Below are 288,358 nucleotides of genomic sequence, written 5' to 3' on the forward strand. Positions count from 1 at the left end.
TTTAATAAATACACTCAATGAATTCATGAGATATGGGATAAAATATCATATCTGTCAGGTTAATTAAAATAAAAGGAATAAAACCCTTTGCTGGAGGGCAAAGGGAAAACAAGCATACTGGCCCATTCCGCAGAACACAGCGACTTAGAGTCTTCCTGTACAGCAGTCTATACAAGCAAAATTATTAAATCTGTTTATCCCTCTGATGTAAAAGTAAACCTCTTTTACTAATGGATAAAGAAATAATTTAAAACAAAAAATCTTGTTTGTGTAATGCTATTTATAGCTACACAATTTATAATAGGACAAAAGGGGGGCACAACACAAATGCCCTGATTTGAGGATCAGGTTCTGCAAAATATGAGGTAAAACAATGTTAGCATGTAACTGTTAAAATGGTAACTTCATGATCTGTATTTGTGTATCTAAATATGCATATGAAATAAAGCCAAGTGGAAAAAGGACCAGATTAGGATACATGCAGGCATTAAAACTATATATTTTTGCAATGACAAGTAAAGATCAAGAGATTTATGTAGTTAGCTGTGTAATACAATAAACTCTTTGTGCTTTTTTTAAGTAAAAGATGTCAAAATGTGTAATAACAGGGACAGTAAAGGATATCATCCCTTAATAAGGTTGAATTCATAAGGCAAGTTCTAAAAGGCCATTTCCTCTAAGAACTAACTCTAAAGCATTGGTAGTTGCCAATAAGTGCACATCCATGCTTGGGATTAGGATAGTAGAGCAGTTTGTTCAGCCCTGCTCCCAGCTGTAGAGAACTTAGTCTAGTCTTTCTATATCAGAATATCCAGGACACTGGCTCAAACATCTGTGTTTTGAGGAAAAAAACTCTTAAAGTTATTCTGATAAGCAGTTATGCTTGAGAATAATTGCAGTGATCCTTAGACAAATTTATGCATGTAGCATATTCTTAGAACCATTCAATGTGCCTGTTTTTCCATAGCCCTTTTAATAAAGGATTTAAACCTTTTATTTTAGCGTATTTGGTAGGTATGAAGTATTACTTCTTAGCTGATACATTTATTGACCATATTCATTAAAAGGAATCATTAAGGGGCATACTTTTCAAAAAAAAAGCAGAGGAAAATGCTAGCAAAAGATTAGAAACAAACTAAATACCTGTTATTTTCAGACTGGTCAAATAAATGACTGTACTTTCACACAGTTGAAAACTATAGTGTTGTTGAGAGACTTCCAGCCAAGATGGAGGCGTAGGTGGAGACACTGTGCCTCCTCGCACAACCAAATTTAAGGACAACAAAGATTTAGAAACAAAAACAACCAAAACAGACAGAAAATTGAACTATACTGAAGTTGGACAATAACGAACCATTCATCCAGACTGGTAAGAGGGGTGGAGTCGGTGGCCTGTGGAGAGGAGTCCAGCAGGAAGAGGTGGTGGTTAGCAGAACCAAGTGCAGGAGCGAATTAAGCAAACCCAGTGAGACTCACAGGCTGTTGGTTGACCATAGACACACATTTGCGCACAGATAAGCCAGACAAAAAACGGGCAATGAGACAAGACTGTGTAACCCAGGGCCCCAATGACAGAAAATAAAGCCTAAAAGCACCGATTGAAAAATCTTTCAGGGGTCGAGGTGCCAGGAGAGGCTCCCAGCTGCACAGGAGAGTTTGTTAGACCTACAGGGTCCTAGAATGTATACAAGCCTACCCACCTGGGAACCAGCACCAGAAAGGCTCAATTTGCTTATGGGAAGCAGCAGAGGGAACCAAAATCTGAGAGAGCGCAGAACAAATGCCATTGCTCCCTCTCTGACCCTGCCCCCACATACAACATCATAACCCAGCAATGTGGGTTGCCCTGCCCTGGTGAACACCTAAGGCTTCGCCATTCTTATGTAACAAAAGCAACCTGACCAAAAATGGCTCAATCAGAAGAACAAATCAAAGCCCCAGAGCCAATACTTTTAAGCAACCAAGAGATAGCTAACCTATCAGATGCACAGTTCAAAATACTGGTGATCAGGATGCTCCCAGAACTGACTGATTTTTGTGACAAATTGGATGAAAAAATGAAGGCTATACTAAGTGTAATGAAGGAAAATGCACAGGGATCTAATAGTGATGCAAAGAAAACTGGAACTCAAATTAATAGAGTGGACCAGAAAGAAGAAAGAACCAAACAGAAAAGAATGAAGAAACACGAATTCAAAAAGATGAGGAGAGGCTTAGGAACCTCCAAGACATCTTTAAATGTTCCAACATCCGAATTATAGGGGTACCAGAAGGGGAAGAAGAAGAGCAACAAGTGAAAATTTTATTTGAACAAATAATAAAGGAGAACTTCCCCAATCGGGCAAAGAAAATAGACTTCCAGGAAGTTCAGGAAGCCCAGAGAGTCCCAAAGAAGGTGGACCCAAGAAGGAACACACCAAGGCACATCATGATCACATTAGCCAAGATTAAAATGAAGGAGAGAATTCTAGAAGCAGCAAGAGATAAGGGGATAGTCACCTACAAAGAAGTGCCCACCAGACTGTCAGCTGATTTCTCAAAAGAGACCTTACAGGCAAGAAGGAGACTGGAGAGAAGTATTCCAAGTCATGAAATTCAAAGACCTACATCCAAGATTGCTCTATCCAGCTAAGCTTTCATTTAGAATGGAAGGACAGATAAAGTGCTTCTCAGATAAGGTCAAGTTCAAGGAGTTCATCATCTCCAAGCCCTTATTATAGGAAATATTAAATGGACTTATATAAGAAAAAGAAGATAAAAAATATGAACAGTGAATGGACAACAAACTCACACTTATTGACAACCACACCTGAAACAAAAGCAAACTAAGTGGACACCTAAAACAGGAGTGAAGCCACAGAAATGGAGATCACATGGAGGGTTATCAACAGGGAAGTGGGAGGAGGGGTTGGGGGAGAAGGTACAGAGAAAAAGTAGCATAGATGGTGGGGAGAAAATAGGGGGAGGGCAAGAGTAGTGTAAGGAAATGTAGAAGCTAAAGAAGTTATGACACATGGACACTAGCTAAAGGAGGGGGAAGGTGGGTGGGAGGGGATGTGCAGGCTGGAGGGGAATGAAGGGGGGGAATAAGACACCTGTAATGGCCAAATCAATAAAATATATTTAAAAAGAAGGGCGAGCTGCGTCGTTACTTTTGATACCAGTGGCGGGACCCGCTGGGGAGCCCATCGGAGCCGTGCGGTCGCCAAGTGCTGGGGCCACGCGGGGTGGCCGTGGGTCTGGCCATGGCACGGCAGCTCTCCCCGGAGCAGGGCATCACCCTGCGTGGGAGTGCCGAAATCGTGGCGGAGTTCTTCTCATTTGGCATCAACAGCATTTTGTATCACCGTGGCATTTATCCCTCCGAAACCTTTACTCGGGTGCAGAAATACGGACTCACCTTACTTGTAACTACTGATCCTGAGCTTATGAAATACCTAAATAATGTGGTGGAACAACTAAAAGATGTACAAGTGCTCCGTTCAGAAACTGGTGGTGGTCATCTCGAATATCGAAAGTGGCGAGGTCCTTGAGAGATGGCAGTTTGACCTCAAGTGTGACAAGACTGCCAAAGACGACAGCACACCCAGAGAGAAGTCTCAAGAAAGCGATTCAAGATGAAATCCGCTTGGTGATCAGACAAATCACAGCTACCGTGACGTTTCTGCTGCTGCTGGAAGTTCCCTGTTCCTTTGATCTGCTAAGACAAAGATCTGGTTGTGCCTGAAAAGTGGGAGGAGTCGGGGCCGCAGGTCATTACCGATTCCGAGCAGGTGCGCCTGCGCTCCTTCACCACCACCATCCACAAGGTGAGCAGCATGGTGGCCTACAAAATCCCCGTGCTCAACTGAAGGGGAGCCGACGGCTGAGCGGGGTTCCCCAACGCGTGCTTCCTGAAACCAAGTCAGCGACAGTTTGTGATGCATTTCATTGCTTGATTTTCAGATGAGAAAAACCCAACATTTTACTAACTGCATGATTTTCCATTTTTTGGTACCTGTTTGACTTTCAGAGTAAATGTAATTTTTCGCATACCGTTCAAAAGGGAGCCACAGGTGACATGGGCACTGCCAGGTCCTTTTCTGTGATGGTCATAACTAGATGGGAAAACTTGTGCTGTGAAGTTGAGTGTCTTTAATCCTACCTTCTGGTCAAGTAGCTTGAGTCGGACGGAATGCAGGTGAATATGAAACACAGCAGCAGGAGTCCGGCGATTTGGGATCTTTACTTAGGGCCTAAAGTGACTGATCGGCCACAGCAACAAAACACCTTTTGCCATTTATTTCACTTGTATAGTTTCCATATAGAAGAAAATCTCCAATTATTTGATTTAATGTATATAATTCACACTCATAAAGCCACTGCTATTTCTACTGTTTAATTTCGGTGATACAGAATTCTTAATATCTTTTTGTTTATAAAATCAAGCTTTAAGTGACAGTGATAAAGTTAGATGTGTGTGTTTCTAAAAATATATATATATATTAAAAAAAGAAAACTATACTGTTGTTGAAAAAGAACTTTATGTACAAATAGAAATGTACAAATAGAAAGTGTCTCAAAGATATATTGCTAATAAATAAATTTAACTCCAGAACAGTGTGTCTATTACATTACAGATATAACCCACTCCCAACTTGTGTATGTATAAACTATCTCTAGATGGTAACACCAGAAATGTAACAGTAGTTGTCTTTGAACTTGGTTTATTGAAGTTACAGTAATTAGTCAAAAGGGTACATTGACTTTTCATTATACACCTTTACAGGTATTAATTCTTAAACAATGAAATACAAGCAAATATGTAGAAATGGAGTACCACTTTATCTCAATTTCATCCATTGTTAATTATTGTTAAGTTATCCAAATGTCAACCCCCATTTAAGTTTGACTATCACTGCAGATCTCTTGCAGGCCTCATTCACCACACCACTTTGTTTTCCTGGGCTGTTGTATTGGTCTTTCTTTCAGTGTTCAGCTCTTAATTAGTTGTTTGCCCTATTCTCGCTCTGGGAATGTATCTGTTCCTGTATCTTGAAGCATTCTCATTTCAGCTACCTGGGGTGTAACCAGGAAGAGAAGAGGCCTTTGTTCTCTTTCCACAGAGTTACCGGGGTCAGAGAGACACCCACCAAAGCAAATAAACAAACACACCCAGAGCCCAGTACCCTCGAAATAGTCAGCACCACCTTTTCTTATACTGTCATCAAGTCAGAGATTTCTTTTAATAACCAGAATTTCTTCTGGTGGGCTTCACAAATTCTAACAGGTACAAACACCTCTGTGCAATGGAATTTCTTTATTGAGTAATGAAGTGCTGAGGATTTGCAAAGAATGACTGCTAAAGATTCCTTGAAGATTTCAAGAAGGTATCTTAAACATAATTTGAACATAAAATATGTCTGTAAAATATAGTGGTATATCCAAACCCATTGAATGTACATCAAGAGTGAAACCTAATGGAAAGTGTAAACTTTGGGTGACAATGATGTGTCACTGTAGGTTTATCAGTTGTAACAACACATACCACTCAAGGGGGGGTGTTGATAATGAGGGGGCTGTGCTTGTGTGGGTGTAGGCCATATATGGGACATCTCAACACCCTCCTTTCAATTTTGCTGCTCTAAAAAATAAGGTATTTTTTAAAGATGGAATCCAGTTAATAAGTTGAAGAACTACAGGATGATTTGACTTTAATAAACTATAAAAAAGCTTGACAAAGTAGTGGTATATTGAATTGCCTGTATGTAACACTGTACATAAGCATTCAAATACATAATTTGCTTATAATTGCCCTTCTTTGAAGAAATATCTCAAAGCCTCAGATTGTCACAGAATCATCATAGTCATAAGGAAACTGTAGAGGTTTCTTCTTCAGTTTCTCCTGGTTTCTTCTCCCATTAAGGATGAAAATCACTGCCACACTATTCATATTGTGTGGTCCCCTAGAACTTCTAGAAAGTCACTTTCTCCCAAAGCAACCATTTCCATTTCTTAAAGGTTCTCACTGTTATAAAGTTTTTTTTTAATGTTAAGTAATTTTTGTCTTCTGTCATTTCTACTCTCTGATTCTTTTTTTAAAGATTTTATTCATTTATCTTTAGAGGGGAAGGGAAGGAGAGAGGGAGAGAAATATCAATGTATGGTTGCCTCTCATGAGTCCCCTGCTGGGAACTGGCCTGCAACCCAAGCATGTGCCTTGACTGGGAATCAAACAGCAATCATCTGGTTCACAGGCCTGCGCTCAATCCACTGAGATACACCAGCCAGGGCTTTCTACTCCCTAATTCTTATTTTCTTTCTTCCTAGGGAAAAAATTTTGATATGATTCTGATAGGAAAGATAGGAAACAAACAGAACACTCAAAAGGGATGAATAAAGAGTTTGATAATAAAACATTTTACAAAGTTTTTTTCCCCCTTTAAGAGCAGGAAAAATACAAGGATATCCATTCTGACTTCAGTATTGTACTGGAGCTTTTCGTCAGTGCAATAGCAAAAAAGAAAAAGAAACAAAAGGCATCTGGATTGGAGAAGTGGAAATAGAATACCACGTGATTTCACTCACATGTGGAATCTAATGAACAAACTGAACTAACAAGCAAAATAAAGACCCACTCATAGATAGCAGGATGACAGCTAAGGTTGGGGTGAGGTTACAGAGTGGAGGGATTGAGCAAAGAGGAAAAAGTACTCATGGACATGGACAACAGTGTGGTGACTGTGGCAGGGGGAGGAGGTATAAGGGCACTAAATGGTAATGGAAAAAATACAATTGAAAAAAGAAAAGTAGAAATATAAATCTTATTCTGAGGGTGTGTTGATGATCATATTTTCAAATTTCAGCTTTTGTATGTCTGAATAATTCTTTATTCCACCTTTGTTTTTGAAAGATATTTTCCCTGATATAAAATTCTAGATTGTCCGTTGCTTTTTCTTTTCAGTACATTAAAAATGTTATATTGTCCTTTCATCTGTATTGTTTCCAACAAGAAATTTCCTGTTACTCTTATCTTTGTTTCACTATATATAATATATTTTACTTCTTTTAAATTTCTCTGTTTATCAGTTATTCTGAACAATTTATGATACATCTTCATGCAGTTTCTTCATGTATCTTGTACTTACAGTTTGCTGAGCTTTTTGGACCAGTACGTTTATAGTTTTCATTAAATCTGGACATTATTTCATCAAATATTTCTCTGTCCACCCCTCTACACTCTTTCAGAGGTCCAATTACTCCTTAAATTTTCCTGTAGCTCACTGTTGCTTCATCAAATTATTTTTTAATTCTCTTTTCTCTCTTTGTTTAATTTTGGGTAGCATCTATTGCTATGTCATCAAGTTCACGAATCTTGTGTCTAATCACCTGCTAATTATATCCATTGTTGTTTTCATCTCACACACTCTATGTTTGATCTTTAAAAGTTTGATTTTATCATTTTTATACAAGATCTCTCTGGAAGGTACCCAGCCATATAACGTGAAAAATAGAGACATTTATTGAAGAAGAGACAAGAAACATGGTACATAGGATAGTGACACCTCAGTCCCCTTCAAAGTAGGCACCTTGGGACCTCACATTAGTTTTCCCAATCACCATCAGCTGCTCCATTGTATTTTCCTGAATCTCATTGCTGTCTGAAATCTCTTCCCTTTCAAAGGTAATTTTAGTTTGGGGAAAAGCCAAAAGTTTCAAGGTGCCAAATCTGGGCTGTTTTAAGGCTGAGTCATCTGAGTGATTTGATGATTTGCAAAAATAAGACAAACAAAAAAAACTGCATGAGACATGATGCGTGAGCAGGCATGTTGTAGTGATAAAGCTGCCAATCACCATTTGCCCATAGTTGCGGCCTTCTGAATCATTTGAATAGTTTCTGTGGAGGAATGTTCCAGCTTTATGTAAAATTTGTTGCAGATTCATTGCTCTACTCAGTCATTTTGAATGTGATGGCCACACAGTACACATGCTCACTCAATGGCATCTACCACCCCACCTCCCCCGACTAGTACAGTGAAGTTGTCTTTGTTCTTGCCTACATATTCCAGTGCACTCTCATTGATTACCAGGTTACGTCAATGTCACGTAAACCATTTTTGTTATATTAACAATGGATGGAATTTTTCTGGACAGACCCCTTATAACTTTAATGTCTATATTTAAATTTTTAAACCTCTGGAATGCAATTTTAGTACATTTATCTAATAATTCTGAAATCTATGCCGGGGGGCTGCAGGGGGGAGTGATCAACCAAAAAAGAACTCATGAATATGAACAACAGTGTGGTGATTGTGGCAGGTGGGGGATGGAAATAGGTAAACGTGGAAGAGGGTATAGGAGGATAAATGGTAATGGAAAAAAACACAATAAAAAGTAAACTATTAAAAAAAAGATAATGCTTCTGGTCAAGATGTCAGCATAGGCAGACATGGTTCAACTCTTTGCACAACCACATCAGAATGACAACTAAAATACAGAACAACCATCACTCAGAACCATCAGAAACTGAGTTGAGTGAAAGTCTGACAACCACAGAATTAAAGAAACCACTTCCATCCAGACTGGTAGGAGGGAGGCAGACACGGAATGGGCTGGGCAATCACACATGCATGGTAGATAAAAATTCAGGAAGGATATTGGGAGTGAGGAGTCCCAGCCCCACACCAGGCCCCCAAGCCCAGTGTTCCAGTGCCAGGAAGGTAAGTCCCCACAATTTCTGGATGCAAAAACCAGTGGGGGTAGAGTAGGTAGAAGAAACTCCTGGAGCCCCAAGCAGTTCCTCTTAAAGAACTCACACATAAACTTGCCTACTGAGACTCACTCCCTCTGAGCTCCAGCACAGAGGGAGTAATACTGCCTGCTGCTAGTGCCACTTAGCAAGAGGTACAGGGTCTGGGGTCTCACTGAGGCCAGTTGCTTGTTTGATAGGATTTAGGAAGGTGTGAAGCATGAGTGAGGGCCAGCCATGATAGGATTTAGGAAGATGTGAAGTATGATTGAGGACCAGCCATTCATATGGAAGAGCCACCGTTAACTGTTTGGGTGTGACAGAGTCTCACAGGATCCCAAGAGCAGGGGCAAACAGTGTTAGCCAGGTCAAGGGAGTGTCAGATCTGGCACCTGCCTGTCAGCTCTGTGGCTCTGTTGGGGGTGGGCTCAGAAAAAGGACAATAGCCTCTGCCTGCCTTTCTCTCTGGGAGAAAGCTATCCCCCAGCTCCTGCTTGATGCCAGACACCTCAGTTCCTCCCTGTCTGCCACTGGTGTCTTTCAAGCTGCTACCCCAATGCTGGAGCTCAGAGGGAGTGTCTGAGTAGGTGAGTCCATGTGTGGGTTGTTTCAGATGAACTGCTTGGGACTCCAGAAGTTTCTTCCTCTGACTCAATGCCTACTGTTTTTTGCAGCCAGAAGTAATGGGGCACCAGAACCTTGGGCTGGAGGGCCTGATGTGGGGCTGGGATTCCTCACTCCTGGGATATCCCTCCCAAATTTTTATGCACTACATATGGGTGTGGAACTAGCCCTTTCCACATCTGCACCCCTCCTAACAGTGCGGATGGAAGTGGTTTCTTTAATTCTGCAGTTGTCAGACTTCCATTCAACTCGATTTCTGATGGTTCTAAGTGATGGCTGTTCTATATTTTAGTTGTTATTTTGATATGGTTGTGCGAGGAGGTGAGCTGTGTTTACCTATGCTGCCATCTTGACTGGAACTCTGCCCTTCTAATATTTTTAAAAAGTAATAAGGCAAAACCAAGCCCCACCCTCCCATTCCAAACCAAACCCCACCCACCCATTCCAAACCCATTCCCACCCATTTCAAACCAAACAAAAAGCCTAACATGAATGTAAGTACTTAGAGGACAATCACTATTTGTTTAAAAAGGAAAAATGGTAGTGCAGATATTGCTTACATCTGAGAAAAAAATTATAGAAGTTATCTGAATGTATGTATGTTTCACATTTAAAACACACATCTCAACATTTTGGGTTTTCTAACCAAAAGTTTGATTCAGAACACCTGCCATTTTTTATTTAATCTCTCTGATGAATTTATTATCACTGAAAGCTATTTCTTCTAGTGTAGCAACAGGTATATCAGATATAATAAATTAGATATAGTTTAATACTCCAGTAAATTAGATCTACTCTGATGTTTTAAGCATTTCTTATAAGCATGGTTAGTAGAGTAACAAAGAGTGCTTCTCCGCTCATCTATATTTCTTTGCCATCAAAAATAGAATTTGTTAAATTGTCAAGAATAATATGTACTCAATGATACATTTTACTAGAATTACCAGCAACTGTATTTACACAAGCAATTTAGAGTAAGATTTGAAAAAAATCTATAGACCGGGTGAATTAAATCTATTTTATCTTTCAAATTTTCTTTTTATATTTCCTGAATACAAGCACTGGAACAATTTTGTCTAAACTGCCAGTCTCATCATATCATTCATGTACACAAAATTCTTAATAGCTCTCTGTGACTTTAGGAAAAATACAGACTCCTAAGCTGGCATTAAGATTTGTCTTCAGTGTGGCACCCCCACATCTTTCTTGCCAGCTGCATCTCCAACTGTTACCTGACATGAACCTGTATTTAAGATCAAATGGGTTACTGAACAAGTCTTGTGATTTTCTGCCTCCATGCATATGTTCATGCCACCTTCTCTACCTAAAAAGCTTTTGCCAGATTGTCCAGCCAAGTCAATTTTACTTTTCTCTAAAAATGGGGTTAATATCTCATGTTCTGTTGGAAGACTTCTCTCTCAGCCCATCTTGAGTCAACCCTTTGAATTCCTATGGCAAAAAACATTCAGCTTTCCAGTTCTTACGGGTGATGTTAGGTTGTGAGACGTGTCACCAGTTGTTACCATTAATCATTAGAGCTAAATATTGTGAAGTTTAAACTAATTAAGTAATTGAAGCAATCATAAGATTCCCTCCCACATTAACTCTACCATTCATCATCTGAGTCCTGATGGGCCTTTTCTGGATAGGGTGCTACTTCTGCACATAGCACTGGTGATCACCTGTGTGTCCCACTGTGTGATTCCAAGTGCAGAACCTCATCATTAATTCACTCTGTCTGTTAGCTCAGCCCACAGGTCTCATAGACACCAAAGGCTTGTGAGACATAGAGAGCCCTTCTACAGAGAGAAAGGGAAGGGGAGGAACTTTGAGATGACTCTAAATCTTTAACTGGCCTTGTAGCATCTTCAGCAGTTACCTATGGGGTGTAGATGTTGGGGAAGGAGTTACAGTTTGGGTGTAGAGACATGCAGGAGATAACAGCGAAGCCACCAGAACTGGGAGGGATGGAGGGATGGTAGGGATCACTGTGTAATGAATAATTCTTGTCTGGGAAAACACAAGAGACAGTCCCCATCCCCACTTCTACTTAGGGACACCCAGAAATAGTTGGGTGGAATTTGAGAGTGGTCAAATTTCCCAAAATTGAAGGTGACGGCAGAACCAGAGAAATGCCATTTTTACCATTACTGTGACGCTATTTTATTTCAGACAGGTGTGGCCAGAGACAACAACATGGGTTATATTCAGATGTGTTTATTTGACATTTCAAGGCACACAGGAATAATAGATAAAAATAGTTGTATTTAGAAGGAATTAGGGGTAATTTTGTGGTAACAGTTTAATAACGAATGTATACAGTTATTATTAAACTGTTACCACACAAGAAATGTTAGAAAATAAAAATATTAAACTGTTACCATACAACTACACACACACACATACATACTATACATATTTATATATACATATAGTTAAAGGCACATATTGTTCACACAGGCCTGGGAACAATTTCTGACTGAACACTCCATTGGTCACTGAGGACTTACAGGCTAGGGACTGTTGGCCCCTTCAGATTCTGCTAGCAAAAGCTAATGTAGTTGGAGGTAGAGGAAGTAAAGAGTTCTTTCAGGACTTGAAAGAGAAGAAAGGCAAGGAGTCACTTCCTGCACACCAAGAAAAAGATGAAAGAAGACAGCAAATGATACAACCTCTCCAGACATCAAGGTCAGCTTGGGGTAAAATTGGGTTATAAATGGAAAAGGTCTTCAGGTCTAATACCATTGCACTTTTATCTTCTTGGACCTCATTTTCTTCCATTTCTACGTCATATCTTTATTAAAATTTATGAAAGTATGTTTCATTTCTTTGCATCATCTAATTCTGTTTCTTGGAACTTTCTTAGCACAAAAGTTCATTCTCTGCCTGTTTCCTGGATACCAGTCTGGCTTTATTGCCAAGCCCTGACTGGGGCTCCTGGAACCCACGCAGTGCCCTGTGTCTGCCCTGAGAGGATTCCTCACATTAAGCTGGCCATGAACACACTGGCTGCCTAAACCCCTGGCTGCCACTTGCTATCTTGCCCTACAGATGGTCATCTACCAGACATGCACTTTGCTGCAAACCCTGGCAATCTGTACAATTTCATGAAAGGCATAGCCTCCCTTCTCAGGTGGACTTAATTACTGTCACCCCTGAGAACATGCTCTGCTCTGACCCATAACTCATCTGACCTCAGGAAGGCCTGGGAACATTGTGTCTTGTCCCAATTACAGAAAGCAAAGTGCGGGTGAGGTCAGGCCCAGGCCATCCTTGTTGCGCCTACTGCTCTGTGGAAATTTCTGGGGTTCGCCATGATTTAATCAGCAGCCTTTTCAGACTTCATGAAAAACACTCCAGTAGGCTCAGGCTGTAGCCCTCCACAGGTTACATGACTCCCCACCCCCACCCCAAGTGGCTTGCTAAATCCCAGACTTGTCTGATGCAGTTACTAAGAACACCTCACCTGGACTGCAGTGGTTCTTCAGAGCCTAGGAGAAACCCTTTGTTTTGTTTTTACCTGGTCTATACACTACCCCAGATGAGCACAGATATCACAGCCTGACCAATGTTGAGGGATCTTTTGAGAGCCTAATAAAGACTTTGGTCTGGGGTTCAGATTTCCACCTGTTGGTTTGTGGTTAACTCCCAATATCTTGAAGAAGTGTCCGGGCTGTTTAGTGTTCTAACATTGCCAAATAAATGGCTTTCTGTTAAACACCTAAAGCGTGCAGGACCTGATTAATCCCACTGTGACCCTGACTTTGGGGGATTAGACAAAGCACCCTAGAGTTTACAGAGACCACACCCACTACAAAACACTGTGGCCTCAAGTTATGCTGTAGGTGAGTCTTCTTACATTTAAATGTGCATGTGTATCACCTGGAGATTTTATGAAAATGTAGATTCTGATTTAGCAGAGCTGGGTGGGGCCTGAGATCATACATTACCAGCAAGTTCCCAGATGATGTTAATATAGCTGGTACGGGGGCCACACTTTCAATGACAAGACTCTGAAAGAAGCAGAGCAAGTGGAAAACATTCCAGAACTTAATTTCAAACTATGCCCTTCTTTGGGCATAATTTTCCTGCAGCTGGAAAGGAAGCTGCCTTTGAGACAAATGGAAATGGCCTTCATCCACTTGGCCTCTGTAATCTTCTCCCAGACAGACACATTTCTTTGTGAGCAAGCAGAAATCACGGAACTGATTAGTGTCCTAGAGGAACCCAGACATATGTCAGTATTTCCCCCTCACTCCACATACACCCCGTCAAATACCTAAACACACCCCATTTCTCACCCACCCACCTAGTGATACTGACTGTGAGTCATCTCTTTAGCCCTAGGACAGGGCAGAAGGGATGATGGTGAATTGTTCAGTGACTGGATAATGCTTACTTCCACGCAGTTGAGATTTTCAGAAAAGGTAAGAGGGTTCTTTTCTATCTCTGCCTATTGTCCAGGTGGTAGTTGGCAGGTCACTGGGCTGGGCACTGTGGGAATCAGAAGTAGAGAAAATCTATCCCTACTCTCTAGACACTTCTTGCCCAGCAAGGAAGCCACACATGGGCAAAAAATGGTGGAACAAGATATTAACTTTTCTAGTAGTACAATGACAAATGCCTGTTTTGAACATACCTGGTGAGAAGGTAGGGCTAAGGTTTGGGGAAGGACCAGAAAAAGCTTCAGGGGACAGTGGCATGGAGCTAGGACTTTTCTAGGTGGGGAAGAGTGCACAAGAGGGAGTCTGAACCACAGCGTCATGACGTGAAGGAAGGGCTGGGAAGAAAGAGCAGCTACGAAGAGGAGTACTCAGCATCGAGGTTTTCCAAAGCACGTCACGCAGGGAAGGTCATTGAAAGTGGAGCAAAGGCTCTTGCTCTAAATTAGATAGCCTGGCTGGACGCCTCTGTTGGTTAGAACACTGTCCCCACACACCAAGTTTGCGTGTTCCATCTCCAGTGGGGGCACATACAAGAATCAACTAATGAAGGCATAAACAAAGTGGAAGAACAAACTAATGTTTCTCTCTGTGTTTTTTCTGCCCATGTCAAATGGGCAATATTACACAAAAAAACTGACTCATACTACAGTGTAAATAATTCCTCAAAAAATGTCAGCAATGCTTGCTGCTGCTGCTGCCCGTGTCTAATTTGAGAGATGAGAGGAATTGATAAAGGAACCATGGGGAGCAGGAAGAGCAGGGGTGGGGTTGGGAGTGGTTTGTCCCTGAGAGGAGAGACAAATACAGGAAGAGGCTATTGGAGCAGCAGCTGCCTTTGATTTTACTTGTTTACCTTCTCCTGGGAAGGGGCAAATGGTAACTGCTCATGATATTATTTTTAGAGCTATTTCCAAATAGTGTGGCTAGACAGGGCTGTGGTGCTGTTTGACTAGGAGGAATGTTTAATCTGTCTAGCTTTCTTACAGAGGGCTTTCTTCCCGGGTGCCCCAGCATACTACATTAAACACTCCAAAGAAAAAAAAATCCGTATCAGTGCCTCCTGAGTGAGGTGGGGTGGCTCCTTGAGCACCATGAGGGTCCCTGGCATGGTCTTCTTCTGGTGCCAGCTGGGGTGCTCTGTTTCACTGTTTTCCTGCTGCCCTCTGTATCTCCCGTGTCCCTTACTATTTGCCACTTTCTTATATTATTCAGAGAGAGCCTAAGGATTCTTTTCAGACTATGAAAAAGGTGTTTTCAGATGAGGAGGCTGACAGGTAGTGAGACAGAGCCATCACAGAGCAGGCGAAGTCTGGAATGAGGTAAGAGTGGATATGGCAGAGGTGGAGGGACAGTGATCAAGGATTTTACAAAAGATGGGCCCAGTTCTCATCCTGCTTTCTTATGAGCTATGCAAAAGTTAGACATGTTAGCTCATGTCTCTGGATGCAGTTTACTTCTCTATAAAGTGGAGATAAAAAAAACAGTTAATGTCATTGTGAAGATTTAAAGGAGATAAGGAATGTAAAGCGCCGAGTCTGGCCCTTAGTAGGTGCTCAGTCCTTTCCTTTCAATGCCTATCCTCAAATCTCCCTTTTAATTACCCAATTTCCTCCTTCATGGCTCCATTCCACTTCCTGTTAGAAGGGTACCTCAATCTCCCCTGTTGCTTAAAGATCCCCTTCTTCTAGAAGGGAGAGTTTTCATCTGGTGGGAACAAAACCACAATGAGGATATGTTAAGGTCAAAGCTCCTGAGTCCCCTCAATTTGGGGACCTTCTCTTTTCCGAAGGCCCAGGCTCCTCTTAGGAGTTATTTTCTCCTTCCTAATGCTCAGGGGCTGTATGGGGCCCCTTACCCTAATTCCAGGCGTGGTGGTTCAGGCTGGTGCTGTTCCAAGTCTGAGCCAGAGACCATATTTCCCTGGACACCATTTCCAAAGGGGCTATTTTCACCTTGTGTATGTTAAAACCTCAGTCAGGGGTGTCCAACCTTTTGGCAACTCTGGGCCACACTGGAAGAAGAGTTGTCTTGGGCTAAACATTAAATACACTGCAACATATAATCACCAAAAAAAATCTCATAATGTTCTAAGTAAGTTTATGATCTTGTGTTGGGCCACATTCATAGCCATCCTGAGCTGCATGTGGCCTGTGGGCTGCAGGTTGGACACCCCTGAGAGGTTAGGCATCCAGGCCTGAAGGGAAAGATCCTAGAAAGACTGTCAGCTGCTTTTAGTTTGGACTCTGAGTTCTCATATTTGGGTAAGGTACAGATCTCTCTTTTTTTATTTGGTAAAATATAAATAACATAAAATCTACAATTTAAGCCATTTTTAAGTAAAAATTCAGATGATTGTGGAACCATCACCATGCTCCATCTCAAGAACTTTTTCATCATCCCATACTGAAACCCTGTGACCATTAAATAATAACTGCTTGTTCCCCTTCTCCCCCAATGCTAGTGACACTGTATTACTTTCTGTCTCTATGTATTTTACTATTCTAGGTTCTAGAATCCATATAAATGAAATTCATATAAATGGAATCATGCAATATTTGTCCTTTTGTGTCTTTTAAAGGGAAAAATATATATATTATAGATTTACACTACTGGGTATTCAGATGTTACATGAACACATATGTGTAGAAGTAGGTCTAGAATTCTATGTTACAGCTCTATTTATAGATTAGATAATTAGAAAAATAAATTATCAAACTAAACTTAAAAAGTCACAAAATCTTATATAATTAAATTTAATGTGAGATGATATTTTGCTAAAACAAATCCCTTATGTTGTTTAATCATTGAAAGAGTTTTTGTTCTAGTTCTATATTTAATTTTTGTCTCCATTTGACTTGAATCACTGTAATACAAAGAAATCTGTTTGTATGAGTTATAGGAAATGTAACATCAAAGCTTAGTTTGATAGTAGAGAATAATCAGACCACACACTTAACCATGGTGATGCCAGCAAACAATTCTTGAGGACCAATTTTAATGAGGTGTTACTAGAAAATCATGTAAAATTATTTTTTCTTGAAGATAAGATTAGTCTTGTGATGTTATTGAAATCTAAATTAAAGGAAGCATCTAATCTAATTCTTATTAGAGTTGGGAATGGGGAAATGTTTTATTGTAATTTCCTACTATACTTGCTGCTAATGAACTGTTACAAGTTGATACATACAAAGATAAGCACTAGTCAATAGAAGCTGGATATGAAATCATCCCCTGTGACCAGGTCCTCTTGAATCCAGCATGCTTATAAAACTGTTCCGATTATCTAGTGCAATGAAACAAGCCATCCCCAAATGAGTGGCTTCAAATATTAATGTTTATTTTGCTCAAAAATCTATGATTTTGGCAAGGACTGGTGGGGACAGCTTGTCTCTGCTCCACTAGGACTTAACTGGGAGTGGCTTGAAGACTGAGAGCTGAAATCATCTAACGCACAGGTCAGGAAACTTTTCAGTAAAAGCCCAGTTAGTAAGCTATTTTTGCCTTTGTAGACCACACGATTTCTGCCGAAACTACTAAAACTCTTCATTGTAGTGCAAAAGAAGTCGCAAATAAATAGGCACAGTCAAGTACCAATAAAAGTTTACTTATAAAAACAAGCAATAGGTCTTATTTGACCCTTAGGTCAAAATCTGCTCGCTATTGATTGAAAAGCTTGCTCCCTCTCATGTCTGGCAGTTGACAACGGCTGCTGACTGGGACCCTACCTGGATTTTCCAGCAAGAATACCTGCTTATGGCCTCTTCATAGGGTCTGAGCTTTGTCACAACAGAGAGCTATATTCTGAGGGCAAGTATTCAGAGAGAAAGAGCCGGGAGGAAACTCTATGATTTTTTATGACCTAGTCTGAAGAGCCATGTGTTCTCATTTCTACCACATTCTCATTGTACAGTAAAAGCAGTTGCAAAAGCTCACTGTGATTGAAGGCAGGAAATACAGAATGTACTTTTATTTATTTATTTATTTTTAATTTTATTTTAATTGTTGTTCAAGTACAGTTTTCTGTCTTTTACTCCCATCCTAGCCCACCCACGCAGCCCTCCCGACCTCCCTCCTATTTCCACCCCCTCTAGTTTTTGTTCACGTGTCCTTTATACAGACTCTACCTCTTGATGAGATAGGTAGTGACAAGGTTCTGGGAAAGCATGTAGGACCAGGAATATTGCTGAGCCTGTTTTGTACAATACAACCTTGCATATTTACCATCTGCCATGTGATGATCCAATCCTCTCACTATTTTTTTCCATTTGAAACATTTCAAAATCTTCACTTAAACAGCAGGGCTTAATGTCATCTGAGCTTCCCTTGTTGTGAAAACATTCACAAACACGATCTCTAGGTGCTGAAATTTCATGAAGCATCTTAAGACCAGTCCTCCAGGTAATTCAGAACAAGCTAAGCATTATTTTTATATTATCACAAAAAGTAAAAAGCCAAATTTCAAAAAAAATCTGAGAGATCTTGCTGTTCTCTGAAAATATCTTCTGCATTTAAGAAAACTCCTCCCTCATACAGTCCAGTCCAACTTCCTAGAGGGAAGGTCAAAGTCTTGTAATCAGAAGCTGTGTGCCTTTGCTGCAAGAGTCCTCTCCCCAGACCTCCCTTGGGAAGCCATAGTTCAAGGATTTGCTGCTGGTCATATATGTGTCTTTTCCTCAGAGACACTGCAAATAGATCCTAATTGTTTTTCTCCATTTTCAGCTGGATACTGGCTCTGCAGCAGCCTCTTCACAGCAGTGTGAAAAAAAAAGATTCTCTTCTTCCTTTATGATTGTCTGGAGTTCTGGTTGACATGACTTAGCTTTGTGGACCACCTTACAAAAGTCTTTCTTAGGATTTTTCTTGGTGCCCTGCCTGGAGGACTAGATATCTGATGCAGGCTACCAGTTGATAGAAGGGAAAAAATGAAAACTCCTTCCTGCTTAACCATTTGGCTTCTCTTTCTTGATTATCTGAACAAATAGATCTTAAGTATGCTGTCCACTGTGACAAAGCCTTGCTGAGACCTTCATTCAATAATTTTAGTGATGAAAGAAGACAACAGAAGCATGTCTTCATGTATGGAATACCCCCCTTCAGAAAATCTGTGATGGTTGAACTAAAATACAATATCTGAAATCTCTAGGGGACAATGCAAGCACATAGAAGACCTCAGTGAGTAAAGGAAAAAAATGTCAGGCAGACTTGTGATAATAGCCCATACCTCCATACGAGTGTTGTCTTGTTTTTGTGTTCTTGAGTGTTGAGCTTCTCACACTTGGTCCAGGGGCAGAGGGCAAGAAGCCCGTTTGGTGTGGGGTTTCAGAGACCTTTACTGAGCAGCTGGAAGAGAAGCACCAGTATATCCTGAAACTGGGGAGACACTTGGTTAAAAGCTATTTCGTCGTTTCTGTCACATTTGGCAACCAAGAGGCTGAGCTATGCGCTTTCCTTTTCTCCTGCACATTCTGGTAAGAGGCCTCTATCTTAAGATTCTTTTTCTCTTTCCTGCTGTTCATTCTCCTATTGAGAGTCAAACCTCTCTATGACTCATGTAGTTGCTGTAGAGATAGTTCTGATGTCAAGAGCAGAGGCCATTGATTTGACCGGAGAGCAATGACTATTCAGAAACAAATCTCCTCTCATCATGAAAATACCCCTAATTAAGAAATCCAGAGACAGATTCTGTGCCATTGCAACATAATTTCCTTTGATTCAGAGAGTTCCAGGAACTGCTGCAGGCTATCAAGATTTCTTGATTTTCTGGATTAAACAACTTTATTCTGAGTTTCCTTGAACAAAAGAAATTTAATCTTTGGATTTAAGATTAAATCCTTGAATTTAATCTTTTCCATGGGCCAGGTGTGGACCTAGTGACTGAGAGATAGGTCTGAACAACAACAGACTTCCTGACCTCAAGGAGTTTCCAATTGAGTAAAATAATCTTTAAGTGGTTAACCCTGAATGGTATGTAGATCCTGATTTTTTTTAAGTGAAAACTTTGTTTGAACATTGTTATAGATTGAATCATATTCCTCCAAAATCCGTATGTTGAAGTCCTAGCCCCCAGTACCTCAAATGAAGTCTTATTTGGAGATAGGGCCTTTACAGAGAAAATTAAGTTAAGTTTAAGTTAAATAAAGTAAGGTCATTAGGGTGCACATCGGAGAGAGAGACCTGGAACAGATCCTTCCCTCACAGCCTTCTTAGAAGGAATCAGTACTCCTAATACTTTGATGTTAGGCTTCTAGTCTCCAGAACTGTGAGACAATAAACATCTTTTGTTTAAGCTATTTAGTTTGTAGTACTTTGTTGCCCTAGCAAACTATAATAGAGATATTCAGTGGCCTCCTTCTACTCTTGTACAATCTTGTGGGGAAAACTTTGGGTAGATGTAAGTTAAATGTAAGTATAGTTGGGACTTCTGATCAAGATGGCAGAGTAGGTTAACAATGTGCTCACCTTCTCCCATACCCCTGTCAAAACTACAACTAAACTACAGAACAACCATTAGTTAGAACTTCTTGAAGTCTAGCTGAACAGAAGTCCTACAGTTAAGAATACACAGAAAAAGCCAAGTTGAGACTTGTAAGAGGGTCAGATACTTGGAACAGGCTGGTTGAAAACCCATGTGTGGCACTTAAAAATTTGGGAAGGATATCTCAGCTGCAGTGGTTCCCCATGAAATGAAAGTTTCCAGCCCCACACGGGTTCCCCAACTGAGTTCCAGTGCCAGGAAGAGAAGTTCCCATAACTTTTGGCTGAGAAAACCAGCAGGAATTACAGCTGAGTGAGACAGAGCTGCTGAAATCCTAGGTGGTTCTCTTAAGGGCCCATGCACAGACTTAGTTGCTGAAGACTCACTTATTCTGAGCTCCAGCACAGAGTAGCTCAAAAAGTATGAGGGACATACGGGGAAGAAATGAATGGTCTGGCTTCAGGGCAAGGGCTGTAGGAACATTGGTGTGCAGATAAACTGGGAGGAACAACTGGAAGCGAGACTGACCATGCAACCTAGGATGCCAGTGAGAAGAAATAAAACCTCAAAACCTCTGACTGGAAAAAACCTGTGGGGGTTGCAGCAGCAGGAGAAACTCTCAGACTCACAGGAATTTGCTGGAAAAACCCACAGGGTCCTAGAATGTACACAAAACCACCCACCCAGGTACCAGAACCAGAAGGACCCAATTGGCCAGTGGGTATCGGGGGAAGTAACTGAAAGTGGGCTGAGAGCTGAACAAATAGCATTGTTCCCTCTCTCTGACAAACAGTGTCACAAGGCAGTGATGTGGGTTGCCCTGCCTTGGTGAATACCTGAGGCTTTTCCCCTTACTACATAACAGGCATGCTGAGACCCTCCCCCCGCCCCTAAAATAGCCCAAATGAAAGAACAGAACAGATTAAAGCTCCAGAAAAAAAATACAACTAAAAGATAGCCAACCTATCAGAGGCACAGTTTAAAACACTAGTAATCAAGCTGCTCACAGAATTGGTTGAGTATGGTCACAAAATAGAGGAAAAAGTAAAGGCTATGCAAAGTGAAATAAAGGAAAGTGTACAGGGAATCAACAGTTCTGGAAGGAAACCAGAACTCAAATAAATGGTGTGGACTAGAAGGAAGAAATAAACATTCAACTAGAACAGAATGAAGAAACAAGAATTCAAAACAAAATGAGGAGAGGCTTAGGAACCTCTGGGACAGCTTTAAACATTCCAACATCCCAATCATAGGGGTGCCAGAAGGAGAAGAGGAAGACCAAGAAATTGAAAACTTAATTGAAAAAATAATGAAGGAGAACTTTCCCAGCCTGGCAAAGGAAGTAGATTTCCAGGAAGTCCAAGGAGCTCAGAGAATCCCAAAAAAGTTGGACCCAAGGAGGCACACACCAAGGCACATTATAATTATATTACCCAAGATTGCCCTGGCTGGTGTAGCTCAGTGGATTGAGCACAGGCTTGTGAAGCAGAAGGTCACCGGTTCGGTTCCCGGTCAGAGCACATGCCTGGGTTGGGGGCCGGGGTCCCTGGTAGGGGACACGTGACAGGCAACCACACGTTTATGTTTCTCTCCCACTCTTTCTCCTTCCCATCACCTCTCTCTAAAAATAAATAAAATATTTTAAACAGTTCTTTAAAAAATTACATTACCCAAGATTAACGTTAAGGAGAGAATCTGAAAAGCAGCGAGAAAAAAGGAGACAGTTACCTACAAAGGAGTTCCTATAAGGCTATCAGATGATTTCTTAAAAGAAACCTTATAGGCAAGAAGGGGCTGGAAAGAAGTATTCCAAGTCATGAAAGGCAAGGACCTACATCCAAGATTACTCTCTCCAGCAAAGCTATCACTTAGAATGGAAGGGCAGATAAAGTGCTTCCCAGACGAGGTCACATTAAAGGAGTTCATCATCACCCAGCTCTTTTTATATGAAATGTTAAAGGGATTTATCTAAGAAGAATATCAAAACTATGAACAGAAAAGTGACAACAAAGTCGCAACTATCTACAACTGAACCTAAAAACAAAGACTAACCAGGCAAAGAACTAAAATGGGAATAGAATCAGAAATGGAGCTCACATGGAGGGTTATAAGCAGGGAGGGGGAGGACAGAAAATAGGGGGAAAGGTACAGGGAATAAGAAGCATAAATGGTAGGTACAAAATAGGTGGAGGTTAAGAATAGTATAGAAAATGGAGGAGCCAAAGAACTTATATGCATGACCCATGGACATGAACTAAGAGAGGGAAATGAGGGTGGGAGGGATGTTGCAGGGCAGTGTGGAATAAGGGGGGGGGGGGGTAAATGGGGCAATTGTAATAGCATAATCAATAAAATATATTTAAAAAAAGAAAAGAAAAGAATACCCATAATTATGCTGCCTTCAAGAGACCCATTTCAGGTTTGAAAGTAAAGGGATGGAAAAAGATGTTCAATGCAAATGGAAAGGAAAGAAAGCTGGTATAACAATACTTACATTAGACAAAATAAACTATAAGACAAAGGCTATAATGAGACAAAGAAGGGTATTTCATTGCTTCCAAAGAAGCAATTCCATTGTGGGTATTTACCCAAAGAAACTGAAAACACTAATTCAAAAAGACATATGCATCCCTATGTTCATTGAAGCATTAGTTACAATGGTCAAAAATGAAGGCAGCCTAAGCATCCCTTGATAGACAAATGGATAAAGAAGAGATAGTACACATATACAATGGAGTATTCCTCATCCATAAAAAGAAAGAAATCTTGCTATCTGCAACAATATGGATGAACCTAGAAGGTATTATGCTAAGTGAAAAAAGTCAGACATAGAAAGAGCAATACCCTATAATTTCATTTACATGTGGAATCTAAAAAGAAACAAAAACACAAACCGATAGAGAACATTTTGATGGTTGCCAGATAGGAGGGGATTTGGAGGGGATGAGTGAAAAGTGGGAAGGGATTAGGTTGTGCAAATTACCAGGTATAAAAACAGTCATGGGGATTTAAAGTGCGGCATAGGAAATGGAGTCAATAGTATTGTAATAACTCTGTGTGGCATCAGATGGGTACTAGACTTAATGAAGTGATCACTTCACAAGTTACATAAATGTCTAGTCCTTATGTTATACACTATAATATAATATTATATGTCAACTGTGATTTTAAAAAATATTTTAAAATGTGTTTTCATAGTTTGTATTTACTAGATATTTGACAGATTAATTTTTTCATTCCCCATCTCCTTACCCTGATTTATTTATTTTTACATATACTTACCACAGTCTGGGGAATTATTTTATCTTTTGTTTACTATTTCACTATTTCTCCACTACCTTCATGTTAGATGCACAATGAACAATTGTTGAATACAATTTTCCCCTGTTCCCTCCCTTTCTCCCTCCATTCAATATTTAAGCACCCTTTATGTCTATTGTGTACACAGCATTCCGTGCTCATCCCTGTTAGAACATAAAAAGGTTAAGAGAATGGCTCTTTGAAGTTTGTGATTTCAGGGGAGACAAAGCATGCCCACGTGAGGGGCTGCATTCCACTACGAGGCAGTGGGTGAGTGTGTGCTGAACAGGGGCTAGTTCGTAAGTGCTGCAGAGGAGAGGCACGGGAGGCTGAGGGTGTGCAGAAAAGGCTCATGGAAGAAGAGAAACCTGCACTTGAATTGAAAGAAGGGAACAGGAGAGAGTGTAGGAAAATACAGAAAGTTCATAATCCATTTGCCTTTTCTAAGGCCTGTGTTTAGGAAGGAGTGGGATTGCTCCAGACCAGGGTGTGCAAAGCAAGGGGATGGAGTTGATGGAGAGAAGCGAGAAGATTCATTCTGGCATTCCAGGAGGTCACGGCCAAAGCCCAAGAGCTCTCAACTCTGGCTGCACATCAAAATCACCTTGGAAGCTTTAGAAAAAACTCTTATATCAAGACCCTACCTTAATCTGGGATGTCGTGGAGCTTGCAGGAAGGACTTCTGAGGGAAGGCATTCTTTTAGGATGTGGATTGATAGCCGTGGCTTCTGGCTGCAAGACTCAGGCCTCTCTGACTCAGTCATGAGACTCATAGTTCCAGAGTGATGGAGATAACTACTGGAAATAAAACACCTGGCTACATTCCACTGGTAGGGCCTCCTTTTCCAGAGTGTAAAAGTGCCTACTTGTGACAGCAGAAGAAAGTGTTGACAGATGGTATCCTGTTTCCAATTCTCTGCTATATTTTATGGTGGGAGCAGTAGCAATAGCAGCAGAGCTAACCTGGTTTCCCTTTTTTTCAGGACTCTTCAGCTTCCTGTAGGGGTTTATAGATGAGAACCATCCAGAGAAGCACGTTTTGTCATTGCCAGTTTTTATTTGTTTGTTTGTCCTGAGAATGTTGAGGAAATTGGGTCCAGAGTTTTAGGGACTTACTCTTTGGGTCTCATTAGCTTAATTTCTCCTAGCATTATCTGTCGGGCAGCTGAGATCCGCTGAAACACTAAACTTCAAGTATGGTCTAAAAGAAAAATTCTGCCAAATTCCTTTTTATTTGCTCAAGCTACTCTTGGTACAAACAGAAAGGTAGGGGCAGAGAGAGAGTTGGCCAGTCTTCAAAATAAAGCTAGAAATGTTGATTAAGATCTGCGTAAAAGGCATGGAGCACTGGGTAAGATGTTGTGAAAATGCCTTGATAAACATGGCTCTTGCCCTCCAGTCTCTGATGATCTAGTTGGAGAGGCAAAACATGAACATGGGAAATGTTAACAATAAAGGATTTATACAGCAACCCAAGACAATAATAAAATTGTTGCGTGGGGGGGGGGCGGCATTTCAGGAGTACATGATTTATTGCTTAATAAATTCTGAGGCTACTTGGAAATGGTCAGAAGAAAGAGAGGTCACGTCAGGCTGGGGTGGTTAGAATGAAGGAAAACAGGGCTGGTGTGAGCCAAAGTGTAGAGCTTGTTGGGATTCAGAATGAGCCACCCCAATATGTGCCTCAGTGGTATGCAGATTACTTTGAACTGAAGGCAACGTTAGCTGCAGGGTCAAGAGAAAATTCTGTCCTTCCCTTTAATTACCTAGGGGAACTTGAATTAGGTAGTGTCCCTGCCCATAAAAAGCTATTATCAAAGGTAACTTCTTTCAAACTATCTACAGAGCAGGATAAACTTTTATTTATTGTACTAAATATCTGTTCTTCTTATCATCCATCAATGACCCTTCAAAGCCCCAAGGTGTATTACCTCATCCCTAGTTCAGAATGTCTTATATACCCCCACCCCCTTTCCATCTCTGAACTTCTCATGCATGTGGGGTTCCCATACACACGTATGTATTAAATTTGGTTATTTACTCTTGCTAATCTGTCTCATGTCTATTTGATTGTTAGGTTGTGATTAGCCAGAAAAACCTTGAGGGTAGAGGAAAGTGTGTTCCTCCCCAAGCCTGAGGTAGACGGAGGTATGCTCTGATAACAGAGAGTAAACTGATTTGACAGCAGCAAGATGAAGAGTTTCGGGGAAGTTAAGAATGGGGGAGGGTAGAGCTCCATAATGCAGGGCTTTGAGACCCAAACCAAGGTGAGATTTCATCCTGCAGGAAGGAAGTGGGAGTAATAAAGGGTTTTCAGCAAAGTAGAGTCAGGTTGAAGAGATTCTATGGCCCTCCCCTGTTATCAGCAGATCTGTTGGCTATTTTTATCCTCATGGGGTCTTCTAGAACCCTTGCCCAGAGTCATGTATTATGTGCCATTTAAAGGGCACAAAATCTGAGAAAAAGCTTCCAGTTTTGGGAACTGACCATGGTCTTTACAAACAAGGATTTGCTTGTTTTCAGTATCACATGTGTTTGGCATTAAACTTCCTGAAGGGGGTGGGAGTGAGCAGGTAGCTTTAGAAAGCTCCCTTCCAGCCAATCGGAAGCTGGTCAATGACTCAGCAGTGGCAGGTTTTGCAACAGGCTTACAGAACCAGACCAGCTTGCTTTTCCTAAGGAAATCTTCAGGATCTAAGAAAACCTCAGATTGGGGCCCTGCCCTGCCGGATTGAAATTCCTTCCGTCTTCTGACAGCGCTTCTGTGGCACCTGCTCTGGAACCAGCACTGGGGACTCCAAAAACGGCTTTGGAATCAAGTCAGATTTCAGTTCAAACTCTGGCTCTATCTCTAACCAGCTGTGTGATCTCAGGCAAGTTTCCTAACCTCTCCCTGTTGTAGTTTCCTCATCTGTAAAAATGAAATAAGCACAACTTTGCAAGTATTAAGTGGCACATAGTGGTTATTCCATGTATTTTTCTATTATAAAGTGTAGAATGGTTCTACAAAGGAAATTAGTTGTGTCTCTTTGCTCCACCCTAAAAAAAATCAGACTTCCTGACTTTCCAACTGCACCTTTCCTTCTAGGCCAGCCCTAATGTTTGAGTCTTGCAGGTGGGTGTGCTCCCTACAATAAGTGAACTTGGCCTTAGAAGAGGTTCAGGGAGAAAGTTCCATTGCTCAAGAAGTGGGTTGCACTAATCTTCATTTTTCTGGATCTGTTTAGAAGACCCTTTCCTCAGGAATCAATTGAAGACAAAGAAGGGGATTTTGGTATAAAGCAAGAAAACATAAAGAGGATTTTGAAATAAAAACCTGTGTTTCCTGAACCTAAGACAAACACTTATATCATGTTTACTATGTGTCAGGCATAGCTCAGATCACTTTACAAATGCTAATTCATTTGACCCTCATAGCAACCTTATGAGCTAAGCATTATTGTCCTAGTTTACAGCTGGGGAAACTAAGCCACAAAGAGGTTGTGCAACTTGCTGAAAGTCACCCAGACATGTGGGTGATTTTAAGCCCAGGTATTCAGTGGGGGCAGAAAATCGTTGTACAAAAATGAGTGGAGAAGAGACCTCACCTAAAATGCATTCTTTTGACAAAGGGTTTCAGTATTATCACAAATGTGTATCCGCAGCACTGCCGTCGATGATGAGATGCCTAAGCCTGCATCCCAGGTGACTTCTATTATGACGTGCCTCACTGAGGTCCCTCTTGAGACAATTCTAGGTAGACCACTCTTATTTTCTCTGTTTATTTCTTTTGACACACATTTGATGAACATCAAATATGGGCCAGGCACAGTGCTGGGGACACCAAGATAATTATAACAAGTTGTAAGCTCAAGAAGCTCATAGTCAGTGGGGACAACTGAGAAATGAATCAACAGTTACATACATACTGAAGCAAGAGCTCTGCCTTTCTTCACAGAAGCAAACCTCTCAACTCCAAACCATAGCCAGCGCAACCATGTACAAAAGAGGTCATCATGCCCACAGTCTGCCCCCTGACGGAGCTAAGCAGGATGCCTTTCTTTGCCTCCTCCTTCACATCTCCCTTGTCTCTGTTTGTTCATTGGATGTCTTGTCTCCTTTCTCTTCTTTTTGTCCTGTTGTTTTGCTTTTCTCTTAGTCACCGGAAAACCTTTTCAGGCCCTCTCCCAAGTGCTTATTCTCTGATCATATGCGTCTTGCTAGTGTATTCAAACATCCAAAGGTAAGTCCCAGAATGACGAAGGTTGGAAGACATGGACGTAGATCTTGGCAAGCTCATATCAGGTTGTTTCTTCCTGTGACACTGGCATTTCCTGTCCCTTGTGAACTTAATAGTGAACTGAACATCCCAAGATGTTCCCTTACTCAAATGCAGTTCGGCTGGGGATGCTAAGATCTGGAACATTTGGGGAGAGAGCATCAGAGTAGGCACCAGAGCTGAGGAAGAGCAAAGTCTGAGGACAAAGAGAAGGGTTTATCCTGCTTCCAGCCCCTTAAAGAGGCATCCCTGCATTAGACCTATCATAACAAAGCCCAGGTGGTGTTACTGGGGAAAGTGCAGCAGCCAGAGGGAACAGAGAAACTGCTTTGTTTGAGGCTTTGTTATGAAGGGGACTCAGGTAGGTGATGGTGATAAAGGTGAATAAGACTGTTCTGCTAATAATGCTTGTTAGTTACAAGCCTGTGAAGAAAGCATCTTTAAGAGAAAAAATTATCACAAAAGCTTTCTTGCTCCTCTTCTATTAACTCCATCATTCTACAGCACCTTTATTTAAGGGACTTAAAGTACTGTCCTTTTCAGAATGCAGTTACTTCTGGGTGATCTTTTTTTCCTATTCTCAACTCCTTGGAAGGCAGTGAAACCAGATGGCTCTGCCTGCCTTTCTGCTGCTTTTCTAGAACAGGTTCTTTGCCTTTGTTTCATCCACTTTTCTGCTCAGAAATCCATCCATCAAACAATTTATTAGGCAAAGTTCTCTGATGTCTACTCTAGAGGATACAAAAATGCAGAAGATACACTCGATGCTTTCAGGAACTTGAAATCTGTGGAGAAGATACATTTAAATATAACAAAATAAACACAGACTGAAGAGATTTCGTGAAACTTGTGTTGACTCTTCTTATAACCATTTTAGACATAACACAGTTTTTTTTTCAAAGCATGTCTCCTACATCTGATGCTTTCCCCTGTCCTCTATGAGCTCCGGGAAGGCCAAATTGATCCTTTAAGGAAAGGCAGTTTGAGCATAGGTGAGAGAATAGGGCCCCACTTTGGAATCAGGATGGACACCTCCGACCCCAAGATTTCAATCAGCAGGGCGATTGACTCATATGCATGAGTCAGAATCACGCCTGGCTCCATGCAACCCCTTAGACCCAACAGAAACGTGCAGAGCCCCAGCGACAGTAGCAGAGGAGATGTTTATGCGTCCACAGTTCCTTTGTAGAAGTTACTGCCCTTTCTTCAAGACTGGTACAATCAAGAGCATGCCAAAAGTCACTGAGCACTCTTTCTTTTGGAATTTCATCACTGGTTTTGCTGGCCTTGGGTAAGAAAATCCATGGAGGGAGTTGGTGAGGAGTCGGGGTGGGTGGTGCAAGAGGAAGTAATGGATTGGAGACAGTATTTTGGGGTGGGCAGCTGTGGTGTTTGGCACATTGTTTTTGAACCAAACAATAGGAAAAATGGGGGTATATTCTTTATCTTTCTAACCAAGTCTCTCAAGGATTACAAAGTCATTCCGGGTAAAATAGATAACAGAAGCCTCTATTTTCAAACTGAGTTTGAAACATGGTATCCTTCTTTATTTAACTGTTGGGGTCATTCAATTTTATTTGGGGTTGTTCAGGAAAGGCTGAAGAAAGAATGCATGTTCCACCTGAGTCTTTTTTTTTAATTTAAAAAAGTTTTATTTATTTTTTATAGAGAGAGGAGGGGAGGGAGAAAGAGAGAGAGAAACATCAATGTATGGTTGCCTCTCACTCACCCACAACTGGAAACCTGGCCCACAGGCATGTGCCCTGACTGGGAATCACTGGTGACCCTTTGGTTCACAGACCAGTGGTCAATCCACTGAGCCAAACCAGTCAGGGCCCCACCTGAGTCTTGAGGGATAAACAATTCACAAGGTATGCAAAGAAGGGAAAGGAGTTCAAGATAGAAGAGGAAGGGAAATGCAGAAGGGCTGGGATGGTGGGACCAAGGATGTAGGAGCAGAGAGTGAGAAGGATAAAAGGGTAGCCAGGTGTAGAGCCTGCATGGTCCACACTCATGAATGGTAGGCACCCAGTGGTGACATACTGGGAGGAAAGGAGCTGGAGGAGTCGGAAGGAAAGGAGGAGGTGAAGCCATCCACAGGACCCCTGCAAGTGAGAAGAGTCCAGGGTCTCCAGAATTTCCTCTAGGTGCTGGGGCAGGTGCTTCTGTCACAAATGAAGTTTGTAACACTGGGAGACCCAGGGTAACCCAGTGGCAACTCTGAGGGCTGCTGTGTGTCCACTCTCTGTGCCTCTGCTCCCCAGCCCGAGACCATAATTTCTGAAGAAACTTCCCTTGGGAGCCATTTCTCTTTTATTAAGCTCTCACTTGGACAACAAAGAAACAGCACAAACAGACACTACAAACCCACACACACAGTAAGTTGTGACATTTGTATGTAGAAGCTAGATGACAGAAAAAGCTGTGCTACCAGAAGGGCCTCCAATCCAGTGTCTTGATATTCATGAGTGTCAGCAGCCCCCGTGAGTCCATGACAAATCTTCTGTAGGACATTTAGAGCCAAATGCCTTGCCCCGGGCGTGTCTAATGAGGCTTAGACTCCTGCACATGAACATGTACACACACACACACGGATAGGGGCAGAGAATGGCTTCCAAACATCAACAGCTTAGCAACAAGCAGAGTGGACCGGTCTGTGCCTTCCCTGTGATTCTGGCAGCAGACGAGTTCCCCGCACTGATCCTTCACCGGCCCCCCGGCCCCCTGGGGAGGTGCAGGTGGGCCCTGAGGCAGTGAGGGCTGCTCCTCACGGAGAACCCAGTTTTGCTGTCTTGGGGCAAGTGTCCTGGACTCCAGGGTGAACACATCTCAGCTTTCCTACACTACCCTTGCTTTACTGCCTGGGCCGCCAATCCCTGCTTGCCACTCCCAGAAGAATGAGTAAAAAGCTGTATCCACCCCCAGCAAAAATCTATCAACTTGGAGTCCCATGAGCTGTGTGCAAGTCCTACATCAGCCACTCTCCAGCAGTGTGACATTGTGAAAGCTACCTCAGTTCTCGAAGCTGCATGTTCCCCATCTGTCTGCTTTCCAGGGTTATCACAAGGAATTATTGAAATTTGATGCTGCCAAGTACTGTGCCAAACTCAAGGTAAATGATCAAAACCCATTTGCTTTCCTGCCGTCTTTCCCCCCACTTTCTATTTCCAACTTTATTTATCCACTGATGGCCGCATAACCCCAATGGCACTAAAAGCGCCTCTTGACCAACAACAGGGCCTCCACACCGCAACAGAGGCCGCCAGTGTGCCGACCTGCGGCACTGGCAGGATCTAAGGGATTGACCACAGAACCAGAAGGCAGCTTGGACATCAGGTGCCACTCACACCCAGGAGCGAGATTTGGGTAGCCTGAGCCCTGACTGCCTCAGGGATGACAATGAGGTGCCGTGATGGTGGGAAAACACAAACACCAAATAGTGCTGTGGAGGTGGCCGTGAGTCGGGTCTTGTCAGAGCTGGAACCCAGTGGGCTGTGCTGTTTATAACCTTTAGCAGAAACGCAACCATGCCCTCTGCCAAGAACGGGACACCTGAGGATGTGGGAAACTTATCTTTGAGGCAGGTGTGTCACCAAAAGGCCACTTTGATGGGTCATAGTCCTCAACTGTGGTTCTGAAGAAATTTTCCTTCCATCTCTCCATCTGTCTGTCCACCAGCCATCCATCTGGTGTGTATTAAAAGTTTTGTAGAATACAGGCTGACCAGTACAGAAAAGCTTCTGTGCTCATGTAGCACCTTTTATCCATAGAGTAACTTTTATGGTCACTCAACTGGAGTCTTCTACAGGAATGCTGTGAGGTAGTAACAAGATAGGAAATACCCTTCTTTTCATAGATCAAGTGAGCACAGGTGAACATGGTAAGCGCTGCTCAGTGCAGGGTGCTGGTGTTCCATGAAGGCCAGACCTGGCCTTCCTCCTGGAGGCCTTGGTACGGCTTGTCCTGGACTAACCTCTATACCCAGACCCGCTCTGCTGTGTTTCACACCAGGGTGGGCTTCAAGTCATCTTTGAAGTTCACAACAGGCTTTGAGCGGGCCTGCAGCTTTTCCCAGGAAGCCAGCCCCCCAGCATGCTGAGGGTCAGTGTCTGACGAGCCACTGTCACTGGAGTCAGAGGAACTCTGAAAGCAGATTTCACAGTACGGCCGGTGGCAGTGGCAGAAGAACTCGTCTGAGCTGCTGGACTCAGTGTCAAGGTAGTCACATGGAGAAGAAAGGGAGGGACAGCCTGGGGACCCTGGGGACTGTGGCTGTTGCTCAGGCAGATCTGGTGAGGCTCTGGATAGGGGCGGGCCAGCAGGACACTGTGCCTGGCCAGAACCAGGAGGCTGGTGAGGAAAGGCTGCATGGCTCCTTCCAGCCCCCTGGGGCTCTGGCTGGCATTGTTTGCTGTCCTTCAGGGTGCCCGGCTTGCCTTGAGGATCTGAAAGTAGTGAGGGCTTCTTGGAAGAGGGTACCCTCAAATCAGCAGTTTGGGGGTCCAAGCAGAGGCTGTCCCTGTTCTGCACATTTAACCTACTTTTTGCACCAGGTAAAATCTTATTTGCCCGATGCCCCCCATATGAGGGTACAGAGCCTGGAAAGTGTGAGCGAGCCCGCGGCGCTGCCCGCCTTCTCCTCACCATGTGGGGGCTAAAGCCCAGCTCCTTAGGGAGGGGCACCTTCGGGGCGCTGTGGGCAGCACTGCTCTTCCAGGGCTGCTGGGGACAAGATGGGGAAGAGGGGAGTGGAACCTCTGGGCCCAGGCCCAGATCTTGTAGGACTTCCTGAAGCTTCTCCCTGATCACTGAATTGACCCTGGACTGCCGCTTTTGGGGCTCCCCTGAGTTCTCCAGGTGCCCCAGTTTCCTAGGAACAGAGCCTTCTTCACCTGGTATGGGACTCTGGTGGGAGGCCATGGGTACTTGGTCTCTTTTTTCTGCACCCTGGCTTTGCTCAGCCTGTGGCTTCTGACTGTAGCCCCAATTTAAATGATCAGAAAAGTCTTTCAAGTCAGACATCTTCTGCCCCGGGGAGGAGCCGGAGTCCTTCCCTGGCCCCTGGAAGCTTTGTGCATTTGGGGAGGGCACTGAGGTAGTCTGGGAGTCCCGGGCAGCTGCACTGGTATCACTCTGAGAGTCAGAGAGGCATAGTGAATGCCTTTGAGCTGCCAGGCCATGCACAGGGGCTGCAGCTTGGCCGTCCTCGCTGTGGGAAGAGGCAGGAAAGACAGCCCACTCTGGGGGGTCATAGGTACACTCAGCCAACATCAGCCTCACTAGCTTCTCTTTGGCGTTGCTTACTTGTTCCTGCAGACTTTCAATCACAGCATTTTTCTGTAAGATAAAAGCAAAACCATCAACAAAAGATGCTGCTGAAGGTTTTCACGCCATCTCCCGTGGGGGAAAAAGTGGGGTGCCAAGGGACCTTGGCTTAAATCCCAGCTGCTCTGTGTATTAGCTGGTGAATCAGGCTCTGAGAAGGCGCCTCCACAAAGTGGAAACACCTGTTGTGCGCAAAGTGCTTGATGCTGTCACTGACACAGGCGCTCAGTGAAGGAGAACCATGATTTACTGTAGTGGGGTCTCCATTGCCCCCCCACGTCCCCACTCTGTGGCATTATCTGTGAGACAGGAGGTTGGAGGAGACACAGCTTGCTGCTTGCTGGCTGGGGCACACACTTCTGAGAACTGGGAGGGAAAGGTCACTCTGCAGGACACGAGCCTGAAAAATGGCCCAACTCCGGTTTATCACACTTTTGCAAAATGCAGATGGATTCGAAGCACATCTCAAGGGGATGATTGAGTGGGGGAAACGAGTACTTTGCTTCTTGGTAAACAGACTAGAAAATGGAAAAACAGAGAGCAGAGTGGAGATTCCTGGGCCAAAAAGATAAGGCTGGAGCCAGGAGGGGCCAATGAGAATCTTGGGTTGGTGTTACCACCTGCCTTGCCTGGACCTTGGGGTGGAAGGTGAAAAGTTACTGGTATCTCCTACAGAAGGGCAGGCATTGGAAGTATTGGAGAAGCTTTTTTTTTTCTTCTAACAGAATTGTTGGGCCAGACTCTGATAGCTTCATTCAACAGATCTAGAATGGAGTCCAGAAGATGAATGAGGCTGGGGCATTTCTGCTATTGAGCTGCCTTCCTGTTGCATGGCTGTTAGTGGATACACAGGCTGTGCCCAGGAGGCCTGGCAGGTGCAAGCTGCAGAGGTGTGTCCATCCTAACTGAGATCATGGGCATGAAGTAGGGGAAGAGCATGGGCGGTGGGTGTGCCCTGCACATCCTCTGGTAGTACAGCAGCTGTTTCCCTAGTCAGACCTTAGGTCCACCTTCTGAAATGTGTGATGATCAAAGACAGTGGAGCAGGGTGGGGAACTGACGGTCTTGGGGCAGACAGCTGGGATCCAGGGTTCGGAGAAGGTGATAACACAAGCATTGTGTTCTAGGAACCGCTTGTTCAAATACCAAAATGTTGCCTCATTGTTGCTCTCCTCTTTAGAAGCTGAGGATGAGCATTTGGACAACCACTTATGATGCCCTGTAAATAAAAGGATGTTTCCATTCTTTAGGATACCTGATACAAGTTGCCTATGGACCAAACCTGTGGTGTCTTCTCAAGTTGAGATGGGAGAGTGGACCAGAAGTGACCCTTTCCGAAAGCAGTATCTGGTAAACTAGTCCAGCCACGGTCTCTAGCAGCAACTCCAAGGCAGGTCTACTGCTCTCTATTTATAAGCAGAAAGTGATTTCCCTAATACTGGCTCTCCCGGCGACATCCTGGTTTAGTCTACTTCTTTTGCCATCAGGAGAGCGTCCCAGACCAGTGGGAAACCGGTGAACAGGGGAAGGGACTTGCAGGTGAGCACCTGCCTGCCTGTTCTCTTTTCCTCACCTGCAGAGTGGTGAGGTCTGAGCGTTGCGGGGGCAATGTAGGGGATTCGAGGACTCCCCAGGAGCAGAGGGGGTGAGTAACTGGGAGACACTCATTCAGGTTCTGCATGATACCTGGGTGGGGCCAGGGAGCTCTCTGAGCATCGCATAGCGGTGGCTGTGCTGATTGCTCCGGGGGGGGGGGGGGGGGGCCCCNCAGCCCAACCCTCTTCCTCTTCCTCCTCCTCCTCAACAGCCCATCCTCATGAAGCCCACCCTGCGCATGGTCAGGCTGGCTTCAGGAGGCCTCTACTGCCTCACTGAGTTAGGAGGAAGCCGCCAACTGATGACAAATACCCCGCAAGTACCCTCTCAGTGCTGTCTTTTTGTACCTTATCTGCAAATTTCTTTGGGTGTAGTAAAACAGAATAAATATGGAGTTGCAAAGAACACTCTTCTCCCAGCAGACCAAACATCTGAAATTGGCTGGTGACGGGCCTTTCAGAGAAAAAGAGTGGGACTCTGTTTTCACCATGGCTGCATACTAATTAGAGGTGTGGTGTGAGCCACTGTCACCGTGAGACCAAAACCTGACCTATGGTGGCAGCTGTATTTAAATGAGCTTATTAATTAGTACTTTTGGCACATCTGGGGAAGCAAAACATCCACAAGGATGTTTCACAAGGTACAGGCCATAGGGAGAAATGGAATCGCTCTCTTGTTGCTATGGCACCGGGAAGAAGAAGAATAGGTCGTTTTCCTCTGCTGCGGGGTGTAGAAGGGAGGTTCTACCTGCCGGCCTGCACACAACCTGGGAAGTCGGCGATGGGAGCTGCCCCACACGGCATCTGGGGAACCCCTGGTCGCAGCGGCAAAGGAGGTGAGAATGAGAAGGTGGCCTCCCCAGGTCACGGGGAAGTAAGAGGAAAACAAGGTAAGGGTGGCCAGGGGGGCTGCAGCGGAGGGAAGCTGGAGTGAGAGGCTGCAACCAAGCTGGGCTCAGGGTTTGTGCGCATATGGAGGTAGGAGAGACACTGAGTCGCCCACCAGGCAGGGCCAGCGCTGAGGATTTATAACTGGAACCTCTGTGGGCCTGCTCGAGGCCCCGGGACGGCTGCCGGTTCTCAGGCCTTTTCCGGGAAAGATGTACCAGGTGTAGGGTGTTGGGGCCCGGCCAGCTTTTTACTGCCTGTACATCTGCTCCCTATTAGGACCTTTCCCCTGCAGACTCGAGGCATCTTTTTAGATAGAGCAGATTCAGTCGCTGCGTGGGAAACAGGGTGGTTAGTGCGGCAGAAGTACAAAAAGCACGTCATAAATTACCATAAGGCTAAAGAGTCAGGCCACTTGGCTGTTCCAGCATTAGCTGATTGTGAATGAAAGCCATCCTGGCTGTTCTCGCCAAGTCTCTGGCCTTCTGTTGAGCTGAAAAAAAAAAAACTGCTTCTTTGAAGACTTCACAGAGTATGAAAAGCAATGCTAGTCCCTTGCTAGGTGGGGAGAAATCTGGCTTTGAAATAGGGTCCTGAATGCTTCATAAATAGTACAGAAATAGAGAAGAAGTATGACTGAAAAAGGTCCAGGTTGCAGTGTGGTGTGGGAGCCTGGAGAGGCCCGGACAGCGGGTGCAGGGATGGCTAATCCCACCCTCTCACACGGGGACTGCTGACGGCCATATGTCCGTCCAGTCACAGGAAAAGTTTCCCCAACTGCACTTACTCAGGTACATTCTGTACCAGAAGGGCGGGGCGGAAGACTATAATTTAGTGAGTGTGAAAAATACTGACTAATTCTTCTGGGCCCCGTGCCTCGTTCCTGAGGCAGGGCGGCCTCGAGCTTTCCCAAGTGCTTTCTGCAAGCCCACACCACAGTGCCCGTTCTGGGAGCAGTGCCAGCTCGGGCTCAAGTACAGAAGAAGGAAGGGCTGGGGGCTCCCCAGTCCCCCCTTTGCTTCTACTATGATATTCAGAGGGCCTATTCAGTCCTCCTCCCCATCTTTAGACATTACTGACTCTCTGGGTTGGTGGGGTGATTGAAATCTCTAGTTAGAACCTGCAATACAGTAAGGGGCCCTAGAAGATCTTGTGAACGAGGACACGACTCTATGTAAGGGCAGAACGTATCGTACAGAAGCAGCTCGCACCCACTGCAACTCAGGGCCTTTACAGTGCTGTTCCTCTGTTTGGAAGGCTTCTCCCTGAACTCTTTTCTATTTAGTTTGTACTTAACCTGCAGCTCTCAGCTCACAGAGTCTTTTCTGACAGCTCTAAACTAGGTTCCCTTGTCCTGACCACCCATTTTTCTGTCTCATCACCCTAATTTTTTGCCTTCATTATTCTATTGGCCAGTATCTATTTCCTGCATTAGACCGTGAGCCCCATGAGGGTAGGGACTATGTTTATCTTATTCATCAGCATTTAGCACAATGCCTGGTACATCTGTTCAGTGAACGAACAAAGTGGGTGAAGTCAGCAATGGGAGAGTCCCTGGGGAAATGTTGAGGTTCTGCCTGCTGCTAAGAGAAGTGGGGGAAGGGGAGGAGAAGAAAGAACATTAGCAATGTGACAGCTGGGCCCACTGCTGCCTGCCTGAAGTTCTTTACAGAGAATCCGCCAGGCAGGGGTCTCACTTACTTCTGTGAGGAGTCTTTCCATGGAGGTCTTCTCTCCTCTAGCGTGGCAGTTCTGTTCCTCGCCGTACTGGGTAGGGCAGCTTTTGCTGGGAGTGCTGAAATATTTGGCCATGCATCTAATTGTTTGGTTTTCCTCTTCAAATGCCTTCCATTGCTTCAGCTGTTAAATAAAAGAACACATGTTATTTAATTACACACCCAGAAACACATTCTCTTACTCTTTCTCAAGAATACCAAGGAATGATGGTTATACACAAACACACAAACTATTCTTTCCTCGGAATGTACTTTACCCTGGAAAGCCCATGGACAGTAATCACAGATGGCATGGAGAGTGTTAAGGTTATATAGTTTTTAAAATGCTAAAGGAAGATGACAGGTAGATGACATGGAGCAATCTTAGCCTGACCCATTCATTGCTGAACTGGTCAAAGAAAGCCAGACTGAAGTGTACTCCTAGGGCCATATTCTAAAGCCAGAGTTTATGAGCTATAACAGGGTTACGCAATCTAAACACTGTATGTTTCAAGTGAAGCTGTTTCTAGTTATACGTAGCTGTTCTTGATTATCCTCATTTGTTGAGCAGTGGTGTGCTCACAGTGATTGAAAACCCCGTTCCTTGCTGGGGGACTTCTAACCCTAATCAGTAATCAAGGCTCAGATGGGAAACAGCAAGTGGTAATAAATATCAATAAAAACAATAGAACATTAGGTCTGTGATCTGACCATCTTTTTTCCTTGACAAGTGAGGGGAGACGCAGACGGAGTATGAGTTACATGCGCGAGAGAGAGGCAGAGCCACAGCTGTAACTGGGCACTGTGCCACGCCACGTGACCATGACACAGCTGACGCAGACAGACCCTGTTAACTGTGGGGCTCTTGGGAAAGTTTTCCAGGAGATGATGGCTTCGAGAAACAATCTGTGGGTATGCGAGCTAGTTTAATTTAACAGGGATAGAACTGAATATAGAACATTTGCACGTGGGGCCGTCCTCCTGAGCCTTTGGGACACTCTCTCTACCTGGCAAAGGCCAGTGACGTGGACGCCAGGGGAGGACACAGTGCTGAAGGCTTCTGTTTTTCCCTTGGAAATTCTCATAACTAAAAGTCCTAGTGATGTGTACCAGGCACCCTGGCACTCTGGAAAGGATGCTGGTGACTGTGGGGAGCCTCCTGGGGGTCCTGGGACTTCTTTGCTCACTCATCAATCATTTATTCACTGCAATTTGGTAAATCTCATGTAGGATTCTATATCCTCCCATCAGTTTCAATATCACCTCTCACCTGAGTCCTCTTGGGTCCTCTGTTGACTCAGCAGGACCCCTCATGATAACAGGAGTCTGTGTCCTCTGTGCTGGGTCAGGCCAGGAACCTCCCCTGCAGACGCCCTTCTTGAAAGCCTAGGGTGCTGTGATCTCACCACCCTACTCAGGCGTCATTGGAATGTGGCACCACGGGGTCACTGTATGGTCTTAAGTGGATAAAGCCGATTCCCAGGGTTGTTCCTAGTGTTGAGTCTAGCAGTGTCACTGCGTCTTGGCCCCTCCTCAGGCTCCCTCATTTCCTCAGCAGTACAGCTTTTCCTCTCTCCCCCAGCACCCTCAGTCCAACCTTACCCTCCAAGGGCTGCTGTAGGAACTGCTCACCCTGGTGTAAGGGCCCTTTCAGGCCTTTGGGTCTGTCTCACCCTAAATGGGCCAGGTGGAGCCAAGGTGTCCCTTGACAAAAGCCACCTTCCCCACAGTTCCTCGTTTGTGAAGATCCTGGTCCTTTAGACTTGACCCTTAGAGGTTCCTGAAATATCACAATAAATGACCCTCACGTCACAATTTCGGGACCTCTCATGACAGCTCCTCCAGAAGGACAGGCACATTTTTGGTTTTCAGCCTCTGGGCCATGTGGGTGTGGCAGGCTCAATAAATAGCCCCCCCAAAGATGTTTCCCTCCTCATCCCCGGAACTTGTGAATATGTTCACCCTTACATGACAAAGGGGATTCTGTAAATGAGCTTAAGGCTCTGAGATGGGGAGATTATTCTGGATTGTACCAGTGGACCCCATGTGATCAGGGGTCCTTGTGAGAGGGAGGCAGGAGGGCCAGCGTCAGAAAAAGAGAAGTGACGATGGAAATAGAGGTCAAAAAGAGAGAGATTTGAAGATGTCACACTGCTGGGACCCTTCCTGAGAGGGAAGAGCTCATGAGTCGAAGAATGTAGGTGGCCTCTAGAAGCTGAGACAGGCAAGGACATGGATTCTCGCCTAGAGCCTCCAGAAGAAATGCAGACGTACTAACCCCTTGGTTTTAGCAAAATGAGGCCTATTTCATATTTCTGACTTCCAGAACTATAATACATTTGAATTGTTTTAAGCCACTGTTTGTGATAATTTGTTATAGCAGCAACAGGAAACTAATACAGTGGTATTAAAGCTCAAGTCTTTAACAAGACCCACTAGGCCCTAGTAACTAGGGCTTTGAGAAGCACACCTCGTAAACTTTTGCCACACTCTCCTTCCTTCAATTTGTGCTTCAGAAAGTGCAAAGATTTGTGGTGCTCCAAACATAGCCTGTTCTCTCTCACACCTCTCTGCCTCTTGCCCCCCCATCTAAATGCTCCCCCCCCAATCTGCTCAGTTAACTCATGCTTCTCCTTCAAGACCAGGCCCATTTTCTGAGAAGGTGTCACTAAGTTCCTAGACAGGCTGGGACACCCCTTCCCCAGTATCATGTAGCATGCCTTCCTCAAACATTTAAGACATGTATTATAATTCCTGTCATGTCTGCTCCCAACTACACCTGGATATGGGGCCATGTGTTGAACTGCATGTTCCCAGTAGTTAATAAATGAATGGATGAATAAATGAACAAATGAAGGAAGTTTTCCTTTAAAAAGTTCACCTATCTAGTAGGGCCACTGAGACATAGAGAGATAACCCTAAGGCAGGCTAGAAAGTCCTAAGTACTTACATGAAATACTTTGGGGTGTTGGAGGAGAAAATAATATCCTATCTCAGGACCCATTTGCCTCTCAGAGGTGGATGGAGGAAAGGAGAAGTTGTGCAGGGGGGATGGTTCACATTCAGATTACCATCAATTAAAGCAGAAGGTGGCTCATTGCTGGTGATGTCCTTAGTGTTTGGCATAAACACGCAGGCACTTCCTGAGGGCCCCTGTAGAATGCTACTAGGTCCGCCTGCTGTTCATCCATTTCACTCAGCTCTCTAGTGCCACCTAACCACCGTTGTGGTATCTGTGCCTTTGTTTTCATAAACCCCTCCCATGCACAAGGCTCATTGGCAAAAAGGAAGTACCTCTCCCTCTTCTCTTCCCTACCCATGTAGCTCTCCTCGGATACTCTTCCAAAGTTGCTTAGCTGTCTTTTCCTCCTGAGAATACACAGTGCAGCTCTCTCATAGGGAGACTCTTGTACCAAAGACCATTGAGCCAGAGGTCAAAGTACATTCAAGGGTGCACTAAAACCAGACAGACCTTATAGTTAGTTTTAGATTTTTTAAAAATATATATTTTATTGATTATGCTATTACAGTTATCACACTTCCCCCCTTTATTCCCCCCCCACCCTGCATACCCCCTCCCACCTGGATCCCCCCTTTAGTTCATGTCCATGAGGCATACATATAAGTTATTTGGCTTTTCCATTTCCTATACTATTCTTAACCTCCCCCTGTCTATTTTGTACCTACCATTTATGCTATTTATTCCCTGTAACTTTCCCCTGTCTATCCCCTCTTGCTCCCCCACTGATAACCCTCTATTTCTGTGATTTTGTTCTTATTCTAGTTGTCTGTTTAGTTTGTATTTGTTTTTGCTTTTAGATTCAGTTGTTAATAGCTGTGAGTCTGTTGTCATTTTACTGTTCATAGTTTTGATCTTCTTTTTCTTACATAAGTCCCTTTAATATTTCATATAATAAGGGCTGGGTGATGATGAACTCCTTTACCTTGACCTTATCTGGGAAGCACTTTATCTGCCCTTCCATTCTAAATGATAGTTTTGCTGGGTAGAGTCATCTCGAATGTAGGTCCTTGCCTTTCATGACTTGGAATACTTCTTTCCAGCCCCTTCTTGCTTGTAAGGTTTCTTTTGAGAAATCAGCTGATAGTCTTATGGGAACTCCTTTGTAAGTAATGGTCTCCTTTTCTCTTACTGCTTTTAAAATTCTCTTCTTATTTTTAATCTTGGGTACTGTAATGATGATGTGCCTTGGTATGCTTCTCCTTGAATCCAACTTCTTTGGGACTCTCTGAGCTTCCTGGACTTCCTGGAAATCTATTTCCTTCACCAGATTTGGGGAGTTCTCCTTCATTATTTTTTTCAATTGTTTTCAATTTCTTGGTCTTCCTCTTCTCCTTCTGGCACCCCTATGATTGGGATGTTGGAACATTTAAAGATGTCCTGGAGGTTCCTAAGCCTCTCCTCATTTTTTGGAATTCTTGTTTCTTCATTTTGTCCTGGTTGAATGTTTTCTTTCTTCCTTTTGGTCCAAACCATTGATTTGAGTCCTGGTTTCCATCCTGTCACTGTTGGTTCCCTGTAGATTTTTCTTTATTTCACATAATGCAATCTTCATTGCTGCCTGGGTCTTTTTGATGCTGTTGAAATACTTAGTGAGTTCCTGGAGCATCCTGATAACCAGTGTCTTGATCTGATAGTTTGTCTATCTCTTCATTGCTTAGCTGTATTTTTCCTGGAGCTTTGTTCTTTCCTTTTGGCCTTTTTTTTTTTGTCTCAGTAGTCTGTTATGTAATAAATGTTGGAGCCTTAGGTGTTCACCAGGGCAGGGCAACACACTGGATGCATTGTGACTCTGTACGTGGAGGAGGGGTCAGAGAGGGAACAGTGCCGCTTGCTCCACTCTCTGTCTGTTTTGTCAGACTTCCATACAGTTTGATTTTCTGGCAGTTCTGGTTGTTTCTTGTGTTTAAATTTGTTGTTGCCCTTCTTTTGGTTGTGGGAGGAGGCACAGTGTGTCTACCTACACCTCCATCTTGGCTGGAAGTTCCTAGTTTTAGATTTTTTAAAGAATTTACTTCCTAAACCTAAAATACAGTGGACTAAAAGTATATATTTTTAAAGTTTTAGGTCTTGGTCAATTCAAGAGGAGAAAAGGTGTGAGAAAGAAAACAGATGAGGAAAGAGAAAGAGAAAGGAAGCTCAAGACAGCTAAAAAAATGGGGAACAGTATTCATCCATCCTGTTCTTGTATCCCATAATTCCACTTCCACTCTAACTTTATATATATGCATATTTTTAATCCTCATTGAAGGACATGTTTATTGATTTTAGAAGAGAGGAAAGAAGAGAGAGAGGTAGAAATATTGATTGCCTTTCATCCACTCCCCGACCAGAAATTGAACCCACAACCTAGGTATGTGTCCTGATCCAGAATCAAAGCTACAACCTTTCGGTGTATGGAGGGGATGCTCCTATCAACTGAGCCACTTGGCCAGGGCTCCACACACTTTAAAAAATCAAGCACTTGTTGCTTAGTTCAAACCTGGAAGTCATATTTCAAGCTGAACTTCAACCTGCAATTTTACATTTGTGTATACATGGGAGTGTACCTAGCTATCATTACTGACCTAGGTGCTGAGGAGTCAAATGCCAAAGAGACTGGAACTTGTGTCTGAGACTTAGGTTGCAAAGGGACGAGAGTGTTCAGAGAGGAGATACAAGTAGAGACACATCAGGGAGGTTGCTGATTAACTTAACTTTCAGATAGAAGTCCTGTTTTAGATCAGGAAGCCTTTCCTTGGGGATTACTTCTGCCCTAAATTATTTTTATCTTTCAGAGATTCCTATTAGCTCTAAATGTATCCCTAGATCTGTTCTCCATATTTTCTTATCTAGTCTCTCATTTTTTAACTGTCTTCTTATGTTCTGTTTCCTTCAATTAATTCACTCATTCAATATTTTCCCAATGTCCAATTGCCTATTCAATGTTTCTACTGGGTTTTTTAATTTAACACAATATTTTTGATTATCCTTATATAATATTTCATGATCTAAGATTATGTCCTTCTTATTGGTTTGCTTTGGTCGAAGAGAGACAGCATCCTCTAAATCCTACTAACAAGACAAATATGACGGAGGAAGGGAGCTTCTCTAAATCTCCAGAAATTTGTGGACCTCTTATTATGAACTGCAGAATCTCTTCATAGGTCCCTGAATTTACAGTTTTACATGGGAAGAGCTACAGTTTCCCAGGGTATTATAGTACATACATTCTTTTGGGGTTTCCCTCATCAACACAAGACAGCTGCCAGAGCTCCTGGCATAACAAACATTCAAGTAGAAAGGACATGGGAGAGGTGACACCGGCCACACCAACAGTTTTTTCAGGAAAGCAAAAACTATTTCAGAAGCCTCTCAGAAAACCTTTAGTGTTCAGCTGGGTCATGTGGCACCCCCAGCTGTAAGGGAGGCTAGAAAAGCTAGTGGTTAGCTCTTTCAGACTATATACTGGAGGTGAGCAAGGAAGAAAAGGTTTGGCAATGGGTGGATGGGTTACCAATCAACAATGTTGGCCACAGGGCCTAAAGGGTGGGCTTCCCAAAAGGCCCCTCCCCACTTCTTTTTCCCCATCTCCTAGAGAGGAACAGCCCTTACTTTTCATAGACCTTTTCTGTTACATTCCAGACAAATAAGACTCAGCTCTCAATGGCTCCCTTTAAATTCAGTTCTTATAACATTAAGATTAGCAAAAATTCCTCCAGTTTCTGGCATAGAGGCAATACCCACCCTTGGTTGTTAGTGCTGCTGCTACAGCTATTTTCAGATTTGTTTATTCTTTTGAGCATTTGCATGAGAATTTATGAAAAGGAAGAACGATGAAAGGCCTAACCGTGTGTCACAACATCATGCCCCAAAGTCCACTCTTTCCTTTGATAAACACCTTGTAATTTTCCACCAGCCATTTTATCAGTCAGTGGCCTCATGGCAAAACCATTCATAGTCAACTAGAAGTTGCAATGGGAACCAGAATGGGGTGTTGGGGAGGTAGTGGGGTGAGGGAGGCCTCGGGGAAAGAAAAAGAGAACTAGTAGGGAAATGGGAAAAGTGCCTAATGCCAAGTTCATTAACTCAGATGGATGTGGCTCAGTGGTACCCTCAGGCCCAGCATGAGTAATTTCACATCATGTTCCTTTCAGAGCCTATGGATTCCTTTGCCTTCCCCTCCAACTCCTTTTTTTCTTCTTTGCTGTCTGGACATTTCTGCTTCTATCTTCCTCCCCTGTTTGATTTTTTCTTTAATCCTCATAATATGAAACACATTTTTATTTCTCTTCATTGTGAGAAGGGGAATGCTCTATATTTTACTGTAATAAAAACGAACAGCATTTAAAATTGCATACAGTTCCAAAAGAGGTTCTCCCTGTGTGTCTGCAGGAAAGGCTCCTCACTCCCAGGCTAGCGAAAGAATGACACCAAGATGAGGGATTGGGCTTGAGTGAAACAGACTGGAGGATGGTGGATAAAGCAGGTCAGCGAGTCCACTGCCAGGGGCGGACATGGGCAGCCACCATGGCTCAGCCTCTCTGGGCTGCCCCCTTGCTGACTGAGAGCAGAGCTGTCTTCCTTCAGGAGAGCAAGATTGGAAGAACAGAAGGAGCCAGCTCACCAGGAACCCACCTTCCTTCTGACTCTCCAGTAAATGGTACCCCAAAGTCTTGCTAGAAAACACAGTGAGCAATTTATCATGTCCAGTAAATCCTCTGGAGAACTGGCCCTGCCAAACACTTCATAGGGCATACCTGGGGGATGAAGATGAGGCAGTTGATGGTGGTTGTGCAAACAAAGATTCCTCCGGACGTGAGGCCAAAGACCAGGTTGGGCCAGGAATGCAAGTATCTGGTGACCACAAAAAGTAGCCCAGCAGCCAGCACCACAAGGTTGACTCCAACCATGATGGTTAAAGACTGATTCACAGGAGGAGAGCTGACGTGGTCAGTCAGGCCAGCCAGGTAGGCACCATAGAGCAGCAGCAGACCCTGGAAGCAGAGGGAAGAACCAGAGGCTAGGGAAGTGGAATAACAGACTTGGGGTCAAAGAGCAGGAGGGTAGGGACCATTTAAAATAAGCATTATAATACCAACCTTACAGGGTTGCTATGAGGATATACTCAGACACATGAGGACTCTTAGGTGGCTTTAGGACGGCCCCTTACACCTAATAGGTGCTTGATGTTATTTTCCTCTCCCGCACTGAGAAGGAGTTTATCAGAGGTTGGCAAGACAGGCCCCTGCTGGAACGAGGCACAGGACACAATGGTCTGGGTGGGTGGGAGCCTTATAGAAAGGGCTCTGCGTGCTAGGCGGGCAGTGGGTGCATCATGCTGCTGGTGGTAAGGGCTGCCATGTCCTCTATGTGGTTTTGCACTGCATGAAGCCGAGGGCCTCGTGGAAACTGAAATAGCCCTGTAGTCTGCTTTTCAAGCCCTGTGCTGCTGGCAGGAGCAATGCCCTGAAGAAGGGGATCTTTTTTCTAATTTTCCCAAAGGCACCATCTGCTTGCCAAGCCCTGCACCTGCAAGATTGCATCTGCCCAAAAGGGATGCCTCTTTCTAATTTACACAAAGGATCTCTACAGGCTAGAGTGGCTCTGTGCCAGGGGGTGTTTATGGGAGATAAAGAGTGGAAACAGAGGAGAACAAAGGCAGACCGGGACCTAGAGGAGGCTGTGGGGCAGGCACAGGCAGCAAAGGCTCCATCTATACCTTCACCCTCCTGGTGACACTCCTGGCCCCTACCATCAGGAATCCAGGGCCCTATTCTTTCCCTTTCTCCATGAATATAAACCTGCTCTCATGTTTCTCATTTGTACTAAGGAGAAAAATGACTCACAGTATCTTAAAGAACTACATTTAAACAGAAATCAAAATTTTAATCAATAATACATAATATCGATTGTATCCCATATTGATTCAACATATGTTCCCTTAACTGTATGCAAGGTGTCATGCTAGGTGCAGGGCAGGAAACAGTGCTTTGAAGAGAAATGAGTCACGGTCCTGCCTTTCAAGGAGCTCAGTCTGGTGGGAGATTGAAGGCAAGACACAAAGGTCTGCGTTTTATAACTGAATCTGAAGATGCCATGGGGATGAGGTTGCATGGGGACCACAGGGATTCAAAGGGAGAACTAACAATGAACAGGTATCAGAGGACCTCTGCCAGTGACGCTGAAATCCCCCACCCAACAGCTCCACCTGCAGGGACTGCCCTATTGACACTTTTTGGGAGGACTGACTGCCTAAAGTGAAAAGGTCATCATGGCAGAGATGCCTTCTGGGTGCCCCCAATGTCCAGTGGCCCAACGGGGGCCTGACGTGCCACCCTGAGACCTTCCATGGTTGGAAGATACACCATACACAAGTCAGGAGGCCCGGCGGACCTGACTTTTGGGTAACTGATGCCATCAGGTGGCATTTGGAAGAGTTGGGTTTTTGGTAACTTAATTGAAGGTGAATGAAATTAACTCTATGGTTGTGAATGTTGACATCTGGTTCTACTAAAAGATTTTAATTCCATTAAAATTCTTGCCCAATGGGAATAAGATATTGATAGAGCTCCTATATATCGATGGTCCATGCTTGAGTGAATCACATACACTTTTATGTCATTCGCCTTCACTACAAAGAAGTATGGGGTAGTGGGAAGTTGACAGACTCAGGTGGGGGCTTCTGGAACTTAAGTTTAGCTTTGGAGACCATGTATTTCTATTAAAACTCCTACTCTGCCAGTAATCAGTCAACCAGGCCTTTCTGTGCTGATAATTGACAGGCAGCCTCCTGCCACGCAGGGCTTGCCTCATTCATTGAAACAGGCCTGTCCTGTGCTCCCTAGAGTGAGATTCTCTGTCCCTTTAAGCTGAAAACCAGCTAATTGGACAGCTGGTTCTAAGGACCTCCTTTAATGCCCTGTGTAGGTATCCTGTACCATTTAACAGAGACAAATGAGTCTAATGATGGAGATTTAGTGCAGAAGACACTTGAGGCAGCTGAAATCACTTAAAGGACGCACAAATGTCATCATCTTAGGGCCAGCTCTGTTTCCAGACACAGTGAGAAAGGTAGGTGGATGAATGGCAGCAGGACACCTCGACACAAATCTTCCTTGCAGGGATTTGGGAAGAAAACTGATATTGCCAAATCAACTTAAAAAATTAGACCAAGAAATGGGAGAAACACTGGGTGAATTCCACATGATTTGGGGGAGGACAAAATGATGGAGTGCAAAGAGTTGAAGCAGTGACTCTGCCCAAAGTAGACAAATAATAAGGGTCATGGCTTTCAGATTTATGTATCAGCAGAGGCCTTCCCTGATTTCAAGGTCCTTTGCAGGAATCACCTCATTAATTTCTTCTTTACACCCATTTTGTTGTTGACAGACCATATCCCAAGGAGATGCGGTTACCAACCTTGCATCCCAAAACGAGAGCAATCCACACGTCAGAGTACCGGGAAGCACAGAAGTGTGTGCTGGTCAGCAAGCAGGACACTTCTCTCCCTGTCACCTAGGAGGGACACAAAGTAAGGGCTGAGGGCACCCACAATTATAAGGAACACACGGCAGACCCTTGTGAAGACCCTTGAGCAGGAGCTCCTCTACAGCTTATATATTACCCCCTGATGTGTAAAAGCTGTAAAATTCAGTTGACTCCATTAGATAGATAAGAGTGACTGTTAGTTGGAGGAAAAGATGATAAAGTTGGGCTGACATGTGGACGTTTGGTGGCAGCAGGGCTTACACCCTCTGCTGTGTGCTTTGCGACTTAGATGATTCACATTGGTGCACCAGCAAAATCGCAATTTACAAATTTCACACCATGGTCGGGCTGTTTGTTAACAGTGAAAACCTTACATATTAAATCTGCATCGTCAAGATTCCACTGTATTCCTCAGCCTCTTGTGAGGCTGTAGAAATACTATTTCCTCTTAATTGAACACTATGTACCAGGCACAGTTCACTTCATCTACATTCTTTTTACTACCAAAGCCCTAAGAAACAGGTGATATTATCTCCACTTTGCTTGTGAGGAAACAGAGACTTAGAGAGGTTAAATGACTTTCCCAAGGTCACATGGCTAGAAGGTGATAGAGCTTGGATTGGAACCAGAGTTAACTGACTCAAAAGATGACCTCAAAATACTTTTTTTAATCTCCTAACACTAAAGGCAGGGGTATCAGACTCATTTTCACCGGGAGCCACATCAGCCTCGCAGTTGCCTTCAAAGGGCCAAAATAATTTTAGGACTGTATAAATGTAACTACTCCTTAACTGTTAAGGAGTTGAAATTACATTCAGCCCTTTGAAGGCAACTGCAAAGCTGATTTGGCCCGGGGTGAAAATGAGTTAGACACTCCTGACTTTAAAATGACTAAAAATGAGAAAGTTCTAATTTTTAATAATGTGGAAGCAGAGATCACTGCCAGACAGATTCCAGTGTGCGGACATCTCAGTGATGCAATTGGAGGATACCCGGGGCAGGAGGAGCAGTGGGAGTGGCAGCACACCTTGCAGGCAAGGGGCAAGGTCTTCACAGCAGCCACAGCTCCTGACTCTCCCTCCTTGGGTCACTTATCTCCTTGTTGGGAGGATGCCAACACAGTGTGTGCTACTGGGAGAATGGCCCCTATGTGTCCACAGAAGCCAGTCCCCCCAGTTCAGGAAAGAAACTGAATTCTCCAGGTACTGGGCTCCTCACCGTCATACTGACGCCGAGAATCTGGAGACACTGGATGGGATCAGTCAGGACCCACGTCATGAGCAGGATCACATCAGCTATCACCAGGGCTGCCACCAACCCCAGTAGCTGCAGGTCTTTGATTATCTGAAAAACAGTCAAGGTCATAATTTTCCTTAGCTCAGTGGCTATACAGGGGCTAGATAGAGTGCCCTACATGTTCCGAGCTATAGACTCCAGGGTTAGCTCTCCCAAAAGCTTTAATCCAGCCATCAAATGTGAAAGAGACACTAAATATGTACAATGATTTCTGTATCACTGTAAATTGACAGCATTACAATGGATACCATTAAACATTTCCATTTGTTTGTATATTCTATATCCTGCCTTTTCCTATAAAGAAGTCAAGGGTTTTATAAAATAAATACTGTATTATTTCTAGATATGTATGTATGGGCAACTAGAGCGATGGGGAGTTTTCACATAAAGCTATTAACGACCATTAACCTGTAAGATGGGATTGAGATCTGAGGGTGCTGGAAGAGGGATTGCTAACACTTTCTTTACCCTTATATGAATCACTGGACTTCATACAAAAAATGTGTTACTTTTGTGACTATAAAAAAAATTAAGAAAATATATATCCTGCAATAGGATAAAAAGTTGAAAAACATTCAGGAAAAGAGAATATAAAGAGAACTGTGATGAAGGTGCAGGTAAGTAGAGTATACAACATTCATGAATTAGGGCAGAAATGTGAGTCTGAGTTTTTGTCAACCAATGGAAAGAAAGGAGCACACCAGATACATGATGCACGGTGTTTGTAAGATAAAAACAAATTGGTTGCTTAATCAAACTGCTCAAAACCAGTGATAAAGAGCAGTTTGAAGCAACTAGCAAACCAAGATACATTATGCATAGAGAAACAAAGATAAGGAAGACATCAGATATCTCATCAGATACAAGACCAAGGGAGAAGACAGTGGAGAAAAACCTTTAATGTATTAAAAGTAAATAAGAAAACCACAACCTAGAATTCTATGTCCAGCAGAAAATACCTTTCTAAAACAAAGGTGGAATAAAGACCTTTTTGGATAAACAAAAGCTGAAAATTCAGCACTAGCATACTCACATGAGAACATTAAATATCCTCCAGCGAAAAGGAAAATAATATCAGAAGAATCCTGTCCAAGGAAAGTAAGAGCTCTGGAAATGTTTACTTCATGGAAAAATATGAAATTTATTTTTAGTTTCTAAATATCTTTAAAAGATAACTAATTTTAAATAATACAATTGTGTGGGGCTTATAACATATGTAAAAGTAAAAATAATAACACAAAAATTGAGAAGAGGAGAAATGGAAGCATACTACAGTAAAATACTAATAGTAGGTGAATGCAAATTACACAAGACTCTGCCAGAAACTGAAAAGGAGGGAATACTTCCCAATTCACCCTAAAAGGCTGGCACTACCCTGACACCAGAGCCAGAGGAAGATTTTTCAAGAAAACAAAATTAAAGAATGATATTACTTATGAACATAATATACACATTGTAAACAAAATAAACCAAACAATGCAAGAGGATAAACATCATGATCAAGTGGAGCTTGTCTCAGGAATTCAAGGTTGGTTTATGATCCTAAAATCATTTAATGTAATCCAACACATGAACAACTAAAAATGAAAAAATATATAATCATATCAACAGATACAGAAAATGCATTTCATAAAACCTAGTATCAATTCTTAATAAAAACTCTCAGCAATATAGGAGTAGAAGGGAGCTTCCCCAACTAAATAAAAGGCATCTATAATACAATTATAGCTAACATCATATTTCATTTTGAAAGACTTAATGTTTTCCCCATAAAATAAAGAACAACTCAAGAATGTCTGCTTTCAGCACTTCTATTGAACATTTTAGTATTGTTTCTGGCCAGTGCCATCATCATACAAGAGATTGGACAGAAACTGTCTTTATTCACAGATGATATGATAATCCATGTAGGAAATCTGATGGAATATATAAAAAAGCTACTAGAATTAATAAGTAGGTTAGTACAGTTTTCAGCAAACAAGATCAGCATACAAAAATCAATTGTATTTCTATGTATTAGCAACAAAAATTGGAAAGTGAAATAAAAAATAATACCATGTATAGGAGCATAAAAATATAGAACACTTAGAAATAAATATAATGAAAGATGTGACAGACTTTCACTAAAAAGTACAAAAAATTGCCCTGGCTGGTGTAGCTCAGTGGATTGAGCGCAGGTCTGCGAACCAGACGATGGCGGTTCGATTCCCAGTCAAGGCACATGCCTGGGTTGCAGGCCAATTCCTGGCAGGGGCCAGTTCCCAGCAGGGGATGCACGAGAAGCAACCATACATTGATGTTTCTCTTCCTCTCTCCTTCCCTTCCCCTCTAAAAATAAATAAATAAAATATATTTTTTAAAAAGTACAAAAAATTGCTGAGAGAAGATCTAAATAAATGGAGAACTATAACGTGTTCATGGATTAAAAGACAAAACATTGTTAAGAAGCCAACTCTCAAGAAACTTTTGGCCTAGATGGAGGCATAGGTAGATACACTTTGACTCTTTGCACAACCAAAAGGAGGACAACAACAAATTGAAAAACAAAAAATTACCAGAACTGGTCATTTTTTACCAGAAAATCAAACTGTATGGAAGTCCAACAGCCAAAAAGTTAAAAAAAGAAACATTTATCCAGACTGGTAGGAGAGGTAGAGAGGGGCAGCCAGGGTGGAGAGGATGGGCAGCAAGGCAGCAGCTGGAAGACCAGAAGGGTGAGTTGGCAGCCTGTGGACCAGGTGGTCCCACATTTGCATGCTGATAAACTGGGAGGAACAACTGGGGAGTGAGACAGACTGTACAATCCAGGGTTCCAGCATGGGGGAAAAAGAAGTCTCAAAACCTCTGGCTGTAAAAACCTGTGGGGATTGTTGGCAGTGGGAGAAACACCCAGCCTCACAGGACAGTTTGTGGGAGAGACCCACAGGGTCCTAGAATGTACACAAACCCACCCACTGAGGAATCAGCACCAGAAGGGCCAGATTTGCTTGTGGGTAGCAGGGGAAGTGACTGAAAGCTGTCCAAGACTGGAGGAAGTGGTATTGTTCCTTCTTGGACCCCTCCCCCATAGACAGCACCACAGTGCAGCAACATGGGTTGGCTCATCCTGGCCAATACCTAAGGCTCTTCCCCTTACAAGGTAACAGTTGCATAAAGACAAAGAAATATAGCTCAAATAAAAGAACAGATCAAGACTCCAAAAATATAACTAAGTGATGAAGAGACAGCCAGCCTGTAAGATGCAGAGTTCAAAACACTGATAATCAGGATGCTCACAGAAATGGTTGAGTGTGGTCGCAAAGTAGAGAAAAAAGTGAAGGCTATACAAAGTGAAGTAAAGAAAAATATACAGAAAATCAACAGTGACGGGAAGGAAACTGGGACTCAAATCAAAGATTTGAACCAAAAAGAAATAAATATTCAACCAAAACAGAATGAAGAAACAAGAATTCAAAAAAAAAATGAAGAAAGGCTTAGGAACCTCTGGGGCAACTTTAAACATTCCAACATCCAAATCATAGGGGTGCCAGAAGAAGAAGAGGAAGACCAAGTAGTTAAAAACTTAATTGAAAAAATAATGGAGGACAACTTCCCCAATCTGGTGAAGGAAATAGATTTCCAGGAAGTCCAGGAAGCTCAGAGAGTACCAAAGAAATTGGACCCAAGGAAGCACACACCAAGGCACATTATAATTACATTACCCAAGATTAAAGATAAGGAGAGAATCTGAAAAGCAGTAAGAGAAAAGGAGACAGTTATCTACAAAGGAGTTTCCATAAGGCTATCAGCTGATTTCTCAAAAGAAACTTTGCAGGCAAGAAGGGGCTGGAAAGAAGTACTCCAGCTCATGAAAGTCAAGGACTTACATCCAAGATTGCTCTCTCCAGCAAAGCTATCATTTGGAATGGCAGGGCAGATAAAGTGCTTCCCAGATGAGGTCAAGTTAAAGGAGTTCATCATCACCCAGCCCTTTTTATATGAAATGTTAAAGGGGCTTATGTAAGAAAAAGAAGATCAAAACTATGAACAGTAAAATGACAATAAACTCACAACTATCAACAACCAACCCTAGAAACACAAAAATGAACTATGCACACAAGTAGGCCAGGAACAGAATCACAGAAATGGAGATTACGTGGAGGGTTATGAGCAGGGAAGAATTGGGGAAAAGTTACAGGGAATAAGAAGCATAAATGGTAGATACAAAATAGACAGGGAGAAGTTAAGAATAGTACAGGAAATGGAGAAGCCAAAGAACTTATATGTACAAGCCATGGACAGGAAGTGAGGATGGAGATGCTGGTGGAAGGAAGGGTACAAGGCAGAGAAGAATAAGGGGAAGAAAAAAATGGAACAACTGTAATAGCATAATCAATAAAATATATACTTAACAAAAAAAGTCAACTCTCTATAATTTGGTCTATAAATTCAACACAATCTCATTAAAAATCCCAGTAGAATTTTGGCCAAAATTTGAAACTGATTTGAAAATCCATATGAGAATTCAGTAGACTTAAAATAGTCAAAACTATATTGAAAGAGAAGAACAAAGTTGGAGAACTAATATTTCCTGGTTCAAGATTTAATAGAAAGTTACAATAATCAAGATAATATGGTATTTGTGTCAAAATAAACTACATCAATGAGACAGAGTACAATTCAGAAATAGATCTGCTCATCTATGGACAAGTGATTTTCAACAAAGGTACAAAGTTAATTCACTGGAGAAAGGACAGTCTTTTCAAAGGATCTTGTGGGAACAATTGGATATCTATATGGAATCAAATGAACTTTGATCTACACAGCATACCATATTTAAAAATTAACTGAAAAATGGACCATAAGCCTAACTGAAAACTAAAACTCTTAAAATTTGTAGAACATAGGAGAAAACCTTTTGGGGCCATTGGTTAGGCAAAAGTTGCTTAGATTTGATATCAAAAACATGGTCAATAAAAAAATTAGAGAAAGTGAACTTCATCAAAATTAGAAACATCTTTTTGAAAGACACTCTTCAGAGAATAAGGGAGAAGCCACAGTCTTTGCAAATTCTTGAAGAAAATCTTTGCAAATCATATATCTGATAAAGGACTTGTATCTGGAATTTAAAAAAAAAGAATGATCAAAACTCAATAATAAACAACTAAACTTAAAAATGTGTGACAAATGAGCAGGTACTTCACCAATTAAGATATACAAGGTGTGGCAAAAGTAGGTTTACAGTTGTGAGTATGCAAAACACAGTTTATTCTTGTATTATTATTTATTAATCATTGCATTATTTTCCATATGAACAACTGTGAACCAACTTTTGCCCCACTCTGTATACATGTGAAAAGGTGCTCAACATTGCATCAGGGAAATGCAAATTGAATCACAGCGAGATACTATTACACACACCAATTAGAATGGCTAAAATGAAAAAAGACCAACCAACTCAAATGTTGCTAAGGGTGTGGAGGAAAGGGACTCTAAGATTCTGCTGGTGAGAATGGAACAATCAATCTGGAAAAGTCAGGCAATTTCTTAGAAAGTTAAACACATACCTACTATGTGATAAAACCATTCTACTCTTGGTTTTTTAGCCAAGTGAAATGAAAGCATATGTCAATGTTTGTATATGAATACATTCATAGCAGTTTTGTTTTTAATAGCCCCAAACCAGAAACAAACCCAAACACCCATCAACAGGATAAACAAACTGAAGTATGTCTACACATTGGAACAGCACTCAGCAGTAACGAGGAAAGAACCACTGAGGCACACAACAATATGTATGAATTTTAAAGTAACTACATCGAGAAAAAGAAGACAGACAGACCAAAAAAAGTACATACTGTATAATTCTAATCTATAAAATTCTGGAACATGCAAACTCATCTACAGTAACAGAAAGCAGATCAATGGTTGCCCGGGGACAGGGACAGAGGAAGTAAGGACTGGACATGAGAGGGAGATAAAGGTGTATGAGGAAGCTTTTGTGGATTATATACCAGATTTAATGAATGTACACATATGCCAAAACTTATGAAATCATACACTTTGAATATGTGCAGTTCATAGCATGACAACTATGCCTCAATAAGCTATTTTTAAAAAAGGAAATCCGTGTTCTAGGGGGATGAATAAACTTCTTATCCTTTAGGCTGTCTTCCTCATATGTGTGGGTATGCACAGCTGAGCTTTGAATATATTCACCATTATTCAATAATGTTTGCTAAAAAAACAAAAACAAAAAAGAACCAATCCAGGGAAGTAAACTCCCACTAAGAGAGATATTGGGTCTGGGCTGAGCCAAAAGACAAAGAGTTTGAGATTTGGGGCAGCTCTACCAGGGACCCTGATAAAAGGGGGAATGTGGTTAGTATGACATCTGATAACAGGGGCACGTAGGTGATCTGCTGCCACATAGCTTCTAGGGGGGATTCCACCTGCTGAATGGGTATCCTCTCCTGTGCTCACTGCTCCATGCCCATCTTTCTTAGTGCAGAGAGTGGCCTCCTATGTAGAAAAGAACTGGGCTCCATTGAGAACATAACTGCTTACACTTGCTAGAGCTTCTGTGTCCTCACTCTTCCTCCCTTCACTTTCAGCTCACACCTGTGCCAAGCAACAGTCTCTCTGGGCACCTCACGTTGGTGCCACACAGTGACCAGCTCACATCCCCAGGGCAGTAGCTAGGCCTGGGGTGCATTTGCAACAGAACCTATATTCAAAGACTTATCTCTCCAATAGCAGGGACACACAGCTTGGAGACTCAGGAGGCCACACGACTCCAAGGTTTGAAGTGAGGAGCAGGAACTTCAGACTAATGTAAAGGGGCCAGATCTAGAAATCTGGCAAAGCTTCTTGAGCTAATCAACAGTGACCCTTCCATCTGCAGTCAAGAGGCATGTACTTGCTGCATACTCACCACTCTCTTGTCTGGAACCCTCTGGGTAAACACCTTGTAGAGTCGCCAGCTCTTCCCCAGAATGGGTCCGAACACAAGGGAGGTCCCAATGCACAGCATGGACAGTCTAACCTACAGGTGGAGATGGACAGGAGCAAAAGGCATGAGAGGAGCCACTGTTATTCTGCACACATTCTGAACTGTGAAGCCTCAGTCCACACAGGCCATGGAATAGAAAGTGGACTTCACTGACAAAACATTCTAGTGATTGCCTCTGAAAGTGCCCACACCAAGGACAAAGGCAACTGCTACTCTCAGGAGCAGCTGATTTAAAACTCATCAAAACTTTGGCATTATACTTTTGAAAAACATCTAAGACTTCACCTACCTGAATGAGAGTTTCCATTGAGCTTCCCCCTGAAGCACCTCGATCCTGAATCCCAAAGAGGTAGGCACTACTATAAGTCAGAGAGCTGCCCAGTAAGGTCACGATATTCAGGTTGGGACTGGACATCTTCACAATCCTAGAGGGAGGCAGGAAAAAAGACAGTTACAGTCCTGACCCCACGCCCGGGGAGTGGACAGCGATTCACCACCAGCATCGTCTCCGGCACAGCCTCAGAGTGGAGAGCCATTGGGAAGAAACAGACTTTTAACTCTGTAAAATACTATCATGGCTTATTTAAACTTGTTTTCAAAGAGAACTAAATTCCGGCACTCCTTGCTTGCAAGTCTTTTAAAAGAAGGCTAACTTTTAAGAGTTAGGAGTTTTTCTTGAAGTTTGTGGTTGCTAAGAGACTGCTGTTTGCAGCCTAGTGAAGAAATACCCAGCAGGTAGATACCTAAACAGATACAGTTCGAAGCCTTTAGAAATGAGCTGTAAACTACTATTTGGAAAAAGGTTTGGGAATTTCTTCTCATACACTATTAATTTATTTGATAAGTAAACTGTCTTCTTGGCTCTGCCTGACTGAGAGAGAAAGGGGAATCAGGAATTGAAAGCAGGAAATACTGTAGGGGTCTTTTCCTGAGGAGTTTTAAGTAAGGTTACAGAGCAACTCAGGGATTAGAGGGTGGTATGGACAGTGAGGGTCTCAGAGAAACTCGGGACACCAACAGAGGCTCAGGACAAGGCAGATATGTGTGGATTCATTAACCTTAAGGGAAAACCAGGCTTAAGCTGCTTTTTTGTGTGTTTGTTTGCTTTTTGTTATGGATAACAATTGAGAACTAAAAGCAACTGGTAACAAGGAGGAATGTAATTGTATTTAAACTCTTTAGTCTAAATGGTGTATTTTACATAAGTGCAATATTTATACTGAGTCATATGATCATTATACTTAGTTATACTTTTATTTTTAATGATATCTGAGGAGAAAAGTATTGCTATGTATAAACCTAGATTACCTGGCTGATCACCTTAAAGTCCAGGGCCAAGGTAAAACCATCTGCTTAAGGCGGGCTATTTTAATGGCAGGCAAAATATCTAGGAGGCATTAAACTGTTGGCTAGTGCTGGATTTGCAAACACCGTAACTACCACTGGCCCAGCTTGAGTATTTCATGGCTAGTAGCATAACTACACCCACACACGTAAGAACACCAAAGCACTGCCCCAGGACGCTGGCCCCAAGAGTGGTCACCATAAGCCAGAGTCCAGCTGAACTTTCCCCTGTCTTGGAGCCAACACCTTGAGTGTTTTCCTCCTCTAAAGTGAAAACAACTTTCATGCGTTCCCCTTATAGAATGGGGATACTAATACCCCTCCCCCTCAGAGCTGTGAGGAGTTAATGAGGCATCACAGCAAGGCGTGTGGCATAGGCCCTGGCACATAGTAAGTGTACTGTCAACGGGAGCTGATGATATGATGAATCTCACCATCTTCCAGGATTTAGAACCTAGGAATCACCTTTCCTTCTCTTTGTTTATAACCTGCACCCTGTCAGCTGCCAATTTCTTTCACTTGTTTATTTTGAAATCTCTCTGAGTTTTCCCTTACTCTGTATTCTTGCTACCATGTTCATCCAAGATACAATCGTGTTAGGAGCAGTGGAAGTGGAGTCAGATGTGACAAATGGGAACCCTGGCTCTGCCTCTCACAGCTGTGCGACAATGGGCAAGTCGCGTAACTATTCTTGGTCCCTGTCTCCTCATGAGTAAAATGGAGATAATACCACCTTTCACGTACACCCCACAGGTTATTGCAAAGATCAAATGAGATGTGTGCCAAAACGCTTTGAAAACTCCAAGACAATGCAAAAATATTAATTTTTATATTTTACTGTAACCTTTAGCTCTCTGTAACACTCATTTTTCCCTGTCCCAATGCCTCTTGTACATTACTTTCAGACTTATTTTCTTAAAATACCACCATCATCAGTTAACAAGAAAGCTGCATGTATAAAGAATATTTTTATAGTGTTTATCATAAGTCTCCTGTGTCAAATTTAAGATCCAGTCAAATTTAAGATCCAACATCATCAGTCCCATGTCTTCAAATTGTGGACTCAGGGAGAGGAATCTTCCCTAGATTCTTTATCCCTTCCCATAAGAAGGAGACTATGTGGTGAATATTGACTCCTGAAATGAGAGCAATGCTAACCAGCAGCTCCACAAAACACCTGTTGAGAAGAGTAATACATCTGAGAGACCAGCGCCAACACTGATTCAGACAGGAGGGCACCGCTGAGCTGGGACGGGCCACGTGGTGCAGTCAGAAGTTCGGGCAGTGGTACTACTACTGGGTGGGCTCCTGCAAGACCAGTAACCGAGGCTGTTCCTCTCCATGGCCACCTACAAGCTCTTGCGCATGAGCAATAAACATCTGACAATGACCTCCTCACTCAGCAACATTCCAGGTTTCACGGTCTCACATCTGTGTGGCCTGACAGGTAGGTTTCTTTCTTCGTTCTTCATTCTGGACCCATTTTATTTGAACATCATTGTAAATCAGACCGCCCTTCATGTAATTTAGTACTGTATGAAATCCTGACATGGAACTCCTCCCCTTCCTAACTTCGGAGGAACTCAATTTAGTTATTTTGACAAAATACATATTACATAGTCTCCACATCTCAGAAGTTGATACAAATTCATGTTTCAAATGGACATATTATGGACTTGTATATGTATATTTCATAGTAAAACAATTTTACTGAGAACTTGCCTCAGAAAAAAAATGAAAGGGAAATGATTTACCTATTTTATGTGGCCATGGTAACACCTGTAAAGTCACTAAAAGTGAATCATCTCCAATTCAGTACACGAGTTATATATGCCTGGGGAATGTCTTTGATAGAAATTCAACCAGCAATGGCACTTATATTTTTCTGTTAAACTAAAAGATGAAAGTACATTTGCTGAATATTTTAATCAACTGCAACCCATAATTTCCACAAAGGAAAAAGATTTAAATATGTACTTAATTGTGAAGAGAAAGTCACATCTAGATTATTTGTGTCACATTTATGAAGATATAAAAGCTTGGACTGTGTTACCAGCAGTCAAAAATAAGATTTTTTTTTAACGGTTTACATAGTGATCTCATCATTTTCTTCATTTATTGATTGGCAATATAAAGCAAGGGTTCTCCTGATTTTTTTATTCTCAGGTAAGTTCTCAAAACCTAAGAGAAATATATCCATCTACATCTGCAGAACTTGTATGAACTTGGATTGTCATCTCAATAGTCTATAAAGAATTCAAATGTGTCAGTGACATCCACTGGGGTATAGGTATGATGTTTTAAAAATCATTATCAAATATTGGTTCCTGAATTTGGAAGTTTATTATTCTTAGAATTATGGAGGACTGATGGGTCATGCTATTGCTTCTTTTTAACAGAGGGTAGAGACGGAGCCTGGAAACATGACCTGCAGATGGGGCAGAGGGTGGTTCTTGGCTTGCTGCCACTATTAGTAAACTTCCTCATGTGTCACAGGCTTGTGCTTTCTACAATGCTCCATGGGTTGATATAAATAGTATCATTGAGCTGGAAACATATCTAAAACCAAACATGAATGTATTTGCAAAAAAAACAACATTGTAATACACAATAAAGGATAAATTGTGGAGATTTATTGAATTTCTTTTTCAATCCACTGGTTTTGATTTGTGCTGGAATAGGATTATAAATCTCTCTGATCTGGATCTGTTCTAAACAGCTTTATTGTAATTTTGTCTGGTGTTTCAGCAACTGTGATCATTTTTCTATCTTGCTTATTTCTAACCTATTAGGTTCAAATCTGAATCCAATTCAAATTCTGTACACCTCAAACTAGTATTTGTGTAACTTGGCTAGTCATTTATATTAAAACTTTGGGGGTTTTTTTTGTTTGTTTGTTTTATTTAATTCTTGTTCAAGTACAGCTTTCTGTCTTATATTCCCAGCCCTGCCCACCCCCACCCTGTGCTCCCCGCCTCCCTCCCATTTCCACCCCCCGCCTTAGTTATTGTCCATGTGTCCTTTATACTTGTTCGTGTGAGTCCATCCCCTTTCCCCCTATGATTCTCTCCCCTCTCCCCCCTGGACCCTGTCAGCCTGTTCCATATTTGAGTGTCATTGGTCATATTTTCCTTGCTTGTTTTGTTATTTAGATTCCTGTTAACGGTGATATCATGTGGTATTTGTCTTTCACGGCCTGGCTTATTTCGCTCAGCATAATGCTTTCTATATTAAAACTTTGGATCACGGGGGCAACAGCAGCCTGGCCCTGCACCTTCCTCTCCTGCCTGGGCCACCATCTCAGTAGACCACCCTAGGAGATTTCATTAACCTTTCAACCTTCAGAGTTCTAAATTCTTTAAACCGAATAACTTCACTTTATTTCACTTTCAGACACCCATCCCCCGGGTCATACCCTAGGTCTTATGCTTATTCAGAATGGTACCACTTCAGAAAGTTTAAACATCAATATTCCATTCTTTGATCACAATCCATCCAAAATTTAACTCCTAGTCTTTTTAAATTTATTTTTCAATTACAGTTGGCATTCAATATTATTTCATATTAGTTCAGGCCTGTAGCATAGTGATTAGACAATCACATAATGTACAAAGTGACTCCTCGAGAATTCAAGTGCCCAGCTGGCACCATACATAGTTATTACAATATCATTCTAACTTTACATCCCTGTGACCATTTTGTATTTTACATACCATGACTATCTTGTAACTGCCAATCTGTATTTCTCAGTCCCTTCACCTTTTTCACCCAGATCCCCAACCACCTCCCCTCTGGCAACCATCAGTCTTGTCCCTGCATCTATGAGTCTCTTTCTCTTTTTTCGTTCATTAATTTTTTTCTTTAGATTCCACATATAAGTGAAATCATATTGTATTTGTCTTTCTCTATCTGACTTATTTCATTTAGCACTTAGACCCTCTAGGTCTATCCATGTTGTCAGAAAAGGTAAGATCTCATTCTTTTTTATGGCCAAGTAATATTCCATTGCATACCACCACTTTTTTATCTACTTGTTTATTGATGAGCACTTGGGTTGTTTCCATATCTTGGCTATTATAAATAATGCACAATAAACATAGATGTGACTATATCTTTTAAAGTTTTAACTCCTAGTTTCCCTCTCAACCTGTTCCTCTCAAATTTGGTGCCAGTTTAGATAATGATAACCCCATCTTTTTATTTGCTTGGACCAATAACCTTGGAGTCATCCTTAACTCTTGCTCACCACCCATATCCAATCTGTCATGAAATCCTATTGGCTCTATCCTTGAAATACATCCAGAATCCAATTAGTATACTTCTCACTAGCTCTGCTGCCAACACTCTGATCAAAGCCTTACTTAGCATATCTCATTTGGATTATTGCAATAGCCTCCTAACTTGTCTCCTGCTTCTACACTGGACCCTCCCTATGTCTGTTTTCAACACAGAAGCCAGAGCAGTCCATTAAAGGTGAATCAGCTCAGGTCACTTCTCTGCTCAAAACCCTGTGATGGCGCTGGGCTTTGCCAAACACACCAAACACAGTTGGTCCCCGTTACATCTCTATATCATTTCCTTCTTTCTCCCCTGCCCACTCCACTCCACAGAGGCCTCCTTACTGCTTCTGGAAATATCAGACACTCACACACTTCAAGGCTTTGAAGTGGCTATTCCCCTGCCTGGAGTATTTAATTCACACATCAGCACAGTTTATTGCCCCTCTCCTTTCATGTCTTTGTTCAACTAAGGCTATGATGACAACCCATTTAAAATCACACCCATCTCCCAGAATTCCAAATTCTTTTGATCCTGCTCTATTCTCTCCATCCCCACCCCTCCATAGTCCTTATTGCCTTCTAATGTATTGCTTAATTTACACATTTATTACTGTTGTTGTTTATTTCTTCTCCTCCCAATTAGAATTGTTCATAATGTACTCCCAGCACTAGAACACTACCTTCAATATTGAAGGCACTCAATAAATACTTGAAGAATAAATGAGCCAGCCTCCCGTCCTCCAGCCCCTTCATTTGCTAACCTCTAAACACTTGCTCTCCGACAGCCTACAGGCCTCCAGCTCCTTGGGTCTTTTGCTTCCTCACAGTCTATTAGCCTCTCCTCCTTTCTCCACCTCCTTTCTAACTTCCGGTTGGTCATCTGAACTGTTCTCTCAACAACATTCAGTTTCGGTTGTAAACAAGCCCTTTTGCTGCATCTGTCCCACAAAACTCTCATCAAAATTACAGTCCGTTGTCTGCTTTTACCCCCAGGCAGCTGAGTGCTGGGGGAGAACACAGCCTTGCAGGCTGTTGCCACCAAAACAGACGGCCTCCAACACCAATCAGCCAGGCTCACTCTGCTACCAATCTTTTTATTTCTCCATGAGGCATTTATTAATATTTTCTTCGTAAGTGACTCATCTCATTGGATTCAAAGAAATAAGAGCACATTTCTGTCTGGCTGATGCCCTTAGTCTAGGTTTGGTGCCTTTCTCTGTGACTTTATAACACCCCAGGGTATATGAGCACCAATATAATTGTCATGTTATAGTCCCCACTTTTTATGTTTGTCCCACTAGACAGTTTCTACTCCTCAAAATCCAGGCTGTTTCTCATTTATCTGAATCTCAGTCCCCAGCACAGTCTTTGGAAAATGGCAAGTGTTCCATAACCATTAGTTAGTGAATGAATGAATTCATTAATGGCTATGGAAGGCCGATCTTTCCTTCCTTTCTTTATCCCCTTCCCTAATTTCATTTTCACCTGGCAGTGCTCTCTCTTAGCTGACTAATGACCATGAAGCAGCAGAGATCCTTGACAGTCAGAGGGAGAGCCAAGAGCTGTGTCAATGTCAAGACAAGAGGGGTGCTGGTAGGAATTTCAGGGGGATCCCTTTTGTCCCTCCTGGGATGGTTGAGAACTCCCTGGCATTACTGAACACAAAAGGACCAGAGATGTTTGGGGGGCTCTGAGTTCTGTGACTTCATAGACACTGGGTTTTGACCCCTTGGCAAATCCCCCTACTCCAGACCCTCGCTGAAAAGCCTCTTTCTCTGAGCGAGCCCCTCCTTTGCTTTCCCGTCAAGCATGATGCTGAAGGCAGTCTAAAAATAAAGGAGAGAAGGGATCATTGTGGTTGTGAAGCGAGCTCTCTCATTCTCTTTGCTTCTAGGAAAGTGCAGCATCTTGGGGCTGTGTATATTCACATATGCGCACCTACATATGTATTTGCTTGTCTCCAGTGAAATCAGGCCACTTAAAAGATTCCTTTCTACTGGCTGAATTCTTCCTGGAGAATTCCCCCAGGCAATGTTCCTGTCCAATATGTCTCTCACATCATGTGTCAAGGGCCATGCAGGCCGAGTGATATGAGGACAGCCCTTGTTAAGCAACTGATGGATGAGACCTCCTCTTCAGGACCACACTGGTTAGACTCGCTTAGCTTACATCTGCTCAGATGTTAACAATCGCATCCCATCCTGTCACTACAGAAAATCTGCTGATCTTTGACTGCTGCTTGCAGCTAGGCTAGGAAGCATGCCTTGTCTTTACATCCTTGCTGCCAGTAAATTATGTTTTGTCATGAGCTAAACCACTCAGCATTGCCTCCTGTCCTGGCTGGGCCTGTAGTCTAAATTTATCCGCTTTCCCTTAGTCCTAAGTACTGGCGTAGAATTCTTTTACAGGAAGAGAGTGAGCTCCCTACCTACTATTCTGTCTGTTCAGGCCTACAGTTGCTCTAGCTGGAAAGGAAGTGAAAGAACAAAGACATTCTGCCTGCACAAGAGCTAAATGCTTAGCAGTGCTTGGACCTAATGAAATCTAAGATCCCTTCCAGCTCTTCCCTTAACTTATTCCAGAGGAAAATTTCTTTTTCCTGTCACTAGTTTATTTTCATTTCTGATTCTCTGCCTTAAGCAGGAACAACAGGCTGCCTGACATGCATTAGGATTATTTCCCAATCAACCCGTTATTGATCAAGCAAAATATTTAGTTATTATGTGCAAAAGGAAATTTGCTAAATATCCTGCCCCCAAATTCCCTTTTAGCAGATGACCTCAGTGTCTCCATGTTTTATTCATTATAATCTTTAATGATATTCCTGTGTCAAACATTAATTCAACATTTCCTAAATACCAGCTTGTCAGGGTAAGAGGAGCTGGAGGCTAGAGGGCAAATAAGATACAATTCCTGTCCTCAGCTCGTTAGGACACCACCTCCCTGGTTTCTAACCTTTTTGTGGCAGAGACAATTTTCTTATCCCGTCTTTCCATATTTTGAAATAGAACAAAATTTTAATATGCTATAAGCAGTTGTTTTCTCAGTGTTCACTGGGCCATTCAACAAAATCTAGGTATAAGAATGTAGGTTTATTACACGTGTTTATATGTGAATATGCGTATAAACTTCCATCGTACAAATTTCAGAATACAGAACTCTCCTGAACTGTGAATAGACCCAATGTGCAATTTACAAATCCATCCTTGCACATGTTTTTAAAGCTGAAATGTGGAAATTTAGGTGTGATACCAATGCCATTGCTTCATTATCCCAGCTCAGGCTGAGCACAGTAGTGACAAAGCACACTGACAGGTTCAAGACAAGCTGGTGATGAGAAGAAAAAAAGATCCAAAGGGTGCACTTAGTAGAAGGAAGTTTGTATGGCTTTATTGGGTGTATTATGGCCGCATTCCACACCAATTTTTTAAAGAAATTAGTTTCCAAATGTATTTTTTATTATGTTACATGTGATTGTAATATATTTTAAATGTGTTTTTAAATGCTGGGGGGGGGGTGGCATTAGAAACAAAAAAAAATCCTCTTCCCTCATATAAACTCAGACCCTAGAGTGTGAGCAGCATTGTAATTTATGAACTGGTGGTTTCAACTTCCTTCCTCCCTCAGTGGGGGAGCAGGCCTTGAGCACTTCCCAGCAGGAGACTTGTCGCACTCCCCAAAGGGCAGAGCAGATGCCCTGATTTTAAGTAGAGCACAGAGCACAACCACAATTGGCTACATGAAACATCCAATGACAGGGAGTCTGCTGTGAAGCAGAACATCATGGTCCACCAGGTGACATGTAAATTCATCTCTCTGAGGGACGAAAGATTCGCCTGCCTGAGAAACATAGTGGGGAGGTTTCCTTTCTAGTCTTCTTTCTCTTCCTCAGGTTTTCGGCAGGAGGACTTTGGGCCGTGGTGAATTTGACAGGAATCCTGAACAACCATAGCTGCTGGATCAGTCACCACTGGGTTAGAATCTGGGAATTCCTGCTGTGGGGACTGGGTTTTCCATAGCTGTGTCCCATTCAGCACCTTCTACAGGGCCCTGAACCTAGTGGAAACTGATGAAACATTTGCTCTCCTGGATAAATCATTAGACTCAGAAGGCTCTTAGAGGTCCAGGACTTAGAAGAGATAAAAGGGCGACTACTAGAAAGGCAGGACCTGCTTGCTCCCCATCACCCTGTTCCTGTGCATTGCCTAGGGCATGATTTGAGTCTTAGGGTTCTAAGGAACATAGCTTATACCAGTGATCCGGACTGACCCTCTCATTTTAAGATGAGGGACCTACATACAGTTTTATAGTCATGTAGGTACCACATTGGGACAGCTTATCTAGATGTCCCAACTCCTGGTTCCCTCCAGTGTTCTTTCACTCCCCCTATTTATCAGCCACCTGGGACCCAGTGTCTCCTGACCAACAGGCTTCTACAAGGGACCTTCCCGACACTGGTTTCTACTGTCCAGCAGTAATGCTGGGAGGCCAAGTGTTTTCACTTGCCCCCTTGTAGGGTAAGTGGAGTCAGTCTAGCTTCCTCATCCAGCCGTCTGGGTAACTAAGGGAAGCAGTTTTCCCATAGCCTTGAAAGGGCCCGATAAGTAGTGTTTTCATAGCCTTGAGACTGGGTCCGAAAAACTGTTCCCATAACATGAAGTGAACTTGCATGTGAGGAATTATGTTATGTTATGTTCTGGCATTTTTCTGGCTTTGTTCCCTTCTAGTACTTAAGCAGGCAGGGACTCCCTGCTGGGGACAAAGGGCCACAATGTGTGCCACACAGAGAAATGCAGAGAGACACGCAGCTTGCAGCGTGCATGGCTCACCCACCCACGAATAAAGGTATGCCAGACAGCCCAATGGCTCCATGAGTATTTTTCCATCTGCCTGAATACCATGGACCTCCCTGGCCTCGAAGAGTTGCAACACACCCCTCAACTGAGTCTCCTCAAAGACCTCATTTAGCTGGCATTTATCATCAAGAGGGGACAGAGAGGAAGTCCTGAGAGAGTGCTGCTGCTGGGCTGTCTCTTTCTGCCAATTCTGATCTTTGGCTTGGACCTCGGACCTTAGCAGGGTTCTCATTCTGACTCCAAGCTTTACTTACTGGCTGGAACTCCAGACTAAATTCTTGCTACATAGCTTTGGGCTCTCAGTTTCCATCATTGCCTGGTAGCTCCAAGTCCTGGCCCCAGCAATGGCCTGGAAATGTCTGTCCTAGGCTGTGACAGGAGTTGTGTGTTCTGTCCTGTAATCTGATGTGAAAGGAACAACTGTTAGATAATCTCTTTGTATGTGTTTAAGCAGCTTTCATGGATTAATGCTGAGGTAACATGATGCAGTGGAAAAAGCATGGGCTTTGAAATCAGACTGAATTTACTAGCTGCGTATGGTGGGTGACTTGCTGAGGCACTTTTCAACTGAAAGTGTGGAAAATAAGATTTGTCCTCCTGGGTGCTATTAAGGCTAGAGATATGTATCCTAAGTGAAAGCCCATAAGAGGCCTATTATAGAAAGTAACAGCTATCAATTTTAAGTTAAACTATCTGTATTTATACATATAGAAGTAAGTGCTAATTTTATGAAGAGTTCAAATACTGAAGGACCCTGAAACATTTTTGAGTCATCAGAAATTACATATTATAGATGATTCTATGTTTTCTCTATTTCTTAGAATATCAGTCATGATAGGAAATAATATTAAAAGAGTAGCCAACATTGATTATATACCTAATATGTGCTAGGCAGTTGCTAAGCCTAGACACACTATCTAATGTAGTCTTCACAGCATTCTGAGATAAGTAGTGTCATTAGCCCTATTTTTAAATAAGGAAATGGGATTCAGCAAAGTTCAACCCAGGGATGGCATCACATGACTGGTGATGCCAGAGCTGGGATCTGAGGTGGAGCTGGATTCCAGAGCCCGAGTGCTTATGCCATTTAATCTTCCGCTGTTCACACACTTAACCTTTTGTGAACACTGTTAAGGTGAGCCCTCATCCCTCTCTCCATTTTCCCACTTGGGCCTATTGAGGAAAGGCTTTCACCTTCCGCTTCACCCCACGACTCTCTCCACCCCTAAGTGAGCAGGAGTGAGCAGTGGGACTGGAGGGAGGCTGACAGGCCTGGGCTGAGGTTTACCAGATGGTCCCCAAGGCAAGAGTCTCCACTCCTCTTTCTTCCTTTCCCACCTCCACCAGGCAGGGATTGCTCCTCCACTTCCTGGGCCCTGTTTCAGCATTATATCAAGCAGTGCTTTCTAATCTAGCTTTCACCAGAAAATTCGGTGCTTCTTTTTTTCTCAAAAAACTTTTTATTTTGAAATCATTTAAAGCTCGCAAGGAGTTGCCAAATAGAACAGAGTGTCTGTGTACTCTTCACCCAGCTTTCTCCAAAAATAACATCTTACATAACTAAAGTACATCATCAAAACCTGGAAATTGACACTGGCACAATACTATTAACTAAACTATACACCACTCTTCCAATTTCACCCGTTTTTACATGTACTTTGTGTATGTGTAGTTCTATGAAATTTATCACATGTACAGTAACTACCACCATAATCAGGACACTGAACTGCTCCATCATGCAAACTTAACAAGACCTCCCTCAAACTACCCCTTTACAGCCACACTTTCCCTTGACTGTAATCCCTGGCAACCTCTGATCTATTCATCACTGTAAATTTGTCTCTTGAGAGTTCAATATAAATAGAATCGGACAATGCGTAAATTCTCGAGATTGACTTTTTCTTTCACTCGGCATAAGGCCCTTGAGATCAATTCAAGTGGCTGCATGTATTAAAAGCGTGTTCCTTTTTATTGTCAGGTAGTGTTCCATTGAATGGATATACCATCGTTTGTTATTCATTCGTCTGTTGAAGGAGGTTCGAGTTGTTTTAGTTTTGTTACAAATAAAGCTGCTGTATTTATACACACGTTTCTGTGTAAACACAGTTTTCATTTCTCTAGGGCAAACACCCATGAGTGTAATTGCTGGATTACACAATGAGTGTACTTTTTATTTTGTACAAAGCTGCCAACTGTTTTCCATGGCAGCAGTAACATTTCACATACCCACCAGCAAAGTATAAGAGATCCAGTTTCTCTGCACCTTGCTGACACTAGGTATGGTCAGGGTGTGTGTTTTTGGCTCATGCGGCACACATCTATCTTTAAGAAAAAAAACCTTGGCTGTCATCTGATTATCAGCCCTTCATGTTTGTCTGCATGCACTTGGACTAGACCAGATCCTGGAGGGGAGTGGAGTATGTTTTAGATTCTGAATTCTGTTTTTAAATTCATTTACTAATTTTGAGGGTGGGGGGAACAATCGATTTGTTGTTCCACTCATTTATGCATTCATTTGTTGATTCTTGTATGTGCCCTGACTGGGTCTTGAACCCACAACCTTGGCACATTAGGATGATGCTCTGCTAGCTAAGCTACCTGGTCAGGGCTAAGCTCCAAGTTCTTACCAAGCATCTCCTATGTGCCAGACACTGGCAGGTGCTAGAAAATACACAAAGGTATTGTATTTGACATTGATAACTCAATATGTAGCACAGGAGAATAATACATAAATAGTTAAATATGATTATAAAATAATATGAAAGACTGAATAGGTACATATATAGTAAGTAACATAAGTATATGGAAAGTGCCATTAGCATTGATAAAGGAACTGTGCCTCGGGACAGCAGCTCTTAAATTTTGGAATTGATAAGAATCCCTTAAAGAGCTTATTAAAATAAAATCTGGTCATCATCCCCTTGCTTTGGATTCAGCAGAGTCTAGGGTAGGGCTCTGAGAATTTTTATTTCTACCAAGTTCCCAGATGCTACTGAAGCTGCTGGTCCAGGGACCATATTTTGCTGCATAAGACTGTTTTAGAGGATGAATATGAGTTTGCCAGGTGAAAAATGAGGAGAGCTGTGTAACAGGAAAGTGTGAACAAAGGCATGGTGATGCAAGTGCATGGTATACTTGAGGAATGGCTATTATCTTGCATGATGAGAGCTCAACTTAATTTAAGGGAACAAGCAGAAACTGTAGATGAAGACCAGACTACAAAGATCTTAAACACTTACCTAAGGAGTTGTGTAGGCAGTAGAAGCTCATGTTGAAAAACCAAATCTATGTTTGAAAACAATGCTGGCAAGTGGGCAGTAGCTTAATTAGAAATGGAAAAGACCAGTTAGAGGGCTACTGTAATTATTCAGATAAACGATAGATCAGGGTGATGGAGAGGGACAATAGGAGACAGACCTGAGATATTTCAGAAGTTTAATACCTAAAACTTGGTGACTAACTGGATGTGTAGGGAGACAAATAAGGAATAGATGGATGGCAGTGTTATTAACTGAGCCAGGAAAGACACAGAAATAGAGGGAGATCAGGGATCAGGGTAAGGTATGACTCTGGTTTTTGGTCCCTGAATCTGAATTGACTGAGGAACATCCATCTGACAATATCAACTATGAAGTCAGGAAATGGGACTTCAGGGAGGCGGGGCTTGGGGATATGCCATGGGGAGGGGTAGATACCAGATGAGGGGTATAGTGTAAGATGTGAATCAAGACTGGAACCCAAGGTGATATTGACATTTCATGGGTGGGTAGAGTTCAAGAGCCAGGGAAAGCTGTTGGTAAGAAGTAGAAAGGTAAAACCAGGGCATTTGTGTATGGTAAAGTCAAGAAAAGAGATTTCAGAAAGGAGGAACAGAGAAGATGGTTAAATGTTACATGGCTTCAGACTAAATGGGATAGAGTCTAAAAGGACCAGTTGATTTAATGACTTTGGAAAAGGTCATTTCAGTGGAATCAGGGCATGGGTTGGATAATGAATTGGAGACAAGAAGCAGAGGTAGCTAGTGAAGATCACCGTTTTAAGACGTTTGGTGGTAAGAGGAGCCAGAGAGTTGGGGCAATAGCTTCAGAAAGAGGCATGACCAAGAGATACACTCCTTCCAGACGCCTTCCAATGTCTCAAGAGGAATACCAACAGATTCTAGTGATTAATCAGTATTTGTTCATCTACCTGACTCAAAATATGCAAAACATGAAAAAACTATTTGATCAATAACTGCTGCTCCATCCACAGGGGGCATCTTGAGTGTGCTGAGCATTCTGGTATCTTTCTCAGTAAAGTCAGAGGCAAAATATCCCCCCTTCATTCTAGCTTTTTCTTTTTAATAGATTTAAATATTCCCTTTGTGTGTTTTGAACTCACCTCCAAGGTGCTTCTCAAAGTCCTTTTTCCTCTTTTGTACCTAAGCTGACAAGCTCCGTGGGCGCTCTGCTTTCCTCTGGGGCATTTATATATTCTTTGAGAGACGTCTTTCTCTCTCCACTGTGTCTCCAGTCTTCCTATGACTTTCAAAAGCCTACCTTTCAATTTTCTCCCTGTTAATATTCACATTTTGTGAGTTTTCTTTTGAATACTGAATAATCGGGATGTACTTTCTGGGCTTATGGATTCAATTGTGTCACAATTACTCCCATTTATTGACTTAACCACAGTTACCTCCTAAGTCAGGGGTGTCAAACTCATTTTCACCGGGGGCTACATCAAAGCCTCGCAGTTGCCTTCAAAGGGCCAAAATGTAATTTCAACTCTTTGACTGTTAAGGAGTAGTTACATTTATACGGTCCTAAAATTATTTTAGTGATGAACATTATTCATCAATAAAAAATTGGCAAAGGATTTGAATAGACATTTCTCCAGAGAAGATACACAAATAGCCAATATGTTCACGAAAAGATGCTTAACATTATTAGCCATCAGGGAAATACAAATAAAAATCACAATGATTTGAGTAAAATCAAAACCACAAAACAGCTTTGTTGGCTAAAATAAAAAGTGATAGCAAGTGGTGACAATGATGTGGAAAAACTGGAACCCCCATACATTGCAAGTGAGATTGTAAAAAGGTACAGTCACTTTAGAAAAACATATTGGCACTTAGCAATTCCACTCCTAGGTATATACCCAAGAGAAAAAAACATATGACTATACAAAAACTTGTACATGAATGTTCATAGCAGAATATATTATTTTTAATAGCCAAAAAGGGGAAACAACTGAATACCTATTAACTGATGAATGGAAAAACAAAATGTGTAATATGCATACAGCAGAACATTATTCATCAATAAAAAGAAATGAAGTACGGCTTTCTACTACAACATAGATGAACCTTGTGAGGATCATGCTACTATTGCATTAAGTGAATGAAACCAGACACAGAGGGCCACATATTTTATGATCCCACTTGTGTGTATTGACCAGATGAGGCAAATCTATAGAGACAGCAAGAACACTAGGAGCTGCCAGAGGCTGAGGAAGGGAGGAATGGGAAGAAACTGCAAACGGGTACGAAGTTTCTTTTGGGGATTTCTTTTAATAAAAACTTCCTGGAATTAGACAGTGGTGATGGTAGTCCAATATTGTAAATATACTAAAGACTACTGAACTGTACATTTTAAAAAGGTAAATTTCATGGGACATGAATTATATCCCAAAGAAAAAAAGAGTAAGTGTATTCCTACTGTTATCTGATGTCTGAGCAATGTTTACCCATGGAGACTGGAGAAAAGCTCCCTTTGCCAGTAACATTCCTATTTTACTGTGATTTTTGTACATCTCACACAAAACTAGGCCACCTTCTCTCTCTTCTTTTGAGACTCTACAGTCCAAGGTAGAGTCTCATAGTATGCTACAGTAAAACATCTGGCTTTGGTCACAGAAGGAAAGTCAATTCTAGAGAAGGAAAACTAGAATGGGAGGGTCTCTGTTGAATGAGGACAGACTAGTAAGCAAGGCAGCCTGGAAAGGGGAAGGTCAGTGGGGATGGGAAAGAAACCTATTGGATCACTAGGAGATCTCAAGTATGGTAGAATGAAATTCTGGAATACTTGAAAGATGGGATACCACTTAAAAGTTCAGATATACAAATTCAGGACATGAAAAATAAAGTAACAACTTTATAAAACAGGCAGTGATTTCAGGATGATCATTATCTCCTAAGAGATTGTGTAGGCAATAAAATATAGTTTTAAGAAAATGGCCCCATAATAGATTATTTGATGAAAATGAGTTACCTACTAATTGTTTTTGTTGCTCTCTCCTTAAAATATTGAAAAAAATTTAAATTGTGGTAAGATACAATGAAATTACATATAAAAATAACATAAAATTACCATGTTAACCATTTTTAATTATTTTATTCATCACTCAAGGACATTTTTTTCCATTGCTTTTAGAGAGAATGGAAGGGGTAAAGAGAGAGAATAAGAGAGACAGAGAGTCATCGATGTGAGAAACAGTGATTGGTTGCTTTCTTCTGTGTGCCCTGACAAGGGATCAAACCTGCAATGTGGGTATGTGCCCTGAGCGGGTATTGAACCTGCAATACTCCAACTAACTGAGCCACACTGGCCAGGGCAACTTTTTAACCATTTTCAAGTGTATAGTTCAGTCATGTTAATTATATTCACACTGTTGTTCAACCAATCTCCAAAACTTTTTCATCCTGCAAAACTGAGACTCATTAAACAACAATTAACTGAACCATTAACTGAAGCTCTGTACCCATTAAACAACAACTCCCCTTTCCTTTCTCTCCATCAGCCCCTAGCAACCACTGTTCTGGTTTCTATTTCCATGAGTTTCTATGGCAGATACTTCATATAAGTGGATTCATACCCCATTTGCATTTTTGTGCATGGCTTATTTCATGTAGCATAATATCCTCAAGGTTCATCCATGTTGTAAGAAGATCCTGGATATTGTCAGGATCTCCTCCCTTTTTAAAGCTGAATGTACATAATATATTTTATTTATCCATTCATCTGTCAAATGGACAGCTGGTTTGCTTGCTTCTCTTTCTGGGAGATGGGCCCACTCACTAAAGTTGACATTGAAGGATTAACCTGCGTTTTCCTAGCAAGGTGATTGGTAAAACTATGAGAAACAGAAAGAGTATCAAAGTTGGGGTTCAAATTGTGGTTGAAGAGGTTAGACCAAAAGAGTTTGAAGTCAGGAATCTAAGAAGAGTCTTAAGATTAAGACACATAAACCAGATGCTGGGAACATGAAAGTAAGGACAAGTAGTGACAATCTAGGGATTGAATATGCAAGAATGTTTAAAACCAGATCATTCGGAGGAAAAGAATCAACTAAGGAGTAAACTGAGAGTGAGAATCAAGCAGGGTCAGGGAGTACAGAAAATGAGCAGAGGCCCCAGTGAGTAAGGGGCGGTAGCGGAAAGGTCCAGGCGAGCATAGATATCATCTACAGCAAAAGGCTGGGGTTTTGGCAGGCAGGGGCCACCAGAAAGGAATGAACAGACTCTGAATAGGTTCTGGCTGCTACCCTCTAGCCTCTGTCCCAGGGCATACTGACCTGATAGAGAGAGGGAGGAAAATGAGAATAGATCAACCAGGCTCAGGAAATTTATACTGGATTTTGGAGCTGACTCCCAATATCCAAAAGGGTGCAGCTTTGATTTCCATCCAGGCTGGGATCAGTATCACCGTGGGTTGGATTTGGCAAGACTGCATGAATATCTACGTAATGGGGATGCTTAGGTTCAGAAAGTGTTAGTTATGGTCTGAAGGTTTAGTGGGGTCTGCTATAAAATGAATTTAGCTCTAGTTTAGAACACATTTTCTTATGCCTAGACTAAAGTATGCCCGGATTCTGGAATTGGGACTAAACTGATACTTGGAAGTTCAGGGGGTGTAGTTACAAAAAGAGAAAGGGCATAGAGGTTAGAAGATAGTCAGCTCTTTGCAATCCAGGACACTGGTCCAATGTGAAATTTCTCAGAATGGGAAATAATGGTTCAGATGTTACATAAACATTATCAGCTTGTTTTTCTTTTCCCTTTTTTCTTCTTTTAGAGAGTTCAGAATACATACGTACAGATATGCAGAAAATATGATTCTAAAAATTATATTCAGAGATAAGCTTCTATAATTTGACAATTTTTTTTGTGCTGAGGCATGTTTTCCAGCAAACAAAATGCATGAATAAATCCATCAGGGGCAGAAAGGCAGTGGGAGACAGCTGCAGCCACAGCATCCAGGAGCTGACAATGATTAATTCCTACATCTGCTCAGTCAGATAGAAACAAAGGTCACTGTGCATAGATTAGCATCCTGATCACCACCTCCTCCCAACACACACACGCACACACACATGCACACGCACACACACGCACACACACACACACACACAACAGAGAGGGAGAGAGAGAAATAGTGTCTTCTATGATTGATAATGGCAAAATTCAAAATGCCTGAGACATGTTTTACTATCTGACACCCCACTCCCCATAAACAAACTCCTTAGTGGGATGGAAATGAAATAAGGCATCAGATAGGATCAAAAAACTGATTAATGTCAGATTACTGTCTAATCTGGTTAGCATCCAAATTAAGTAAAATTCTGATGCTCAGCTGCATGTATGAAGGCAAAAGGAACAGGAAATTTAAGAATAAATCTTGATGTAGTAACTTGATCAAAGTAAGAAAACCTATTAGGGTGAAATAGTTGAACACATGTGGACATTTGATATTATGTAAAGAAGGTATTTGGGCCCTGGCTGATGTGGCTCAGTGGATTGGGCTCTGCCCTTCAAACCAAAGGGTCACCAGTCAATTCCCAGGCTGGGCACATGTCTGGGTTGTGGGCCAGATCCCCAGGAGGGGGCATGTGAGAGGCAATCATGCACTGATGTTTCTCTCCCTTTCTTTCTCCCTCCTTTCCTCTCTCTTTAAAAATAAATAAATAAATAAATCTTTTTTTTTTAAAGAAGGTATTTGGAAGTTGACTGTCCTCATGTTCAACAGTCCCCTGAAGACATTGCCACTTGCTTTTCATGACTCCTACAATTATAGGTCCCTAACAAGGTGACTTAAAAAATAATCTTGGGTCAGAAAAGGTATTTTTAAGTGCATAAACTATAAATATTTAGGTCAGTGAATTATCACAAAGAAGATATACATATAACTATCACCCCAGTCAAGAAATAAGACATTGCAACATCTCAAAATCTCCACTCATATATTACCCTCCTGTCCTTCCTCCATAAAGATAAACCAGTATCTTGACTTTTAACACAACACTTTAGTTATGCTTGATTTTAACTTTATATAAGGGGAGTCATATAGTTGATGCTCTTTGGTGGCTGGCTTTTTAAATTGGACTTTTGTGAGATTCTTCCCTGTTTCTGGATGTAACTATAAGTTGTTTTCTTTCCTATATAGTATCCCATGGTAAGACTTCACCATGACTTAACTTATTCCTTCTTCTACTGGAGGGCATTCGAGGTGATTACAAATAATGCTACCATGGGTAGACTTTATACAACTCTGGGTATAAATGTGCATACGTGTCTCCTGTGTATAATTTAGAAGTGGATTTGTGGCTCATAAGGTGTGTTATTTTAGAAGATATGCCAAATTATTTATTTCAAAGTGGTTATACCAATTTGTACACTCACTGTGAGTACAGGAGGGTCTCACAGCTTCACATCTTTATCTTTTTTCTTTTTTTTAAAGTATATTTTATTGATTATGCTATCAGTTTTCCCAATTTCTCCCCTTTATCCCCTTTCTTCCCTGCTCTCCCCAACCCTCTAGCATCCCCCCACCCCTAGTTCATGTCCATGGGTTTTATACATAAGTTCTTTGAGTTCTCTGTTTCCTGTACCATTTTTTAGCTCTCCCCATCTATTTTATGCCTACCAATTATGCTTCTTCTTTCCTCTACCTTTCCCCCCCATTCCTCTTTTCACCCTCCCCACTGAAATCCCTCCATTTGATGTCCATTTCTCTGATTCTGTTTCTGTTCTACTTGTTTGCTTAGTTTTTCTTTTTTTAGGTTTATTTGTCGATAGTCGTGAATTTGTTGTCATTTTACTGTTTGTATTTTTTGATGTTCTTCAATTTCTGAGATAAATCTCTTTAACATTTTATATAATAAAGGCTTGGTGATGATGAACTCCTTCAACTTGACCTTGTCTGGGAAGCACTTTATTTGCTCTTCCATTCTGAATAATAGCTTTGCTGGAGGGAATAATCTTGGATGTAGGCTTTTGCCTTTCATGACTTGTAATACTTCTTGACTGCAAGGTGTCTTTTACACAGCTGATAATGGGCACTCCTTTGTAGGTAACTGTCTCCTTTCCTCTTGCTGCTTTTTAAGATTCTCTCTTTATTTTTAATCTTGGGTAACTTAATGATGATGTGCCTTGTTGTGTTCTTTGGGTCCAACTTCTTTGGGACTCTCTGGGCTTCCTGGAAGTCTGTTTTCTTCACCATATAAAAATGGGGAAGTTTTCTTTCATTATTTACTCAAATTTAAGTTTTTAATTTCTTGCTCTTGTTCTTCTCCTTCTGCACCCCTGTAATTCAGATACTGGAACATTTATAGTTGTCCCAGAGGTTCCTAAGCTTCTCTTCATTTTTTTTGAATTCTTGTTTCCTCATTCTGTTCCGGTTGGAAGTTTATTCCTTCCTTTTGTTCCAAATCGTTGATTTGAGTCCTGGTTTCCTTCCTGCCACTGTTGGTTCCCTGAATATTTTGCTTTATTTCACTTTGGGTATCTTTCATTTGTTCTTTCATTTTTTGACCAAGCTCAATCAGTTCTGTGAGCATTTTTATTACCAGGGCTTTAAAATCTGCATCAGATAGGTTGGCTATCTCTTCATCACTTAGCTCTCTCTCTGGAGTTTTGGTCTGTTCTTTCATTTCGGCCCTATTTCTTTGTCTCAGTGCACCTGTTAAGTTATAAGGGGCAGGGTTTTAGGGCAACCCTCCCTGCTCTGCTGCAGCACTGCCTGTAGGGGAGGGACCAGAGAGGGAACAATGCAGCTTTCCTGCTAGGCTCTGGTCCCACTTTCCAACTAACTCTCTCATGTGAGACTGGGAGTTCCTCCCACCATGGCAAACTCCACAGTTGTCCACAGTCAGCTCTGAGTCTCACTTTCCCATTCAGTCAGCCCTGCCTGCACCATCCACCACCTCCCCGCAGGTTCTCTGTCCACCCGTCTTACCAGCCTGGTTGGTCTGGTTAGCTGTCTCTTTAATCCCGTGGTTGTCGGAGTTCCATGCAGTTTGATTTTCTGGTACTTCTGCTTCTTTATTCATTTTAGATTGTTGTTATCCTCCTTCTGGTTGTGCAAGGAAGGGAAGGGCTTCTACCCACGCCTCCATCATGGCTAGAACTTTCCCAATTGATCTACATCTTTATCTTAACATTATCTTTAAAATTTTAAGCTATTTGGTGTTATATCTCTGACAAGAGTAAAACTGTGAGATGGCCCAAATTAAATTACAGCAGGTTGGAGGATGAGAGGAAGAGATAAGAAAGGTTAATCAGTTAAAAGCCAGGGGTCTGAAACTAGCAAAAGACTGCTCATATTTCTGAATGTATGTTGATTGTCTACATCCAGTTCCATCAATCTATTTATCTATCCCTTGACCCAAACAGCATACTTAGCATGTCTTAATTACTAGCTTTATAATGAATCTTAATATACAAAAGCGGAAAAGCCCCTCACCTTCTCCAGTTTTGGCCCTTTGAATTTCTACATAAATTTGAGAATCAGCTTGTTGAGTTCATCAGAAAAAAAATGCTGGAGCTCTGGCTGGTGTGGCTCTGTGGATTGAGTGCCAGCCTGCAAACCCAAAGCTCACTGGTTCAATTCCCAGTCAGGACACATGCTTGAGTTGCAGGCCAGGTCCCCAGCAGGGTTTGCGTGAGAGACAACCACACATGGATATTTCTCTCCTTCTCTTTCTCCTTCCCGTCCCTTATCTCTAAAAATAAATAAGTAAAATCTGTTTTTTTTTAATGTTGGAACTTTTCCTGTGATTACATCAAATCCATACATCAATCTGGGGAGAAAATATATCTTTAAAATATTGAGTCTTCTAATCTATAAATATGTCCTTTAATCTTTTAGAACTTCTTTAACTTCTCTCAAAAATGTTTTATGATTTTCTATGTAGAGATACTGCATATATTTTCCTAGTGTATTAGTCAGGGTTCAGTCAGAGAAATAGAACCAGTAAGAGATAGATGGATTTATCACAGGCAATTGGCAATAACCATCAAAGCAAAAATTATAGAGAAGATCCCATAAATCCTTATATGGCACAGTATGAGTGCAAACTTTCTCATAGCCAACAAGATCAGTACTACTTTCCTTTCTTCCTCGTCACCTTCCCTTCAGCTCCAGTTACTCAAACCATGAAGTGAACAGACCTGAAACAATCAATACGAAAGGGGCCCAGGGACTCCCCCCTGATGCAAGAAATTATTTTTGAAACACTATTCTTAAAAAAACAAAATGTACTTTTTGTATTTGCTCATGTTTTCCCACCCAGGTGATGCATTTGAAGCTCTGAGGAACACTTAAAAACACATTTTACACAGTCTCCTGAGCACAGTAGGTATTTAGCTTGGGAAATATTTACTGTTGATATTGATAAACCTCACTCAGGTGATAATAACATAAAGACTTTAAGGAATGGAAGAACAAAGAAAAGACGAGGATGAGCTTAATCCTTTTCAAAAGTGTTGAGATTTTGAGGCCTTTTACTATCATAGAAAATAATGCGAAACCTGGGGAGTCAGGGAAATTCTCACAAGGGTACAACAATAACATGCTTGAGAACCTGGACTCACAGTGCGTTGGTTTTCTGAAGGCAGAGAGAACAAACACAGCATGGTGCAGGAAGGGAGTCAGGCAACTCTGATGTTTGCTGCCTGAAGACCTGCATACCCACCTATCTAGGAAGTTGTGCTAGAGGGAGGAGGCCACAGGGATGGACACATTTCAGCCATGTGCCAGCACCTGGTTCTCTGGCTGCCACTCCAGCCCAGGGCACAGGCAGAGGTGGCAGGTGCCTCTGTGCACAATTTCCAGGGTTGGGAGAGGCAATCTGCCATGCACCCTGAGCAGCAACACACATTCTTGCTGGTATGCCAAGAGGCAAGGCCCTGACTGATCTTTACTCAGGCCATTTCTCACGGTTGTGTTTCCAATGAGAAACCTTGGGGGATAAGGTAACAGCTCCCCACAAACAGAAAACAGGCTTGCTAAAACTCACTATAAAAATGATGAATTCTCCAGGCTCAGGTTCCTCTCTTTTAATGGCAGCCCACTGTGTGTGCAAGCATCATCCACTGGGCCCTCCATCATCCTCACGGAGCTTGATGGGCACCAGCACAAACCCAGCATGAGGCTCTGCCTACTGCTTTTGCCCTGAGTAATGAAGTGCTTTGTCTCTGACCCAAGAGTCTCATGTCTTTTCCTAGCGTCCATAAAATGGCAACAGGTTAACCTGTTAAACTTACAAGTAGGGCCAAAGCTCATATCCTACATAACTCTTATTCCTCAAATGTCTGGATTTCCCAGATACTGGGGATTACTGCGGGAATGTCACTTTTAATTCTGAGAAATAACAATATATAAATAACAACTACCATTTACAATCATTACCACAAGGGACAGTGGGTAGCCTCTCAGAATAAAAGATAGTGATTTACTTGAACAAGTTTAGCTTCACGCAGAACTTTTGACATTATGCTTATTTTACACACTTCAGAGGAGGCGCAAGGAAAGGAATTCTATGGGCCTAAAAGGTCTGCTTTGTTCCAAGAGTTAAGTCATTATGGCTCTCATTAAACTGCATTAAGAATGTACAAAAAATAATACATTATTATATTAGACCTTAATAACTAGCAAAGCTATCAGCTGGGTTTTAGATCACCTAGTAGGGCCCTTTGGAAAAGGATACCAGATACATTGTACTTTATTTCCTCATGAGAGCCTTCTCAAAAAGATAAGAATGTGTATAGACTGCATTTCCAAATAGCTTTATTGAGTATAACTGACATACAATAAACTGTACATAGTAAAGTCATGATTTGACAAATTTTGATAAATGTATACACTTGTGAAGTATCACAATCAAGGTAATGAACATATCCATCACCCCCCAAAGTTTCCACAAGCCCTTTTATAATCCCTCCTTCTTTTGCCTCTGCATCTGCAGCCAACTGCTGATCTGATTTCTGTCACTACAGGTTAGTTAATAGATTTGCTGAATTTTCTATAATTTTGTATAATTAGAATTGTATATTACATCATCTTTTTGCCTGGCTTCTTTCATTCAGCATAATTATTTTAAGATTTGACCATGCTGTTCCAAGTATCAATAATTCATTCTTTTAATGATGAGTAGTATTCAATTACATGGCTATACCACCATTTGTTTATTCATTCACCTGTTGATGGATATTTGTGCTATTTTGAGTTATGGGCTTTTAAAATAAAATTCTTACGAACATTGGTGTACAAGTCTTTGTTCAGACATACAATTTCATTTTGCTTGGGTGAAAACCTAAGAGCAGAATGGTACATCATATGACAGGTATATGTTGAATTTCTGAAGTGGTTGTACCATGTTGCATTTCCACCAGTAGTGTGTGCCAACACTCAATTCAGTCAGTCTTTAAAAATTTTGGCCACTCTAATAGGTGTGTAGTGGTAGTTAAATGGTTTTGTTTTTATTATTTTATTTATTTATTTATTTTTAGAGAGAGGGGAAAAAATGGGAGAGAGGGAGAGAAACATTGATGTGAGAGAAAAACATCAACTGGGTGCTTCTCCTGCATGTCCTGACTGGAGACTGAATCTGCAGCCCAGCCATGTGCCTTGACTGGGAATTGAACCAGTGACCTTTCACTTTGTTGACAACAGCCAACCAACTGAACCACACCAGTCAGGACATAGTTAATTGGTTTTAACTTGCATTTCCCTAGTGACAAATGGTGTTGAACCTCTTTTCATATGCTTATTTGCCATCCATATATCTTCTTTGGTGATGTGTTCAAATCTTTCACTCATTCTTTTATTGCTTGTTTTCTTATTATTGAATTATTATTGTTCTGGGTTTTATATTCTGGGTGTTTTTTTTTTAATCAACTACATAATTTATGTATACTTTCTACCAGTCTCTGGTTTTCTTTTTATTTTCTCAAGATTCTCTTTAGAAGGGTAGACTTTTTTAAAGTATNGGAATTGAACCAGTGACCTTTCACTTTGTTGACAACAGCCAACCAACTGAACCACACCAGTCAGGACATAGTTAATTGGTTTTAACTTGCATTTCCCTAGTGACAAATGGTGTTGAACCTCTTTTCATATGCTTATTTGCCATCCATATATCTTCTTTGGTGATGTGTTCAAATCTTTCACTCATTCTTTTATTGCTTGTTTTCTTATTATTGAATTATTATTGTTCTGGGTTTTATATTCTGGGTGTTTTTTTTTTTAATCAACTACATAATTTATGTATACTTTCTACCAGTCTCTGGTTTTCTTTTTATTTTCTCAAGATTCTCTTTAGAAGGGAAGACTTTTTTAAAGTATATTTTATTGATTATGCTATTACAGTTATATTATTTTCCCCCTTTATGCCCCTCTGCCCTGCATACCCCCTCCCACTTGCACTCCACCGCCCCCCCCCTGCTTAGTTCATGTCTATGGGTTGTACATATAAGTTCTTTGGCTTCTCCATTTCCCATACTATTCTTAACCTCCCTCTATTTTCTAATTACCATTTATATTACTTATTTCCTGTAGCTTTTCCCTCATTCCCCTCTCCACTTCCCCTCTGATAACCCTCCATGTGGTCTCCATTTCTCTGTTTCTGCTTCTGTTCTACTTGTTTGTTTAGTTAATTTTTGTTGTTTGTTTTTTAGGCTCAGTTGTTGATAGTTGTGAGTTTGTTGTCATTTTACTGTTCATAGTTTTGATCTTCTTCTTAGATAAGTCCCTTTGACATTTCATATAATAAGGGTTTGGTGACAATGAACTCCTTTAACTTGACCTTATCTGGGAACCACTTTACTTGCCCTTCCATTCTAAATAATAGTTTTGCTGGATAGAGTAATCTTGGATGTAGGTCCTTGCCTTTCATGACTTCAAATACTTCTTTCCAGCCTGTAAAATTTCTTTTGAGAAGTCAGCTGATAGTCTTATGAAAACTCCTTTGTAGGTAATGGTCTCCTTTTCTTTTGCTGCTTTTAAGATTCTCTCCTTATCTTTAATCTTGGGTAATGTAATTATGATGTGCTTTGGTGTGTGCTTCCTTGGGTCCAACTTCTTTGGGACTCTGAGCTTCCTGGACTTCCTGGAAGTCTATTTCCTTTGCCAGATTGGGGAAGTTTTCCTTCATTATTTGTTCAAATAAGTTTTCAGTTTCTTGCTCTTCCTCTTCTTCTTATGGCGCCCCTATGATTTGGATGTTAGAATGTTTAAAGTTGTCCCAGAGATTCCTTAGCCTCTCCTCATTTTTTCAAATTATTTTTTAAGATTTTTATTTATTCATTTTTAGAGAGAGGGGAAGAGAAGGACAGAAATATAAATGTGTGGTTGCCTCTAATGTTCCCCATACTGGGGACCTGGCCTGTGACCCAGGCATGTGCCCTGACTGGAAATCTAATTGGCAGCCCAATTTGTTTCACAGCCTGCACTCAATCCACTGAGCTACACCAGCCATGGCCATTTTTGCGAATTCTTGATTCTTCATTCTGTTCTGGTTTAATGTTTGTTTCTTCCTTCTGGTCCAAACCACTGAGTTGAGTTCCAGTTTCACTCCCATCACTGTTGGTTCCCTGCACATTTTCCTTTATTTCACTCAGCGTAGCCTTTACTTTTTCCTCTATTTTGCAACCATACTCAACCAATTCTGTGAGGATCCTGATTACCAGTGTTTTGAACTGTGCATCTGATAGGTTGGCTATTTCTTCATCACTTAGTTCTATTTTTTTCTGAAGCTTTCACCTGTTCTTTCATTTGGGCCATTTTTTTTCTGTCTTGGTGCACCTGTTACGCAGCAAGGAGCAGAGCCTTAGGTATTTGCCAGAGCAGGGCAACCCATATTGCTGTGTCGTGGCACGATATGTGGGGGAGAGGTGCAACAGGGAACAATACTGCTTGCTCAGCTCTTAGCCTGCTTCCAGTCACTTCCACTGCTACCCACAAGTAAATTGGGCCCTTCTGGTGCTGATTCCCAGGTGGGTGGTTTTGTGTATGTTCTAGGACCCTGTGGGTCTTTCCAATGAACTCTCCTGTGAGGCTGGGAGTTTCTCTTGCTGCTGCAACCCCCACAGGTTTTTTCAGTCAGAGGTTTTGAGGCTTTATTTCCCTGCACTGGAACCCTTGGTCTGTTTCGCTCCCCAGTTGTTCCTCCTGGTCTATCCACACGTAAATGTGGGACTGCCTGTTCTGCCAGTTGTTGCCTCACCTGGTCCACCAACCACTGCCTTGCCACAAATCCTCTCTGCCCCTCTTACCAATCTGGATGAATGTTTCTTCTTTAACTCCTTGGTTGATGGACTTCCATCAGTTCAATTTTCTGACAGTTCTGGTTGTTTTTTATTTTTAAATGTGTTGTCCATCTTGGCCAGAAGTCCAGAGAAGATATTTTTAATTTTATGTCCAATTTACCAATTTTCTTTTATAGTTTGTGCTTTTAGTATTGTAGCTAAGAAATCTTTGCTTATTCCAAGGTCAACATTTTTTTCTTATGTTTTCTTTGAGATTTTACTTTTAGGTTTTACAGTTAGGTCTATGACCCATTTTGAGTTAATTTCAGAATATGATGCAAGATGTAGAGGAAAGTTCATTTTTCATGTGAATATCCAATTGTGCCAACACCATTTGTTGAAAAAGACTATTGTTCCTTCTCCACCGAATGGCCTTTGCACCTCTGTTGAAAAGCAGTTTCCCATATATATGTAGGTTTATTTCTATATTTTATTATGTTTTGTTGATAGATAGGTCTATTTCTACTTAATAGCAAACTGCCTTTAGATTGGTAATAAGTCTTACAATGAGATCATTCTAGTCCTCCAAATTCATTCTATTTTAAAGTTGTTCTGGCTATTCTAGGTCCTTCATATTTCCATATGAACTTTAGAAACAGCTTGCCAATTTATTTTTACAAACAGCACCTGGGATTGTGACTGTGATTTGGTTTAGTCTACATATCAATTAGTGGAGAATTAACAATATTGAGTCTTACAACCCATGAACACAATATTTCTCCACTCATTTAGAATGTTTAATTTCTCTTAGTAATGTCTTACAGCTTCCAGTATACAGATATTTCACACTGTTTGTTAGATTAACAATGTTTTGAAGTTTTCAGTGTGCCAGTATTTTATATTGCATGTTAGTTATTCCTAAATAGTTCATATGTTTGATGCTACTATAAATAGTATTGCTTTCTAATTTTACTTTTCAGTGGTTGAGTTTTGTACATTGATCTTGTATCCTACAACCTTGATAAACTTGTTTATTAGTTCTCACAGTTTTAAAAGAAACAGCTTACATTGGATTTTCTACATAGACAATCAAGGCACCTGAGGGTAAAGTCATTTTAATTTTTTCTTTCTAAACTGGGTACCTTCTGCTTCTCTTTCTTATCTTATTGCATTGGCATAATCTCCAATGGTTTTTTTGAAATCATTTTTAAAATTGTTGTTCAAATACAGTTGTCTCCATTTTCCCACCACCACTTTCCCCCATCCCACCAGCCCCCACCTCCAACCCTCAGTTGTACCCCTCTTTGGCTTTGTCCATAGGTCCTTTATACATGTTCTCTGATGACCCTTCCCCTTCTTCCCCCCATTATTTCCCTCCCCTCTCCCCTCTGGTTACTATCAGTTTGTTCTTTATTTCAATGCCTCTGTATTTTGCTTGCTAGTTTGCTTTTTTGATTAGGTTCCACTTACAGGTGAGATCATATGGTATTTGTCCCTCACCGCCTGGCTTATTTCATTTAGCATGGAACTCTCCAGGTCCATACATGCTGTTGTGAAGGGTAGGAGTTCCTTCTTTCTTTCTGCTGTGTAGTATTCCATTGTGTAAATGTACCACAGTCTTTTTATCCACTCATTTACTGATGGGTACCTAGGCTGCTTCCAGCACTTGGCTATTATAAATTGTGCTGCTATGAACATTGGGGTGAATAGGTTCTTTTGAATTGCTGTTTCAGGATTCTTAGCGTATAATTCCAGCAGTGGAATTGCTGGGTCAAAAGGCAGTTCCATGTTTAGTTTTCTGAGAAAATTCCATACTGTTTGTCACAGTGGCTGCACCAGTCTGCATTCCTACCAACAATGTACTAGGGTTCCCTTTTCTTCAAAATCTCTCCAGCACTTGTTGTTTGTTGATTTGGTTATGATGGCCACTCTGACTGGTATGAAGTGGTATCTCATTGTGTTTTTAAATTTGCATCTCTCTGATGGCTAGTGATGCTGAGCATCCTTTCATATGTCTCTGGGCTCTCTGTATGTCCTCTTTGAAGAAGTGTCTGTTCAAGTCCTTTGCCCATTTTTTCATTGGATAGTCTGTCTTCCTGGAGTGTAGTCATGTGAATTCTTTATATATTTTGGTATAATCTCTAATGTTGAATAAAAGTGGTGAGAGCAGACATCTCGTCTTCGTTCTGATCTTAACGGGAAAGTAATCAGTCTTGTATCATTAAAAATGGTGTTAGCTACAGGTTTTTCATAAATGCATTTTGTTAGGTTCAAGAAGTTCTATTCCAAGTTTGTTGCTATTTTATCAGGAATGGATGTTAAATCATGCAATTTGCTTTTTCTCTTAAGATGATCACATGATTTTTTTAAGTTGGTAAATATGGTGAATTACATTGATTAATCTTTGAATATTAAGCCAGCCTTGCATTCCTTTGTTGGTGCATTATCCTTTTGATATTTGGCTGGACTCAATTTACTAAAAATTTGTTTAGAATTTTGTTCAAAATTATTATGTTCAAGAGGGATCTTGGCTTACTGGGGTTGTTGTTGTCGTTGTCGGGTTCTCATGTTTTCATGAGTTGGCAAATGCTCCATTATTTTCAGTGTTTTACAAGGGTTTGAGCAAAACTGCAACTATACAGGCACAGATCAGCTGGGTGCCTCTGGTGCAGGGTCTCTCACAAGAATGCAGTCAACAGGTCGGCTATGGATGCCCTCCTTCAAGGAAATCTGGGGGAAATCTGCTTCCAAGCTCATTCACGTGGCTGTTAACAAGACTCAGAAAATCTATTTTCAAGCTCACTGACATGCTGTTATTAAGCCTCAGGTCCTTGCTGGCTGCAGACTGGACACATCAGTTCCTTGCCAAGGGCAGCTCACAACATGGCAGGTGTCTTCCCTTAGAGTAAGTGACTGAAAGAGTGAAGCAGATCCAAGAGGAAAGCCATAGTCTTTGTAACCTCATCCCAAAAGTGACACCTTATTTATAAGCAAGTCAGTGAGTTCAACCTATACTCAGTGAGAGAGGATTTCACAAAAGGTAACTATCAGGAGGAAGAAATCAGTGAAAAGCATCTTAGAGACTGCCTATGATAGTTGCTCTTAACATTATCTTATTATCCTTTAATACTTGTGGAACCTTAGGTGAGGTCACTTCTCCCTTTCTTATTCGGGTAATTATATCTTCTTTCTTTCTTTTTTTTCTTGATCGCTTGAGCTACAGGTTGGTCAGTTTTATCAATTTTCATAAAGAGCTTTGGTTTCACTGTGTTTTCCTGTTTTCTATTTTATCAACTTCTACTCTGATCTTTATTATTTTCTTTCCTCTGCTTACTTTGGAGATTATTTGCTTTTTTTTTCTGTTTTGTAAAGCAGATCTTTCTTCTTTTCTAATACGGAGTTTGGTGCTTTAATCTGTGCTCCCCAAACCTCTGCCACCAAGTACTGTGTTAATAGTATCCAACAAATTTTGATATGTTGTATTTTTATTTTCATTCAGTTGAAAATACTTTATAGTTTCTCTTTTGATTTACTCCTTGACCATGCACTATTTTAAAGTGTTCTATCTAGTTTCCAGATATTTCAGTATTTTCTAGAGATCCTTCCATTACGGATTTCTAATTTAACTCCATTATAGTCAGAGAACTTAGTCTGTATGATGTGCACCTTTTAAATTGAATGAGAATTTTTCCATGTCCCAGAATATGATCTACCTTGGTGAATATTCCATGTATACTTGAAAAGAATCTGTATTCTACAGGTGTTGGTGTAGGATTATATAAATGTCAATTAGGTCAAGTTGGTTCATAGTGTTATTCAGGTCTTCTATATCTTTACTGATTTTATCTTGTAGATTCCTTTTAAAAATTGTATCAAAAGTGCAATATATGCAACTAAACTCAAACATTACTTTATCATTTAGTTTTATTAAAATATTTTTCAGTGGTGCAATAGAAGCACATCTGACTCCAGATCAGAAGGTTGCATGTAAAATGTTTTTCTTTCCTCTGGCACATATGTGTGTGTGCATGCATACACAGACAGAACCACAAATTTAGAGACCACAGAAACATCAGAATGAAATGAAACATCTAATTGCGATGCACCTTTGCACAAATTTTATTATTTAAGAAAGCACTTTTGAAACTGGCTTATCTTATCTTTCCTAATCTGAGCTTGTAAGCTAGTTAATTGCAAAATGTGTTTTTATTCACAGGGCTTCTTAATATTTTATTCTTCATGCCAAGTCATGCTCCCACTGCAAGTGAGACAGCAAATATAGTTATTCTACTACAATACTAATTACAAGTGTTCCTATTTTAACAGAATTATAAATGATTTTAAAACCTTGTACTCTACAAAATTATGTATAAAAATAATGTGTTTTGGAAAAAATAGTATGGCCTATAAACTTTGAAATATACTTAACTTTGTAACCAGAATACTAATACAAATAATAATTATCCCCATTAAAATACTCACACTCAGTAAATGTTCACTATCATTTGTACCCAGGATAATAGCTGATTTTTGTAGTCTCAAATCTGCAAAATATAGGTCCCTGAGGGTATTTGACTCCCATAAATAACATTACCATCAAAATCTGCTCTGGATCTGTGCTTTCCTTAACAATCAATTATTTTAAAATAATTGGAAGGGAACAAGGGAAATATCTTTTCTGCTTCTGAATCTATTCCTACAGCTTCACCAGGTAGCTTCATGTTGTAGGAAGGACACCAGTTTTTGAAGCCATTAAACCAGCTGCTATTTGTTGTAACAGAAGGCAGTGCCATTGTATTCTTAGCCTAAGGCTTCCTTTTTTAACCACAAGAAAGCTTGTTCCTGAATTCTTTACACCATTGGCTTTCTGGGGGAAAATTACATATGAATCAATAATATTGTTTTCTTATCTGCCAATCGGGTATTAATTTGCATTTAGAAGTGTGTTGCAGCTAAAAAGACTGTACTTCATTACTCTCTAACCTTGAAATGTGTGATTTTCCTAGTCCTTTTCCTTTTAAGATTTTTTTATCCCCACCTGAGGACATTTTTTTTATTGCTTTTAGAGAAGGAAGAGAGAGGGAGAGAAAAACAGAGAAACATTGATTGGTTGTCTCCACATGCACCCCAACTGGGGATCAAACCTGTAACCTTTGGTTTAGGGGATGATGCTCCAACCAACTAAGCCGCAGCAGCCAGAGCCCTAGTTGTTTTCCTGGCAGCAGCCACCAAAGGATTAAAATCTCTTTCCTCCCAGAATTCCTGATAACATATTTACTATGTACTTATTATATCCCGCAGTCTGTTCTATATGTTGGAAACAGTGGTGAACACCCAGACAAGGTCCCTATATTCATAGTCTTCAGAATTTGGTGGGAGATACAGACAATGAAAAGGTGAATCAATAGATATGGTAATATCAGAGAGTTATACTTGCTATGAAGAAAATGAAACAGTGATGGGGAATGGAATGAGATGTGGTGGCCGGGTGGCCAGGGGTCAGAGAGGCTACATTAGATAAGAAGATCAGGGAAGGCTTCTCTGAAGAGGTGACATTTGAGCCAAGACATATACGATGAGAAGCAACTAGTCCTGGAAAGATCTGGAGAAGACTGTCAGGAATAGTAGGGGCTTTGAGATAAGAGTGGGTTTAGTCTATGTGAGGAAGAGAATAAAAGTGACTGGAGCAGGTTTAGGAGTATACGCAGGACAGAGTGCCACATATCACTGCCACCTAGAGGGTGGCCCAGCAGATCAAGTCACTGCTGCTTAACAATACCATGTCCTCCATGCCTCAAACTGCCAATGGCACCCCCAAATGCCTGCTAGACAAATTCAATAGACTGATCCTCATCCGAATGCCAAAACCAGGTAATGGAACCTGATACCCTTGATCACCACCAAGTGCAGGGCTGGAGTGGGGCCAGACAAGTTTGGCTTCTCTGAGGGAGTTGGTGAAATCTGATGTGGGCTCTATCCAGAAAAAAAACAGCTGTGGGGCAGGGAGAGAGGGCTGGAGGCAAGCTGGGGCAGCTGGGGCAGAGTGTTGGAGTGAAGAGATGGAATGGTCCCTGAGGGAAGGATCAAATAGCAGTGAAGGCAAGATTCTGCGAGTCCCTTCAGAAGAGAGTCATCATTTGTTTCTTTTGTCAGACCCAGAAGCCATAGATACTTACCCCGATGAGCCAGTGACTTCCCACCCAGTCAGAATTATCTAGCAGAACAGCCAGGTAGCAGGGCTTCCCTATTGTGTAGAAACCTTAGCCCACCCAGACTGGTTCCAATTGTGCCGCCATAAACTTTAGTGTTACTTTGGAAGATTTCTGTACATATGCTGTTTTTAATATAAATACCTCATCTTCTTAGAAGGATTATACACTCCTTTATGAGGAGAGACCCTTCCCTCTCTTTTGCGGGGCATCCTTGTAGTAGGTAGTATAACCCGGAGCTAGGTCTTTCTCCTTCTCAAGAGGGAACTGTACTCTAAGGCCAGGACCACTTAGCAGAGAATTCTTTACATAACTCGATGCCACAGTAGGAGACAAGCTTTACAGATTATGGATCCCAGCCAGCTGCTTATAGTGACGAAATGACCCTAACACTCTGCGTTTCATGATTCCAGCTATGGGAGACGAGAAACTAGGCATGGGGCTGCTTACCTGTTCTTTCTGCAGCGAATTGTGAAGCCAAGAAAGAAGACTACCAGAAGAAGTCCACAGCTCAGTAAAGTCCACACAATACCCAAGAGGACAGGAGATAACGAAGAAATCGTCTTACTGCTGTAGTGGGAAGAGGTCTAAGAACAGAAGAGAGAGAAGCTGTTAGGAACGAAGGCTCTCCTATAGATCAAACGTGAACTGCCCCCATCATTGCCAAAGCCTGGAAGTACCTGTCCTCCACAAGCATTTCCTCCTCCTACTCCTCCCCCGCCCCTAACATGTACTTTGGAGCAGCCCTGACACCCACAGCTGCTTACTTACAATTGTTGTCTTGCAAAGATCATGAATGGGTCTCCGATCCAGCTCCTGAGCAGGGAAACTGTCACACAATTCAGAGCAGTTTATTTCAGGCTCCATGTCATCACAGGCCCTTCTTGCTGTGCACTCCTTCAGTCTTGGGTACCCGCTGGTAGGTAACCAGCAGATCTTTGACTAAAAGTTAAGAGAACCTCAAATCTTTTCTTCACAGGTGCCATTTTGGAGATGGTTCCTGGCTGAAAATCTGAGACGAACAATGCATTCAGGTGGAAGCGAACGGTTATTTCATTGAGCTCCGTTATCATCTACCCTCCAGGCTCTCCTGGTCCCCTGTTGCCTGTATGTATTATGCGAGTCAGGACTGGGCATCTTAGTAACCACAAAGTGATGATTCTGGCTTGCCACCAGATGGCAGTCACTGCTCCGAGCACTCTCACACAGGTCTCCAAGGAAAGGAAAGCAATTACACCTGTTAACCAATTATACAAATACAAATTTATATATATATAAAGGCATATATATATATATATATATATATATATATATATACACACACACACAAACACACAAAAATACCTATATACACATATGTATAAATGGTTTATTAGAGTTTTAAATACTTTATATATTTTAATTATATAGTTATATTTTATTATATATAGTTATGTACTTTATTACATATAACAAAGATTTAAGATAAAATATATACTTAAATAAATACATTTTAAACCTCTTTAATAAGCAATAATTTTAAAACAATGACAAAGCGCATCTGACAATTAGACACAAAGCTTTATAGACATAAAACCCTACAGTCTCTCTTCAGATCCTTTTTATGACCCAGCACTGTGAACACTGTAGTTTAGACAAGTGAGGCACATCTTCCTTTTTTCCCTACAGGGAAATCCCCTGCCCTCCCAAGATCTTTCCAGGCAACTCAGGCTTAAGCGCCGTCTGATCCTGGGAGGCCGTGGGCTCTGGTGCCCCACACTGTCTGTGTGTGACTCTGCTGGCCACTCTGGCTCTTGTTCTCTCAGGGGTTGGGGGAACTTTCTATGCCCCCTACACTGGGGTCACAGGAGGATATGTAAGCCCGTTGCCAATAGTTTTTTGCTTGTTTTTAAACTGTTAGACTACTAGAAGTGGGATAGGCAACTTGGGTAACAGGGAGAGAAACTGCGGACCCTAGGGATGCCCACAGAGTGGGGGAGTGGCCAGAGGATGGCATCATTTCTCCCAGAAGATGCTTACAATGTGAGTGCCGTGATCTAAAGAGAAGCTCTACCTCACAGAACAAAAGCAGAAATGCAGAAAGGCTCAAATTAGCTCCAGCACAAAAGGTAGACAGGTCCCTAACTCTTTCAAGAAATCTATCCCTTAATACAAAAAACAGTTTTGAAATTTTACCAGTGAAAATGTATAAGAGGATACCATTTTTGCTTTGTGTTTTTGAAACAGCTTAGCACAGCTTTCTTTTATTGTGGAGAAAAATTGGAAGAGGAAAAAAATAACAATTATTGTTTCAGTAGCCACAGAACACAGGACTTGTGTTTAAGCCAGAACAATAGTGACAGGTGTAGGATGCCATCTTTGGATTCTTCATGCTTAGGCATAAACGATAATATACCACCAGGTGCTGCCCATTCATTGGCCTCTCATATGGTCCTGTATTATTTACCAGCTTCATTACAATGAAATCCCAAGAGTACTAACAGCCACTATCTCCAATCAAGACATTTAAACTCTTTATGCAGTTTAGTCAGAGTAATGAGTGCAAAATTAAGAAGTAATATAAAAATGTAACTATTTGTATCCTAATTTAGTTGAAATTGCTGAAAACACTGTTTTTCTTTTTCTTTTATTTAAAGTGAAACATCCCCTATTGTGCCTTTTACATGAGAGCAATATTAAAAGCCACAGGGAGGACTGTACCACATTGATAGATTATATTTGAACAATTATCAAGTCCATGTCTGTATATCCTTAAATCATATTGAAGTATATGTCAGTGTGTGTGTGTGTGTGTGTGTGTGTGTGTGTATAAAACCTCATTTTGTCCTCACTATAGCAATGCCATGTGAGGTAAACAACACTTTCAAATATGAAAAAGTAAGAGCATAGTAGTGGAGAACCTTGCTCCAAATCTGTACAGAACACTCCAAAATCCATGTCCTCCCAATATACACCCTACACGAGGCAGACACTGTGGACTGACTTCTCCCAAGAAGTCACCAAATGGCCTGGTGGGTTTTTCATGTTTTGTTCCCAGGGCTTCAATTCACTACTATGGGTTCGCTGAAGCATCGCCATCAGAGGACATTTGGCAATGTCTGGAGACATTGTTGTTGTCAAAACTGAGAGAAGGGAACTACTTACATTTAGTAGGTAGAGGCCAGGGATGCTGCTAAACATCCTTCATTTCATAGGGTGGGCCAAAGAACAAAGAATGATCCACCTCAAATGTCAATAATGCCAAGGTTAAGAAATCCTGGTCAACACTGTTGATCCTAGAAAGCTGACAATCTTAAGCCCAAATCATCCTTGGGAGATTTTGCGAATGCAGTATGGTTTTCCATCTGAACATAAACTCTCTGGGGGATAAATTTCTGAGGACATTTCCAAAGTCTGATAACAGACTGAATTCACTGGCATGAAATTTTGAGTGATAAGGTTCCCTTCAGTCCATGGATATCCAGTGTAGAAACTATATACCATGATACTGGACAGGCATTTCACTCCAGTGTTAGTGCACATTCAGAGATTCACACGTGAGGAGCTGGTGAAACAGTGAATGGCTCAGTCATTGAAAGGAGAGAGTTGAATGATTTTGCCTTTTGACCCAGCAATTCCACTGCTGGATTATACCCTAAGAACCATGAAACACCAATTCAAGAGAACCTATGCACCCCAATGCTCATAGCAGCACAATTTACTGGCAAGTGCTGGAAGCAACCTAAGTGCCCATCATTGAATGAATAGATAAAAAAAACTATGGTATGTTTACACAATGAAATACTATGCAGCAGAGGGAAAGGAGCTCCTACTCTTTAAGACATCGTGGATGGAACTGGAGAGCATTTTGCTAAGTGAAATAAGTCAGGTGGTAAAAGACAAATATCACATGATCTCACTTATAAGTGGAACCTAATCAACAAAACAAACATGCAAGCAAAATATAACCAGAGACATGGAAATAGAGAACAATCTGACAGTAACCAGAGGGGAGATGGGAGGGGATAATGGGGGAAAACGGGGAAGGGTTGTCAGGAACATGTATAAAGGACACATGGACAAAGCCAAAGGGAGGGTAGGATCAAAGGTGGGAAGTGGGGATGGCTGGAGTGGTGGGGAGTGGAGAGGAAGAAATGGAGACAACTGTACTTGAACAACAATAAAAAATATGGGAAAAAAGTGTTAAATAATTGGAAAACGGGGTGGGGAGCAGTGTGTCCAAGAGGGTAATGATGAGATATCTGACCATGAAATAAAGAATCCAAGGCACAAAGAGGAAGATCTGTCCCTCCCAAAGCAACCCCCCAACACACAAACAAAATGTCTCTTGAGAAGAAAAAGAACAAGGGGGGAGGAATTAGGGAGGCAAATGGACCTCTCAGTGTTTATGGTTTTGACTCTGAAACCATATAAATATTATACTTAAAAATTGAATAAAAAAGAAGTGAATCAATCTTCTCTTTTTTAGGAAATCAATCTTTAAAAATAAAAAATATATTGAAAGAAATAAACCAAAGTATGTCAAGTTAATGATATAACCACACACAGAAGAATTATTTTAAGTAACAGTAACTTCATTATACAGCCTAAGAACAAAAAACACTCACAATAAGATGTTAAACTGCATTAGGTGGGTATTGTTCTTATTTTATATATATGGATTCACACATATACACATACACACATACAAATATCTACTACAAAAAGCAAATAAGTAACTATTCATATCACTGAGAAAAAAGATACAGATTAAATAAAACAGGCAAAAAAGTTCAATTGTTAGTTTCAACAGGAAATAATAGTATGAACTCAGATTTTTTCCTAAAACATTCATATTTCCAAGATTTGGAGGTAATTATAACCCAGTAACAACAAACACCTCAAGTGCCCAGATTATGGTTTTTAAAATCACTTTTCACTAAAAGGAATTAGTTTTCTATAGCAAAATGAACAATTTATGGAGCTGGAAATAGACAACATGAACCTGGGACATCTTGTCATTCAAGAAAATAAAAAAGTGGGACTTCCGCCAAGATGGAGGCATAGGTGGAAACACTGTGCCTTCTCCCACAACCAAGTTTGAATACAACAAAGGTTTGGAGAACAAAGATGCAGCCAAAGAACAGAAAATTGAACTATACAGAAGTCTGACAACAACCAACCCTTCAACCGGGACTGGTAAGAGGGGCGGAGCCAGCAGTGGAGCAGGGACAGGCAAGAAAGATCCCCCGACCGTAGGTGCCCAGGCAGCTCCACATTGGGCTGACCCAGTGAGGGCTTGGGGCGGCGGGCTGGCTGCAGTCACACATTCTCGCGAAGATAAACCAGCAAAGGAGTGAGCAGTGAGATGGACCGCGCAGGCCCCAGTGGGCGAACCCAGCGGCGGGCTGACCGTGGTCGCACATTCCCGCTCAGTGGGACAGACCACAGGGCCCGAGGTGGCAGCGGGAGGCAGCAGAGGGTGCCGCCATTGCTTTCCTTTGACCCCACCCCTACATACAGCGTCACAACCCAGCGACTGAGTGGCCCAGCCCTGGTGAACACCTAGGGCTCTGCTCCTCATATGTAACAGATCTGAACAGACCAAAACATGGCTCAAGAACTCAAAGCCCCAAAGCTGATAACTCTAAGCAACCAGGAAATAGTGAACCTCTCAGATGCACAATTCAAGACACTATTTATCAGGATGCTCACAGAACTGGTTGATTTTAGCCACAAATTAGAAGAACATATGAAGGCTAAACTAATTGAAATGAAGGAAGATGCACAGGAAACCAATAGTGATGGAAAGGAAACTGGGACTCAAGTCAATGGAATGGACCAGAAGGAAGAACAAAACATCCAACCAGAAAAAAATGAAGAAACAAGAATTCAAAAAAATGAGGAGAGGCTTAGGAACCTCCAGGACATCTTTAAATGTTCCAACATCCGGATTATAGGGGTACCAGAAGGGGAAAAGAAACAACCATGAGTGGAAAACTTATTTGAACAAATAATAAAGGAGAACCTACCCAGTCTGGCAAAGGAAATAGACTTCCAGGAAATCCAGGAAGCTCAGAGAGTCTCAAAGAAGTTGGACCCAAGAAGGAACACACCAAGGCACATCATAATTACATTAGCCAAGATTAAAATGAAGGAGAGAATCCTAGAAGCAGCAAGAGATAAGGGGACAGTCACCTACAAAGGAGTTCCCATCAGACTGTCAGTGGATTTCTCAAAAGAGACCTTACAGGCAAGAAGGAGCTGGAAGGAAGCATTTCAAGTCATGAAATCCAAAGACCTACATCCAAGAGTGCTCTATCCAGCAAAACTTTCATTTAGAATGGAAGGGCAGATAAAGTGCTTCTCAGATAAGATCAAATTCAAGGAGTTCATCATCACCAAGCCCTTATTATATGAAATGTTAAAGAGATTTATCTAAGAAAAAGAAGATGAAAAATATTAACAGTGCAAGGGCAGCAAACTCACAGTTATTAACAACCACGCCTCAAACAAAAGCAAACCAAGAGGACAGCTAGATCAGGAGTGGAACCATAGAAATGAAGAACACATGGAGGGTTAGCAACAGGGGAGTGGGAGGAGGAGAAGGGGGGAGAAGGTACAGAGAATAAGTAGCATAGACAGGTAGGTAAAAAATAGACAGGGGAGGACAAGAATAGTAGGGGAAATATAGAATCTAAAGAACTTGAGACACATGGTCATAAACTAAGTGGTGGGAAGGCGGGGAGGGGTGTGCAGTGTGGAGGGGAATGAAGAGGGGGAATAGAACAACTGTAATGGTATAATCAATAAAATATATATATTTTAAAAAGGGAAAAAAGAAAATAAAAAAAGGAAATAAAAAACTATAAGAGATTACAAAGTCATGTCAAAATGATATGTGTTAACTGGCTCCCATTATCCTCCCATTAGCCAATGATAGGATAATTTCAGCATCAAAAATAATAACTGTAGTGCACTGAATCATATGACACATAGTAGGCATTCATCAATGTTTATTGAATGAATGAATGAAGCATTGCAGGTATTAATAGGCCTCTGTTGAGGGTGTGAGCTACAACACTGACTTAGAGGCTCCTCCATACCTGGTATAATTTCTCTTCCTATCAGATATCAGGAAAAATAAGTTTTTTTAGAACATTTTTATCTCGTGTATAGTATGCTTCTCTCTTTTTTGGTTGCTGGGAAGTTAAGAATCTAATATGTGGCTCACTTATAGCAACTGTGCAGTGCTTGGCATTTCTGGCTCATTTTATTATCCTACAACTATTTTTCTTTATCCTGATTTCCTTACCACTTTATTTTCCACTCCATTTTATATTTTATATTAAAAGCAGGAGAAAGGAGGACAATTGGAATAATAGGGATGTTTCTCATACAATTTGAGCAAATAGATACATTATTTGAAGTAACTCCACCTCAGGTTACCCACGAAGAAAGATAAGCTGTGTTATCAATACCACATGCAAATGCATCAGAAATGTATGTCTTCAAACCACCAAGAGCATTGCACTAGATGTTCACGGAGATTCCTTCTGGCACCAATATTGTCTGAGGTATTAGCTCTCTGTTAACTGTGCTAATGTAGGCAGCAGATACATGGATAATTATAAATATTAGGGAATGTAAAATGCATTTTTAATTACCTTTGAATGTATTGTGTTATGTTCCAGTAGTGGATTTACAAACACCCTGAATAAGGGTCACTTATACTGATAGTAAACTCACTTCTATTCCCTGAGCATACACTGCTTTTCATGGGGACAGCAAGCAGATGCATGCAGGGCAATGGGGATTCAGCCTCTCCTCGGACTACCTGCCATGCAGACCCTCAGTAGAGAAGATGGCTCACAGTAAGAGAGCATAGATATGAGATTCGCATGGGCAAGTATTGCCTATTGAGGAAGACATAGTTCAGCCAGGGAAGGAAAGTGAAATCATAGATACGGTGGAGCTGGAAGAAACCTCAGATAGCTAACGTCCAATCTCATCTCTTCATTTTACGCATCAAAAAACAGCTCCATGGAGGTCAAGAGGCTCAGGATCACACAGTGAGTGTAGGAATAGACTCCAGGTCTCCTAAGTTTAGTGCTCTTTCCATACTACTTTAAAGGACCTTCATATAGGAAGGTATGGTTAGCCTTTCACACATTTGGGACGGTGGGGTGGAGGCCTGGGCTTGGGAAAGCCAGCAGGGTCATAAGGGTAACAGCTTAGGGCTTGGTGAGAAGTCTGTGGAAGGGTCCAAGGAGACAAGAAACCCAGTGGAAGGGGAAAGAATATTCTCTTGAGAGAATATAAGTTTTGGAACTTGCATGTTTTCTCCCCAACAATGTAAAGTGGACTGAGGTAATCTGCTTCTCAGAACTTCCTATTTGCCTTAGAAGAGGGAGAGATGGTAAAAGTTTCCTTGTAAAGCCTCTGAAGTACCTCCAATTGAGGTCTCCACAGATTCAGCTGGGCTCCTGCAGGGATTCTTCATCTACCAGGGGGAAGAGCAGGGGGAGGAGGTGTGGCTGTTCCAAACACATCTCTTAGGGAATTTTAAAGCAAAATGGAATCACTTGATTCCCCTTGACAGGGGTGAGGGCAACTTCATGAACTCCCCTACTTGAATGTGAATCTCAGAGAAAACAGAGCTTTGAGAGCTTTGGGCTTTGTATGATTTCTTGAACTGTCCCATCATCCTCTACTAATCCCTATGTTCCCAAACCTCTCCCCTCCTGTCTCCCAGCACACAGTGATCTTCCCACAGTCTGGAGGACATTTTTTGCTCTATGTTATACAAGGCTGTACACGACCACTTAGTTTCATATTACTTGTAACTTTTCTTCTCCTGAACTGAATTTCTCCCTTTACGATACAGTGTCTAAACTTCTCTGGTTGCTTGGTAGAATTATAATGAATCAGATTGGCTACTGGATTGGGTCCCCCATGGGCTCTGGAAAGCTGTTGTAAATAGAAAGTTTAGTGTAAACACTATGTCAGTTGAATACAGGGCACATCCCTGAGCCCCTGGCTAATTCAGCCCTCCATCCCAGTACTTGGCATTTGGTTTCACTTCTCAGATTCTAGGACCAGCAGGTGTAATGACTGGCACTGCACAGACAAAGCAGAGGCTGAATTTATGTCTCTGTGCCATCATTTTCTGTGGCTTCGGTTAGTTACTTAAGATCCCCATTTCTTAAGTGCCTCCTGAATAAAATGAGGATAATGCTATTCACATCTCAAAGAGTTTGTTGGTGATTAGATCACATGATGTATAGGATGTATGCAAATGTAAGCTATACATACTAGATCATCATCAGGTTCTTTCATTTCCATGATGTATAAGGGTCATCTGTACAGAAGACTCGAGACATGTAACTCAGGTTATCCATCTTGTTTCTCTAAACTTCCTAACAGAACCCCAAATTCTGAATCATTAACATATCTTCTAACATGAAAAACAATATTCTTTATATTGTATTCAAAATCAGATTTTGTAAGAATGAATTAGAGATCCTCACTGGAAGAGATCATATTCATTAATTCAATAAATATTGATTAATCAACTATTATGTGGGAGTCACTCTGCTAAGACGTAGGGATGCAGCAGGGAACAAGCCAACATGGTCTTGTTCTATCACCTAGCACAGTGCCTGGTACAAGGTAGATGACCGATATCTATTTGTTGAAGTGGACCCAGAGAGATTTAGAAAACCTTATACAGAACGGGAGTCCTGGACTCCTAGGAATGATCTGCAGGATACTGTCTAGATACTATCATAACTCAGGAGGAACAGGAGGGTTGATCCATGAAGGTGGGCTCGGACACATCCCTGTGATACAGTGGAGCATCTGCTGCTTTCCGAGCCCTGCACTGATGTATTTTGCTGATTCTCTCTGAGCTCTCAGGTATAAGCTGACACAACCACACAAACTGGGCTGTCAGTCACCACTGCCTTACAGATGGATTTTAGAGACCTTTTAGTATTCAGGACTGGAGTTGGAAATTAAAAGCAAACAAATGAACGAACAATAAACAACAGCAACATACTAAAACCTTTACCGACTTCCCAGAGTTGCATTGTTACAGTACTTAAAAGCACATAGGTACTATTATGCGAATTATACATGATGATTCCCATAAAAATGACTCACAAATTGTCAATTACTGCTCATTAATATGCAATAAAACCCTCATTTGAAAATGCAGAATGAATTCCACTTGGCTGCCCTCCTTGGATGAGAACTGCTGTGAAGAGCTCTGTGCTATTACTCAGTGAAACAGTAAGGTGTCACCATGCATCAAGCTTCAGGCACCAGAAGGACCAGAGAGAATGATCATTTGAAGCTTTGAGAGGCTGGTTTTGGACAGCTCAAGTGTTATGCTGCTATAGCTAAGACCTCCATCCTGCAGGGTACTGAGAACATAGGCTGAGTGAGTTCACTAATCTCTCTTGCCAACAGATCCATATTGAGCACTCCTTTAAAGGACATTTAAGAGAGTCCCACACAGTTGGAAAAAGGTGAATAAAACTTTGTTCCTAGGGTCAATTTGTTCAGGAGACTGAATGTCCCAGTCCTCAAGGGAACAGAGATCTAAGGTCCTTGGAATTACTGGGACTCATCCTTGAAAAGGCTCCTGATCAGACTTTGTAGAAGTGAACTTACATGCTCTGTCTCTAAATTCCAATTTTAGTTGGGCGTGGGATTTCCCCAAAATGTTGATTGTTGCTGTGCAACCCAAAACACCTGTGTGAGAGCAATTCCGGCTCTTTGAGGATAAAGATGAAAAATACCCGCTATCACCATTAGACCGTTTATTCTGCAGCCACTTCTTCAACAAATTGTCCTAAACTTGCTCTGGAAAAAGTGGGTAGAGAATAGGATTTTCTAAGTATAATTTAACACAGTGGCTATCAAACTTTAGTGCACATCAGAACCACCTGGAGAGCCCCTTAAAACTATCTGTGGGCCCCCACCTCCAGAGTGCTGATTCAGTAGGGCCTGGGAATTTGCATTTCCAGTAAGCTCCCAGGTGATGCCGCAGCTGCTGATTTGGAAATCATACCATGAGGACCCCACTGCAGCTCAAGAAAATATAGGGCTTTCATCACAGTTTAAACCACGCAAACCCATGGTATACTTGTTACTCCAAGCTACCGTGACAAGGCTCATGTACACACTTATAGACCAAGCCATTTGAATCATTCATTAGAAATTAATTTCAGAGAAGTCCTATTGCTATATTAGACCAGCACTCAATTTTTTTATTCTTTAAACCATGATTCATAAATAAATATTTTTGGATATGAGACACTGGTGGAAGTTATAGACCCTCTCCTTAAAAACATACACAAATATGTAATATTTCACAGACAAAAACTAGAGGGAGGATCACAGGCCACCCATCAATGCCTCTCATAAGCCCCAATCCCAAGTAAAAAGGCTCATTTCAAACCACAACTCAGTTAAGCCAGGGACTTAAATGTTTTTTGTTTTTCTTTATAATGTTGATTTAAGTGCACTAAGTGGTGCACTAAGATGATAAAAGCTATGGCAAACTCCGTCACCAATTAAAACATTTTAGTAATCAATTTGCAGAGAGATCCAAGATGCAGCAGAGTAGGTGGAAGTCACACTCACCTCCCAGGACCAAACTGGAATTACAACAAACACATAGAACAATCAACCTGAATAACCAACTGAAGACAAGCTGAACAGAAATATTATAACCAAGGATTTACAGAAGTCACACAGAGACTGCGAAGAATGGCAGCAGGTACATGAAAAGGGCTGGTCCCACTCCCACAGGTGGCATCTGACAATGCAGATAGATATCTTAGCTGCAAAGGTTCCCCCTGAGGAGTGAGAGGACAGGCAGGGGGTGAGCCTAGAACACCGGAGCTTGGAAGGGGCACCCAAATGATATCTGGCTGTGAAAATCAGCTAGAATTCTGTCCACTGGGGAGACAGAGGTGTCCTTCAGAGACACAGATGCCCTCTTAAAGGGCCAGCACACAAAATCTCATTTGCAGACACACACCCTGGCCTCTGGTGGAGGGAGACTAGAGTCTGTGGGGAGTATGTAGGGTTTGTGGCTCTGGGGAGACAGCTGAAGGAATAGCTGCCAGGATCCCCATGCTGAGTCCCTCTCCCAAACCACCTGTAGACACCATCTTCCCAGGATGGAGCACTCCCCACCAAACCATAACAGCTAGCCCAGGGGATTGCAACAGCCTCACCCTCCCAACTCCCTGTTGCTTCACCCCCACAGAGCTCACACCCTGAGGGGGACTAAGCTTCCTGGGCCTGGGGTGTAGAGATACAGGCAGATTTAGGGTAGGGGTGGGGAGGTCAGTGACTGAGTTTTGTGGCTCTGGGACAAGGGCCAATCTCCCACCTTCCTGTGAGCCTGAGCAGCACCCCTTGTCAAAGGAAATCCACTAGTCTCACCATCCTGACTCCTGGTGGCCCTGTTCTGCCAAGCTCAGGCCCTTCAAGAGGTCTGTGACAAATCCAGGATGGACTGAATTTTGTGGCTCTAGCACTTGGGCCATTTCCCCCTTATACACCAGTGCAGAGCCCTCTCTTCACACAGCTTTATCTTGGTCTATTTGGGCCTGATAAACTCTGTTGGCATCACCCTCATGACTTTCTGAGACCCTGCCCCACCACAAAGGTCAGCAGACACCCAGAAAGTGGCATCTAGACGTGGTATACTCTGGGATTTTTGCTAAGTAGTCTCAGACCTGGCACTGACACAGAGTTTGAACCTATATTAACCTGATAAACGCCACTCGCCCATACCTGGTGAATTACTGAGAATCTACCTCTTGCAACTCCAGTACTGCCAGAGGCTCTTTCAATGACTCAGCCTAACTGGCAGGGGCAGGCATAGGCAAGCTAAGGCTTGCAGAGGTGGATCACTGACTGCCCCTGGGCTTGGTGTTGGTGGAAGCAGGCCTTGGCACACAGCTTGGGCTTTCCCATGCACACTCAGTCCTAGGAAGGCAGCCATAAACTGTGGATCACTTTGTCGCTCTAAAAAAGTTGCTCAGGGCTAGTCACAGGCAGTATCTGACACTGACCTGAACCAGAGTCCCTCTCAAGAAACCCCAGAACCAACACACCCAATGGTGAGCTTCAGAAACATCAGAGCAGGATCCAGTTATCTTCATAAGCAGCACATCCAAACAGATATCTCAGAAGTCTCCAGACCCACCAAGCAGAAGGCAAATTCCACTTCATGGGGTCAGTACCCATATAGCAATTTATACACTGTGGTTGGAGTTGATCCTCACAGTCAGCCAGCCTGAAGGTTGACACCATGAACAGATGAACCAACAATCAAGACTCAATTAAACAGGAGAACTCACATAACCCACACAAGGGACATTCCTGGAGTACCCAACTCAGGTGATCAAGGTGATAGCACCACTGGGTCCCACAGGACACCTACTACCTAAGGCCACACTACCAAGACTGGGAGGCATAGCAGATACACCTAATACACAGAAACAAACACAAAGAGACAGCCAAAATGGGTAGACAAAAAACACGTCACAAATGAAAGAACAAGAGAAATCTCCAGAAAAAAAAAAGCTAAATGAAATGGAAGTAAGCAACCTACAAGATATAGAGTTCAAAACAATGGTTATAAGGATGCTGAAGGAACTTAGGGGAACAATGTATGAAATCAGTGGGAACTTAAAGACATAGTAAGCATGAAAAAGCACATAGAAAAGATAAAAAAGAACCAGTTAGAAATGAGCAACACAATTACTGAAGTAAAGAATACTCTAAAAGGAACAAACAGTAGGTTAGATAAAGCAGATGACTGAATCATTGATTTGGAAAACAAGGTATCAGGGAACATTCAATATGAGCAGCTAAAACAAACAAACAAACAAAAAAGAGGATAGTTTAAGAGATCTTAGAGGCAACATAAAGAGTTATGACATCAGCATCATAGGTATACCAGAAGGAGATAAGAGAGAGAAAGGGATTGAGAACCTACTTGAAGAAACAATCACTGAAGCCCTGGCTGGTGTGGTTCAGTAGTCTGAGCATCAGCCTGCAAAGGAAAAGGCTGCTGGTTTGATTCCCAATCGTGCCACAGGCCTGAGTTGCAGGCTAGGTCCCCAGTAGGGGGCACGAGAGAGGCAACCATGTTTTTCTCACACACTGATGTCTCTCTCTCTACCATCCTTTCTCTCTAAATAAATAAATAAATAATATTTTTACAAGAAAAAGAAATAATAACTGAAAACATCCCTAGAGAAGGAAAAAGATACACAAGTTCAGGAAGTGCAGAGAGTCTCAAACAACATAAAGCAAAATATGCCCACACCAAGACACATCATAATTAAAATGTCAAAGATTAAAGACAAAGAGAATCTTAACATCAGCAAGAGAAAGACAGTTAGTTACCTACAAGGTTGCTCCCATAAGACTGTTAGCTCATTTCTCAACAGAAACATTTCAGGACAGAAGGAACTTGCACAAAATATTCAAAGTGATGAGAAGCATGACCTACAACCAACACTACTTTACCCACCAGGCTGTATTTTAAAATGTAAGAGAGAATAAAAATAAATAAGGAAAGAGCTTCCCAGTCAAGGAAAAAACTAAAGGACTTCATTGTTACCAAACCAACATTACAAGAAATGTTAAAGGAAGTAGGAGGAGGAAGGGGGGGGAGGAGGAGGGGGGAGAAGGAAGAGAAGAAGAAGAAGAAAATTAAAACATATACTCATGGTAATGAGTATGTACTTAATACATACTTAATCAATAATCACTTTAAAGGTAAGTGGATTAAATTCACTAATCAAAAGACATAGGGTAGCTGAATGGATAAGAAAGCAAGACACACATAGATACTGTCTACAAGGGACCCACCCCAAGATGAAAGATACACATGAACTAAAAGTAGAGATGGGAAAAAGATACTTCATGCAAATGGAATGAAAAAAAGCTGGGATAGGGACTTCTGCCAAGATGGAGGCATAGGTGGAAACACTGTGCCTTCTCCCACAACCAAGTTTGAATACAACAAAGGTTTAGTAAACAAAGACGCAGCCAAAGAACAGAAAATTGAACTATACAGAAGTCCAACAACAATGAACCATTCAACCAGACCGGTAAGAGGGGTGGAGCCAGCAGCGTAGCAGGGTCGGCAGGAAGGATCCCCCATCCCCAAGCGCCCAGGCAGCCGGGGTAGCATTGGGCACACCCAGTGAGGGCGCAAGGTGGCAGGCTGACTGCAGTCACACATTTGCGCACAGAAAAACCAGCAAAGGAGTGAGCAGTGAGACAGACCACGCAGGCCCAAGTGGTGGGAAGCAGCAGAGGGGACCGCCATTGCTTCCCTGTGACCCCTCCCCCACATACAGCATCACAACCCAGTAACTGAGTTGGCCCGCCCTGATGAACACCTAGGGCTCCGTTCCTCACACATAACAGGCACGAATAGTCCAAAATATGGCTCAAGAAGAACTCAAAGCCCCAGAGCCGATAACTCTAAGCAACCAGGAAATAGTGAACCTCTCAGATGCACAATTCAAGACACTGGTGATCAGCATGCTCACAGAACTGATTGATTATAGTCACAAATTAGAGGAACATATGAAGGCTAAACTAATTGAAATGAAGGAAGATGCACAGGAAACCAATAGTGATGGAGAGGAAACTGGGACTCAAATCAATGGAATGGACCAGAAGGAAGAACAAAACATCCAACCAGAAAGGAATGAAGAAATGAGAATTCAAAAAAGTGAGAAGAGGCTTAGGAACCTCCAGGACATCTTTAAATGTTCCAACATCCGGATTATAGGGGTACCAGAAGGGGGAAAGAAACAGTCACAAGTGGAAAACTTATTTGAACAAATAATAAAGGAGAACTTCCCCAGTCTGGCAAAGGAAATGGACTTCCAGGAAATCCAGGAAGCTCAGAGAGTCTCAAAGAAGTTGGACCCAAGAAGGAACACACCAAGGCACATCATAATTACATTAGCCAAGACTAAAATGAAGGAGAGAATCCTAGAAGCAGCAAGAGATAAGGGGATAGTCACCTACAAAGGAGTTCCCATCAGACTGTCAGCGGATTTCTCAAAAGAGGCCTTACAGGCAAGAAGGGGCTGGAAAGAAGTATTCCAAGTCAGGAAATCCAAAGACCTACAGCCAAGATTGCTTTATCCAGCAAAACTTTCATTTAGAATGGAAGGACAGATAAAGTGCTTCTCAGATAAGGTCAAATTCAAGGAGTTCATCATCACCAAGCCCTTATTATATGAAATGTTAAAGGGATTTATCTAAGAAAAAGAAGATGAAAAATATGAACAGTGAAAGGACAGCAAACTCACAGTTATTAACAACCACGCCTCAAACAAAAGCAAACCAAGAGGACAGCTAGATCAGGAGTGGAACCATAGAAATGAAGAACACATGGAGGGTTAGCAACAGGGGAGTGGGAGGAGGAGAAGGGGGGAGACAGTACAGAAAATAGCATAGACAGTAGGTAGAAAATAACATAGACAGTAGGTAGAAAATAGATAGGGGGGAAGGCAAGAATAGTATGGGAAATACAAAATCTAAAGAATTTGAGACACGTGGTTATAAACTAAGGGTGGGAGAATGGTGGGGGAGGGAGTTTGCAGGTGGAGGGGAATGAAGGGGAGAATAGAACAAGTGTAATGGTATAATCAATAAAAAAAGAAAAAAAGAATACATTACAGGCAGTAAAGGTAAAAAAAATTAAAACCACAAGGAGATATCACCTCACACCTGTCAGAATGGCTATCATCAATAAATCAACAAACAAGTGCTGGCAAGGTTGTAGAGAAAAAGGAACCCTTGTGCATTGTTGATGGGAATGCAGACTGGTGCAGCCACTGTGGAAAACAGTAAAGAGGTTCCTCAAAAAATTAAAAATGGAACTGCCTTATGACTCGGCAATTCCACTTCTGGGAATATAGTCAAAGAAACCCAAAACACTAATTTGAAAGGATATATGCATTCCTATGTTCATAGTGGCGTTACTCACAATAGCTAAGATTTGGAAGCAGCCCAAGTGCCCATCAGTAAATGAGTGAATAAAAAAGTGTTGATGCATTTGCACAGAATACTACTCAGCTGCAAAAAAGGTAGTAAATTTACCATTTGTGATAGCATGGTTGGACACTGAGGGTATAATGCTAAGTGAAATAAGTCAGTCAGAGAAACAAATAGAGACTATATGATCTCATTTATATGCAGAATCTAAATGAATTGAAAATCTAGTACATTATTATTTGTTTTACTTTTCCAACCTGTTGTACGTTCCTTTTCTTGTAGTTTTTACTCTCATTTTCAATGACACCTTAATATAGACTCCTGTAATCCATTGGCTTAGTGAGTTCAGCTGCAACAAATTGCCATGGATTGGATGACTTATTAACAAAGCAAATTTATTTCTCACAGTTCTGGAAGCTGGGAATCCAAGATTATGGTGCCAGCATGGTTGAGTTCTGGTGAGAGCTCTCTTCCAGTTTGCAGATGCCTGACTTCTTGCTGTGTCCTCACATAATGGGAAGAGTACTACAGAGCTCTCCGGCCTCTTCTTATAACTGCACTAATCCATTCATGAGGGCTCCACCCTCATGACCTATTACCTCCCAAAGGCCCTGCCTCCAAACACCATCACATTAAAGACTAGATTTCAACCTATGAATTTGGGGGGCAGGGGAGAATGCAAACATTCAGTTCATAGCACCCATGAACAATGCACATCACTCCCTTTATTTAGGTCTCCATTAATTTCTCAGAAAAGTTTTGTAGTTTTCAGTATATAGGTTTTGTTTAATCTTTAATCAAATTTATCCCTAAGTATTTCATATTTTTGATGCTATTATAAATTTTTTTTTACTTTCAATTTTGATTGTTGAGCAACCAGTGTGCACAACTGATGTTTGTCTATTGATATTGTATTTTGAAACCATGCTAAACTCATTCATTAATTCTAGTAGCTTTACTGTAGATTCCATTGAATATTCTATATAGATGATCAGTTGACTTTCTTTTTTTAAATTATTGTTCAAGTAGTTGTCTCCATTTTCCCACTACCACTTCCCCTGCCCCACCCACCCCCATCTCCAACCCTCAATCCTACCCTCCTCTGGCTTTGTCCATGTTTTTTTTATACATGTTACTTGACCCTTCCCCTTCTTTTCGGTTATTCTCCTCCACCCTTCCCTCTGGTTACGGCCAGTTCTTTATTTCAATGTCTTTGGTTATATTTTGTTTTGTTGATTAGTTTCCACTCATAGGTAACTTTCAAATAAAGAGTTTTACCTCTTCCTTTCAAACTGGAAGTCTTTCATTTCATTTCAGTTCATTTCATTTTTTTTTTAACTTTATTGCACTGGCTAGGACCTCCAGGACAATGTTGAATAGAATTAGTGAGTGTGAACATTTTGTCTTGTTCTTGATCTTAGGGGGAAAGTATTTGGATTAAATATATTTTGCCATTAAATATAAGACAGAAAACTGTCTTATATTTAATGAACTTGAAAACTTGAACAAGAATTTAAAAAAACTTTCTTATTACCATTTAAAAAAATAAATATGCTTTGCCATTAAATATAATGTTAGATGCAGGTTTTCCATAGATTCCTATTATCGGGTTAAAAACTTTCTCTATTTTGTGCAAATTTTTTCTTTAATGGATCTGGGCTTTCACATTGTTGAATATTTCTTGAATGATTTTGGTGGTTTGTGTCTCTCAAAGAATTTGTTCATCTAGTTTGATAGAATGATTTGAATAATATTCTTTATTAATATCTGTAGAATTTGTAGTGATGTCACCTGTATAATTCATGATATTAGTAAATTGTGTCTGCTCTCTTTTTATCCTGATTAGTCTGGCTAAAGGTTTGTTGATTTTACTGATATTCTTAATCAATAAACATTTGCTTTCATTGCTTCTCTCTACTGTTTTTCTTGTTATCTATTTTTATTTCTCCTCTGATATTTAGTATTCCTGGTCTCATTTGCTCCTTTTTCTAGTTTCTTAGAATGAAAGCTGAGGATACTGATTTTGAGACTTTTTTCTTATAAGCCCTTAGCACTATAAATTTACACTTATGTATTGTTTTTGATACATGACTTTTCATTTTCATTCAATCCAAAATAATTTCTCATTTTCTTTTTGATTTCCTCTTTGACTTATAAGCTATTTGAAATACATTCATTAGTGTCCAAATATTTGAAGATTCGTGTTATTGATTTTTTCATTAATTCCATTGTGGTCAAGAATATTTTTTGTATGACTTAAATCCTTTCAATGTATTGAGAATTGCTCTGTGGCTCAAAAAATGGTCTATCTTGATGGATGTTCCATACACACTAAAAAGGAATGCATATTTTGCTGCTAATGGATATAGTGCTCTATAAAGATCAATAAGATCATGCTGACTGACTGTGTTGGTTTCTTATTCTATGTCCTTATAATTATTTTCTGTCTTTAACATTTTATCTGTCTTTAACATTTTTCTGTCTTTCTGTAACATTTTATCCATTACTGAGAGAAAGCTAATAAAATTTTGGACCATAATTATGGATTTCCCTATTTCTTTCTGAAGTTATATGATTTCTACCTCACTTATTGTAAAGTTCTGTTATTAGGTGCACATATATTTAATATTGTTATGTCTTTCTGATAAGTTGACTATTATCCATGGTAATATTCTTTGCTCTGCAATCTACTTTACCTAATATTGCTACTCAGCTATATTCAGTGTTAGCATAGTAAATCTTTTCCATCCTTTTCTTTTAATCTATTTGTATCTTAATATGCAAAGTGTGTTTATTTTCCATAGTGTATAGTTGGTTTTGCTTTTTTATCCTATCTGACAATTTCTGCTTTATAGTTGAGGTGTTGAGATCATTTACATCTTAAGTAGTTACTGATATATTTAGGTTTAAATGTATTATATTGTTACTGTTTTATATTTATATCTCATATCTTTTTAAAATATTTTACTGATTATGCTATTACAGTTGTCATGATTCTTCCCCCATTGTGCCCCTCCACCCATCACCCTCCACTCCCCCAGGCAATTTCTCTACTGTTGTTCATGTCCATGGACCATGTGTATAAGTTCTTTGGCTACTCTATTTTCTATACTGTACTTTACATCTCCATGGCTATTCTGTAACTACCTAATTGTACTTCTTAATTCCATCACCTCTTCACCCATTCCCCCACACACCTCTCCCATAAAGCAAACATCAAAACACTCTCTGTTTCCATGATTCTGTCTGTTCTTCTTGTTTGCTTAGTTTTTTACATTCAATTGTTGGTAGCTATGTATTTTTGCCACTTTATTGCTCTTGGTTTTGATCTTTTTCTTAAATAAGTTCCTTTAACATTTTGTATAATAATTGTTTGGTGATGATGAACTCCTTTAGTTTTTTCTTGTCTGGGGAGCTCTTTATTTGCCCTTTGATTCCAAATGATAGCATTGCAGGGTAGAACAATCTTGGCTGTAGATCCCTGCTTTTCATGATTTTGAATGTTTCTTGCCAGTCCCTTCTAGCCTACAAAGCTTTTTTTAGAAAGCAGCTGACAGTCTTATGGGAACTCCTCTGTTGGTAACTAACTGCTTTTCTCTTGCTGCTTTTAAGATTCTCTCTTTATCTTTAACCTTTGGCAGTTTAATGACGATGTGTCTTGGAGTGGGCTTCTTTGCATCTATCTTGTTTGGGACTCTCTGTGCTTCCTGGACTTGCATGTCTGTTTCCTTCACCAAATTAGGGAAGATTTCTTTCATTGTTTTTTTTTTCAAATAGATTTCCAATTTCTTGCTCTTTTTCTTCTCCTTCTGCCACCTCTACAATGCAAATGTCAGACTTTTGAAGTTGTACCAGAGGCTGCTTATACTATCCTCATTTCTTTGGATTCATTTTTCTTCTTGCTATTCTGATTGGTTGTTTTTTGCTTCCTTATGTTCCAAATCATTGATATGATTCTCAGTTTTATTCACTCTACTTTTATTTACCTGTAAATTGTTCCTTATTTCAATTAGTGAATCCTTGGTTTCTGACTGGATATGTTTTATGCTGTGGTCCTCACTAAGTTCCTTGAGCATCCTAATAACCAGTGTTTTGAACCTATCATCTGATAGATTGCTTATCTTCATTTTGTTTAACTCTTTTTTCTGGAGTTTTGATCTGTTCTTTCATTTGGGTCATGTTTCATTCTTTCCCTCATTTTGGCAGCCTCCTTGTGTTGGTTTCTATGTATTAGGTAGAGCTGCCATGACGCCCTGTCTTGGTAGTTTGGCCTAATGTAGTAGGTGTCCTGTAGGATCCAGTAGCACAGCCTTTCTTATCAACCAAGGTGGGTACTAAAGGTGTACCCTTTGTGTGGGCTGAGTACACCTTTCACTGGGAAGAAGCTTGCTGTTGGAAGATCAATGAGGGGGATTTACCCAGGCCAGTCAGCTGCAATCATCGGCTGCTACAACTCACCATGAACCTCTAACCTCTATGGAGGATCAGGTGTGCAAGGGCAGGCTGGTGGTGCTCCAATGTGATCTGTAGCTACCCACTGGGTGTGAGGACCTGGGGTTTCCCAGGTGGTAGAGGGCAACATCAGCCCCCATCTGTGTTTTGCCTGGCCACCCTGCTTGAGCTATAAAGCAATCTGAGATGGCTGCTACTTGTGCTAAGATTGGAAGTTCCCAGGTGAAACTAAGCTGTGAATATAGGCTAGCGGCTGCTAGTGCTGCCCACTGAGGCCAGCTCTTGCTTGTCTGAGAAGATTTAGGAAGTTGTGAAGCATGAGTCAAGACCAACCATTCACATGGAAAAGTAGGTTGGGTGGGTACGTAAATTGGGTGGGGTGGAGTCTCTGGGAATCTCTAAGGAGGGTCAAACAGTGTTAGCCAGGTTGATAGAGTCTCAGATATGGCACCAACTTGCTAGCTCTGTGGCTCTGCGGGTGGGAGGCCCAGAAAAAGACAATGGCCTCTATCCAAGCCAGATACCTCAGTCTCCCCCAGCACACTACTAGTAGCTTCCAAGCTGCCACTCTAGTACCAGAGTGCAAAGGGAGTAAGTCTGAGTAGGGAGTCCACATGCGGGTTCTTTTAGAAGAACTGCTTGAGGTTCCAGAAGTTTCTTCCCTCGACTCAATCCCTACTGTTTTCTTCAATAAAAAGCTGTGATGACTTATCCTCCTAGCTGGGGGGCCTGGTGGGTGGCTGGGACTCCTCGATCCTAAGATATCCTTCCCGTGTTTTTATCTACCTCATGTGGGTGTGGGACTGTAATAGGGTGCAGCCAAGGGGAAGGCCCAAATAGGGATTTGTAATGGGGTCTAGAACTCAGGGTGGTCAGGAAATATTAGATAAAAATATATATATGATGTCCTCACCCCCACCAGTTTGAGCTGGGGGATGGGACACATGGAGCGGGGCCATTGAGAGCTGTTTTGTATAGCAACAGCTTTGCAGCTAACCACTGGCATAGTCATCTAACATATCTATAACCTTTAACTGGTTTCATAGATATGTTAAATAGCTGTGGCCATGCTTTGAGCCAGGGGGATGGGAGTGACTTCAACCCAGGATGTAACTGGGAATCAACTCCTCCTGTTTACAGTGCCTGCATAAGAGCTTGGAGATGATTGGCTCCACGCCATGGGGCCATGCCTGCCCAGACTTACTATGGCAGCCCAGTAAAGCTGGAAGAATATGGAATGCTGGCAGGTATAACTGATTGTGGAAGGAGCTGGAAATGAGGCTGCAGAGGAAGACTGGCACTGGGATTTAAACGCAGACACCACAGCCACTGGGCATCTTTCTGGGGACCACGAGGCTCTAGAAGTGCTCCCTTTTGCCACATGGATGGTGCCAGGAGCCTGAATCATGGACTTCTGTGTCTTTCCTGAGATACAGTACCCCAGACTGGGAGAGGGAGAAGGAAGGACTGTGTGCGTTTGTGGGTATTCTGAAGAACTTTAGTCTGTATAACTTTTAAATAAATAATTCCTTTCCTTTTCACCAATCTTTGGCATTGAGAGACGTCTTTCCTCTGGTGCCAGGCAAAGTGAACTTAGTACAGGGGAGAAACCCCTGGAGAAAAAGGGGGGTCTTTTATATCTTTCAGCCTCAATCCCAGTCTGTTCTATAACAGGACCAGTCCATTCCCTGTCTGTGCCCCTTCTACCTGTCTGGATGGATGTGGTTTCTTTAATTCTGTAGTTGTCAAACTTCCATTCAACTCAAATCCTGATTGTCCTAGAGATGATTGTTCTATATTTTAGTTGTATTTTTGATGTGATTGAGGGAAGAGGTGAGCCATGTCTGCCTATGCTCCCATCTTGACCAGAAGTCTTATTTATCTTTTAATTGTTTTCTTTACCCTTCTCATCTGCTTTCTCTTAGGTGAATTAAGTACTTTTATGATTCTGCTTTATCTCTTTGTTGGCTTATTAGCTATACATACATATATATGTATATATATATACACACACATATATATACATATATATACACACATACATATATATATATATATTATTTATTTATCTTTAGAGGGGAAGGGAAGGAGAGAGGGAGAGAAATATCAATGTATGGTTGCCTCTCGTGCATCCCCTGCCGGGAACTGGCCTGCAACCCAGGCATGTGCCCTGACTGGGAATCAAACTGCGATCCTTTGGTTCACAGGCCTGTGCTCAATCCACTGAGCTACACCAGCCAGGGCTTAGTTATATTTTCTTTGTGATTATTTTTATGTTTATAGATACATCTTTAGCTTATCATAGTCTGCCCTCAACTGATATATCCCTTCACACGTAGTATTAAAAAACTTTACAATATACTTGCATGTCTCCACTCCCAGCCTTCATGCTGTTACTATGATACATTTCCTTTTACATATGCTATAAATCCCATTACACATTTTTCATCTTTCTTTAAACTGTCCATTATATTTAAAAGAGGTGTAAATAATAATAAAAATCTTACATTTTTTCATGTAGTTACCATGCCTGGTACAGCCCTCACCTCTGTGATACTCTGTCCTACAAACTCTAGCTGTCTTGGTCTCCCAAGACTTGAAACAATCTTCTCACCTCAGGGAGTTTAAATTCTCTCTTTTTGCATCATATTCTCGAAACTGTATGCCTGATACACCTTCCTTTCATTTGTTTCACTGAATATCTGAAACCATGCATTAAAAATATAAAGGCTCTGGATCATTTTCTCTTTTCCAATAAATATGTGCTTCAGCTTCTGCTAGGATGTTAGAAGAAAAACAGATTGCTTTAATCCAAAGAGTGACTGATTTGATTATGAATTAGATTTCAATATTTTATAAGACCAGTTCTATTTCGGGGCTAACTCTTCAGGCATAACTCTTCAGTTGGGACTCTGCAGGCACTCTTCAGTCCCTGCAGAGTCCCAACTGAAAGCTCAGTGTGTTTGTATTGGTCAGGATCCTCTGGAGAAAGAGGACAGATAATTTATATATAAATAAAAGAGGTTTATTATAAGGTTTGGCTCATATAATTATGAAGGCTGAGAAGTCCCATGATCTGTCACCTGCAAGCTACAGACCCCCAAAAATGATGATGTGGTTCAGAGGCCTGACAACCAGACAGCCGATGGTACAGATCCCAGTCTGAGTCTGAAGGCCTGAGAACCAAGATTACCAAGAACAGAAGAATATCAATGTCCCAGCTCAACAGTCAGAACAATTTCAACCTTTCTCTGACTTTTTGTTTTATCCAGGCCCTCAACAGATTGGATCACGTCCACCCACACTGGAGAGGGCCAACTGCTTTACTCAGCTCACCAATTCAAATGATAATCTCTTCAAGAAACACCCTCACAGATATACTCCAACATAATTTTAACCAGATAGCTGGGTATCCTATGGCACACCCAAGCTAACACATAAAATCAACCATCACAGTATTTTTCAGGTCTTTTCACTTTGATGAACCCTATACTCTAATTTCTATTTCTCCTTCACAATAAGCCTTTAAGTATCTCTGATGAGCTTCTAGGCTATTTAGCACCTGCTTTCTGTTTGGCTGTTTAACTTCTTGATAGGTGGTACTTACAAATTGGTGAATGGCTAGGAAGGAAAATTGCCCAGACTATTGGGCTCATTTCTTTCCATGACCATGGCCTCTCATGTCCTGGCTCATTTAGTATCCTTGAATTCTCTTGCCCCTCTTCCAGCCTTACCAGAATGTTCTGCTCTGCTTTTCTGACTCTTAGCAGCTACTTTTTGCTTAGGTTCTTAGCTTCTCCTCAGGTGCCACTTAAAAAATGGTAACTAACTGTCTCAAGGGAAAAATTAACCTAGAATGTGGGACATTTGAGTTTTTGTTCTTTTTGAGGTCTTAGCTCTCAAGTCCTAACTGTTTTAGTAGGTCTTTTATGCCTTCAAATACATTTTTTTAATGTGGCTCTTCTAGATGTCCTCTATGGGAACAATGGTCTACTATTGGGTAGTCCATTATAGACAGAAGCAGATGCTTAATGTCTTATAATATATTTAACCTTAAAATATTTTTACTGGGAAAACCAAGCTCTTTAAAGATAATCTTTAAAGACACAAATGATACTGAAAATAGTATAAGATACAGCTATCCTTACTATTAACTATTACACCAATTAAGATACATTATAGAATCCCTAAGTTATAAAAGGCAAACCCATTATAGGGACTGGTTACTATCATTATTACTGGTCAGCGCAAATTTGAAAATTAAAAGCTTATGTAAAAGTATGTATTAACACAAAAACTAATGCTTATTATGCACGTTTATACATGTTCAAACTATAAAGTTTCTCCTTAAAAAATAATTGCAATAACTTCTATTCTGTTTTTTTGCTTCCTTTAGTTTTCAATCCCGGACACAGAAATCCATTTCAAAACTACTCAGTAAAAATTACAGCATGTCTTATACAAGACAATAGCAAGATGTCCGCCACAGGACTTCATAGTTTCTTTTCCTCTGCTCAGCTGATTTTTGTATTATGAACACAGATGCACAACCGCAGTTCTAATGCAGCTCAAAGATCACAGATTTCCATAAAATGTCCATGAGTTCACAGGCCCACTGGTCACACAGCAGCCTTCAGCTGAGGACTTAAAATTTCATTTACTTCTTACTATTTTGTCAGTTCACTTTTTATATTTCACTTGTTTATACTCACTAGCTTCCCTTAAGGCTTCCCTGATATGTGCCCCAGCCCTGCAGTGCTGGGGAGACCCACTCCTCTCTAGTCTAGTGGACTAGACTGAATGAAGATTTACATCCAAAGAAGAGCATAACTAAAAATGAAAGGCAAGTAGTCCTGAGAAGCTCACTCCTAATACCAGGTTTGTTATAATCATTTGTTTAAAAATGTTCATATCTGTTGCCTCGCACTGATCCTTAAGCTCCAAGACCCCTACCTTTTCAACTAATTATAAAGTAATCAGTTGTAGTTGATTGACTGTATACTCATAGAAGTCCCCAAATCTCAAATCCCTCAAAATACAGGGAGAACACTATGCTGGAATTGAATTGTCTCAATCCAGCCATTAAAGAAAGGGCATAACAAAAACATAGCAAATAGGGCATTGTGAGAAAGCACTGTAACAGCCTATTCTCTCTGACTACCCCCCACCCCTGCAATGATCTCACACACTGCTCCTGCTACAGATGAAGACCATGTATAACTCCACAGCATGGAATAAATGAGCAAGGGGAATTGTAACAGTGTGGCCAACCAGAAGCAATAAAGACACAATGCAACCAAGATATGCAGACCCCGTTCCCCACTGAGCTCATAAAATCCACACTTGGCAAGGATGAGTTCTCACTGCAGGGCTCTCCTGCCTAAATACACAGACTCCCTGCAAAAAGGCAGTGGGAGCAGGGAGAGAAAGACAAAAGGAGAGAGGAAAACAACTGCTGTCGGGGAGACCCACAGTGAGAATTAAAATTGTGAGTATTCTTTCTGACCCAGAAATGCCAGTTTGGGGAAGCATCCTATGAAAATAAAAACCGAAGTATAAGGATACATGTAGAATGTTTACTGGGGCATAATTTGTGCTTTAAAAAAACTGGAGGAAAACCTGGAATATCTATAAACATAAAAATAATGGAGAAGATCATGGAACTCTGTACAAAGGAATATCAATACTATTAAAAGTAATACACTGAAGCCCTGGCTGGTGTAGCTCAGTGGATTGAGCGCGGGCCTGCGAACCAGAGGATCGAGGTTCGATTCCCAGCCAGGGCACATGCCTGGGTTGCAGGCCGGTTCCCTGCAGGCCAACTCCCAGCAGGGGACACAGGAAAGGCAACCATACATTGATGTTTCTCTCCCTCTCCTTCCCCTCTAAAGATAAATAAATAAATAAAATCTTAAAAAAAAAGTAATACACTGAATTAATTAAATATATATCTAGAGTGATATACTATAATAAGTCAAATGAAACAAATAACAGAGTAACTGGCATTATATGCACCCACTTGCATATGAAATAGAAAATAATTACATGTGTTTGTTTGAACATAGAAAAGGAGTAAAGGAATTCACACAGAGCTTTTAATAGTGGTTTTGTCAGGAAGATGGAAGGGACAGGAGGCAGAGATTAATAACATTTTTTTAGACTTTCCTCAATGAATGTGCATTACTTTCATAATCTGAAAATGTAACAAATTTAACATACAAAGAGAATTTGAAACTTTAATGATTACAAACAACATTGCAAGTAATACCAGTGGGTAGTGTAGTTCTCTGGCGTTTGCTTTAAATCGATCCTGGTGGGTAGAGGTAAATAGCCACTTTCACTCTGGGAGAGAGGCCTCAGCGTGGGTCCCTCAGCAGAAGCCAATTAAAGCACAGACTTGACAGTGGCTCTGGGAAAGGCTGGTGGTTGTGAAATGAAAACTACATTTGCCTCTCCAAAGGCTCAGCCACAGAGCTTCCTGAGTCAGTGAGCAGCCAGCAGAGTCATGGATGAGAACAGAACAGGCTTTTCTCTGGGAAAATCTCACTACTCCAACTATGCACAGTCTTTGTTGGCTCCTGTTCCACACTTCAGAGGTGAGATGCACAAGGATGGCCCAGCTGCTGCAGGAATAAATGTTAAATGCTGTGGGAAAGATGCTGCCGCCCAGGCTTGAAGTGTTCAGTATTAGTACTTCGGCGGAAGATTCTTTGAGGACCACTGGAAGCCACCAGTGGGCCACAGGATGTTGTCGTCCACAGGATGGCATTAAGGCCTTGGATGTGTGACACTTAGCCAGTATTTGCGATTGGTTTCATGCTAATAGTTACTTCCAGATCTTCTGGAGGGCAGCAGATATGTGATATTCAATAATAATGAAAATAATATGCAAAAATTATCTGTCCAATGTTCCTAACACCACTTACTGAATAGACTACATTTACCCCATTGTATGTTCATGCCCTCTTTGACAAATATTAAATGACCATAAAGCATGGGTTTGTTTCTCAGGTCTCTATTCTGTTGCACTGACCTATATGTCTGTTTTTACCTTCTTACCTCATACATAAGAATAACCTCAATATAGATTAAAGACTTAAATGTTAGACTTGAGACCATAAATGGTCTCAAGACTTAAATGTTAGACCATAAAAAACCTAGAAGAAAACATAGGCAGTGAAATCTTGGACATTTCTCATAGCAGTATTTTTTTATGATATACCTTCTTGAGCAAGGGAAATAAAAGAGAAATAAATGGGGCTACATCAAACTAAAAAATTTTTGCACAGCAAAGGAAACTATCAACAAAAAGAAAAGACAAACCCACTGATTGGGAGAACATATTAGCCAATGATATGTCTAATAAAGAATTAATATCCAAAATTTATAAAACTCAATGCTAAAAAACAAACGAACCAATTAATAAATGGGTAAAGGACCTAAATAGACACTTCTTCAAAGAGGACATACAGATGGCCAATAGACATATGAAAAGATGCTCAACATCACTAACCATCCGAGAAATGTAAATGAAAACCACAATGAGATACCATCTCATGCTTTTCCAATTGACTATCATCAGAAAATCAATAAACAAGTGTTGGCGAGGATATGGAGAAAAGGGAACCTTTGTGCACTGTTGATGAAAATACAGACTGGTGCAGCCACTGTGGAAAACAGCATGGAGTTACTCCAAAAAATTAAAAATATAACTGCCTTATAACCCAGCAATTCCACTTCTGGGAATATATCTGAAAAAGACTGAAATACTAACTCAAAAGAATAAATGCATCCCTACATTGACTACAGTGTTTTTTACAACAGCCAATATTTAAAAGCAGCCCAAGTGCCCATCAGTAGATGAGTGGATAAAAAAAGTGGCGGTACATTTACACAATGGAGTACTACTTGGCATAAAAAAGAACAAAATTTTAACTTCTGCAACAACATGGATGAACCTGGAGAGTATTATGCTAAGTAAACTAAGTCAGTAAGAGAAAGACAAGTATCATGTGATCTCACTTATATGTGGAATCTAAAGAACAAAATGAACTAACAAGCAAAATAGAAACAGATTAATAGACACAGAGGACAGACAGCTATCAGAGGGGAGGGGTGCTGGGGAGATGCGTGAAAAAGGTGAAGGGATCAAGCAAAGAAAGAAACTCATAGACACAGGCAAATACCAGAGGGAAAGGGGGGTTGGGAGGCAGAAGAGGGTAAAGGAGGAAAAAATGGTGATGAAAGGGGACTGGACTCAGGGTGGGGAACACACAGTGCAGAATACCAATGATGTATTATAGAGGTGTACACCCAAAACCTAAATAATTTATTTATCAACATCAATAAAAATAAAAATAGGCTTTCATATTAAAAAATAATAAAATGCAGAAAGTAGCACCTTGTGATGAATTAAGTTTTTGATGATTCATTCATTTTCCAACATCTTATTTTTCTTCCTGTCCAACCTCTCCTTAACCCATACCTCTCTGTCTCCCTATTTAACCTCTTTAATAGATTTTCTTTTACTTAACGTTTCCTTGATCGCCACAGAAATGCTTGCCATAACAATCATGGACAATATGGATAAGTTTAAACAAGAAAAGTAATCATTTGTATAATCCCACTACTGGTAATGTATTAGAATACCTTCTTCTTGTCTTTCTACTTATCTTTTAAGTTAGGTCTGCATTTGTGTCGCTTTGCAACTATAGATTGTCTCATATATATGCCTAATATTATGAATAAGAATGAGAAAGTGCGGAAGGGTGAAAGGTGATTGCACAGCGTATTACAGCTGCTATCTGCATGGTTCTGGTGTGGCTACGTGTCCTGGTGTGTCAAGCCTGCATTAATATTCCTCACACTGACAGGGACAGCAGCCTTCATGTCCCAACCCTTCTTTTCTCTTCCCTGCTGCCTTAGAAATCAGCAGTATTTGCAGGTGAAGATCCCCATGGGTGGTCATTTGATCTTCTTTCATCCAGTTTTCCACTCACAGATAATTGGGTACCTAGGACCCCAGAAGGTCACGACTCTCTACCCTTTCCTGACTCGTGCTACGTATTATTTTTTTCTGCGTCCTCTTTACTCGATCTTCTGGGTTTATCTGAACATCCAAAAGCAGACCGCCATCACCAGCCCTGGCACAATCACAGAATCATCGAAGTGGCCATTTGGAAAAGGCCCTCAATTAAGCACTCATTCTGTTCACCCGATCGGAGGAAATACTACAGCTAATGTGGCCCCTGGGGAGACTCCACATCAAGCAGAAAATCAGGAATAATATCTTAGGATTAGAGCCAAGAAGGACCACGCTGGTCTGGAGTCTTGTTGGACCAACACTTTCCGGCCTTCACCACACCTTTTGGGCAGACCACACCCTCGGGCCCTTACTACTTCCCTAGTTAGGACATTTTCTTCTGTCTTTCCAGGTCTCCCCAGTTACCCTTGGAAAACCGGGGTGGAGAGATGGCAATGCCAACTCATACTTTGACATTCCAGCCTAGACAGATGGCAATGGGAAGGCCCAGAGCATTCTTTCCTGGATGTTCCCACCGTCACTCTGGAATAGATACCCATGGCAGCAAGACAGTAATTCCCACCAGCAAAGGCCTGGGCAGAATCCTAAAGTTTCTCACAGAGGCCCTCCCATGCCCTTTCCTATTCTTCCACCGAGACATCCCTTCTCCCCATCAGAACTCCAGAGCTTCTGGCTAATACATATACACGCAAAGCTCCTCACTGTAGCAGTGAAGACTGACTTCCCCAGAGCCATCACTTTCAGGATTATCTCTTCCTTGTTACAAACATCCTAAAGTATAAATGACTGATAGGCTTAACACCTCTTCCTACTCCCTCCCTATATGTTCATTATGAGTTAAAAAATACCCTGGGGACATTTTGAATAGGAACATGCAATCTGAAAGAAGAGCATATGTGGAAGGTGGCTGGGCAGTCCTGTGGACGAGTTATCAGTCTGCACGCCCCATACCCTCTTTAGTCACCGCCCAGTAGCTTGGTCAAAGTAGGCCTGAGTTCTGCAGGGATGATCTATCAGCCTTACCTCTTAGTCCTCTGTTGCTTAGTAACCTGCATCTGAATTTTTCTGTGTGTCCTGTCAGCTTCATTCAAAATAGCCCCCCAATGGAAACAATGCAAGTGTCTATCAATAAGAAAATGGGTAAACATATGGCTGATATTCATATGATGGAATGCCTTCTTGGAATGAAAGACCCAGATTTAGGTCCAGGCAACAGAGGAGTATGTAGACCCCAGAAAGAGATTGGAGGGTGCAGCACAATGCCTATGAATTCAGTTTGACTTGGAGCATTCCGAGTCACATACATTGTTCTGGGGTGCAAGCAGGTGGCTGGGAAGATCTGCTTCTGGTCAATTCCAGGAATGTATCATTTAACTTCTTTAGAGTAGACTGTACAAAGTCCCTAGACTAGACTGGATCAGGAGAATATTCTGAAAGTGCCTTGTACATAAAAATACCTCAAGGTCTTGCCCGAGTTGGATGCACTTCCCAAGAATTGCTCAAAATCTAACCCATTCTCCGGTCAAAAGTTACATGGTTCCCTACAACAAACAGACTAAAGTCCATACTCCTGTGTCCTTGACAAGCTGGCCTGTAACTTTCTGCTTTATCTCTTACTGCAAATGTGCCCTGCTCTGACCCTCCCCACCTCTTCACCTTAGTCAAGCCACAGCAGCTCCGGACTGACTCAAATATCTGTAGTCAAGCCGTCCTGTCTTTCAGGAAATGCCCTTCCACACTACTGCTGCCTGTCAGAGAGCCACACCTCCTTCAGAAATCAACTCAAAAGGAACCTCTACCTTAAAGGAAAATAACCATTTTTCTTGAAGTAGCTAGCTCTCTACCCCTCACTGAGAAGCCCTGGCTAGCCTCTAATCCTTCTTCCATATTTTCATAGCAGGTGCAGTAACCTGAAACACTCAGCACAGTTGTCTATATCAGCGTCAAAAAAAAATCTGTGTCTCTTATGAGACTGATTCCTTCATTCTAACAAGTTCTTTCCTACTATCCCCTCTGGATTCCCACCTTTAATAATACAATATAAATAGGTCCTTCTTTTTTCAACCCATTTCATCAGCACATGCAGATTTCTCCTGATTCAGACACAACTAATACACATTTTTCTGTGTGCCCTTTCTTCTCCATCCCTACAAAGCAGTGTGCTCTGCAAGGCGGGTTCAAAAACATGGGATGTTCTCTGGCTGTATCATCTACCTCTGTCTGGGTACCTCGCAATTATGACATGTGTCTCAGAAAAACACCTTGAGAAGTCTATACGGAAACCACTGCCCCTTGGAAACACATAAATATTTTATCAGGCTCTGAACAAGACTCTTATTCATTAATATTTAAACTCGATAGCATAATGCTCAGTGGCTGATAAGAGTCAACTTGCACAGGAGTGGGGAGGTGAGAAGGAGAGGGGCATACAACAGCAATGGCAGCAGGCATCCCATGGAGTCTCTTTTAGGGATCTAAAAACACCGAAAGAGCAACGGAGGGCCCCCTGATTTGCCTGGACACTCATTTTCTAGAGTGGGAGGCAGGTCAGCCCTCAGTGGAGCTGTCTAGGGAACATACTTGCTGGGATTCAGGCAGGCTGTACATCAGCCACAGCCCCCCACAACCTTGCCATACTTCTCTCAGCACTGGGGCACAAAGCAGATTTTCATAGAAAATGCACAGGACTCAAAATGAGGCAGACCCTGTAAGAATGTTCATGAGAGCTTTATTCAAAATAGCCCCCACATGGAAACAATGCAAGTGTCCATCAGTAAGAAAATGGATAAACACACGGCTGATATTCATATGATGGAATGCCATCTTGGAATGAAAAGAAATGAACCACAGACACACTCAACAGCATGGATGAATCTCACAGATACCAAGTGGAGCAAAAAAAGGAGCCAGACACAAAAGTATACACCATGTGAACTCATTTATATGGTGATCAGGAACATACAACTACTCTCTAATAACAGACTTCATAACGAAAGTTGCTTCTGATGGTGGAAGTAACTAGAAAGAGGCGCAGGGAAATTGATGAGATTGAGAACTTTCGTATCTTGTTTGGGGTGTGAATTTGTCAAAACTGGCCCTGCTTCTATCTAGCACAAGATCCAGCTTAGAAGTTCTGTGAGGATAAAAGAAGCCATCGATCTCCAGGATCATCATTTACCTATAAAATATTGATCGACTTGAATTACCTGAAAGGAGTTCTAGTATTTTCCCCAAGGGTTCTGCAACACTATGGGACTCAATGCCTTGTTTGTGACGTTTATCTAATTAACTCAACAATTATTTATTAATTGCTTACATGCCAAACAGGAGCATAGCCATGATGAATACAACAAAATTTCCTGTCCTTCTAGAGCTTATATTCGAGTGGAGGATATATAGACAATCAATAAAGAAACATAGGTATTGATACTCTAGAAATCCAAGTGCAATAAAGAAATACGTGGAGTCAGAGGACAGGGAGTGACAAAGGGCTGTTTTGGGTCAGGTGGCCCGAGGAGGCCTTAAGGGAGAGGTCACAATTGAAAAGAGACTTGAACAAACTGAAGAAAGAAGCAAGTATCTGAGGGAAGAGTGTTCAGGCAGAGGGAAAAGCAAGGGAGGGGAAAATGTTAGTGTATGAGGTCAAACAGGCCAGAGCATACAGGGCTTTGGTCAGCCCCGGGTTCATTCAAAGAGTCAGGGAGGCCACTGGAGTGTTAGGCAGGGGAGTGTATTATCCAACCGGTGCTTTAAGAATGAGAAAAAGGAGTCCAATCAAGAGACTTGTCTAAGATTCTTAGGGAATCAAAGACTAGGTCCCTATCTTTCCCCTTAAAATCTAAACATTCTTCACACATCTATTCCTTAACCATTTTCTGATACAAGCTCTGTTCGGTGCCAGATCACATATGTCTGGATTCCACACTCTGGTTTTTATTAACTAGGTTATGTCTCAAGAGAGTTACAAGTGTACAAAAAGAAAGGTAGGTTATTTTTCTATGTGTCCAAAGTTTTCAATAATAAAATGCTGTAGAAAAAAAAAAGTAGGAATTTGCATACTTTATCAGACAACAGTTTCAGCAACAAAAAGTTATCTGCAAAATGAGGGCTCTGATATTTAACCAAAACTGGAACATTTCTCTAAATCCAACTTCTCTGCCCCAGACCGTCCACATTCAGTGCACTCTATGGCATGTCAGAGCCTCAGCGCTCCTTTCCTCTCTCCCCTTGCTCCCAATTACTCTTTGAAAACCTATACAGGAGTGGAATAACATGTGAATGGGCGGGTACTTTTCAGAGAAGTCCTCATACCTCCCCAGACCCTTCTGGAAATGCCCTTATGTTCAAACGGCAACAAAATATTAAAACCCTCAGCAAGAAACAAACTGTTAAGCACCTACTGTCCTTCCCAGATAATTTCTTTCCCTCATTCTCACACTCTAAAGATTTAGAGTGCTTTCTAGGCTGGAAGCCAGCGGTCCATCCCACCCACCCTCTGGATCTCCCCTAGACCACAATTCTACTTTCATGAGTTCTCTATCCCCAGGCTACCATAACTCTGCCTCTGACCAGGCTCAATTCTAGACTTTATTGAGGAGCAGGGAGAAGCTAAAAGCTGGTGGTAGAAGAGAAGGGGGAAATACAGGCAGCACTCCAGAGACTGTAGTGGCCCTGAAGTGGAATTAGGCTCACAAAATGAGGACCAGAGAGACGCCCCCCACCCCCAAGAGATCCCTAACTCAAGCAAAACCTGCCACGGCATTTTATTCTCCAAACTCAATCTGCCGTACACAGTCCCTTCCTCGGCCATTTATCTGCGCACCGGTTTGCTACAACTGCAGCAAAGGAAGAAGCGACAGTGCAATCTAGGCCGCTACCCAGGGTTCAGGGAAGCCTTCCGTGCTGTATTTCATCACCGGCGGAGAAAACTTGATTTTCTTCTGTCGGCCTTGCTGCCTAATACATCTATATCAACCATTTTAAAATCCCCACCTGATAATTTTTCACATTTATGTAAGGGTGCAATAACTTAATGTTATCCTCCGTATCCTCATTTAAAGGATTACACGGAGAAAGACATTTCATTTTAGAGCAGGGAGTAATTTGCCTATTCACGGGCGCATTTATCTAGAAAACCAGCGAAGGGGAGAGTTAGAGCATCATGCCATGATCTCTCCCCCAAGATTTTTATTCTGAAATGTTAACAACAGAACTCGATTCTATAGAAAAACTTCAATGTCGTTTTCTTCAGTAGCGCATGTGTACCTAGATATAAAGCATTCAAACACCGAGGGCTAACAAGTGGCCCCGAGTTTCTGAAAGAGCTAACTTGGAAACTGGTGCTCGCCAGGGCGCAAGGATGCTGCAGCTCCCGGGCCGCTCTCTGAAGCTCAGAACAAAGCAGTTCGACAGACCTCAGTGCAATAAAACTTTCTGCAGTCAGGACTTCACATTCCCGGTAAGGGAGCCCATCCTACTTGCCACCTTGCACTCTGCGTTTAATGTACCCTTGCAAGGCAGACTGGGGACAAGTTCAAGGGCGCGCTGCTCACCTCACTGGGTCCCCGACCTCCGAGAAGCCTCAAGTCCACGCTGCCCCGGTCTCTCGTGGATTCGCGGGTCTGGAAGGGACTGGCAAGGAGGTGGGCAGGGCTCGGCCCGGAGCCGCGCCCATCGCTGCGCCCGCAACTGGGCGTGGAGGCGGAGGGACGGCGGCGCCGGCTTCTGCGGTGTGCGCGAGCGTGCTGAGCCCCGCGGGGAAGCCTCCAGCTGGGCCCAAGCAAGACTGCGCCTCTCGCCTCTCCAGCCGCTCCTCCTCAAGCCGCGCGTCCGGGCAGGCGCTCGGCCTGGGAGCCCTGTCAAAACCTGAACATCTCCAGGACCCACCGACCAACTCGCTAGGCTGTCATCCAACTGCGCGTGTCTCCCTCCTCGCGCCACCGCTGAGTCCCTGGGGGCAGCCCCGCCTCCACGCCCCTTGCTCTGACCCTCCCTGGTGTGTGTCTCCCTGCAGGGCTGGTTCCAGAGCCTCTGGCTAGCAGCTGCCCTAGGAGCTGACCCCGCGGGTCGGGGAGCCTCAGGCTTGGATCTCCAAAAGGCCAGTAACAAAACGGGAAGGATTCTATGCAAATGTTCATTTTGTGTTTCTGGGGTGGAATTACCAATTAGTGTTTTTTATTTTATACTATCTGGATTTTCTAAATTCTTTACGTTGAGTTTGTACTTGTATAATCAGAAAGACAAGGATACTACTTTTTTTCCGGGAATGCTAAGAGGAAACCACAAACAGATGTCCGCCCCTTGAAAATATGCATGAGCTGTTGTTTAAGACACCCTGGAGGAGTCATAGGGCGAGATCTGGAAAAAGTCTCTGGAACCTATACTTTTTGTATTTTCATTTATTGTATGCTGATTGGGAAATCCCACATTTTTACAACTGTGCTGAGGAAACTCTGTGACTGGTGAGGGGGGTAAGGGAGGAAAGCCAGGTGGGGCTGCGCCCACTCCAAAAGGAGAGTAGCGACATGAGGTGTCTTAGGCATGATGTTACCCAAAGGAATTCTCACAGAAAGGTTCAACTGAGAGGAAAAATAAGAGGAAGAAAGAGGGATAGCCAAGGCTTTCCTCAAGGCAGTGAGCAAAAAGCTGGATTTCCCCAGAGCATGAGTTATGCCTGCAATTTTACCCAGTACTCTTCGCAGAGCTCTTATTCTATACAGGCAGACCCTTTCATTCAGAACTTGCAGAAAACCAGGGATTGGGGCGTTGGTAGGGGTGGCGGGGTGGGGGCACGGAGTTAATGTCCTCTTGGGGATTGCTCTACTGAAGACAGCTTGTGGGTTCATCTGTTCGTTAGGACAGCTGACTTCAGAGATCAGAAGCAGATCGTTAGTTTGATGGTTCTAGATTTAGGATTTGCCCTTCTGATCTCTGTGATCTTCTGATCCCTCAGAATTTCTCTATGGGCTCTTTGCCCATTATTCACACATCCCCTCTAAATTCTGGAAAGTAGTGGAATATTTCTTTGGATGTGGTTCCCACCTCCAATCCCAGTATTCTCTTTCCCATACTAGAGTGTGCCCAACCTCAGCCGCAAGGCACAGATGGTTTTCCATCTTCCACCAAGGCCTGCCCTATTTACCTTAGAAATGTTTCTGAAAATTTTCCCCTCCTCTGCATTCCCATATTGCTGCTTTTGTTAGCATTTGATCACCTTAGTCTGAATCTTTTTAATAGTTTCCTAACTGGTGTTCTTGCCTCCTGGCTCTCCCCATCCCCAACACGCACCTAAAAATGTCATTCTCCTGACAAAAGAAACAAAATATTCCCTCCACCCCCTGCACATAAACCTGTGGAGTGCCTCTCTGCAATTAGATATAGTCGCAACCCTGGCTAGATAGCTCAGTTGGTTAGAGCATCCTCCCAATATGCTAAGGTTGTGGGTTCAATTTTTGGTTAGAGCATATACAAGAAGCAACCAGTTAATGCATAAATAAGTGGAACAACAAAATTGATGTCTCTCGGTGTCTCTCTCTGTCTTTCCCTTTCTCTCTCTAAAAAAATAATCTAATTTAAAGTACTAGCAAGTTAATTTCAATAGGATACAAAATTTTGCTTCAATGTAGCTCCATTTATTCCTCCTTTGTGCTATTATTTTCAAATGAATATTATTTGTATGATTTTATACATTATAAGCCCATCAACAGTTTTATAACCGATTACTGTTTTTATGCAATTGTCTTTGGTATCAGATAAAAGAGTTAAAATGAAAAATACATTTATACTGCCTTATATATTTACCTATGTAGTTATGTTTACCAGTGCTCTTTATTTCTTCATAAATAAAGCCACTTTTTAAATTAAAACTGGATTCCAGCTACTCTCTAGTGTCTTTTTATTTCATCCTAAAGGACTCCCTGTAGCATCTGTTTGCGGGCATGTCTGCTAGCCACAAACTCACTCTCTCTCTCTCTCTCCTTCTCTCTTTTTCTTGGAAAGACAAAGATATATTCTTGGTTGATAGTTTTTTCCTTTTAGCACTTTATATAGGTCTTCCCACTGCCTCTGGCATCCATAGTTTCTGATGAAAAATCAGCCATTAATCTTATTGAGGATTCCTTGTATGTGAAGAGCCATTTCTTTCTCTTTCTGCTTGAAGGATGAATCTTTGGTTTTCTACAGTTTGACTATGGTGTGTATGGGCATGGATATCTTTGTGCTTATTGTACTTAAATTTTTTGAGCTTCTTGTATCTGTAAATTAATGCTTTTCATCAAATTTGGTACACTTTCAGTTATTATTCCTTCAAATATTGTTTTTGCCCTTTTCTCTCTTGTCTCCTTATGAGACTCATATTATGCTTATGTTGGTACACTTGATGGTGTCACACAAATCTTTGAAACTTTGTTCATTTATCTTTTTCCTTCTTTCTGTTTTTCAGACTGGATTATCTTAATTGACCTATCTTCAAGTTTGCCGATTCTTTTTTACCTGTTAAAGCTCCTGCAGTAAATTTGTCATTTTAATTATTATAATTTTCAAATCAAGAATTTCTACTTGGTCCTTTTTTATAATTACTGTCTTTTTGTTGATGTTCTGTATTTTTGGAGACATCCTTCCCATACTTTCTTTTCGTTATTTACACATGATTTCCTCTAATTATTTGAACATATGTATAATTCCTGACTTGAAAAACTTGTTCAGTAAGTCCAAAATCTGGGTTTCCTTAAGAACAACTATTTATTGACTGATTTTGTTTCCTTCCTATGTATGGGCCATACTTTCCAATTTCTTTGTGTGTCTCATAACTTTTTGTTGAAAAGCAGGACACTTTAAATTATGTAATGTGACAAGTCTGTCAATCATATTTTTTCAACAATCTTATGATTTGTTGTTTCTTTTTGTTATTTTTGTTGTTGCAGCTCCTGCTATTGTTTGCTTGTTTAGTGACTTTTCTGGAATTATTTTGTAAAGTCTGTGTTCTTTGGTCTATGCAGTCACTGAAGTTTCTTCTAAGTTAGCTTAGTAGTCAGTTAATCATTGAAAAGAGATTTCCTTAACTGTCTTGAACCAATAGGTTTCTTATTCTTTGCCAAGGTGCTCTGTGTATGTTGGGTCAAGACTTCAATAATCCAGCAGTTTACAACTCTGCCTTACCCTTCACCTCCTGCTTTTCAGAACCTCTAAGTCAGCCAGAGAAGAGATATTCCTGGGTATGCACAAAGCACTGTATGTGCACTTTGCTTTCTATATCTCCAGGAACATTTTGAATCTTTCAAATCCCCTTATGGACTTCTTATTCTCCAGGTTTTTCTTTTAATTTTTTTTTAATGAGCCTCTTATTAGCCTAACCTGGTAGTGCTGGTATTGCTGCCTCAGATAGCTGTGATGTTAAAAAGTTGTCACTGATTGTTTTTGACAAACACGCTGGGGATAGAGATTTTCTCAGTGACCAAACTCTGAGCTAGGTTACATAAAGTTAACCCCTGTGAGCCCTGACTTGTGTGGCTCAGTTGGTTGGATGTCACCCTGTAAAGTGAAAGATCACTGGTTTGATTACCAGTCAAGGCACATGCCTGGGCTGTGGGTTCAGTCCTGGTCAGGGTGCATACAAGACACATCCGATTGATGTTTCTCTCTCACATCAGTGTTTCTCTCCCTCTTTTTCTTCCTCCCTTCCCCTTACTTCAAAAATAAAAAATAATAATAAAATTTTTTAAAAAACATGAGCTGTTCCAGCTGGTATGGCTCAGTGGATTGAGCATTGGCCTGTGAACCCAAAAAAGATAAGCCGTGTGGATGGGGCTTTTCCAGGGAGCTGCCAGATGGTCAAATATTTTCTTGGGACTTTTAAGGACCCCCAATCCATTGTGATCCCTTCAGTGACTGCTAGACTACTGTTTTCCACAGCTATCACAGCTGTGAAGCAGTTGGTTTTTCAGAATACTGCAGAATTAGGATGAGGCAGATTTAAATAAGTTAAAATGCCACAGACTTGCTGTTTTTATTACAATTCAGCCATTTTATCTGAGTAAATAAATGATCTTCAGATTGTTGCAGGCTTTTGATTAATTTCCATAGTTGTGAGAGAGTTGATTAAAAGTTTTTCTATTCATTATTTTTGTCACTTTTATAAAAGTGTTGATCTTTGGAAGGACTTACTTTGTTATTTTGGAGGGTCCTTACTCTGCTGTTCCCTTTCTAGTTAACTTATCACTAAGCATTTTATGGTTTGTCACTATTCTGAGGGGAATATTTACTCATACAGGGTTGGCTTATATAGAAAAGAAACTCTGATATAGAGCCATCTTACCCAATTTTATTTTCTTCCATTCCATTTTTAACAGTCTTTTGAAAATCTGGATAAATAATTACATCAAAAATAAATAATTTAATATTTTCTGAGTACTTGTTACAATTACATTTTTCTCATCTTGTTGCATTTTCCAGAATCTACAAAACAATGATGAATAACAATGATATAGAAAATTTCCTGTTTCATGACTGATTTTGAGGGAAATGGACTAGTGGTTTTCATGTTTAGAATAACTTATGCAGCTTTTTATTACATAATTTTACCATATTTAAAACTTATTTTCCTTCAACGATGAATGTGGAATTGAGTTGAGTTCCTGGTTCCAAAACTTTTGGGCACTTTTACACTTAGGTATTAACATTACTCTGGGCTAGTACCTGAGAGTAACTTGTGAAGTGTCTCATAAACTGGAATAACTCAGGCAGCCAGAGGAATTATAAATTGAGATATTACAACAAGGAACTCAAAGTGGTCTAGAGAATACACCCATGCATGTGTTAACAGAATATTTCTGAAGATAAAACTTCTGCCTGAATTGTTTGTGACATAATTGACTGTACTTAAGTGGACTTGGGAAGCCAAGGTAGATCACAAGGAAGGGAACTCCTGTGTCACACTGCTTTGTGTAATGTTTGCTACAGGCAGAGCCATTATTCTTGCTGTAGAGGCTCTCATGCTATTATCTGAGACACAGAACGTGGATTCAATGGAATGGAGCTAGCACTGGAACTATGACCAGTATAAGCCCTGAAGGCCCTCCCTTCCTGTAACCCATGCTAACCTTTCTCATGGAAAAAGTAACCACTATTCTTTACCCTCTTGGTTCCTCATCTTGACTCCCTTCTCATTTTGTTCCACTTGGAATTTAAAGTAATCCTCCAGAATTTTTACCTTAGAATTGACCTAAAAGCCTCTAGAATCCCCAGGCCTCCCCCTCTTTAACCAACCAGTTGTGTCAGACATTGAAACTCAGCACCCAGCTCAGATTCCTGAGATGCTCCCTGCCTGACCTCAGACTGACCTCCAAAGGCTGGCTCCAACTCCTACTGGTACCTAGGAGGCTACAGATAGTTTGTGAATGGTACATTAAAAAGATGGACGATTGCCCTGGCCTGTGTGGGTCAGTGGATTGAATGCTGGCCTATGAACTGAAAGGCCACTGGTTTGATTCCCAGTCCGGGCACATGCCTGTGTTGCAGGCCCAGGTTCCCAGGTGGGAGAGTGTGAGAGGTATCTCTTGCACATCATTGTTTCTCCCTCATTTTCTCCCTCCCTTTACCTCTCTCTAAAAATAAATAAATAAAATCTTTTTTTTAAGTTCGGAAAAGGGACTATTCTCAGAATGGCATTCATTGTTTTGTTACTATTTTTCCACAAAAATTTATCAAATGTAGAGGATACCAATCTCTTCCTCTCCATGTTTTCTTAGCTTGGTCCAAACATAGTTTGTCTGCTTTCTTAGAAGTGTTAGGGACAAAGCTATGATCCTTTTTACATGTACCTCCCACTTGTTGTGTCGTATGGAAGGTAAAATGGTTTATATCAGCAATTTCCAACCAGTGTGTCATGAGAGTTTTTAAAACATACAGTACCTCACTATTTAGTCAGGAACATGGACTTCTTTTCCCTTCTTGATAAAAAATGACAACAGCCAACACGACAATAAACTTCTGGTGTGAATGAATCAAAAGTATACCTATTTTTTAAAAGATTTTATTTATTTATCTTTAGAGGGGAAGGAAAGGAGAGGAGGAGAGAAGGATATCAATGTATGGTTGCCTCTCGTGAGCCCCCTGCTGGGAACTGGCCTGCAACCCAGGCATGTGCCCTGACTGGGAATCGAACCGCGATCGTGTGGTTCGCAGGCCCGCACTCAATACACTGAGCTACACCAGCCAGGGTAAAAGTATACCTATTTTTTGTCAGATTGGCAAAAATATATATTTTTGGTGTGCCACAGAATTTTAGTAACTAGTTTATGCATGCAATGAGATGAAAAAGATTGAAGATCTTATTTATTTGGCCAAGTCCTTCCTTGGCTACCTTTTGGGATGATGCTGCCCACAGATGGGCATTCTTTTCTTCTTTGTATTGTCACCAGAGCAGACCCTGCTTCTATAGATGGCCTGTGGTTGTACAAGTTCTTCCTGTAATTAAGTTCAATTTGGGGAGAAGTGTGAAATTGATTTTGACCTCCAATACAGGCTTTCTCTAATCTAGCATTACCATAAAAGGCTGGTATTTGGATTATCGTCTGATTCCTGAATTGATATTTCTGTGGATCATAACTCAGAAGCAATAGGGATGTCATTCTCATTCTCAAACTCTAAGGACATTAAAAAATTACGTATATGGTCCCTGCCCTCAAGAAATTTGTAGTTTTGTGGGAGAGATAAGACATTTACACAGATAACAGTTCAAACGAGGATGTTATCATAAATATTTTAAAATCATTTTTAGCTTAAGGTTTAATGACAGAAGCCAAGGATACAGAAATATGTTATGGTTTCTGTTTTTAAGGCCCATCGAGAGAAATCTTCACAGAGAAAGGGGAACTCGACTTAGTCAAGTAGCATTTCACAGGGCAGAGATAGGAAAGATATTCCAGGCAGAGGAAATAGCATGCGGTTATGTGGGGGCGACTTCTCTCTGGAGTCCCCCTGAGTGCCACGGACGAAAGTGAATAATGGCCGAGACATGACGCATCTGCTCGGGGAGGAGAAGTGAGCTGTGGCCAGTTTTTCCGGGTAGACAAAGGCCAGCAGCGGCCAGTTTCTCCGAGGAAAAAAGGCCCTGGGTGCCTTCCTCCATAGCCCTTTATTGGGTTGTAATACACAGGAATACAGGGCGGCAAGGATCAAACAGTAGGTAACATTTCAAAGATATCTGAGGGCTTCGGAGTCTGAGTCAGTGTCTGTCAGGAAGAGAGTTGCAGAAACTTTGGGAGACACACTCATTTCCTCTCAGACCCTTATCATATGAATGAAAGCACTCTTAGCAGAGCAGATTTCACAGGTTTATCAGGAAAGTCTTTGTGATGCCAGATTTTTCCCCAGGACACGCTCTAGCAAGGCAGGGAGCTGCACCCTTTCCCATCAGGTATTCAGGCTTAAGGGGATTAGAGCCAGGAAGTGCTTCTCCCAGAGAACATGGGGACTGGGGCTATGTCAGAGCTGGGGAGCAAGAGCCCATTGCTCTTTGTTGGAGCCCCTCCCCACCCCCCCAGTCCTTCCATGAAGCCTCCCAAGTGATCCAGTCTGGCTTAGGTTGCCCCTTGTTGTGAGGGGTCTTACCCGTCATTGACTTCTGACCAAGCTTTGGGGGCAGGGAGAGGAAACTGAGACAGCATTTTCTACCAGAGACAAGCTTTGTCTCCTGCGGCTGGCACTCCAAAGGTCGTCCCTCACCCTTAGCCACAAGGGATCGAGATACAATTCCTAAAACCAGGCAGAGCAGTCTACAAAAGGTTAAGCCAGAGTCAGGAATCAAAGCAAGCAGTCCATGTGGATAGAACTGAATGGATCATTTAGGAGAGCAACGGGAAATAACTAGACAGGTAAATTGGAACTACATTTTGCGGTTTTTTGGTTGCATGCCTACTCAGAGCCAGTAGAGCATAATGGTTCAGTGTTGTGACTCTGGGTTACAGAAAGGGGGGAAGTGGTCTTAATAGAGGCTAAACTCCTTAAGAGAAGGAAAATGTCCTTCAAATAAATACTTTCTTCTATAATTTACTCAGTAAACAATAACTGACTGGCAAAGACCTCAGAGATACTCTACTTTAACTTTCTCATTTTAAAGTGAAGAAGCAGCTCATGGAGATGAAGTGAGTATTCACAGGAGCACTGGGAGCATGCCTGGAAAACTGAAAGCTGATGTCAATGTGCGAAATTCATCCCAAGAAATAAAAGCAGCAACAGTATCATCTTTGACTGAGAAGGGCACATGTACTCCAGAATTTCAATAACACAGTGAGTAATGAACTGTTTCAGAAACCCAAATTAAATAATTTCTTTAAAAGTGAGTGGGAAGATTCCTGGTCCTTACATGTGTGGACATTGGTCTTTGTGAACCACAGAGACTGAGTCACAGCAATTAGTAGATTATTGTTAGGTTTTTTTTTTAATGTTACAGTCATGCACCTAAATGATTCTTAGGTTGCCTTTTCCACCCCCAATGAACTTTAAAAAGGTGCAAGACATATTTTGCTGGTGCTTGCTAGGATGATCGGGGGCCTTTGGAAAGGGTTGCCACTCTGAGTCTTAGCCAGGAACCTGTCTCTGAGGCTTCACTTGTCAGACAGTGAGTTCCATTGGACAGGCAGGAACAAGATACAGAGGGGAACACCTGTGGGAAACAGAAGTAAACATTATATTAAGAATAATTAAAATAATAAAATGGACATTCTTCAACCCACATTCATCACCAAATGTCTAATGCACTGTAACCAGAGGGAGAGTTTTAATAAGCACCGGATTCCCCGAAACTAGATGTCCAGAATCTAGCACAGTTGATGAAAACAGCCAGTATTTTAAGATTGGGAAATGTGCTGGTTCTTCTTGGGGGTGAATGTTGAGAAGGGCTCAGCCTATGTCTCTTTTGCTTTAAAAAAAAAAAATCAGGCCCTGGCTAGTGTGGCTCAGTGAATTGAGTGTGGGCCTGTGGGTCACTGGCCAAAGGGTCACTGGTTTGATTTCCAGTCAGGGCACAGGCCTGGGTTGCAGGCCAGGTCCCCAGTGAGAGGCATGCAAGAGGCAACAATACATTGATGTTTCTCTCCCTCTCTTTCTCCTTCCCTTCCCTCTCTCTAAAAATAAATAAATGAAATCTTTTAAAAAATGCTAAGAAAAATCCTAACAAAAAATCAGGTATATTTATTCAAGTAGTGTACAATTCACCCATTTAAACTGTACAACTCAGTAGTTTTTAATACAATACTTTCACAGATATGTACAACCATCACCACAGTCAATTTTAAGGTAATTTTATTACTTCAAGATACCCCCGCTGGTGAAAATGGAATGTAGAATTACATGTGATCCAGCAATTCCAATCTGTTGTATATACCCTAAAGCAGCAATTTTCAAGCTTTTCTATCCCATGGCACACATAACCTAATATCTAAAATTCTATAGCACACCAAAATATAGACTATAGTTTTTGCCTATCTGACAAAAATATACAGGTATAATTTTGATTCATTCACAGCGGACAGCTAGTGTCTTTTCTGTTGTCATTTTTTATTTGACAATCTAAGGAAAAAAAGGTCAGTGTCCCCACTAAATAGTTAGGTATTGCATGTTTTAAAAATTTTTTCAGCACACCAGGGTGCTACAACACACTAGTTAAAAATTGCTGCCCTAAAGAATTGAAAGCAAGGACTCAAACAGGTATTTGTATACTTGTGTTTACACCAGTGGTGTTTGTGACAGGCCAAAAAAAAAAACAAACCATGTAAGCAACCAAAGTGTCCATCACCAGAAAAATGGAAGAACAAAATATAGTATATACATACAATGGAATATTGTATGTACATTAGGTGTTAAAAAGGAATGAAAGTCTGACTCATGTGTGAACCTTGAAAACATTATGCTAAGTGAAATGAGCCAGTCACAAAATGACAAATATTATGTGATTCCACTTCTATGAGGAACCTAGAGTAGTGAAGTTCGTATTAATAGAAGTAGAATGGTGGTCACCAGGGTTGGAGGGAGGGGAAGGAAAAATGGGGAGTTATTTTTAATGAGTGTAGATTTTCAGTGGAGAAGATGAAAAATTCTGGAGAGGGATGGTCGTAATGATTTCACACAAAAAAGTGATGTGCTTAATGCTACAGAACTGTATACTTAATAATGGTGCAATTAGTAAAGTTTGTTACATACATGTTTCCACATTTTTTTAAAGACAGCATATCATAAAGCAGCCCTTGGGAAAAAAGATTGCTTGCAGCCTATCTCCAGCACACCTACCGGTCACAGAGCAGAAAGCATGTGCACTGTGAGGCAGACAGGCTCTGGCCTCCGCTTGCAAATCATGCGACCAACACACTCCTCTTGTTCTCTAACTTCTGTTTCCTCATCTCAGAATGGGAATAATAAAGCAGCATGGCTCAGACAGTTGAAGAGCTTTCTTCAAATCTAAAATTCCGTTAACCGACTACAGCTTATATTCTCTACTATAAAGGGCATAAAGCAAAATATATATATGTAAGTTCAAAAAAGGAAACCCCATATTCTTTACTGTCACTCTTCACCACCCACCACCGCCCCTACCCATTCCCCCTCCTACTACTCCTCAGGCCTAAGCAACCACTAGCTTACTTTCTCTGTATGTAGATTTCCCTAGTCTGGGCTTCCACACAGAATCATAAAATCTGTGATCTTTGATGAATGGGTTTCTTTGTCTTTTTGGCTTTGAACTAAGCTGCCTCTGCCTGTGAGAAGCTGCATTCCTCAGTGGGAACGTAGGAACTGTGGGCAAGCCCTGGGCAGGGCATTTGGGATCATTAAGAATGAAAACCAAAGGAAGATCCTAAAATTTAAAGCAGTTTCAACTTCTCTCATTATATAACAATATGTTTGTTGTTCTATAACCTCAAAGAATATTGTAAAAATCTCAAAGAATATTAAGTAGCAAAAATAGCAAAATACAAAATAAGCTCTAATCTTACCAACCAGAAATAACCACAGTTAACATTTTGATAGTACTTCAGTGTTTTTGTTACAAATATTATATTCTCATACACACATATATTACATGAAATGCTTCAAAAATCTTTTTTCTGTTTGTGAAAGTTATAGTCATTGGTCATAAAGATATTGAAATAGAATAGAAATATAAAATTTAGAATCTGTTTCACAATCCCTTCATACAAGTTTATCTTCACTCAAGAATAAATCATGGCATTTTTCATGTTAGCTCATAGAAATTTATTTTATTTTTTAAAACAATTGCTTAGTAGCCTATATGATTGTGTCATTATTTTTTAGCATTCCATTCATAAATTAGTGTAACTTCAACCTTTTCACTGAAATGTCTCAATCAAGATATTCACATTCATATCTTTGTGCTAGTATTTCTTAAAAGTTGAATTTCTGGGTCAAAGTGTGTAGAAATACACTGTTATGTAACCTCCCTTAAAAAAACTATTAATCTCTTATTATGAACCTCTTTTCAGGTTCTTAAATATCTAATTTAGTTGCCTAATACTATAATCTATGAATGTATTAAAATTTATTTTCCTAATCTCTTAACACTAGATATTGTGTTATTTCTAGATTTTCTCTATTAGAAACAACTTTTTGATAAATATTACTCTGGCTAAAGCTTTGCACGCATGCTTAAATTTTTTAGATATAGAGTTGCTCATTCAATGTGCTCATGCTCATTAAAAATAACTTTCATGTTTTTTTTCTTATTATAGAAATAATACCTGTTCATCCTAGATTAGAAAGTACAGATAGGCAAGAAAATCAAACATATAACCTCACCACCCGGGGAGGTAACAGTTACTAACAATTTTGTCGACATACTTTTTTAGATGAATGCAAATGTAGAGTACATGATGCTTTGAACCATCTGTAAGATCTTCTCATTTATTTCCATTGTCATTTTAATACCTGCATATTATGATATCTTTAAGATGCATCAAAATTTATTTTACAGTCCTTATTGCTGGGTATTTATGTCGTTAATGTACATCGTGAAAACTTTTCAGGTGAATGCAGTACATGCAGGGGAAATCATCTAACTATCGATGACTCCTGAAAAAAAGCTCCTGCCTCTTTATGGACCCGTGGGCCAGGGGGTGGGAGTGTGAGGGAAGGGTTAGTAGTGGAAAGGTACTGAGTGAAAGTGGAGAAGTGCCTCAGCCAAGGCCCCCAGTGAGGAGGGATCTGAAAGGAGGCGTCTGGGGTAGGAATGTGGGTATGTGTGCGAGCCTGGCTGGTTGGGGTGGGGAGGAGGGCTGAGTCCTCCACGGCACCTCCCCCCAGGAAATTGTAATGTGTTGGCAGTGCATCAAATCTGGTATGGGACGGGCAGCTTCTTCCCATGAGGCCTGCCAGGCACAGCCTTGCTATTTCTCAAGATCGAGTCTGAAATATTACACATAGGATTTGGGCCTGCAGCTGGACTCCTCAGAAAGGAATAGAACTTGGATAGCGTCCTTCCCGCCCGAGTCTGAGAGTGCCAGTAGAGGTGACAGTTTGTCGGAGACCCAATAGGGAGGACTGAAATGGTTTCTTTTGAGGTGTATAGACTGACATCTGAGGGTGGAACAGAGTTCCAGCATAACTGCACAGCCGAATGAGCCCCAGAGAATCCTAGGCAGGATCTGTTGTAATGGGGCCCCAGCTTTTGGGAGACGAGACTGAGTCCTCCCCATCATCCACTCAGCGGAGGGCTCCACTTTTACCGTGAAACCCAAGCACATATTGTGTGAATGCTTGACTGTATTCCACGGCCTCAGAAGGATATGATGAATTCTCTAAATTTTCATTTTTCCTTAACAAATGATCTGTTTTCATTAATCCCTCTTGAATTTCCTCTCCTTGTGATATTTTCAACTTGCACTATTTCATTGAAGAATGGATTCTCTCAGATTATTGCCCACTGTGTATACTGCTTGTATTAAAATTTCCTGCTTCACAATGTAAATACTTTGCCATTTAATGGAGAGTAAGCACTCTTTGTTTACCTCATCCATACATTTCATGATTTCATAAACTTTTTCACATCTTCTTTCATTCTTCATTGCTTTTGCCTGATCTATTCTTTTTTAACCTGTAAGATGAATGATTCTCAAGCCCTCTGGCCACCATATATGAACCTTCCTGAGTTTTATTAAATTCTACTACTACTACTATTTTTATTATTTCTCATATGGAAGTGCTGTTGTAGTTTCTCAGAAAGGGACACAAAGTTGAATAATTTATGGTCCCTGAAGAACCTGCCATTCTCTTCCCTTGACCTGTAGAAGTAGCCCACTGGGCCAAGTCTTTAGGAAAGAGAGGACATTTCAGGTGTACAGTCTAGTCACTAAGCCACAAGGCTGTTTGACCTCTTCAGTAATGAACATAGATGGATGCTAATTTATGTGTCTTGAATTCTTCAAAAGAACACAGGGGTAAGGGTGACTAGACCTCCTGGTTCCAACGTTTGCCTAGAGATTCTCCTTCCTGGTACTGAGTTCTGTCTCAGGCCAGACTTCCCAGGTTAAGAAAAGGCACAGTCCTCCAGGAGCCTGCCCTCAAGCTGACACCCGCTATAAGTACAGGCCACCTTCTGACCTTGTGGCTTCCCATGTGGAGCTTCCCACTGTCTTCTAAGTTTCGATACTATTCTAGAATTCAAGAAAGTACTATACTTACAGTCACAGTTTTATTATAGCAAAAGGCTACAAATCAAAATCAGTCAAAGGCAGAAACAGGTAGACAAGGTCAGGAGGGTCTCAGAAACAAGGCTTCCGTCATCGTTGGGGACACGTTGCTTCCTGGCTGGCACATCGGTGTGCAGTATGGAGGAAATCTTCTGTGAGATTTGATGTCCATGGTTTTTATTGGGGTCTTATTATCTAGGCAGTTGATTGAATCATTGCCCATGTGGGTTGAACTCAATCTGAAGACCCCTTCCCTTCCCAGAGGTTGAGCTGACATTGCATAGCTTAAAACCCCAATCCTCTAATCACAGGGTTGGTCTTTATGGCTTGGCTAGACCCCATCCTGAGTCACCTCATTAATATGAACTGTCTAGGGGTCCACCATGAGTCACCTAATTAGCATAAACTACTAGGTTTGGTCTGAGCAGCCGCCCATGAATAACAAAGACACTGCTATTACTCTGAAAATTCCAAAGATTTATTGGTTATCTCCCAGGCCTCAAGGACAAAGGCCAGCCAGATATTTTATAACATACTCCCCTTGGCATCTCTCCCTAAGCACCTCAACACGCAGGCCTCAAGGAGTGTAGGTTCCTCCTCTAGCCTCCAGGCCCAGTGTTCCCAATAGGTTCGCTGCCTTCTGGTAGTACCTGCTCTCACCCTCACAGAAGCCAGACTCTGTAGCCAATTATTGGAGTTCAAACATAGCCATCAAAACAGTCCAGCATTAACACAGGAAGTACTTACATGATAATCAGGGGACTGGTGTTCTGCATTTCTAGTCTAGTTTCTTTTTCTTTCCTGTTCCCCCGTAATACAAAGTAAACAGAGAGGCTTGCTTCTGCCAGAGAGTTTGGTCTTCAGAACTATTGAAGGGAATGCTAGGGAGGGCTTAGGCGAAGCAGGTATTCCCTTACGCTGTATGTGGTAGTACTTCTTGGGGAGTAATTTGCAATAGCTAAATGCACATAACAAAAAACTGAGAGGTACTTTTTCTGTCTCTAAATTGCATCTAAACCCAAAGAAAGCCAATACCACAAGACACTAGGTAAGAAAAACTAGATATGTATACATTTTCAAGAGAGCCATCAACCGATTACCTTGAGATGGGAATCAAACACCTTCCTAGGACTTCTGGAAGGAAACAAAATTAGTACTTCTCCCAACAAGACCTCCCTAACAACCTGCTGAGTTAATCTAAGGAGACTGGGGAAGAGCGGGAGGAACGCTCGTGGTCTTGTGAGAAAAGAAGCCTGTGATCACCAAGAGAGGCCTTTCCCCTCTTCTCTGGGAGAGGGAGGGAGGAATGTTTTCCTCTGCTTGAATGCAGGTGAATGGGTGCCAAGAGAATCACAAACAAAAATTAGGGCTGCCAGCAAGACAGAAGGGGAGATAGACGTTTTGTTGCCTAACAGAGGCCTGCTTTGGCAGAGACAGGTTTACCTTCCCCTGTGCCTGCCTGACATAGGGAAAGGAGTTGGAAAAAGTGCACAGTGGCCAGCTTTCCGTGATCTGGTGTGGCAAGGACACTCAATTGTCCTATGGATGGATAGGACCCAACAGAAGGTATCTGGTCTTAAATTATCTTGCCAGTACTCCTTCCAAGAAGGTTATCCATTCAGGGAGCAACAACTGTGAAATGAAAGATCCTACCCATGCAGTGTTGGAAGCTGAGGCGGAGAGTAGAAGAGGCTGGGCTGGAACGGTATCGCCCACATGGGGGAAGGCCTCGAGAAGAACTCAAAATCGTGATGCCTGCCACCAAATGACATCAACCTTCTGCCTGAATTAGCCAGAAAAGTAGTGCAGCCAACAAGAGATGTTAAAAGTCAATGTCTTCGTCTTCCCCTGGATCTCCATCCCTCCTCCATTTCTGTAATAGAAGGGGCCCTCCCAAGTCTCTTGAGGGAAGGGGAAAGCTTTGAGTCAGCTTTGAAGTTTTAAATGGACCGGAAAGTTATGGAATCTGCTCAAGACACCCTTAAGAGCCCAAAGGGTATTTAACACAACATCGCTGAAAGCAATGATTGGAAAAACAACACCACTTCATGTTGTTTATTCTTTACCAAGAGAACCTTTAAAAATAAACCAGTTACACGCACATCCTCTTTGATCCTGCTACTCCCCCGTCAGTGACTGAGACTACAGATACGGAAGCTAATGTACAAGTTATATATATACAAGGATGATTATTGCAGTATCATTTGTAACAGCAAAATAGTAACAACAACAACAATAACAAAACAATAGTAACAATACCAACAATAACAAAACAATAGTAACAAAAACTAGAGACATGGTGCTATCAATAGGATATTGGTTAAATCAATTACCTCATAGTCACACAACAAAAAGACTGGGATAGACCTGTATGTGTTGACTTAGAAACAGCTCCATGATATTTTTTATATGAAAACAGCAAGGAGCAGCACAATGTGCATAAGCCTTTAAAAAACTGCTTGCATAAATATTTTCAAGTATTTACTGTATATACTGGTGCATGAATCCAAAATATTTTTGGAAGGCCCTGGCTGGGTGGCTCGGTTGGTTTCAGCATTGTCCTGTGTACACCAAAGGGTTGCGGATTCAATCCCCAGTCAGGGGATATACCTATGTTGAGGGTTCAGTGCCCCCACTGGAGTGTGTACAGGAGGAAACTAATGTTTCTCTCTCTCTCTCAAATTAATAAATGTATCTTCAGATGAGGATTTAAAATATATATTTCTGGAAGGATTTACAAGAAACTTAAGAGCCATTTCCTTTTAAATGAATGACAGGAAGATTTTCATTTAACACATTTAGGTGCTATTTGAATTTGTTACTCAGGGCATGTGATTATTTTTACTTTAATGTTTAAAGTAAATAAGTAGGGACTTCCACCAAGATGGAGGCAAAGGTGGAAACACTGTGCCTTCTCCCACAACCAAGTTTGAATGCAACAAAGGTTTGGAGAACAAAGACACAACCAAAGACCAGAAAATTGAATTATATGGAAGTCCGACAACGACGAACTGTTCAACCTGGATGGTAAGAGGGGCGGAGCCAGCAGCGGAGCAGGGTCAGGCAGGAAAGATCCCCCGACCTAGGCTCGCAAGTGGCCCAGACCCAGTCAGGGTGTGGGGCAGACTGACCATGGTTGCACATTCCTGCACAGTGAGACGGACCACGCAGGCCCCAGGGGGCGAGGGCTGGCGGCGGTGGCACACTCGCGTGCAGTGGGATGAAACGTGTGGGCCCAGTGACCGTGGCAGCTGCGGCACCTGTGGTTGCGGCGCGGGAGGTGGCAGGCGGGACGCCGTTGCTCCTCTTTGACCCCGCGCCCACATACAGCGTCACAACCCAGCAACTGAGTTGCCCTGCTCTGGTGAACGCCTAGGGATCCGATCCTGCTACGTAACAGGCACGAACAGCCCAAAAGATGGCGCAAGAAGAACTCAAAGTCCCAGAGCCAATAACTCTAAGCGACCAAGAAATTGCCAGCCTCTCAGAAGCATAATTCAAAACACTGTTTATCAGGATGCTCACAGAACTGGTTGATTTTAGCCACAAATTAGAGGAACATATGAAGGCTAAACTAATTGAAATGAAGGGAGATGTCCAGGAAACCAATAGCAATGGAAAGGAAACTGGGACTCAAATCAATGGAATGGACCAGAAGGAAGAACAAAACATCCGACCAGAAAGGAATGAAGAAATGAGAATTCAAAAAAATGAGGAGAGGCTTAGGAACCTCCAGGACATCTTTAAACGTTCCAACATCCGGATTATAGGGGTACCAGAAGGGGGAAAGAAACAGCCACGAGTGGAAAACTTATTTGAACAAATAATAAAGGAGAACTTCCCCAGTCTGGCAAAGGAAATAGACTTCCAGGAAATCCAGGAAGCTCAGAGAGTCCCAAAGAAGTTGGACCCAAGAAGGAACACACCAAGGCACATCATAATTACATTAGCCAAGACTAAAATGAAGGAGAGAATCCTAGAAGCAGCAAGAGATAAGGGGACAGTCACCTACAAAGGAGTACCCATCAGACTGTCAGCGGATTTCTCAAAAGAGACCTTACAGGCAAGAAGGGGCTGGAAAGAAGTATTCCAAGTCATGAAATCCAAAGACCTACAGCCAAGATTGCTTTATCCAGCAAAACTTTCATTTAGAATGGAAGGACAGATAAAGTGCTTCTCAGATAAGGTCAAGTTCAAGGAGTTCATCATCACCAAGCCCTTATTATATGAAATGCTAAAGGGACTTATCTAAGAAAAAGAAGATGAAAAATATGAACAGTGAAAGGACAGCAAACTCACAGTTATTAACCACCACACCTAAAACAAAAGCAAACCAAGAGGACAGCTAGATCAGGAGTGGAACCATAGAAATGAAGAACACATGGAGGGTTAGAAACAGGGGGGTGGGAGGGTGGGAGGAGGAGAAGGGGGAGAAGGTACAGAAAATAGCATAGATGGTAGGTAGAAAATAGATACGGGAGAGGGCAAGAATAGTGGGGGAAATATAGAATCTAAAGAACTTGAGACACGTGGTTATAAGCTAAGGGGGGGAGGGAATGGTGGGGGAGGGAGTGTGCGGGTAGAGGGGAATGAGGGGGGGAATAGAACACTGTAATGGTATAATCAATCAAATATATTTAAAAAATAATAAAAATAAAGTAAATAAGTAGGTTGTACAGCAACATGAATGTACTTAATGCTACTTGACTGTACACTTAAAATGGTTAAAAGGGAAAGTTTCATCTTATGTATGTTTTTCCATAATAAAAAGGTAAATAAATACATTTAAATTCATTTGAAATAAAAGAAATATCAAGAGAAGAACACAGAGTAAGGCTGTGAGAAAGCTCCAACGTTGCAGCAAAAACAAGTTTAATGCCTTGTCTTGTGACTCTCACTGAAGGCTATTGCGCAGGAAGACTAATGGGGCTTTTATGGAGGGGGAGGTTCAGAGAGGAGCCAAGAGGTGCACATTTGTCTGGAATAAGTTGGGGAGGGGAACATGGTAATTTTTTATTTCCATTTGCATTGTGATTAAACTCTGCACTGTGGTGTGAAATGAAAGAGCAGATAGATTTATTGAGCAGTGTGACCAGTTTTCTACCTGAGTAACCCAGGGTTTGACTTACACAAAGTCCTGTACAAAACCTGGGCTGGATTCTTAGTGGATGAACCACTGTCCTAGTCTTAAGGATCCCAGACTATCAGAGCTGAAAATGAATTTGGGTGTGCCCCCCTTTTGCTTGAGGACTGAGACCCAGGAGTGACACATACTGGTCCAAGTCACAGGGATGCTAAGGGACTAAATGAGGACTGTAACTTGGATCTCTGGGCCCCTGGTCAAGCACTGTTTTTCTAAAAAAGTGATACCAGCACTAATTTAGTTATGGCGTGACTATCTTCACTCAATTTCTCTTCCTGTTAACTGCCCAAATGCTCCTCAGAATTTGAAGGTCTAGTGTCCGGTCATGATTTTGGGGGGTATATTGTAGGCTTTTGGTTGCTAACTCCCGATCTAGAATGTTTGCAGCTGTTTTCCATATGTGAGATTAGTTTATAGTTTTCTGTTTTTTCACCAATCAGTTTATAGTTTACTGTTTTTTTCACCAGTCAGGTAATATATATTTCTTTGTGTTTCACTATCTCTGAAATCAGGATGTAGCTGACAATTGCTGGCCACCAGCCTGAGTTGCAACATAGTTGTAGTTGCCCGTGCCTGTTAAACTTGTCTGAAAATTTCCACTAACACTTGAAGCAAGAGCAAGAAAGCTATGGCATCATAATTTGCCATGTGAATGTCAGCAGTTTGGAAAAAAACAACACTAGAAACAATAATAAATCCTTCTTTCAGGAAAAGTAGCATTATTAATGCTTTTGATGGCATAGTGGATAATATTGTATCTACTTAAACATCAGCTTTGAAGAGTGATTCAGAAGAGCTTGAGAACGAGTATGAAAATACTTTCTTTTTTAAAAAAAGATTTTATTAATTTATCTGTACAGGGGAAGAGAAGGAGAGAGGGGGAGAAATATCAATGTATGGTTGCCTCTTGTGTGTCCCCTGCTGGGAACTGGCCTGCAACCCAGGCATGTGCCCTGACTGGGAATCGAACCATGGTTGTTTGGTTCCCAGGCCCGTGCTCAATCCACTGAGCTACACCAGCCAGGGCCCAATATTTTCTTTTTTTTAATCAATGTACAAAAGTGACAGATGATAATCTTAAAATAAGCCTAGCAGTGTCTTTACTAAATATAAAATAAAAATCCTAAGGGTTAAGAATTTGTGTAATGGTACATAAAACATTGTTAATTTTACAATCATGGATATTTTAGGTTAGATGAAATATGTCAATTATATTTTTTAAAGATTACATATATTTTTCAGAGAGTGGGGAAGGGAGGAAGAAAGAGAGGGAGAGACACATAGATTCATGGACTCCCACACGCCCCCTACTGGGGACCCAGCGCGCAACCCAGGCATGTGCCCTGATGAAATCAAACCCACAACCCCTGGGCTCAATCCACTGAACCACAACAGCCAGGGCTGTCAGTAATAGTACGCTTTGTTATTAAACCTTAAAATGAGTTGAAGAGAGTCCTATTTTTTTCCTCTAGGCTTTGAGCATTCAGAATTACATCAGAATTAACTAAAAATGAACACTCAGCTGTGAACCCATGTCATCAATGCAAGGTTAAGTACCATTTCAAGTTTTTTTAAATAATAATTGGTCCATTTGTATTTTTCTTTTCTTTTTTTTAATATATTTTATTGATTATACCATTACAGTTGTTCTATTCCCCCCCTTCAATCCCCTCCACCCGCACCCTCCCTCCCCCACCATTCTCCCCCTGCCCTTAGCTTATAACCACGTGTCTCAAGTTCTTTGGATTCTATATTTCCCCCACTATTCTCGCCCTCCCCCCTATCTATTTTCTACCTACCATCTATGCTATTTTCTGTGCCTTCTCCCCCCTTCTCCCCCTCCCACCCCCCTGTTTCTAACCCTCCATGTGTTCTTCATTTCTATGGTTCCACTCCTGATCTAGCTGTCCTCTTGGTTTGCTTTTGTTTTAGGTGTGGTTGTTAATAACTGTGTGTTTGCTGTCCTTTCACTGTTCATATTTTTCATCTTCTTTTTCTTATATAAGTCCCTTTAGCATTTCATATAATAAGGGCTTGGTGATGATGAACTCCTTGAACTTGACCTTATCTGAGAAGCACTTTATCTGTCCTTCCATTCTAAATGAAAGTTTTGCTGGATAAAGCAATCTTGGCTGTAGGTCTTTGGATTTCATGACTTGGAATACTTCTTTCCAGCCCCTTCTTGCCTGTAAGGTCTCTTTTGAGAAATCCGCTGACAGTCTGATGGGTACTCCTTTGTAGGTGACTGTCCCCTTATCTCTTGCTGCTTCTAGGATTCTCTCCTTCATTTTAGTCTTGGCTAATGTAATTATGATGTGCCTTGGTGTGTTCCTTCTTGGGTCCAACTTCTTTGGCACTCTCTGAGCTTCCTGGATTTCCTGGAAGTCTATTTCCTTTGCCAGACTGGGGAAGTTCTCCTTTATTATTTGTTCAAATAAGTTTTCCACTCGTGGCTGTTTCTTTCCCCCTTCTGGTACCCCTATAATCCGGATGTTGGAATGTTTAAAGATGTCCTGGAGGTTCCTAAGCCTCTCCTCATTTTTTTGAATTCTCATTTCTTCATTCCTTTCTGGTCGGATGTTTTGTTCTTCCTTCTGGTCCATTCCATTGATTTGAGTCCCAGTTTCCTTTCCATCGCTATTGGTTTCCTGTGCGTCTCCCTTCATTTCAATTAGTTTAGCCTTCATATGTTCCTCTAAGTTGTGACTTTGTTCCTCTAATTTGTGACTATAATCAACCAGTTCTGTGAGCATCCTGATAAACAGTGTTTTGAATTATGCTTCTGAGAGGCTGGCAATTTCTCGGTCGCTGAGAGTTATTGGCTCTGGGACTTTGAGTTCTTCTTGCGCCATCTTTCGGGTTGTTCGTGCCTGTTCTATAGCAGGATCAGAGCCCTAAAGTGTTCACTAGAACAGGGCAACTCAGTTGCTGGGTTGTGACGTTGTATGTGGGGGCGGGGTCAAAGAGGGACTATGGCGTCCTGTCCGCCGCCTGCCACCACGGCCCTCACCGGTGCCACAGTTGCTGCCGTCACCGGGCCCACGTGTTTCGTCCCACTGCACTCGAGTGTGCCACCTCCGTCAGCCCTCGCCCCCTGGGGCCTGTGTGGTCTGTCTCTCTGTGCGCGAATATGCGCCTGCCGTCTGCCCTGCACCCCAACTGGTTCCCGTCTGCCTGCGCGCCTGGGTCGGGGGCCCTGTCCTGCCCGACCCTGCTCGCTGCTGGCTCCGCCCCTCTTACCGTCCCCGTTGAACGGTTAGATGTAGTCGGACTTCCGTATAATTCAATTTTCTGTCATTTGGTTGTGTCTTTGTTTCTCCAAACCTTTGTTGTATTCAAACTTGGTTGTGGGAGAAGGCACAGTGTTTCCACCTATGCCTCCATCTTGGCGGAAGTCCTGTATTTTTCTTAATTCAGGATCCATTTTGGTAATTTGTATCTTTATTAGGATACCACCCATTTTCTTTAAGATTGAAGGTTCTTACCATAGTTCCTCTCATCCTTTTAATTTCTCCTCTACTTGTAGTATTCTATAGAATTCATTGTTTCATTCACTTTGGCTCAGTTTTTTCTTAATTGAGCCAGATTTTATTAATATTTTTCAAAGGAGGGATTTTAGATTTTGTTTGTACTTTCTACTTCTTTTGATCACGTTCCTTTTAGCTTTCATCAGGATTAATTCCCTCTTCTTAATTTTGGTTTACTTGCCTTTTTTCTTTATAATTTCTTAAATAAAAACTAACATTATTTTTCACATTATCTTCTTTAATAATGAAAACATTTAAGGTATATATTTTCTTCTGAATACAGTTAGTTTCCACCCTGACATTTGGATTTTGGTAAAACATTTTTTTCAATTGCTTTATAGACATTTTATAATTTTGTTTTGATTTCTTCTGTGTATAGCTTATGGTCTTCTTTACATTATTTTTAACTTTATTGGATTAAGACAGGAGGATGTGGTTTTTATAATCTGTTAAGGTTTTCTTTGTAGTCAAATATGACTGAATTTTGTAAATATTCTATGAGTACCAAAAATGTTTTGTTATTGAGAGAAGTACATTCTATACATAGATGTTGCATTGTTTGTTGATTGTGTTATTTAATTCCTATGTCATTGCATATTTGTTATGTACCAGATTTTTCCAATTCTGAAATAAAGTATTAGTTGAGAGAACCAAGATGGAGTGGAGTAGGTGGAATGTACACTTATGTCCTCGCAGGACCAAACTGGAATTACAACTAGAGTATAGAACTGTGGGGCAGCTCTGCCTGCAGAGCCCTTTTGGCCATCAAGGATGAGAATAAGTCTACCAAGACATGATCTGCATGGGGAGGAGAGGTGGCCAGTCTCTTGAAGGAGAAGGGCCTTGAGCCTGTTCCTCCGTGGGCTTTTATTGGATTCAATTTGCACAGGAATACAGGTAAAGCTCATCAATCATTGTCAGATAGTAATGATCAGACAATAGATAACATTCAAAGAACTATGAGGGCTTATTCTGAGTCAGGGTCAGTTAGCTAAAGGGCCATAAAACTTTGGGAAACAAACTTATTTCATGCTTGGACACTTATCAGAAAATTAAGGGCATTCTTAGCAAAGCAGGTTTCACAGGATTTTATTCATTCTGCCTAAGGCCTGATTGCCCCAGGGAACCCGCCCTTTCCAGCACAGGGCTGCACTGCCCTCTGTCATTGTTTCAGGCTTAGGTCAGGCAGGGGAAGTAAGGCAGCCAAGGGATTATGAAACTTCTTGCAGACAGAATGAGGACTCATGTTATGTCAAAGCCAAGGGGTGAGGGTCCATCACTCCTTTTTTCTATAGCCCCCCCAAGTCCTTCCCTGAGTGCCCCATCATGACCATGCCTATCTTAGGTCATCCCTCCCTTGAGGAATCCTACCTGTTATTGGCTGACTAGTCATCTGCCTGGGGCCAAGCAGGGTAAAGTAAAAGGGGCAGAAGCAGCGCCCTTGCCAGGAAGATGAGCTTTGTGTCCTTGGTGGCTTATGGTCCCAAGGTCTCTTACTCAGCCTTAGCCAATGGGGGGGGGGGGGTTACAGCTTCTGAAACCAGGCAGGGCGGTTCCCAACATAGAATGATCATCCTGCCCTGGCTGGATAATTCAGCTGGTTAGAGCATTTTTGGGATATATCTAGGGCTCAGTCTCCAGTCAGGGCACATACAAGAGTCAACCAATTAATGCATAAATAAGTAGAACAAATCCCACCCCCACCCTCTCTCTTTTTCTCTCTCCTCTCCTCTTCTCTCCTTCCCTTCCTTCCTTGCTTTTTCTAAAATTAAAAAAAAAAAGAACAATCATCCTGAATAACCAACTGCAGACTAGCTGAAAAGAAGTGCTACAACCAAGGATTGCAGAACAAGACACATTGAGACTGGTAGGAAGTTTACAGCTGCAAAAAGGCTGGCTGAGATTTCGGAGGGGTCTCAGCCCCAAGCTGGGCTCCCCAGCCCAGGTACCAGAGCTGGGATGAGGCACCCAAATGACATTTGGCTGTGACAATCAATGTCTGCCGATTATTCTGCCTGTCAAGGAGAGGCGGGAGTCCACTAGACACGGGGGCCCACCTAAAGGCGCAGTGATCCATAGACTCAGATATTTCTTGATCCAATACAATTTTTAATTGTATATACTTAATTACTGCCTCTCCGTCATATGTGTCTTCCCCCCCCCAGAGGTTGATATTTGTTTACTTATTTATTATCATGTAGAAACTCAGCTTTAGGTTTTTTTTAAAAAATATATTTTATTGAGGGGGCAGAAATGGGAGGGAGGCAGGGAGCATGGGATGGGGGACGGACAGGGTTGGGAATATAACACAGAAAGCTGTACTTGAACAAGAATTAAATTTAGAAAATATTAAAACATTAAAAATATATATATATTTTATTGATTATGCTATTACAGTTGTCCCATTTTTTCCCTTTTATTCCCCTCCACCCTGCATCCCCCCTCCCACTTTCCTCCCCCTCCTTAGTTCATGTCCATGGGTCATACATATAAGTTCTTTGGCTTCTCCATTTTCTGTACCATTCTAAACCTCCCCTTGTCTATTTTGTATGTGCCATTTATGCTTCTTATTCCCTGTACCTTTTCCATTCTCTTCCCTCCTCCTCCCCACTGAAAACCCTCCATGTGATCTCCATTTCTGTGATTCTGTTCCTGTTCTAGTTGTTTGCTCAGTTCATTTTTGGTTTTTTTAGGGTCAGTTGTTGATAGTTGTAGCTTTGTTGTCATTTTATTGTTCATAGTTTTGATCTTCTGTTTCTTAGGTAAGTTCCTTTAACATTTCATATAATAAGTGCTTGGTGATGATGAACTCCTTAATTTGATCTTATCTGAGAAGCACTTTATCTGCCCTTTCATTCTAAATGAAAGCTTTGCTGGATAGAGCAATCTTGGTTGTAGGTCTTTGGACTTCATGACTTGGAATACTTCCCTCCAGCCCCTTCTTGCCTGTAAGGTTTCTTTTGAGAAATCTGCTGACAGTCTGATAGGCACTCCTTTGTAGGTGACTGTTTCTTTTTCTTTTGCTGCTTTTCAGATTCTCTCTTTATCTTTAATCTTGGGTAATGTAATTATGATGTGCCTTGGGGTGTACTTCCTTGGGTCCAACTTTTTTGGGACTCTCTGAGCTTCCTGAACTTCCTGGAACTCTATTTCCTTTGGCAGATTGGGGAAGTTCTCCTTCATTGTGTTTTCAAATAAGTTTTCAATTTCTAGCTCTTCCTCTTCTCCTTCTGTCACCCCTTTGATTTGGATGTTGGAACATTTAAAGTTGTCCCATAGGTTCCTAAGCCTCTCCTCGTATTATTGAATTCTCGTTTCTTCATTCTGTTCTGGTCGAATGTTTTTCTTCCTTCTGGTCCAAATCATTGATTTGAATCTTGGTTTTCTCCCCTTCACAGTTAGTTCCCTGTGCATTTTCCTATTTTTTAAATTTTTTAAAAATATATTTTATTGATTATGCCATTACAGTTGTTCTATTCCCCCTCTTCATTCCCCTCCACCCTGCTCACCCCCTCCCCCACCATTCCCCCCCTTTAGCTTATGACCACATGTCTCAAGTTCTTTAGATTCTATATTTCCCCTACTATTCTTGCCCTCCCCCCTATCTATTTTCTACCTACCATCTATGCTACTTATTTTCTGTAACTTCTCCCCTCTTCTCCTCCTCCCACTCCCCTGTTGCTAACCCTCCATGTGTTCTTCATTTCTATGGTTCCACTCCTGATGTAGCTGTCCTCTTGGTTTGCTTTTGTTTTAGGTGTGGTTGTTAATAACTGTGAGTTTGCTGTCCTTTCACTGTTCATATTTTTCATCTTCTTTTTCTTATATAAGTCCCTTTAGCATTTCATATAATAAGGGCTTGGTGATGATGAACTCCTTGAACTTGACCTTATCTGAGAAGCACTTTATCTGTCCTTCCATTCTAAATGAAAGTTTTGCTGGATAAAGCAATCTTGGCTGTAGGTCTTTGGATTTCATGACTTGGAATACTTCTTTCCAGCCCCTTCTTGCCTGTAAGGTCTCTTTTGAGAAATCCGCTGACAGTCTGATGGGTACTCCTTTGTAGGTGACTGTCCCCCTACCTCTTGCTGCTTCTAGAATTCTCTCCTTCATTTTCATCTTGGCTAATGTAATTATGATGTGCCTTGGTGTGTTCCTTCTTGGGTCCAACTTCTTTGGGACTCTCTGAGCTTCCTGGATTTCCTGGAAGTCTATTTCCTTTGCCAGACTGGGGAAGTTCTCCTTTATTATTTGTTGAAATAAGTTTTCCACTTGTGGCTGTTCCTTTTCTCCTTCTGGTACCCCTATAATTCAGATGTTGGGACATTTAAAGATGTCCTCCTGGAGGTTCCTAAGCCTCTCCTCATTTTTTTTTGAATTCTCGTTTCTTCATTCCTTTCTGGTCGGATGTTTTGTTCTTCCTTCTGGTCCACTCCCTTGATTTGAGTCCCAGTTTCCTTTCCATCACTATTGGTTTCCTGTGCATCTTCCTTCATTTAAATTAGTTTAGCCTTCATTTGTTCCTCTAATTTATGACTATAATCAACCAGTTCTGTGAGCATCCTGATCACCAGTATTTTGAACTGTGCATCTGAGAGATTTGCTCTTTCTTGGTTGCTTAGAGTTATCAGCTCTGGGGCTTTGAGTTCTTGAGCCATATTTTGGACCATTTATGCCTGTTATGTATGAGGATCGGAGTCCTAGGTGTTCACCAGGTCAGGGCAACTCAGTTACTAGGTTGTGATGCTGTATGTGGGGGCAGGGTCAAAGAGGGGCAATGGCGGTCCCATTTGTTGCTTCCTACTGCTGGGACCTGCGCGGTCTGTCTCATTGCTCACTCCTTCGCTGATTTATCTGCGTGCAAATGTGTGACTGGGGTCAGCCTGCTGCCTTGCACCCTCACTGGGTCTGGCCGTTGCCACACCTGGGATCCATGCCACGGCTGCCTGTGCACCTGGGTTGGGGGATCTTTCCTGCCTGACCCAGCTCTGCTGCTGGCTCCACCCCTCTTCCAGTCTGGCCGAATGGTTCCTTGTTGTCGGACTTCTGTATAGTTCAATTTTCTGTGTTTTGGCTGCATTTTTGTCTACTAAAACTTTATTGTCTTTAAACTTGGTTGTGGGAGAAGGCACAGTGTTTCCACCTACACCTCCATCTTGGCAAAAGTCCCATTTTCCTTTATTTCATTTTCATAACCTTCACTCTCTATTTTGTGATCATACTCAACCAATTCTGTGAGCATGTTGATTACCAGTGTTTTGAATTGTGCGCCTGATAGGTTGACTATTTATTCATTGTGTACTTTTTTTTTTTCTGGAGCATTGATCTGTTCTTTCATTTGGTCCATTTTTTGGGGGGAGGGGGTTTCTGCATGTCTGTTACATAGTAAGGGACGGAGCCTAGGTATTTGCCAGGGTGGGGCAACCCAGGTCACTGCATTGTTGCACTGTCTGTGGGGGAGGGGTCTGAGAGAGAACAATGCCACTCGCTCAGCTCTCTGTCTGCTTTTAGTCACTTCTGCTGTCACCTACAAGCAAATTGGGCCCTTCTGGTGCTGATTCCTGGGTGGGTAGTTTTGTGTACATTCTAGGACCCTAGAATGTGGGTTTCTAGAACAAGCACTCCTGTGAAGCTGCAAGTTTCTCCTGCCACATCAACCCTCACAGGTTTTTTTCAGTCAGAGGTTTTAAGGCTTTATTTCCCTGTGCTGGGTTGTGAGGTCTGTCTCACTCCCCAGTTGTTCCTCCCAGTTTATCCACAGGCAAATGCGAGACTGCCTTGGTCCTCTAGCCACCGTCTTGCTGTGAGTCCTCTCCACTGCAGCTGCCCATCTCCACCCCTGCTATCAGTCTGCACGAATGTTTCTTCTTTAACTCCTGGTTGTCACACTTCCATACAGTTCAATTTTGTCAGTTCTGGTTTTTTTTTTTAAATTTGGTGTTGTCCTTCTTTTGTTTGTGTGAGGAGGCCCAGTGTATCTACCTATGCCTCCATCTTGGTCAGAAGTCCTTCATATGTGTCTTTTCTCTATTGATATATCCTAATATTGTATGCTAGCCTTTTGGATTTGTCTTCAAGTGTCTTGTCTTTTTCAGTAGCTTTATATCTTTGCTCTGTGCTTTGAGATATTTTCTCCATTTGATCTTCTAGCCCACTAATTTAGGTTCCTACAATGATCATTTTCTCCTTTCATTCATGTACAGAATTAAACTGGAAAATCTTTTATTTCATTTTTCTGCCTTTTCCTTTTCTCTTTCCCTTTCCTTTTTTGTTTTCCCCCATTCCTTCCTTTCTTCTATTCTTTCTTCCTAGCTCTAGAAGTCTTTCTTTTTTCCTGCACTTGTATCTTCTTGGTATATGTTTAATCTTATCTGATTGATCTTCCTCTCTGCTACTGAGCCCCTTTGGATATGTTATATCCTTTGTTAAGTCAGTGAATACTTGTGGATTGTCCTAACAGGCAATAGTCATAGACATAGTGAAAGGCAAAATGATCTCTTCTCCTTGAGATCATCGTGTAAGGCTAAGTTGTCAGCAAGACAACGTAGCAGACAATTAAGACAACTAAATTGTCTAAGACGACCTAGACAATTACAGCAGAGAGGAAGATACCCTGCTCCCTGGTCTTTGTAGATTCTCTTAGCTTCCGAGAAAGGGAGAACGCAACCCACCATGCAGTGCCTTTTTGTCTTTTGGGGACCAGGAAAAAAGCCGCACATTCCTGCACAATTGAAATTAGCCTTTATTCTCAGTTCCCACAAATTCTCTGAGAGACAAGTCATTCTCTAGATTTTTTGGTTGGTTCTTGCCCTGGGCATTTCCAATAAGGGTTTCTCTTGAAGTCTTTGTTACAGGGATCCTGGCACCTTTTGTTCCCTTTAGGACTCATAGAGAGCCCATAGTCTCACTTTCATTTAGACACCCATAGGCCTTAGCTACCACTTGACAAAAGATTGGAGGTGCTAGTTGGAGAGACGGCAACTGAATTCAAACTGCCCCCTTCTTCGTGTTCAGTACTCAATTACTTTACTAAGCCCTCGAAGGCATGGCAACTGCCCTTTTGCCCTCCATGTCTAATCCTGTGACCTACACATCATCACCATAGTGAAGGTGGAGAAGGAAAAGGAAAGGAAAGAAAGAAGAAAAGGAAGGTGAGGAGAATATGTGAATTAGAAGGAAGAGAAGAAAGGAAAGCAGGACACCAGTGCCCAAAATCTTCAGTGATGCAGCTGTCTTTTCAAGATTGGTTCTTATACCAAGGAATTTCCTTAAATAAAACCTGCATGCACCATGACCCTTTCACCTTCCCAACTGCCTGATTTTATGAGGGTGTATTATAAGGGGACTGTGTTTCTGGATCTGCTGGTATATGAATGATTACCCAATCTTGCCTTGGTGCTCCTGATTGCATAAAGAAAACAGATTAGATACTGGATACCTGGTCTAACAGGCACATATAGAAAACTCACCATCAGGATAATAGGCTAATTCATGGTAAACAGATCTGTCCAAATCTTGATTTGAGAAGCGACATCTGCTTTCTGTCAGATCAACTACTTGACCTTTGCTCTAAGATGGCTTTGGCACGGCATTTCTCAAAGAAAAATCCATCCTGTCACAGAGTCTAGCTCTGCCTACAGTGTCACCTCACTTATTCCTCTCTCAGCCTCATGCTCAGGTGAAAGTGACAGGCACATTTTGCTCTCTGGGCTGAATGATCAAACTTCAACCTTTGGGTTGCACATGTATATACTTTCATGGGGTATCTGTGTATATGTGTATGTGGGATTGCATAAGGATTTGGGCTTATCTGAATGTAAATAAAGATTTAACCCAATTCAAGTTCCTCTCCTTAATAGTAGTAGTACCTTGTTGAGATTATGTTGCCTGAGAATTCACAAGTATAACCAAAAATAAGTAAAAGAGTGAATCTTCTTCTCTTTGGGTTAAGTGTACATCAATTAACATGTACATACATGTATGTGGAAATTTACAAATAATTTGCATGTATAAATGTGCAGTGGTTCAGGTATCAATCACCAACCTTCCTCAGTGGGGCACCCATGAAACACTCAGCCGAGAGTGGCTGGGGAAGCGTCTTGTGCTTCCTTCCTCTTCCCGGACACATCAACCCCTGTAGCCATACTTGTCGGTCTGCTTATTGGGGTTAGGGTCGAAAACTTCACTCTCAAGTATTCTCTTTTCTCATCTTCATTCCAGTTCTTACATTACTGGATTTCTGTTTCAACACACAGAGCTGTGACCATGTTGTTCTCATTTTTCTCTTCCTAATAGGTGTTGCAGAAACACGAGGTAGAAAGTGTTGGAAGTGTGGCTCCCATGCACTGACTTTTATAGTGGTGGTGGAGGTCTGGGCTGGGAGAAAGGACAGAGACCGACTATTGACAGGAAGGGAGCAGCAACACTTTGGAGCCAGCCAAAGGTACAGAAACCACATAATGGGTAGTGCATACGTGCATGTGTATGTGCACACACAATACACCGTCTCACTAGTGTCATTGTGCCCGTGCTGACACCAGCAATTTAAAAATTGCCTCCATATCTAGTCTGGCTAGCAAAATCACAAGAACCTCAAGAAGTACTTCCTTCAGTAACAATTGTTAGCTCCAGAGTTGCTAAAGAAGTAAATACCTTCTCTGAGATATTTACAAATAGGAAAGGTCTAAACCTGATGGCTGAGTTGTCCTCTTGCACAGAGTGGTGTGAGGATGATTTCTCAAACTCTTGCTGCTAAGTATTTGATTCTGAAATCACCCAGGACCAGAGAAAAATTCCTACAGCAGGACAGGGTTGAACAATGTAATTATAATTACACTGCAGCAAAAGTCACAGGCATCTAGTAATCACATGTGCCTTTCTTTAATGAATGTTGTCCTCAGTAGAAATAAAAAAGATTATTTCAAAGCTGCCCATTGACATGTTATTCCCAAAAACAAGCCCTGGGAAGTGATATATAAAGGGAAGAATTGTAATTGCAGATTCAGGGGCAAAATTCTCCCTATTCCACTAAGTCTGGCCCTGGCTGCATGTGTATTGGCTTAGGAGGAAAGATCAACACACCTAAGCAGAGCTGGCTAAAAAGGGTGTGGTGAGTGATGCAAGAACTCAGAAATATTATGGAGCTACAAAAATAGAGAGGAGTTTCGAGCACAGGTAATTGTAGACTCTTAAAGTTAGGATGAGCCTTGCAGGCCATTGTCAAGGTTACAAAATTTTTAAATTGTAGCTTTCTGGCTGTAATATAAACTTAATTTCTGAGAAGTTAAACTTACTTCATGGATCTCTAGTTTAGCTTTTCAAATTCCCAAGCAACATTTTAAAGCCAGTCTTTATTTGTAGGAAGAAAAACGGCATCGTGAACAAATTTACTTTTCCATTTAAATCTTCCATATATTTACAGAGGTTATAAGACTGAGTATTCAGTTATAAGCAATAAAATAATCATATAGTCTCATAGCTAGATCTAAAAGAAACTGGGGTAGAAAGTATGCATTCATACTTATGTGTAGTGTTGAACTTTCCTTACTGTTTCCTGTCATGGAAATCTGTGTGTATGGATTAACTATTGTTTTCTCCTGGGCAAATGTCTACATTTGTTACCTTTCTTGGTAATGTCAACTCCTTCATGACCACTGCTTAGGGTGTTAGCCGTGTTATCCATGGTCAAAAGAGCCCGTGTATAACTTGACAAGGTGTTCCGCACCTATGCCTTGTGGCTAGAAGCCTGAAACATGTGACCGAGGCATCCTTTCCTGAATGTTTCTGGTCAAATTGATCTGTTTGATGCTCTTGTTTCCCTCGATTTAGCAGACACTCTTAGTTGCAGTTGGCTTCAATACAGACAATCAGCTTGAATGTATCTTACATCCTTGTGAACTGAAAGAACACTTTCGGTTCAGGCAAAAAAAAAAGTGACTGAGAGGGAGATGCGAAGAACATTGAATTAGCAATCAGTGTCGGGTCTAAAATTTATTTTTTAAAAAAGTAGATGGATTCTAACCCTGGCTTGGTCACTAAGAGAACTTGGCAAGTCATGCATCACGTCAGACCCATTTCTTCACCTGTTCAAGTCCTAATCCACGGACCAAGCTACTGAGGAGACTTTCTCTAAAGAATCATCACCCTTGCTGGGCACCTTGACCACCTAGGGGAGCTTCTACAACTATTGATGTCCAGACTCCACCTCTAAAGACCAGGTTTCAATTAGTCTGGGGATGGGGCCCAGGCATCTGATATTTTCAAAGCTCCTGCACAATTCTAATTGATTCTAATGCACAAGGTTGAGAACAGCTGCCCAGAAGAAACCTTTCTAGTATCTTTTTTCTCCCTATAAGAGAAAAACTAATTCCTCTGCTTAGATGGCCTGATAATTGTTCCAGGTTTTCCTACTGGGCACCACTACAGGGTTTAAGATTTGACGTGACCATCGAGGTTCGATTCCCAGTCAGGGCACATTCCTGGGTTGCAGGCCAGTTCCCAGCAGGGGCCAGTTCCCAGCAGGGGATGCACAAAAAGCAACCATACATTGATGTTTCTATTCCTCTCTCCTTCCCTTCCCCTCTAAAGATAAATAAATAAAATATAAAAAAAAAGATTTGATGTGACCTCCATTGCATCTGTAGTGTGTTCAGGCATACAGTCCCTGAATGGGAGTCCATGATTCAACCGGCCACATTCAATTTAAGAATGTAAAAAAACCTGCCCTGGCCGGTGTGGCTCAGTTGTTTGGAGCATCCACCTATAAACCAACAGGTCCTGGGCTTGATTCCCTGTCAGGGCACATGCTCGGGTGGCGAGTTCAGTCCCCGGTTGGGACATTTACAAGAAGGAAGCCATTGGAGTTTTCTCTCCCTCTCTCCCTTCCTTCCCCCCTCTCTAAAACCAATAAGCATGTCCTTGGATAGTATATATATGAGATCTCTATAATATATCTATATCTGTAAATTCTGGTTTGATAAAGCTGGAATTTTTATCCCTTTCTCAAGTCTATGTCAATTTCTTAATTGATTTCAAATTCAGAGGAAAAGGGTGTGATGAACCACACCAACAAACTTGACCAAGTCTAGTCCTACTTCAGTGTCATGAAGATCAAATAAGGTAGGTTTTTGAATGTGCTTTGTAAACAGTAATTATCTACCTAGCTGTTTACTGTTTACCTAGTTTCCCAACTGATCTAAAATTTTGAACGTGCTGAGATGTGGTGCAGGCAGCATTGCTTTGACGCCAGTTGACCTATTACAACGCGGTGCCAATGCCATTACTGATTTCCTGTCACAGGTAGAGTCGTAAATAAAGGGGCATATTACCATGGAAACAGTAGTACTGAAATGGGAATCAAGACACTTGGAGTCAAGATTCAGCCATGTGAAATTTTGAAGTCTCCCTGGGCTTAAATTTTTTCATCTTGCAAATGAGTGAGTCAATTATGGATCTTTCAAGTTTCTTCTAGCTGACATTCTAGGTAGACTGCTGATGGAATTTTTCCTCAAGTTGGCAGTGACTGATGTGATGGGACATGTCCAAGTCTCACATAGTCCCTGAAGAGTGTGGCCTTCTGTTTGGTTCTATAGAATTAGACAACCCATTAAAGAAAAATTTCTGACACTTGTTCTAAAGAGAACGCCCCCAACTGGGCAGCTAGGGCACAGTTTGATCCTCAGGAAAGCAGAGAGATCAGAGCCACACACAATGTTTTTCTTCTCTTGTGCCCTCAAATATCTAAGCCCATCTTCACTAAGAAGCTTTCCTATATACTAATCAGAGAAGTGCTGAGTTTTTCCAACCCAGCAAATTTGAAACAACAAAATGCAAGAAATAACCGACCTTAGCCCTGGCTGGTGTAGCTCAGTGGATTGAGCTCAGGCTGTGAATTAAAGGGTTGCTGGTTCGATTCCCAGTCAGGGTACATGCCTAGGCTGCCGGCCAGGTCCCCAGTGGGAGCCACATGAGAGGCAACCACACATGATGTTTCTCTTTCTTTCTCCCTCCCTTCCCCCCCCGCCAAAAAAAATAAATTTAAAGAAAAAGAAATACCTGACCTTAGTTAGCAAAATAACCTCACCAATTTCTTACTGGAACATGCATCCGCAAGTTTGTTAAGACTGAGGAAGCAGAAGGAACTCTAGCAGAAAAGGATCTTGTCTAACTCATTTTTTATCCCTTGCATCTAGCACAGACGGTAAATGTTACTATATCCTTCATGTACTGAGACAATTTGATAAACAGATGAACAATGATATGGCAAGTAATCAGGCAAATACCAACATTATAAGGATTTTAGTTTATAAAAACATAAATGTTCATCAATTAAAACGAAAATATGATTACTTTTCCAGAGTACAGAATCAAATTCCAGTAAGACAGCTTTAATACAATACAGCACAGCACACTGTTTGACATGGCAAAATGCAGAGGGTTAATGTAACATCACATTCTTTCATGTGTCCTGGGAGAATAAAAGTGGTATGTATAGAACTGAAGTGGCTTAAATATTCTTTCTAGACCATTTACCATTACAAGGTAATATAAATTTGATGCAATAAACTGTATCTTGTAAATAAAATTTAATTATTTAACTGTTGCTGAATTACATTTATCATTACTATTTTTAAATGTAGATATACCTATATAGACACTTCTAATTCACAAGATTTAAATACAGAAAAATTAAAAATCAGATTAAATGTAATTTGGCTAAAGTACATATATTTCCAACATCTTTTGTTGATTAAGTCCCAAACTTCATAAAAAGTTAAAATACTGATGATTTAAAATATTCCTCCCGTTATGTTTTTGTCTCTCATGAATAAAAAGCGGGTTCGGAAATGCAACAAACACCAATTACAGGCACACAGGTCTCTTCAGGATTGTTGTAAAGTGGTCACTATATTCTTTACCAATAATACAATGTCAACCGTTTACATCAGTGAAAAGGTTCTCTTAAAACACCAGGAGCAGATTGAAATACTGACCAATTTAGCAATGTTTTTGTAGTACTAGCAATGGAAAGGCCAATTTTATTCTAGTTTCTTTCCGACTGGAATTAGTATAAAATAGTTTTATCCAATTTGTTCACAGCCAAAGGAAGAATGTAAGTTCTGCTGAATTCAGATCGTTTCTTCAGGAACCATGGCTTTCTGGTATGATGGTACTCAAAAACAAAAAAACAAACAAAAACCTTCATTAAAAAATTTAATATTAATATTTACAAAATTGAATACTGTCTCTCATGATAAACTGAGACAGATCAATTCTAGTAAGTCTAGTAGCACCCAAATCAATACTACCCTGTAAATGTTCAGTAATGTGTAGTGTTTGTTGTTGGTGAACTGTTATTCTCTACATCACAGGTGGCAAACACAGGCCCGTGGGCCGAATCCGGCCTCCATCTTGTCTTATCCAGCCAGGCATCTGGTTTCTACGCGGGCGCAGCACCAAGCTCTAGCTTAACTGTTAAGTAGTTACACGTATCTAGTCCTAAAATTACACTCGGCCCTGTGACGGCAACCGCGAGGCCGATGTGGCTCCCGGTGAAAATGACACCCCTGCTCTACATCATTCTTGGTAAATATGGACCAAGGAGAGAGAAGAAGAATGAAGGCATTTACATGTAAAAATATTAAAACATATCCCCTCAACCTAATATCATAGAGGAGCCACTAAAAAATATGCTAGGCCTCATGGCAATATCATCTTTATATGATGTTATGATTATGAAGTTGGTTAGGAACTGCTATCACCCCTTAGTGAAAGCACACAAATTTTCCTTATAAAATAGTATCAGAGAACATACCTTTTTACTGATTTTATTTTGGGGTCCTCTATCCTTATGGCTTTGACCTTCTGAGGGTATGCCTCATTAGGACTCCCTTTCCAGAAGCCCCAGACTCAGACATTAGGCCCCACTGTAGCGAAAGAAATCCCTTAGAATCTGTTTTTCTCCCTCAAGTCAAATGCAAAGGGTGACAAGACTGTCACAGAGAACTTATTAAATGACAGAGTTCCCCCAACTTTGGGTATAGAGTGGAGGATTTAAGTAAGGCACATACTTTTCTGAGCACAAATGAAAATGCTACCTTTAAAATAATCATAACTATAATGAAAATACAAAATTGAATGCTATTAAACTCATCACATTAATGTTACAGAGTATAGTGCTCAATACAGAGACAGTGAAGGTCAAGTACTTCTATATAACAGAAATCAGAACTCTATATTGTAGATCATGCTGCCTGAAAGCCTATACAATAGCCTCCACTGTTGTTAAATGCCCAGCTCACTATTTTGTACTATTACACTGCCATAATAAAATCTGTATTTTGGATAAGAAAGTATGTCTGTTAGTTAAAAATTAGGTATTTCTAAATAAATGCAGCGTAACTAATTTTATATACAATATGTTGCCACAAATGGTCCCTTACTTAGAATAACTTTTATATAAAATGCCTTAAAAATTATTTGCAGGAATTATGTTTCATTTTTTCTCTTTTTTTACATAATGAACAGGTAAACATTAACCAAGACTGTACCATAAATTCCAGGTTAATGAGGTATTATTACTTTCTCCCTTTGGAAAGAGCAAGGTTGGTTATAAGAAAATCCTATGATTTGCTGGCCCTTCCTTATGGAGGGCTGCGGACAATATCCTAATAGCAGAAACTAAAGAAATTAATGAGAAAGGCTTTCAGATGGTAGTCAGTGGGCCACTTAATTTTAAAACAGTTCACTATTAAATAAATTGCTTTGCTCAGGGATATCCCTAGTGACTCCTACTTGTCTGCCATTTGTTGCGTTTAAAGACTTCTTTCATCTCACACTCCAGCAATGACCCCTTCCTTTCTTTGTTTAAAACTGGCACTTACAATGTGTGGTGGAACTGTGTGTTACACTGCAGTAGTGTGAACTGCCTTTAACTTTTATTTACATCAATACAAACAGTTCTCAAATTTGAGGCACAATTTACAATGTAAGTCTTTTCTTTTAAATTTTGTAGCTTAAAGTTCCAAGTATCAAGAATTTTAGAATAAGAGATAATTCTGGAGAAATAAAATATAAATAGTAACCCTCAGGGCTACCTCTTCTACTCAAAATACAGGGAATACTGAGAACTCTTGACTAGCTCGTCATTAAGTCAGCCTTCCCTGGCGCCATGAAAGCAAAATTTGTATTAGCTAATCTTCCTATTTCCTGAAATCTTAGGAGTATTTCACAACTCAGGTGGGTAGCACTGAGAACTGGATTCTAGGAATAAGAATTCCTAAGAATGTTCAACATATTTCAGTTTTAAATATTAGCACTGAAGACTTTCATTCCAAACACAGTAATGCTTTGGTTTAGTCGTTTTATACACATAAATTCTGGTCAGTAAAACTGCCCAAGTGAAGATTAAAAAAAACTTATTTCATTATGAAAATTAGTACAGATTCTATATATCTCAAAAACTACAGAAAGCTTATTAACTATAGTTTAAACACAAATAGGTGACTTAACAACTAAAGAGATATGACCTATCATTTTATATATATAGTCAGCTATATGATTCGGGAGTTAAATATCTGGTTTCCACCTTCTGGTTTAATTTCTTCGGTCACCAGTTATGAAAAAAGGAAAGGTGAGGGAGAGAAAAACAAGGAAAATCTTAGAAATTATTAGCAGCTCTAGTAAAAGGTTAAAAGGTAAAAATCTCTTGCCGGAGATAAAAAAAAAAAAAAAAAGGTAAAACTAACAGCTGTACTGTAGATTTCGGTAAAAGTCACCAAGACAGCTGAACGGTGATCTTAGGTTTTCAAATGTACATATAGAGCAAACATTTTGTGGAAAGATATTTTGTTTTATACTATGGTTTATATCTACATCATAGAGCAAAGGTAGACACTGTTTCTGGTTAGACCTACTTACATCTGTAAAAGCTCAGTGTATTTTCTTTCTGGGAACCTAGAAAGGGGTATGTAAGGTCAAATACCTTATTTATATACCAACCCAATTATTTTACAGAGACTAACTCTCAGAAGATTACTCAAGCTGTTAGGTCAAGCTGCTAATGAATTAGAAAGTAAACTGAGGCATTTAAGCCAGAAAAATTTGTTCTTACTAATTTGAGTAATTTACTATGACTACATTACTTATTTTCTATAAAAATATTCTGTTTATCTAAACTAAGTCACTAACAAAACATTCTGAGCCTTCCACTTAGGCACTGCCTGTCACCTTTACCTGTCCTAAGTCTGTAGTATGTAGGTTGCTGTGGCTCAAATGGAGAAGTAAACAAAGACTTATTACTTCCACTGTAAGATACAATCACCCATGTACTATTTTGCTAGGCAGTAAAAATATACTAGATTAGTTCTATGCACATAGAAAATTTCTGAAAAGGAAAAAAGAATCTTACTACGTTGGAACAAGGGGAAGGGATTTACTCTATAGCAGCATTTCACAACTGCAGTCATGAAACTCCCATGTTTCATGAATTAACATATAATAAACAAACAAACCCTGAACTATCCTACAGTATATTTTTTTCTAAGATAAAAAATAATATATGTGACATAAACTTAATACACATACATACTATTGTAAAACAATCTGCTTTGGAAAAATGATGTGCCCATTTATGAATGCCAGCAAGTGAGAGTGGAGATCACTTCCTGTTCTAATGCACCTCTGACCTGCTTATTGCTATACAGGTAACATTCACCAACAAAACATCATGTTGTTACGGGTTAAGGATTGCTAGTATATGCTGCATATTTTATTTTTTAATATCAACTTATAATAAGACCATCATTTAATTTTTTTGCATACTAGTAAGAATGTAATTTCTAATAGCAAGTAATCTATGAAACCATTTTTCTGCTATACTTGAAGGATTAATAATTTTTGTGTTATATATATATATATATATATATCTCAATACATTATTTTCAAAAAATATTCCATGGTTAAACTGGTTTTGAAAATTGTTTTATTGTGTACAAACACAATGACTGCTGCCCCAAATTTTATTTGGTTTGTTGTAATGTTTTTCTAATGTTTCTTTAAAATGTAGAGAAAGTTACAGTTCAGTACATATAGGCAACGGAGCCATATCTGACTATTAAAATTTTTAAGTCATTTTCCCACTCCTTTAATGCAAGATATAAAGAAACTTTCCTAGCTTATATCTCTCTCTCATCAAAAGAAATTTGACCAATTTCTCAATCAAAACTATTGTTCTCTTATGGTCAACAGATTGATCAGGACTATGGCCTGCCATTAAGTGTAGCAGTGATTTGCTAGGGAATTACTTCGTGGTTAACCAGAAAATGAAGTTAAGGTGGCCATGACCTCAGATGTCAGACGCACAGCTCTTTACCTAGCTCTGTTGAAGCCTATTTCAAAGTGTTCTGCATGGGATGACAGGCTGCAGGCTGCTCTGGCATCATTTCTTGAATAAACTTTTAAATCCTAGCTAGAATTTAAGGCACTGTAGCAGTCACTGCTGGATTACCTACGGGTAACAGCAATCATAAAATAAAGGAGCAGAACTGAAGTTTTAAAATCACACATAAAGTTATATCCCCCACATTACCAGCGGGTAGGTCAGAAAGGTTTAGGTCTGTGAGCTTATCTGAATAGCTCTGTAATCTAGATGTATGAGCAGTATGTGAAAGGGGGGTTAACCCCAGCACTGTGTAGTGTTCAAACTATACCCAGGGACAGCTTTGGTAACAATCACAGCTTTGGTCAATTCTTTCTTCACTGCGACTGTCCCAAGTTACACCACTCACGGTTTATCGCAGCACTGCTCTTCAGGGAGTGAAAGCTGCAAATATTTCACAGTGTTCTGCATGGGATGGCAGGTTGCAGGCTGCTTCTCACAGTCTGCTCTGGGTGAAAGCTGCAAATAACCAGTCAAATCTGAAACTGCCTTCGGAGTCGAATTATATTCAAAGAATCCTAAGAGGGAATTCGTCTTATTCCTGCTGAATTGGTAGATAAAACAGCCTTTTACATCATCTCTGATTCTTTCATAAACATTCAAAATAAACACAATATTTCTTTAACTTCGAAGTCTATTTTCTTTTCTAGACCTTCTCAAAGACCTTCTCTCAGTCTTTTAGTCTTTTGCACCACCCCACACTCCTTTCAACCAAGAAGAACTTTCTGCATTCTGTGAGCAGCAACACTAGCTTCATCCTCCGAGTCAGATTCGCTCTGGGATGTGGAGCTGTGAGGGGTGGAGCTGCAAGGGGAAGAGCATGCTGGCGAACACAAATAGTGCATCAAGGGGAGGCGGTACTTCCCACAGAAGTCCACAAATTTTATTTGTCTGACACAGCAGTCAAAGTAGACCCCTGGAGAGGAGAAATAAGTACAAGGTAATCATTACAAAGCAAAGAGTCACAGTTTCTTTTTCAGCTATTTCTCTATCATTCTGAAAAACAAGTCATGTACAGTCTTCTCTTTTGTGAAGAGAACCTGTACATGTTTCTGTGGCTGTTTACAGAAATACTAGAAGGTCTTAGGGATGCCAATTTGGCAGCAAAGAGAAGACCAAGATGTTTATCTTGAAGGGAGCTGGTATTAACAGGACACTTCATTTGCTCAGCTTGTTTTCTCTGGGTAATTTGGTGGAAAGGGCCTGACAGAGATTACAGGATGCCCCAGTGCCCTTCCTCCATCAGTCAAGCCACTCCTTGGTACCAGTTCCAGTCAAGAAATTTTAAAAAGCCCACAGACCTTCAAAATTTGCAGAAAGGAGACGATTTTTGGTACCTGTTCTTATGTATTGAAAAGCAGAATGAAAAGAAATAAAATATTACCTCATATTTTCACAGGTTCTAAATCTACAGATTTCAAAACTATTTCACTAATGGTCTCATATGATTTTCATACAATTATATATTGTTAGGTAGACTGAAGCTAGTATTCAGCTCTTTTCATTCCTAATGTTGATTCTACGGTGCTCCTGAACTGCGTATGGCCCTTTAGTTAAGTAAAAATACAGTGAGAGCAGCAAGGAAAGCAGGGGTTGGTACATTCAGAGTTCTAGCTGCTCCTTAACGAAACTGCAGGTCTCTAACCAGGCCATCACAATGGCGGCAGAATGGGAATACCCAGGACTCTGGGCCCTATCATCTCTCTGGGGAGGAATCTCAACCTCTCCACCTTACCTACCTCTCCACCTCACCAAGTACTCTGTGTCACATAGAGGACCAAAACAAAAAGATGTGCCCCAAGCAGAGGAGAAATAATAATTTCTATTTATTTTTCCCAATACTTCCCCATTAACTTTTTAATTTTTTGATTCTATAGTAGGTATAACTCATAATTTTAAAAAGGAAATTCAAGGCACATTACTTTAAACAATTTAGGAAAGTAGATAAATTCAATAAACTGGTCAATTACTATTTTTATGACGGCCCTTGAAATGTATTACATTCCTTAAAACAGGCAGATATAACAAAATAAAGTATTATAGTTACCATAAACTAAAACAGTACAATATTATATTGTCATTTGTCAGATCTCAGACTATCCAAAGAAAACATCTCACAAAATATAAAATTACTTTTGTTTAGAGTTCAATAAGGAATGAGTCTGAGGGGAAAAAATGTCAATGGCTCATTTTATATAGTATCTCAAATTTTAAACTATTAATTTTAAATGTATTTTTGTTCCTAACACATCAGTATACTGAAGAATTAATTCCGAAACAACGGAGAGAAGAGAATTCTTACAGAGCTCCATTTCCAGAAAAGGACAGACGTAAGGGAGCAGATACGGACTACCAAGCCGGAAGGCCAGCGTGGACGCTGCCCCTCGCCGCTGCCCAAACCAGCTTAGGAGAGAGCACCGGAGAGAAGCTTAAGCACCTCTGACGGAGCATGGCACCGCCCCCTCTACTCGTAAGAGTGGCTAGAAAGGGCCCAGAGTACTGTCTTGTTTAAACCGAAATGTCTTTTTTCTCTTTTGACATCTTTTGAGGAGCTTAAACCATTTTCTCCTTTCTAAACCTTGTAACAGTTTCAAGACATGATGGGACTGCCAGAAAAAATCTGATCATCATTATACATTTTACTGTTGACTAAGGTAGGTAATTTATCCAACAGTAAGAACCTTTCTGCATTTATCCAGCAGTAAAAACCTTTCTGTACCCCCAGCAAACTGGATTTTTTAAGAAGTCGTCTTTTATGAGGGAGCCAAACTAAAATAACCTGCTGTCATCACCAACTCGCACCCACAGCGCCTGGCACTGCAGGCCCTTCATAACCTGATCTCAATGCATCTTTTATAAAGCCTTTTCTCTTATTCCTCCTCTGTGTATCTGAGCCTAATTATTACTTATGCAACATTCTGCTCCATCCTGTCTTGTCTCCAATTATATTCTTCCCATTTGAAGTTTCTTATTCTCAATCTTACCCTATCAAAATCTAACTCATACTTCAAGAACCATCTCTCTTTTCCAGATCTAATTAATGGTACTCTCTCCCTCCTCTGATTCCAATAGTACGCTAAATTCTCACTTCACTTTGTCTTATATATATCTTTGGTCCAATTCTCTTTAAGTGCTCTAAACTGAAGAAATTCTGAGCCATGATTTAAAAGAATATAAAATTCCAAGGTACATGCTGAAACCGGCACCCATTCTGCCTATTCTCATATATCTTGAACCATATTCTATAAAGGTACCTGATACTAGGAATGGTGTGTTCCTCCAAGAAATATAAAAGGTAGCCAAATATTTTAGAGATTCTTTTTAAGCAATTAGGACTGTTAGGCTTCTTTTCTGTTTCCTCTCATTCTATAAATTTTATGACAATTCCAAGACAGGAGGAGACTCTGGATGTTTCCCTTGTGTATGAATCATAGACTACTATGGAAAGAAAAGAAAAAAGAAATCCAGAAAGGGTGAAATGTCTTAGTTTCTGGTGGAAGGATGAGGGAAACAGAAACAGAGACTAACTGCCTTTCACTGAAAGAAGACAACTTAATAAAAACAACATTTAGACCATCAACTTTAACAACAGCTACAGGGATGGGAAACAAGGACACTAAATTAACTTACCTCCACACTTTGGGTTTGGGCAATTGCTGGCTAAACTTAAGTATCTAAGAAGATTCCCAGGAAGATCACAAGGAGTGTAGGAAATATTTCGAATTTTAATGGTCCGTGCAGCTAATTCCAGGAGAGTTGGAGGGTCATAGGTTAAATCTCTAACAAAACGAACAACCAACGGATTTCCTCTCAAACTCAATTCTTCCAAATGAATAAGGCTGAGGATCTCTCGAGGCAGGTATGTCAGCAAGTTATTGTGAAGACTGAGGGAACGAAGTGAATGCAACCTAGAATGAATGCAGTACAAAAACCAATGTCCATAAACAAGATTACTACCATTAAACAAGATTACTAATTAAGTGAAGAACTTGACTTCCCTGTAAGAATGAGCAATTAACATTAAGGTCAAAGCAAGTAAAATTAAAATTAAAATTAAAATTAAAAAGTGCTGAAACTAGAATAGAGTGCAGATTTGTAAATGCCATGAAGGGCTTTTGTCCTTGGATTTTCAGTGTTTAGAATACTTAGAGTATTCTGATGTACGAGATGAACTATAAATGCTAGATTTAAAGATTTTGGAGGGAGGAATGTTTTCTCATTTGGATAACCGAAAAAGGAAAGATTCCAAATGCAACAGGAATCAAGATCCTTCACATTATCTCATTAGGATAGGAATGCTTCATATCAAATATAAAATCAACAAATTCCCCTAAAACCTGGGAAACCTCTGCCAAATGAACACTCTGTTTCTGATTATAGAACACAGGCTAAACACAGATTGTGAGGAATAAACCAGAGCATTTAAAAGTATCATTACAAATAAGCGACCTCATTCACAGCAAACCTCAGAACTGCAATTCTCAAGTATCCTTTACCTTGAGAACACCTAATGTTTTCTACATATAAAACACGTGGGTGAATGGAAAACAATGATACCCAAGCATGCACCTCTAGGTATACGTCGACTGCCTGAAACTACTCACTGTGAGAGCTGAGGAGGCACACTTTGGATTTTGTTGTCACATAATACCAAGTAAGTCAGAGAAGGCAGATTTGCTAATTCTGGTGGGATTTCCTTGATGAAGTTTCCTCCGAGATATAAACGCTCTAAACTGTAAAGAAAAATGAACAAAAAGTAAACAAACCAAAGCTAGGTAAGATACCCCACTGCCTTTATTACAATGAACACATTTCATCTATTCATTTAGCAAATGTTTTCTTTGGATTTGCTTTGTGCCATCCAGTCTCTAGAGAAATAATGCAGTCTTCAGGGAGTTTATATTATAGGTAAGCAGACAAGACACAGCAATATTAAGACAGTATTATCAATATTACCTACTGATTTAATTCTTGTTAGTATTTATTTCATTTAATCCCAGCTCTACCACTTACCAATATAAGAATTTAGGTCAGTTTCATTATGTGCCAGTTTTCTCTTCCTTAAAATGGACTATTATTATTATATATCATGTGAAGTGCCTAGCCAACAAATATGAACCAGACGCGTATCATGCACCATTCTGGGAAATATAGTGGAAGTAAGACTGAGTACCTGACTTTAAGTAGCTTATATCCAGATAAAAAAAAATAATAAATCAGTGAATTTGTATATATTTTGCCAGATAGCTTTAAGTGCTATAAAGAACAAGAGGTCATCAGGTGGTAATGGAAGTCACATTCTAAACAGGGTGGTCATAAAAGGTTTCCTGTAGGAGATGACTTTGCACGGCAATCTGAATGAAATGAGTACAAATCCGAGAGGGAAAAATGCTTGTGTTGTACAAGAGGAACAGAGCAAATGTGGGCAGATCAGAGAGACAGAGACGGACAGTGCTAGTCACACAGGTCACAGAGGCAGCCTAGAAAGACCGGTTAAGAGGCTCCTTCAGACCTTGGTAAAGACTTCGAATTTTATCAGGTTGGGTGAGCTCTTCACAAGAGTAACACTTAAAATAGAAATAGCCCAATACATTTAAAAGTAATGAGACAGAAAAAGCTGTACCAAGCGTGACTGGTACACCTGGACTGCTACATTAGGTTCCAGTCTGCTCTTCCCGCTTGCACTCTTCCCATCAGACTCCTCTCTCCCTCAGCAGCTTTTTCCACACAAAAGCCAAATCACCCTTCTAGAGTGGTAACCTCTTTTCACTTGAGATTGTTAAATAAAAAACCAACAGCAGCCAACACAACAGCCATCCAGTGTGAATGACTCAAAATTATACCTACTTTTTTGGGTCAGATTGGTAAAAAATCTATTTTTTGATGCTGCACAATTTTAATTAATTAGTTTATGTGTGCCATGAGTTGAAAAAGGTTGAAAACTGATGTTCTAGAGTATAACTCAAGTACGACCCTCAGAGGTTCTTTCAGCAAGGACCCGGCACAGTTAGTAGTCTGAGTCCTTCAGCCCTGACATTTTTACTCCTCCAGTTCCACTCTCAAGTAATAAATAGCCTGGCTGGGCATCAAATTCTATACTGACATTTACTTTTCCTGAGCACTAGGAAGATACTGATCCATCATCTTATTTCAGCCAGTATTACTATTGCTCCTTTATAGATAATCTCTTTTCTAGTATTATTTGGAGCTTTTAGGGTCTATTTTCTTTATTTAACCTTACTGTTCTGAAGTTTCATCACGTGTCAAGATACCAGTTTAAAGCACTGCTTTTAACTGTATGAAAATCTCACCTACTGTTATTTTGAACACTGCCTTTTCTGCACGCTCTCTCGTCTCTTTTCTAGAATTCACAGTGGAACTTCAGAATCAATTCTGTGTCCCTCAACATTTTTCATACTTTCCATTTCTTTCTTTTTGTGCTACAATCTATCATTCAGCTTACTGAGGTCGTAAGTACTTTTTTTTTCATTTCTAGGAATTTTAACTAGGGTTTTCATAACGGTCAATTTTTTAAACTTATTTCATTGATGAAATGCCCTCCTTTACCTTCCTGAAACTAGGAAACATACTTATTTTAAAGTACTTTATAGATTACCTTATTATATGTATTTTCTGGGTACAATTTCTTCCATTTGTTGAATTTCTTATCTACACTTGAAAATCTTGCCTTCATTGATGTGTAGTGATTCAAAAGCCAAACTGAATTTGAAGTTTTGTCATTTAAAAAACATATTAATGATACTCCTTTTCTATTTCTGGTTTTGTAAATCTTTTAGATTTACAGGTTTGGAACAATTCTATTCTTTCAGTGGGACAAATACAGAAAATAGAAAAACCACTAACAAAATTTGTAGAATTCTTCTTTTTCCTTCCTGTTTATCATTAACAGACCAATCTTAGATTTGTTTCCTGAAAAGTACTCCACTTCCCTGAATCCTTAGTGATACTGAAGTGGGTGGCTTTTCTCTAGCAAAGGCCAATGACCTACTGGAAAAAATACACTAAGGGTCCCCTAGTGCCAATCAACTTGTATGATAGATATATCATATGATATATGATATATCTATCATAAGAACCATACGTTTGTGGATAAAGAAAGTAATTTTCTTGAGATAGCATCTCCATAGTGAATCATTCAAATACCATCATTCACCACAGGCTTTAAAGAACATTTTATGTTCAAAAATAGAAGCACGGATGGAGGAATCATCTCTTGATACTTGTCCAAAACTAAGGCAATAAAAGAAGTCAGAGAAAAGAAGTTGAGAGCCACAGAAAAACTCAGTATGTGACTCTAAATGGGACAAAAAGTTCAAAAATTTATTTGAACTTGAACACATTCTATTTATCTGATCCAATCACTTCTTTCATAAGACATCAATTTGTTTACTGCATGCTAGCTTCAAAATATCTGAGAGCATGAATATTTATTTAGCATTTATTTTTGACATAGTCCTCTTACCTTCAATTTCTAAAACCACACAATGATGAGAAGCACAAGCACACAGTGATGAGAAGGGTCATGAACAGGAAAAGGAAGGCATTACTTGAACAGAAAATATTGTGAGAAATGGTAGCAAATGAAACTCACTTGTGCTCAAAACTACCTTCCACATGTCTCGACTCCTAGATGCCAAACAGTCCTCAGGCTTTCATTTTTTTAAATAACCACTGAGTGGTAAGTTATTAAGAGTCTGAGCTAATTGAGAGGAGTAAGGAAAGAGGGGATAGGAAACAGGTCAAATACTAATTACACCTACTTTTTCGACATTATGAAAAAGAAAAGTTTCTCCATTTATTACCAAACAGATATTACACCTACTTGTTGATGAATAACCTCCTACTTCGATGCTAAGTCTCTACATCCGCAATCTCATGGCTCTCACTGAGACTAATTTACTCCAAGGGAATGAAGTTAATCAAAAAAATAAATTTTTAGCACCTACTTATTCATTATACTTCATTAAAAAAAAGAGTTTGCCACTAGGGAAAAAGATGAACAAAGTACAGAAAACATATAGGAAGACACTCTGCTAATCTGAAGAAGTTAATTACACCCATTAAACCAATTGTGTGTATTTCTTATTCCTGCCTGAATGAAGACTGGAGAGAAAGGAGGCTTTTACATGGATTATATACTCTGCAAATTTTTTTAAATTGCTGTTAAAGAGGGTAGGTATCTTCCGAACATCCAAAAACATGTGATCTGGTTTATAAAACAACAAGGCATAGTAGACAATATACATCAGGGTTACGATGAGGTCTAGGGAGTCCATTCAGAGAGAAGATGGTGTTATGGCGAAGCCACCTGAGGGCTTAAGTGACTGAATCTCCATCTCTACATTTTTGAAACTTTAATGCACTGTTTTAGTAAGGAGCAGCCTTTACGGGCTGAATCACATTATCTCACTGTCACTATCTGGCCTCAAGCAAGTCACCAATAACTAAATCTCAGTTTCCTCATCTGTAAAAAGAAGAGGGTAAATCAGGCCATTGCTTAGGCTGCTTCTATTTCTAACTGTAAATTTCTATTACATGACTCTCTAAGCCTATACTCAATGACTTTATATTTGGAGCATTGCCTAAATCTTTACGACTCTTATTATTAAAGAGAAATGGAACATACAACTAAAAATGACATAAGATTCCCGAATAGTTATTAGCCCAGAAAAGCAGGTCAACCAGTTAGTGGCTTTGGCCAATCCTCCTGATCATATATGCAACAGAAAAAAAGTCAGAAAAATTAGGTTCTAGCCCTGTTCTGTCACTTTAGAAAATTTATGGGTTTGGAGTCAGAGATCCCAGAGCTCAAATCCAATTACACCACTCACTTTGTGCTTTTATGATCTACTATCTCAGAGCTTCAGTTTCTTCTCATCTCACAGATAAGTTATGGTGAGAATTAAAAAGCATATTTAAAGCACCTCTAACAGGGGCTACACCTCATTATAAGTAAACAATAAAGGGAATTTTTATCTACCCTTTTCCTTACGTGATGAAAATAATACCTGCCCTGGGTATTTCTTAGTATATTGAGAAAATGCAAATGAGGTTGGAATTATGTAACACCAAAATCAGAACAAACCAAAGCTTGTCAATTTTGCATCTAAATTTCTCTTAAACCCTTCTATTTCTCTCTCCCTGGTACAAGGGAACAAAACTCTGGTATAAGCTACCATCATCTCTAGTTCTACAATAGCCTCCTTCTAACCAGCCCTCAAAATCGCATCTGTCCACCCTCTCTCCACTCCACTCTTACATAGCTCAACAAGAGACAGGTGCTTAAAACTCACTGTGTACTCAACATAAAAATGAAACTTTATTAGGGCCTTTAAAATCTGGCATGGCCTGAAATCTGGTCCAAATATTTTTGCCACTTTCCCACTATGCTCTATTACAATGTCCTCCCTTCAAAATTTTGAGTTCAGTCCTTCTTGCCTCTGAGCTTTCACCTGTGTGGTTCCTTCTACTTGGACTAATCCTACTCCACACTCTCCTAGTTAATTTACAAAAACTCAATTCAAATGTTTGAATTCAAACTCAATTCAATTCAAATTAAGGCAGCCCCCCTCCCCCCTGTTATTTCATTTCAAGGTACTCTGTATGTCTTCATAGAATCATAATAACTATAATGAAATGAAGTTAAATGTCTCTCATACCGTTAGCTCCAGAAGGGCAGGATCATGTTCACCACTGTAGCCCCATGTAACCTGATACAGGGCAGGTATTACACAAATATCTGCTGATGAGTGGAGTAAATGAAGAGACATCTCCAAATGCCTCATTTCGTAGATTAGGAGGCTGTAGTCAGAGGATGTTAAGTGACTTGCCTAAGGCTGGGACACCAAGAGTTCTTGTTCTCAGGCCAGTGTTCTTTTCACTATAATTGTGTCCCCAACCCCTGAACCACGGACCAGCACCTGCCCCAGGCCTGTTGGGAACTAGAACTCCAGCTGAAGTCCTCCTGAGCTCCGCCTCCTGTCCATGGAAAAACTAGTTCCTGGGGCCAAAAAGGTTGGGGACCGCTGCCATAATTAACTCTGAGATCCCTCCCAGCTCTAACACTGTTATCTTAGAAAATTCAATAAAGGCTATGAAAATTCAATTTTTACAGACAATATTTTGTTTTACTTCGGACAATACACTTGCTCTTGCTCTATTTTTTCACTCTCCTGCACAGAACATTTAGGGAACTTTTGCTGCCTGTGTGTTTGCTTCTTCCTTCCATTTAATTTAATGTAATTAACCAAATAATCTAGCAGGTGAGGCAGACCTGTCAACAAGGAATTATAATCAATATGGTAAATGCAGTGGTGACATGAGGAAGTACAGTATAGGTAATAATTTAGGTGTTGCCCAGGAAGCAGTAATAAAGGAAACAGATCACCCTCAAGATTGGTTTTTAAAGATGAATAGAAATTTGCCAGGTAGAGGCATCCTTCCAGGCAAAACGAAAAGGATATGGACAGAAGCATTGCATCCACTGAACACATGTTTAGTGAGTGCCCATTGGTGCTGGCAAAAAGCACGGCTTACTGAATTCCACAAATGCAGTAGTTCCCTTTTATTTGCAGTTTTGTTTTCCCCAGTTTGTTACCTGTGGCCACCTGTGGTCTGAAAATATTAAATGAAATATTCCAGAAATAATTCATACGTTTTAAACCATACACCGTTCTGAGTAGTGTGATGACATCCCAGTGGCCATCGCAGTTATCAGATCCACTGTCATACTATCACAATGCTTATCATGTTCAAGTAACATTTATTTTACTGAAAAATGGCCCCGAAGTGCAAGAGTAGTGATGCTGGCAATTTGAGTAAGTCAAAGAGAAGCTGCAAAGTACTTCCTCTAAGGGAGAAAGTAAAAGTTCTCTACTTAAAGAGAAAAGAAAAAAAATCATGCTGAGATTGCTAATATCTAAGGTAAGGATGAATCTTCTTTGCACTGATGAGAATCCTCTTTGCACCTACCAAACGCGGTCACACAATTTTGTTAGATTCGCTGAGCTGGCCGGGTAGTATTCCAGGCCAAAAAGTTAAAGGGAAAGCCCGGAAGGAGACAGTTACATGCCAACTAAACGATGCTAAGGCCAGGCCTGGTGCCCAGGGGCTTCCTCCCTCCTCTCAGGCGGGGACCCACTCACCTCTGCAAGTTTTCGATCTCAGCCGGGATGGTCTGCAGCTGGTTGCCGCCCAGGCTGAGGGTCTGCAGCGCACGCAGCTCCAGCACCGAGGGGGGCACCACTTGGAAGCAGTTCCCGCTGAGGTTGAGCACTTGAAGACTGCGAGAGAGAGGCGACTGGGCCAGACCCTTGGGAAGCGCGCCGGGCCCACCGAGCCGGTTGTTCTTAGCCAGCAGTGTGCGTAGGCCGCGCAAAGCCAGCAGCTCCGGCCCCAGCTCCGTCAACGAGTTGCCGCTCACGTCCAAGAGCTGGAGATGCGAAAAGCCCCTGCCCAAAGCCCGCGGCAGCGATACCAGACGGTTGTAAGGCAGCAGCAGCCGCAGCAGCGCCTCCCGCGCGCCGCGCCGCTCGTCGCTCCGAGACTCTAGCTCCGATTCCAGCGTCTCGGGGGACACGCTGAGTCGGGACAAGTTCAGTTCGGCCTCCCCGGCCGTAGTCACTGCCGGTCCGGAATCCTGCATCCCTTCCAGCACAGGACGAGTGGCCCGGGGAGCCAGAGAACGCCACGCGACAACCACAGGCCCGGAGCTGGGCGGCGGCCCGGAACCTGAACTCAGGGTGGCGTCGGAAGTGGCGAAGGCTGGCGCTAACCCCGGGCGCCTTTGCTGAGTCACGCGACGTAGGGCTGTGAGCGCGGGCCGTCCTCTGGGGCGGGGCTCGGTCTCACGCGGCTCGCGGCGCGGATTTACGGCGCTGGGCGGGGCAGACTCGCAGTGGCTCCTGCGTAGTTCTCCGGGATCGTTGTAGCTCGTCAGGTTTGGACAGTTGCGGTTTACGTAGCTTCTGTCTGGTGACCAGTCCCCATAGTCCAAGGCCACCTGGGTAAATAGACGGAGGGTTGATTAGTTATTGGGCATTTACGACTCTGTTGCGTCATGGTGCACTGCCCTATTGGGATTGCGGCCCCTTAGTGTTCAGGATTCAGTGAGAAGGCAGGAATTCAGCCGGTTAGAGCAAATCCCAGGAATTTATAAAGGTATTGTAATTAAAGCATGCTGGTAGTGGCTCAAGAATAGGCATATAGATCAGTGGAACAGAAGAGAGAAACCAGAAATTAACTGAACAGAAAGGGTTGCCACTCCTTTCTGTTCATTTAATATTTGACAAAGGCAAGAACATACAATGGAGTAAAAACAGTCTCTTTAATACTGTTGGCAGTTGGGCAGGTATATGCAAAAAAATGAAACTAGACTTGGGAGGCCTGCTTACTCGTAAGTGGTGAATTCAGGTGAGAGACAACACTTATAATGGAAATGAAATAGCAAGTTTATTAAAAACACTTGAGCATGAAGCTGCAAGCTGCCCCCCCCCCCCCCAATCTGAGCGCCGAGAGTATTGAGATTTTAGGGATTTTATGCTCGTAGCCAGCCTCTAGTTTCCACCTCCTCCCATCTCCAGACCTCGGGAGTAATACAGTTTCAAAGGCTTTCTTTTCCAGGTAGTGGAAAGGATACCTAGAGAATTTAAAGGTCTCCCCTTCCTCCTGAGTCATCATGGTTATTTTGTTTTTGTTTGTGCCTGTGTGACTTTCTAGATACCTGGCGATCTTATCTGACCAAGCTCAGGACTGTTAAATTAATGAGTCTCCCTCCTCTTCTCTCCGGTGGATTGTTATCTATCCTCCCTAACACAGAGCACCAATTTCCACCATACACAAGAATAAACTCAAAATAGGTAAAAGATTTTAAGTGACAAAACCACAAAAATCCTAGAAGAAAACATAGTAAAATCTCACATGTCTCAGGTACCAATACTTTTGCAGATATATCCCCTAGGGCAAGGGAAACAAAGGAAAAAAAATAAACAGATGGGACTACATCAAACTTCTGTGCAGAAGGAAAGCTTCTGCACAGCAAAAGAAAACATCAAAATGAAAAGGGAATTTACTGTATGGGAGAACATTTGCCAGTGATACATCTGATAAGCGGTTAATTTCCAAAATATGTAGAGTGCTTCTGTAACTCAACACCAGGAAGACAGTCCAATTAAAGATGGGCAAAAGACCTGAATAGACACCTCCAAAGGGGACATTAGATAGATGGCTGATAGACATGAAACAATGCTCAACATGACTAATCATAAAGAGAAATGTAAATTAAAACTACAGTGAAGTATCGCCTCACACCTGCCAGAATGGCTGCCATCAATAAACAGCAAGTGGCAGCGAAGATGTGGAGAAAAGGGAACCCTAGTGCACCACTTATGGGAATGCAGATTGGTGCAGCCACTGTGTAAAACATCATGGAGTTTCCTAAAATTTAAAATGGAACTGTCTTTTGATCCAGGGATCCCACTGCTGGAAATATACCCTAAGAATCCCGAAACACCAATTAGAAAAAAATATATGCACCCCTATGTTGATAGCAGTGTTATTTATAATAGCCAACATTTGGAAACAGCCCAAGTGCCCATCAGTAGATGAGTGGATAAAAAAGCTGTGGTACATGGAATACTACGTGGCTATAAAAAAGAAGGAATTCTTACTTTTTGTGACAGCATGGATGGACCTGGAGATTATTATGCTAAGTGAAATAAGCCAGTCAGAGAAAGACAAATACAAATACAATATAACCTCACATATATGTGGAATCTAGTAAGAAAAACTGATGAACAAAATAGAACCAGAGACATGGATACATGGAACAGACTGACAGATCTCAGAGGTGAGGGGGATGGGGGGAACTGGATAAAAGAGGGTGAAAAAATTAGCCAAACATATATGCCTGGCCCAGGGACACAGTAGTGTGTTGAGGGCTGGGGAGAGGGGGCAGAGGCTGGGTGGAGGGGGGGGCAAAGGCGGGGGTTGAAATGAGGGACATCTGTAATAGTGTCAACAATAAGAAAAGCCACAGAAATTTAAAGCCTGGGGATTAACCAAGCTGACTTTAAAGTATGAAGGCTGGACTAGAAATCAGATCCCTTGGCTTCTTCCTTGGGTTCTGCAGTTAAATTGCTTGGTGTCCTTGGATGTGGGATTTTATTTCAGTTTCTCCCTCCATAAAATATGGATAGTACTTGCCCCACTTGCCCTACTGGATTTGTTTAAAGTCCGACATAAGTAATGTATATCAATAAGGGTGTTTTACCATTTCAGCTATAGAAGCACTTCTGTGTTTTTGGTTTAAATGATAGTAGCTACAAATGAGTTTTGAAGCCATGAAGTAGGTTAGTTAATTTGAGATAGCTCAAAGTAACTGATGAGGTTAAGGACTCACTAAATATTGAGATTTTATTGCAGGTTAAGGCTATAATTTAACAGGGAAAATCATGACTCTGGCTTTAATTTAGCACTTTTAAGTAACATATTTTCCCTTGCCATAATTCATCTCTTCTGAAATTAATATTTGTGATTTTGAAGACATGAATAAAAATAAGGAAAATGCTTGGCATTCTTTTACAAACCTATGCAGAAAAATGTTGAGTTTATAATCAATGGCATTATAGCTTTCCTTCTAAGAAGAAGAGTAAGTCTTTCTTGCCAGTCTTTTATGTGAGGAGCTTTATGCCTTTTTAAAAATATTTTATTCATTTATCTTTAGAGGGGAAGGGAAGGATAGAGGGAGAGAAATATCAACGTGTGGTTGCCTCTCGTTTGTCCCCCACTGGAAACTGGCCTGCAACCCAGGCATGTGCCCTGACTGGGAATCAAACCTTGACTGTCTGGTTCACAGGCCTTTTATCTACAAAACTTTAATTTCTGTTTGAGTTATACTTGTGGGAGAATATATGTTGTCAGTTTAAACCAGGGATAGAATGTTTTTGAAACCAATAGTGTCCTGATTTTGAAACATGTTTTGAAAGGGTCCTTTAAAAAATTAGGCCTTGTCCTGGCTGGTTTAGCTCAGGAGATTGAGTGCAGGCCTGTGAACCAAATAACCGTGATTCGATTCCTAGTCAGGGCACATGCCTGGGTTGCAGGCCAGTTCCCAGCAGGGAACACGGGAGAGGCAACCACGCAATGATATTTCTCTCCCTCTCTCCTTCCCTTCCCCTCTAAAAATAAATGAATAAAATCTTAAAAAATTAGGCCTTGTTTTGGAGCAAGATCACATTCTGGCAGAAACCCTAATATGTGAAAATCACAAATATTTACTTATTTATTTTAAAATTTAATCTTTATTGTTTTTTTTCATTACCATTTAGTCCCATTATACTCCCCTCCCGCCAGCAATCACCACACTGTTGTCCATATCCACGAGTCCTTTTTCCTTTTTGCTCAATCCCTCCAGCCCTAAAGTCCCCACCTCTACTAGCTGTCATCTGCTTTCCATCTGAGTCTGTCTCTGTTTTGCTTGTTAGTTCAGTTTGTTCATCAGATTCCACCTATGGCTAATATATGGTAGTTGTCTTTCTCTGACTGGTTTATTTCACTTAACACGTTCTCCAGGTCTATCCATACTGTTGCAAATGGTAAAATTTTCTTAATTTTCTTCTTTATTATAACAGAGTAGAATTCCATTGTGTAAATGTCCCATAATTGGTTTATCCACTCATCTACTGATAGACACTTGGGGTGCTTCCATATCTTGGTGAGAAAATTGCAAATATTTAAAATAATACATTTTTATGCTTTAGAAATATCTATATGTCTGTGGTAAAAATAAAGTGACAGGAATATAATGTAAAATGAGAAAAGGAAATAATTCAAATGTGATTCAGAAATAGAGTTAACATTACAAATCAGTAAACTTAAAAGGGAAAGATAGAAATAGCAGCAATAATAGAAAATGAAGCTATGTGATAAAAAGTTTTGGAGAAATGTTTACATAAATGTGAGAATCCTCTTAATGCTAATTCTAATAAAATCTTCTCTATGTCAGCTACCACAGACGCATCTCTCTTCCTTGTGGCCATATGGGTCAAAATTAAGCAGCATCCCCAGTACTGTGGTTGGCCTTCAAACTATCCAGTCAGGCTGGAGAGTTCTGAAAACCCTATGGGAGGCGAAGGAGCTTTGGAGGCTTGTGGCACTTCACAGTGCTGACATCTGTCTGTCACTAGCAGAAGGAGATGCAGTGGGGCCAGGGGAGAGTGTGATGAGAAATGGAGACAACGTAACGCATTATCCAGGGAAAGGGTTGAATTTCAGGGGACTGGGAAAGTACATGGCATATTTGTCCACTTATCAAAGCTATACCATTAAACTATTCTTGGGTCAAACTGACTAGAATGTTACTGAAAGAAGAAGGGAGATCAAATGAAGGGCATTTTTTCCTTCAGCCACCCTGTCTAGATTTCCTTGCAAACACTTGTTTTCGGCCAAAAATACAGCCATTAGAATATTAAGTCTCATGGGGCATTGTGGTGAGCTTTTGCTGCAACAATTTGGTAATAACAGTATCACTGAGAAGTCCCTGCAGACTGCCACACAACAGTCCCTTTGAAGACATGATAACTTCATCTCACTTGCTTCTCACCTGGCTGCTCAGAGGTACCAGATTTGATACAGGTAAACTATTTCAATAAAGAATTCATTTATTTAGGGAAAGTTGTTGGCTGTGATTGTGAACTAGAGAGCCAAATGACTTATACTGTGACTGAATTGTTCAGATGCCTACTCCAACTGTATCTAGTCCATTTACCCATACATGTCTATACAGAGCTAATTCATAGATTTCTCGGTATTTTGGGCTGGAGTTTTCTGTTTTGACATAGTTGATACTCATCTTCAGTGGTTTATGAATTTCTTTTTTCTGTTTTTTTTCCTACTAGATAGTGAAACTTTGTAAGACTATTGCCCCATATTCAATTTAATTTTGATAATCCAATAAATACTTATTGGGTGCCTATGACATATGGAATACCATGAAAGACTAAGAGGACCTAGCCCTGTCCTTTGGGACCTTATAGTCTAGTAGGGACGATAAGATTTTACATACAAATACTTATAAAACTAAGGAGACCAAGTTATAAGAATATTTTCAATGATGGAGAAATGCTTATAAAATAGTATCATGGGAAATATTAGCCTGGACACTAAACTGTATATACAAATTGAGTTCTCTTAAAAAGTGAACAACAATAAGAAAAAGTACACATATAAGGATTGAAAGAGAATATTCCAAAATGAAAACAATTGTTGTATGGGTGATGGACTTAACAAGTGATTATAATATTATTCTTTTCTATTTTTTCAAACTTTTTTTACAATGGATCTGTGCTACTAAACTAAAAATGGATCTACCTTTTGACCCAGTAATTCCACTGCTAGGGTTATATCCTAAGAACCCTGAAACACCAATCCAAAAGAACCTATGCACCCCAATGTTCATAGCCAAGTGTTCACAATTTACAATAGCCAAGTGTTGGAAGCAGCCTAGGTGCCCATCAGTAAATGAGTGGATCCAAAAACTACGGTACATTTACACAGTGGAATTCTATGCAGCAGAAAGAAAGAAAGAGCTCCTACCCTTTGCAACAGCATGGGTGGAACTGGAAAGCACTATGCGGAGTGAAATAAGCCAGGTGATGAAAGACAAATACCATATGATCTCATCTTTAACAGGAACCTAAACAACAAAAGAAACAAGCAAGCAAAATATAACCAAAGACACTGAAATAGAGAACAGGCTGACAGGGACCAGAGGGAAGAAGGGAGGGAATTTCACGGGAAAAGGGGAAGGGTTTACAGGAACTAGTATAAAGGACACATGGACAAAAACTAAGGGGGGTGGAAATGGGAGGGAGGTGGGGGACAGAAAACTGTACTTGAACAACAAATAAATTTAAAAAATAATCATTAAAAAGCTTTATTAAATGAATGAGTACTATTAAAAAGTACAAAATACAATAGAAGTACAGAAGGGAAAAAAGTATCTGACTGAGGTGGGAGAATTAGGAAGGCTTTAGGATCTGTGTTTTTCATAATGATAAATATTTTCCATCTGGGAAATGGATGAAATTTTATTGAGTTGAAAAGGTGTATTGTATTCATACAGCTTTTTTCTATGACACTTGATTACTCTCTCTCTCTTGTTCTTTCTGTCTCTGAACTATCTATAGCTCTTGTAGCTGCTAGTTGACTTACTACCTTTTAAATTTTCTATTATTTTAGAGATGTCTTTAAAATGTTTTACTACATATACCATAGCAAGGTATTTTCTAAATCAATACTTGTTGTCAATCACTAGTCAACATTCCTAGTTAGAATAGACAGGTGTGGTGAAGAATCTCTTCACTTGTCTCATTGACCCTAGAAATGCTGAATTTGATCATTGGCTAGCAAGGTCTGCTCTTTTGTCCTTGTGTTCTTCTTTTTTAATTTTTATTTTTATTTAGTTCTTGTTCAAGTACAGTTTTCTATCTTATATTCCCAGCTCTGCACCACCCCCGCCCCGGGCTCCTCACCTCCCTCCCATTTCCACCCCCCACCTTAGTTATTGTCCATGTGTCCTTTATACTTGTTCGTGTGAGTCCATCCTCTTTTCTCCTATGATTCTCTCCCCTCTCCCCTCTGGACTCTGTCAGCCTGTTCTGTATTTGAGTGTCATTGGTCATATTTTGCTTGCTTGTTTGTTTTGTTGTTTAGATTCCTCTTAATGGTGATATCATATGCTATTTGTCTTTCACTGCCTGGCTTATTTCACTCAGCATAATGCTTTCCAGTTCCATCCATGATGTTGCAAAGGGTAGGAGCTCCTTCTTCCTTTCCGCAGTGTAGAATTCCATTGTGTGTTCTTCTGAAGACTTCTGTATTCGTTACTATTCGACCCATGAACACGTTCTCCAGCGTCTAATAGGCCTCTAGGAAAGACATTATAATATTCCACAGCCATCTGCCTCATCCACCCATGAGCTTCCTGTTCTCTTGGTAGATACCCTGGATGATGAACCTTCCCATGGTGTGTGGTGAAGTTGCAGAGGTTTGTCAGGACAAAATTTTAGTGACATGCATAAGCTTCAGCTAACCAGAAAAGTAAGAGTCTTGGTTCTGCACAGCACCAGATGAATCATTTACCCTCTGTATGCCTCATTTTCCTCACTTAGTATCTTAGAGGTAACAATAGTATCTACTTCATAGGCTTATTATGAAGGTTAAATTTAACATTTGTAAACATTTGATATGTAGTTGTCATTATCTTGATGTATATAATAGACCTGGAGGATTGTGGTGGGTTCTTTTCTTTTTTTTCCTTAATAAATTACAGAAAGAAGAGGAAGCAGGAAAATATGCTGATAAGATAAAAGTCTTTTCTTTTTTTTCTTTTCCCTTTCTCCCTTCTTTCCTTCCTTCCTTCCTTTGAAATAATAGAGAACAAAAGAACATGCAAAAAAATAATTGTTCTACGGTGTGATTCATGCAATGATAAGTATGTTCAGAGTATGTTCAAGGTACAGAAAGGGGAATGATAAACTGGACATGGATCAGGGAAGGCTTTGAGAAGAAGTGCTACTCGGGCAGAGTTTTTGATGATAAGTGAGAAGTGGGAGGCAGATGAGGGTAGTGGTGATGGGGGAACGTGGCAGTCCGGGAGTATTTGGACAGCATCATGATTTAGGGATGGTACTGGTGGAACTTGTAGAGTGGGAGGAGTAGTGAGAGATAAGATGAGAGGGAGAGTGGGTCCAGCCCATGAGTAAGATTGCCTTTATCTCTATGTAAACATACATTTGTGTCAGAGCTTTTTGAAGGGGCTGAGCGCTCTCTGAGCCCTTTCTCCCTCCCCTTCCAGAGCTGCCCCATTAGAGTGTAGCCCTGGCTGAGAAGACTCATTTACTACTGCCTCTCCATTATCAGGGGGAGCAGAGGTTGCCACCCTAAAATGTTGCTTATTTTAAGCTGATTATTTTTAAGAAACAAAGACTTGGGTAGAAACTTTGACCTTCCCCCAACTGTCTAAAAGAATTTGGATAGAAGACCAGGAAAGGCGCTATCATCTTAGATAACTATTGTTTAATATGGATTAGTGTGTGATAGGGAGGAATCTAGCAAGGCTCCTTTGATCAAAGTCTTCTCTGTGTCCCATAGTTAAAGAATGGCCCAGCAAACATTTGTTTCCCAAACATTTGCTTTTTCATGTCCACGTGGATTGCTTTTGTGCTCTTTGAAGTCCTAAACCACAAAGTCTCCTTTCTCCCTAGCTCAAGGTGGCATAAAATATAAACATAGCAATTAAATACTGCTTTAAATCAAAGAAATGCAAAGTAAAATAACACAATGGGATGCTTTTCATATATTGGATTAACAGAAATGTGAAAATGGTAGAAAGAGTGCAGGGAAACAGGCATTCTCATGATCAGCTGCTAGTAGAGGAATTATACAAACTTTCTAGAGGGCAGGTGAAGAGTAAATGTCAAAAACCTGCATTCCCTCTGAGATAGCAGCTGTATTCCTGCAAGTGTACTTTAAGGGTAAAATTGGGTAAGTGTACAAAGATGCAAATACAAGATTATTGTTGAAACTCAGCTTACAATATCTAGATATCAAAAGCCATCTAAAAGCCCATCCAGAGAGAATTAGACAAATTTATTATGGAATATATGACAATGAATAATGTAGGTTTAAATTTATTGATAGAAAACACCCACAACTTACTGCTTAGTATGTATAGTATGATCTTATTTTAATGGAGGAAGGTAGGAAGAAAGTGTCTATGTAGGTGTACACATGACAGAACCTCTGGAACTACATGCCTTAAAGCATTGGGCACGGAGGAAGAGTATAATGGGCATAGTCTTCCCTGGAAGCAGAAAATAAATGGAGTACATGGTCTGTAGTATATTTGTGAATAATAATAAAACCCACTGAAATCAATCTGCTTTTTGTCATCACCATGTCCAGCATTTCTAAACAACAGCAACGAAAGATGGCATATAAATCTCAAATGCCTGCCTTGTTCTTGGGTTCCCTATTCGTATGGAATCCCGACCTGCCATATGTACATATGTAATAAATTTGGTTATTTCCTCCCATAATTCCTTCACCCTTTTCACTCAGCACCCACCCCTCAAATTCTCTTTCCCTTCTGACATTTGTCAGTCTGTCCTCTGTTTCTATTTTGTTTATTTTGTTCTTTAGATTCCACATACACAGGAAATCATGTGCCATTGCATTTTTTTGGTCTCCACCTTGCCCACTGCGGATCTTGGGACATCTCACTGCCATAATAACATGATCTCTTTAAATAGGTTTTGTTTGTTCTGTTTCTCTGGAGAACCCTAATATGTCAGGTAACATTAAATCTTTTCAATATGCTGGATCAATGTTTCTCTCTCTTAAAAAATCAATAAATAAAACATAGACATATTCTAAAAGCTTTTCTTGAATTAATTCATTCAGTCTTTATACTAACACTGAGATAGGAACAGAGGAAAGAACATTCTGAGCCCAGCATGCTGTGGGGAAGGACAACACACATTGCAAATTTTACCTTCCATGCCCATCTTTGGGCTCATTCTTCAGCTTTCCAATGATTTTTTGTAAACGTTGAATTTTCTGTACCAAATTCCTATTGGCTTGAAATAGCTAGAGTGACTCCTTTTATTTGTTATTAAACCCTACCTGATATAGTATTCACTGGTCTTTATAAGCACTTTACTAAGTTCACTCCTCACTTGACCTTCTCAGTGCCTACAGAAGAGTTATGGGCCCACCCTTTCACAGATGTTCCCCTCTCCTGCCATTTCTCCTTTGTGGAGGGCACAGAAAGCCTTGAGTTTTCTTGGGAAAGAGAAGATACCCAAGAAAAATATGAGGTAGAAAACTGTAAAGAATATTTCTTCTTTTTCAGTTATAACTTTTTTGAAGTTTTCTCGTAGTTGGTTTACCGGTTTCACAATAACACAGAGCAACTAGAGGACTAAGACTCACTGTATGAGGGAAGAGTCTCCATGGATCAGGGTGTTTCTGAGGGAATTCTATTACTTTTATGAAGAAATGTGAGTTTCATGGATGAAGCTATCTATAAGTGCACAGCCATCACACCTCATGAAAGAGGCAGAAGTACAATAAAGCTAATAGTAGAAGGTAAGAACATTTATTGGATAAGTTTGGTTTCAAGCTCTGTCTCTCTTCATAGGGATAAACTGTAAGTTTTCTCTTCTAGTATTCTCACTTTTTCTCTTCAAATTATTATAGGCTTTTCTCACTCCCATAATGAGAGTCTATAATATGGAATTGGAATGTCAGTTCATCTTAGCTAAAAATATTGCTCTCGGCCAAAGTTGCTGTATCTGCACCTGGCATTCAAATAAGGGAACGAAGAATAGGAAAAGGAAAACACTGGCCTTGTCGTGAACTCACCAAACAAATTATAACACTGAAAAAGAAAAATGTTAAATAACAATAATCCTACACAAATACTCTGAGATCTGATGTGTGGTTTAGTAAGAAGAGCCCTGCATTGGAAGTCAGGCAGCCCAAGTTCTAGTTCTGGTTAACTCTGGACAACTCATTTAGCTTTTCCAGGCTTCATTTTCTCACTCTTCAAATGTGGGATTGGACTGGACCAATGGATCTCCCTAGTGCCTCAGGGATCCTCACCTTTCTTGGGGTTACATGGAGCGTGGTCTTCATCCCACCAGAGATCGGTCTCACAGTGGGTGGAGGGAGGTGTGGCAGAGTTCTTTCAGGGTAGGAGTTGGAAGAGGCGGGGGAATGATGAGACTTATTTGTTATCATCTGTGTTTCTCAGCAGACTATATGAGGTCAGCAGAAGTTCAAAGCGAACCCCTCAGAAGGAGAAGATTCCAAAAACAAATACAGCCTGTAGTAGGGGAAACCTAGAGAGCAGAAGCATACACGTCTCGTAATTGTCTCTCACTGTGCCTGGACTGAAATTTTAACTACAGTGAACCTCAAGATGTGTTGCCCACATGAAGGTTACCATAAAAACTCAGGGCAAGATTCTACTAGCCCAGTCCTCCCGGGATACAACAAAAAAGCAACTAATTGTTTTTGACCAGACTCTGAAATGCTCCAGTGCAGTTCGATAGGATTGATAATGAGGACGTGGCCACATGTGTCTCCAACAGCTGGTACCTCATGCCCAAGGTGACATGGTTGGACCAGGCAGAGAGGGACCTGAGCAATCACAGTAACACAGAAGTCGTGGAGGAGCAGGTGAATGGCTTCTACAAGGTGTTCTCCATCCTGAAATACCCCATTAAGTTGAACGAGAAATATATCTGCCGCCTAACAGAGACAGATGTGAACAACCAGCCCTTCGGAATCATCCTCAAGTATCCCAGTGAGTGAGTGAAGGCAGGGTGTGTTTCACCATAGAGAATTCATTAGTCATTAGTATTTACTGGATGCCAAATGCATCAGGCACTTCTGGGTTCTTTGGAGATTTAGAGAAACACCAGGAACATATGACTGTAACTTGGGGCAAGAGAAGGTGGTGAGGTGGAGTGTCTTTGGGTTTGAAAAGAAACCACACTTCAGGGACTGACAACATTTACCCTGATTGATGTGGCAGTGGTTACTGATGAGGCTTCTGTTCCTCTGCCAAGGGCATCACCTTTGTGATGTGACAGGCTGAGTAGTCAGAGCTGCCATTTACGGGCCTCTCACCATGTGCCTGGCACTTTGTGTATTTCGCTTTCAGTCCTTGCCTCAGCTCTGCAAGGTAATTGTTATTGTTGCCCCCCCTCCTATGTGAGTAATCCAAGAAGTTAAATACTTTGACCAAGGACGTAGCTAATTAGCACAAGAGTTAAAATTCAAACCTATTCTTTCTGAATCCAAACTTCATGTACCTTATTTTTTTTTGCCTTTGCCAAAATACGATTTTATTTTGAAAGTCATCTGAAAGACACTAAGACTCAACAAATGTGGATTCCAAATTCATGTTCTGTCCTACTGCACCAATAAGTCTCTGTTATGCCAAAAAGTTGCTTTGGTAATTCCTATTTCTAGCTCCCTGCAGAAGAGATCTTTTCCCATAAGCCATCTTCATTATTTTTTTTTTTTTTGTAAAGCAGAGCTTTATTTGCAGGAAAGAGTGTGTTTGTTGGAGATGGGTATTTTTTTAAAACACCAAGGTAGACCTAATATGTTCAACAAAGTTGGGGGGCTCCGCCAGAGGTGACGTGGAAGGGTTCTCTAGTATTTGCGTATCATCTTGCTGTAACCAGAAATCCACATGTGGAAATGGCATCCAGGAGTAGGGTCCTGCACGAAGTTGTTCTGTCTTTGCATCGTGAATACTAATCATTGGTCCTCCTGTTAAAGCTCATGCAGCTCGCAGCTCCTCCTCCAGCCCGCGGATCTCGGAAGGAGGCTCTGTAAATCTCTGCAGTTTTAATGTTGACAGCAATGCCATAAATTATTAGAAAGTGGTTTTCGTTTTCTTCTCGGTCGTTTAATTCTGTCGCACATAATGTCACTAAGTGAATGTCATCTTCTTGTCTGTCAAATTCACTAAGAAGCTGATGAGTAAGTTTTTGTGACAACTGCCTTTCATCACTGAAGCCGCCCACGAGGTGCACTTCCCGCCTTCCACATTGAGTGTGGTTGGAAAAGGATTTTATGCAGTTCATGATCAAGGGGACCTCAGCCTTGGGGTCGATTCATCACAATGTGTCAAGCAGGTAGCCCCATTACCTCCAGAAGCGGGTGGGCTCGGACGAGGTCCCCGGCAGACTGCGGCAGCTGCGCTCGCCGCCCCTCAACCAGCAGCGGCATCGCGGAGGCAGCTACTCCGGCAGCAGGCCCAGGGAGGCGGTGGCCTCCCCAGCCGCCGGTTGCCCGAGTTGCCCGCCAGCGTCATGTACCTTATTTTTTTATTCTGAGCATTTATATACTTAAGACACAGACTGCGTGAATAGATCTAAGTCTGGAGAAGGGGACCCCCTGTGTGATAAGCAATTAGACTAGAAATGAAGTCACCATTCATGAATCCTAGACGTCCTAATGTTTTATCTAACTACATTCTGGGGAACCCTGTAGTTCCTCAACAGAGTCCTTCAGAGAAAATTTGATGGATAAGTTTGTGTGTGTCAGTTCTGTTACTTCCAAACTGTTTTCACACTCCTCGAGGAAGGATTCAAAGACTTGAAAAAGCATATAAGAAAAGAAACATGTATTTGTTGAACATATATGGTGTTGTAGGGTGGACCTAGGTACCTTCACGTACCACATTTAACCTCGCAGTGACTTGGGAGGTAGATGCTATTGCCCTAGTTAGCAGAGAAGGAAACAGGGAGAGACCATAAATTACACAGAGGCTACACAGCTGAAAGTACTAGATTCCAGGATTTGAACCCAAGTCTAAATTAACAAAGGCCTGTGTACTTCCCACTGTACCATAGTGACTCGGGGGCAATAAGTTACTTGTGTTATAGCATCCGCAGCCGCAGGCAGAGTCATTGATGTCTGCTGACCTGGGCGGTCCCATCTGCTTCTCCTGCAAGGAGGAAGTCATGGTGATGATTCAACTGCACCATAAGCTACTTCTTCTGCTTCCCATGTTCCTGACTTAGATCCTTACCAAGACCTCCCTGGAGGGTTAGATCTGGCAGGAACTTTAGGCATCATCTTCTAGTAACCCCAGCATGCAGGAGTGAGGAAACGAACGTCAGGAGAGGTGAAGTAGTTGTCCAAAGTCGTACAACCTCTGTACGAGAAGTGGTAAGGGAGTCTGACTTCATGGAGATACCGATTGTGCCCTTTCAGGTTTGGCCAATATGAGCACGGCAGTTAATCAACCCATGCACTTGGGTAATACCGGATCTCCCAGTAACTAGTTGTGAATATTATACAAATGTCAAAATTATTTACTAAAAGTTTCCAACAAGAATAGCCAAAACAATCCTGAAAAAACATAAAGAATATAATTATTGTGAGCCTTTCTCCTAGTCATTAAAAAAGCAAGATGTAAGCTTGTATGTGTAGTATGAGCCCAGGTTCTTTAACTGTAAGCATGTTTAAAAAAAGGGGATATATAGTAATAATGCTAATAATAATAGTAACAACTATTTTTATTAATGATAATTACTGGTTATTTCTGCATGATGTTGATTAAGGCAATTTTCTTTTCTTTTTTTACTTGTCTGTCTTATGCAACATTCTGTAATGAATATACATTATTTTTATAGTCCCAAAAGAGCTGTATTTATAAAACTCTTTTAAAACACCTTTATGATATATAATTCACATGCCATAAAATTCATTCATTTGGAGTGTGCAATTCAATTGTGATAGTATATTCACAGAGTTGTGTAACAATCATCACTATGTAATTTTAGAACATATTACCCTAAAAAAAAGAATTCCATATCTATTAGCTCTCACTCTACATTCCTCCCACTGTTTCCTCAGTCCTAGGCAAATGCTAATTTACTTCCTGGACAATATATTATAGATTTGCCTATTTGGACCTTTTAAATTTTTTATTTATGTATTTATTTTATTAATGTTCAAATACAGTTGTCTCCATTTTCCCACCACCACTTTCCCCTGCCCTCCCCACCCCCATCTCTCAGCCTCAGTCCTACCCCCACTTTGGCTTTGTCTGTGGGTCCTTTATAAATGTTCACTGACGACCCTTTCATATAAATGGAATCATACAATATGTAGTAACTGGCTCCTTTCACCCAGAATTATAATATTTTCAAAGTTTATGTTGTAGCATGTATCAATATTTCATTTATTTTTATTGCTGAATCACATTCCACTGTATAGATATGCCACTTTGTCCACTCATCAGCTGATGAAAATTGGGGGGTGTTTCCTTTTTTTGGCAATGATGAATGATGCAGCTATGAATCTTGGTGTGTAAGTTTTTGTGTGGACGTGTTTTCAGTTTTCCTGGATACATACTTAGGAGGAAAATTGCTGGGTCATGTGGTAATTCCATTTTTTTAACCTTTTGAGGAATTAACAGACTGCTTTCCAAAGTGGCTGTGCCATTTTGTATCCCCACCAAGAGCGTATGTGAGTTTCATTTCTCAGCATCCTTGTCAGCACTCTTTATTATCTTTTTTTATTTTAGTCATGCTATTGGGTGTGGTTTTGATTTGCATTTCCCTAATGGCTAATGATGTTGAAGATCTCTCCATGTGCTTATTGGTGATTTGTATATCCTCTTTGGATAAATATTCATTTAAATCATTTTCTCATTTAAAAAATGTGCTACTTATCTTTTTATTAAGTGGTAAAACTTCTTTATATTTTTTGATACCAGTCCCTTATCTAATATATGATTTGCAAATACTTTATCCCCTACTGTGGGTTTTCTTTTCTATTCTTGATGATGCCCTTTGAAGCAGGAAAGAATTTGATTTCCCTAATCAAAGATCACAAAGATTTACTCTTCTGTTTTCTTCTTCTAAGAGTTTTATGATTTTAGCTTTTACATGTCAGTCTATGATCCATTTTTAGTTAATCTTTGTGTATGATATGGGATAGGAGTCCAATATCATTCTTTATGTATAGATATTCAGTCTTCTCAGGGCCATTTATTAAAAAGACTAATCTTTTCTGATTGAATTCTCTTGACATCCTTGTCAAAAACAACTGGCCATAAACGTAGGGTTTATTTCTGGATTCTCAATTACATTCCATTGAATTATCTATCCTTATGCCAGTACCACACTATCTTGATTTCTATAGCTTTTTAGTAAGTTCTGATACAGGGAAGTGTGAATCCTCCAATTTTATTCCTCTTTTTCAGGATTGTTTTGGCTATTCTTATTTCAGTATTTCCTTATGAACTTTTGGTATTTCCTTATGAACTTTCAGCTTGTCAATTTCTGCAAAAAAAAAAAAGGCATCCAGAATTTTGAAACAGAATGTATTGAATTTATAGATGAATTTTGGGAGTACTGCCATCTTAACACTGTTGTCTTCCAATCTATGAACATGGATGTCTTTCCATTTATTTTGGTCTTTAATTTCTTTCAATGATGTTTTGTAGATTTCAATGTATAAGTCATACTTCTTTTGTTAAATTTATTCTTGAGTATTTTATTCTTTTCATTTTTTGTAGATACAATTGTTTTCTTAATTTTATTTTTGAAATGTTTTTCCTAGGATAAAGAAGTACAATTTTACACCAGTCAGAATGGCCATCATAAACAAAGCAACAAACAACAAATGTTGGAGAGGTTGTGGGGAAAAGGGGACCCTAGTTCACTGTTGCTGGGATTGCAGACTGGTACAACCATTATGGAAAACAGTATGGAATTTTCTAAGAAAACTAAAAATGAATATGTCTTTTGACCCAGCAATTCCACTGATGGGACTATACCTTAAGAATCCTGAAACACCAGTCCAAAAGAACCTGTGCACCCCAATGTTCATAGCAGCACAATTTACAATAGCCAAGTGCTGGAAGCAACCTAGGTGCCCATCAGTAAATGAATGAATCCAAAAGCTATGGTACATTTACACAATGGAATTCTATGCAGCAGAAAGAAAGAAGGAGCTACTACCCTTTGCAACACCTTGGATGTAACTGGAAAGCATTATGCTGAGTGAAATAAGCCAGGTGTTGAAAGACAAATACCATATGATCTCCCCTTTAACAGGAAGCTAAACAACAAAAGAAACAAGCTAGCAAAATATAACCAAAGACACTGAAATGGAGAACAGGGGGACAGCGACCAGAGAGGAGAGGGGAGGGAATTTCAGGGGAAAAGGGGAAGGATTTACAGGTACTAGTAGTATAAAGGACACATGGACAACAACTAAGGGGGGTGGAAATGGGAGTGAGGTGGGGAGCACTGGGGGGGGGGTGGGCTGGGATGGGAGTAAAAAACAGAAAACTGTACTTGAACAATAATTAAATTTAAAAAAAGAAAAAAATACAATTGATTTTTGTACATTGATANAATAAGCCAGGTGTTGAAAGACAAATACCATATGATCTCCCCTTTAACAGGAAGCTAAACAACAAAAGAAACAAGCTAGCAAAATATAACCAAAGACACTGAAATGGAGAACAGGGGGACAGCGACCAGAGAGGAGAGGGGAGGGAATTTCAGGGGAAAAGGGGAAGGATTTACAGGTACTAGTATAAAGGACACATGGACAACAACTAAGGGGGGTGGAAATGGGAGTGAGGTGGGGAGCACTGGGGGGGGTGGGCTGGGATGGGAGTAAAAAACAGAAAACTGTACTTGAACAATCATTAAATTTAAAAAAAGAAAAAAAGAAATACAATTGATTTTTGTACATTGATTTTGTATCTTGCAACTTTGTTGAATTTATTAGTTGTAAGTGTTTTTTCTTTGTGGGGATTCCTTAGTATTTTCCATGTACAAGATTATGTTATCTATGAATAGAGGCAGTTTTATTTCTTTCTAATTTTGAGTGCTCATATTTCATTTTCTTGATTAACTTTCCTGACTAGAATCTCCAGTACAATATTGAATAGAAGAAGTGAGGTTAAACGTTCTTGTTTTGTTTCTGACCTTAAGGACAAAGCATTCTGTCTTTCATCATTAAGTATGATGTTAGCTGTGAGTTTATTGTAGATGGATCTTATTAGATGAGAATGTTGCCTTCTATTGCTAGCTTGTTGAGTGTTTTTATCAACAAAAAAATTAAGATTTTTGTTAAATGCTTTCTCTGAATCTATTGAGAAAATCATGCAGTCTTTGTCCTTTATTAACATGGTATATCACACTAATTGATTTTTGTATATTGAACTGACCTCATGTATTTCTGGAATATATCATATTTGGTCATGGTATATAATCTTTTCTATATGTTGCTGGATTTGGTTTGCAGGTATTTTGTTGAGGATTTTTGTTTCCATATTCATAAGAGATATTGGCTTGTAGCTTTCTCCTTTTGTGATATCTTTATCTGGCTTTGGTATTAGGATATTATTGGTCTCATGGAATAAGCTGAAATGTGTTCCCTTATCTTGTGGCTTTTTGGAAGAGTATATGAAGGCTTTGTGTTAATTCTTTAACTTTTGGTTTTATTTATTTTATGTGTTGTTTTCCTATTCTCTATTTCATTTACTTCAACTCTAGTCTTTATTATTTCCTTCTTTATGCTTGCTTTGGGTTTAGTTCAATTTTCTTTTCCTAGAAACTTAAGGTACAAGGTTTGGTTATTGATTTGAGATTTTCTTTCTAATGTAGGTATTTACATCAGTAAATTTTCTTCTCAGTGCTGATTTAGCTGCATCCCGTAAGTTTTGGTATGTTATGTTTTCATTTTCATTCATCTCAAAGTATTTTCTTTCTTTTTTTTTCAAGATTTTATTTATTTATCTTTAGAGGGGAAGGGAAGGAGAGAGGGAGAGAAATATCAATGTATGGTTGCCTCTCATGCTTCCCCTGCTGGGAACTTGCCTGAAACCCAGGCATGTGCCCTGACTGGGAATCGAACCACGATTGTCTGGTTTGCAGGCCCACGCTCAATCCACTGAGCTATACCAGCCAGGGCTCAAAGCATTTTCTAATTTCCCTCAGGATAACTTATTTGACTCATTATTTAGAGTTGTGTTGTTTAATTTTCATGTATTTTTTACTTCCTAAATTTTATTGTCATTGAGTTCTAACTTCATTCCATTATAATAACCTTTGAAATTGTGAAGGGGGAGCACTGGGGAGAATAGTGGTTCTCCAAGCAGCAACCCCAGACCAGCAATATTGGCACCAACTGGGAGCTTGCTGGAAATGCAGATTTTCAGGCCCCACCCAAGACTTACTGAATCAAAAATTCTGAGGGTAGACCTAACAATTTGTGTTTTAACAAGGCCTCCCGGTGATTTTTACCCACTCTCAAATTCAAGAACCACTGATGTAGAATGTTGGTCCCCAGGGGTGGTGAAAACCCAGGAAAAGTCTGGCCTGTCCCTCCGTATGAGGACGGGGTGCCATCTCCTCAAAGTCTTGAGCAGCAGGTGAGGAAAGCAGAGTTCCTGACTCCTAGCCTCATTCCAGTAAAGCAGGACTAATTAGATGGACTCAGAGATTTAAATGTCCTCTTTTGAGTTGCCCTTTTCTTTAAAGGAAAGAAGAATGGGGTTACTTGTTCTCCAGACTATTAAGCTTTTCCCGCATGTTCAAGGGTGCTTGGATGTCTTTGACCATCACAGTGGGCCACAGGCTCTCCTGAGACACTAGGATAAGCTATCACTGAGACAACTTCAAGGAAACCCCTGCTTTATGTCTCGCTAAATTTTAGCATCGAAAATAGGTCCTGGAAATGCATAAAAGGCCCACATATTTTACTTTTCTTCACCTCCTTTCGTGGGCTTATTTGTATAAGTCCCTTTGAGATCTGACACATGCCTATTTTTCTTGCCTTGATCCCTTTATTTTTCAGCACAGGGCTATTGCTTGTTGGTATCAGCTTAGTAACTCTTTGTGGTTTCTAGATTTTGTTCATTTTTTCACTTCTGGAGACTCTTCCTGTGCTTAGGATGCATTTCTTTTCTTGGAGTTCCTAATGGGCTTCTGCTAATCCTTCAAGATTTGCCTCAGACTTGAAACCCTTCTTAATTCTCTTACTCTCATTTCCATTTGTTCAGTATTTCATTCATTCGTGAAATATTTGTTGGGCAACAACTCTGCATCAGATTCTCTTTTAGGCATTAGGGATGCAACAAGGAATAAAATAAATCCCTACCCTCATGGAGCTTACATGCTAGTAGTAGAAAGTAATAGACAGTAAATAAACAAATCAATAAAATATGTAGTATGTCACTGAATTGAATCCATTTATATGAAACACAAAACAGGCAAAATTAATCTGTGCTGTTAGAAGTCAGGATAATGATTGCCCTCGGATCGGGAAGGGAATGGATAGTGGCCAGCAGAGAGCATGAGGAGATTCCAGAGTGTTGGTAGCATTCTGTTTCTTGATCTGGGTGCTGGTTCATGGCTGCGTTCAGTTGGTGAAACTTAATTGAGCTGGACACTTACATGCACTTTTCTGTGAGTATATTATATTTCACTTTAAAGTAAAACATTTATATAATATATCAGATGGTGAAGTCATATAAAGCAAAATAATGCATGAAAGCAAATGGGAAAGAGGGAAGGAACTCTTTCTCAGTGGTTAAATTTTAACGAGGATTTGTAGGAAGTGAGGAAGCCAGGCTTTGAGGTGGGCAAAGGCTGGTGGATTTGAAGAACAGCAAGAAAGCCACTGGTTGGAATAGACAGAGTATGTGGGAGACTGTAAGAGATAATATCAGAAAGATAATAGGAGGCTGGATTGCATTGTGGCTTTTGTTCATACTATGAGAAGAGGTGGAAAGCTAGTAGAGGGTTTTGAACAGAGAAGTAAAATGATCTGACTTATATTTTAAAAGTATTTTTCTGAGTACTTTGAGAAAAGATTTAAAAGAGGCCAAGCATAGAAACAGGGTGACCAGTTGGGAGATTGTTACAACAACCCAGGTAAGAGAAGATGATGACTTAGTCTAAGATGATGAGAAGAGATTGGGTTATGTATATATTTTTGAAGGTAGAGCAGATAGGATTTGCCAACAGGTTAGACGATGATGTGAAGGAAAGAGAGGGTCAGTGATGACTAAGGGTTTTGCCCTGAGCAACGGGAGGAATGGAGCCACCATTTATTCTAATGAGGAAGTCCTGGAGTTCTGTTTGGGATGTGTTAAGTTAGAGATGCCCATTTTAGGTACTTGAGGGGCAATGTAGAGTAGATGGTTGGCTATGAAATTGGAGTTTAGGAGGTAGGTCCTGGCTTGAAACAGAAATAAGGAATTGTCAACCTGTAGATGGTATTTCAAGTTATGAGACTAGATGACTCACCAAGCAAGTAGTCATAGATGGAGAAGAGCAGAGGTTTAGGCACTGAGTCCTGCAACCCTCAACATTTGTAGGTCAAGGAGATGAAGAGAAACCAGGAAAGGAGAATGAGAAGGAGTGGATAGTGAAGGGGAAAGGAAACTAGAAAAGTGTCCTGACTTGGAAGCCAAATGAAGAAAATGTTTCAGGGAGGAAGTCGTGTAGTGACCTGGGTCAAAAACTGCTGATGATTCAAGGAAGGTCATTGAGAATAGGCTACATGAGGGGAGGAACACGACCTATTTTTGGAGTCCGAGATTAGGTCACTGGACAGTTAACACAGAGGACAGTTTGTTTCAAAGGTGAAGAGTAGAGAAATGTGTATTAGCTTAGAAATTTAGAGGGTCTTGGTTTCATTTTTTCCTTTCATTTAAATGGGAGAAATAATAGTGTTGGCATGTGGATAATGAACAAATGGAGAGCATAAAATGGATGATGTAGGAGGAGAGGGGAAAATTACTGAGTAATGTCTTTCAGAAGGCAGAGGGGATGGAGTCTAACGCACAGGCAGGAGGGTTTTCCTTGGGTAAGATTAGGTAAAAGGGGGTTTACACAGAGTATGTGGGCACAGATGCACAAAGGTGAGTAGGGCACTTGTGGAAATTCTTTTCTGTTTGCTTCTAATTTTCTTAGTGAGATAAGAGGCAAGTTTTTAGCTGAGCGTGAGGCTGGAGATGGTGGTATGGAAGAGTCGAGGAGAGAGAATGAAATAGTCACCTATGAGAGTAGGCAAGAACAAAGAAACATAACAGGCTTCCTGGGCAATACTAAAGGCGTTTTTGAGGTTCGTGGTCATGAATTTAAAGTGAGGACCCTCGCATGATCCTCGCGTGTGTTTTTCTCCAGCCACATGCAGCTGCTTTTGTGTGGACAGAGAATGGAGGGCTTTGCTATGCAAGTATGATAAAGGAAGACAGGTACATGCTAGAACATGGTGAAAATAATCAGTCACGGGATCTAAGCTGGGTTAGGAAGGATGAAGGATGTGAAAGGAATGAAGGATGGTGAAAAAGTGGGAGGATCATTTGGTTTCAGGTCCTGATGGGAGCCAGATAATTTTTGGAGCTAGGTACTAGAGACAGTGAGATGGAAGGAGAGAAGGTAGGGGCTGGAGAGTATCAGTGCATGAAATTGAGATAGTAGACTGGTTGTAGTTATTGCTAATGACAAAAATCTAACTTCTAACCACGGGGAGAGTGGCTAAGGTAAGAAGGGAAACAATATCCTTGGAAGAAAGGTCCAAGGGAAGTCAATGGGCCTATATGAGATAGTGACACCAAGAATGACAACAGAAGTAACGTTGTATAGCTTGACAAGAGCCAGCCGCTAAAATCAATAGGGACAATAGATGTGGTGGGGACAATAGATGACTAACATAGAAGAGTAGTGGATGGAAACGTTGAATGACATGGAATCGTAACATAATGGCTTATAGAGATGGGGGAGGGAAAGGAGCTGTACTGAGGAGGAATTTACCTACCCCCAGTGTATGAAGAATGCTGGAAGGAAAACCACCATCACTTGAAAGGGCTGGAGAGGGAAGACCTGTCCTCAGAGGAAAGCCAGATTTCAGTCTGAGCGAGAAGGAGAGAGAAATACTAACAGAAGAAGTTGGGAGTAGGAGGTGTTTGCTGATGATTGACAGCAAATTCCAGAGGGAAGAGTGGGTTTCAGAAAGTTGGGAATGGACTGGAAATGGGATCAGAAAAGGGAGGGTACAGAGCCATGTGGGGCTTAGAGTCCATGGGGTGAAAGATACATTGGGGCCCTAGGGTGTCTTGCAGTGTTAAATACGAGTAGGGGGAAAGCTGCAGTGATATTAGATGTGGTGGCCTCAAGGCAGACCCTGATGGCAAAGTTATAAATGTTGATGGGGTGGTGGGGTGAGGGTGTCGTCAGGAGCTCATGGAGTTCTGAAGTCCCCTCTTCACTCTTTGTGATGGAGGTGTGAAGGCCAGGGTGGAGCAGACTTCTCCGGAGCATGTGGAACTCTGGGGCTCTGTTTTGGCTCTTGTGGGCGATGACATGGAAGCTGGGGAAAGAGAAGCAAAACAGCCACATACAGGACCTCAGTCTGTGCATATTGCAGTTCAAGGGTGCTCAATTTACACAGGCTCCAATGTGACTGGCACTTCTGGGGGAGAAACACACTCTCCATAGCACCTTGAACATGTTATATTTGCAGAATTATTGCATCGCTGAAATTCATTTTTATTCATTGTGTCACAAGACTGAGAATCCCTCCCAAACAGGAGCCATGTTGCCCTATCTCTCTCTTTTAGTGCCTGACTCTTCCAACAGGTGTTGTTAGCTCTTAATTCCTGAATTTTTTCGTTAGGCCTCAGAGATGCAAAATAACTTGGAAACTTGAAATGGAAATGCAGGACCTCTTTATTTCTTTCCTCAGGATACATCGGCAACATCCTCTTCCAGTCTCCCTCTATGGGTTCGTGAGCTAACACACAGACTCTGCCGTCATGCCTTGGCCTGCGTTGAGTTCCTTCCAGAGTACACTGGAATGGGTGGCATTTGCTGGCTGAGGGTGTTGGCTTCACTCACCTGTGTCTCGGCCCCATAAACCCGGCAGATGCAGTAGGGCTGTTCCAAGGCCCTGGGCCCATTTTGTGTCTGTCTCCCTTCTCTCTCTGGAATTTGATGGGAAATATCCCATTCATGTCTCTTTTCCTTTTTAGCTTCTGTAATTGTTCCCCACACACTGTTATTGTTGGATCAATGACTGAGTCAACCAGGACTGTGCCTTACAGACAAAGGGGAGCTGCTGGAGGCGAACAAGCTGCCTGAGGGCCCCTGCTTTTCGGGGGAACAGAGGGCATTTATTTTTCACAGCTCTCCTTTCCTGTGTAACTTTCATAGATACACTGCCACTGAAAGCCAGGTTTGTCTCTGATACAAAACTCCAACCTGCCATGTTTTCATCTCCCTCCCTTCCCTCCTTCCTTCCCTTCTTCCTTCCCTTCTTCCTTCCTTCCTTCCTTCCTTCCTTCCCTTCTTCCTTCCTTCCTTCCTTCCTTCCTTCCTTCCTTCCTCTTTTTTTTTGCAGGGAGAAAGTATCCTCCTCCATCTGACTACTTTTAAGAGATCTGAATCACATCTGCCCAAGAACCAGTCTTGCCCGGAACTCCTGGTTTTCTCTTATGGAAAATATTCTTTTTTCCCCTCTCGGTACCTTTCTGCCATAAGCAGATAAAAAGTAAGGGGTTAGCAAGACCAGTGTGTTGGATGGTCCCCAATTTTGTCTATCTTAGGTCTTGTATGGAAGTCTTGTTTCTTTCTCTTTAATTCTGTTTTATTTGTAAGATATACTTTCATTTGACCTATGCCTCTCACACATTAAGTTCTCTGAGGAAACTTTAAAAATCTTCACTGCAAAATAAAAGACAGTTAAAAGCCTTTTGAACTATCTATCTTGTGTGCATTTTATTGATATGGTACTTCAGTGACAGACAATTTGTTGGAAAGTTCAAGGCAGACCAAGTTTTCTCTAAGCCAGATATTTTGGTTTTTGGTAATGTTACATAGGCACTATGCTCACACAGAGAACCTCAGAAAGAGACGTCTGTGAAAATGATTGTGGAGTTGTATTTGTATAAATCCTACTCTGGACATTACTGGACAAAGCCTAAGGACATTTTGGAAATATTCAAAGATGGTTAGATTAACTCTTAAATTTTTCTGATTTACCCAGTTGATATCAAGGTCTTTATTATTCCTAAACTCCACCTTCTAAATTTTTCCTGTCACTATGCCTTTTTATACAGATTTTCCCCTTTTGTTCCTTTAGGAAATGGGGATAAGACAATGCTTTTCTTGGTGGCTAGGCCTTGTAGGAATTGAGCATAGGTTATGGGAGAGAGGAGAAAAGGCATGTGAGAAAAAGATAGATTACTGCTCAGGAACCAGAGATTTTTCAACTAGCTCAAAACCAAAGTTTTTTGAATCACTGGAGTTAGGTGATAAAATAACTTCCATGGAGGTAAGACATACGTCTGCTTCTGAAACTTCCACCTAGTACGTCACAGGAAGAAGGCACACCAGGATATTTGCACAATTGTACGGATTTGGCACTTGTGTTCCTAAGGTAAGTTTTCAGCAGGCCAGAACTTTGAGGTGCGCGCTGGAGGTCACTGGGGGCCCCGGGGCTGGCTGCCATTACCTCTGGATGTATCTTGTCCAGGAGACCACGTTGGACTGGGGGTTGCATTTCAGGGAACTGCAGAGGCCTGCCCTGAACTGCACTCACATATCTACTTCAAAGAAACCAAAGCAAGACCTGCATACAGTTATTAGAACTAAATGAAAGAACTGATGACCAACTTTTATGTGGTCAGCAACTGCATAACTGAGAACACTAACTGGGAATTAATGGTTTGCATTGATGTGATCTTTATTTTTCAATTTTATTTTTCAATTACAGTTGACATTCAATATTATTTTATGATAGTTTCAGGTGTATGGCATAGTGGTTAGATAGTTATATAATTTACAAAATGATCCCCCCGATAATTCTAGTGCCAACCTGGCACCATGCATCATTATTACAATATTATTGATTACATTCCCCACGCTGTATTTTACATCCCCATGACTATTTCGTAACTACCAATTTGTACTTCTTAATCTCTTCGCCTTTTGCACACAGCCCCCCAGCACCCCTCCCATCTGGCAATCCTCAGTTTGTTCCTTGAATCTATGAATCTGTTTCTATTTNTTCAATTACAGTTGACATTCAATATTATTTTATGATAGTTTCAGGTGTATGGCATAGTGGTTAGATAGTTATATAATTTACAAAATGATCCCCCCGATAATTCTAGTGCCAACCTGGCACCATACATCGTTATTACAATATTATTGATTACATTCCCCATGCTGCATTTTACATCCCCATGACTATTTTGTAACTACCAATTTGTACTTCTTAATCTCTTTGCCTTTTGCACACAGCCCCCCAGTACCCCTCCCATCTGGCAATCCTCAGTTTGTTCCTTGAATCTATGAATCTGTTTCTATTTTGTTCATTTATTTTGTTCTTTAAATGCCACATCTAAGTGAAATCAGATGGTATTTGTTCTCTCTGTGACTTATTTCACTTACTATAATACTCTCTAGGTCCATCCATGTTCGTGCAAATGCAAGATTTCATCCTTTCATGACTGAGTAGTATTCCATTGTGTAAATGTGCCACACCTCCTTTATTCCCTCATCTGTTGGTGGGTGTTTGGGTTGCTTCCATATCTTGGCTATTGTGAATAATGCCGCAATGAACATGGGGGGGATGCGATAATCTTCAAAATAAAGGGAAATGTTGTGAAAGTAGAACGAGTATGAGAGGGACCCAGGTCTGAATCCTGACTCTGTTCCTTGCTAGTTGTATGAGTTTAGATAAGTTCCTTAAACTTCACTAACTCTATATTCCTTATGTGTAAAATATCTTCTCATGGGGTTGTAGAACTATTACAAACCAATAAGCAAAAGACCAACAATCAAGAGAAAAATGAGCAAAGGCAATGAAATAAAAGGATAAGGACCAATAATTCATGGAAAAGTGCTGAATCTCAAAGGAATAATAAAATTAATTAATAAAAATAAATAAATAGATAAGCAAGCAATGAGTTATTATTTTTTCTTTTTCAGAGGTCCAGAAGTTTTAAGACACAGTGCTTGCAAAAATGTAGTAGGGAAATAGACATGCTGAGCTTACTTAATTTTGGTGTGGATGTAACTGGGTGCAACCTCTTTGAAGAACAATGGGCAATTATGAGCAAATTTATAAATGTACACATTATCTAAGAGGAAGAACTTTTTCACTGTATTTTCTTTGATACGATTTGGATATTTTTTGTCATGTGCATATATTACTTTTTCAATAAGAAATAAATGTGAAATAATTTGGAAAAAAATTAACTCCTATTGACAGGAAGACTCTCATTCCAGCAGCAAAATGAAGCTGTTACGTTTCATCATGGAACAACCGTCAGCATCAGTAGCCCAGGGTTTCCTCTGTACATGTCCCACGTGCATCCAGATTTACTCCAGGGCTCTGGGTGGACCTTAGATCCATCTTCTCATTCACATTCTTTTCTCCTCCCTCTCTGTCCTTCCCCTTATTACAGAAATAATTCAATAGGACTTATGGAAACAACATAGATGCTCCAAAGCTAAAGCTAATTAATGTTATCTGTACTAATTTGCATAGTTCTTAATATTACATTTTGATTATGGAAAACTTATCTTCTGGGGTTATCTTCTTTGATTACAAGAAAACTTATCTTCTATCTACTCAGTCTACTCAACCACACCAGCCAGGGCTTTGTGGGTATTTTAAATGGTGTCCCAGAAAAGTAAAGTGGTATCTTCTGACGGGTATCCTAAACCCAAGTCCTTATCCAAACATCCAGATTTCTTCGTGTGAGCAGGGCGGGCAAACTGAAAAAAATGCTTAGACAGTAACTCAGAAAAACAAGCTATTTCTCCGGTGCCCAGGGACACGAACCGCACAGCCATCTGGGAAGCCTTCCACGCAGTGCTGGAGAAGGACCCCTGTTCCGTGCTCCCTTCCTAGGACGACCTTTTCATAAACCTCTCCAGGCACTCCATTCCCAGAGGCCAGTCTCCGTTCTGGGAAAACAACCAGCTTCTGGTCACCAGCTGTGCAGAGAACACGCATAGCTTTGCACCCGTGAGCCACGTTCTGTAGGCGGTCGGAGATCCGCTGAGCCGGTGTCCGCAGGAAAACGCCTCGGGACTCCGTTACCAGCCTGCCCTACATCAGAGGACTGCGAAAACCGTGCTTCGGATCCTTTCTGGAACAGGGCTTCCATGCAGTACGCAAAAGATAGTTCTGGTGTGCTCCACATCATGCTGAATGGTTCGAGCCCACAGGAGCCTGTCCCGTGAAAGATGTTTTTTGTTTTGTTTTTGGCAGGTTTTGAAGTTCCCTACTTCCGGAAGGATAAAATCACACTCATTGAGATCTGGGTTATGCAGGAAATCGGGGGACCCAACCTGGAATCCAGTGGAGAAGGCAGTGTGGAAATCCTGGAGGAGAGACGGAAGGAAATGGGTTTTCTGTACAGCTGTATTAATGGTCACCTGCCAGTGGAGCTCTTAAAGCGCGTGGACCATAGCACTCTTCCTGACTGTGCTTCAAAGCACTTTGATTTCTGAGTCACCCACTTCAAAGAGGCGTCTGTTTCCACCACAGGTATCTTTGCCAGCCACTGACTGAAGAGCCAGCACCCAGCCGCATTTTGAGTCCCCTGTTTACCCAATAAAGAGTGAGCCCCTTAAACCCTAGACGCCCACCCGTCATGACCCCAGCCAAAGCAGAACCCCAGACATCCAGACATGTGTGTTCTCTACTCACAACCCACGACTTCGCTGTGTGGCCCCAGGTGTGCTGCCTAATTTTCAGGTCCAGAAAGCAATAAATCTTTTCTTTTTTTTTTCAAAAAAAAAAAGAAGAAAGAGAAGAAAACGTACCTCCTGAATTATGCTTCTTTCAGACTTCTTTTATCTTATTTTTACCTCCTGAACACACACATAGTGTAATAGCAGGAAAGTGCCCCCAGAGCATGGTTTGGGAGAGGCCACCCAATATTTAAAAGTGGCTGTGGACAAGGTACCCTTCAAATTGGGTCTGAGATTTCCTTCTGAGAATGACAATTTGAATAATCAAACTGGGATTAATGAGACTGGTAATCTTTAAAAATAACATAGCCAGAAAAGGTCTTTTAGCATTTGATTAGCAGTGGAGTAATACTCCAAATCCAATCAAGGTGACCTGGCTATAATTTTAGAGAACAAGACTTCTACACATGACTAAATATTAAAAAACATAAACCTCATTGCCCATAGGGCTCTTTTGGAAGACAGTATTATTGGGGGTGGGGCGTGCATGGTGGTTACAGTAATCACTGGGACAGGAGAGTGGAAAGCAGGTGTTGGTTGTATGTCTCCAGGACGGAGCAGAACATGTGGTCTTAACCAGCCAACATTGAGCCCCCATGAATATACTTATGTTTATGGATAATATGTGTTTGTCAGGTAAAAACCATTAAGGTTATCCAGCCAGACCCTGGTGCACTCCCTGTGCCCCCTGCCCTGGTTTGTTTGGCTTCTTGTGTAGGTTTACCTGCAGGCAGCCTCACCTGATGCATTCCTCCAGTCTTGCAACACCTATGGGGCCTCAGGAGTCATTTAGTTTAACCTCTTCTCAATACACCCTGACTTGTTTTTATTTTTTTCATTTACTTATTTTTAGGGAGAGGGAAAAGTAGGGAGACAGAGAGGGAAACATCATTGTGTGGTTGCCTCTTATGTACCACCTACTGGGGACCTGGCCCGCAACCCAGGCATGTGCCCTGACTGGGAATTGAACCAGGATCCTTTGATCCACAGGCCAGCATTCAATCCACTGACCGACACCAGCAAGGGCTCACCCTGACTTCTTATCACTTCCCACCTCAGACCCACCATCCATCATTATTTTTGTTATATTTTACTGTTTATGCTATTACAGTTGTCCCAGTTTTATCCCTTTGCCCCCTCTACCCAGCCCACCCTCACTCTCATGCAAACCCCACACCATTGTCCATGTCCATGGGTCATGCATATATGTTCTTTGGCTACTCTATTCCCTGTACTGTACTTTATACATCCACAACTATTCTGTAACTACCAATTTGTACTTCTTAATTCCTCCACATTTTTCACCCACCACCCCAAACCTCTGCCATCAGGAAACTGTGAAAATATTCTTTATGCCTATGATTCTGTCTTGCTTGTTTTTATTTTTGGATCCAATTGTTGATAGATACAATTTATTGCCATTTTATTGTTAATATTATTGATCTTCTTCTTAATGGATCCCCTTTAACATTTCATATAATATTGACTTCGTGGTGATGAACTTCTTTAGCTTTTCTTGTCTGGGAAATTTTTATCTGTTCCATTCTAAATGTTAGCTTTCCTGGAAAGAGTAATCTTAGTTGTAGGTCCTTGTTTTTATCACTTTGAATATTTCTTGCCAATCCTTTGTACTGTGTAAAGTTTCTGTTGAGAAATCAGCTGACAGTCTTATGGGAGTTCCCTTGTAGTCTTGTAGGTAACTTTTTCTCCTGCTGCTTTTAAGATTTTCTGTCATTAAACTTTGGCATTTTAATTATGATGTGTCTTCGAGTGGGCCTCTTTGGGTTCATCTTCTTTGAGACTCTCTATGCTTCATGGACTTGTATGTCTACTTCTTTCACCAAGTTAGAGAAGTTTCTGTCATTTTTAAAAAAAATAGGTTTCCAATTTATTGTGCTCTCTCTTCTCCTCTCAGCACCCCCATGATGTAAATGTTGGTATGCTTGAAGTTGTTCCAGAGGCTCCCTACACAATCCTCATTTTTTAAATTTTTTCTTCTTGCTCTTCTGATTGGTTGTTTTTTGCTTCCTTATATCCAAATTGCTGATTTGACTCTCAGCTTCATCTGCTCTACTGTTGATTCCCTATAAACTGTTCTTTATTTCAACTAGTGTATCCTTCATTTCTGACTGGATTTTTTTATGCTGTTGAGGACCTCACTAAATTCCTTGAGCATCCTTATAAGCACTGTTTTGAACCCTTCATCTAATAGATTGCTTTTAGTTCTTTTTCTGGAGTTTTGTCAGTTCTTTCTTCTGGGCCATGTTTCTTTGTCTCCTTGTTTTGGCAGCCTCCCTGTGTTTGTTTCTATGTATTAGGTAGAGCTGCTGTGTCTCCCAGACTTGGTAGAGTGGCCTAATGTAATAGTTGTCCTGTAGAGTCCAGTGGCATAGCCTCCCCTATTCCCACACTGGTACTCAAGGTGTACCCACCGTGTGGGTTGTGTATAACATCCTGTTGTAGTTGAGCTTTGATTGCTGTTGGCACATCCAAGGTCAGCCTCTACTTGTGCTCTTTCCAGGGTCACATAGAATAAGCTACAAAGAGATCTGCAGATGGCTACTACTTTTGCTGGGTTTGGATGTGCCTCGGCTAGGCCAAGAAGTAAACCAAGGCCTACTACTGCTAGTGCTGTGCTAGGGCAATTTAGAGAGAGGTACAGGGCTTGCTGAAGCCAGATGCTGCTTGTGTGAGAGAATTTAGGAAATTCTGAAGCATGGGCCAAAATAAGCTGTTTGTATAGAAAAGCCACTGGAAATAGCTCGGGCAGTCCCGGAAGTTGGGTGGGGCTGGGCATCAGGGAATCACCCAGGTAGGACAAAGAGCGTAACCTAGGTTGATGGAGTCTCAGATATTGTGCCCACCTGTCAGCTCTGGCTCTGTGGGAAGAGGGCTCAGAAAAGGAACAATGGCTTCTGCCAGCACTTCTGTCTGGGAGAAAGCTGCCCTACAGGTCTTGCTCTGCTGTTGTAAAATTTACTTCCTCCCCATATGTTTCTAATGTCTTTCAATCTGCTACACCCATGTAGAGCTCAGAGGGAGTCCAAATAAGTCTGTGTGCTGGCCCTTTAAGAAGAAATGCCTGAGACTCCAGTAGTTTCTGTCTTCCACAGCCTCAATCCCTGCTGGTTTTTACAACCAGAAGTGACGGGGACTTATCTTCCTGGCACTGACACCCTGGGCTGGGGAGCCTAGCGTGGGCCTGGGAGCCCTCACTGCTGAGATATCCTTCCCGATTTTCATCTGCCGCATGTGGGTGTGGGACCAGCCTATTCCATGTCTCTGCCCCTACCAGTATCAATGTGGTTTCTTCTTTAATTCCATAGTTGTAGGACTTCCATTCAGCTTGATTTCTGATGGTCCCGAATGATGGTTGTTCCATGGTTGTAATTTTGATGTCATTGTGTGAGGAGAACTGTTTACCTACATCGCCATCTTTTGAATAAACTTCTCTATCCCTGAGTAAATTTTCTCTCCCAGCTGCAGTTCTCCTAAGGTTTTATTAGGAGAAATGCTTCAAGTCTCTCTTATGGCTCCTGAACCCATTTTATGAGGTAAATACACTCTCATAAGATTATTTGGGGTGGGGGAGAAAACCAATACAACTCTTATTTTAACTTCTTTATTTATCAATAGTATCCAAAAAAATTAGGAGTTACAAAAACAAGTTAAATGCAGTATGGAAGCCTACTAAATACAAATACATTTCACAAACACATAGGCAACAAAATCTGTTCAAATTGCTTCTTAAAATTTGGCTATTTTAAAACATAGGTGTAAAGACATTCAAACTGGTTCACACGGACTTATTAGCAGGTGGAGGAGCCCTGCTTTCCAAAAGCAGTGGAGTCCAGTGTCATGGCGTGTGAGGTTTCCATGGGCACTGGATCTTAGCAGGTGCTGTAATTAATATGTTTATAAAACTGTATATACACAGAGAGAAAGCCCAAGGAAGCTTGCAGACTAAGCCACGTGCTTTTAGAGAGGTGGGGGAACTGAACCCAACTTAATCCTGCGTGTTTGCTCCATGCAACACTCCACAAATTTGGCTATTTAGCAGCTTTCCATGCATGGTCATCAGATTGTATGATTCTACGGCGCAGACAAGAGCTTCCCTATTTACAGGCGGAATACAGATTTGCTCTTGGGAATTCGTTGCTGCAGAGCAGGGTAAGTCTTGGGTGGCAACCACTGTCCCAAATAACTTGTGAGGAGACACTCTGGTTTCTTGCTTTAAACAAACTGGTAGTGCTGCTCTCCCTCCCTTAGCGTCCAAGTGCTGGCAAACTTGATCAAGGTGTGTTGCTGGGAGTTCCCAAGGCACTCGGACAGGGAGGAGCATTTCAGACTGCGCAAGTGGGGTTTGAAGGGAACTTTTAAGTGGGATGATAGATAAAAGCTTAGAATTCTAAATGAAGTGGGGTGTTCTCCTCTCAAAAGAGAACAAGGACACTTATTTAGAAGAAATTCCACTTTCAGTACAACTTTCATCAATCCACATGTCTTCCCTCTGGTGGTCTATAATCTGCTTTCTGAAAATGAGACCTTATGTCAAGGGTTTAATCTTTGTTATTCCAAATGCATCTTAAATATGGTACTGAGTAGGGTTAATGACTACACAGGCCAAAAGACATAGGAAGGACTGACCTCTCCTCTATCACAATTTTAAGGTTAAATTTCCACTTCCACACTCTTGAAATGTGAAACCTCCCTTTTGTCCTCATCTCTAAATGGAAAGCCATTTCTGTTTCCAAGAAGGTTAAAGAGGAAACGCAAAAGTGAAGACCAGTGGAGTTGTTCTCTTCCCCACTCTTTTCCAGGGCGTTACCTGAGAGGGCTCTGCATCACAGCACAGCCTGGGGCCATTCAGACTGAGGTCAAATTTGGTCATCTTGTTTTGGCTGTTTAAATCTTCTTGTTCTAACAAATATTCACCTATCCTAAGGAGGAAAGGAAAATCATAGGAACTTGTCTCCTATGGATCAATGATCATAAACTTTATGAAATCAAAAGGTTAATGCATTCCTGCCTGCTCACTGAGGAAGCTGAGGCCTGGAAATAGGAAGAGACAGAGCTGAAGTCACTCTCCTAGTCAGTGGTGGACCAATGAGCATATTGATAGGCCGGGATATCTAAGCCTTGCTTAGCTGCACTCGTCTCCATCCTTGAAATACTGATTTTGATAAAGAACTGAAAACAAATTAGCTTTTGGATCTTGAAAGCTCTGTATGGAGACTCTCCTCTTCCCCAGGCTCCTGTCCGAGGTACCCACGGCTCTGGCAGACCACTGAGCCACTGGAAGCCAGGGGGACAAACTCTGGGCTTCGGCTAGTGTGTGGCAGGGCAGGAAGTCAGGGTGACAGCAGTCCCTGCACCTGGTAGAACCCCAAGTTCCCCTACCTCTGAAATGGTAGGACTATGGAAAAATAATTACAAAAGCTTAATTTCTACTCAAGAAAAGAAAATATTAAAAAACAACTAATATAACGATAATAATTAAAAAATGAAGTCAACTTGCCAAAAAAAGTTTTACAGAAAAATAGCACCTTTGGTAAGAAGTATTTTTTAAAATTTGGTTAGGTCTCTAAGGGACTGACAGTACACAAGCATCTGCATCATTTGGGTATACCTTCCCAGAAACTCCATCAAGTCTGAGGGCCACTGAGGAACTAGGCGGGACAGCTGTGTATCTACAGGCAGTGGTTGGGGCCATGAGGAGATGCAGAGATGCTGGTCTCTGTTATGCTGATAGCAACCAAAAGAACTGGAAGCAGAATGCTTCTTCTCCACTGAGCTTCCCCAAGCCCTCCTCCAGGTACCATCTGCTGAGTTCTCTCTGGCACCGCTTGCCCTCCCTGCAGCGCGTTAGACTCAGAAGTGGTTCAGATCTGGATTTGCTCCTCTCTCTACCCTGATGCAGTTTCTTTACTTGCCTCCAGCCCCAAAGCCCCCATTTATACAGTTTCTCTCAAATCACTCCTGGAAATGGAGGTTATGGCCCTTCCCCCTCTCGCCAGCCACCCCATTTCCTTTATTGCAAAACAAACAGACAAAATAAAACTTGTTGCTATACAAGCAAATACTGGTGATTTGGCGATTGTAGCAGACTCGTGTATACTGGACTCAGCGCCGAAGTGCCGGAGAAGGTGCCCGTCTCTGGACACCGTTCCCAGGTGCCTCCTCACTAGATCTCTTTGGTGTTCACTCTCTTGGCCTTTTCGGCTGTTTCCTTCAAGAAGCAAGAGAAAGTAAGGGTTATGAAATATTTTTTAAAATCACTGGCATTTCTCTAGACTTCAAGACTTTATCTAGCATTGACAGACACATGCTTATGCTGAATTTTAGTTCTATTTACTAGTCCATCTCCTCTGTGGATGGCACACAACTTCGGGGCAAGGATCGTGTCTTATTAAGACACAGTCATCTAGGGGCTGTCACTGGATTAAGAGATGACCCCATTGGGATTCCTATGAAACAGTCAGGTCAGGCATGATTAGCCCCACTTTCAAAATGAAGAGAAGGCTACAAAACAGCAGTGCTACAAGATGTCCTGAGTCCAAGTACAGAGAAGTGTTAAGAGCAATAGGCTCCGGAGGCACAATGCTGGAACTTCAATTGTGGCTGTGCTGCGTTCCGGGGGACTTGGGGCATATTATGAAACCTTCTATGCCTCCGTGTCTTCAACTGCAAAATGAGGGTAATAAGGTACGATCTCTTACAACTGTGATACAACTCTCCAAAAAATACATTCTTCTTTTTTTTAAAGTATTTTATTTATTTATTTTTAGAGAGAGAAGGGAAGGAGAGAGAGTGAGAGTGAGAAAAACATCAGTGTATGGTTATCCCTCATGTGCCTCCCACTGGGGACCTGGCCCACAACCCAGGCATGTGCCCTGACTAGGAATCGAACCAGTGACCCTTGGTTCTCAGGCTGACAGTCCGCTGAGCCACATCAGCCAGGGCAGATGACATTCTTCTTAAAGCCAATGAGCACATGAGGAGATATTCAACATCGATCGTTAGAGAAATACAAATCAAACTACAGTGAGATGCCAGGACACTAGATTGGCTAAAATTAAAAAAAAAAAAAAAAGGACAATGTTGCCAGGTTTGTGGAGAAATTGAAACACTGCTGGTGAGGATGTAAAATGGTACAGTCACTTTGGAAAACAGGCTGGCATTTCTTCAAAAGATAAACAGAGTTACCAAATGGCCCAGCAATTCCACTCCTAAATATGTACTCAAGAGAAACAAAACACAAAAGCTGTACAAGAATGTTCATAATATCATTATCAGAGCCATATCCATCAACCGATGAGTGGATATATACCATGTGGTATATTCATACCATGGAATGTAATTTAAATTTAAAATAGAATAAAGCAATAAGTCAACTAATTTAAAAAAATTTTAAGACCGTGGCTGGTGTAGCTCGATGGATTGAGCACAGGCTTGTGAACCAAAGCATCGCTGGTTTGATTCCCAGTCAGGGCACATGCCTGGGTTGCAGGCCATATTCCCAATATGGGGTGTGCTAGAGGCAACCACACATTGATGTTTTACTCCTTCTCTTTCTCCTTCCCTTCCCCATCTCTCTAAAATAAGTAAATAAAATCTTAAATTTTTTTTAATTTAAAAAAGGAATGAAACACCAATTCATGCTACGACAAGGATAAGCCTTGAAAACATTACACTAAATAAAAAGAAGAAGACAGAAACACTACATACTGAGTAATTCCATTTATATATGTTCAGAACAGGCAAATCTTAAGAGTTAAACCACTAAGAGCTTAATTAGTGGTTACCAGGGAAGAGTGAATATAGTGACTTCTAATGGGCATGAGGTTTCTTTTGGAGATGATGAGATGTTCTTGTGGCTGACAGTCTTGGGACTATACTAAAAACCACTGGACTGGACATTTCATTATCTTTTTAATCTTTTTTAAAATTACATTTTATGATTATGCTATTACAGTTGTCCCAATTCCCCCCCCTTTGTCCCCCTTCACCCAGCACCCCACACTCCCTTGGGTAAGCCCCACTGTTCACGTCCATGGGTCGTGAGTTCTTTGGCTTCTCCATTCCCTACACTGTACTGTACATCCCCAGGGCTGTTCTGTAACCACCTCTTTGTACTTCTTAATCCCCTCACTTCTTCACCCATTCTCCTACAACTCCCTCCGACCAACCAAAACCCTCTCCATAGCCATGATTCTGTCTTGTTTGCTTCATTTGTTTTTTTAGATTTAATTGTTGACAAGCATGCATTTAATTATTCATAGCTTTGATATTCTTTTCTGAAATAAAGTCCCTTTAATGTTTCACATAATGGCTTGGTGATGATTAATCCTTTTTAAAGATTCATTTATGCTCAGTGGATTGAGCACAGGCCTGCGAACCAGAGGCCTGCAGTTCGATTCCCAGTCAGGGCACATGCCTGGGTTGCAGGCTGGTTCCCTGCAGGCCAACTCCCAGCAGGGGACGCTCGAAAGGCAACCATACATTGATGTTTCTCTCCCTCTCTCCTTACCCTCTAAAGATAAATAAATAAATAAAATCTTTAAAAAAAATAAAGATTCATTTATTTATTTTTAGTGAGAAGGAAAGGGAGGGAGAGAGAGAGAGAAACATCAATGCATGGTTACCTCCTGAGCATCTACCATGGGGGATCTAGTCCACAACCCAGACATGTGCCCCGATTGGGAATCAAACCAGCAACCCTTTGGTTCACAGGCCAGCACTCAATCCACTGAGCCACACCAGCCAGGGCTGGAACTGCTTTTCTGTTGCTGCTTTTAAGATTCTATCTTTATCTTTAACTTTTGGCATTATAATTATGACAAATCTTGGTATGGGCTTCTTTGCATCAATTGTGTTTGGGACTCTCTGTGCTTCCTGGATTTGCATGTCTGTTTCCCTCACTAAATTAGGGAGGTTTTCTTTCATTATTTTTTTTCAAATAGATCTTCAGTTTCTCGTTCTCTCCTCCTTCTGGCACTCTTATGATGTGAATGTCGGAATGCTTGAAGTTGTTCCAGAGGCTGCTTACAGTATCCTCGTATTTTCGGATTCTTTTTCCTTCTTGTTGTTCTGATTGGTTGTTTTTTTCCCCCCTAATGTTCCAAATTGTTGATTTGATTCTCAGCTTCATCCACTCTACTGTTGTTTCCCATAAATTGTTCTTTCTTTCAATTAGTGAATCCTTCATTTCTGACTGGATCTTTTTCATACTGTTGAGGTCCTCACTAAATTCCTTGAACATCTTTATAACCAGTGTTTTTGAAATCTGTATCTGATACATTGCTTATCTCCATTATGTTTAGTTCTTTTTCTGGAGTTTTGATCTGTTCTTTCACTGGGGCCATGTTTCTTTGTCTCCTCATTTTGGTAGCCTCTCTGTGTCTGTTTCTATGTATTAGGTAGAGCTACTGCAACTCCCTGCCTTGGTAGCATGGCCTAATGTAGTAGGTGTCCTGTGGGTTCCAGTAGCACAGCCTCCCCTATCACCCACACTGGGTACTCAAGGTGTGCTCTTCGTGTGGGCTGAGTACACCCTCCTCTTGCAGTTGAGCCTTGACTGCTGTTGGCAACTGATGGGAGGGATTTACCCAGGCCCATCAGTTGGAAGGGCTGGCTGTGACCACTGACCACCAACCTCCATCCTCCATGGAGGATCAGCTGTGCAGGGGCACGGTGGTTGTGCTCTGATGTGGTTCTGTAGTTGTCCACTGGGTGCACTGGCCCTAGGGTTTCTCAGGTGGTGCGGACCAAGGTCAACTCCCCCCTGTGTTTTGCCAGAGACCACCCTGCCTGAGCTATAGAGCAACCTGAGATGGCTGCTACTTGTGCTGGACTAGGAGATTCCCAGGTGAAGCCAGGCTGCAACTCTATACTGGCAGCTGCTAGTGCCTGGCCTGGGGCCACTTGGCAAGAGGCATGAGATAAGAGGGTTGGGAGCTCACTGAAGCCCAGCTGTTGCTTGTTTGAAAGGGTTTAAGAAGTTGTGAAGCATGAGCCAAGACCATGTATTCATATAACAGAAAAAACTACTGTTAATAGCTGTAAGTTGGGTGGGATGGAGTTTCAGGGGATTTCCAGAGCTGGGGTGAAGTGGGGGGCAAACAGTGTTACCCAGGTGGACGGAGTCTCAGATACGGCACCCACCTGCTGGCTCTCTGGCTGTGCCCATCTTTCTGTCTGGGAGAAAGCAGTCTCCCAGCTCTCACCTCAATGCCAGCCACTTCAGTTTCTCCCTGTCTGCCACTGGTGCCTTTCAAGCTGCTACTCCAGTGCTGGAGCTCAGAGGGACTGAGTATGAGTAGGTGAGTTTATGTGTGGGTTTTTAAAGAGGAACTGTTTGGGGCTCCAGAAGTTTCTTCCATTGACTCAATCCTTGTTGGTTTTCGCAGCCAGAAGTTACGGGGGCTTATCTTCCTGGCACTGGAACCCTGGGCTGGAGGCCTGATGTGGGCTTGTACTCCTCGCTCCCAAGATAGCCCTCCTGAATTTTTATCCACCACACATGGGTGAGGGAGCAGCCTAAGTCTGTGCCCCTCCTACCCATCTGGATGGATGTAGTTTCTTTAATTCCATAGTTGTCAGACTTCCATTCAACTTGATTTCTGATGGTTCTGCATGATGGTTGTTCTATAATTTCGTTGTAATTTTGATGTGGTTGTGCAAGGAGGCGAGCCACATTTACCTATGGAACCATATTGACTAGAAGTCTCCTTGTAACAGGGTGCAGCCAGGGGGCCCTCAAAGAGGGATTTGTAATGGGGCCCATAACTTGGATGTTCAGGAAATATGAAAATATAGGATGTCCTCACCCCCACAAGTCTGAACTGGGGGATGGGACACATGGAGCAGAATCATTGAGAGCTGTTCTGCATAGCAAGTTTTGCAAATAACCTCAGGTATGGTCATTTAACATATCTATAACTTTTAACTGGTTTCATAGATATGTTAAATAGCTGTGGCCTTGCTTTGAGCCAGGGAGATGAGAATGACTTCCACCCATGACTTAACTGGGAGGCAACTCCCCCTGGTTATAGCGCCTGCGTAAGAGCTTGGAGATGACTGGCTCCATGCCATATAGGGCCATGCCTGCCCAGACTTACTATGGCGGCCCCGAAAAGCTGGCAAAATACAGGAATGCTGGCAGGTGTAGCTGATTGTGGGAGGAGTTAGAAACGGGGATGCAAAGGAAAACTGGCACTGGGATTTAAACTCAGGTGCAGCAGCCACGCAAGGGGCGGGGATCATGCAGATTTGGTGAAAGGGAGGGGACGATGAGGCTTTGGTGAGAGGGGGATTCACACTGCTTGGTGAGAAGGGAGAACCATGCAGCTCTGGGGCTCCCTTTGCCATGCAGCTTAGGAAGCCAGAAAGCAAGATAGAGCAGCCATGCAGAGCTCTCTCTTACCAGTTTGGAAGAATGCAGGAGGGACACAGGAGGGAGGAAAGGGGTGAAAGGACTCTTGCTGGTGGGTGAGGAGAAGGTGCCACGTGAGTTTAGATTAAGAACTGGAGATTGCAGTGGCGACATAGCTGATGGCGCTGGGAACTGAGGGAGGCCTGCCAGCAAAGCACAGATTACTGGGAAAAAAACGGGGGCTACCTGAGCCACAGACTTCTATTTCTTTTCCTGAGATATGGTACCCTGGACTAGGCAAAGGGGAGAAGGAAGAACTGTGTGTGTTTGTGGGTAAGGGACTTTGGGATTTTAATGAAGACATTAAGTCATTACTCTTAAGTCTGTGTAACTTTTGCATAAATAATGCCTTTCCTTTTCACCAATCTCTGACATAGAGGGCTATAATTCCCTGACAGCAGGCAAGGTGAACCTAGTACAGGGGGACCCCAGCAGGACGGGAGTCCATTCAGTAATAGTATTTTGTCCCCCTGCATGGGTCCGTTTGGTAACACCCTGTTAATCTGCACTGTACATTTTAAAGATGTGAATTTTATACCTGAATTATATTTCAACCAAAAAATTAAATAGAAAAGAAAATGACGAAAGTGACTGGCATCTAGCAGACACTATTGGTGCCCCATCCAGGGTCCCTTGTCTTTACTCTTTCAGTTCACTGAACTGGCTTCTTACTGCCAGCACCTGCCTCTTCTTCTCTGGCAGCAGGAGCCTGCTCTGCTCACCGTGTTGGCAGGCCAGAAATGCCCAGTAACTGACGTTTGCTTATGGCAGCCCTTGCTAGGGGCTGACAGGAATTCATGAAGGAATTCCTTCAGGCATGCTAACTGCTCCCAGAGTTCCACACCAGAACTGAGCTCCACTTGCCTGCAGTGATAAACCTCCTGGACACACGCTATTGCTTCCTTCCCTTTTTGAGCTCAGTTCCCAACTCCCTTCCTGGTGTTTCTTGGGATTGCCTCCCAAATAAACTACGTGTACTTGAGTCCTTGCCATAGTATCTGCACCTGAGGGGACTTACATAGACAGAGACACTTAAAAATGAAGGACAGGAGACTCTGCTTTGGTTAAAAAAACTGACATGAGAATTCTACACTATTAGTAACGAGAATGACAAAATGCATATAAAATCAATAAATATGAGCAATACTATTAACAATTCTTTATTTTCAAGTCAAATAGTTTTATTATTCTTTATTTTCATCTCAATAGTTTGCCAGTTCTTATGACTGGTATATGCCTTAAAAACTACATCAGGGCCCTAGCCAGTGTAGCTCAGTTGGTTGTAGCGCTGTCCTGTAAATTGAAAGGTCATAGGTTTGATTCCCGGTTACATAGAAACTGATCGATATTTCTATCTCACATAGATGTTTCTCTCCCTCTCTTTCCCTCCCTCTTCCTCTCTCTAAAATCAATAAGCGTATCCTCAGGTGAGGATAAAAAATTAAAAAAAACCCCAAACCAAAACAACTTATATGTCACAGAGAAAGCTTGTATTACCAGACCCAGTCTACACACAGGTGATTTAAGGTACAATGTCCTTTGTTAAGACTTTACGGTAAAATAGTGGAAAGACAGGCCTGGGAATCCAGCATACTGGACAGAAGTCCATGTCTTCTCTATAGGACCGTAGCAAAATATGTCAGTGGATCACTTTTCTGCTAAGAACCTTTTCCCCAGGAAGGACTTCGACTTGACATAGAACCTGAACAGAATTGTCATTATCTTCTCAAGTCTCTAGGAAGCAGAACCTTGCAGTTTTGGGTGTTTGTCAGTCCAGGCAGTTTTCTAGCCAGCTTAGCATGTAACATAAATCCTTTCTGCTCTAGTCCAAATCCATGAGTTTCATGCTCACTGAGAACCAACTATATACCCATCCCTGTGGTAAATACAGGGATGCAATGGTGAGCAAGCCATAGAGCTTTGCCTTCAGGAATTTATGGTCTGTGTCTGGGCACTTGTGACAGAACACAGTAAACTTCTTTAGTCCTTGCTCATTTGCAAATGATTTCCAACCCATCTGCAAATCACCAACTGACTGACTCTTACTTATAAAGCAATTCTGCTAGGACCTGCAGGGCCCTGCGAGGACCCCATCAGAGAGCAGGATCGTGGTTTGATATTATGATATTATAGGTGTATCATCCAGGGTCTATTGCACTGAAGAGAGTGTATGTTTTTGGTCTCCTGAGCTATTAGGCGATGTCTGAATGGTGGAAGGGCCTGCTGGCGGCAAAGATGCCTGAATCAGCAGGGAGGCTGCCACTCACCTGGTGCTTTTGGAGCTCCTGGACGTATCTTGTCATCTCCTCCTCTGTCTGGGTCTGGACCCCCTTCTGATTCTTTCCTGCAAGAAGAACCAAGGCTCAGAGCAGAGGTGGCTGAGGGAAGCCAGTTAGGGATCCTCTTGGTATCTACTTTCTAGGTTCTTAATTTCACCTCCCATTTAATTCAGTGAAGCGTGAATTACTCACATTTCCCTGCTACCTCCAAAGCAATACACTGAAAACAAAACAATCTATCCCCACTATTTTCTGGCATCTGTTTCTAGTGTCTTCAACTGTTCTGTACATCTGCTCCGGGACTGGCCTTCCAGAAAGAGCTACAGAGAAAATCTGGATCCTGACTCTGGAATTATTCTGGAGCAATGATTCCCTACCATTCACAGATCCTTCAGAACATTTCAAAATACAACTGCTTAGACTGCATCTTCAGAGACTCTGATGTCATTGTTGTGAGGGGGGCCTGGGCACAGCATCCTAGAATGCTCTCAAGGTGGTTCAGGTGTGCAGCCAGGGTCAGTAACAACACACCTCCAATGACCAAACTTGCACACACACACACACACACACACACACACACACAATTATAGCATATATCTTAAAAAGGTAGGTTTCCAAACTGCTCTTTGGCAGATTCTGATTCAGGAGGTTTGGGATGGAACCCCGGAATCTGGACATTAACCGAGAATAGCACTTGTTGGGAAATGCCGCTCCACTATGGCTTCCTGACTTAAGCATCAAGCTGCCCCTCACGGTGACGTCCCTCAGTTCTGGCTGCAGCTGGCTTCACCTCTCGGTGCCCCTTCTTTTCTATGCCATTGGGATTTAGGATCTAACTGTCAAGTACTGACCTGAAAGTCCCCTGGAATGCCACCGCTACAGTGTCCTCTCAGACCCCTGGCCCACACACCAAGACGCTAAGGCCTCTGGGGCACCACCATGGGGAGTGCTCTTTATACCCATGTCGGGCTCTGAACCTGGGCCACCCAGGGAGGATCAGCAGTCCAGCGCTGCTGTGAAAATGAGCAGCGTCCCATGGGGGCAATCCTTTGGGTTATGTCTGATGCATGTGATGGGTCTCATTGCCCAGATGACCGCACCAGCTGTTCACCAACTGCCTGTGTCCTAGAAATGGACGGCTACCTCTGCTAAGCCAGACCAGGAGCAGTTAGGCGTGGACAGCTACGGTGGAGAGTTTTGGGAAGATGAGTACGGGATGCTTTCTGGTTGAGGTACTGTTTTAGACGTTCCCTCCTGGCTTCAGTAGCTCCTGTGTGCTTGGCCTGGCTACTTTGGCTTTGATTTCGCCTCCAGCAACTTCTAGGCATTTCTAGTCTCTAAACAGCCTCTTCCTGCTCTTTCATTTGTGTCTGAAGTTAGACTGGCTTCCTGCCCTTTCACACTGAGAAGAGACTCGGTCCTGGGGAGTGGGAGATGAGGGATCCCCTGGGTAGTACTGAGTTCCATTTGCACTACTGGTGTTGTCTGGCTTTCTGGTTGGCTTTTTGTTTAGAACCACCTCTTGGGTCCTCCACCTCCAGTTACCAGATTACCTGACCTTGAACATGATCCTAGGACCAGCCTGCTTTTTTCTTGTCTCAGTTGGATTTTTAAGATATAATTTTAAGTTCACTCTATGTATAAATTTTGTGCTTGACTTCTTCCAACGGACCTTTCTTCCCAGGGTAGATGTGACCTGGCTTCACCCTTCTCTGTTTTGCCTCCATTCTGAAGGGTGCTTGATTTTCCCCTAGGTCCCGGCTTTAATCTTTGACATCACTGTAGCCCAGAACCCTGAGGGGACCCTGGTGGTTCCAACATACACTCTGGCTTCTGCATTGGTCCCCCAAACTCTGACATCTCTGTATCCCTAACCCACCCTGCACATGTCTCAAACACCTTGACTTTCTCTTTTTTAAAGGAACATCTAACTCTGTTAGCCCAAAGAAGATCTACAAACATTTTTCCTTTTTCTCTTGAGAATGGGTGGTGAGGAGGATTCTTTTCATCTCCAAATGCCTGAGACTTTACACAGATTTTCCAAGCTGTCATAAGGACTAAGTGGGTTATATAAAGTGCTTAGAAGAGCACCTGGTACACTGTTCTCACTAACTGTGTGCTCTCATTATGACCATTACTATTCCAATCACATATCAACACTGGATCTTGCCCTGGGTCTTGAACCTCCTGCTACCCAGGTTCCTTGCTCCCAGCTACCACCTTACTCTTCTCTGTCACCACACCCTGACTTCTCTCGTGGTGATTTCAAGAAGGACACTCTCTCCCCATTGCTCCTTCTTTCTGCCTGGGTCACAGCTCACCGTCACAGGTCATGGCTGTGCAGACCCAGTTTCCACAGGCACAGACGCAGCGGTTACAGTCCACCTCGGTCTCCGCTCCGTCGGCATACATTTCATCCTCCAGGGCACACTCTGTTGGGACCAGATATAAGGTGATAGTTTAGGGTGAAGGTGGAACAGAGCATCTTTACTACAGTCTGTGTACCTTACCCTTTCCCAAGACCAGAACTGCCTGTCACTCACAGGCACCATATCTGAGCAAATGCCACCAACAACCACAGGTTTGGGGACCTGAATAGCACCATGGAGATGATGGGCCGGAGCCAACTTAGAACTGGGGAAAGGAATTTTCTTAGCAAGCTCTGGAGAGTTCCATCACTTCTAGCCCTCTCAAAATGCTGCCGCTTCCTGTAACTCCCCGTCTTTGGGTTAAGCATACTCTTCTCTGGAGGGTTGAAGGATGGGTTGAGGCACTTGAGGAACTCCTGGAAGCTGAGTTTCCAGTCAGCATTTTCATCAGACAGTTCAATGAGTGCGTCGACACAGAGTCCTCTGAAACAAAACACAGGAGAAATGGGTCACCCGGCCCCCAGCTTCACTCCTGAAGAAAGGACATCAGCACCAGGGCCACATACACCTGGAGTTCCCAGAGGTGGCCAAGCAAGTGACTGTTAATTGAGAAAGTTTCTCTCTATACTGACCTCCCACAACTGTTGACTGTCCTGACTCCTGCAAACATCCAGCCTTCAGTTTGTTCTGCCAGATGTCAGATCACTCAAATGTTCCTCCCTGAACGGTTCTGTCCAGTTTTGATTGACACACGTTTCACTACCTGCATACCTTCTACCAGGAACTGCCTTTCCCTATGGTACAAGCCAACCAAACTAGGAAAATCAAGACCAAAGAGGGTCACAGATGATGTGAACGGATTGTGGGATCTGAAAGAATGTGGAGTTCAACAAGCATCACCATTCTAGAGCAATCTTCCAGAAAAGGTTCATAGAACCCCAGCTCCCTCAGCCTCCTGTGGCTGGGACCTGAGCCCTGGTCAAGCCCTTACTACCCAAATGGCCTTGAGCTAACCATTCAGCCTTCCTGTGCCGGCTTTCTCATCTGTAAAGTGGGGGCAAGGGGTCCTCCTTCACTGGGGCATTATGAAGAGCAAATGCTGAACTTGTAAAATATTGTCTAACCTTAGGTTATCAAAATATGAAGTATTTTCACATATTACGTGCAGGCCATGGACTACCATTAAGAAGACTCTCTCTAGAATCTGGGCTTCACGCTTTGTACTTCTTTTGAACCAAGTGGTGCTTAAACTGTTTTTAATTCTTACCAGCGTGCTGGAACCACACCAGAAGTTTCATTTTTATTAATATCTACTCTGGAATAATACCAGAAATGGAGAGGGATGTACTCACATTTGGAATAATTAGGGTTCTCTATGTGAAACAGCACCAATTATCTTAAAATCAGAACTAAAACTATTTCAGATGTACAGTTAGGTAATAATACATTACAGTAATTCCTTCAGAAAATTAACCACTAATACATTACTCACAACATTCAGAAACAACTTTGCCCTGATGCAATCTTGGTCATTTATTTAAAAATTACATTCTTCTATTCCTTGCAAGTTCTAGCCAAAAACAATAACCACCTGATCAGATACCAGTGGTGCTGTATTTATTAGTTCACAAAGTTCATAATGTTCACGGAACAGACCAGGACAGAGTTCCTATTTTGTTTCACTTCATATTAACAGTGGCGGCTCCTTCGCAGGTAGGAAGGGTTTCAGATCCCCTCTCCGGTCCAGCCTTCCCCTCATGGACCCCTCCCTGGCCCTCTCACCCCACTCACCTGAGCAGCTTGTTATTCTCCTGGTCTGCGTAGGTGGTGATGTTGATGGCGGTTTCATTCTGCTCCACAAATTTCAGGAATTCGCTGGAGTCCAGGCGAGAGTCACCATTATCGAAGTTCTACAAAGGGGGTGAAGGGATCTTTCAGGGACATTTTGTAGAACCCAGTTTCGGCATCCCCCAGTCAGCTTGACCCACCTCTGGTTCACCTTGTTCTTGACATGTTCCAACCAACCCTGCCCTGGCTGGGCCTCCAGAGAGCTACAGCACCCAAGGCCCAAACCCCTGGGCCCCCAGAGAAAGCCCCAAGAACACAGAGTGGAAGTGCGTGGGGAGAGGCTACCGAGAGCCTTTCAAACCCAGACCCTCGGGAGGGCAGCCGGAGCACAGCCTGCAGTGGCCAAGAAGCCTGGTGCCTTGAGAGACTCTGTAGACAGTCTCGATGGTACCCTGGGGTCAGGCCAGCCACCACGCCACATTCTCAAACCCCAATGAACATCTAATAACAAAGCTGCGAGTCAGAACCTCTGCAGCAGAGTCCAAGATGTGTATTCCTAACATGCTGCTTGGGAACAATGACAAAGACGGCCCTCAGAGCTCACGGGACCATGTCTCACTGCTTGATTCCCAGCTTCCCTCGCCTGCTCGGTGCTTCACTTTCACACTGGTGCCCCTCACCGGCTGCACCAGGGAGGAGCCAAAGGCCAAGGGTCTGCACCAGGAACCTGCAGTCAGAGGTGCTGCAAAGTCCCCAACACTCTGCCCTGTGCTGTGGGCCCCACTGCAGACACGTGCACAGGTCCTCAGCTCGGCCGGGGCAGGCTGTCCCCGTAACCCCGCTGACATCCCACGGGCACAAGGTGAGGGTGCCGTGAGCTCAGGCATTGGTCCCACTTGGGCAAGAGAATAAACCAAGACCTTTCACTCCGGCCTTTCACTTGTTCACCTGCAGGTGGAGGGTGTCAGTTTCAAGGCAGGGATGAAATTCCAAGTTGGACACTTTTGTTTTCCTAAAATAGTTCCAATGGAAAATATTTTTTCTTTCAAAATTCTTTTCGTAGGCTGCCTTGTATTTCTGCCCTAAGAAATAGTCAGCGCCCCCAAACATTAGCTCCTAGGTGGCTCCCCAGAGGGTGTAAGGATTTCTGGAGGAAAGGTCTGCCCAGGTTCCTAGGTTGTGGGTCAAGGTAAAGCTCCCAACTCTCCTGCCATTACTGTCCTGGGCACATGTATTCCACTTTAAGCTGGTAAATCTTTCCATGCACGCGCAGTAACAGGAATGTGTAAGACACCCATGACAGCCTTGTTTAGCGCCTGTGTACCACTCTTGTCTGAACTCCTAGGAAGAGATCTCACATGTAGCCACCACACATTCACCCTGAGGAAGCTTCTCTGAGTGTTCACCTGTGTCACCTTGATTCATTAAGGGAGAGAAATGAAATCAGGTTGACCGGGTGACATGCTTAGCAATGCAGAACTTTCTCAAGTCCAAATGTCGCAAGAGCTGGGCAGACCAGAGCAACTCTTACAGAGCCTAGCTCCACCAGAGCCTGAATCAGACCGAGTGTGAGGAGAGGAATAGTCCAGTGGTGGCTGTAGACCCAGAGGGCACCAGAGGTACTCAGAACCTAAAGACTGCAGCCCAGGCAGCCCTCCAAAGGCAGTGCTGAGTGCACTCACTTCACATTCACTGGGACCAGAACCCAGGCCTGCAGCTGAGAGAGGGGCCAGCTTGCCTATACTCATCTCACAGGAGCCCCTTTGGGCTTCCCCAGGCCAGGTCTGTATGTGGAACCCATAGGAAAAACGAGGTCTGATACCAGCCCTGGAAACAACTAGGAATCCCTTAGGGGGCCTGCATGCACAGGGGTCGGGGAAGGATCATGAACTTGGACCATGAACCAACCTTAATTCACTTGGCCTCTGTTCAACCAAACAGCTACCAAGGCATAATACCTCCTTATTCCTACATTTCTCAGCTTTATACTCGATAACCCGTTTCTTCTGTGGAACCACAGGGTTGTGGAAAGGCAGGCAGTGTTGTGAGACCCATGTTTGAGGTTTACTGCAAGTTTGGAGGCCGTTGAAAGGAGGAGGGCCAGGCCAGGCCCCACTCATGTCCAGTAGCTGAGATGATGGGGAACGTAATACCAGGGAAAGGGAGGTGAGAAGCCCGGGTCCATTCTCAGCCCGGCCACCTGGAGTCTGCCCCCCAGAGTCCAGGGTGTGTGTGTGTGTGACACGGCCATGAAAGGCTCTTTCTACCTGGGTCTTCCCCTCCTCATTCTGCTGCACTTTCACCTAAGGAAGAGTGACTGAATTGAATCACCAGCTGAGGTGAGAGTCTGATACTGGTCTGAGCCACATTCTGATTAGACTTGCTTTTTAACTAATCTTGCTACAAGGAATGCCAGCTGGGCTAGAGGGCCATTCACACGTTCAGAAACAGTCCCTGTGAGATATCAGATCACTTACCAACAGGCAACTGTTTGCCTGCTGGGAGGGAGTCTCCCTTTGAAGACTGGACACACAGGCCTCAGGCAGGCATCCAAGAGTAGGTAGCGAAGGACAGATGAAGAGCTTCCCAGACAAGGGAAAGCTAAAGGGGCTTGTCACCATGGCCAAGTGTGCTGGACCTCAGACTGTGCTGCTCCACTCCCACTGACTGAGCCGGTCAGAAGGCCACTGTCACTGCTCCACAGAAGGAGCTATGATGAGGAAACACTGAGGGACTCCCACAGGTTTGTATTTCCTTGTGGTGTGGCCACGGGAGAGGGAGTCTCCCTTCCTCTAGGGCTGACCCATCTCTGGCCCCCAGCTCCGGATTACCTTAAAGTACTTGTCCAGGATTTCACTGTAGTTGCTGCCTTTGGAGAACCAGCCGTCCGGAATGATCTCTGCTTCCAGCCACTGGATGATGCGGCGCCGGAGCTCATCACGGTTGGACTGATAGCAAACGACTGCGGGAAAGGGAGAGAGGCCAGCGGAGCGTCACCTGGGACCCACCATGTGGAAGCCCTGTGTCAGGGCTCTGAGGGTGGCATGGCACTGAATTCCACGGCGCTCAGGGAAACGGGATGCTCGGGCACATGTCACAGAGGAGTCAACTGGCAGCACGCACTGAAATATCTGACCCAGGATTCATACTCATGTCTCTAAAGAATATATGAAGATCAGTAACACTGAAAAAGAGAGACTATGTTGCTTAGATGAGAAAAAAGGGAAGAGCAGCAAAATAAAGGACATTTTCATGAACTTTATGAAGCTGAGGGGAAAATAATCAATCAACAGAACAGCTCTCTTGGCTCAAAGATGATAAGCTGAAATAATAAATGAATAAAGAAGAACACTGCAGTTCTTTATGCCACTGGATTTCTGATCCCCTCTGTGTAGCTCTTCTCTCTCTCATCAGCTGTGTCTGTCAGAAGTTTCTTCCGCCTAGAATTCACAACGCTGCGTCATCCTTCGTTATACACAGCAGAAAACGAGGCGAAGGGAGGGCCCTGCTGAAGCTGTGAGAGCCACGTGGAAACAACTGAGGGGCTGAGAGATGGGTGGATGGGGACGCAGAGAAGGGAAAGACTGGCGAAAGGGAATTCCTGGAAGCCAGTATGTTAGGATGTGAAAAGGGCACTGAGCCAGTAAATGAAAATCTGGGCACCTTCCCCACTCTGCCACTGTGTAGCTGTGTGACTCAGGGAAATTCACTTGGCCTCCCTGAGACTCAATATCCTCATGTATAAGATAATCACAATAAGACCTACCTCACACGGTTATTGTGAAGATTTAAGGAAAAATATATACTAAAGGAGTCTGTAATGATAAATTATGATGAAATTTTACTTTTTCTTCATAGAAAATCACAGAATAAATCTTATTGGCATTCTAAATTATCTCCTTTCAGAAAGCTGTGCCTTCCGACTCTGCTCAGCCCATGACATCAACATGTCTTACAGAGCATTCATTGGAGGAAGGACTCAGCGGCTTTCTTGTCCTTGCAGTTCAATCACTACTCAGAAAAATGCAAAATGCAGTTCACATTCTGATCCAACTGGATGCTTCAAATGGCAGACAAAAAGGTGACATTTTGCAGCTTTCTGAGCTATGCTGAAGAGCGACCAGTTAGTTGTGGGTCGCTGGGGCTGACACACAGAAGATCTTGTGATCTTCAGCAGGGACTGTGGGGCATGAAGTTGCCATCATGAAAGAATTTCCTCCCACAGAAAAGCAGGCACTCACCAGGGCTGGCAGAGGGACTTACAGACTTCTTCTCTGAAAGACAAAAGGAGAACATGCACAATGCAAAGGCAAGGAAAAAGAAAATTTCAGCGTAATACTAGGATTAAAGCTGCCCCACCTTAAGGGAGTCACTTGTCACTTTTTCATCATTTTGTCATAAGCCCTTGTCTCCTATTCTTCCAAGACCCAAGTTTAGGGGTCTTTCCTTTCCTGCTTTGTTTGACATTTTCAGGCCACCAAGGTCCCTCCTGGTCTCACACCTCGTCTTGTTAGGTTGAGGGGTGGGGAGGTCACTGGGACTTTGATAATTCATGTGGAATCACTGTGGACATTGAAATGGAGTGGAGACCAACATGTGGGAAACAGCTTCTTATTTCTCCAGGGAAGTTCAAGGCTGAGAAAGGCTAGGCCTGGGGCTAGTGTCTAATGAGCAACAAACGTGGGACCCCTTCCCTCTTATCCTAATGACAATGGTTTGAGTGTAAAATGCAGAAAATGTAATTAATACCAGGGCTGAAAGGTACCTAGATTTTAAAAGGATGGAAAAAGTGAAACTTACCTGCTTTTTAAAAGACGCAGAATGCACTTAAACACTTCCTTACTATTACTGATTGCTGATGTGGCCCCCTATCCACTATCTAGCTGCAGACAGAGCTGGAAGCCCCCCTGAGGGTCTGATGCAGGAAACCTTGGGGACAGGCCTGGGTCATCCTGGATGAACCAAGCAGGCTCATGAGTGCCAAGAGGATACGCCTCCAAGAACCTGGGTGGTCTCCACAGCTTTGGGTGCTGAGGTTGGGGTGGAAAGGACTCCCAGAATCCACGCCGCACTGCTCCCTGGCCCCACGGCTGCAGCTGGGATGTGGTGGTGAGAGAATTCCCTACCTTTGCAGTGCCCATCATAGTCAACCTGGATTTTGGACCCCGTGAGGCAGGCATCTCGATGCAGCTCACAGTGGTTGAGGTAGGTCTTGCCGTTGCTGCCACACACAGGCCTCTTGTGAGGTTTGCATTGCTGAAACAGACCCGCAGAGGGTGTTCGTGCAACTGAGGGTGCTGACACACACAGGAGGGTGCACACACACACACACACACACACACACCTGGTGGGGACTCCCCACCAGCAGAGCTGGCCTCTGTCTAACCACAGCAGAGGGAGCCTCGGCTGTGGCACCTGTGACCTACCCAACTCAGTGCTGAAGACACCTGATCACTCTGCAGCCCCACATGGCCCTGCGTGCTGATGCAGGTTCAGGGTCATCTCTCCTATTCGGTGAAGATACGGACCCCTGCCCCACCCCTATGAAATTAGCAGAAAGGGCATTTTTACTAGATGCCAGGAATTTGGATTTTTCTTCACTTTGTCACTTTGTAGAAAGTCATTCAGTGTATTTAGATGATCTAAGATACCTTAAAATTCCAACATTCTATGACACAAAACAGCCAGAGCTGAGAACTCGAAATATGGAGACTGAAAGGCACGTAAACACCCCAATTCCTCAACTCTTCTGGGGATAAACCATAAGAATCTTCACTCTCTTGTTTGTTCAGTATTTTGGGGCCATTGTGTTTTCCTCCTAATCTTAGATACAGCTGCCTGCTGTGCAGCTGGGGTGGGGGTGCTGGGGCCTCTGTGAAGGACTACAGAGAGTCATTTCGAACAGCGAAATAGACTAAAGTTCATTTGGCCACTCAGGTCTGCTCTGGCTATTTAAAGTGCCATGGTCAAAGGCAAGCTCAGTTTCTTAAGACTTTTGTGGTTTTTGAAAGGCAAGAGAGGGAAGCAAGTTCAGTTCAGGCCTAATAAAAGCACTGAAGCAAGCAAGAGCAGATGCAGCAAAAAGAAACCCAGATCACGAGATGGGGGGCAGTCCAACCTTTCCAATTAATAGGCAAGAATACGAAAGCCAGAATGGCGAACTGCACCCAATCAATTCTCATTACTGAGTTCCATGTGCTGGGCACTCGGCAAAGCCAAATACGGTCTCTATCTTCACAGCATCCAGTGGCAACAAGCTTGCTCAAATGTCACACAACTGTTCGTGGTCGAGGTGAGGCCAGGTTTCTGAACCCTAAATTTGGGCTTAAGCCACCACACAGTGGCCAGTGCACCTCCAGGAAGGCCCTGCCAGGCTTCTCAGCTTGCCTGTTTTTCAGGCTTCTAAACTGAGGGACTTCCTGCTGGGGCAATGGATCAGGATCCTTCACGTGGTGACTAAGTTGGGTGTATTTATTTGCAGAAAGACAGACTGATTTTGACAAAAGCAGGGGAAAGGGCACACATCGAGGGTACTTTCATTTGCCTAAGGGTGAGAACTTATCAGAATCCTGCTTAGGAGAGAAGTATTTCTTGAAACTCACTTTTTGCTTTTTATAGTTTATTTCAAACCAAAGCAAATCTGAAAACCTGCATTCTGTCTATTTTTTAAAAATGTGTATTTCTTAGCACGCCCTAGTGGGAATCAATCCTATAGAAATAAAGATAGCAACAAAAGTGTTATTATTTAGTGGGAAATGAACTAAGTGTCCATCTATAGGAAAACGATTACATACATCTGGTTCTTTTATATCACTAAAGATTAAAATGTTAAAAAAGGAGTCAGAACTATACATGCAGATCTACAGGGCTTTCCGTGATATATGAATGAGTACAGAATGCAAGTTGCATATCTACATATCTCTCTCTCTATATGTTATGATCCCATTTTTGTATAAAATAGATGGGAACCATAGCTATATGTTTATACTAGCAAAGGAAAAAAATGTGGAAATATATACCACACTGGTTAACTCAGACTAACAGGATTTGAAGGTTATGCAGATTATTAATATTGTTTGTACAAATATCTATACTTACTTATTTTGTAATTAAAAGTCTGATAAAGCTAAATTATTTATTTTAAAAGAAAAAATATCCCTGCATTCACATCTGATTTTTAACTCCTGGGATGAAAATTCTACTCTGTTCAGATAGGCAAGGTGTGCTTTCATAGAGATAATGAAATTGTTGCACTGCTGTGCCTGCTAGCACGTGCAGCAAGGTGGCCACACTGGCCTTGGCCCCTCTCCTCTGGCTCTTGACCTCAGGACTTACTTCGATGCAGAGGCAGGTGGGCTCTCCCTTCTCTGTGACTGCACATTCCCGGCCGGCTCCACAGAACACATTGGCACAGATCTTGGATTTACTCTTCAGTTCTTCCTAAAACACAGAATCATACGAAAACCATGTCACTGAAACCAGCCCACCTTGGGATGGGCCAATGGTGGTGATTCTCTTTCAAGCACAGGGCTTGGTCTGGAGTCAGGGCTCATGGTGTTGAAGGTCCTGAACCGCCTGAAGCTTCCCCAGCAGCCAGCACCAGCCTTGCCAGCACTGCCCCAGTCCGGGCCACCTCTGAGTCCCTAAGATTGTTTCTTAAAGAGCAATTGCTCCTTTCTTGCACACTCCCTTTTTTCTAATAATGTTTATCAGGTAATATAATATTATCTATTATTTGCCAACATTATCCTAAGGAATGGAGATACAGAGGATCAGTCCCTTTCCTCAAGAAGCTCCATGATGCTCTGAGGAAACACAAATAAAGAGCTCTTCACAAAGCAATATGGAAGTGCCAGAGAGCTGGAGGGGGAGAGGGGGAGAATCCGATGAGATACTCTGACATAGGAGGCCTTAACTGATTCTCAAAGGATGAGAAGAACAGATCAGGTAGAAATGGAAACATTAAACAGAAGGACTGATATCCGAAGGGCCAAAATCTCACTAAGCAGTGTTCAGTCAAGGCCATTATCATCTCAAAAGGGGAAAGAAAGTTGGCTACGCCAAGGAAGCACGGCCTTACTTAGCCCCGCCCACATCTGCCTCTGGCTTTACAGATCGAGAAAGCCAAGCTTCCTCAAACCACTTACGGCCAGAATTCCTGTTCAGACGATGCACCAGAACTGAAAGGCAGGAGAGGGCTTTAATCTGTGCCTCTGGGCCGCTGCCCACTGGGGTGGCATTGCCTGTGACAAAACAATAGAGTCGGTAGGGTAGGGGCCGTGATGGGATCCCGAGATAGGCCATAATAAAGGTGGAGTTGAAAGTAAGATTCTGCCCTTCTGGTCACGTCTTGTATACCATGCGGGGAACTCACACTCAAAAACTCACTTCTAACAGTAAATTCTTATAGCTGGTAAAGGCTTTTCATCCAAGAATAAGTCAAAGCAAAAAACAAAGTAGATATTCAGAGCTGAGGAGCTGCGTCCAATACAGCTGGTCTGCTGCCACCCGGAGGCTGCTTTGCAAACTCCAGGTTATTATTTTCTCCCTGAGCCAGCTTGCAAGTCATACAAGGCCCCCGATTGGTCTAGAAACTCTTGCCATGCTCACATTTCATTGGTTCACACGCTGTTGTTACACCCATTCTTTTTGGATGTTGCTAAGGCAAATTCAATGAAGCTGGCAGGCAGGAAAGAAAAAGGAAGTAATTCCCAGAAGGCAGGGAGGCCTATAGAGCTGTTGTTTCCTAAGCCAGGAATGGAGATAGAAAGAGAGCACATTCCCCACGCAGAGCAGCCCTCTTGGAAACTGTGTCTGGGAATAGAAAGAAGATCCAAAAAGGAAGAAGAAAAGGCTATCACTAATTTTAAAAATCTCAGACAAGACTCTTCTTTCCCTTTCAGGAAACAACCCACTAACAGAGGGGTACAGACAAATATATAACCCTCTGTGGGTGTGTCACACGAGTTACACACAGATGCATAAAAGGCATGATGGGACATATGCCTGCACTTAAAAGACACAGCTCCTCGGCCTTTAGCACGTAGCTAGCTGCATGCTGTAACTCGTCACTTTCATTCTTTGAGCCTCAGTTTCCTCCTCTGTAAAATAGGGATAAATACCAACTCTGCTCTGTGAGGATGAAATGAAATACTATATTTGGAAGTGCATCATGAACTGTAAAACAAACTGCCTATGAAAAGTGTTGTTAATGTTAATGCTCATAGAGTTTCTTATAGGAATAGCCCGTGGCATTTATGGAGCCTCTTTTTTAAAAAATCTTATGTTGTTGATTTTAATGTGTATTAAAAATAAAAGCTTTTAGTTATAGGATGAGTTCAACCCAAGTCATTTTTCAGAAATAGTTCTCGAAAATCCATATAAAGAGATAGTCTTTATTCAAAATATAAAGGCTAACACTTGAACAGTACAATTAAAATTTTTGAAGTGTTTTCATACATAGGATTTCATCTTACTGTGTGGACCTCTCTGAAAGAACATGCGTGTTATTAACCCCATTTTATGGAAAAGAAAATTAAAGATCAGAAAGGTCAAGTAACTTCCGGAGGTCTCAGATCTAAAATGAGGAGCGCTGGGTTCCAACCCAGATCCTCAGACAACAGATGATTAAACTCCCATTTATAAATATGTGGCACCCTGCTAAGAGATTTTTATTATACATTATCCTTTAAAAATTTTTTTAATTTATTGATTTGAGAAAGAGAGAGAGATTTGTTCTAGTTATTTATGCATTCATTGGTTGATTGTTGTATGTGCCCTGACTGGGGAATGAAACGGCAACCTAGGTGCGTCGGGATGATGCTCTGACCCACTGAGATGCCTGGCCAGGCCCTATACATAATCCTTGTTCAGCTCTACAACAGCACCATACGCTCAACGTCCACATCATCCTCATTCTACAGATGAGGGAAGGAGGCCTTATCAGTTTACTAACTAGCTAGCCAGTGGCAGAGCTCCGATTCTACCAAGTCGAAAGGAAAAGTTCTTTTATGTTTATTTTCATACCCAGAAGATTGAAGGTTAAGGAAATTATAATGAGGATGTGATTTGCATAGTTTGTAAATGTCAGGCGAAAGTGCTCAACACTGCATCAGAGTGTTAGATTTGAATTCCCACATCCCACCTCTGCTCCTTAGCTGCCCTGGTAGTGGGCAAGGCACTACCTTCGAACCTCAGTTTCCTCGTGTGTACAGGGAGAACCCCGACCCCTACATGGGCCGTGTGCGGGTGAAATGAGATGTACCACATGGATCAGCGTGCCTGCCACACAACTGAAAGTGGCCATGATTATGGTGCACAACGGAGCTTTCCCACTGAGATGATGTTACCACTTCGGGCTGCCACGTCCCCACCCGTCCCCCACCTTGCACTGGAGTGACAATACTGAGAGCGGGACAAACTGAATGGGAAAAATAAAGGGCCTACCAAGCCCTGTTTATCCTGTTTGGAGACCACAGAGAGATGCCAGTTACACAAGCATTTCTTTGTGCAGGTGGCGTATCTGTCAATAGGTGGCGATCTCTCTCTTTGTCTCACAAGCCCAGAGCCGCAATGCAGAGCAATGTAGAGAAGCTGGGCTCCCGCGACCCCTCCCAGCTCTGCCTCCCTTGCCAGGTGCGGTGGGGAGGTGGATGATGGGGCTGGTGCCCCACAGGCACCAGCAGCAGGAACCAAGAACTGGGGATCTGTTAACTTGGGAAAGAATGTCTTACCTGAAGCCCTCATGATCCTCCCCAATTCTTCCTATTCACAGGCACGCTTTAGTGCAGAAATCAACAACAAAGAACATTTTCTCCCAAGATGTGGCTTCTTTGTGCCCGGCAAGCCCTTCCCCAAGTTCCATCTCCTCTGGCAGCAGGAGTGTCGGGAGCATTCCCAAGCTCCTGGGAAGTCCCTTAGGGGGGTCGGTGGTTTTACCCACCTGTTAAGTGACTGATTTTGAATGGGGGAGAACATCTTGAGATGTTTGTGGCAGGACCATGTTCACGGGTAGGGAGGGTCGTGGTAAGGGAGAGAGGGATGGGGTGGGTCAGCAGGTGTTGGAGAGCAGGTCTTGCCAGCTGATCTGAGGGATTTCCCGTGGACCTGGTGGGCAGTGAGGACCTTGGGAAGTTTGGAATGGGGCCGGCGACATGACAAATGTGGTGACTTGGACCATGGTGTCTAGTCCCTTTCAACTTAGAAATTCTGACTCCAAGTGTAGGGTAGCCTGGAGGGAGAGAGGCTGGAGGCAGCGAAACCTGCCAGTGTAGGGCAGAGGTCTTGTGGGGGGTGAATGGCCGAGGGCTGAATGCTAATATTAATTAGAGCACCTACGACTGAGTGAGGCTCTTCACAGATATCCGTCCTCAAAAAATTTGTGCAGGTTTCCATATTTTTTGCTGCATGTGATAGACGGGGAGGAACTGAAGATTCAGAAGAGCTCTGTGATGCCCAGGGGACGTATAACTAGTGGCAGCTGAGTCAGGATTCTGACACAGGTCAGCCCAGCTCCAGAGCCTTGGTATTTATTCCTTTACCAAGAACAGTCATGGGAGGGAGACTGAGAGAGGATACAGCTACCAGGGCTGGTGCAGGGAGAGGTCACAGGGCTCAACGCAGTTCTCACAGATGAAACAGAATTACTTGCTTTACCACCGTAACAATTTTAGGAATTAGGTCCCAAGGCTGTAGGAGAATTTCACCTACGTACAGGTAACCATGTTTGCAGATGAACATTCCCGAGGAGGGCGAGGTCACGGGTACACAGTTTGAATGTACCTGTTAGAGTTGACTGACTGGGGAGAGAGGGTGTGTTCTGGGAGTTTGGACACCCTGATCTGTTGATAAAAATCAACAAAATACTTGCTCCCAACGGAGAGACACCAGGTTTCTAGCACCACCATCTACGCCATCTCCGACTTGCTTCCACGTTGTTTCCATCTGTGCTGCCAGCCGTGCCCTGGGGACCTGGGGTCATGATTAAGTTTCACAATGTAAATTCCTCTCGGTGAAGACTGCTGGGAACATTGCTGACCTTCACCAGGAAAAAACTTCCTCTCTGAGCCATAGCCTCTGCGTGGTAATAAGTGATACTTTACATGTGTACCAACAATTTTGATTAGTCTACAGTTTTTGCTGTCATTTTTGATTTTCAAAACCTTTGAGGATAAACTGGTAGGGATTCTCTCTCATGGTCTTCCACATGTAACACCTATGATGGAGAAGAACCCGAGAAGCACGGACAGCTGGCAGCGTGGGACTGATCCAAGACGTCATGGGGCCTGGCCTGAGGGCCCCAACTTTCATCCAGTCCTCTCCACTAAACCCTTCCGTCTTGGATCCAAGGCCTAAAGAGACGGGATAATTTTTGCACCTGAAAAAGCAAGTTATTTGCAAAACCACCACTAGAGGCTATACTGTGTTTGAGTCTCTGGGCTGACCAGCATTAAATCTGAACATAAAGTACGCTTTGAATGTTTTAAAAAAGTCTTCTGGTGCAAAACAATTTCTGGAAGAACAAAGTGCTTTGGCAGGGGAGGAAGGTTATAAGCAAAGGCATAAAACTGCATCTTAATATACCATCAATCACTAACATGAACTGGGTCAGCTCTGCCTTCCATCCTTTTCCTCCTTCCCAACTTTCTTTCTGAAAAAAATGAAAACAGGCCTTACACATGCCAAGGTGGAATTTTGGCTCCAATTGCCACTATTCTGCGACAGAGCACCTCTGTTGACATGAAAAGGGTTCTCCTTGCTTTGCCAGAATTAGTCATGGAAACTTCGCAACAACATTAAGGCCCCTCCGTTTTGCACAGCAGCATAGAGTTGGAGACAAAGGCACTCACAGAACGGGGGAGAACAGGAGACCCCCATGGTTGTGGGTGGGATGCTGGCCACTCCCGGGCAGCCATCTTAGAATGGAAGCTAGTGGCCCAGGTCTGACAAAGCCAAGGAGAAGGCAAAACCACTTCAGGACCTTGCCATCTAGCTGGAGCACCATGTGACTTCACTCAAATTCTGATTCCCTTCTCTGAAAAGAACATGTGGGTGCATCCTACATATTCCAGGGAAAAAGGAAGGAGTGGTGATTTCTAGCAGATGTCCTGATGCACTTGGCAGTAGGCACTGCATTGCAGGGACAGTGTCCTGCTGTGTGCTCACGACCAAGCCCTCATCTCGAGTTTATGCACCTGAGCCAGATCCTGATTTTGTGGGGCCTGAACTGAAAAAATTTGAGGGGTCCTCCTTAAAAGAAAGAATCTGCAGCGATGACTTGATACTGGGCACAGGGCCTTGGATGGGGCGGTACAAGTTAAGAAGTCTGAAACTGAAGCTTAATTAGCCTCACAGTCAATCTGACCATCTATGTCCTATATTTTCTTCCTAAATGAGAAGGCTTTTGCCCCTTTAGTCTATTAGCCAGAGCCTTATTTAACATTTACACACATATAGTTTATCTCAAGTAGACTAAGTGCTTGTACATTTTGGCTTCCCACAGAATCACCACATTGTCCTGCCGGAGAAAATGCTGAATGAACATTTTTTTACATTAACCCTCATTTGGGATCCATACAGATTAGTGGCAGTGGCAGCGGCAAGTGACAATGGCATCCAGGATGTTTGGGCAAAGGCGGAGCTGGGCTTTATGACATGCACATAAGAGATGCATCAACCAGGAGGATCAGCTTTAAGATTTAAAAAATCCACTATGGACCCATTGTTCAAGATTCACCCAATTCTCCTTTGTATTGATGTCTGTGTTCAGCCTCTACCTGAGCTTATGGGATAACATGCTTCCAACACGGCTCACTCATGTGATATTGTATTGTGTGCCTGAAAATTACTACTTTCAAGTTTCAAACGGGACAAGGCTTTTTATCTTAACCATCGCTGTTATTATTTTACAGATTCTGTCACATTCTCTTGGTGTCTGTCTTGTCAGACTGAAGGGCCTAAGCTGCCACCTTCGCAGGGAAGCCCTTTCTCTGAAACGCCTTCCCCTCTGTATAGTAGGGCTTTCTCGAAGTGGCCCAGACACAGCACAGCAAACTGGATGCTCAGTTTCTCTATAACGCCAAGTTCGGTTTTCTGCAATGGCCCTGACCAGTCCTAGCAGAAGTGAACAGCAGCATTCAGTAAGCACCTACGGAGTTGGAAGTATGCTGGGCACATTCACACATCACTGACAATAATCTCACAAGGCTCTATGAGGTCGGAAGGTTCGCCCCTATTGGCAGTGAGAGGACTGTGACCCCGAATTGTCACCCGCACTGGAGGAGGAGGTTTCTGCTCTCACCCCTTCAGGTCCTGGCCCACGGCGATGATCTGGGGTGTCTCCCCCGGGAATGCCATGCAGTCTCCTCAAGTCAGGCTCATCCAGTGACTCCACTCTGACGGAAACACTCCCCAATGTCTGTCTACACTCCTCAGTTACCCCTGGAAGTGCCCAAGCTATCCTATGAGTCTTCCAAAAGAGTGCTTTTGGCAAGTCCCTGAGTTTCACAGTTTTATCTGTTAGTGTCTTCAGAACACCTGGGTGAAACCTTTCTAGCCAGACCCCTTTCTGCTCCAAATTAGCTTGTTAGGTTTGAGCATGGTATTCATTTTCCATTCTCCAACTGTCTGGCTAAGACTTACCCACGTGGAAGGACAAAGTAGGAATCTAAAAAGTCCTTCAGTCTTCAGTAAAGGACGGGGAAGGCACCTTGGACCCACCACAAAGCATATTTGCTGAGTGCCCATAATAAAACAAGAATAATAATAGTCTGTGACCAGTGCAGTACAAGCTCTACAGCATAAACTCAGAAGGAAGGGCCTCTGCCTTCGAGGACGTTTCTAACGTGGTCAGGGGGACGAAATTAACACACACAGACAGACCAAGGCCGCCCTGAAGGAAATGGGGTTGACTCCAGGCCATGTGGCTTCTTGGCTGAGACGGGACTTGAGCTGAGCCCTGAAGAATGGTAGGATCTGGAAGGACCTGGGTGGAAACCCTGTAGATTTTGAACAGGAGGGTTTTAAGAACAGTTTAGCAGTGGTACATGGGAAGAAAGGGGTGAGGAGGAATTAACTGGAGACACAAGGAAATCAGCTAGAAAGAGCCTGGGGTGATGAGTCTCATGTAAGGTGGTGGCTGGATGAAGAGAAAGTAAGGAATCCAAGAGAAATTTCTGAAGAATAAAGAAATCTGGCAACATACAAGACAGACATAAGGAAGGAGAGACTCTGGAAATCTGCCAAGATCTTTGATTTTCAGGGCCTGGAAGGTTCTGGTGTGTCCGTCACAGATGGAGCCTGGGAAGGGCTGTGGGGGGGAGGGGCAGCAGTGACTGGTCACCTACGGGTAGAAGTCTAAGGAGATGTAAAATATTCCACTGACAGATGAAAATAAAAAGCTTGAGCCCTGGCTGGTGTAGCTCAGTGGATTGAGCCCGGGCCTGCAAACCAAACAACCAAGGTTCGATTCCCAGTCAGGGCACATGCCTGGGTTGTGAGCCGGTTCCCAGCAGAGGACGAACAAGAAGCAACCATACACTGATGTTCCTCTGCCTCTCTCCTTCCCTTCACCTCTAAAGATAAATAAATAAAATCTTTAAAAAAAAAAGAAAAAGCTTGAGATGCACATCTGGCCATCATCCGTGTAGGAGTGGGAAATGTGGCCAAGAGAATAAATGAGCTCAGGAGGAAAGGATGGGAATAGAGGGCTGAGGGCGCTGAGGAGAGGAAGGGACCGGATGTGCACAGAAAGGAGCAGGAGGGAGAACAGGTTGTTGCCAGCCCACATGGACTCTTTGTGCAAATCAGAAAAGGTGTCTCCTCCTCTAGGCAGATGCAACACCTGGCCAGGTTACAGGGCTGCACAAGCACGGTGCAGGTAGGAATTCGGGCCCCCTCCCCTTCTCCTGCAGTGAACAACTGAGTGAGGGCTCTGGAGCCACAGGAGCCAGCAGAGCAGAGTAGATGCATTCAGAAAACTGGGAGCAACACCAGGAAGTACAGAGAGCTCCAAGAAATGGATGATGAATGCCACTATATGAAAAACAATTTGGAAAACATTGGGATGAGACCCACCCCCAGCCTTGCCCAACAAAAAAGCCTTTAAACCTCTGCTAAAACCTGAACCAGTAACCCAGAGGGCAGGCCAGACAGCAGCAGTGAGCTTCTGTGCAGGGAGAACTGATGCAGAAGCCTGGAGACGGGCTCTGATACAAAGCCATCTACAACACAGTGTGACTTAGGGCAAGGTGCTTGACCTCACGGATCCTCAGTTCCCCCATCCATCAAAAAGGGGCTGTATCTGATGCCAAAGTCCCTTAAATCATTAGAATCCTCTTAATGAGAAAGCACAGAAATTTACCGTTCAGATGTTTCCGAATATCAAATTTTATTTTCCCAGGGAAGCTAACCCAAATGCCCAAACTAAAGAGAATGTTTACATGCAGAGCCTCTTAAGGGTGTTTCAGGATTTTTGCTGGGTTTTGTTGGGGAATTAAAATTGGCTTTCATAGTCAAAGAATGTTCATGAGCAATGCCTTCCACTCCCTCCTGGACCGTGGCAGAGGACGTCAGGTGGGCAGTATGGGACCCCAACCAAGTGGCCTTATTTCACTCATCAGTTAACTGGCTGGAATCCTCTACTCCCCTAGAATGCCATTAATAACATTTTTATTCTATTTGTGTTTGCCTTGCAAGGAAAAAAAAAAGGAAAGGAAAGAAGGGAGAGAATGGTTAAAGGAAATTCACATGAGACTCACAACTCTTCATTCCTGCCAAGAACCTGTCACTGAAGTATGTCTGGGACTGCCAGGACTCACATTTACTCAGCATTCATGGTCTAATTATTTCCACATGTAGTTCAAGGAGAATGGCTGATTAAAAGTTTAAAAGAAAGAAAAAGAAACCCACACACCTAACCCCAATACCCTCAACCAAAGAAGGGAGACAGCCCGAAGGCAGCTGTGGGAGCGTGTCCCCTGCAACGCCTGCCACATCTGGACCAGCACTCCTGCACATGCTCAGCACCCGAGCGAGCCAACCTTCCATCTCCCCGGGCTTCCCTAGCCCGGAACCACACAGGACTCACATTCACGGGCGTCAGAGTGAGATTCAGAGTGAGATTCAGAGTAAGATTTACTCCCCTGCTTTGGTGGGAGGCAGGTGAGATGTGCATAAGGAGCTACGAGTCCTCTCCACCCTTTTGCCCCATGGTCTACTGAATTTAGGTGGACCCTGGGTAGTTCCTGATACACAGACCTCCTAGGGAAGAAATCTGCGGTGGCAGAGAACTTGGGTACTTTCCCTGAACTGTGGAAGAGTCCCCCCATATCTGTGGCTCCTTTCTATTATCCCAGTTTGCACCTGGCTCCCCCTAAAACCGAAGGCTAAGCCACCATTCTCCAAGCAGATTCACATGACCTGGCACTGATTCAAATGCCTGACACTGTCACCTACTAGCAACTATTTGGACACATTTAACAAGGCCTTTGTCACGTGGTTCAGAGTCGTCTTCCTCTCTCCTGGGTAATGTTGCCTTAAGATCCGTGGCCTCCTAACCTCCAGTAACTCTCTGGCTACACGGAGCTTCAGCTGTACCCAGGGCTAGTGCAGGCAGCCACAGCATATTTAAGTCACAAGTAGATTAAAATAAAACATATAGGACTCCTGAGGTTCTACATTTTGAAATGAGAACTCATTACCCTTTGAAAACGTCTGCACCAGTAGATTGTTCAATGTTTCTTTAACCCTCGGGTGGGCAGAGAGTGTCCTACAAGACCAGCTAAAATGATGCCAACATCTGGGAAGTCTGACTTCCTGTCTGGACTGCACGAACTCTTCCTGTCCTTTCAGGCTGAGCTCAAGTTCCACCTCTCCCTCCCGGGTGCCCTGTTCCTTTCGGTAGATATGAATTCCTTCTTCCTTCTCTGAACTTTCATTCTACTTCCTCTAAACTCATCTTGATCAGCTTTTAAACAATTCTAATCTACTGTACAGGTTTTGTCTTCCCAGCTGAACTATACCTTCCTAGAGGACAAGGATTATGTATTCGAGTTCTTTTGTAGGTCCCAGCATAGTACCCTGTGTTATGAATCAACCCTTGCTGAAAGCACAAAAGGCTCCTGAAACCCACTGCCCTGAAGATTTGGACAGACAGACAGACCCTGTGCCAACTCCTCTCCTGGGCTGCTCCTTTCCAAGATCAGTTGTTTGGGGGCACTAATCCAAAGACCCCACCCTTCTCCACCAGGCCATAAACATTCAGCCTGAAAATGCACTAATTAGAGACTGTCTTAGACCCACAGGAAGACCTTGGTGGTGGTGTGTGTGTGCGTGTGTATGTTTGTTGGTGAAGTGGGTGGGAGAGCGATGCGGGACTGAAATGACTTCCAGTCATTTCTTCTGTCCACCAGCAACGTACCGCCTCGCTGACATGGGTGAGGGAATGGGAGTTTGGTGGCGGGAAACAGGGTCGAGGGTGAGGTAACATGGGAATGGGAGGTACCCTGGAGGAAGGCAAAAGTGGGTGAGACTTCAGAGTGTAGGGTGGTGGCCTAACCAGGCAGAAGTGGAAACGAAGAGAAGCACGTGAGAAGATGCCAAGAGAAATTGTGAAACGGGCTTGTTAGCCAAGGCAGCTATTTTGTGTTAACTCCTCTGAAGAACCCACCCCTACACTGTCCTATGAGGCCTAAGGGAGGCCAGTTAGTCAGTCTCCCTAAACCAGGAAAAGAAGCTTCTTGCCTCCCTCCACCTCTCCCTGGACCCAGGATGTGTCAGGGTCTCCAACCGCTCCCTTCGCTCATCCTGCAGTGGGCTGCCAGGGAAGGAGGAGGCTTCGGCTACGCCCAAGTGGTTTCCTTGCCCTGGGGCTGGGCAGCTTAAAAGGAACTGTGACATCCAATCAAGAGGGAAGACAATTTGACATATGAAGGGGGCCAGGGTGGTGGGTGGGGAGACCAGGGAGGCTGGGGACGACTGGAACAAAATGGAGCAGAGAGATCCAGAGACCCGGCGCAGCAGAGCGGTGTGAGTCTCCGCCTTTTAACACCCGGACGAAGCCCTGGGAATCTTTGGGGGCCCTGTGGCTGCAGAGCAGCTGTCAAGTTTCTCGTATCTTGGCAATTATTCTCCGGCCTAAGGAATGCAGAAGGGGTGAAAACCCAGCAAGAAACTCCAGGCTAAATGAAGTCTCCATATGTGTGGCTTGGTATGGTTCTAGGAGAAACAGACAGATGCAATTAGAAGTTCTCAGACACTGTGTTGCCATGGCAACTGCTGGCCGGGAGAAAAGTGGAGAAAACCAGGAGTCCAAGGGGTGGTCTTCCAAAGAAATGCCAGGAGCAGGTGACATCCATCACCCTCACACTCCATGGGCGGGGCCTGCACCTCCAGCTTGCCCTCTCCTCGACTCTTCAGGACCTCCCATGCCCAGTGCCCCTCGCCCCCCTCATTCACATCCAGAACAATTCCAAATGCAAACGAAGGGCTCCCTTTAGACGGCAGGCAAAGGAAGGAATGAGGGAGGAGTCAGACTCTTGGAGGAGCATGTGCAGGCAACATTGTTCTCTGCATGGTCTTTGGTCCCAGGGGCTTGCTTTTTGGACCTGAGTCTGAGGATCAGTGAGGGAAGCTGCAAGCTTAATTTACATGTCACTACAGGACCCAGTTTCTCTAGGTGGGGGCACTGGATGGGCGCTGCAGGGCAAGCTGAGCTTGTGAGCTTGTGAGCGAGCTTGAGCCGGAGAATATCTGAGCTTAGGAGGGAAACCATGTGTTTTATCAGCCAAACCGGGACTTTTTTAAGAGTAAAGAACAGCCTTTTAAACAGATACACTTGGGCAACAGGCAAACTACGACACACAGTCACCTTAATTATGAGGCTGCCTAAGGGAAAATGGTTATTTTTATTTTGTAGAGTGGCAATTCTAACTTGGTGTCTGTGAGTCCCCAGAAACCCAGGTATAGATTTTGCAACTCGGTTTTTCTCGGGCAGGCATAACCTAGGAGAGACAAGAAACCCAATGAATGTACTACTCTGGGCACGGCCAGTGTCTTGCCGACTTAATCTCCATTCTTTTAACTACCCCATGAGGATATGCATGGGGTTCTCCTGCTGGGGAGCTGGGAACCCTAAGCAGACGGGACCACTCTTGCTTCAAAATCTTGGTCATCACAGTCCTTTTAACTGCTCCTTTCAAGAGAGAATCATTTATTTATTTCATGCATTGTTGCTAAAGGGAGCTGTTTCTCTATTAGTTTAAGGCCATAATGTGGGCAATAGAGTGGGCTCATTCCCCAGCAGAGAGAGCTACTAACTACCCCCCTGAAGAGGGGAGGCTTTTGGGAGGGCATTCTTACACATTCCAGAACAACTGAACCAAACACAATGGCTCAGTGATCCTGCAGTCACGAAACCCAGGGAAAGGTCAGACTCTCCCAGGGAACCAGCAGAAATGACTGCATTTTAGGCATAATGTGGCCAGCCTAGAAATTATGAGCATGTGGTTCAGCCACAAGCTCAGTTACAAAATTGTAGGATGTTTAAAGGCTAAGGCCCACCCACAGCGCATTCCTAGTATTTTCTCAGGAACTCCAGGAGTCACAGCCATTTGGTAGGAGTTCCTGCCGGTTACTTGAGGACCACGGCTGGTGGTGGCCCTCTTCTCTCAATTCTGACTCAGGGTTTGGAGTCGCCAGGGCCAACCTGACTTACATACCAGCACCTAAACCCAGACAGGTCCCGGAATGTGGGGCACAAATCTCTGGGCTTCATGTGGAGCTTCCCCAAGATTCTGGGGTGGCAATGAGGGGCTCCTTAAAACCTGTACTCATCCACTCGCAGCACTGGTCCTGCTGGGCGTGCATGTCAGGAAGTCGTGACACTGACTGCAGATGCCCTGGACTTTCACAATGACGCAGGTTTGAGGAATGTTAGCCTCTCTGGACAAACTGAGAACTATATAAAATTAGTCTCTTTGAGGGAAGCAATGATCCAAACAGTAACTTACTTTTTTTTAAATCACTGACCAAAGTGCCACTGGACAAGACCTATTTCCAAGGAAGTAAGCAATATGTGGGGCCACGAAGCAATAAAACGCCAGGCATCACGCTTGACAATGGGGCTCAGGGAGAGGCTACCCGGCACCGGTTCCCACACTGCCGACAGTATCCACGGGGGAGAGGGCAATAGTGTGCGGAATTTTAAATAACAGAACTCAACCGACAAAAGGTAACTCAAGACAATGTGCGGCTCAGTGCAATGGTTGACTGGCACATGCCTCAAGCAGCACAGTGCAATAAAAATACAGTATCTGTCTCATAGATGATTTAAAATTTTCTAATGGCCACATTTTGAACAGTAAAAAGACATAAAATTATTTTAGTAATTTGCTGTATTTAAGTAAATGTAGCCAAAATATTCCCATTTCAGTGCATAATCAGTATCATTATGAGATATTTTACACGTTTTTTTTCCGTAGAAAGTCTTTGAAACGTGACGTGTATTTTACATTTACAGCACGTCTTAATGGGACTCATCACACTTCAGGAGCTCAACAGCCGCTTGGGGCTGGTGGCTTTTCCTACCAAACGGCACAACTCTAAACAGAAAGTCTGAGTAGTTTTGACAAATTACTGAAGTGAGGGCTGAAATGAAGAGAGAGTTAAGGCAGCAAGAGTGAGACTTCAACTCGGAATGCTTTACAAGTGCTGTACACAATCGAGGTTAACAGACATCACCTGGACACACGGCCAGGCAGAAGGCCGGGCTGTGTCTGGGACCAGGACACCGAAGCCATGAACACCTGGCCCTTTGACAATGGGCAGATGCCGTGTGCACTTGAGCCTAATTCTGGCTCTGTTTTCCATGGCTGTGACGTTAAGGAATGTCTCCTCTGGTCTTCTGTAAGGAAGATAAAATGCTTCCCACCTCCTGTCATTAAGATAAAATGTTTCCCACCTACTGTCATTAAGACTCTATGTGGTTTCTCTCACGAAACAATGATAAGAGGCCAATTAAATTACATATTTGGAGGCTTCTCTATACTATTTAAATATACTATTTTGCATAAATGTCTATGGACAAATTTGGTAATGAAATGGCTATTTCTCAAAATATTTTTAAAAAATTTTCTTGGCTGAACCACTATATTCTGCTGCCACCAGCTTTCAATAACATTATACACACACACACACACACACACACACACACACACACAGTGCCTTGAGATTAAAGTCAACGAAAACATGCACATTTTATTCTTCTTGAGACATTCCTGTTGTGCATTATTTCCTCCGAGCCACTGGAAAGTCACAGCTGGGGGGAAGGAGCTATAAAACCTACTTGTGCTGGCCAATCAGGCCTCAGCTGACAGGAGGCCCTCCAATGAGAGACTGCCAGGCATCCTTCTCCACTGTAGCAAAACTCCCTATTTTTGTAGAGGGGAAAATCCTGTGACACCCTCAAGCTATACCAACAATGCACAAAGATCTCCTTTTCTGTTCATGTTGTTTTCCCCAAGGACTACATTAGAATGCTACACAATAACCTACTAGCTTAGTGGTGAGTAACAGGTTATCGATTATTCAGGGTGAAAACACTGCCAAGTATTATGTGGCAGTACAGTTCTCAGGGCTCTGTTCTTCATTTTTAACTGACTAAACACTGGAGAAATGCCACACATTTAGTTGGTTTAGGGGACCCTGACTCCATTAAAAAAATTGAGCAACAGGCTATGAAAGCCAGGAAGCTTGGCCTGTGCGTCAGCTGTAAGAGTTTAGAGAATTGGGCTGCATGCAAGTGGAGGAATAGGGCTCCCTGGAATTGCACCCACCGCTGACCACTGTGCCTTTGGAGGAACTTTCCTAGGATAAAAGTCTTCTTTGAGATCTAATATGTTTTACCCATACTGGAGACATCACAGTCACCATTCAAATGAAACAGAAGATAGAACAAAAGCAGAAAGGATCCCCCCAAAAGTAAAGGTCTCAGCTAATGGTCAGATCAGAACACAAAGTGACCTGAGGCTTTGGGGCAAGGAATCACCAACTACAGAGTTTAGTGCTTTATTTTACATTCTACAGGACATCAGCTTACTCCCGGAATGACGCCCAATGACATCAGAACTGCTGATATTTACTGTTCTACGAGCCTCTGCTTAAATCCTGACTTCACTGGGAACTGAGATCATCAGAAACCAGGGGTCAGACTAAGCTAGTCCAGCATTACTACTACCAGGTCCAAGGGTAAGCGAAGTGCTGATGGGCAGGTGCCGTTAACTATCTTCCCAGCTGCACAAATACTTGCAGACTCCAACACAGAGGTGGCTGGGGAACCAAGATTATAGGCAGGATATTATGGATCTTCTCATATCACACAGGAAACATTTGGATTCGTTAATTAATCCATTTGGCCAGTGGATTATTTCAACAAATATTCACTGAGCATCTATCGTTGGCTAAGCTCATTTCTGGGCGATAGGTATTCACAGGTGACCGAGACAGAGGAGGGCTTTGTAGCGAAGGGGTACATGTCATAAAGAGAAGACGGTGAATAAATACAGATCCTAAGACCATTTCAGATTACGATGAGCATTTACAATACGTGTGTGCAGCCACTGTTTGGGAGAGACATCCGGGTGCAAGGGCACCCCTTGGACTGAGTGGTCGCAAAACTTCTCTTGAGCTTAGACCTGAAGAACGAAAGGCGCAATTCAGACAGAGAAGAAAAAAAACGCAACAGTTCTGAAGCAGGGTGGAATTTATTATGTCCCTGGAACCCAGACACGTGTGGCCGTGACACAGGGCCCAGCAAGGAGAGCAGCGAGAGGTCAGCTAAGAAGAGCGCCCCCCGGGCTGCAACATGCAGGGCCTCGCAGGCGCAGATAAAAGGTTTGTATTTTACTCGCAAAGACACGGGGGACACTGGAGGGGTTCACAGGGGCGAGTGAGGTGGTTACGAAGACCACTACTCAGGCCGCTGTGTAGGAGCGGCCTTTTCCATCTAGGAGAAGTAGATGGAAAGAGGCAAGAAGGAAACAGGGGAGAGTGGCTAGGATGCTACTGCAGGAGTCCAGGCACAAAAGGACGATGGCTTGGACGAGGGTGGTGGTGATGGTGACCAAGAAAAGTCAACGAAGGCATGAAATGTTCTGAGAGCAGAGCCCACAGGACCTACTGATGGACTGGGAGAGTGAATAATCAGCAAGAAGATTCCTGAGTACTTCAAGCTGATAACCAAAAAATCCCGGCCAGTCCCAGGCAGTGCACGTCACAGCCACACCAGCAGTCCAGTACGGAGCGCTCCCTTGGACTGGCCCTGGGGTCCAGGTAAGTCCTGTATCTTCCTGATGAAACTGAATTAACTCAGGAATGTGAGTTCACTTACCTAAAGCCCACTAAGACCTGGGGTCAGATGTCAACAGCCTCTGCTTATGCAAATCTGTCCAGAACTGACCGATGTTTCCAAACTGTCCCTGGAATTCTAGTCTTGAAATATTTATGGTATATTTGGAAATGGTGTTCAGTGGTGGAATGTCTGGGAAACACTGCTTACAATACTTCCCTCCTAGAGAGGAAAATACTCGCATCGTGCACGTGAACACTGTAGGGCTCTGAAAGTGCTGAGACTAGAAATCCATTTAACCTACCACATACATTAATATCACTCACGCACAGTTCGAAAAATACGGATCTAGGCTCTGTATGTCTCTCCTTGAAGTTCTGCTGCTGTCTCCTGGAACTGAAGGGAAATCAAGAACAGCGACGACTATTTACTGAGTATTTACCTTGTGGGAGGTACTTTAGATCATCATTGCCTTTGCTACATACGATATACAGGTGATGTGTGAATTTACAGCTTTCTCATTATTGTTTGCTTTTGTGAGTTTTGGTTACAGACTATAGACTCACTCAGCAAAAGCAGACACATGTTTTATCTGATCACACACATCAGTTGTGTTCACTCACAGAATTTCCCCATGAGGCTCCGAGACAAAGGTGAGACATTCTTCACTTTATCACCTCATCTTCATTTACTTCCCCCACATCAATGAACAGGGACAGTTTCCCACCCCCACCACTGCCTCCCTCCTCTTCCCCCAGCCCTCCTCATCACTGTTTTCCTCCTTTCTATTTATCCTATTCATATCTAAACAAGAACTATTTAGGAATGGTTCACATGCTTTAAACACCCCTGAGCTTAGAATCCCTAATTTTTGTCTCTCCCTCAAAAGAAATGTCATGACTTCCCAAATATGACTACTGTCACCTCTAAAACCACAGCTATCCCATAATAACCCTCAGCTATTGGACATACACGCACTTCATTTCCTGGGCAGAGAGAAGACTTTCCTGGAGTTAAACAACAGATCACTGGGGAATGAGGAGGTCACTGTAACGCGAGTAGTGGGTAGTGACAGTCACTAAGTGACAATGCTATTTACACAGGGCAAAATGATGGTAGCATTGCCTAGAAAAGTAGCCCAATCACCAACTGAAACACAGCTGCCGGGGAGGAACCCAGCCTGTTCACCAATCCGTGTAGCAGTTCTCTGATGCAATTTCAGTAGGAAATGAAGGGCCTTCTATTTGATCAGATGTGTAACGGGAATTCAGAGGGGAAATTCATTTAAGCTGTACAATGACCAATGCAACAGGGTTAACAATCCAGAGTGTTGGTTGTTCTTAAAGAAGTTTATATCATCTTTAAGATTTATTTTTGTCTTTAAAAAAAAAGGCAGGGAGTGTCTAAATAGGGCACGTAAAAAATACATACAAAAATAAGTTTTATACTTTCTTATTAGCATCCAGGTCATATTAGACATGTTTTTCTATAGGAAATAAACAAAAATACAAAGATTCTTTTCCACTTGCATATCTCATAAATAAAGCTGTTAACTTGGCAACTGTCCTTTCAAGTTTAAACAATGTGGCCCACAAATTCCTTAGGAAATTTTATTAAGAAAAAGTCTGCCGTGAGTACTGAATTCAATATATCCGACATTTAGCAAAGACTTGAAATGTCTGGCCGCTATTCAAAAACACTTCCCAATCCCCTTCTCCCTTCTAGTCTTGTCCTCCCAAAAAGGAAGTCGAGAAACTCCCGAAGAACTCACCCCTACAGAGGTGTCCCTGTGCTGGGGTGTATTTCGATTGTAACAGGGTACAGCCAAGAGGGGGCCCCAAATAGGGATTTGTGACGAGGTCCAGAAGAGCTTGGAGATGACTGGCTCCACTTCACAGGGCCACACCGGCCCAGATCACTGGCAGCTGTGGCCAATTGTGGGCGGAGCCGGAAATGAGGCTGCAGAGGAAGATTGGTGCTGGGATTGAAACGGAGGCAGTTGGCGTCTCTTTCTGGGACCACACGTCTGTTTGGGACCTCGGCTTTGGAAGTGCTCTCTTCTGCCACGTGGAGGGTACCAGGAGGACTGTGTGCATTTGTGGGGAACTTTAGTTTGTATTTCAAATAAATAAAGAATTCCTTTCCATTTCACTGATCTCTGGTATTGAGAGATGTCTTTCCTCAGGCAGGGGGCAAAATGAACCCAATAGGTGGGGAGAAACCCGTGGAGAAAAAGGGGGTCTTTTATATCATTCAGCCCCGCCCCCCAGGTCTGTTCTGTAACACAGTCACTAGCCAGCCCTTGGTGCCATGCAGAAAATGACTCTGTTGAACCAGATGCAGACACCAACTAAAGCACAGAATGGAAGGCTTCACCCTAAAATAAGTAGCTACACCAGGAAATCTGCTTCTCAGTGTGCGGCTGTTGGCAAGGCCAGGCCCCACAGGACAAGAAAGGAAAGAAAAGAAAAATGCCAAGGATAGACAACTAGAGGAGGGGTCGGGGAACAAAGCAGAAATGGATACATTCCTGAAAGATTTTTAGGACTCTATGGAGAAGCCAGGTGAAAATTTTCTGTTTCTGACATAGACTTCTCAGCCTGGTCCCAGTTAATTGTAGCACCGTAATAATAACATACAGAGAAGACTCATGGGTGGGGATCCGAGACGCGAAGCTAAGTGTTCTGAGCATTTGTGAATTCTGCCTCCGTCCCAAAGCAGGTTTTTGTGGGCTGGGCTGAGCAACCAAGAACCCTGCTGGGCCCTCCCGATAGGGACCCTAACAGTGAAGGGAACTCAAGTATGTCTGTGTCTGCTCAGTTCAACAGGTTTTAGCTGCTTTCACAAAATTATCACACATACAAAATTTACACTAAAGTGTAGATGAGCCTGGCAACAGTCAGCAGAAACTTCTCTGAACTGTCTTTGAGTTCCTCATCCATTACATTTTTCTCTGTTGCAAATGCTATACCACAAATGTGGGTCCTTCTCCATAACTGAAAATGGGCTCAGTTTGCCTAAAGCTAACGGACAGGCTAGTGGGACATGCTCACCATGGTATTTCAGAGGGAAAGTACACCTCTGGTTTTCAGAATGAAGTCAAGCGTAAGTTAGCATACTGGAATTACCTAGTGGGATTCAGAAACTGGACTGGAGTTAAGATACCAAGCATCTAAGCAGGACTAAAACATATGCATGGCCTCTGTTTCTTTATCAAGTTCACCCCAGCAAGTTGCTTAATTTAACCCATGAGGTCAAGGCCAAAGAGTGGTGCTCTCAGCTATAACAAAAACCCTGAGCTGATTTAGAGAAAAGGGCGTGGGGACCAGGGCAGCAACTCCATCAATACCTCTCAGAAAATCCAGGATCCTGTCAGGGGCCGGGTAACACAGTGAGAAGGCAGCAAGCATTCCAGAAATTAAAATTAGGGTTCATACAACATTTTTATTTTTTAAAGATTTTATTTCTTTATTTTTAGAGAGAGGGGAAGGGAGGGAGAAAGAGAGGGAGAGAAACATCAATGTGTGGTTGCTTCTCACGTGGTCCCCACCGGGGAACCTGGCCGGCAACCCAGGCAGGTGCCCTGACTAGGAATCAAACTGGCAACCCTTTCGTTCACAGCCCGTGCTCAATCCACTGAGCTACACCAGCCAAAGCTCATGCAACATTTTAAAAAGAAAATGTGAACATTTATAAAGGTCAGAAGAAAGTTTTGTTTATGTAAGTTCAATAAAAGCTGACGTTGCACACTTTGGAATTTGGGGTTGTGCGTTTTTTTAAAAGATTTTATTTATATATTTTTAGAGGTGGGAAGGGAGAAGGAAAGGGACTCAATGTGTGATTGCTGCTTTCGCCCTCCCAACTGGGGGCCTGGCCCACAACCCAGGCATGTGCCCTGACTGGGAGTCGAACTGGGGACCCTTTGGAGTGCAGGTCAGCACTGAACCACTGAGCCACACCAGCCAGGGCTGTCTTCTTTAAAAAAAAAAAAAAATTCCTTGCTTAACCCCAGGCAGACCCAGCCTTCTTCATTACTTGCCCGGTGTGGTGAGAAGCTAGTTTCTGAGGTAGAAATTCCTTTCTACAGAGCAAATAGCATTTGAACTTCCTGGGCATGAGGACTGTCTGGTACCACAAGCTGTCCTGTTTCCATGACACTCAACACATGCAGGAGGAAGTGAGGAACACAAAACTGCCTCCTGCTCTTACTCATTCTTTTTCCACTACTGCACCAGCTTCTCTTCAAACTGCTCCTCCTCGGGCAGTCAATTAGGAGAAGGGCTCATCAAATATCCTAACTCCATTATGTAGATTATTTCGATAACTCCACCTAAAATGTCTGCCTCCATTTCTTTTTGAGCTGGGTTTTATAGCTCACCTACCCTAACCCTCCTATTTTTCAGAGGAGGGGTCCAGAGACTTGCCCAAGTTCATGCTACCCACGGAAGGCACGAGGCTCTTCACCTGGTTGGTGCCGTCTGTCCTGGTAATGCACTCCAGCCCATCTCCAGCCAATCAGTGGAGGCCTGTTTGAAGCCAGTTCGTATCAGGAATGTCTGTTAACTCAGTCACAGCTTCAGGCAGCACTACTGGTATTTTCTCAGCTCTGAACCTTTACAGACAGTGGAATCTGGACAGTCTCATAAATTCACTCACCTGCTTCTTATATGTGCGGTCATGCCAGTCCCCCCGAGACAGTTTAAGGCTAAGAAAATCGGGGAAAGGACTGAGGAGAGAAACCCAAGTCGGAGCTGCAGAACTGTGCAGATCATGCTGAGAAGGCGAAGTGCCAAGCAGACAGTGTCTAGACGTTAACGGGCCTCTCTGGAGGGGAGTGCGGAGGGTGGGGGGGGCGGCGAGGCTGGAAAGCCTGCTGGCTTTTTGTTCAGCTAATGCAAACACATGACACAACCTCTGACAGGCTCCAGGCTGGGAACTTGCGGTCTAAGGCATTTCTTCATTGGGGCTGGAATTCAGCTGTGGGCCGAGGGAAGCTGTGCTAATCCAGCAGTCAGAGGAAGCCAGGAATGCTCTTCTTAATTGCTGGGGAATCATAGCTCGAAACTAGACTGAGTTGGGCTACAGTGCAAAGTAGCACGCTGGTGGGTGAAAAAAATGAGATTTTTTTCCAAATTTCGTTTGTATCACCTTAATGAATTCATGAGGAAAATCTGCAAAACATACAAAACTGGCTTTTGATGGAGGTCTGTTAAAAATGTTTTTATAAGACTGAATGATGTCAATTTATAAAATGTACAGATGGAGAAAAGGCCACCCACCATAGTCCAGAAAGCATCCCTTATCTGAGAGAAAAAGTTGGGTTTGGGAGCTTTGCACATCAGTTAGAAAAAGGTGCCCCTTTTTCTGGGTGGGCACACAGCCCCACAACAGAGCACATAGCCTGGTAAGCGGGATGGGGTCCCCCTCATTTGCGCCCTCAGTGAGCAGACTGGGGCAGTAGGCAGTCTGAACAACCGTACTCAGCTACTCATCGGGAATCTTACACATGTCCCGTGATTTGGTCTTATTCAACGTAGAACAGTTACGAATATGTCTGAAGGACAAAGAAACTGCCTTTGAACATCGCCCGAGCCACTGACCGTTAGGCTACAAGTGCTCTCACGGAACAACTACATCTCACCACGGGTTTGGGAATCGGCTGCACTGCAGCCAAGTCGAGACTCTGTCCACCTCTATGTGGCCAGAATGACCAGCCTTTAAGTGTCAATCCAGGCTCTTGGCTGATGTCATGTGAAGAGGCCTGTACACTTTTTTCTTTTTGAGTCCCTGTTATCTAGAAGAAAAATGTTTTTGGTTCATTTTCAAGTCACTTTCAGAAAAGACACGGAGGGTCTAGAACACAGGGCATTTATTTGCCTTGAGAGTCGAAGTCCTGGGTTCGTACCCTGTCTTTAATGTGTGTACCAGGTAGCTGATTTTGAGTAACTAATCGAATCCTCTCAGTCATGGTTTCTTTGTTCATAAAATGAAGATAATAATAACTTCGTTATCAGCCCTAGTTGGGTGCCTCAGTTGATTGGGTGTTGTCCTGTACATCAAAAGATCGTGGGTTCGATTCCCAGTCAGGGGACACACCTAGGCTGCAGGTATGACCCCCAGTCAGAGCTCGAATGGGAGGTGACTGCTGGATGTTTCCCTCTCACAGAGATGCATCTCTCTCTCCCTGCCCCCTCTTTTCTCCCTAAAAATCAATAAACACATCCTCAGATGAGGATTTAAAAAAATAACTTGATTTTCAGGTTGTGAGAATTAAATTAGATAAGGCTCTCTGCCTCTCCTCCAGCCTGTTGTCCAGCTAAATACCACTTATTTTTCAGGGTTCAGCTTGTGGGGCACCCCCTCTTGGAGGACTTCCTGGATGCCACTGTGCTGAGTTAGGTTCTCAGGCCTGTCCTAGCACCTATCACATGGGATTGGTCTAAGCCTGTGCCCCTGTGTGCCTCCCCCACTGGACTGCAAGTGCCTTCGCAGCAGGGTCTTTGTCTTTGTCTTAGTCTCCAGCTCTAACTCAGCGCCTGAGTGAGAGAGAACAATAGGTTTGTGATACTTTTTACATTCCTTTCTTGAGTTATTTTAAAAAGTTGACTTTGTCTCAGATGGATGGAGCAAAATAATGCCTCAAGACTGTGTTGTTTCCTCTCTGCATAAAATGTGGACCTGGTGTCTGGGATGTTCTGACAGCTCCTAACGCAGCCCACACACTCCAGGATAACCTCTCTGTAATTGCCGAGGAGGAAGATGAGAAAGAAAAGGACAGACAAGGTGGAGGAGGGGAAATACGGGCAGGAGAGCAAAGAGCCACAGTGGGATCGCTGGGGACCTGGCTCTGGGCCCCGGGAACGGGTGGCCTCGCGAGGCTGCGGGGGGTGCGGGGGGCTGGCAGCTGGGCTGGTGCCCAGACTGGAGGTCCGAGTGAGAAGCGCCCGAAGTACTGCCGCGGTTCCCAAAGGGACAGATCCAGCCTGTTCTAGGAGTGCTTCCTACCCATCTTTGAGAGGAGGTTATTTACTTTTCAAACAATGAAAGAAAAGGTTCTACTCTTCTGCCCGATTGTCTTTTTCCAAACTCCAAATTTAGAATTTGTGACCCAGTAGCAGATGTACTATGGGTACTACAGCATGAGTGTATGTAAGTGAGCATACTACCAAAAGCCCAAGATATCTTTGGCCACCTCCATATTTTAAAGAGGGACATAAAAAAAGAAAAACTTGGAAAAATTTCCAGGAGTTTGATGACCTCTCTTTGCCTTTTCTCACTCCGCATCCCTTTCCAGCCCTCTCCCTCGCTGTCTCGGACTGTAGGAGGAATCCAGGCCACCCCAGGCCAACAGGCACAGCCTGCGCCTGCGCACAGGAGGTGCTCAGTGGGCGCTTCCTTCTTCCTCTGGAGGAACGACAGATCTCTGGCTTCGCGAGGCAACACTATCTAGAAGTTTGAAGGCAAGATCGGCTCAGTAGAAGCAAGAGTTCTGATATGACTTCTGGGCGTCAAAGCGTCCACTGAAATAAATATCCTAGTTGCACTTTTAAAGGAAGGAGATCCTTAATCTCTGGAGAGAGTGAAAGAGGCGAAGGGAGTTCCGCGAGCCATGAGCACAGGCCTGAGCACACACATGTGCACGCACACACTCACGCCCACCCCCGCCCCCATGGCCTTCGGAGCTCTTCCCATAAATGGGGTGCTACAAGAACGATCGTAACAGGGAACACTCACTGTACTGCCTGTGCCAAACCACTTTTCTAATTGCTTTACCTGGAATAAATAGCCTGTGTGATTCTCACAAGTAACCCATGGGGGAAATACTCTGTAGAAAGCCCATTTTACAGATGACGAAATAGGCTCAGAGAGGTTAATTAACTTCCCCAAGGCCACAGGGTAATAAGGGCAGTGCTAGCATTTAAATTTAGGTAATCCCGCATCAAGGCCTGAGTGCCAAACCAGCTTCATAAACAGAGTAACAAGGTGAGCCAGCACACAGGTTGGACATACACTGACAATGCCAAGCAGATGCTAATGTGCGAATTGAGAATTCTCTCGTTGGAATCTTTACAGAGTCGAGCACATTGTCAAAAAACAAATACAAACAGAAACAAATAAACAAAACATTGTCGGTGGCCAGCAGGGGCTGGTGACAGGTACTCCCGGCCCCTGCAGATGTGTGGTGTTGAGTAGGTGGCAGGAGCTGAGGAAACCTTTTCCATTACTGAACTGGACAGGCAGGCAGCGAGGGACACAGCCGTCACTCCCAGTTGACAGAGGAGGAAAGGGAGCTCAGTAACTCGCACGAGTTTTCACTGCCCGATGACAACAGAATTCAAATTTGCTCCACTTGCTCCTACCTGAAGCTACAGAGACATCAGGTGGCTTTACAAAGATAAGATGAGCAAGAAAGTAGAGCAGGCCTCTAGGTCAAGGACTCTTTCATTATTTTATGATGTCCCTGTTAAAAATGAGAAGGTTCTGTAACAGGGTCCATGTCAAAGGTAATAGCTGGAAACCCCCAGATGTGAGAACGAGAGGAGAGAATGAAGAAATGAGCGCAGTGGAAGGCTGTAGTGACACGCAAATCGGCCGTCAGGGAGGAGCACCAGCCCTCAGGAACAGACACCACTTCAGAGGTAGTCCCAACCCAAAACACTGCCACCTACTGGACAGGCTGGGCAAGTGGTCAAGGTGCACCAGCAGAAAGGGCCCCAGGAGCTCCACTGCAGCCTCTCAAATTCCATCCCACTGTCGGATTTCAGGATTTTCTGAGCCAGCAGCAGGAGATGAGGGAGGGGGTGGTAATTTCCGCAAAAGCCATGGATTTGGCCCCGAACGGCCAGGTCCATTCAAGCTGAACAGTAGCTACAGTGGTAACATCTCCTTCAGAACCCAGACCTATATGGCCTGCCTATAGTTCCACACTACTCTTCACAGCAGCATTTGTGTAAAGTGACGAGCGTTCATGCCGGCACTTCTGTAGGAGATTAATAAATTACACTCATTTACTATGGTTGGAGGAGAGAAGGGAAGACCGCTGGGAAAAAGACAAATTTTGCCTCAGACACGAGATTTTAAATCTTGAACACAATAAAAAGAGAAGACAACGAGGCATCTCCCTACATCAATTCAATCCACTATTCTATGACAGACACATTTGTAAATCTGGGCCTGCAAAATGTCATGGTTTTTGCCATGTGTCACATGACTTGTTCTGGCAACAGCTTAGTTGGTCACAAATAGTATCCGCAATTATTTAAGGGACATTTTCCGGGTCATCAATTCATACTGAATGCTGGGAATAGCTTATAGGTGATGGCTTCCAAATGAGCACATAAAAAGTCTGTGAAGAGATTACATGGAAATCATCCAACCACAGCAGAAAATGCAGACTTATAGGAAATGTTTTGTACTACAGCTACCCAAAGAGCCTTCCATCAGCAGGTTATTGCCAGACGGCTGCTGACGCAGGAGCTGTTATCTGTGACAGCAGCGGCTCTGAGAGCCTTAGCCAGTGACTGTTATCCCATCGGAACAGCCAAGAAAATCCTCATTATCATATTTTTGTTAATGGCTCACATTAGAGGGTTTACCTTACTTTAAGGTGTTCGAACTCATTTAAACAACTTAGAAGCTTGCCCTGGTCGATGCAGCTCAGTCAGTTGGAGTGTCGCCCCATAGATCAAGGGTCACAGGTTTGATTCCTGGGCAGGGAACATACCTAATTTGCAGGTTCAGTCCTCGGTCGCACCCAATTGATGTCTCTCTCTCTCCCCCCTACCTCTCTCTCCGAAAGCAATGAATCAATGTCCTCAGATGAGGATTTAAAAATCATTTAAAAAAAAAAAGAACGTAGAAGGTTAGGCCAGAAACAAAGTGCTGTTTTCTTAACATTTTCATCCATTTGCTCACCTACTCATATCATGTAGTCCCAAACTCTGCCTTCTAATCACCTTAATTTTGGCTAAAGATATACCAATATTTGTCAAATTAGGTTGACTTTTTTAGCAGGAATGACAAATACCTGTGTACAGATGTAGATGTGAACAAAACCAACTCCATCTCTGTGTCTGAATTTCATCTCATTTTTAAGTTTCATGCTGTGACCTTTGACCACCCTCACCATCTTTTGCAAGTGGCGTGTTAAAGCTTCGTAGTTGATTATCTGTGTTCCTTAAAATGTAGCCATAAATACTTTGCCAATAACCAGAATGGCATGACATCCAAGAAAAATATCAAACCAATCATAGTATCGATTATGAGCAATCCTCTATCACAAGAACACCAGGATGTAGGGCCTCTGGAGCTACTGCCTTCTTTGTCCCTTTGTCTTTTCGATAATTAGTACCCACGTCAAACTATAAAATAAATACTGCAGCCAGGATCTGTTAGCGGAGAATGACCTGCAGACCGCCAGGTCACCTTTTCCACTCCAACCTCATCTTCCCGTAAGTAAATTGCCCTGTAATAAACTCTGCCATATTCCAGGGTGCTGCCTGCTTTGTTGCCTGGTCTGGGGATACCTTCTCCTTTCCGTGGCTATCACCACTTTATCCTATTGCCAATCTTTTTTCTCCGGTACAGACCAACTGCTTGCTAGTGGCTACACCATATTGCTGAGAAGGGTTTTCAAGCCTTCTTCAGGCTCATGAGGAAGAATTCTGTGATTGACAAGGTCAGTCATGAGCAAGGGTGAGGGTAGTAGCAGTGATATGCACGTCACGTTGGTGCTCTCTCTGCAAGCCGTGGATCTCACAGTGCTGAGAGGCGCTTGTTTGGATTGCCCATAGTGTCTAGCAGGCACATCACCGACATCTGCTGACTGGTTTTAATAATTTCTCTGAAAGGAGGGACAAAGTGCTGGTTTATCTCTAGGTGGTGAAATTATGGGCAGTTTTGTTCTTCGCTCTAGTTTTTTCTATATTCTCTAAGCTTTTTATGAGCATATTTTATTTTTGTATTTCATCAGAAAATAACACATTGACGTTTTATTTAAATAAAACAGCACATGATATTAGGAGAGTAAATTATTCTTGAAAAAGGAGAGGGGTCACAAGAATCTTCATGATAGAGTTCAAGACTTTTAAAATACTTTTGTATAAATTTTTATGTAGTTGTGAGGAGAGGGCATTGGTGTAAGAAGTATTCTGGTTTTTAAATGAAGTCATGATCATTTCCCAGAGCCTTAAAATTTTTTGTAAACATAACTTATAGTGGTACATATTGCTGTTAACTCTTACCTCCTCTATCGTTGTGTAAGTAATAGGCTTTAAGTTCTTAACTATCATAAATAATGTGACAGGCATCTTAGTCCTTCATGAGTAATAATGAACAAGACAAAGTGGTCAAATAGAATTACTTTAGTTTCTTTTTTGATTTAGTTTCTCAGTGTAAATTATATTGAGTTTTGGGATATCCACCTGCAAAGCAGTAAAATTAGCTCCCCCAAAGCTGATCCAAAGTTTGGTAAAACAGATTCATGCCAATAAAGGCTGTATTTAAATGTGTTTGCTGTATGTCTTGTGGTTAACAAGAAAAACAATTTTATCCTGCAAGCAGTAAGTTCATATAAAAATGCTTACAGTAACATCCAAATTGCAAGTCTCATTATTGTTATAATATCATTATAAATATATCATTATAAATGTCATTATAATCTCATTATAGGGTTAATTTATTTTTCATTAATTATTAAAGGTTTATAATTGTTAAAACATGAGTTAAACAAATGTTACTAGGGCCAGGCACAAAGAAACTGGACTAATTAAGCTATAAAGATCCTTGAGTGATGAAATGTAACTGTAATCATATCTACCCCTCACTTTTTTCACTGTAACAATTTCCACATACCCGGAGTTCTTACCCTCCTTTCTCACTCCCTCAGTCTTGGTTGGGTGGTAGCTACAGGGGTGCATCCATACATAAAAGTTCATTAAGCTATTAACAATCTGTGTACTGTACTAATGTAGAATCTGTAAAAACCCAGAGAGGCCTTATGTTAGTGTAAAAAAAGCAATAATAATAATACTAATTGCTAAGATACCTGTTCACTATCTAGTTATAATAATATACATTGTAGCTGCCAGCTGCAAGCACCTGGCCCACCACTAGAATGTAAGCAACCTGAGGGCAGAGACCAAGCCTAATACTTCATTCATGACCCTGCCCCGGGTGTGTACAGGGTATGCTCAAGCCTGCAGAGGGAATACTGACTGATGGGCACTGTGGAGGGAAGGCCCTGCTATAAGGACTCACCCCTGGAGAAAGGACCCTGTGTCAAAGTCACAGGTGTCAGGAGACAGCATTTCTTAGAGAAAAGTACGCATTTGACCAGCAGGACATTAATCACCTGGCTTACAAAATGAACCTATCTAGGTATTTCTTCAACCCTGTAATATCTGGTGTCATTAAGCTAATACTACTTGTGGCTGCTAGAAACTGTATGTCCAGGTGTCCAGTTATTTTAAAGAGTAGGAAAAGGCTATGGTGACATTTCCGCTTCTCCACAGATGACCCCAGTATTTACAGCTCATCCTTTGCCTTCCCCATTCTTCTGGAAACACGTGGCTTTCTGCCTCACTGACTTTATTTCCTTCTTCAGGGCATTACACCCACCGCAGCCCATGCCTCCGGATCTTCACCTCACAGCTCCTCCCCAACTAAACGCTCTAAGCCTTGGAACTGCTTCCTGCTTTCTGTCACCCAATCCAGAGACTTTTATGGGGACTGTAACATGTCTCCTTTCTAAAGACACTTTCAATAGCCAGGACCTCAATTTGCAGGGTGCTTGTCCATCTGTTTTGGCTATTCAGCAGAGTCCTTGCTATGTTTTAACATCCCACTCCCAACAGTGGTCTTTGAAATTACGGCAAGTAGTTTATTTGCCAAAGGATAAATGAAGAGATTGTTTTAGTGGTTAACGTATGAGATGGATACTAAAGCCCTGGTTTTGCTGTAGCTCCAAGAAGTCAGAGGATGTGGGTCAGATCTAGGCCTGCCTGAATCCACCATCAGAACAATTCTAAAGAATATGGAACAGATCCCACATCAGCCAATAAACCTCCTCATGGTTGGTTAACGGTAGGTTGATAACAGGGTATAAATGAGGTTAAGAAATCTGGCTTCACAGGGACAATGCCTTAATAATCTTCTTATCTGTCTGTGTAACTGTGAGTGCTCTTGTTATTATTATCTTAAGTGATGTGCTCACAGTTCACGGGTCAAGCATTCCCTTATTGAAATGAGTGTTCTGATTTGTGAATCAGTCCCCAGTGCTTAGGTGACTTACGAGGAATTTACAGAGCTGGAATGCCGGGCATCAGGGTGGCAGCAGGGACAACACCAAGGGAAGAGTGCACAGGCACACGCCAGTGTGCTTTCAAAAGCAGGCGGTTGGGCCACAGGGTCCTCTCCAGCCTGTCACGCTGGAGTGGACTTGGATGCATCTACCTGAGACTCAAGGGCACATGCACTGGCGCCTGAGTTCTCAGCCTTTCCCAACCTCCCAGCCAAGTGCAGTAATTCTCACTGGGAGGGGGATGAGTGTGGGAGAGGAACAGGCCTACAAAGCCCCCTCCCAACAGAATCTAGAAAAGGAGTAGATGTGCAGTTGTTGGTTGAAGCACTGCCCCCTCCCCCGCTGCTGCCACCCCCATTCTTCACCCATACCAGTTGCTAATACATGCTCAGTGAGAGACGAGCCACACGGCCAACGCCCCTTTCACGCAGACTCTGAAAAGTGCATGGGTGCTGGCTCGGGTGAGTGGGGCAGAATGTTGATGGAGGCCGCCTGAAGGAATACGTTGCTTAAAAAGTGTATTTTGTTGATTATGCTATTAGAGTTGTGCCATTCTTGTCTCCCCTTTATCCCCCTCCGCCCTGCACTCCCCTCCCTCCAGCATCCCCCCACACCCCCCTCTTTAGTCCATGGGTTGTACACTTAAGTTCTTTTGATAGAGAATGACAAAGAAAACACAAGAAAGAGGAAGCAATCTGGAGGTGCCAAAGTAAGTAAAGACCATGGAAAACATTCAAAATATAACACTTTCCTTAATGAGACTTGTTACTGGATTCTTGAATCTAACCCAACAGGATTTATAGACTGGCATTAATAATGACCACCACCTTTCCCCAAGCTTAGGACACCTCTGATTCTAGAACTCTGCTATCCCAAACACTTGGCTTCTTCAAACAGGATGTGATTTGTCAGGTAACCACATTTTAAAAATATGCTCAATTCAGTACTTGTGCTTGTATTCAAACAAAAGGCACCAAGAAAACTGAGTTTATTTTCTAAACTTCATTTTTAAAAAGTTCAACAATATTTAAACAATTTGAGCTCTAAAGTTTACTAAAGTGGACTGTAAATATTATTTAGCTTTGTTATAATATTGTTATAGATATCAAAAAAAGTTTGTACTGCAAACACCATTAATTGCATGATTAAATGCTTAAAATAATACCCAAATTGCTGACATTAATTTACCTTTATATTGATAATTAAAGACATATTTTTAAAACATAGATTTAAAAACTGCCTAAAGTCACTAAAGCCAGACACCAAGAGAGAGGACTGGTTAAAAGATAATTCCAGATCATACCTACTCCTCATCCCTCCCATAACCTGAGTTCACAGCCTCCACTGTGCATCAACTTTCTCAACTTTCATATCTCAGCCCTTCTTGATTCTCCCTTCTTCTCCACAGATTTTGCCTGGGAATTCTGTGAGTATACTCTGCTCTTCACCTAGAGCAGGAAATTGCTGTTGGGGGAACTTCCTATGAAAACTGAGCTTTTCCCAGCCAGGCCATGGGGGAAGGGAGTACAGTACAGGCTGCCTAGAATAGATCCTGGAGGTTGGGCCACAGGACCTCCTCACACCTCCTATTAGCATTCCAGCACCCACCCCACCCCCCCAGCAATTTCACACACTAGCTGGTCATCCTAAACCTGCTGTAAAGCCAACCAGGGATCCACCCTGTCCATCAAAGGGCTGCAGCTGCCTTTTGAAGGCTGCAGCAAGGGTGTTCCTTTGCCAGGACTAAATCAACCAGTGAAGGGTGGTCTTCCCTCAGATTCACACCCTAGAAAGCAACGCACTAGAAGCTGATCTGGAGTTCAAGATGAGTTCCAAAGGTGGAGGGAGTGGAGGGAGCTGGGTTCAGATCCTTCTTCAGAGCTTAACTAGCTGTGTGACTTTGGGCAGGTCACCTAATTTCCCCAAACTTGTTTCTTCCTCTGTGAAAGGAGGATCACCAAATGGACCTTACAAGGTTGGAGAAGCTTTAAAATGATGCAGGCAGTCCCGTGTCTGCTACACCAGAAAAACACAGCAGATACAACCCTACCCCCACCACCTATCGGAGTAGAGCACCGCACAAATTGTGTAACCTCTATGACTCAGTTTCCTCCTCATTAAAATGGAGTGTTATTACAACACAAAGTACATACCCCATAAATATTAGCTAGTTTTTAAAAATTTCCTTGTGAAAACAGCCTGTGTTTCCAGCTCAACCAATGCTGGAATGGTGAATCAAATGAGTTTAATATAATGTGTATTTCTTTCAATCGTGAAGACCTTGCATGCTTTCATTTTTCTGGGCCCAGTCAAGCAGCAGTGCTCGGGGTGGGGCTAAACTGTAACATGAAGAAAAAATTTCAAAGAGGGGGAATAACCACCCACCAGGGAGCTATTTCTTTTGCAATGTACATTCCATTTCTTCTCCCTCATGCTTTTTAATTCCTTCCACATTTCCTGCCATAATTACCAAATGTTGGGTTTCTGACCTCACTTTTCTGGAGACTAGAGCCCAGGGAATTTAGAATTGTTTATTTTCTGTCCATAAACCTTTGAGTTAATGGAAGGGCTTGTGAGCGAGGGGTTTGTTGGTTGTTGGTTGTTTGTAGTGTCTCAGGAAGGGCACTGGAGTTGAGAAATAAACATCACCAAAAAAGTGCTGAAGTACTTTGACTGCAAAAGCAGAGCCCTCCGAGGGCTGAGCAATGGATGGCTCACACTTGCGCAAACGCCAGTTTAAAAGAAAATTTGAGAATTTAGAAGGCCGTTATATGGTCCTGACAAAAACTGAAAATCCGAAGGCTCTTTACCAAGGAAGAAAAAAAATCAGGGATTTATAATCTTACTTTATAAAAGAAAAAAATATTCCGCCCTAAAAGCTCTCTTAGGATTTGGGGAGTGGGGGGTCGGATGTTTTCTTTCTCCCGGAGGAGAACGACTCGGAAGGAAAAGTCCCGACTCGTCGCACTTTCCTCTCCAGGCGCCTTTCTGAACCCGCTGCGCCCCGTCGCCGCCGCGGTCCCGCAGGGCCCAGCGCGCCCTCCCTCCCCGCCCCGCTCCCCCTCCGCGTCAGCCGCGGTGGGGCTCCCGCTCACAGCTCAAACTTCTTTTCCTGATTTCTGAGGCTTAAGTTTCGTGAGTGGCGGTTCCGCTCCGAGCGCCGCGTTCGGAAACTCCCGGTCCCACCCGCCGCGCGCATCCCCGGACGCGCCGCCGCCCGCCCGCGCGCAGACCGGGGGGCCCCGGGGCCGAGGTCCGACCTCGTCGGCCGCCGCCTACCTACCTCCGCGCGGACCCAGGCCGCCGCCACCACCGCGAGCGCGAGCCAGCGTGTCCACATCTGCGGAAGAAACAAGAGCGCCGCTGAAGGCTCCGGGCCCCGCGCCGACCCCGGAAACTTCCTGGGGTCCCGCGGGCTGGCCCCCTCCGCCCAGCGCCCCCGGCTTCCCCGCGGGGCCCGGCCCCGCTCCGCCGCGCGCTCACCTCGGTCCTGTCCCGGTTCCCAGAGGGCGCGGAGCGGGGCGGCTGCAGCGAGCTCTGTGGGAGCTCCTCCGGTCGCCACTCTCGAAGGAAATCCGACCTGCGCCCGCCGCCCCGCAAGACCCCTCCTTCCCCGGTCGCCTGCCCCCCAGCTCCTCCCCGTTCTCCTCCCCCTTCTGCAGCAGCGGCCCCCGCGGCTGCCGGCTCCGCTCCCTCCTCCCGCCGCAGGCTCCCGGGAGCCCGCGTGCGTCCTGGCGCCGCCCGGACTCCGCTCCGCGCCGGCCCCCAGGACGCGGAGGCTGAGGCAGAGATGGGGTGTCCCGGGGGACACTGCAACAAAAGCCGAGGGTGCGTGGGGGGCGGGGGAGCCGAAGCCGCACCCCGGGAGGGGCCGGGGCTTGCTGCAGCTCGGGCGGGCTGCGGCGGTGCCCAGCTTGGGCGGTGCTGCTGGGGTACCCCGGCCCTCTGAGGGGCGGGAGCCTGGAGGGAGAGGCGCCCCGCAGCCTCGGGAGCCCCAGCCGACCCCCAGGGCTGAGAGAGCCCGAGACGCCCAGGGACACTTACAGTCCGGGGGTCACTGTAGCGGGACTCGAGGAAGTGGGCTTGGGGCCCGGAAGGCTGCTTTGGGTTCAACCGTGCATTTCCTGGGGGAGAGTTGGCGGCAGCCCTGCTCTGCTGGAAATTCCCGGACTGGAGCGTTTGCTAGCAGCCTTATCCTGTCCATCCTTTCCTCGGGTCCAGGAGCTGTACCCCACCCCCCCAACTGTCTTCCGCCCACCCGCTACCTGTGTCCCTGCTCCCATTCCTGTCACCCCAGCTACCCTCCATGTTCATGCTTTCCATCTCCCCCAGCCTCTTCCCAGAGGCTTTCAAATGTGCACTACCTCTTTGTATCGATTCTCCAAACTTCCAACTGTGGCCTCTTTCCTACCTTGCCTCCGGTGTCTCTGGTGCTGAGGAACAAAACCCACTTGGCATTTGAGATTGGACATGCCCGAGGCTGAGCCCCACTTCCCACCAGCTCTCAGGCCTGCCCCTCCGCATCTTTATGAGGCGTGCCCAGCAAACGCCTCTCCACTTCCCAGACCTGGGTTGTTTCGTATCCTGGCAGTTTTTACTTTTACATCTGCTATTGTCATTCACATTTCCACTTCCCTAGGCTAGACCTTCATCTGTCCCTCACTTGGAGAATTCTGGAAACCACCTCTGGTTGGCGTCCACCTCCAGGCTCTCTAGTCTCCACTGCACCTCATTGCCTATTCCTTCCAACTACAGGATTTAAACACTGTGTTTATCGTGCACTTCTGGGCTCAGAAACTTTCAGCACTCTCTCCCACATGAAATCCAAACTCTGCCTTCCTTGTAAGTCTTTTATTACTGGAACCACCCGTCCATCTAACTTTATGTCAGCTGCTTAGTATACTCCCTATGCTCGGATCAAGCCTGTCTTCTCTCCTTGTCCACTGACCTGTTCACATTCACTCTTCTCCCACAGTTTGCTGAGTGCCTAATGTGGTTTTAGGGGCTTCGAATAACACTCATATTCCCCATGCATGTTCACAAGCCATTGAACTAGCCACCAGAGCCAGACTGTTAGCAAAATGTCAGCTTTGTCCCCAGTAAAAGCTGGAATGGTGGCCATGGCTTTAGATTGGCACGGGCAATGAATGGATCTGCTTATACTTCACCGCAGAATTAAATAAAATAAAACACGCCGACTGGCTCCCTTAGTACCTGTCACATGCAAGAGCTGGAAGACCCCTGTGTAAGATTGGGGAGCTGGAGCCACCCCCCCCCCAGGACTGATAGAGGATTGGAGGTGTAGAAGAACCCTTGTAATGAAATCTGCTGTGTGAAGTTGCAGTTTTACAGTTTCTGGAAAAGCAGAACACACATACTTCCCAGGGCAAACGTGCTCCCTGGACTTGAGGGGCAGAGTGACACATACTTTCCAGCTCAGCAGTCAGATAACTCACTCCTGCTTCCCTGATATGAAAATAAGAGAGGGGGGAATAGCTGTCCCCAGCCAGGTGCTCTGTGCCAGGGCTCCCAGTCTCTGCCAGGACTCAAGTGAACTGTGATGCACAGGATTTCTTCTGCCTACCACACTTTCATCCCTACACATGCACTGCACCCCTTACATATGTGCTGCCCCCCTTACACATGCACTGCACCCCCTTACACATGTGCTGCACTGCCTTACACATACACAGCACCTCCTTACACATGGACAGCACCCCCTCAGAACCGGCATGATCTTTTCTCTCTTCCTCCTTCTGCTTATTCAAACCTGTCTTTTTTTTTTTTTCAGTACTCAAAGTTTCATTGCTTCTCTAGCAATAACTTGTTTCTTTAGACAATAACTTGACATAGGAGAAAGCACATGAGGTTTAAGGTCAGACAGATCTGGCTCTTAATTCTATCACTACCATTGACTTAGCTAGCTGTATGATCTTCATCAAATTTTTTAAGCTGTCTGAAACTGAGTTTCTGCATCTGATAATTAGCAGAGATAATGCCTTTCACTGGGCTATGAAATTTAAATATGGAATATCGAGGGTAGTAGACCTCTGTACATCTAGCTGTTAGCATTTCATCAGTCTACTTTGCAAATGAATTGTAGTTGGTACCATCTGCCCTTCAACATGTCTAATTTGTTTATCACAACAAACTGAGAGGTATTTTTTTATTGTTTCCATCTTCCAAATAAGGAAACTGAACCTCAGAAAATGTGGATACTTTTCCAAGGTTAACAGTTGGTAATTAAGCCTTACAACTTGGTGTTCTGTTGCATATCATCGCAGCAAAACCTTTGACAGTGTTCACACAGTTGTTGCTCTTGATTCTCCAGCTGGATTTTAAGTTGCTTAGGGCATAAACCATGTTCTTCATAACTTAATTTTCTCTACATTTGGGGCACAATTGATGGATTTGACCATATCAAAGTTAAAGAACCCTACTCAATCAAGGGCACCATTAAAAAAAGATAGATTAGAAGGAGAGAATCAATACCTAAAACTAAAAGGAATTCGTAAGTGCAACCTTGCAAATCAACAAGAAAAAGACAGGAAACCCAGTAGAAGAATGAGCAAACCCAACAATTAGAGAAAAGATGCTTGAAATCGCTGGTGCTGTTTAAACTATATATCAGTCATATGACATTAGTATTGTTTTATTTCTGTTTTACAGATAAGGAAACTGAGACAGATTTTTAGTAATTTGACCAAGATAACACAATAAATGGTCAGTATTATCTTAGACTCATCATGGTGACAAAAATTAGACAATTAGACAATGCCAAACGTTGGCATGTGAGTAGTGCAGTCTTTCTGGTGCCCTGTCCTGATTAAGAGCATTAATGTAGGAGCCGGAAGCCCTGGTTCAAGTGTGTCTTGGCAGTAAATCTTGGCTTTACTGCTTACTGTGTGGCCATGGGCAAGTTAGTTTGCTCATTTGTAAAATGGGGATCGTCATAGTACTGATTCCATAGTATTATTGGGCAGGTTAAATGTGTTAGTATGTGTGAGTTACTTAGGACAGTGCCTGGTACGTAGCTTATAATTAATGTGCGCTACTAAAGAAATAATTCAATAGGACTTTTTGTAGGTACTGATGATAATTCTGTGCCACAGAGTATGATTAACTTTATAATAAATTAAAAACAAAAAGACAACAAAACAAATTGCATGAGGGAGTTGACAGTTATATCAATGAGGACTTTTTTGGTTGCAGATGATAGAGAAGCTAATTTAAATAAGTGGCTTGTGCACTTGAATGGAATTTGTTGGCCCCTATAGCTGAGAGATTCACCTGTAGATCTAGCTTCAGGAAAGACTTCATCCAGGAGCTCAAACAAGCTCACCAAGGATCTGATTTCTTGCCATCTCTTGTCTTTATCTTCAGCAATTTCATTTCATTCCTGGGTCCCATGTGGTGGTGCCTGGGAATTCCGGTCTGTGCCCTCCAGGTAGTGAACTGGCTGCAGCGGTGGCCTCATCATGCCCTTGGTGAGGGAGAGAGCCTGTTTCTGGAGCTACCGCAAAAGTCCTAGAATTCCCTTTTTTTAAAAAAAGTCTAGATGGAGTTTCTTGATATCCCCATACTAGTCACTGGGAGAAAAAGGAGGGCGGCTCAGGAGTGGGGGGTAGGATGGGAGTAATGATGGGCAGGAAGAGCAGGGAAGGGAATGAGCGTGGAGACTAGCCAAACGATGACCACTGCAGCAACAGATCACCAACCGCAGGGGAAACTGGTGCTCTCCCATCCTAAGTGGGGTGCAGGGTCCCCAGGGGGCGTGGGAAAATAATATCTCTCTGTTTACTATTTCCAACCTAAAAATAGGAATTGACTTTACAAATATGTAGACAGACTGTGGTGCTCTTATTTGGTCCATATGTCAGACAGGCACATGAGGAGAGAGCGGGCATTCTCCCACACAGAGGGGCTGACGGCAGCTACTTCCCTTTTAACTCATTGTGATACACTGAGGTTGTCTACTTAAATGGATTACATATAATACTATTTCATTTTAACTAGGTAGGTGAAAAGCATTTGGCTATGAAACCAAGAAAATGAGGATAAAGATTTTTTTCTATTAATAGTAAAAGGGCCCTGGCTGGTGTGGCTCAATGGATTGAGTGCCAGCCTGTGAACCAAAGAGTTGTAGTTTGATTCCCAGTCAGGGCACATGCCTAAGTTGTGGGTCCCCAGCAGGGGGTGTGCAAGAGGCCTCCACACACTGATGTTTCTGTCCCTCCCTCTCTCTCTCTCAAAAAAAAAAGGACAGAGTTGACTTATTTCTTACTTTTGTAAAAGAGCTTGCTGTCTGCCACATTAGCAAGGTAAAAACAATGACTCAATCAGATCTGACAATAAGTAAGTCAGAAACTTCAAAGGTAACACAAAAGCATTTGAAATATGAATTCACATTCATTATTATTACCAATATTCTCATCCCAAGTGTTCCTTAAAGCATCAGTTAAAAATACTTAGGATTAGGAAGAATTTTAGAAACCAGGTATAAAGACAAAGACCTACATTTTTATTTTTTAAGATAGAGGCTGGTATTACTTTTATTATTATTATTTTATTTTTAGAGAAAGGGGAAGGGAAGGAGGAAGAGAGGGAGAGAAACATTTATTCGTTGCCCTGTTAAGAGCGCTGCCCCGAGTGGGGACTGAACTCACAATCCAGGCACGTGCCTGACCAGGAATCGAACGACAGCATTTCGCTTTGGGCAAGGAAGCACAACCAACCGAGACATAGCAGTCAGGGATCTTTTTAAAAAGAGTTTTGATGATACTTGAAAATGTGCAGTATGCAGTTCAGTACTTTAGAAAATTCCATTCAATTTAGATGAAATATTGAGAGGCCTTCGTTTAGGTTTCTTACTTAACGGTTAAAGACATACATTTAAGGGAAACAATTTTCTTCCTGCTCTAACCAGGAGTAGTAGAAGCATTACCTGGAAAACAGTATGCTGACAAGCCAAAATACAATCTTTGGTCAGCACACACCATTGAAATTAGCAAATACATATATATATATTTATGAATATGCATTATATATTTTAAAATATATATTATATATATATATTTCAGGCATATTATAGACCTGAAGATTAGCAGGAAAAGCAAGTATTAAAGCAAATTACACCGTGTTGATTGGCTATAAAGGGAATGAAAATACAAGTGTTTCAAATGTTTCTAAACTTACTATATTGGCTGGATTCTGTTTCAATAATGACATAATGAAGTACTATGTTTGTGAGCAACTAAGGAAAGCTATATTGGAAAAAGATACATCCTTAATAATAAATCACTTCTTTAAAGGAATATTTCTAGAAAGATTGTGCAAGTGGAGCCACAGAGGAATGTCTGCTTTGGATGGAGCAGAAGGAGGTTCAGGGTGAGGCCCCATGGCCACCCCACACCTGGTCTCCGTGGCTGCGCAATCCACAGATGAGCCGCTGCAGCAAAGACACTGGGACCAGAGCCGCACAGCACGATGTAGAAAGTCATGATGTGGTTAACTTTTCTAACCACATCATGGTAGCAGAAACTTTGTAATACTTAAAAATGGCACGGGAAGTGACTATGTTTGTACCGCACTGAGGCTCACAGATGATCTTGGGACAGAGGCCATTATGTTGAACTTGAAAGTATATTTGTTTGACACGAAGACAGCTGTTCCAAATGCGTTGTCTTTTTATGTGATAACAAGTGGCATGTTACCTATTAGTTTAAAAAAATCCACATACATCTACTGCTTCAAGGAAAATTTGTGATGCAAATAGTGAATGATAAATTAATTGCTCTTGAAAACATGTGCTATGAAGAACGTATTTTGAAATGGGATATTTGGAAATATTCATCATTAGGTGATTTTGTTGTTTAAAATAATAGGGGTGTGGCACCCATAAAAATTCTCAAAAATATACATTTTTAAAACATCAAAAAAAATCTTCTAACCTGTTTAAAAATTCTCCAAACAAGAGTCCCAGTAGTTTATTTATTCATTTGTGAAAATATTGTTGGGAACCACCCTGCCTGGTTTCAGGAGTTGTAAACCCCCCATGGATAAGGCTGAGTGAGTAACCTTCAGACTATGAGCCATTAAGGAGACAAAGCTTTTCTCCCCGGCAGGAGCACTGCTTCTGCTTCATCCAAGTCTGGCCCTCAATGCTTGGTCAGTTAGTCTATGACGGGTAAGACCCCTCAGAGGAGGGGCAACTTAAGACAGACACAACCACTTGGGAGGCCATCGTGGAAGGACTCAGGGGGCTGAAGCAAAGACGGGGTGATGGACCCTCACTCCCCAGCTGTTCTGACATAGCCTGAGTCCCCATTTCTGTCTGGGAGAAGTGCTTTCTGGCTCTAATCCACTTAAGCCTAAAAATCTATGATGGGGAGGGCGGTGCAGCCCTCTAACAGCTAGAGTGGGATCCGGGGTGATGGGGCATAAGAAAATTCATAAAGTCCTGTGAGGCCTGCTTTGCTAAGAGTGCTCTCATTCGTATGATAAGGGTCCGGGCAGGAAATGAGGATGTCTCTCAAAGTTTCTGCAACCCCCTTACCTGACAGACACCGACTCAGATTAAGCCCTCAGATTTCTTTGAAATGTTATCTACTGTTTGATCCTTACCACCTATATTCCTGAGTATTATGAATCTAATAAAAGCCTTTGAGGAAGGGGCTCTTGGTCCTTCTCCTTTGAGAGATTGAACCACCTCTCCTCCCCAAACAGATCATGTCTTGGTAGTTTTATTTTTATCCGTGGCGAACAGGGGGACTTGCTGGCAGTTTCCCCCACAAAATATAAAAATGCAACAACTTTCAATTTATTTGAAGAAGAATTTCTACAGCAGATGAAAATTTACTAGACAAATTTTGACTAAACTTTTGCATAATTGGTTCATAGGACTGAAAAATGAGCATTGTAATTTTGTGAGTCAGTGATGTACATTTTCCATCCAGATCTATGTGTATTTGTAGTGTGTTAGTCTGCGAGGGCTGCTGTAACAGAACGCCACAGACCAAGGGCTCACACACCAGAGGTTTATTTTCACACAGTTTTGGAAACTGGAAGTCCAGGGTGAAGGTGCTGGCAGGGTTGGTTTCTGGTGAGGCTGCTCTCCTTGACTTGCAGGTGACCACTTCCTCTCTGTGTTCTCACCTGGCTGATTCTCTCTGTGTGTGCATCCTTAGTACCTCTTTCTTTTGTTATAGGAACACAAGTTCAATCAAATTAAGACGGCATCCTTCTGACCTTGTTTAACCTTATTTACTTCCTTAAAGGCTCTGTTTCCGAATACAGCCACATAGAGGGTTAGGGCTTCAACATGAATTTTGTGTAAACACAATTCAGTCTGTAACAGTGAGTTATCTTTTTTACCTCTGACAGTCATAAAACCAAATATCAAAATAAACTGGACTTAGAATTAGATTTGCAACCCCCCTGTCCCAAAATGTTGAGAAAACATTTTCTGAATGAAATAAATTCATCTTGTTGCTTTATAAATCTGTGTATATTTTATAACATACGTAATATATTATCGCACTGTTATTGGTGGAGGCACGTACCCATGAAGTTTGAAGCCCACCACTACAGAAGTGAATATCACACTTAGGCCGAAAGAACACTTCTAGAATTGAGTACAATATTGATTATTGTTAATCATACTTATTGTGGCATTAATCACATTTATGGGGATATTTTGTTTAACCATAGAGAGCACCTGTGACAAGATGCTTTCATCAGCAACTTGGAGGAAATAAAGTATTTATTAAATATTCATGTATTTATTGACTTATACAGAGCAACATATAATTTAAATGTATGCCTATTTGGCCCTGTCTAAAGATGCTAACTCCACACAATCTCCTTAGCTAATTTCTTAAAATTCTGTAAATTAGTATAAATTTTCATGTTATATTCATGGAACTATGATTTATGAAAATCACTCTGCTCATCACAAGCCTGGTAGTCCTATACATTTGTATAAATAAAGGATTTTATATCATGAAATTGTCACGATGTTCGGTACACGTCTATTCCTTTTGCAGCCAGCATGCTTTCACTGTGTTTCTGGTGACAGTGTCTACTTGCCCTCTTTCCCTGGAATACCAGTCCTCTTTCCCTCATCCTCTGCGTGGTCTGCTCCTCTAGAGCTGAAGCAGTCATCTGGGGTAAGACAATCACTGCATTTCATTTCCCTGCCCACATTTTAGGAGTAGGCATCTGACAGAAGTCAGGCCAATAGCGCCAATGAGATTCTATTCCAAGATTTTTGTTCCACTCGTTAGGAAAACCATCTCTCTCTTTCACTGGCCTGGGTACAAGATAATGTGAGCTTGAGGTGCAGGGGGCACCTCCTGGGGCCTGAGATACTGCCAGCTCTGCAGAACCAAGGGGGGGGGAACCCAGTAATATATTCAGAGCCTCAAACTGAGCTGCAGCTGGTTAGTCCCAAACTTTTTAGTTTTGCTGTCTGTTTATTTTTGCTCGAGCCTCTTACATTGGGGTTTTGGTCATAACTGAAAAAAATCCCACTGATTATCAGGCCATAAGTATACTTCCAGAGTGTTTAAAGCAATAGAATAGCTAGCATAGATGAGTACAACAGTTCTTTTTGAAACATCAAGGCTGGGAAAAGGCAATGATTTTCTCGAACACTTGCAGAAGGACAGATGTTCCGTCCATTTTACCAGGCTGCCTCCTCCATTTCCCAGCCTGCTGCAGACACAGGGATGTGTATTATCTAAAGACACCTTTAATACAAGGGATTTGAACTTGACTCATACTAGCCTAAGGCAAGAGAGAACCTACTGGCTGGTGCGGGGACTTGGGGTTGAAGGAAGAGCTGCAGGAACTAAGGTCCCAGGAATTTGGATGGGACTATAGTAGGCTTAACAAAAAATGCTTCCTCCATCCCTGCCAAGATTTACTCCCGTAATAATCTCTGGAACCTGCAATGTTACCTTACATGTAAGAGTGAATATTGCCTCATATGGCAAAGATGTGAGTAAGCTAAGGATCTTGAGAGGAGAAGCTTATCCTGAATTATCCAGGTGAGACTTAATTCCAATCACATGCATCCTTATAAGAGAGAAGCAGAGGGATCTTAGACACAGACAGAGGAGGAGGAGAGACACACAGGGAAGGCAACACGAAGACAGAGGCAGAGATTGGAGTGGTGCAGCCAAGGAACATCAGGGCACACTGGCAGCCACCAGAGCAGGAAGAGGCAAGGAACAGTCCCTCCCCCAATGCTGCCCGCCCCCCCCCCCCCCAAGCCTCCAGACAGAGCAGTGCCCTGCGGACAGCTTGATTTCAGTCTTCTGGCCTCCAGAACCGCGAGAGAAGAAATTTCTGGTGTTGTAAGCCACCAAGATTGCAATCAATTTTTAAGGCAGCCCCCCAAAACAAATGCAGGACTCCACGATGCCACCTCTCTCTCTCTGTCCCTCTTTCTTTCTTATCAGGCTTGCAGCTTATTCTGCAGTTTTAATTTCTCCATATGGCTGAGAAGGTGGCTATTACAAGTCCCAAAATTGCACTCAATCAGCTTTGGAACCCCAGCAAGAACAGAGCATTTATGCCCCCAAGGTGTATATATCCACCTCAGGGAAGGGTTCTGATTAGTCCTGTTTGTGCCATTGCCCCACCACCCCTTGGGTGATGGGCATGTTGCCAGGGGAGCAGCCCAGTGGTTGGCTCTGCTTGGGTCATGACACCACCCTTAGAGCAGGCAGAACACTGACTAATATCTTCACAAACCACATGGCATGAGGGAGGAAATTTTTCCAAAGGTGGGATACGGGGCGAACCAAAACAACAAATATACTGTACTCTGCAAGGGCCAGATTCCTGGGCTCTTTCCCACTTTGACACACCATAAGGACATGTGGAGACGTGGGGAGAGGAACAACAGACTTGTCCTGGAGAGGTGGGACACAGCATATGCCCCCCTCTAATCCAGACGTAGGAGTAAACAACTGCCTTTGGAATTTATGTGGAGATTGGAAAGGCCGTGTGTTTGGTCAGAATGATGGGCCCGTCTTCCTATAGGTTCCAGTCAGAGTGGAACTGGTCTGGGCATCAGATTATTGGTAGGCTAGGCCTCCCCTGAGAGAACCCCAGGGGGCAGAGGTTTTCACCACCAGAGCCAAGGCTGAAGAGGGCCTTTCTTCATTCTGTGGCTGTTTCATCTTCCTCTCTCCCACTTTAGTCTCCCTCCCTCCAAAACCCTTCCTTTGTCTATGTTCTCTCTTCTTCTCACCAGACTTCCACCCTAGGGAAAGAAGCGGGATGCTAATGCACCAGTCATGGGCTTTGGACAAAGCAGGTGATGCTTTTTCCCCCACTGAGAAGAAAATGCCTTCTCTTGCCTAGTTTTGGTGAAACACTCTGTTATCAGCATAATCACTGACATTCACCATAAAACCACACTGCTGGAGATTCTTCCAGGGCCTGGCCTGCTCCCTGGGGGTAAATCAGGCACTTTTGAGCAATGATAGGGCTTCTTTCAGACCCTCAGGTATTATTTTTAATGCACCAGCAAAACTTAAAAATGGAAGTGAATAAATGCAGCCGGTTAAAGGAACTGATCTGCTCATGAAGGTCATGCAGCAGAAGAATTTGCCTCATTAAGAATGTGTGACTGTGGCAGAAAATGCTCATTTTTACTGGCTTTTCATGATAAATAGAAATGCTGCCATTAACCTACTGAACAGCACTCAGTGAGCCTACGGGGTGCCGCCCAGGCGCCCCCTCCAGCTGTGTCTGCCCCTCAATGTCTCCTCTTCACTCTCATTAAATTTTTAGTCACTATGACTCCTTCCAAAGAAAGCTGACTCTTTCAAGTTATTGCTTTAAATAGTTGTAATGGATGTATGAAGGAGGGAGTTGTAATGTCTCTGCAACGAAGAGACTTACAGTTTCTTTTTTAATGTGAAGAAGTGGTGCTACTTCGATGCGAAGTTTCGTTCACACGCACCCGACTGACTCTGTGTTGGGGGTCTCCAAGACCACTACCAGGTTCCAAAATTTGCTAGGAGGATTTGTAGGACTGGGCACACAGGTGAGCTTGTGACAGTGATTTATTACAGTGAAAGGGAACAAAGCAAGATCAGCAAAAGGCAGAGCACATGGGACAAAAAAAACAGGTGCAAAGTAATTTTTCCAGGCACAAATTGGGACACGTGTGAAATGTTGTCCACCAGGGACAGTCATCAGAGACTCAATGCCTAGGCTTTTTGTTGGAGGCTGGTTATACGGGCACTCTCTGCCTAGTATGTACCAGCACTTCAGACCCTTAGAAGGATAGCCAGTGTTCAGCCTAAGCAATGCGGTTTGCACAGTTGAGGTGCAGTGAGCTATTCTCATCACTTCTGGAAATGGTGGGAACTCTCTGGGAATCCACGTTTCCTCATGCCAGCTATGGACCGACCTTACAATCAGAGCTTTCTGAGGATAGCAGTCTCGGGCCTGCTGTATTAACATTTTAATCTCCATGATTTGCTAATGGTCATGGCATTTCCTGCATGAAGGAAAACTTGATGTTTTAAAACAAAACAGTAAATATAAATTAGAAGATAAACCATGAAATCACAAATGTCTGTCATGCCCCCTGGCTTTCTTTCCAATGATCATGGCTGTTAATGATGGAACAAGGCATTTCTCCTTGAGTCAAATGCTAGGAAGTATGGTTGGACATGAAAGTCACAGAGTCTGAGCAATTAGGGGAGCTCTATACTGGAGGGAGCAGCATCAAGCTGATCTAACCCACTGTCTTTGGAAGAATAAATGTTAAATGGAGAAAGGGAAAGTAAGTAATTGGAGCTCAGACTGAGTGAGAACAATGTTGAGCTATTGTTCCAGGTCTTCATGAAGACAGGAATGTTCCTTCATCTTGGAAGTGTATGGGCAAGATGGAGATGATGCTTGGCCAGGTAGCTCACTTGATGAGAGAGCATCGTCCTGATTCATCAAGGTTGCGGTTCCCATTGAAACCAAGAATCAACCAATGAATGCATAAATGAGTGGAACAACAAATCAATGTTTCTCTCTCCCTTCTTCTCTAAAAAATCAATCCAAAAAAAACTGGATATGATGTCCTGTGGCTCACATTTTGTGTCCTTGCAATGAACACATTTCTTTCACTGATAGAGGTATGTGTTTTTCAAGTAGCCTGAAAAAGCCCAGCTAACCACAGGGGTAAAAATTCCCCTTACAAAGGGATTTGGCAACTAAAATGAGAATAGTTGTACTAGAGGACATCTGAGGAAACTTGAAAGAATATAGTTCAGATCAATAACAGGAAGTAGCACCTTACATTGTAAAATGGAAGTTTCAAAACACATTTCACTTCCTCAAAAAAATTAAATAAGCGTAAGTAGGCTTAGAAAAGGCTTTAAAAATTATCTGCATGGTTGAGTCATAAGAATTTATTGGGAAAAATTTGTTTGTTGGAATAATTTTCTCTCTATGAGATGAATGCCAGGAAAGGGAGTAATGATTTCCTACCACCTAACTCCAGTGTCCTTGGCACATACCACCCCAGGCAGGAGGAACATAAGGTGGTCTGGATCAAGACCTTCCCTTGAGGAGGCTGCCTGCAGGCAGCTGTGACATTGGTAATGGCCCCTAAGGATTTGAGCTCCAGAATCCCCAAACCAGACTTGAACAATGAGCTGAAGCATCCTGGTAGGCCCAATGGGGGACAATATTCAAACCCTGTATCCCAAACAGACTCAGAGGCAGGAGTGTAGTGTGTTTATCAACTCGACCATGAATCAAATAGATTATAAGAGTTAAAATTCTGGGACTCTGCAAGAAGTGTACTCCATGGGCACCACTTAGCAGAAGACGTCCTTGTGAAGGCCCCTCAGAACACGCAGGTAGTGTGGGGGACACACCATCTGCCATCTGGCTAAGCACCTCAGAGACTCCCTTTGACATGTTGGCCAAGGAAAGACTGTGATTAGAAAGAATGGCCTAATTTCAATGCCATCACCTTCTTTATCTGGCATGTGACCTTTTAGCTGAATTTGAAGTATTTGGGGCTGCTCAGGATAGCGCTACTTGGCACAGGAATACTTGCTCTGTGATGATTGTTTCCCAGTGAGCTTCCTGAAGTAAAAGTGATAAGGGTTGTCTGGAGACTAGTGTTTGGGACATTTCCATTTTCTGTTATTTAAAATAGGCTGAAGCTTTCTTTCTCTATAGGGGGAGGGGAAATGAATATCTTCCTTATGCATTCAGGGCTTGGTTCTGCTTTGAACACAGGGTAGTGTGGTTAAGACTACGGGTTGTGAAGGATTTGAGTCCTGCAAGGTAGCTGCTCGGGCCGTTACCTAAACTCTGCTCTTCTGTTTCTTTTGCAAATGTGAATAATGATAATATCACACAGGGTTTTTATAAGGATGAGATTGGATAATGTATGTAAAACACTTAGCATAGTGCCCAGCACAGACTGAGCACTCAGTGACTGTTAGCTATTTACTTAACTATTTTATTTTTTCACAGGTACTGAATCCTGCATATTATTACTTGATATCTAAACCCTCCAACATCAGAATTCCACCAGTGGAAGTGGTCAAGAGGAGAACGTTCTATAGACATTTAGCAAGTGTAGATTTATTGTCAAATGTAGTAGACCTTTGGATTTCAGTTTTCTGGTTTCTGCTATTCAACCTCAAGGGTCCATGACATGGTATGTTTTGTTTACATATCTCTCACTTTAATCTAAAAGGGATAAAAAGTAGCCAGATTCAGGATGGTCACTGTGAGTACCCACCCAGCCGTGTCCTTCCCTGAGGACTCTCCCTCCCCCTGCCCAGCCCAGCAGGGAGATGGACTCCAAAACTGGTATTGCACCTTGTGACTCCGCACGGAAACTGCTTGGACACTTGACCCAGTGAGAGCCAGTGTGTGTTTGAGTCAACCCAGGTTTCTCTCTTGGGTTGTTCTTGTTTTCAGGACGTACATGAAGAAGAGATTGGGGATAATATCCCATGATAGGTATAATTTATTTTTATTTTCCAATAGTTCAGGAAAAGGAGGTATATATAATACAGAGAAAAAGAAAGCAAGCATCAGAGTCATAGCAATCAGAAAATCTAACTAAAGGCTATACAACTCTGTTCATTGTACTATTCTTTCCATTTTTTGGTTTAAAATTTTAAAAGTTAGAGAAACTTTTTAATGGAAAATAAAAATCTCATTTAAAAAGATTAATGAAACAATATTCCTTGAGTTAGAAATGAGCTCCACAGCCTCTAATCATCTCTCTTAGGCCTTGAGCTTAGAAACTACCTGTTAATCTCGGGTGGAGGAACCAAGCACTCACAGAAGAGGAAGCTGTACTTCAGGGAGAGACCCGAGAAGCAGAGGTGCAGAAACACGCGGAGGGGAGAGAGCCTGGCATCCTTGGACATGGGGGTGCAGGCTGTATTCCTGATGGCCTGGTTCTGGCTCCAGAGTCCTGATTCTGGTACAAGGTCTGCATCTTCTTGAGATAGGGTATGTGGTGAAACAGCTGCAATCAATAAAAGCTACAGGAATGTTAACAAGGAAATAAGAGCACCCCACTCGGGATTTACGGCTTAAAACTGGCAGGGACAAGATCGATCTAACATAGCAACTAATTTCACCCAACAGTAACCCTTAACTTCATTATACTCTCATTGTAATACATCAGGATGCTGAACAACATTCCCCGAACCTCCATGATCAGAAACAGAAAGCCCACATAAGGACACAAAACGGCCAATAGAGCTCCTCTGAAAAATCGCCCCTCCTTTCCTAGAAAGATCCTGAATATTCTTTCCCTTTAATGGATATTTCTTGATGAAATGGACTTCAGTAAAGGAAGCAAATCCTGCTAAGGGGGGCTGCTCTGACTGGAATAGCCCACTCTGTCTCACTGCTACACCAACAAACTCACTTTCCCTTTGAACTCTATGATGGTTCATATTTAAATTCTTTCTTGCCTAAACCCAAGAATGCACAGTGGGCTGTGAACCCACAGGTCCCCAGACTCTTGGAATGTCTGCATCATTCTTTCTGCCTCTGAGGTGCATGAGATACCCTGGTATCCTTCCAGTAAATTATTTTTAGAAAAATTTTGCTTATGACAGCTTGAGTAGTTCTGGTCATTGTGAATAAGTGGGCTCTGAAGAAACCCCCTTAATCAGATGCACTGAGGCATGTATGGGACTCTTCCCCTGAGTTGGTGAGTCGAATGAGCAGCTCAGCAAGAGATTGTGACTGGCAGACTGCTAGTATCTGCCTCTCAATGGAGTGTGTAGAACAGGGAATACAAGCACTAATTCAAAGTATAACTTTCCATTACACTTTATAGCTTGGAGAGGGGTATAAATCATACGTGTAGTGGGAATATATTTCTCAGGACACAAACTCAGGAGTAAGGCTGGAGTTGGAGAAGTAATATATTTTCCTTTTTTATCCTGAGCTTAAGTTCTATTTACAGCCTCTTCTAACTGGTAGCAGATTTTGAGTTTGCTCACTGGCTTTCCCTGTTTTCCCCTGGGGGAGAATGTTAGGAAGGATGGGCTACAAACTCTGGGTCATCACCATGGATCCTCCCTGAAGTCACTGTGGGGTATTTCCTGGCTCACCTGCTCTCTGGAGCCAGAACAGCTACTTGGGTACACAGGGACTCCCTGAGGCAGATTCTGGCCTCTTGGCCTAGACCCCCTCAAGGGCCAGACCATTCAACTGGTCCCTGATCTGCAGATCTGTGCTCAGGTCTCCCCAACAGATTCCGAGAGTTCTGTTTACTTCCCCCCTAGCTTGTGGGAAGGCACAGGGTCTTTCTCAAGTCAATGGGGTGACATCTCTCGCCTCCCTCCTGTGCAACCCTGGGATGGAGGACTGGGTCGTAGAACCCCTAGAATTCTTTTCAGTATCGTTTATAGCACATTCTTTTAAAACACAACGTTTTATTTTTACTAGAGTAGCTGCACAGAAACAGCATGTTTTGTGTAATTACAGCATAACCAGGTCTAACAAAGAGAGGCTTTCTATGTAGCTCTTTTAGAAACATGGGATTCACAATTTAATGTATAATCTGCCATAATTTTATGCCCTAAATTATTTTGGGTATTAGCTTTTGATATCTAAAAACCAAGTTTTTGAACTGCAGAATTCTTTTTTCTTGCAAATCCTATTTTAAAACCCAAATGTGAAGAACTGACTTTTTTGTTATTTGCATTTTGTTGTAACACACCTAGCCCAAGGCAATGGCAACTTCAAGTCCAGGCCAAATGGAGACTGGTCAAGGGACATAAATGGGAAAATGTAGGGTGGGCAGGAGAACACATCAGGTTATGCTATCCACTCTATGTGCCAATGTAACATTCATGAATTTGGGGATTTAAATAGACTACAGAGTTTCCCCTGCCACAGTCAAGGTTTTTCTCTATTGAAAGGTACGAGATTTTTCCTTGCCTGAGATTCTACTATATGGAAACATCTCATGAACCTCAAACTTGAGTTGGATGGGGCAACCTCAACAACCAAAACACAGGCAGAGGCAGTAGGTAGTAAGCAAAGTCTGTAAGTCTCTAACACAGGCTTCATACAAACCACACACCAAAGAGTTCATCCATAGGCAAGCTTCTTACACAAAGTTGATATCTTCTTATTTGCATATTCAAACTCAGTTATCCAGTTTCTAAGGTTGAATTGGGGTAAGTGACAGAGGATCGTAGTGTATATTGCAAACAGCAACAAAAACCGTTGATAGCATTAGATAGCAATGGAGGAGTCGGGAGAAGAGAAAAAATTAGTATAAACATTTAAAATATTAAGACCATCTAGGTCTTTAGTGTAAAGACAGCATGTCCTAAATTTCTCATTTGTCCCTATAACCAGTACTGTAATTGATCAATGTAATTGATCAACTGAGTACAGTGGAAATTCAAAGAAATTTAATCCATGTATGATATATAGGATTCATAATTTAATAATATGACATAATAATAATAGTATGACATGATTTTATGCCATTAATCTTTTGGGGGCATTTGCTTCTAGTAGCTAAAAGCCAAGTTTTTAGATCTCAAAACTTTTTTTTTACAAAGAGTATTCTGGGCTAAATTGCACCCCCAAAGCTCATTTGCTTTAGCTCTGACTCCCAGTACCCCAGAATGTTGGAGATAGAGCCTATGAAGAGGTGATTGTGTTAAAATGAGGCTATCTATAAAAGTGGGCCCTAATCCAATCAGACTGGTGTTCTTATAAGAAGAGATCAGGACACACAGAGAGACCAAGTGAGGACACATTGAGAAGAAGACCATTTGAAGCCATGGAGAGAGGCTGCAGAAGAACCCAAACCTGCTAGTACCTTGATCTTGTACTTCCAGCCTCCAGGCTATAAGAAAATAATTTCCTATTGTTTAAGCCATCCAGTCTGTGGCATTATTAGGGCAGCCCTAACAAACTAATATTAAAACTATTTTGAAACCCAAGCTAAGAACCAACTTCTACTGACAAAAGGCCTAACTGCAGATTTACAGTTCAGTCTCAGAGAGGTCCAGTGGCTTTTCCGAGGTCTCCAAGAGACACAAAATTGACCTCGGTGCTCTCCCCTTTGGGCTCGCAGCATGGGCGGCAGAAAGGACACAAGGCCTCAGCTTCAAACCTAGGCCCTGCCACTGAGAAGGTGGCCTGAAGTTTATCATCTCCTTTACTTCGCTGAGCCTGTCTGCTCATTTATAAAACCCAGATGAGCTGAGAAAATTATGTGAGATGACATTCAGGTGGCATATGTCAAATACCGTAAGCCTGGCACACAATAGGCAGGCCACAAATATAGTTCTAGTATTACTTCTACTCACCTAATTATGACCTTAAGCCTCAATAAGAGTAAATTGTTTTGTTTTTCTCTGTTGCATTAGGGGGGAAGTATGCTACTTTTGGAACATACTTTTAGCCTGTGTGAAAAGATTCAGATATCTTGGTGTTTAAAGGGATGAACATTAGGTATTCAGAATGTTGAACTATCCAGAACTATTCTCCAAAGACCGTCACTAGTTGAGATTTCAGTGTAAACATTTTGCGTTCTTTGAACTGTTTCCAATTCCTGTTCTTGTTTAGTTCTTTACTCCAAGAACCCCAGTTCTCTCGTACATGCTGCATGGTTTCTCAGAACTTTTAAAAAATGTATCTTATTCTTTTCTGATTTTCTAAAATGTCTATAATGACTGCATGTCTATTTTAAACCAAGAAAAACATCATAAAATTTACCAAGAGGTTAGGTAAGAGAAGTCCACAATGAATTTAGTCATTTTGTCATTGCTGACCATTCTGGAAGGTGTTTACAAGATGCCGGAGGGCAAGGGTGGAAGAGTGACTGGAAAGTGAGGAAGGAAAGATACACATGGATATGAGTGTGAAAACAGAGCTGAGTCCAGGGGAGGTTTTTTCCAGGTGGAAGAACACTTGAATGTGTTTATAGATGGAGAGGAAGTAGCATTGGGAGAGAGAGAGTCAGGCCTGGAGGAGGCAGGAGGAATGGGGTTTGCAGCCCACAGTGAGGAGATTAGCCTGGCACAGGCCGGAAAGAGGAAAGTTAGGACCAGAATAGGCAAGGTTAGAGGAAGAGGGAGGAGAAGTTGAGGGCTTCCGGTCTGAGAATCCATTTTCTCTGTGATAAATGATCTCAGTTGCTGCGATTGAGGCAGATAAACTGGAGGAAGGGCTTATGGAGAGGGTGCGTAGTTGTGCACATGAAGAATGAGAAACGACATTTAATAGGAACAAGTGAAAGCATTGTTGGTCAGGGCTGAGGGCCTGGCCAAGGCTGAGAGAAAATAGGGTGTTACAGACAAATGTAAGTTAACAAAGTTGAAGAGTAATGGGCGTGTATTACAGGAAATTTTTAAAGTGCTGGTATACCAGATGGTGCAGGCAAACTCGGCCAAGTTTCAGGGCCACTGGTAATGAGGCTGGAGATGGGATGGTGAGGAGGACTCAAGGGCGTCCAACCTGAAGCCTGAGAGCCGCATGCAGCTGAGGATGGCTGTGAAAGTGGCCCGACAAAAAACAGTAAATTTACTTAAAACATTAGGAGATTTTGTGATCGTATGTCCCAGTGTGTATAATGTGTGGCCCAACCCTTCTTCCAGTGTGGTGCAGAGACTCCAAAAGACTGGACACCCCTCCAGGCCTTTATTATAAGGGGGAGGCCATCAAACCACATTTCTCCTTGGCCACTTAGCTCCCTGTGACACTGACCCCCGGGGACGCTATAGAGACACTGGAAGCCTGGAAGAGATTCTTGTGACTATTTTGTTTTCTGTTTCTATCAATGTTACCCCAGAAAAGGTTCTTCACCCTGAGATGACAACTGGTTCTGGTTTTCATACTTGTAAGCCAAACTCAGAGAGTCCCCTTGGAAACGGCAGCCCTACCACCTGCTCTCTCTCCTCAGAGATCTGAGTTCCAGTTTGGTGGGTCTCTTCTCTGAGCTCCCAGAGACACCAGTGCTGACAGGCAGCCTCCAAGTCTGGGCCCCAGCTCCGCAGGACCTCATCTTCTCTGAGCTTCTAGATCCTGATAACCCCACCTCTTCCCTTTTTCTCTAGCCTTAAAGATGGTAGCTACTTCCTGCAATTCAGTTACCTCAGAGTTCCCCTCTACATTTCAGTCCCCCATGCTTGTTTAACCAGTTTCTTCAATTAAATTCTCTTTGTAAAAAATAACCAGTGGTTTTTATTTTCTTGATTAAATCCTTGCTATAGAGTCACTTTATTAGTTTGCTAGGGTTACCCAAATCGGGGTGACTTAATCAAAAATTTGTTTCACAGTTTTGCAGGAGGTGAGAAGTCTGAAACCAAAGTGTTGGCAGAGTTGGTTGTTTCCGAGGGCCAGGAGGGAAAGCTGCAAATGGCTATCTTTTTCCTATGTCTCTTCACACTGTCTTCCCTCTGTGTTTATCTGTCTCCAAATTTCTCCTTTTTATAGGACACCCGTCATGTTGGTTTAGGGCCCAGCCTAATGATCCCACTTTAACTTGATTGCCTCTGTAAAGATCCCCTTTTCAAATAAGGTTACAGTCTGGGGTTGTGGGGGTTAGGACTTCCACATACAGACGTGGCAGGGGTGGGGAAAGACGCAGTGCCATCTCCGACAGTCACCTCAGCATAACAAACAGCAATTAGAAAAAACTGTGTGCTTAAGTTTTGGTTAGCCCACTTCTAGTTTTATGTCCTAGTAACTTCATCTCTCAAAACTTTAATTTTATATTCTATGCAATGTATATAATAATCTTACTCCAAAGATTAAATTAGATGACAAAAAGAAATTCCCATTCTTTTTCCTTTGTATTTTCCAGGAAAGGATAAATGTGCTGCTCCTTCAACCACTGCTCACTCTATTATTCTTACTCCATTTAGATGAAAAGAAAATGGATTTTGGTTGCTCACAACTGGCTCTGAGACCTGACTGATAAGGGCCGTACTGATTCCTGAAAATTCACCCTCCACTAACAACTCTGCAAACATTCCTTCTTACCCAAGGGGTGTCACTCAGACTTCCTCCCAGCCTCTCTTTGCTCTGTAACTCGTTTCTCTGCTTCCTTTGGCATGGTCTGGGTGTGCCTCTGTTAGAGACCCCACTTTCCCAGACAAGTCTTGGCCAAGTTTCTCACTGCTACCCACACCCCTGTCTCTCAGGGAGAGCACTTTTCCACACAAGACTTTGTTTAAAAATCCTTGTTCCTGGAAGCTAACAAGCTGTGAGTTGCTTAAAAAGTAATGGTTACCTATGAACGGCAGAGCTAAATATAGTCATGCAAAATGCAGTATTTTAAAACAGAAGAGTGTTGTTTAAACATGAATTTGAATAGTTTTCTTTCACATAAGGGTATAACAAGGTACCTCAGTGAAGCCTGTATTTTTAAAAGAAATGGAATTTTCAGAGTGGCATGATGGTTAATTTTATGTATCTACTTGATTGAGTCACAGGGTGCCCAGATATTTGGTCAAACATTATTCTGGGTATTTGTTACTCATGTGTTCTTGACATCTAGTGACTTTAGGAATGCTGCTAAACATTCTTCAATACATAGGACAGCCCCCACAAGAAATTTTCCAGCCCAAAATGTTGATAATGCCATCCATGCTCTAGACACTTTGACTCAGTGACCTCATTTCTGACCATGGCATCAGCCCAGAGCAACCTCCTGAGCTCTGTCACCCACGACCAACAGCTTAGCCAGTGTCTCTACCTGGAACTCTCAAAGGCCCCTCACACTCAACGTGTCAAAAACTCATCTTCATTCTCAATCATTCAACAAACATAAATCAACACTTAGTATGTAATGGGCACTACCCTGGGGATAAAAATGTAGGCTTAAAGAAGATAGACTCTCTGCCATCTTGAAAATTCTGATTTGGTGGAAGCTCCAAGCCGCCAAGTAGGCAATTATAACACTGAATGGGAAGTGTTCTATCCGATGAAAGACAGATTTTATAATTTGTGACCAGAAATATACCATAGAAACTCCTTTTTAAATTAAATTAAATCAAATTAATTAATTAATTAAAATTTTTTTGTTGTTGTTGTTCAAGTACAGTTTTCTGCATTTTCCCTGACCCTACCCACCACCCCAGTGTTGGGAACCTCCCTGCCTGGTTTCAGGAGCTGTGACCACCCCCATGGCTAAGGCTGAGCCAGTGACCTTTGGACCATAAGCCACTAAAGAGACAAAGCTTATCTCCCTAGCAGGGTCACCACCTAGGCCCCTTTTATTTCATCTATAACTGGCCCCCAATGCTTGGTTGGTTAGTCAATGATGGGTAAGATTCCCCAGGGGGGGAACGACCT

The 288,358-nt window shown here is 42.3% G+C and overlaps 3 protein-coding genes, 2 long non-coding RNA genes and 3 pseudogenes across 7 annotated transcripts; 3 read left to right on the top strand and 5 right to left on the bottom strand.

Annotated features, from left to right (window-relative positions):
* Positions 1-3,227: 3,227 nt before the first annotated feature.
* Positions 3,228-4,466, top strand: LOC118986605 (mitotic spindle assembly checkpoint protein MAD2A-like; annotated as a pseudogene).
* Positions 4,467-13,120: 8,654 nt separating this feature from the next.
* LOC118986607 (uncharacterized) lies at positions 13,121-24,747 on the bottom strand. 2 transcript variants are annotated; one of them, XR_005066415.1, is made up of 3 exons: positions 24,217-24,747; positions 19,019-19,137; positions 13,121-13,846 (listed from the first exon to the last, which is right to left on the bottom strand). It is a non-coding gene; the product is annotated as an uncharacterized LOC118986607 (long non-coding RNA). The 2 variants fall into 2 exon arrangements; XR_005066414.1 differs by having other exon boundaries at positions 19,019-19,161.
* A 4,926-nt stretch (positions 24,748-29,673) lies between these two features.
* Positions 29,674-126,475, bottom strand: GPR156 (G protein-coupled receptor 156). Its single transcript, XM_037045582.1, has 10 exons — positions 126,406-126,475; positions 91,093-91,333; positions 90,772-90,908; positions 56,419-56,554; positions 56,052-56,162; positions 49,061-49,186; positions 47,774-47,869; positions 45,112-45,348; positions 37,340-37,498; positions 29,674-33,167 (listed from the first exon to the last, which is right to left on the bottom strand). Exons 2-10 carry the CDS (start codon positions 91,186-91,188, stop codon positions 31,833-31,835), a joined length of 2,433 nt encoding a protein of 810 aa, XP_036901477.1. The 5' UTR covers positions 91,189-91,333; positions 126,406-126,475; the 3' UTR covers positions 29,674-31,832.
* Positions 126,476-167,312: 40,837 nt separating this feature from the next.
* LRRC58 (leucine rich repeat containing 58) lies at positions 167,313-178,475 on the bottom strand. Its single transcript, XM_037045583.1, has 4 exons — positions 177,820-178,475; positions 171,259-171,387; positions 170,285-170,562; positions 167,313-167,570 (listed from the first exon to the last, which is right to left on the bottom strand). Exons 1-4 carry the CDS (start codon positions 178,317-178,319, stop codon positions 167,362-167,364), a joined length of 1,116 nt encoding a protein of 371 aa, XP_036901478.1. The 5' UTR covers positions 178,320-178,475; the 3' UTR covers positions 167,313-167,361.
* A 12,112-nt stretch (positions 178,476-190,587) lies between these two features.
* Positions 190,588-191,545, bottom strand: LOC118986608 (protein N-terminal asparagine amidohydrolase-like; annotated as a pseudogene).
* Positions 191,546-206,035: 14,490 nt separating this feature from the next.
* On the top strand, positions 206,036-206,766 carry LOC118986614 (ADP-ribosyl cyclase/cyclic ADP-ribose hydrolase 2-like; annotated as a pseudogene).
* Positions 206,767-211,275: 4,509 nt separating this feature from the next.
* On the top strand, positions 211,276-212,422 carry LOC118986599 (uncharacterized). The gene is made up of 2 exons (XR_005066412.1): positions 211,276-211,679; positions 211,768-212,422. It is a non-coding gene; the product is annotated as an uncharacterized LOC118986599 (long non-coding RNA).
* Positions 212,423-212,630: 208 nt separating this feature from the next.
* FSTL1 (follistatin like 1) lies at positions 212,631-267,012 on the bottom strand. Of its 2 annotated transcripts, none has more exons than XM_037045586.1 (11): positions 266,934-267,012; positions 265,806-265,862; positions 232,215-232,319; positions 230,006-230,135; positions 229,121-229,153; positions 227,711-227,841; positions 224,883-225,001; positions 223,462-223,574; positions 223,044-223,154; positions 220,711-220,787; positions 212,631-213,238 (listed from the first exon to the last, which is right to left on the bottom strand). In XM_037045586.1, the coding sequence occupies exons 2-11, from the start codon at positions 265,860-265,862 to the stop codon at positions 213,194-213,196; spliced, it is 921 nt and encodes a 306-aa protein (XP_036901481.1). In that variant the 5' UTR covers positions 266,934-267,012; the 3' UTR covers positions 212,631-213,193. The 2 variants fall into 2 exon arrangements, with proteins under 2 accessions (XP_036901481.1, XP_036901479.1); XM_037045584.1 differs by lacking the exon at positions 266,934-267,012 and adding an exon at positions 266,006-266,133.
* Positions 267,013-288,358: the final 21,346 nt, after the last annotated feature.

The sequence above is a fragment of the Sturnira hondurensis genome, unplaced genomic scaffold, assembly GCF_014824575.4.
Source record: "Sturnira hondurensis isolate 20B ecotype Veracruz unplaced genomic scaffold, ASM1482457v3 Scaffold0004338, whole genome shotgun sequence".
NCBI classification, from domain to species: domain Eukaryota; kingdom Metazoa; phylum Chordata; class Mammalia; order Chiroptera; family Phyllostomidae; genus Sturnira; species Sturnira hondurensis.

Bases quoted from the DNA above. Each gene is read 5' to 3' on its own strand.
- GPR156 (XM_037045582.1), bottom strand. From the start codon at position 91,188: ATGGAGCCTGAAATAAACTGCTCTGAATTGTGTGACAGTTTCCCTGCT. The intron at 90,909-91,092 runs GTAAGTAAGCAG...TTCTGTTCTTAG, and splicing joins ATCTTTGCAAGACAACAATT to ACCTCTTCCCACTACAGCAG. The intron at 37,499-45,111 runs GTATGCCCTATG...TTTATTTAACAG, and splicing joins GCCTCATCTTCATCCCCCAG to CTGAAGCAATGGAAGGCATT.
- LRRC58 (XM_037045583.1), bottom strand. From the start codon at position 178,319: ATGCAGGATTCCGGACCGGCAGTGACTACGGCCGGGGAGGCCGAACTG. The intron at 171,388-177,819 runs GTGAGTGGGTCC...TTTTCTTTACAG, and splicing joins GAGATCGAAAACTTGCAGAG to TTTAGAGCGTTTATATCTCG. The intron at 167,571-170,284 runs GTAAGTTAATTT...TCTCCTCTCCAG, and splicing joins CCCAAACCCAAAGTGTGGAG to GGGTCTACTTTGACTGCTGT.
- FSTL1 (XM_037045586.1), bottom strand. From the start codon at position 265,862: ATGTGGACACGCTGGCTCGCGCTCGCGGTGGTGGCGGCGGCCTGGGTC. The intron at 230,136-232,214 runs GTAAGTCCTGAG...GGTCTGTTTCAG, and splicing joins CCACCTGCCTCTGCATCGAA to CAATGCAAACCTCACAAGAG. The intron at 225,002-227,710 runs GTAATCCGGAGC...CCCCCTTTGTAG, and splicing joins TCCTGGACAAGTACTTTAAG to AACTTCGATAATGGTGACTC.